Consider the following 276,874-nt stretch of genomic DNA (forward strand, 5'->3'; position numbering starts at 1 on the left):
AACAAAAGCATATGCAGCCCAGTCCTGGGAAAGGACCCCTGAATACTACACAGGCATTTCCAGGATCATGAGCTTTTATAACATATTAATTTCATGCATCTTCATTTAAAATATGTAGCTTGTTAGATGGATTTGCCTTTCAAGGTTCTCTTTTGCAGTCATGCAATGACATTTTGTGTAATGACGGACCAAGTACACAGGGGTGGTCTCTTATGACTACAGCGGGACTGGAATTTCCTATCGCCTGTGTCTCTATCGCCTTGTAACATATTCGTAAAACACATAATTCTCATGTCCATGTTGATGCTAGTGTAAACAACTGCACAGCCCTCACAGTCGTATGGAGCACAGAGTGTAATTATGCACAATGCACAGTTCTGGATAATGGTGATAAATGACTATGTTAGTGGTTTATGTGTTTTCCATACTGTTTACTTTATAATTGTGCTCTACTTATAAAAAGAACTTTATTGTAAAATGGTCTTTTGTGCTAACATTAGCAATGCCTCACACTTCTGATGTTTACTGCCTGGTTTTAAATTATGTACCAAAGCAGCAGAGTTGGGACAAAAAGAATCAAGAACAACACATGAGACCAGGTGGTGGTGACACATGCCTTCAATACCAGCACTCTGGAGGTAGAGACACGCAGATCGAGGTGAGTCAGCCTTGCCTACTGACCTAGTTCCAGAATAGCCATAGCTACACAAAGAAACCATGCCAAGAAAAAGTAGAAGAAGAAGAGGAGGAGGGAGAAGCGGAAGAGGAAGAAGGAGAGGAAGAGGAGGAGGATTAGCATATGAAAGAAACCAATGACTGAAGAAAAAGACTGGACACCTCCCATTACCCTAATCCCAAGGGCTATCTGAAAGAGAGTGAATGTGCCCTGGAAGAGTCCTTCATCTACAAATGCAGAAGACAGTGGGCCAGAGTTATGATAATGAAACATAAGGATCATGGCCCTCATATCGTAGACCAGGATCTTTAGCCTCCTTTCATTGTTCACATATACTGTCTCTGTTTCTACCACTATCCATGGGTCTTTGGTCCAATTCTATGGTCTAGGGCACAAAAACTTGGAAATCACAACTGCTGTCCTGGAATTCAGAGGTCCACACCTGTAACATTTTCTCTTGAGCTTGTCCCAATCTCAAGTTATTTTATTCACAGTCCATTGTGTGTGTGCCTGTGTGTGTGTGCCTGTGTGTGTGTGTGTGTGTGTGTGTGTGTGTGTGTGTGTGTGTGTGTGTGTATGGTGTGTGTGTGTGTGTGTCTGTGTGTCGGTGTGTCTGTGTGTAATATGATGTGTAATACACATCTTAGTTTGCACTGCAAGATGGTCTCATGATGAAACTCCTAATGATGCTAAGTGGCATATGATTGAGTTTATTTAAAATGTGTTCACTGGAGGAAAAGACAAAACAAAACTGAGACATAAATTCAGATTGGTCAGGCCATTTTAGCTTTGATTTCTTTTCTTCTTTAAATTTGAGATTATGATACAATTATAAATTTTCTCTTTTTCCTTTCCTCCCTCTAAACCCTCATACATACCCTCCTTGCTTCCTTTCAAGTTCATGGCCTCTTTTTTTTCACTAATTATTATCGGATGTGTGTGTGTGTGTGTATTCCTAAATCTAGCCTGCTCAGTTTGTTACTTATAGATTTTTTTCCAGGGCTGACCAATTGGTACTGGATAACTGACTGGTACAATTTTTAAATCTAAAGTATAATTTCCAGTAAGCTATTTTTATGAAGAAAGAAGATTATATGGGTTCACCAACCAGCACTGACTCTGATTAACATGAAGCCACTCCCAGAACTTGTAACTGGCTTTGGCCTAAAATCAGAAAGTGCTTTTCAGTAAAGCTAACTTGTAACCTTGAATCTTGATTTATAACCATTTTTCCCCAAGCGCATTGAGACTCTATAAGTTCCGACTCAGCTGAAATAACATTGAATCTAATTTGAAGAATCCAGTGGAGTTTAACTATATATTATTCTGTTATAGTCAAAGGCCAAGGGGTCTTTAAATTACCACATCAGCAGCATTTGCCTCTAATGGCATTAGGTTTCTTGATAAAATGTTCCAACATCCAATTTGGCAGACTGTTGTTTCAAAGGTAATTCGTAGGAACGAATGAAGCACCTGACGGGGGACCAGAAAGGAACTGTCATACCTGAAATCAGTTACTAATGTATGTGAGACCAAATGACGTGTCTTCTCAGGCTGCATGATTGACAAATGTCACCACAAAAGCTGAGTTTGAAAACTCTGAACACTTAGTTATTTTGTTTTTGTTTTTTCCCTCTGTAATCCTGATTACAAAAAATATTTTTATCACCTTTTATAAACTCCTTGAAGGTAAATTAAATAGGATCCAACACATGTTCACATCTTTAGTACTTGACTGATGTCCTCTGTGACCAGTACTCAGCAAGCATTCAAAAGCTATTGACTAAAATATGAATGTCACTAATGACTTTTTTCTAGAAATATAATGTTATACAAAATATGTGTCGTGGTAGTCACCTATAATCCCAGCATTTGGGAAGTGGAAGCAGGAGGATTAGAAATTCAGTCATCCTCAGTTATATAGCATGTATACTCCAAACCAATCTGAGTGAAATGAGACCTAATCTCAGAAAGAAAGAGAAAGAAATCTCCGTGTGCGCGTTCCCGCTCACTGCTCATCACAATGCTGCAAGCTAGTGTGGCTGCTAAGTTTGCAGTTCCGAAGTTGAATCTAAGAAAGTCCACGGAGCTGATAAAGCCCTAGGTGAGTTCTTGCAGACGGTTTAAGTAAATAATGAGCACACAATCTCTACAGTGTAGCTCCAGTGTCAGCACAATGGTGGGACACACAGAGCTCAACACCAGGCTAAGATGAGGTGCTCTTGGCTATGAAGCATTGCTCTGTAAGAGGAAGTTTGGGAGATGGGGAAACAGCTAAGAGTGTAGAGGTGACTGCTGGCCATCATACTGTTGCAGGGATCAACAGCCTCAGAGGTCATTGAGGAATCTACCATATTATGGTTACTTTGGATCCCATAACCCATTTCTGTGGGACATAAAGATAAACACCACTGTGCCACATACAAAATACATAAATATTTAATAAAAAATTTAATTACAGTATATTTTGACTATATACATGTACATATGCATGTACACATAACACACATCAGATACATGAGATACATATACACATATAATGCATATGCACATAGACATACACATACACATATATGAATGTTGGTCTGTAGTCATGGTTAACTGCTTACCATGATTATAAAGGTCTCAGGAAATTCTGGTTCTAACTATCACAACCACCTTTCCTGTTGAGGGTACAAGACATTCATCTAACACTCGGATAAGCAACAATCATGCAAAACTGTTTTTCTTGATATACCTTTTTGTATACTAAGAAAGAACTTGGTAAATCCTTAGTTTGAGTAATATTTTTCTAGACAGTGGGCAAGGAACTAAAACAAGTGAGTCAAGCATATAACTGACTCAATTAAATTTTCCCACTCAGGACTCAAACCCCTAGAAGAATTTGATTTGTGTAAAAGTAAGCTTCACAAGTTGTATGTGTATTTATATGATATGTTTGTATACACACATAAATATAGCCAAATAGCATGCAATTGTCAGGAATTCAGATTCCTTCCTACAAACTGAGAAGATTATTGTGGAGAATCAGAACTAATTAAACCTAGCAAATTGCACATATTACGTGAGGGTTCAAACATTGCAGTGTAACCCCAGCAAAGAAGTTTGACTGAGTGATAATTTTGTCTTTATGATTGAGCACAATTGTAAAGATGGTTCTTACCTGAAAGCAATCAGTTCTAAACTGAAACCCTGTCCTGACACTCCTTACCCCTACCTCCCCAGAAGTCCTAGTATATACATCAAAAATGCATTAATGATATTATTTAAGATCTCAGCCATACTCCAAGACTATAAAATAATCATAACTAAAATGATATAAAATAAGTAGTTGATTGCTCTTTACCATCCAGAAACTGAGCCCAGCTCTAGCAAGCTGTTAAGCCTAAATCAGAACTGAGAAGTGAGTGAAGACAGAACTCAAGCTTTCAATTCATAAACTAATCTTCAGCAGGAAAAAAACTATTCTCTGGTCGCAGAGCTGCTCTCTGCCGCCAATCTCTGCTCGCATTCCCAGCAACCCCTGTGGTCACCATCACAACCCACACCCACTTGACCAAATCAAAACTCCAGAAGCTTGTAACTTAACAATCAGATGCACCTCAGTAATTTATCTCAGTAAATCTACACTCCACAAAATGTCCACACAATAAACTCAGAGCCAACTGATATGATAAAATTTGCCCACCTAGGTAAGACAAACTGTCCTATAATAATCCATCCCTTATATGGTATTCATAGCTACCTGTGGCTTATTAAAGCCACATGGAGAATGATCCTCCTTGTCCTCCTCCATCTTGCCTCTCTCTCCCTCTTCAATTCTCTTCCCCTTTCCAAAACTCTTTTTACTGTCCAATCACAGACCTTGTCTTATCTTGTGCCTGCCCTCCTTTAATTTCCACCACACCGTTGGGCAGGTGTTTTTGGGTTGTTTAAGAAAGCTGATCCTGGGGCTGTGGCATGAACCTCTCTGATCCTGGCCCACAGCTCCCTGATCCCAAATCCCTTGGGAGAGAGAGTTAAACACCCAGAAGTGCAGGTAATCCTGAGATTGCAGGGCAGGACAAACTGCCACTTCTGTCCACCTTTGTCCACATCCCTGACCCAAGAGGAAACTTCATAGTGCATCTGGACACAGGAATATAGAAGTCAGCTGTAGGAGACCTGCAGTCCAGATCTGCACCCAGATCTGCACTGAACCAGTCAAGCAGCTCCCTGCATCCAAATCCCATGAGGGGAGAGCAAGACCATCAGAGGTGCAGTCACTCCTGTGAAACCAGGGGAGACTACTCTTTGCCCACATTCCTGACTCAAGAGGAAAATGCCTTGTGCCATCTGTGCCCTTTACACACAGAGACCTAGGAGAAGTAGGGGCAGGACCCTTCTGGTTGCTGTCCTCACCGAAAGCTGAAAGCCAGCTGCCTGGAGCAACTACATGCCTGAAGCAGAACACTCTGTTCCCACAACTGGTTGAAAGAAACCAGGAAAACAGGTCTTCAGGACACACAGGCTCACAGGAGGGTCAAGCCACCATCGGAAACAGCAAGACAAGCTAACACTAGAGACAACCTGATGGTGAGAGGCAAGCATAAGAACCCAAGCAACAAAAACCAAGCCCAGTTCTCCCACCAAACACTGGATATCCAAACACACCAGAAAAGCAAGATCTAGATTTAAAATCACATTTTAGCATGATGATAGAGAACTTTAAGAAGGTCATAAATAACTCCCTTAAGGAAATACAGGACAACATAAGCAAACAAGTAGAAGCCCTTAAAGAGGAAACACAAAAATCCCTTAAAGAACAACTAGAAAAAAAAAAAAAAAAAAAAAACAGGAGAAGGAAATGAACAAAACCATCCAGGAGTTGAAAAATAAAAATAGAAACAGTAAAGAAAACACAAAGGGAGATAACCCTAGAGATAGAAAACTTAGGGAAGAGATCAGGAGTCATAAACTCGAGAATCACATACAGAATAAAAGAGATAGAAGAGAGAAATTCAGGAGCAGAAGACACCATAGAAAACATTAAGACAACTGTCAAAGATAATGTAAAACAGAAAAAGCTCCTAGCCCAAAACATCCAGGAAATACAGGACACAATGAGAAGATCAAACCAAAGGATAATAGGTATAGAAGAGAGTGAAGACTCCCAACTTAAAGGGCCAGTAAATATCTTCACCAAATCATAGAAGAAAAATTCCCTAATCTAAAGAGGGAGATGCCAATAAACATAGAAGAAGCCTACAGAACTCTAAATAGGTTAGACCAGAAAATAAAGTCCTCATGCCACATAATATTAAAAAAAACCAAATGTACAAAACAAAAAAAGAATATTAAAAGCAGTAAGGGAAAAAGGTCAAGTAACATATAAAGTCAGACCTATCAGAATTGCACCAGACTTCTCACCAGAGACTATGAAAGTCAGAAGATTCCTGGACAGTTGTCATACAGACCCTAAGAGAATACAAATGCCAGCCCAGGCTACTGTTTCCAGCAAAACTCTCAATTAACATAGATGGAGAAACTAAGATATTCCATGACAAAACCAAATTTACACAATATCTTTCTACAACTCCAACCATACAAAGGATAATAAATGGCAAAGCCTAACACAAGGAGGTAAACTACACCCTAGAAAAAGCAAGAAAGTAATCTTTTTGCAACAAAACCGAAAGAAGAAAAGTACACAAACATAATCCCACCTCCAAATACAAAAATAACAGGAAGCAACAATCACTATTCCTTAATATCTCTCAAGAACAATGGACTCAGTTCCCCAACAAAAATATTAATACAGATTCACAGACTGGATACATAATGAGGACACAGCATTTTGCTGCCTACAAGAAACACACCTCAGAGACAAAGACAGACACTACCTCAGAGTAAAAGGTTGGAAAACCACTTTCCAATCAGATGGTCTGAAGAAGCAAGCGGGAGTTGCCATTCTAATATCGAACAAAATCGACTTTCAACAAAAAGTCATCCAAAAAGATAAGGAAGGCACTTCTTATTAATCAAAGGAAAAATCCACCAAGATGACTCTCAATCCTAAATATCTATGCTCCAAATACAAGGGCAGGTACCTACATAAAAGAAACTTTACTAAAGCTCAAATCACACATTGAACCTCACACAATAATGGTAGGAGATTTCAGCACCTCACTCTCATCATGGAAACAGAAATTTAACAGAGACATAGGGAAACTAACAGAAGTTATGAACCAAATGGACTTAACAGATATTTATAGAACATTCCATCCTCAAACAGAAGGATATATCTTCTTCTCACCACTTCATGGTACCTTCTCCAACATTGACCATATAATCTGGCACAAAACAGGCCTCAACAGATACAGAAAGATAGAAATAGTCCCATGCATCTGATCAGATCACCACACACTAAGGTTGATCGCCATAACAACAATAAGGAAAGAACGCCCACATACACAGGGAAGTTGAAAAATTCTCTACTCAGTGATAACTTGGTCAAGGAATAAAGAATGAAAGAAATTAAAGACTTCTTAAAATTTAATGAAAATGAAGGTACAACATACCCAAACTTATCGGACACAATGAAAGCTGTGCTAAGAGGAAAACTCATAGCTCTGAGTGCCTGCAGAAAGAAACAGGAGAGAGCATATGTCAACAGCTTGACAGTACACCTAAAAGCTCTAAAACAAAAAGAAACAAATAAACCCAAGAGGTGTAGAAGGCAGGAAATAATCAAACTCTGGACTGAAATCAACCAAGCAGAAACAAAAAAAGACTAAACAAAAATCAGGAGAACCAAAGAGAAGAGAGAGAAGGAAGGAAGGAAAGGAAGGAAGGAAGAAGGGAAGCTAGCTGATTCTGGAGACCCCAACAGATGAGTTATGGAAAGGACTGAAGGAGCTGAAGGGGATTGCAACCCCATAGAAAGAACAACAGCATCAATTAACCCTCAGAGCTCTCAGGAACTAAACCGCCAACCAAAGGCTATACATGAGCCGGCCATGGCTCCTGCTACAAATGTAGCAGAGCACTGCCTCATCTGGCATCAGTAGGGGAGGAGGCACTTGGTTCTGAGGAGGCTTGATGCCCCAGAGACCGGGGATACTAGAGGTGTGAGACAGGAGCGGGTAGGTAGGTGTGTGTGTGTGTGTGTGTGTGTACCCTCTTAGAGGCAAAGGGAAGGGTGACAGGGTAAGGGGTCATAGAGAGGAGACATCTGAGGTATAAACAAATTAAATGAATAAAATGATTAATAATTTTTTTTAAAAAGATGACTGTTTTTAGAGCTGACTCAGCGGAAGCCAGAAGTGAGTCAGTAAGCAGTATTCCTCCATGGTTTCTGTTTCAGTCCCTGCTTGAGTTCTTACTGACTTCTCTCGATGATGGACTGTGACCTGTACATCCAAGCTGAATAAACCATTTCCTACCCAGAGGCTTTAGGCTGTGGTGTCTAAAAAAGCTGCAGAGAATTACCTGAGGCCCCCATGCCTCTATGACTAACCCCTCACTCAAGTAACCCTGGTTGAACTCACTGGCTTATATATTTATGTAAATTTATGTAAATGTGTAAGTACATACATAAATAAAATACATTTTTATAGTTAAGAATAGTAGGAAAGGGAGAAAAGAATAAGAGAGGGAAAGGAAAGATAAGAGATGGTGGAGAAGGGAGTGGGAAGAGAACAGAGGGAAGAAAAGACAAGTTGGTGAAGAAAGAGTAGGAGAAAAAGAAAGAAATGAGAATACAAAATAAAAAAAAGATCAAAGGGAAAGAAAGCAAAGCAAGCACGAGCCACAAGGACGTGACCCCGTGAGACGCCATTGTGAAATCACCCTGCAATACATAAAGCAACGTAAGGGGAAACTATGAAATAGAAATGGCATGTATCAGGCAGCCTGGGGATTGGATATTGATAACAACAGAGGAACCGCCATAAGTAAGGCATGACTAAGGAGCATTAGTGAGAATGACCTGGCTGCTTATCTGCTAAAATTGTAAGTGCATTGAGCTCTGCTGAGCCCATCAGCTGCACAGCTATGATACATGCCCTTCTGTTGAGGACAGAGGATGAATATGCTCTCACAGGAGACAAGTCCTGCAGCCTCCTTCACTGGACAGAAAGACGGCATAAAGAACCTGGCTGGAGTCTTCTGGTACCAACAGATTGGAGTAATCTAATGTCACAAACGGTCAAGGAAGTTTGTTGGCTAACCTTGGGCTGCCCAGCAAGAGCCCCGGCATTCCCTGTCTACCATCCGTAACCAATAAAAAAAGAAACAGCCAGATTTCTAATGGTCACCTAGAGAATTAGCATGCATCGGCAGGTAAAGGAACACATGTCCCACAATCTTCCGCTCCCAGCCCAGCTTTGATGGAGAAGAAATGAGCCATGGTGCTAAAGAGAGGCAGCCCCAGGACACAGGCAGCAAGCTGAGAACACGGAAATCTAAGAAAAGTCCTAAAGAGATCCTGGAATTGTGGCCCGATTCGCCAAGTACCTCAAGTGTCTTGGGAGAAGGGGTGTGAGAAATCCATTTCATCCCTCAAATCTTGGATCAAAATTCATTATCTCAGAGAAACGGCTCCTGGTGGCCTGCCTGGGACAGGGTCCTCCACAGACATTGTCAGTACACTCTGTTTCTCTACTTTATGGACTTTGAAATGATTTCCATCTTTTAAACTCAACCATATTCTCCCACCTAATCCACAGAGAGATTGGGCCCCTCTCCCATTTGTCCCTTTGCCTCTGCCACTTTTGTCCTCTGCCCTTTTTATGACATCTCATGCTCACCTATTTCAGTTTGTTCATCTTTAAAATAATCAACGTATTTTCTAGCTACTATCTCAACGTAACTTCCCCACATTCATAGTTAGGGTTGCTGTTGTTGCAACAAAACACCACAACCAAAAGGCAAGTTGGGGAGCAAAAGGTTTATTCCACTTCCATGCTGTTGTTCATCATCACAGGAAGTCAGGACAGAAACTAAACAGGGAACGAACCTGAAGTCATGAACTGATGCAGAGGCCATGAAGGGATGCTTGCTCCAGACTGCTTTCTTACAGAACCCAGTACCACCAGCCCACGGATGACACCACCCACAATCGGCCGGGTCTGCCCCCATCAGTCACTAATTAAGAAAATGCTCTACAGGGTGGCCCACAGCCCAGTCTTATGGGAGCTTTTTCCTAAGTGAGGTTCCCTCCTCTCAGATGACTACAGTTTGTGTCAAGTTGACATAAATCTAGCCGGCACACCCATCACAGTAGATCCCGAAACAAAGACTTACCTATAAGATGCTATTTGCGGGAAGTGATCCCAAGGACTATAGTGGAAGGAAGAGAACAACCAGGGAAGGGCTGGGGAGACAGTTCAGGGGGGAAAGTGCTTGCTGTCTGGGTGAGGACCTAAGGTTAATCTTCAGCACCCATGTAACAGCCTGGTCCAGTGGCCTGCTTATGGAACTATAACCTGGGGGGAAAGGATGTAGATAGGAGGATTGCACGGGCTCTCTGTCCAGTTGTTAAATTCAGTGAAAGATCCTATCTCGAAAGTCGAGTAGAAGGCTGGACAGATGGGGCAATGGTTAAGAGGACTTGAGACTTTTGCAGGGGACCTAGGTGCAGTTCCCAATCCCCATGTTGCAAGTCATAATTATATGTAACTCCAATATCAGGGGATCTGGTGCCCTCTTCTGAACTCTGTGGACACCTGCATGCATGTGGCAGACAAATGTACACTCAAGGTGTACAGACATACACATAAACATACACATAAAGTAAATGAATTTTAACCCCTCTAGAGAAAGATATTTCTGGTCTATTCTATTCACACACACACACACACACACACACACACACACACACACACACACACACACACACACACAAGCACATGAACATACACATTCATAGAACACACAGTTAAAAATAAATAAACTAGTAAACAAATAAATAAAATACAGAGATGGTGCTAAAAACTGGTCCAAGGACATATAATCAAAATATCAGTCCCATAGGCACATGAGGGTATATTCTGAATCCAATTTCAATTGTTTATTTAATGACCACAGTGGGAAGAGTTTGCCAAATGTTTTCCCTAGTCCATAATGAGGATGGGCCCATGAAATGTTTGCCTTTTTTTTAAAACACGACAATTAGCAGTGCTGTACCTCAGAATGACTGAAAACATCCCTACAGGTGTTCCACAAGGGATGGAATAGACCCAGAGCAGAAACAGAGAGATGTGTGGTACAGTTGGTGGAAAGGAGGCATTAAGTTCCTCCTACAGCTGATGCTCAGTAAACACCTGATTGAGAGCCCAGCCTGGTTAGTGGATAACCTAATTCCAGCCTCCAAGCTTAGGAAGCAGGAGGATCATGAATCTGAGGCCTAGGCGACATAATGAGATTGGACCAAAATGCAAAGGGCTACGGATAGAGCACAGTGGTAGTAGACATTAATGAGCACAAGGCCCTTCACAGCAAAACTAACAATTAAGGATTAAAATTCCAATGACTAAATATCTACAGGAAAATAAGTTGCTGGCTTTTCTGTCTTAGGATGAGCCTTTGTCCCACCACTTACCTACTAGGCAAGAACATGGAATGGAGGAGCCTGAGGATCTACATTCACAGCTCCCCTGTGATAGTTTGAATAGGAATGGCATCCTAAGAGTCATGTGTTTGAATGCTGGGCCCATCAGGAGTGGCACTAGTAGGAGGTGTATCTTCATAGAGTAGGTGTGGCCTTGTTGGAGAAAGGGCTTTGAGGTCCCACACTGAGCCCCGTGTGCCAGTTCTCTCCCTGCTGCCTGTACGCAGATCAAGATGTAGAACTCTCAGCTCCTTCCCCAGCACCAGCCTGTATGCTGCCACAGTTCCTGCTGTAACAATAATGGACTACCTGTATGCCAGTTGATGAACTGGGGAGCCAGCCCCAATTAAGTATTTTCCTTTATAAGAGTTGCTGTGGTCACGGTGTCTCTTCACAGTGATAGAAGCCCCAAGTCATCCCCCAAGTACGCTAATGAACTCTAAACTGAAACTCACTACTTTGGCATTCCCCAAAGCCAGTGCTCTCCACCCCACTCCACACTCCACTCTACTGGATCTGCCCCCCACCCCCTCTCATACACATGCGTGCAAGCCCCGTGTCCAGTTAGCTATGTGTCCAGTTTTGATACCTGCCCCTCCTACAAGATTTCCCCCGACCCTATCAGGTTGTCTGAATGTACTTCTGCTCATTCTCTTTCCTTTTAGAGTGATCTCCACTCCGGCCAATAGCTCTCCAAAGGCCATGCCTAGCTTTTTAAAAATTCTTTCTTACACATATTAAATTCTGCTGAACTCTCCTTCGGGCTATCCCTTGGGAAGAAGTTCAAAAAGACTGCGTAATGTTGCTGGGTTCTTTCAGGGTAAAAAAAAAACCGCTTCCAGCTGTGTGTCTCTGTCCTGTATATAGTTTCTCTCTGTTGTTGACCTGTTAGAACATCTATTGTGAACTGGCAATAAACAATTGTATAAAGACTGATGTGCAATAAGAAAGATGGGGGCACAAAAGAGCTTGTCAGGTAAAGGGCAGGAAGTGTAGAGCTACAAAGGTGTGCTTGGCAAGAGATAAAGGACAATCTAAAGAATGTCTTTTCTATTATTTTTTAATTTACTTGGTTTTGAGGCTGGATCTCGCCATGTAGCCCAGAGTGGCCTAAAATCTGCTATGAAAGTCAAGCTGGCTTTGAACTTATAGTGATCCTCCTGTCTCCGTCTCCTAAATGCTGTGATAACAAACCTGCACCACAGGCTAACGCCAGCAAGCAAGGGTTTTTATTGTCATTCTACATAACATACAACTTACGCTAACAAGACTAAGGTTTGCTCTCCCTGTGCACTAAAAGAGGACTTTTGTTTAGGAATTCATTTCAGGACTGTCTATCTGAGGTGTTCGAGCTTCTAACACTGTGACGTGGTATTACCATCTACAAATTTGTTGGGCCATATTTAGAGCTATTTGGAGATGCATGCCACATGTCAGTCAAGCGTGGATTTTGGCTAAGTGATAATGCTAATGTATTTTATTTTATTACTTCCCAAATTCAACAAAGCTCAGGTTTCCTCCCGATGAGTAATGTGCTTGTGGATTGGCTCAAAGAACCACACTGTATGACATACTAACACACCCCATAAAGTGTTCATATCTTCATCCTCAGAACCTGTGAGGAAGCTATACTGCAAGGGGCAAGAGTGACTGAAATGGGAACATTGAAGAGTACAGAGGATTTATTGTGGGAAAGCATGTAAGTCATAATCAACCATGCTTCTTTAGCAAATGCATCAGGAAAGTGGAAAAGAGAGAGAAGCAAAAACCTATAGTCTCAAAGAGAACTGAAACATGTTAATTGCTTGTAATTTATGGACTTTACTTGAGCCCTGAAGCAAGCAAACTGTAAATCAATCAATTAATTAACTAATTAATTAATGGGGGTGATACAGAGATATACTCACTGGGAAATTGGAAACTTGATTGTTGAATGGATTGGTTACTAATGAATTGTTGGGGATTCAGTTTGGGTGTGATAATGGAACCAGGTTTGGGGATCTTTTGGGTTTTCACCGCCCTTTTCAAAAGTCCTTTGTCTTTTAGAAATACATGTGGGAAATACTTATGGAAAAAATTAATATATGGGCTCAGGCCCATGCTATGGTGGACCTCTCAGAAACACCATCTCCCTTACAGGACGAAAATATCTATTTCTCCAGCCTCTGAGATACCTGGCTGCTGACAGCTCACAGCTCAGGGTCACCCTAGAGACTGTCCTCTAAGAAATTCTATTTTTTCCACTCCCTTGCAGACATTAAACTCAAGAGCATTTGTTAACACTCTCCCTCCCTGATGATTTCTGTCTGTGAGTCCACTGACCTGGGAACCACTCGGTAGCCATGCACAAATGACAATAATGATTCTGAACTTAAGGTGTCTGCTTGGGGGCTTCCCCCAAGGATGCTATGGGTGTCTTTTTATAGTGCTGGGGATCAAACCCAGAGCTTCTCACATGCTAGGCCAGCACTTTACCTCTGAGCTATATACCCAGCCCCCAGGTAGATTTTCTGGTGTTTCTAGATATTTTAATTTTTTACAGCTACAGACACAAGCAAAGATAGTGTTCAAACTAAGATTCTCACCTACCAGGTTGTCAGGGAAATTCATGAATGCAGGCAATGTGCTGAGTGTAGAGCAAAGACAGGCTTGACCCTCTGACAAAGACAGGCTAGGCTTGAGCGAAGACTTACATCTGCCTTAGTGGAGGTGTGATGTGGTTACCTAGTCCCCAAAGGTAGGCCATAAAACAGCAGCAATAGCCTCACCAGTAACTAGGAAGGTGCAAATTCTCAGAGGCTGCAGGATCTCTACTGGCTCAGCTGTCTGTGTCAAAGCATTGATGTATCAATGGTACATTGATGTACCTGGTATTTTAGCGACATGTTCAATGTTGAGACCTTTGCTCTAAGTCAAAGGGGTCTGCATGGGCTGTATGGGTTAGAAACTGTACACACTTTACAAATGTAATTGGTATAAAGCAGTATAAAGATACTGCTCCTGTTAATGGACATTTAGACGATCATTTTTATTGAAATTTTAGGAAATCAATAGCATGGGCCTACCATAGGATACTTACCTTGTTTCTATGTGCATAACACTCAGCAATGGAATCTAAGAAAATTCCTGGTGCCTCACTGCTTCCCCAGTTGGAAAGGAGGCTAGAACACCAGCGTGTTCCAAAGACTGGAAAAAGACCAGAATGTAAATATTCTAGACTTCACAGGATACAACTGACCTGCTCAGCTCTAGCTTTGTGGCACCAGTGACATATGTGTAACCAATATGTAAATGGGTATTACTGTGCTCCCATGAGACATCACTTATGAAAATGAGCAAGGAGCTCATATGCTATGTGTGTCCACCTTATGTGTCGTGTCTATATGTGTTCACCCATGTACCATGTGCTATATGTGTTCACCCTGCTATGTACCATGTGCTATATGTGTCTACCCTATGTACATGTTCTATATATGTTCACCCTACTATGTTCCATGTGCTATATGTGTCCACCCTATGTACATGTGCTATATGTGTTCACCCTACTATGTTCCATGTGCTATATGTGTCCACCCTATGTACATGTGCTATATGTGTTCACTCCTGCTATGTACAATGTGCAATATGTGTTCATCTCTGCTATGTACCATGTATTGTATGTATTTACCCTGCTATGTTCCATGTGCCATATGTATTCACCCTATGTACCATGTGCTATATGTGTTTACCCCTACTATGTGCCATTTACCATTCCATGTGATACCATGTGGTCTCGTAAGGCTTGTTCATATATTTCATCTTCTTTTATCAACTTTTAATATTTCTTCATGCAAAAAATATTGTGGGCCATGAGCTTCAATGTCTAAACTCATCTCAATGCATAAATATACCCTACCAATTTATTACTGCCGTAATAGCTAGAGTGCCAACAGCTGCAACAAGGAAAACCCATAGTACCAAGGTTAACTCTACTACTTTTGAAATTGGAAACTGATACTTACGTTGATAATTTACAAAAGTTCATATAAAAATTTTGTTTTTGAGCCAGGACTCAAACTCTAGATGATTTGTCACAGTTTTTTAGCTATGTCCAGGCACTGCCTCCCTACTATTGAATAGCCACTCTGTGCTTCCTCTCTAACTGGAAACTGAGCATAGGATGCAAGGCAACATTCATAATTAATTGGTTATTTCTCTTCTGGACTCCGTTCTGTTACTAAGATCTCAGTTCCAGAGCAATTAATTTTGTTAAGTACCTCAGCAATCACACTTACATTACAGATGAGCTATAACCCGAAACCCTAAGCATAGCTAGCTATCTGTACACTGGGAAACATTTATCAGCAGCCCATCAACCAATATTATCTTTCACAATGTAGTTTTACCATCATCTCTCCAGGGATTCATTCTTTAGGTAACTATTAGCTAGCTCTTTCTTCCACTTGGATATTAATTTTCCCAGTGAAATCTAGAATTTGGGTCTATGTATTACCAAACATGATTGCCTTTGAATTCAGAACTCTAATTCTATAGCAGCATAACACATGTTTGTTTTCTAGCACTTTCTAACACAAGGTTTCATTCTACTGTCCATACTGGCCAGCCTTAAACTTATTGTGTAGTCCTAGTCAGCTCCCATCTTGCTGGGATCCTCTCCCCTCAGCACCCTACAGGCTGGAATTGCTGGGCACCATCAGTCCAGCTCTCGAGTTTTGCATTCTTGCACATACAATCCTTCCTATTTTCTATGGTTACAGAATGCGCCAGTCTGTCCCTGATTACCCGTGTTGAGCCAAATGCCCAACTCTGTAGATTTAATGATGCTCTTAAAAAACAAGTGAAAGATTCATGATGAATGACAAAGAAGTGAGTATCCGTGGCCATGCAGCCCTAAATAAAACCAATGGTGATAAGCGTTTCCAAGGAGTTTATCTGTCACATTCAGCAGATGGGAAGGGGAAAATGAAAGTTGATACAATGAGGCTCATTAAATCTGAAAGTCTGAGAAGATCTGCGCAGATGGGAACGCCAGGGAACGAGCACACGTGTGCGTTCTCAGGTCAGAGGAAGAGCCACGGAGAAGAAAGAGATCAGAAAGCTGCACAGCCTCGTGCAGTGTGTTTGAAAAAAGCAGAGTTTAAACACAGCCTCCTGGACGGGGGAAAAAGGACTCACCATCCCCCCATTACCTAATGAGAGGTGGCTTTGCTCTCTCCACCGTTCAAAAAACACAAGAGGAGTCCAGCCATAGTCGGCAACATGGCTTTGGACAACACATCTTTATCACTTCAGCCAATGTCTGCCTTGAATGAATCCTTTTCCATTCATTGAGAACAAAAAACTGAAGGTTTCATTAGGGGAGCTACATTTGTTCAATTTGAGGAAGCATAGAGACTTTTCTTGTTGCTTTCTTCCACCTTACCCCCTTTACTTTTGTGGTATCGTTGCTAATAAAAACAACTCATTTAATAAGGATGGTGAGAGTGATAATTGTTCCTCTTCCTCATTTTCTTCAATTAACAAAATAAAGGTGAATTCTGCAAGACATTGATTGCCATTCCTAGCTTATTAAGGAGGATATTGAATTACACAGAAATTAAGGAATAATCTCAAGGCCAATATACATTGAAACGGCATCCTCAAAGATTGTCTTTTCTCACAAGCGATGCTGAACTGATGATGCCTGATCACAAGGCAAGAGGAAGCTCAGGAGCTGACTACTGAAGAAGGTAACACTGTGGGCTGTGGAGACGATGGCTCAGTGGTTAGAGGGCTTGCTGCATAAGCATGAGGATCTGAGATCAGATCCCACCAGTCACGTAGAAGTTATGCATGCTGTACAGGTCTGAAAACCCTGTGGTGGGAAGCCAGAGACAAACAAACCCTGGGTGACTTGCTGGCAAGCCAGACTATTCAAGACAGGTGAACTCAGTAAGAGACCCGGTCTCAAAAACTAAGATACAGGCTGTTGTGTTTAGAGAGAGAGAGGAGGCAGGCAACAATATGTTTGATGGAGTTCGGTACGGTAAGATGCCTTGGTGGGTCCATGCTGAGGCATCCTTTACCCCCAAATAGAGTTTATTTAGGACATGAGACGGGGAATTGAGAAGAGGCAGAGAGAGAGAGAGAGAGAGAGAGAGAGAGAGAGAGAGAGAGAGAGAGAGAGAGAGAGAGAGAGAGAGAGAAACAGCTGTTTTAGCAAGCCAGGCCTACTGGCTATTGCCAGGTAACTGATGGGTGGAGCTTAGAAGGAACGCTTCCTCCATTTTGGTTTAATTTGAAAAAGGACAAACTAGAAAGAGATGATGGTGATGCAGAAATAGGCTCATCGTGATCTTTACCTACTTCCTGCTGACTTTGGGGAGACACGTGCCTCTGGGAAACCTAAGAAAATGGAGATAGGGAGGCTGGTCCAGACTTAGTAGTTAGCTGCCTTTTGCTGTCCAGGGTCTGTAGAACCATCTGTGGGGAGGAAGGAGCAGGTCTAGTAGAATTGTCTGTGTCTGTTGTGTCTGTGAGAGTAAATTGGAGTATCTGTGGGTTGCTTCTCTGGAATCGTCCTGGATGTAGATTTTGAGTACTGGTCTCTACCCGGGAGAAATTTTTTTCTTACGAAGGGAGATAGAGAAAGGCACCCAGAATGAACGTCTAGCCTCCAACACACTTACATCAGACATATGCGCTCATGTGCACAGTCCCCACCCCCCACCCACCCCTCACATCCTACAAACTGGGATTTAAGGAAATACTAATAATAACAAAACTTAAAAACAAGATAAAACAGAACCATCTTGACTTCATAGGGACATAAATGGCAGTCACAGCCATATGCTCCTGCTGACTGACAACCTCTATGACTTAAGTGTCAACATTTCCCCACAACAGCAAGAAAAAAACTCTCAAGTGATTTTAAATGTTTATGTGTCTTAATGCGATTCGATCCATCTGAAAGCTCCCATCATGTTGGATCTTCTCCATCTTGGAAGAGTTAGGAAAACAGTTGGCAACGCTTTGTGCATTTTATTTTAATTGCGGGGAGGGCATTTGAGATCTGCAATTAAGAGCGAGGTTTGGTTTGGCTGCGATGAACTAATGTCATTCACAACTTGAACTCCTTTTGAGGAAAACAACAACAGTCACGCTAGTCACACTTGCCAGGGATGGGGGTGGGTTGAGTAACACAGGGGTGGGTTCGGAAAACAGCTTGTCGATCATAGTACAGAACCACAGATCAGTCATTAAAAGAGCAGAAGTTCCATGAGGCACGAATTGACATTTCATTAAGGACAGAGACTTTCATCACAGTAGTTTTAGAAGGATTGATAACAATAGGCTATATTCCCTTGTAACTGTTGAAGAGTTAAGTATTCAAATTTTGTACATTGAAGAATGACAACAAGCATGTAATCTGGGGCTTCCGGTGACATAACATGATAGAACAATTAATATTGAGGGAGTCTGCTCTTTCCTTCTTCTTTCTCTTTTTTTCTTTCTCTTTTCCTCTGAGAAATAGCTCAGAAATCTCACTGCTTAGCTCTAAGATCCTGGGAAAATTGTAAATGGCTGTGTTTACCCAGGGACTTGCTCTGTAACTGTAAACCTAATATTTAGCCAGCGAGCAGTGTTCCAGAAAGCTTAGGTCCTTGTGAGGCTTACTGCGGTACCGTCTCCCTCTCGCTAACAACATCCACTAGCAGTGGAAGCGATGGAGGTGGTGACAAAACATAATACTCCTCATGATTCTGGACCAGAAAACTAGGATATGGTTGAGTGTTATTTCCCACAAGATGAACTCCAGTTATAGCCCAATGTTTCAGATTGCTCGTTTGATCAGTAAACAAATCTGGAGGGAAGGACAACGTAAAATGCTAAGCTACAGTCTCCTCCTTGGGAGGAAGTCGCTTTTCCTCCATTCGCAGCCCTTCTGCCGAGAAGATTAGGCCAAGAAGCCGAAGCCAACTGGTCCAGAAGAGAAAGAAACGATGCAGATCTTCCCAAAAAGGAAACCAGGGAGCCCTGCTGCCAAAGGAGATCTTGGGGAACGTGAGGAAAGAGGAGCAGGGATACGGCCTCCCTGCCACGGTTCGCCAGCCATCTCTTCACACCACTGCAGATCCATTCCTGTACAAGGTAAATGAAGCTAAACTCACAGACCGTCTGTGCGCAGGACTCTCACTGCGAGTATCAGAGTAACATAGTAACGATTTCCCTGAGATGAAGGGCCAGGGGACAGGAAGGTCCCAAATCTACAACAGCAGAGCCAAGCAGAAAGACAAGGCAAGACGTTTGTGCAACTAAGAAGGCTTGAGTGAGGGCTGGGAGGGGGTTCAGGCATGATGTGTTTGCTGTGGCAAGCTTACCTGAGTTTGATTCCCAGTACCCACAGTTTCAAAAAGCCAAGTGTGGTAGCACATATCTCAAATCCAACACGTGGGAGACAGAGATAGGCAGGACACCTGTAGCTCGCAGACTAGCTGAGTTGAGTGAACTCTAGGTTCAGTGAGAGACTCTGTCTCACAATATAAGGCAGAAATCTTTAAAGAAAACACTGAACATTATAGGCACATGTAAGCAAGCACACACACACACACACACACACACACACAGAGAGAGAGAGAGAGAGAGAGAGAGAGAGAGAGAGAGAGGCATGCACAATGTTTGAGTAGCCTCATTTTGCAAAAGAAAAAGAAGCTGGCCATGCATTTAGTGCCTGTAATCCAGGAATTTGGGAGGGAGGCAGAAGCAATGGGGATTTCCAATTTAAGGCCAGCATGGGCTACCTCGATAAGACCCTATCCTAAAACCTTCCTCCCAAGTAAGAACAAATGGGTAAAATTAATTTTATAAGTAGTCTATTGAACCCAATATAATGAAAACCTTAGCATGTAAGTAATGCAAAGTGATAACAGATATCTTAACTTTTATATTTATATTTATTATAACCCTGTGTATGACAATATTACCATATTAATATTAATATAACTTCTACATTATATTTATTAGGGTTTCTTTACAGTATCTCAATTCAGTCAGGTAAGCCACTTGATCTAGTGAATTTTCTTTTTTATTTCTCTTTTTTTTTTTTTTTTTTTTACTGGGGACTTAGGGCAGTCTCATGGAACCCAGGTTGCCTTTGAACTCACTTTACAGCCAAGGATGACCTTGGCTTCTGGGTCGTCTGCCTCTGAGTCCTGTGTGCTTTGGAGGTGTTTCCACCATTCACTGCTTCTGCCCCATTTTCGATGCTCAATAGCCCATATGCATTCAATAGCACACATCTAGAAAATGCGTGATGTTCTAAGCTGGGGAAGCCAAATGAACTTGAGTGGCCAAGTTGCTTGTTCTTCTCTCGAAAACAAAGGTTAAGGCAAAGCCTGGGAAGAAACGTTTTAAAATGAAAATATGAAAACTGATCTGTGCGTAGTGGTCCAGGCCGATAATCCTAGTGCTGCAGAGGCTGAGGGAAGATTGTGAGTTTCGTCGACTTTGCCACATAGCAAGAATCTTCAGTGCTTTAAAACTAAGGGAAAATATTATTATTATTCTAATATTATTTACTGGACTTTCTCAAGTTGTCATAGAGAAAATTCCAGCTAATCATACACACATGGACTAGGGTCTTCCTTGTAACCGGTTTTGGAATAGACTTCGTGACTGCAAAGATAAGGAAGATACTGGGCTATTCATGATGCCAGAGAAGCATAACAAAAAGTAAACCCAGCGCGGAAAGATCCAAGACTCTACAGTGTGCAATCCCAAGTTAGGTGCACGGGAAACGGGGGCAAAATAGGCTACCTTTTCTATGAAAGAAGGGTAAATTAAAACAAAACTCTATTTTTAAAACGTTTTAAAGATGCCACTTGACAGAGATGCAAACACACCCAGCATCAGTACTGTGCTCAAGGCTACAGCGTCTGAAAACGAGCACAATGCTCATCGGCTTTGCTGTTCTCACAGTGAGGCACGGGGGCCCATTGTTAGAGCCCAGTGAGATTCCAACTGCGTGTTTACCTCCTTGGCCTAACTTGCCTGTTCCTCATGCAGAAGAAGTAAGACTTCCTGCCAAATACTTCGGCTTGTGTGGTCATTTCCTTGTGACCCCTCCTAGACCTACTTCTAAGAGGCACTAATTTCACTAGACTCCCCCTTGACTGCAGGTTCCATGAAAGTTGGAGCTGTATTTGTCAGCCCCTAATGGAGGGCTCGGGATACACTGGCTCACTGCGCGGGTGAGTCTCTAAGCAAACGTGAGTGGACGCCCACCATTCGGAGAGCAGCATCTGGGAAACCCCTAGGACCTGAGTGCTCACAGTACTAACTCAAGCTCGCATGAAAGAGAGGAGCCGGTGTGCGGAAATGTGAACCTCAGGAAAAGCTGCTCTTCTGGCAGACTGGGCCAGTGGGTGGGGACAGTAGATAGGAGAAAGGAAGGCTAGGGCCAGATGGCGTAAATCTCAACAAAGGGTTTTATGTATTATTTGCAAGACCCAACCATCCTACACACTGGCCGGCAGCACCATAGCGTGACAAAAGTCCCCACAACGCTAACACAGACTCTTTTAGGCATCGTGGCTCGGATTTTTAGAGCTTTCAGAAAGCCATCAACTATCAGACACACAAATGAGGGTGAAGGACAGTGGCACACTCCTTTTAGAGCCTCCCGTACATTGTTATTGAGTTTCCTCCATCTCACTCAATATTTTTCCTCCCAACTAAAATTACTGAGTGAGCAATATAATCAGTGAATAAAATGAGAATGTACTGGTTACATTTGCTCCCCAAAAATAATAGAATAAGATTTCTTTTTAATGAGGAGTAGCAATTTTTTGTTTGCTATTCTCATCAAGTACCCTTCAAGGGTCTGTGGAAATAGCATCAAACACACCTTCCAACTGGTGATATCAATGTGTGAAACACAGGGATACATTGGCAAATGTTTCACTATTAAAAAAAAAATAGAATGTTCCTGCCTAATGCGGCACTTTATAAATTCTATGCTCATATAGCAATAGCAAGCCTAGAGAGTAGCCGTAAACAAAATATAAATTAATTAATAAGAGGAGGGAGTATACTTTATGAAGCTTATAAAAGCTTATCCCAGCATTTGAGTAATTGGAAATTTGATTATGACCAACACAATTTAAATTCATTTGAAAACAGAGGAGGTTTCAGTAATAAAATGAACGTCGGTATCAGATAAGCCAGGGTTCCCACACCAGCGGCTTTTTAATCATTGAGAGTGACTTACCTGCCTGATTCTCCTAGATTTTGTCTGGAAAACAAGATGCTGATAGAAGCCTTAACTCTGAGAATTGTATGATTAATCATTGGCATTTGAACAAAAGGGGGTCTCACACATGAGGACAGCTCAACGGCTGGCAGCCATTGCTATGCCATCATTCCTAAACTAGTTATCAACTATCCGTTGTATGAGTTATTATAGAAACTCAGGAACTATGTAATTTAACAAGCATTTCCTATCAGACCCTCCGTCCCACCATAGTCTTTGAATACATGAAGAGGATATAGTTCTTTGTTGTTAGGGACTGTGATGGCTAATCTTGCTTGTCAACTTGACACACGTGGGAACAAGAACACGCTTTGATGAATTGGCTCAATCAGATCAGCCTCTGGGCTTGTCTGTGAAGTATTTTCTCGACTGCTGATTGATGTTAGAGGGCCCATCCCACTGTGGACAGTACCTAGGCAGATTAGGCTGTACAAGAAAGGTAGCTAACTGAATGTGGGACTGTGAGAAAGCCGTAAGCAGAGTTCCTCGTATTCTATGCTTCAGTTCCTGCCTCAAGGTTCCTGCCTTGAGCTCCTGCCCTGGCGTTCCTGATGGTGGACTGTAATCTGCAATGCACCCTTACCTTTTGAGTTGCTGTTTTAGCCATGCTGTTTATCCTAGCAGCTGAAAAACAAACTAGAATGGGGGCTACTTATGAATTGTATGCTGTTTAACTCCATGCCTGGCCTCTGCCCATAAGATGCTAATAACATCCCTGAATGGCAACCGATAATGTCTCTAAACATTGCTTAAATGTTTCCAGAAGGCAGACTGTCTTTGGTTGAGAATGTTTGACAGAGCCTGATGGTGGAGATACACCAGTCGTTATGAATACCTTGTGAACAGACAGCTCTAACTCACACTCTCTGGTCTGGTGAAGGTCTGTTAGCCTTGAACTGCTGACAACTTGTACATCTTCTCACCTCTGTCTTCCAACCATTTCTATTTCTGTCTTTTAAAAATTGTTACATTTCTCTCTGTCCCTTCCTCCCCCCCTTCCTCCCTTCCCCCTCTTCCTCTTCCCCTCTCTCTGTGTGTATATAACAGGGAAGGGGGAGGAATATGCATATACATGTCTGAGGGCCACAGCATACCTTTAAAGATCAACCATATGAATCCCAGAGATCAAATGTAGGTCATCAGGTCTAGTAGCAAGTGTCTTCACCTACCGTGGTGAGTTGAATGAGAATGAACCCCACAGACAGGTGGGGTTTGAATTCTTAGTCCACAGGGAGTGGCACTATTTGGAGGTGTGGGCTTCTTAGATGAAGTGTGTCACTGTGGAGGTGCGCTTTGAGGTCTCACATTTGCTCGAGCTAGGCCTGGTGTGTCTCACAGTGTCCTTCTGATGCCTGCAGATCAAAATGTAGAACTCTAAGCTCCTTCTCCAGTATCATATCTGCCCACATGCCAACATGCTTCTCATTATGACAATAATGAACTAAACCTCTGAAACTGTAAGCCAGCCCCAATTAAATGTTTTCTCTTATAAGAGTTGCCTTGGTCATGGTGTCTCTTTATAGCAATAAAACCCTAAGACACTGACTGAGAATTTTGCTACGCCCAATTGCTCCTAGCTAATTCAATGTGTCCCCTGTCTCTCAGCAGAACTGTAATATAATTTAGACTTTCTCAAAATTATACTTTCTCTCTACTAATCCTACATGTGGGAAAGCAAGTTAATCTCCTCCAAAGTAAAGCTCCCATTGATTGTGGGCAGTAAATTGTGTTTTTCTGTGGTTGCTTTTTTATGCAGAGGTGTGTGTGTGTGTGTGTGTGTGTGTGTGTGTGTGTGTGTGTGTGAGTGTGTGTGTGTGTGTGTTTTCTGTGTTCTCTTCCTTCCTTTCTTTCATCCCTTCTTTTTTTGAGAAACAGGGTCTTGCTATGTAGCTCAGACTAGCCTGGATCTCAATCTGCTCCTAAGTAACAGCCAGGAACTGCTTTCTTTCACTCTATATAAAACTCTTCAAAATGGATCAAGAATTTCAGCATAAGGCCTGCATGTCCTAGAGGAAAACAAAGAGAGTACACTTCAAGTTCTAGGCACAAGAAAGGCTCTTCCAAAGAGGACTTAGTTGCTCAGGACAAAAAGTTAATAATCCATGACAGGAATTGTAAGTCAAATGAAGAGGTATTCTGCATAAGGGGAGAAGCTCTTTAGCAGTTACTCATCCAACAGAGAATCAGTATCGAGCATACACAAAGAAGTTAAGAAACTGAATGTAAACAAACTATATATATATATATATATATATATATATATATATATATATATATCCTAAGCTGAGAATTCCCAAAAGAAGAAAACCAAATGACTGATAAAACAGTGTTTAGCAGTAAAAAGTATAGAAGTATAAATTAAATTTTGAAAATGTATATTCCTCCAGTCAGAATACTTATCATCAAGAAGGCTAATGCTAGCAAGAATGTGGAAAACAGGGCACCCTGTGTCTACTATTGGTGGGAGTGTAACAAGTACAGCCATTACTTAAGTCAGTGCTAAAAAATTAAATTTAAGCTACCATAAGAGACAGGTATACCACCCTGGCCATATCCTGAAAAGAATTTGCATCCTATTGTAGAGACACATTCTTACTGTCCACCACTGCTCTATTTACCACAGCTAGGACATGGAACCATGACCATCAACTGATGCATAGATAATAAAATTATGGTACACATCATGCAGGTGAATTTTATTCAGCAGCAAAAATAAAATAAAATAAAATTTGCAAGAATGATGCAATTGAAAAATAGTATACTGAGAAACGCAGGCCCAGAAACACAGACACTACGTGTCTTCTCTCCTGTGTGGGTCAATCCTAGCTTTGAACTTTCAGGTTCATGTTTGGCTTGGTGGATCTGTGGAAAATGGGAGGTTAGAAAGGATGTATGAGAGCAGGATGGTTGTAGCATATAGTAAAACACATATGATATGAAAGAGGATGGGGACAATAGTGAGAATTAAAGGTTTAAGAAATGATGGGAGAAAGGATGAGGCAGGGGTGAATTAATTAAAACTAAGGATATATCACAAAGCCTTATGGAAACCCACTACTCTGTAAGCCATGTGAAAAACACACTTTTTCTAAGATGAATTTTTGTTAGATTAGTTTTCCCTAAAACCAGAACCCAGATTAATATGGCTTTACCTCCAGTGGCAGAGTCTTGGGCTCTGGAATAATGGGTGAGTACTCAAACAGTTCATGTGGTGACATTTACCCTGGGAAGTCGTTGAACTATCGGTTTGAGTATTGTTATAGTCCAAGGAAGTACACTTGTCAGTCTGATTGATTGTATTCAAACTTTCGATGCCTCCCAGTCAGTGATTGCCACCTTACAAACACTGTGAAGAGGGATGGGGACACAGCTCAGGTGGGACAGTCTGTACAAAGCCCTGGATTTGATCAGCAGCACTGCACAGACCAGACGTGCTGGCAGGTGTATACACAGACTCTCAGCACTTGGGCGGTACAGGCTGGAAAATCAAAAGTTCAAGGTCATCTTCAACTACAGAGTTGAGGCCAGCTCAGGCTACCTGAGTCTCTGCTTCAAACAAAACAACACACACACACACACACACACACACACACACACACACACACACACAAGCAAAAAAACAAAATAAATGAATGAATTAAACTGAAGGAAACCAAATTTTGCCAACAAATTACAGAAGCACAAAAGTCAAATGAACAATATTCTTGAGAAGACTTGATTGGGCCACTCCTTTAATAAAAAGCCGCATTCGTGATGTTCTGCTGTAGAGTTATGAAATATAAAAGAAGGCAGAACATCCATATTATCCACCGCGTGTCTGACTTGCTAGTAGGATGAACCATTGGCAGGGCTCTCCCAGAGAAAAGGGCTCCGTTTAAGACAAGGAAGACTGATGGTTAAGTCGTTTTAACTTGACATATCTATGAGAAACCTGGAAAGGTGCTGTAAAAAAAAAGCCATGAAATGTGTGATTCTTAGCTGGCTAAACAAGGACATCTGTGATCTGTCTGCATTTAAAAAAAAATCACGACTGAATCTGTGATCATCAAGATTATCCAGAAGAGGTTTAGAAGGAGAAAGGGCCTGGCATTCTTGAGGGAGGCCTTTTGTTAATGGCTGCTTGAGGAGAAGTCTGAAGTGACAAGGACTTTTTTGTAAAAGCATAGGAAGATAAAGTTTGAGGCTCTACTTGAAGGGTAATTAGGCCCCTGATGACAGAAATCAGTAGGAAGGACACTGAGGGGAGGTAAGATAATGAGCTAAATCATTCAGGACAAAGTGAGCAAGGCGGATGAAGATAGAGCAAAAGACCAGGGGCTTAGTGAGAGATACAGCTGAAAGGCCTGTCACACGATGAACAGTCTAGAATGTCCTGTGAAGAGCCGATGTTTTTAAAGATGGGAGTCCAGATGACAGGGCTCTGGGACCCGTGCCTAGTCATCACCTGGAGGAAATTTCCTTTCCTATCGTTTCTTGTGTGTCTGACAAAATATTTTGGAATTATAACGTAAGTGGTCTTTCACTAGAGAGATGAAATTGTCCTGTTTTTTTTTTTTATTTTCCCTAAATATTAATCTGTATTTGCTCTGACCAGACTTGTTCTTTTTAACATAGTGGAAAGTGGTTAGAAACTCAAGTTGGAAGATGGTGCAGGGAATGTGTGTAGGCAGGGGGGGTGTCCAGGAGAAGCAGGGAAGGTCAGTATGTGTGACATCTCTTCTAAGGAATTCAAATTGAACTTAAAAGATAAAACGCAGGCTTGTCGGAATCTTAGAGAACTCATCCGTATAGCAGTCAGCCCAAGGACCTCCTGACTATGATTTCTCAACTAGATTTTGAAGGATTAGGTGGAGAAGGTTGTTGAAAATTGAAAGGTATGAAATTTACAGGCATGCCAAAGTGTGCAAGTGGAAGATTAGAGTTTCCCCACCTCACCCGCAAGGTCAGGAGAGGTTCCTCCCACTGCAGAAGAGGAAGAGGAGAGATCCAAAGGGACAGCTTGGTTGTGGCTTGAATGTCTCATTAAGGCTGGAAATAAGAGCCCAGCGGAATGGCCGTACAGGGAAGAACGGAAGTTCCAGGGACAGCAGACAACTCCTGGTCCAGAGTAGGATGCCAACAGTGGATGGAATCTGGAAACACAAGAGCAGTTCTCTGAGAGCTGCAGTTTCCTTTCTGAAAACGGGAGCCGGTCAGGAATTGGGCTGTTCTTCTCTGTTCTTATTTTCAGTAAACAAGTTAGTAAAGTCAAAATTTAAAAAAGAGAGGGAATTGATTCTTTATTGGGTGGACAATCAACAGAGCCAGCCAGAGGTGAAGTGGCTCAGAGCACCTGTCCTGAATGCAGGTCAATTGTAAAGTGTGTATGATTGTACAGCTGGTTTCTTTGTGGGATAAATGAGGAATAAGGGGTGCTATTGGACCATGATCAAGTCCTTTAGACCGGCAACCCCTTACAATATTGAACACCGTCCTAAGCACAAGGTAAATAATAAATGCATTGAGTCAGTTAGTTTTATTTAACTTGTTGAATGTGTCCCTCAGAAAGTTTAGAAAATGATCATATTAAAAATGTACTTTCCACTGGTCAACCTATATTGGAGACCCCTTCACCTTTTTAAAAAATATTTTTTTTACCCACTGAATATAATCAATGCTGCCTGTATGCGCACAAGTGTGTGGCTATCCATCAATTAGTGGCCACACCTTTCGCTGAAAAAGACTGTCTCCCCTCAGGTAGCCATCAACTGCCCATCATTCCCTAGCTATATGTGGGACATTGTGAGCCCCTCCCCATCCTTACTGGGAACCATAGCTGTGGTGAGTTCATGTGGGCAAAGGCCATGGGTGGTTTTTAACAGCACTCTTCCTCTTCCCCAACTCTTACATTCCTTTCTCTTCTTCTTCCACATTGTTCCCTGCCTTGTGGGGAGGGAAGGGAGGGAAACAAGGGAGGGGAGGGGAAGTGGGTAGAGGGGATGGAGGGGATGGGGGGAATGGAGGGAAAGGCATTGATAGAGATGTCCACTGAACATGCACTCACTTAACACTCAGTGTTTAACCAGTTGTGAGTATCTGCATTAACCACTGCCCACTGCAAAAAAAGAAGCTTTTCTGACCAAGATTGGGGGCAACACAAATGCATGGTATAAATATAAACACGTAGAAGGCAGTTTCACACATTCACAGGTATACAGACACATGTATGCACATTTGGGCAGACGTCCTAAGCTGTTAGTTATTTGGCTTTAATGAAATGGACAAAAGCTCCAGGAGTCACAATTTGCCCATTCTACAGATGCCATCCTTCCTCTCTCAAGAAGAAGAAGATAAGACGTTGCTACAGGCAGCTGCAGAAAAGACTCAGTGCTTAAGAGCACTTGTTGCTCTTGCTGAGGACCCAAGCTTAGTTCCTGCAATCCACATGGCAGCTCACCAATCGGCTCTAACTCCAGTCCCAGGGGCTTAGCACTCTCTCCTGACCTCTCTGGACACCAGGTATGCACAAACATATACACACATACATATACAAATATACGGTGCATGCGCACACAGACAAAGCAGTCAGACACAAGAAATAAAATAAATACACCTCCCACCCACACACACACAGGGTTTCTCTGTGTAGCCCTTGCTGTCCAGAAACTCACTTTATAGACCAGCCTGGCCTTGAACTCACAGAGATCTGTCTGGCGTCTGTCTTCCAAATTCTGGCATTAAAAGCATCTGCCACCACCACCACTTGGCCAAAAGTAGCTTTTTAAAGGATCATGTTCTAGTTCCCTCTCTGTTGCTGTGATAAAATACAGAAGCTTAGGTACAAAAGGCCTAGTTTGGTTTACACTTCCATATTGCTGTCTTTCACTGAAGAGAGACGGAACAGGAACTCAAGCAGGAATTTAGAGACAGAAACCATGGAGGAACACTGCTCACCAGCTCCCTAGTTCATGCTTGATAAACTTTCTTACACAGCCCAAGACTACTTGCCTACAAACCAGAAAGCCCACAGGGGTCCAGGCCCTCCGGTATTAATTACCCAACCCCCACTAAAACAATCCCTCCCAGACATGTCCCCAGACCAACTTGATAAGTAAAGTTACTCAATCGGAACTTGTTTCCAGTTGATTCTATGCGGTGTCACGCTGGCAGTTAATGCTAACTGGGTCAGACAGGTTCTCACTTTGTAGCTCAGGCAAGCTTCAAGTTTGCAACAATCTCCTCACCCCTGCTTCCTGCCTCCTCTGCCTCCCCTGCCTCTCAAGTGCTGATATTGACAGGTGTGTGCCTCCATTGCTAGTGATCTCTGTCTGGACTATGTGTTTCCAGGTTCTTGGCATCTTGACCAAACAATTGAAGATGCACACACAAAATGCGGCATATAAAGGGATTTTATTGAGAAGGGAAACAAAAATAACAAGTGGAAACGCAAGGGGGCTCTGACGACTCTGAGCACCTGGTTATTATTTGGGACCTTCTTCTTGGTGTCCAAGAGGGGCAGAGGTTGGTTGCTAGGAGGCGGGTCCTAAGTGGTTTCCTATTTGATTGGCAAGCATGGTTCTGTAGGCATTTGTTCACTGCATGTGCTCCGCCCCACAATACATTTGAACGTCTGTTCAATTGTGAATAGGTGTCAGATACCAAATAAAGATTCACTCGGAGGACACAGATTACCTACCGCACATACACCCCAAACCAGTTCAGACTGAATCAGCCCATTGTCCCCAGTACTTTAATTTGTTTCAAGATATGTTTGATCCCAAAGGGGGACCCACTAAGGGTTGCTATGGAGCTAGAGGTCAAAATGATCAATTGGGTGGAGAGATGTGTGTGTGTGTGTGTGTGTGTGTGTGTGTGTGTGTGTGTGTGTGTGTGTGTGTGTGTGTTTGCACATGCGCTTGAAGTATGATGCAGGTGTCAGGTTACTACTAACTGTTTTGTTGGGAAAGGGATGTGTGTATAGTTCAAGCCATATACAATCCCAGGTTACTAAGTTTTCTCTGTGCTTATCTACCTTTTCACAGCTAAAAAGAGGAGATTTTAGGGAAAGAGTCCATTAAGGGGTTGGGTCTTGCACTTTGTGTATTAACATGTATTAGAATCAAGAAATCCTATAATAAAGAATCTGGTTTCACTTTATTCTACCTAATGTTAACCAAATTAATTTGGTAGCTGTGGTGGTTTGAATATGTTTGACCCATGGGAAAATATGGCCTTGCCGGAGGAAGTCTGTCACTGTATAGGCAGGCTTTGAGGTCTCCTGGTACTCAAGCTCTGCCCACATTGGAAAAGACCCTTCTCCTGGCTATCTCTGGATCAAGGTGTAGAACTCTTGGCTCCTCCAACACCAAGTCTGCTTGCATGATGCCATGCTTCCCACCATGATGACAATAAACTGAACCTCTGAAACTGTAAGCCAGCCCCAATTAAATGTCCTTTATCAGAGTTGTCTTGGTCATGGTGTCTTCACAGTAATGAAAACCCAAGACAGTATCCTTAAAACATATCCATCTGAAATACCTTGTTTTCACATAGCATCTATCTTTAAATTATTGATTTTTACCCTCTGTTTTGGGACAACTAAGAGTGGAAAACTTGTAAAGTTAGACAGTGCAGAATCTGAATCTGCACCTTCCCCTGTCCTGGGGGCTCCAGTGTCCATAGGGCTTTGATAAAAAAAAAAATAAAATAAAAATTAGATGTGGAATGTACTTTCCTGTTTTTCAAGGTTGTACCAAAGTACAGTGAAATAATACTTTAGACTATGGACTATGGAGTTAAACATCCAATAAGGTTCTAAGAACACATTTCTGGCTCTCTGCTGACCCTTTTGCATGTGAAAACCTATAAACAATTAGAGAAATGGTACACAAGGACCACACAGACATCACATGCCTTTTCCTGGGGAGATGTAAACAAATGTCTATCCACCTCGATGGGCCGCTTACAACAGAGCAAGCAAATGTTTTCACCCCGGTCTAACCGAGTGCTCCAGTGAGATTTTTCAGATGATTACAGGACATGGGTGACTTAAGGTCAGCTAGCTGTGTCACTGAAAAAGCCCACCCTAGTATCAAGGACTTCTCAGAAAAACTGCATCCCTGAACCTCCATGTCCAACATGCAGGCGACATCAACAAGATTCCCCACTCCCATGGAGTGGGACCTTGCCATTTTTTTTGGAACTCCCTGAGACCTATGAACCTCTCTTCCCTCCACCAGGAGTGCCTCTATTTGAGGGGAAAAACTACATGGCATGCTTTCTAGATGGCATCATCTCATTATCATAACATCTTAAACTGAAAAAAAATCCCATTATAATTTAAGGGAAAGAATGCTTATTTCTGCAGCCCACAATAATTAATTCATGTTTAGCACATCTTTCATCCATGATAACAGAGTACAACAAATCTAGAATTGAGCATCAGTGCACACATGCAAATCTTTCCCAAGCTCTCCTCAACCACCAAGACAAAAGACATAGACAGCTAGACTTCACTGAGACAGCTAGACTCCACTGTTGTTTGAGATATCACAGTGAATTGGTATTCCTGTTACTTTAAAGGAAGTAGAGTGAAACATCTTCGAACACACAGTGTAAAGGATGAAGAGCTTCCTGCCTTTGGATCAAGTGTCACCCTTCATAGATAATCCAGCAGGGCAAATTGAAATAGGAGTGACTGGAAATGCATAAAAAGTCAAATCTTCCTGGTACCGTTTAAACGAGGCAATGAATTTTTTTGACCGTTAGGGAAACCCTCTTCAAACCTCAGTTTATTTATTAGCACAATGGGTACAACATTAATGACTATGTAAGTTAAAGCTATAGTATGGTCTCACATTCTCCGTGCTTTTGAATCCACCACTGATAAGTTGACGCTGAATCTTGAAAACCTCTGAAAACTTTAGACTGAGATTCACATCGAGCATTATTTTTAAAAGGGGAAGAGAAATGGCATGATTGTATTATTTAATGTCGTCAAGTATTAACAGAGAAGAGAAAAGTGCAGAGAATACATTACTCACAAACAAAATTCTCTCTAAAAGGATGCATTGCCATGTGTCCCACGAGGTGTCCGTAGGTCTTCAGGGACACAAAACAATTTATCGAAACTTCCGCGCAAATTGAAACTCATTTCTGGAGCAATGTGTTAAAAGGGTGCTGGTCGTTTATTCATGCTGCACACTGTTGGAGCCCCACAGATCACTTTGATTATACAAATGGTCCTTCAGTGATTAAGACTCCTCTCTGGCATATTGATGGAGAAGGACTAAAAGCAAGAGAGTAAGAAATGTAACCTACTCTGCTAGACAGATTGCATATATCCAATAACAAGGAAAATGGTGTGTGTGCGCATGTGATCATATTAAGAAGTAAAATATATCGGGAAATGCTTGAATTTCCTTCCCCAGTAATGAGAGGTACAGATGAGAATGTTCACTTCTGGTAATTTCATCAGCAGGCCATCAATGAGGCTGGAGTAAATGGTAGCTATTCCTCTTGCCCAAGCATAAATAGGACATTATTTCACTATTATTTCTGCAAACACAGCTGGGACAACTAATGCCAATTCTAAACTGTGACGGAGCTCCATACAGATAACAACCAATAAAGAACAAACCCTGGCTGTTTTGCTAGTTTGGGGTGGTGGTAGCTACGATAGATAGATAGATAGATAGATAGATAGATAGATAGATAGATAGATAGATAGATAGATAGATAGATAGATAGATCTATAGATATCTATAACTATATCTATATCTATCTCCTGGACATTGTCAATGAGGTGAGAAAGGGATATGAATGACCTAGGGAGAGCTAAGTTGGTAGAATGCTTGCCTAGAATACCCGAGGCCCTGAGTTGGATCCTCAGCTCCCCATGAACTGAGTGTGTAACCCAAGCTCATCATTTTGGTATTCCACTGAGAAGGTGGAGGCAGGAGGACCAGAAACCTAAGGTCATCTTTGGCTACACAGTGAGTTCAAGTTAGCCTGGGCTATATGAGACCACTTTAAATAGTACTGCCTGGTGAATTTATGCTGCTTTTGTATCCCATGGACCTTAGAGGGTTTGTGTAAGGAACTTTAAGAATGTATAAAGCCTAAGTTTGAGGGTCATTCAGATCAACCACCAGCCTGAATCGGATAAGTGTCTTGCCTTTTCAGAGACCTCAATTTCTTTTTGAGTGAATGAGAACAAACATACCTACTCCTACATGCATTATGAGACTTAAGTAAGTTAATGTATATGAATCATTAAACCCAATATACTATGTACAAACAGAAGGATTGGTTGTTACTACTTGTCAAATTAGTGTCTTGGTTGGGATCTCCCTATAAGCAGCCTATGAGACAAGGCTTTGGATGCAATATGGTCATTGGGAAAAGGATTCTAGGAAGCACTCCATATGGAGAAAGTGAGACAGATAAAGGAAGGATGGCCACAGAGTATCAATCATCCGTCTCCCTACGTATATAAGGGACAGCATAGGGTTTAGTCCCACTGGGGGGATGTTGAGAGACTACGCAGAATTATTCCTCCCAGGGACTGGGGACACAGCTCTAGGTTTGAGTCCCAGCATTACATAAACTGGGTATGGTGGTACACACCTATGATCCCAGCACTCAGGAAGTGGATTGAGGAAAACTAGAAATTCAGAGTCATCCTTAGCTACACGGTGACTTCGAAGACAGCCTGGCATGAGACAAGTATCTGAGCGTACATTTGGGTGCATATTCCACCAAAGGACCAAGCGGGGTGTCATCCCACCGCTTGCTGCTGCTGGTTCTGGGAGTACTGACTTTCCAACAGTTCCATCCAGTCCTATATTCTGCCCAAGTCTGCTACCACAGGCAGAGACAGTGTTTTAGACTGACAGGATCTGACTCTAGGAAGCTGACTGACAGACAGGAGCTCTTAGGAGAAATAGGCAGAGTCCAACAGGATCTACACATTCAAGGCTGGACAGAGCTGGCCCCTGGCTCCTGGCCCCTGGCTCCTGGCCCCTGGCTCCTGACTCCTCAGGCCTCTCCCCTCCATGAGGCTTTTGTAAAATAGATAAAACCTTTCAGACCATTTTCTTAGAGATCTTTCCTTGTGACTTTATGCTGACAAGTTCAGGAGGATAAATACTGTCCTGCTTGAGTGGCTTCAGACCTTGGAGCTGGTAATTCAGATTCAAGTGGCTTAGGTTGATGGGACAAAGTGTTTTTAAAGTATAAGTTGAACTCAGTTTAGAAGTGTAAGATTCCAAAGTGTGTGCAATGGAGCTTCCCAAGAAGTTAGGTAGAGGTTCTGTACCTTAAAAGCTTCCGGAATTCCTGATGCTTTCGTCTAGTGTTATCTAGATCTAGTTTGGTCTGATTTTGTTTTGACACACATACATATGGTGCAGGTTTGGGTTAATTTCTTAAGTTGTTGGTCATTTGTCTCAATAATGAAATGGAGAATTGACTCATTGTAGTGGAGTAAAAATGTCTCAAATGTCCAGAAACTTACTAGTAAGATGTTATTGGATTATTTTGTCTTAATTATTTTAGGGAGGAAAGTGAGACATTAGTAGGTGATTATCCAGTAACAGCAGGAAGAAAGTATTAATACTAAAAGAGAGATTTCTAATTAAAACAGAAGGAAATGTTTTCTAAGTATATACATTGTACTCATTAGAGTAGATAGCAACCAATTAATAAGGGCCCATTTTCTGGCCACACTTGAAGGTTGTGACATCGGCATGGCACAGGCTGTGTTAAGGAGAAAACCAGTGATTCAGGACCCACCCCATCTAACTTAACTCATTTTTGAGCCTACAATAGGCATAATAAGACCTACTTAATGGCACTGTGGAAATAATTCAACTTATTTGTGAAAAATGACAAAATATTGGAGATCGCCAAGAGATAGATGAAGTGGTCCATGTTTTCTAGTGAGATGCTACTGCCGCACGACTCGCTGTGTCGTATCAGTTACTCCTTCATCCCCATTGCTCTGATAAACTTCTTGAAAGAGGAAGGACTTATTTTGGCTCATGGCTTAAGAGGATACAGCCCATCACAGAGAGACAGCATGGTGGCAACTGTCTCCATGGCAACAGAAATGTGTGGCTGGCACTCATCACATCTTGGTGGAACAGGGAGCAGAAACTGAATAGGAAGATGGGCCAAGCTATGGACAAGGAGTGCCTGAAGTGGCCACGTCCTCATTAAGGTTCCACTTCCTACAGGTTGAATGGCCTCCCAAATCGGCCACCAGATGGGAAACAAGTGTTCAGACATGACCTTCATCTCTTGAAATCTCATTAGGCAAAATACATTTAGTCCAATATCAAAACTTCCTATATTCTTAATAGTTTCAACACTGTTTTGAAAAAAGTTCAGGCAGTGGTGGCACATGCCTTTAATCCTAACACTTGGGAAGCATAGGCAAGTGGATCTATGATTTCAAGGCCAGCCTGTTAAACAAGCAAATTCCAGAACAGCCAGGGCTACACAGAGAGACCTGTCTTGGAAATATAACACAAAAGCACAAAACAAAAACCCAACCCAAGTCCAGACTCAAGGTAAGCTCTCAACTGTGAGCTCTGCAGTGGAGGAGTGGGGGTGGAGGGATAGGCAATATTCACTTGTACGGAATAAACCTCTTCCTCCCTGAGGGGAGCAATGTGAAAGTAGTAAGTCAAGATGGAACCCAAGCAAGACTGAAAGCCAGCAGGTCAAACTCGACCCCTTAGCCTTGTGTCTGGCATCGGGGGCTTGTGATGACATGGTCACCGTGGGCTTTGGTAGCCCCCACCTTTCTTCCTTTGTTGTCTGTAGCCTACATGGCCCCTCCCCCCCTCTGGCTCTACTTCATGGCCTCCAACTTTCCTTGGAGAAAGTCCTACGTACCTGGTATATCCTTTCACATGCTTTAGGCTTCACCTTCACACTTGCATGCACAACACACTCTGGAGCTCTACAGAAACACTCTGAGGAGTATTGCCTTGTCTCTGATGCCTTCTAGGCCACAAGCCCACAAGCCTAGAAATTTGCCACAAGGCTCCCTGAGTCCTTCACGGTTGTGTCCTGCATGCCTGCAAACCCAGCACCATGTGGACAACACCAAGTTGTGGAACCAGCTAGAGAGGAAGCCTGGGTCTCTTGGACCATTGCTGCAATGACCTCTCTGCACACCTGAGCATTCTCTGGTGTCATTTTCCAGCAGGTTACCAAAAGGCTCTTTCTTTTAAGGCACTCTCTTCTCAAGTGAATTTGCATTGTTATACATGGGAGCATTCAGTGGGTGAGGTTTTGCCTTCAAGACACCTTTCCTGTTCCCTGAAGAACCTCTGAAAATGTCTTAGATTAAAAACAAACAAACAAGCAAGCAAGGAAGCAAATAATAACAACAAAAACAGCTGCCGAGTCATAGATAGGAATGGAGCATTAGTTTATAAATCAACACAGATTAATCTCAAAGTAATTATTTCAGGCAAAAAAATGGATGCATACATTTTATACAAAATTCTAGAAAATGAAAGCTATTTACAGGAACTGAAAGTATGCGAGGTTCTCTTGAAAATGTATTGTAAAGAGACATGGGAAATTCTTGGGCTGGTGGGTAGGTGCATTTCCTTGAGTTAGGGGATGGCTTCATGGGTATATATGTATATTTGAACTTAACCAATGGCATGGAATTATATGTTATTTATAGTTTGGTAAATTAACTCAGTAAAGCTTTCAGCGAAAAAAATAGTGTTCATAGAAAATCCCTAGTAAACGCAAACTTCTCCCTTTAAGTGTATGTTTTTGTGCTTTTGACTTAACCATGTGTTTGAGATCAAATATGATGAGGCCAAGTCAGTTGAAGCCACACAGAATTGGCATTGTTTTGTCTGTTCGCTATCTTTCTTCTCAACATAAGATCTTCTCTTTGTGAGAAACTCCTTGGATCAAAACCATGGTTCTTGTTGAACCTGCCAATCATAGAGATTGCTCCTTCAAATCCCGTTACCAGGATCCTGTGCCTAGTTCCCAACTTCCTTTTGCTGCTAGCAGCTAGGCCTGTAGCCTTCTCCAGAGAATTGCCCTTCTAGAGTTACTAGATCTTCTGGGTCTATGGAAAATCAGATCAAGGTTACTCAGGAGACTGTATCCCCCCTAGAGAGAGTCATAGCCAAACACTGGTGCTGAAGTTCCAAACCCCAGTTCCCTGACCCAGTAACATGAGTAAACACTGATCATCTCCCAGCTCCCCAGAGGTCATACAGAAGTTCACACTTTATCCTTGCTTATGACTTTGATCGTGCTTTGAAAAAGTATTCTGCAGAGGGTTGTACATTAAAGGGCTAGGCTCTAGCCTGTGGCATGACAGGAAGACCCACCTCCTAAAAAAGATTTAGGGCATAACCTGGTAGGGGACCATGGAACCCTAATCTCTACAGCTTTCTCTTTGACTTCCCAGCCATGAGGTGAACAGGTTTTCTCTGCCACAGACTCCTATCAGAACATTCTGTCTTGTTAAAGGTCCTAACACAGTTGGACCAATATGCCAATACAATACCAATACAACTCGTGGTTCTGTGGACTACAATAAACCTTTCTTCTTAAGTTGGTTGTCTCAGGTATTTTGTAATAGTGTTGGAAAGCTAAGACATTGTCCTTATCCTATTATCTCACCATTTGTCCACTATGATAACTTCCTTCATGAAACTGCTTGTACTTCAGCCTGACATAAAACATCACTTATCATTGATGATCATATAAAAGTGACTAAAAAGAAAAAGGTAGTTCATGAAGGCTGTGAACCATAAAACAGATGAGAGCAACCACTTAGGTCATGGAAAGTTGTTGAGGAGTCAAGTTGTGATCCTGGCTGGCCATATGAGGGTGTCACCAGATATTTTTCATACTTGAGTTAGGAATGTCCTTCTTCTGTAATCCAGAGGAGAAGATGTGTCAACAAGGCCCCAAGTTCTCATGTCCCTCATCATGTGAGAATGTAAGACCTCCACCTTCAGCCAGTGGTACTTACTTTGAGACGTTCCTGAGTGAGACACCGAGGCACAGATCAATGCAAAATCAAAAGGTTTCTTTTCCAGCCCGTCGGGGTCGATCTTCAATTAGGCCCCTCAAGGCAAGTGACAAGAAGGTGACCTCAAATGGCTATTACAAGCAGTTTTTATACTTTTTAGGGCCACAGGTTCAGCAAGGTTATAGTTTAAACTTGTTGGCTAAGCATATTGACCTTTAAGTCTATTGACTAGCAAGCATCAGTCAGTACATTCAGAGAATATTCTACTCAAGACTGTTTCTGTGGGTGGAGAATGGAACCTGGCCTAGCCTTGCCCCGAGGTGGATGGCGTAAGGCTGGCGAAAGCCTAATTTGAAAGAATAGTAAGAGATAAGGCCCAGAGTTGAAACCACACAATGCATAGATCTTTGATGTTGGCCCTCTCCATTATGAAGATACATTAGACAACAAGGCCCTCACTGGCACATCAGTGATTTGGCTTCAGTTTCTGTCACTTAAAATAGAATGAATACTGAATAACACATCTAGTAACCAGAGGGACCAATGTCTTTCACCCTTGCCTTATGATTTAGACATGTAGGCAACTTAGACTGGATCAAACTTCTCTTATCCAAGAGACTACAAGAAAGAGCCAACCCTGAATTTCCAAATTTTGCCTTTCACACTCAAGGACTAGCTTTCATGTTAGCTCATTTTATTGTGGATTGGAAATACAACATGTATATTGAGTTATAATCATATACATGTGAATGCATGTGTGTGTGTGGTGTGTATATGAGGTGTGTGTGGGGTGTGTGTGTGTGTGTGTGTGTGTGTGTGTGTGTGTGTGTTTTCTTCTGTTTAGCAAAGTATGTCCTTGCACAGACTGTACATAATCACACAGGGGGAACTCAGAGCCAATCTTAGATTGTTCATCTTAAAAGCTATGCTTTTCTTCAGACATGACACAATCACACAAAAACTCATTTTATCAAGGAAAAAGGCAATCTTAATAGCACATGATATATAAATGGCTTCCTGCAGAAGCTGAGCTTATCACCACCCTGGACCTTTACTAAATCATGTGGATAGCAGGACCATTAACTGCTTGGAGACATTTCAAATTGACATTTGCCATTTCATGCAGAATATTGGAATAGCACTTCCTTGGCTTGGCTAAAGTCAAACTAATGATGTAAAAATTACTATTTTAATTCATTTAATGATTGCTTAATGATTTAAAGCTCTTTGCTTCCCTTTTGGTATGACTTTTTTTTATTAGCCTACAAAAAAGATGAGATAGATAAAAACACAGCATGCAAAATAGGTTGTATGCAATAATATTTAGTGTATTAAGATGGAATTTTGACAGAGTAAAAAGTTATGTCCAGTAATACTACACTTCAAAACAGCAGGAGTTTGGGCAGCAAGATGGCTGAGTTGGTAAAGGCACTTGTCACTAACTCTGATGACATCCTGAGTTTGGCCCCAAGTGATAGAAGGAGAGAACAAATTCCAGCACATTGTTCTCTGACCTCCACAGGCACATCATGGCATATCTGTGCCTACATACATGCACTGATATGTCCATGTGCATGCTAAGTAAATGAATGTGAAAGACATTTAACTGTTAAAGGACTTCTGCTTTAAGAACAAATGTTTATCAGTGATCCCTAATCAAAAGGTTATTTTTCTCTTCTTCTACACCCACTCATATAAAATAGTGGGCAATATCTGGAAACAGTAATGATCTGGAAAGGAGGAGACATTGCCAACCAATGCAATCCAATGACAGCCATGTTTACTGGTACAGGTTGAGCCTTCTTCAGGCACCTTCCACTTTTTGTTTGAAATCCAGTCTCTCCTTAGTTTGAAATTTCACATAGGCTAATTGGCCAGTGAACTTGCAGAGATCTACCCGTTCTGCTCCCCGTCTCCCCATCACTGGGATTATAAGAGCATGTCACATGCTCAGCACTTTACATGGGTTCTGGGGAATCAAACTCAGGTCTCCATGCTTGCCAGGTGAGTCCTTTGCCAACTGAGCCATCTCCCAAGATCCTCCATCCTAGTTTTGAACTTCACTCAACGTCTTCCATCCTGCTCTGCATCTTTCGAATCCCACACAAAAAGTTCTAAGTGGCTAATGTGACCAGACAGAATGAACTGGAAGGGAAGATGTTCTCAACAGCCTTGCCTTTGTCTGGTTTGCCTTTATTAATTTTTCTTTGACACATTTTATTTTCTTTCTTTCAAACCTATACACATGAAAGATATGATTATGGCTATATGACTATATATAACTATATGATAAATATGAATGGTATGGATATGAATATATATATTTCTTTCATATATATTTTTTACATTTCCTTTAGATGGAGCATGGATAATTACCATGGTCCCCAGTATTCCTATTTAGGCTGTATTCTAGTTTCATTCTGTTGCTGTGTCAAATACCCTGATTAAAAAGCAAGTTGTGAAGGACAGGGTTGATAGACGGGTTGATATTAAAGGTGGCACACAACCAAAGAAAAACAAGAAGAAACCAAGCTGGAATAACAGATGTACCACACCAACCCTGGTGACAGTCAAATTCAGTTGTCAACTTGACAAAACCTAGAGTCACCTGGGAAGAGAGAACCTCAACTAAACAATTGCCCAGATCTGATTGGCCTGTAGCCATGTCTGTGAGGCAGTTTTTGAAGGTGGTTATTTTTGTAGGAAAGCCCTGCCCATTGCAGGTAGCATCATCCCTTGGCAATTGAGCCTGAGCTATATAAGGAAGAGAATCATGCTAGACGTTGGTGGTGCACATCTCTAGTCCCAGTGCTTACGAGGCAGAGACAGGTCATCTCTGTGAGGGCAAGGCCAGCCTGGTCTACAAAGAGAATTCCAGACAGCCAGGGCTACAGAGAGAAGCTCTATCTCAATAAACAAACAAAAAAGAAAGAAAGGAAGGAAGGGAGGGAGGGAGGGAGGGAGGGAGGGAGGGAGGGAGGGAGGAAGGAAGGAAGGTAGGTAGGTAACTGAGCAGCCAGGTAAAGCAGTAAACAGCTCTCTATGATTTCTACTATGGTCCGTGTTTGCATTCCTGCTGTGACTTCCCTGAATATGGACTATGACCTGGAAGTGTCAGATAAATACACTCTTTTCTTCCCTAAATTCCCTTTGGTCATGGTGTTTATCATAGTAACAGAAAGCAAAATATGACACTTGGCATCACACATACTTAAAACCAAATCTAGAGTTATCTGTAGAATTGTTGGCTTATATTAAAGTTTGTTAAATCAGTATTTCCCTAGGCTGTTAGATTATTTAGTTATTGGCTTTAATATAAGTAAGTATCTATTTTCATGGGCACATAATTTTTTCCATGTGAAAGAAACAACTAAACCACAGGTTAAATAGGATGCTAAATGCTAAAGCACAGAGCTTGGGAAGAAAACATAAGAAAACTGTAGATCTCAGGCCAGCTTGGGCTATACCATGAATCCATGTCTTAAGCAAACAAACAAAGAAAGAAATTTCAAACTAAACACAATTTTACTAAACATGAAAGAGTATTCTTGTCTTCATAAATATCCATTGAGCATGTGTGGCGTGCCAAACACTGCTCTGTATGCAGTGGGAATCTGGTAGCAGACAAAGCAGACAGCAATATTTATGCTCACTGAGTGTACTCTAGTGAATTTACATTCTGGTGCAGATGTTATACATTTTTCATTGTACGGTCCTTGTCACAGTGACTCATCTCTACCTGGTAAACAACCATAGACAACACAGGGACAGTAGTCATGGCAGCGTTCCAATAAAACTTTATTTACAAAGACTACACTGATACAGATACATATAAAAATGGTGGCTAGGGGATGGGGTGTATTTCAGTTGAAGGATACTTTCTTAGCACACCTGAGGGCTAGATTCAATTCCCCAAATACAAGGTGGATTAGAAGGTAAGGAGGAAGGGAGAGAGGGAGGGAAAGAAGGAGGTAGGGAGGTGGATTGGAAGGACGGTAGATAAATGGATGTTTGGTAGATTGATAGTTTCTTGAACTATTAACAGTGACTAATCACTGTCATGGAGCTCAAAGTCTTACCAATGGATAGGTTGCTTTGTTCGTAAAATTTTGTTTGTGTTTTGGTGCCAAAGTTCTAATATATTTCTCATTAGTTATTCACTAGCTATATCATGCGGCAATTAATGTCTTTGAATGAATATCTTTTTTTTTTTTTTGGTTCTTTTTTTCGGTGAATGAATATCTTTTGATGTGTGTGTGTGTGTGTGTGTGTGAGTGTGTGTGTGTGTGTGTGTGTGTGTGTGTGCGTGCATGTGTGCATGTGGACATCGGTCCTGAGGATTTGAACTCAGGTCCTTGTACTTGCACAGCAAGTACTTTATATCATTTTTGAGTTATTCTGCAGCTCATGAATGAGTTTCTATTTACTCTGAATTTAAATTTTTTTTTAAAAAAAAAACTCCGTAGAAGAGAAATTATTGGACTGGAGGATTTAAAGTCTTGAAGACCATATACACATACATACACAACACACACATACATACACACAAACCCTAAAGTGACCTCTGTAAGACCATAAAAATGCTATGTTTCCACCAAGAAATAGAAGTGTATTCCACTACCCTCCCAATTACACCCACATTTAAATTTTTTACTTTATTGTTTGGAGATTATTGTATACCAGCAGTCCTTAATCTGTGGCTTGTGACCCCTTTAGAGATTGTATATCAAATATTTACATTACAATTCATAACAGTGGCAAAATTATAGTTATGAAGTAGCAATGAAATAATTTTATGATTGGGGGTCACTATAACGTGAAGAACTGTATTAAAGGGTTGTAGCAATAGGAAGTTTGAGAACCACTGGTAAACAGTTGTATACAATTCACATGGTATACAATGTATACCGTGACACTCTCGCATAGGTAAAAGGAAAGTTGTGGGTTCTCTTCTTCCATGGTGTAGATTCTGGGGATTGAACTCAGGACATCTGGCCTAGCAGCAAGTGCCGTTACCCACTGAGCCATCTTGCCAGCCCTAAAATTTTACTTTTAAATATGTCAAATTTTGTTTTATATTAATTATATTTTTTGAGTTAGTATTCTATGTAGTGTATACTGGCTTGGAACTCATTCTGTAGACAAGGCTAGACTCTAACTTACCTTAGCCTGAAGGGCTAGGACTACAGATTCATGTCAGGAGGCTGGTTGATACTCTTCTTTTACAGGAAATAATTTGGTTTTATTTTGCAGTTCATCAATGTAATTGGTGGATATAGCCATTTTTCTCTTCTTTTGTAATTATTTTCACCTCTTTTTCATGGATTTGTCATGTATGCTCTTTATCTCTATTATGGACGTTAATATTTTTCACATATCTGATACATAAATATATAACATGACTACTGAACTATAGCTATGTACTTTTATGAAAGTATTTCTCCAAACACTTTAGGTGCTAAATTTATCTTGCAGGGGTCTTGGACTGCAGGATGTTCAGAGCATCCATGCTGTGCTAGACATGACACAGAAAAGGATTCAGTTCAGTAAGTAAGAAAAAATAGACTGGGTAGGTGTTGTGGTACATGACTTTAAGCCCAGCATCCAGGAGACACTGAGTTTGAGACCAACATGTTCTACAGAGGGAGTTATGGGACAGCCAGGGCTGTTACACAGAGAAACACTGTCTCAGGGAACAGAGAGAGAGGTGGGAGAGAGGGAGGGAAAGAGGGAGGGAGAGAAGGAAGGAGTGAGGGAGAGAAGGAGGGAGGGAGGGAGAAGCACAGTAGTTTAGGACTATATTTTTCTTGTTTGGTGGAGTATTGTTTTGGCATTTTTGTTTGTTTATATGTTTTAAGCAGCATGTAACAGTGTTAAGCAACTTCCCTTTTCCCTTAGATAAAATGCTAATGTGAGCTGACTTGGTTGGCTTACGTGAGAGCCCACAGAGCTCACATGCCCTCTACCCACTCTGGATGTTTGAAAGAACAATTCCAAACACTTGTACCTAGAATGCTCTGGCCCTCAGCTTATCTAGGCACAAGGGTTCAAACTGCCCCCACAAGAGTCAGGCTGCCAATACATGAAATAACAATCTTTCAGCCACTGAGCCTCCCAGTGGAGCAATTGTGGAGTATATTCTAGTAGTTCAATTCCAAACACAATGAACCCCATGTCTTAGTTTTGGTTTTATTGCTGTGAAGGGACATCATGACCATGGCAACTCTTATAAAGGACATTTAATTGGGGCTGGCTTACAGTTTTAGAGGCTTACAGTCCATTATCATCATGGCAGGAAGCATGGCAGTGTGCAGGCAAACGTGCTAGAGACAGGGCTGAGAGTTCTACATCTTGATCCTCAGGCAGCATGGAGGAAATTATCCCACTGGCATACTTTGAGCACATCTACCCTTAAAGCCCTGCCTCCAGAGTATGACATTCATTATGTATCCATTGAGACTTCCTCTAAGGCCACACCTCCCCCAAAAGGCCAGACCTCAAAATCTACTATGAGCCAGGACTAAAAGGGTAGTTCTATAATCTCAATCAACTAGGTGCCTGAGGCAGGAAGATTCTAAGCTTAAGTCCTGCTTAGGCAACTTAATAAGACTCCCATTTCAAAACAGAGTTGTAGGTGAACTTTTTGGCTGCTTTATTGGGCACTAACCTTCTCCATCCCGATCCCTTTTAACTCCCCAACACTAGTTAGGTGAGAAAGAGGGTTAGAAGGTCATTTAGACAACTTTCTGCTGATTACGGGCATTGAATTCCTTTGTGGGAACTCCAATCTTCATTGTCAGGATATCCAATTTCTTGTTGTTGTCTCCTTAGACTTGATCATTTGACAGACAGCTTTCACAAGCACTCTTGGGGTTCTTGAATTTATACCTTTCAAGAGTCCCTGGAATTCCAAACACAAACCATCTGCAGCTGACAGAAATCACACTCCTCCTAGTTCAGGAGACAGACCATAGCGGCTGTAGACAGTCTGAAGCAGCCCCATATCCCACACCCGGGAGTATTCACGTAACATTCCTGGGATTTTAAAGAAACCAAAACGCACACTACCAAGAGTCAAACGATGACTGGAGACATAGGTGAGTGGTAGAGCATTTGCTTAGTAGGCCTGAGGACTTAGGTTCAATCTCCAGTCCCAGGGACAGGGCTTTGGGGAGATAATGAAACTTAGTGAAAAAACATCCATTTGCCCAAATTGTTTTAGCTACAAGTAGCAAAAAAGTACACCTACGACTCTTCATTTTGAAATGGGAGTCTTACTATGTTACCTAAGCAGGCCTTGAGCTTAGCGCTTCGTGCATGCAGGTGGCTATTAACGTCAATGGGGAAATGTGTATTGCCTTCCTCAATACATAGCTAATGTAAGACTTAGTTTGACTGTATACTAAGACAACTGGAGGACATGTATGTTCAGTAATGTAAAGACACAGGCAGAGGCAGAGATCTAACAGTGAAGAAAACATGCCCCTCTGTTAGTGATGATGAAACCTTACAGGAAGAAGTATACCACAAGGGACAAGAGATCCTCAGCCCAGCGAGCAGCAGGGAAGGGACAGAGTAGAGATTTCTTTTTGAGCTTCTTTGCCCATGACTTCCTGTTATGAAATATAATTAGAGGGTCTGGGATGAGTTAGAGAGGATGGCGGAGGTGTGGTGAGTGTGAAAAGAGATATGAGAACCAGGTGGCTGCTGTCATTTTCTTCTATCCACATGGATGCCTTAACCTACAACAACTACAACAAGGGGGAGAAAGAAGGGAGAAAGAAGGGGGAAAGCTGCTTTATAAAATGAAGATTCCCAGGACCTCAAACAGACCAGGGAAATCAGAAGCTTTGGAGCGTTGTCCAGAGGGAGGATGCACAGCTAAACTTAAGAGCTACCAATGAGACTCTGTCTCCTCTCAGGGTATACATGTGATTCTGTTGCCACTTCTGTGACCCTGTGACCTGCTAGTTCTATGGTAGAGATTTATGGAGAGGACAGCAGGGTACCACAGAAGGCAGGAAAACTGGAGATCTCCATAACAATAAGTTCACATCCCCCTGCTAGAGGACATCACTAAGAGAATCATCATCACTCAGAGACGATCCTGCTAACAGTCAGCCAACCATCTGAAGCTTGGCCTCTCTGTCAGGCATTAGCTACACACACACACACACACACACACACACACACACACACACACACACACCTGAACAAGGCTAGCTGAACTCAGCATATATTGCTGTCCATCTAACTTGTAAGCTAAAAGGTTTGGAGGTAGCTGACGATCCCAAGATATATAGCTGATGCATCCACTATTGGCAGGAGGCCCAGATTCGATGACCTGTTGATTACAAGTAGCCTGGCAACAGTGGATGCCCTATACGCTTTGACTTCAGTTTCCTGTAAAGTTACGTGTTGGATGCAAATTCATGCTCATCACTTCTGTTTAAACTCACATGGTACCCATAGTACACCATACCATAGAAGAAATGTTTTTCCAGCCTGACCATTAGGCCCAAGGATACCTTGAAAGCATGAACGTTTGCCTTTCGTTTGAAAGCTAAGGCTTCACTCAACTCTGAAGAGATGGGCCCTGCCATAAGACATCTTCTCTGGAAAGGAGGTTAACATCTGCCAGCAGACTTAGGGCACAGTGGGCTACCTTAGGATGAATCCTACAAGGAGTTCACTGATATCTCTCAGGGTACTCTCCCTCCATCTCTGTGTGTCTAAATATTATAGGTTATATCTTAGGGTTTCCATTGCTGAGAGGAGGCACCATGACCAAGGCAACTCTTATAAGGGACAACATTTAATTGGGGCTGGCTTACAGGTTCAGAGGTCATCCTTATGGCAAGATGCATGGCAACATCCAGGCAGACATGGCACTGGAGAAGGAGCCTAGAATTCTACATCTTGATCCAAAGGCAGTCAGAAGAAAGCTGTCCAGGCAGCTGGAGGATGATCTCAAAGCCCACCCCCACAGTGACACACTTCCTCCCATAAGGGCACACCTACTCCAAGAAGTCCATACCTCCTAATAGTGCCACTTCTTGGACCAAGCGTATTCAAACCACCGCAGCCTATAATGGTATTCTCCTATGTCTAGAATGAAAAAGAGAAGTTCTGGTTTGACCTGAGTTCAGGGTGGCATAACATCAGAGCTCAGGGCAGGCATATTCTTATATATGTAATAAGTCTGCTCCAGACTATGCTATATAGGAAAATTAAAATAGAGAGTAGGTTTTAAAGATATAGTCTCCAAATACATATGGGTATTTATTACTAATAATTTTATATTGACTATATGATATGATCATCCTTGTGGTATGGTCAGTTATTACAATAGCCAACTCCCTGTTTCTCTTAGTTTTTTAGTATGTTTTGAGTAAATAATTTGTTAAAAATCATAGCCAATTTGCAACATCTTGGGTTCAACACCAGCCATGTGGCATCAGGAGGGGCCACCTTGCTCATGGTACAGTCTATGCTTTGCATCAGCTCTCAGAATAACAGCATCAAATAAAATCAACACTGCATCTGCCCACTGAAGTGTGGCATTGAAGTGGAATGCTTCTCTAATTCTTGGTTTAGCAATTTAAGAAGTCAGCTTTAATCAACAGTGAAGATGTTGAGTTTAGAGAGCTCCAACTACAATGGAACGTAGGTCTTGTTTCTGACAGGAGCTCCTTTCCTGCATTCTACCACGTGCCACTTTTTTCTTTCTTCCCAACAGCTCTTTGTGGAAACATTCAACACCAAATTTTATCATCTTCATTGATCTTCACGGTCCTTGACACTACCCTATTCTACCCTGTTCCCCACTTCCAGCCTTTGCTATCCCTGTCCTCAGCCATAGCTCCTATAGGTAAGTGATACTCTATGCTTTTTCTCCTTACTCTGTAACTTGTGTCCCTTGAGTCCTCTTAGGACACAGTATGAATTTCTTTTTAGCTCACAGAAGTTACAAAAGACAGGACATCTTAAGTTTTTTCTCTCCTGTCTATACACTGTCTAATCTAATTCAACTGCTGGGTAATAGCATCAAAACTGATCCTTCTCCCCAATGCCAGGGATCAAATTTAGAGTCCTATTCATTCTAAGTGAATGATGTACCGCTGAGCAATACCCTCAAATCCCCCAAATTAATCATTTCAATACACTGTTGAAGGGGCAAAATTTTTTCTTTACCATGAAGGAAGTTCTTTTGTGTCATTGGCAAATGACAGGACTGAAGCCTTTGTTAAAGTAGACATCATAAAAGCAACAGTGGCATTGCCTAGCTGTGAATCCAAGAAATCGGTTACCCATTGAGAAAGAAATAGCCAGCCTTGCAAGCACAGCAGTCCTTCAGGTCCACACCTCTACCTGCAACCAAGAATCTGCACTCTACTTCCAGAGCCACAGGTCTGCTTGCCCCTTGGGAGGGCTGTTGCTACCCAGCACAACCAGACAGGAGCCTAGCCTAACTGTCCTCCAAGAGACTCTACCCAGCAGCTGACTGAAACAGATGCTCACAGCCAAACAGCTGATGGAGCTCGGGGGCTCTTATGGAACGGTTGGGGGAAGGATCAAGGGATGGGGATAGGAACTCCATAGGAAGACCCATAGAGTCAATTAACCTGAACCCTTGGGGGTTCTCAGAGACTAAGTCACCAACCAAAGAGCGTGCATGGGCTGTAACTAGTCCTCCCACCCCATAGGTAACATGTGCAGCTTGGTCTTCAAGCAAGTTCCCTAACAACTGGAGCAAGGGCTGTGTCTAAAGCTGCCTATCTATGGAAGCCATTCCCCTAAAGTGGGCTGCCTTGTTTGGCCTCAGTGGGAGAGGATGCACCTAGCCCTGTGGAGACTTGTTGTATGTGTGTGGGGGGGAGCTCTCTACCCTCTCAGAGAAGACGATGGGGCTGGAGGAGGTGCTGTGTGAGGGGGGACCCAGGAGTGGGGCAGGGGCAGTGATCAGGATGTAAAGGGAATAAATAAATAAATAAATTGAGGGGAGAAAAAGAACCAAATCAAACTTGAGACTGCCTTTCCTTTTATTATTGTCACAGAAATCTTTATCCCTGACACACAGCAGTGTGGACTCGGATATGCAATTCATGAAAATTAGGGTTGTTTCTTTAAAAATTGTATTCAGCTCTGCTGGTTATAATGAGTTTGTATTTGTCAAACGGCTTTTATGCTTTAAATAAAAAGGTAATGATAAACAAGCACTACCACTGCTGGGTGCAGTAACCCTGTGCAATGCTTCGTGACATGTGTCTTCGGGAAAGAGGGGTCCCTGGAGTAATCAGTGGGGATATGAAAATGAGCACATTATTTCACGGTAAGCATAGGCGGCCGAGATGGAAGGGAAGGCCGTGGGCTCACTGATGTTTTTATTTTCCTTTTCAGAGTGATTAAATGAATAAGAAAGTGTAGGCAGGGTGTTCTAACTGCAAAATTGGTGGTGGTTTTGGAATCTAATATTTCGGATGTGTGCAAAGTTTATGAGGAACGCTCCAGTGTGGGCTCTCAGCTTGGGTAAGGCGTCTCCATAACTTGGGGGAAGTCAAGGCTTACGGTTGTTAAAAACTAAAGGAACAAACGCATACGAAAGGATTCCTTAGGCAAGTAACAGAAGCCTGGTAAACAGCAGCCTCTTGGATCCCAAGCACATGACAGAGATTTGTCAGCCAAGCAGGTAGTCACTAATCCCCTTTCCAGAAAGGGCTGCCTTGCCTCACGGTTATGAAGGTTTTAAGTCACAGTGAAGACTTAAATGGCTTTGCCTAATGCTCATGTTTATGGCTCAGTCAGATCCCACCCAAAAGATGTCTCCTTTTGTTCTCCTTATACAGACCTTACCCTGGTAGGGAGCTGTGGAGACTCATACTTCAGACCATTCCCTTTGAATCTTATAAAACCAAACCAGTCGCAGGACAGTATTGTGTTTGGCTGAGCTTTCCCATCATGCAGTTCATTTGGAGGAGTGTTGGGGGAGAGAGCTGAGCTACTGGGTTACAAGGTTCTGAGAGGAATCCTGCCTATGTAAATGGCTATGCCTTCCTTCCTTCCTTCCTTCCTTCCTTCCTTCCTTCCTTCCTTCCTTCCTTCCTTCCTTCCTTCCTCTTTTTCTTTCTCTCCCGATTGCTATTCAAGTTGAAAGAGTAAATGAACATTTTCCCACTTTGGGTTTGCTGCTCAAAGAAATGACACAACACATGGGGTACCAAACCTATTACCTCAAGGATGAGCCTGCACTATGTCAAATGAGTGTATGTGTGTGTGTGTGTGTGTGTGTGTGTGTGTGTGTGTGTGTGTGTGTGTGTTGGAGAGCAGTTTGCATATGACAAAACTGAAGTAACAGTATGGCTGACACGAGGCAGTGGGAGGGAAGTGTGGAGCACAGTTAACCAGGGATGGTGAAAAAGACAAACCCCTACTCCCTGAGGACTGTTCCACATTCCCTGAGCACCAAGCCAGGTTCCTTAGCCCTAGGACACCTTTCAGCCTGGCCTCACCTGCAGACACTGTGCTGTCGCTCACAATTTGATCTTTGGTCTTTGGGGCCACTGACGCAGGTTTCAGACTCCAAACTCATAGGTCATAGTGCCTTGTGAACACTTACCCCTGGGGTGTGGGTGCGGGTCATAGAACCTTGTGAATCTTGCCTGAATGAACAGACAGGACAGTGTGGTGAGCTATGTGGGCCTGCCATGAGCCTGGCCAACATCAAAGCAGGGAGAAGATGCACCCTTGACTCCCTTTATCCCTTTGACTATGTGGCACGATAGCAAAGAAGATTGGATCTGATGTCCCTAGGCTGAGGTCGGAGCTCACACTGAGCCAGCCCTTGTCCCTCACCTACGTTTTGCACACCTGGATCCTGTGTCAGGGCTTTTCAGGAATGAAAAAAAGCTGGAGGAGAGGAAGAAAGGAAGGAAGAAAGGAAGGAAGGAAGGAAGGAAGGAAGAAAGGAAGTCACGGAAAGGAGGGAAGAAGGAAAGTGTCTGGGCTCCTTTAAATTCAAGTTCTTATGAGGGGAGACATTTTACCTCTTGACTGACAGCTCCACACTGTCTTAGCTACTGGGATGCAGGAAGCAGCTGCTGGGACTTCAGTTTCTTGTGTTCCAGAAGGAGGAATTGTATCAGGTGCACACGGATGGTAGCAGAAGCATAGCTAGTTTATTAAGAGACGATATAACTTCTGAGAGTTTAAGTAGGCAAGAGCCAGAAAAAAGTCAAAGGGTCCGAGGGGATGTCTTTGCACAGCGTGCGCTTCCTCTCATGCTCGTTAAGTTAAGGAGGGCTTTCTAGTTTGTCTGCCAAGTGGCTTCTTTCATGACAGCCTTAATACCTTTCTTTACCCTACTCCTCTGTCACACTGATTTGTTTCCCAGGTCACAAGTTTACAGCACTAACCTCAACTCTATGAGAGGTCAATTATTTGTCCAAGTACACATGTAGGTATGTACAGCATTCTGTGGTAGAATCCAGTTTCCTACTTTCCAAGAGTTTCCCACTGAGAAAAAAACAAAAGGTGAAAGAAAACACGGAGAAGTCTCTAGAAGGCACTCAATGAGCACTGTCTATTACATCACACATTCGTAGATACCCTAAGAGTGGTTAGTTTCTTCTTTCTTCTGCCACCCCTTGTGGCCCAAACGGTGATCTGGGAGAATGTGGGTAATGGCACTGAGGAACTGCTGATAAATGATGGAGTTCCATAGATGAGGGTCAGTCTTCTAACTGAAATGGAACTCATGTAAGTAAGGCCATTATCCTGCCTACGAATCCCATCTATGCATCAGTGGATGGTGAACCGGTCCACCATGTTCCCAGGGCATAAAAACACCAACAGAATGCTTTCCTCCTTCAAATATTCCCTTCTGGGAGAGCATTTGTTTGTTTTTGTTTTATTTGTTAGAGAGGTACTTCTCTCTCACCAGCTGTCTGGAGGGCCTGATCTATCTTTACAAAGCACTCAGTGGAAAAGTAGCCTAGAGTCCACTACGCTCTGACTCAATCCTGCTCTCTATCCCCACCAACCCCAAAGCAAACACACGGAAGTATAGTCATATTTATTTGTTTGTTTTATTGTGGTGCTATGGATTGACTACAGGGCACTAAAGTATGCTAGGCAAGTATCCCGTAGAGGTTTGACACAGACATGCCTCCCATAGATGTGTGTGTTTGGACACTTGGTCCCCTGTTGGGGTGCTGTTTGGGAAGGCTATGGAATCTTTAGGAGGTGCTGCATTGCTGGGGGAAATATCTTCCCTAAGGGTGGGCTTGGGTTTTTTATAGTATCCCTCTACTTCCTGCCTGCCCCCCCACCCCCAGCTTTCTGTGCTTTCTGTGTGGATAAAATACGATCAGACAACCTCCTGCTCATACACATATCCTATGTTCCCCACAACTATGGACTCTAACCCATTAGGGCATGAGCCAAAATAAAACCCTTTCTTTTTAAGTTGCTTTTAGTTGTGGTATTTTATCCTGGCAACAGGAAAGAAACTAACATGCACTCTAACTCTCAAGTACATGCCCAGCACCTTTTCCCCCCAAGTTCCTAGCTTAGCAATGTGGGGTTGAATTGGCTGTTGGTAATTCTGGTAGCACGTTCACAACTCTCACAAAGTTTAAGCATCCATTTTGCAAATAGTAACAAAAATACTTCTGTTGGTTCACTTTCGGATGAACTTAACTTAAACTTTAGCCACTAGCTAAAGATGCTAGCCTTAAACTATCCACTAGCAATGGAATGACCTTGAACTTCTGGTTCTCCTGCCTTCACCTCCTAGGCTCTGGGATTACAGGTGTGGCCACCATGATGGTTGATTTGTGCAGTGCTGAGCATCAAGCCCTGAATGTCAATGCCTGCCGGAAACTGTTCTACCTACTGAGCCACGTCCTAAGGCTTCATTAAAAATGTACCTCTGATTCATCCTCCCTGTGATAATGGTCAGGAGCAAGGGAACCAAGTTCTACAGTATTACATGCTCAGGGAAAACAACAATGTTATAAGTTCTGGTGGAACTCGTAGTCGGATCTGAAAATAGCGACGTTTCACAGTGAAGTAAACAGGGAGTCCCGACTTACCTGGATTTTAGCTCCCCATCAGCCTTTGTTCTCTTTACATCAGGAGCCTTCCTCCAGCCTGCAGCTTCTTGGTGGGCTTTTCTGCCCACTAAGTCTTGATGATAGGTTTCTTTTCAGAGTCCGTGCTCTTCTATTCAATGCCACAAGCAGAGTACAGCCAAATTAGTCAGGTTCATTCCGACTGGATGTCCACTTTACATACTCGTGTGACCAAATTGGTCTGTCTCCAGAACACAAAAGAACCTCTGACCAAGAGCTATTTGGCAACCGACTCTTGCTTGAGTTCCCTCCCAATGCCAGCCAGGAGTTTCTTTACTTTCCAATAAACCTTGTTTGCATGCCCCTATTCTCCCGTTCTTGCTCATTACTCTATACTTAGGTGGTGATGGACTCTGCTCCTACTCAGTGAACCCGCAAAGGTTATGGGATGAGATGGAAACTCAGATCCACTCAGGTCAGAGTGGTGACACTTCAGCTCTGGGGGGATTCTGATCCCCAGCTGCGTGACCTTGGGAGCACTAGGAGATATGGAGAGCTGTGTAAATGCCACAAGCTGAGGAACTCTTAGCTGCCCAGTTCTGTCTGGGCACAGTAGGACTGTATAGGAATATACAGGACAGGACTTTAGGACCTCCTCCCCAGAGTTCCAGTGAGGAGTGAGCGGCAGCCGGAAGCAGTTGCATATGCAGTCGTCTGTGTATGACTGGCTTCTGTTTCAGGTAGCTCAGCTTGGAGATCACTGAGGATGGGCTCAGCATTGGATCCTCAGTTTAGCATGCTGATTGGGAGAAAGGAGAGCGGCACAGTTGCTCTCCCTTAATGTTTCAAATACCACAGGGAAAGGGAGGAAGATGACAGCAGTACCAGGGCTTTGCTGTAGCGCTTTAAGGGCAGGCTACATCCTCTTGGCCAAGAGAATAGATCCTGAGTTGTACTTTTGGCCTAGGCTGGAGAAATCACTGCCCAAACTGTCCAAGCTTCCTTAAACGTTAATCTAGATGGGTTTGTCAATAACATGGGCACAAGACTCCATTCCCCACCCCATTCTGCCTAGGAAAGCTGACATGTACTGAAGTGATAAAGAGATGGGGACAATAATTATCTGTGAGATAAGGTGCGTCCCAGAAGCTTCTCCCCTCAGGCAGCTGTTGCTAACTATGTCTCCTTTCTGTCTTTGGACTGCTGACCCAAATCCCTATTCTGCTTAGCCTGACATTCCTGGCATTCTAGGTCTCTTGGAAGACCTCTCTCCCCACATACAGATGTCCATAGCTAAAATCAACTCAATTTGCTCTGAGTTTTTACTTCAAAAATGTAGCTTACCCCATGCCCCCTTCCGATAACAGCTCCAATCCATTGATACAAAGGAATAAAAAGACATGTGGAGAGGTGAGGAGGGGAGCCATAAAATTCCATAGGTTCTGACAAGATCCATGCATTCATGGAACAACCATAGACTCAAACTGTCCTTATCAGCAGACACTTGATCTTGCTGTGCAGGCGTGAGGACTGGCCTTTAGATCCCTGGCACGCATGTAGCAAGCAAGCCAGCTGTGGCCATTCTACTGTAACTCTAGTACAGTTCCAAGCATAGGCAGGAAGATCATGGGGGCTTGCTGGCTAACGTTCTAGCTCTAACTTCAGAGAGAGAGTTTTGTCTCTAGAGAATAAGGTGGAGATAGGGCAAATCACAGATGGCTTCCTGGCCTCTGGAGATATACAAAACACAAAACACACACACACACACACACACACACACACACACACACACACACACACACACACACGACATGTGTGCTTCATCAACTGTCACCAGCCCCACACAGCCCAAGAATTGTGGTCCTAATTCCTTCCCTTGGAATATTACTCTCTCCAAGAGATGTCCTCTGATGGTGGTTATCAGTTCCTAGGGCCAGACCTAGCAACCCTCACTGCAAGTGTCAATGTCCCATTTATCATTTCCAGGACCAGTTTAAGTCAGTGTCCCTGGGGCTGAGATCTGCTTTTGCCTGAAAGCCAGGCGAGGTGCAGTAAGCTCTGAGAAGCCACATGGCCTTGGGGTGAGGTGGTGAAGGTGGTGGGGATAGGGGTAACACGGTGGGGAGTGGGTGGGTGGGTCCTTCGACTCTTTTCACCACCTTTCTCCTTCCTTTCTTTTTCTCAATTCCCTCACCCCCTGCTCGCTTCTGCACCCGCTTTCTTACCCGCCCTCTGTCCCGCCCCTCCTTTCCTCCCCCGCCCCTCCCCGGCCCGCTCTCTCTCACCGCCTGGGCCCTGGCCCGCTCCCTCCTCCGCCCCCTCCCGCCCCCTCGCGGCCTCTCCTCAGGTTCCTGGTTAAGATGGCGTCCGCGGTGGCCATCGCGGCCCAGGCCGGAAGCTTCTGCGAGAGCGATCGCTGCGGCCCCGACTCTTGGCGGTCAGGTCCCAGGTGAGCGCGGCCGGGACCACGTGAGCCACTCGCTGTGGTGCCCCATGCTCTGCGTTCTCTTCGCCCTGCGCGACCCCTGGCGACCCCGTGCTCCCCGCGGCTCGGCGGGCTGTGCGGCGTCCGAGCTGCTGGACGACCCTGCTCGCCTCCCGCGGGAGGTGTCGGGGATCGCGGGGGTCTGGGTACACACCCTACGACCCTGGTCGTCCTAACGGCTCCCCTCAGCGGTGCAGGGCACTGGAACCCCGAGCTGGGGGCGAGCTCCGAAAAGTTCGGCGCACTGTTGGAAGGCAGAGGTTTCCCAGCCGCTTACTGGCTCTCCTGGGGGCGGCTCTAAGCCTGAGCTCGCTCGGCAGGCCACGTGCTGGCTTCCCAGGCTCCAGAGGCAGCTCACCTGCCAGAGTCCACCCCGGGGTGTCGCTTGTGCCCACAGTGTGCTTGTCTGTGGGGACCTGTAGGGGTCCGGGAGGAAAGTGGGAGTCTCATCCTCCTCTCTGAATGGCCTGTGTGAAAACTGCCTACCCGCTTTGTCCATGCCTCCTGGAGACTTAAGTTGGACTGGGAGCAGTTCCTCCACATTGCTCTCCTGTGGAATTTACCTTCTTCCATTTGCGAGCTTCTCAGTAGAGTGAGGCCATTGTAGGGGAGATTGTGAGTTGGCCCTGACACTCGGAGAAGCCACGCAACCACTTATCTTCCTACTTTCTTTAGCTAACCCCCCTCAACCCCCCAAAGAAAAACTTTCCTGTTCAATGAGCGGCAAATCGCTACATTTTAACCAAGGCGTGCCTAGGGCACTACGAAAAAGAAATAACTTATTAATGAATTTTTTTGAGTTACTCTAAACTTTGCTTAATTATGACATCTGTAAAGGCTTTTCTTTCTTTTCGTTACTGACATTCCATCTCTCTTGTTATTGTTAATGGGATTTAAGAGGTGCTAATACTTATTACTGTAATGTCCTTAACGGGCACTTGGCACTGTGGTGGGTGAAGGAGGAGGGTGGCGGTTTGTCTAATTAAACTCAGGGATACCTGCTACAGTAGAGTAGAGCTCTCTGGGCGATCTACGGCTTGTTCACTCTCTAAGTGCTGTGAAGAACAAGAGAGCTGGGGTGCCATTGCCCTAGATTTGAATTGATGAGAAACATGGAGCCCAGGCACTGAAAATCATAGAGTAAGAAATGATTGCCCAGAGAAACCTAAAACAGAGAGCTTAACTGACCTATGTTGTCATCTTCGCTATCTAAGTTGTGGAAATCTTGTCATACATGGGAGAGTCCGGCTGGCAAGCAGACTGGGTGAGAGACCTCTTACCTACATTGGGCACTGTTCACTGATTACATATTCGTATGTGACTTATTGTTCTGGGAACATCAGGCATCAGTAGTGTTTGGAGGTGGTTCTGGCGGGAAGAACACTTCCTCCCCAAGCCCGAGAGTCTTAGCTGGAATTCCTTTCACCAATGTAAAAAACAAAACAAAACAAAACAAAAAACAAACAAACAAACAAAAACAGGCAAACCCGTGTGAGCTTGTGACCCAGCACCGGGAGGAAGAGACTTGTGGGTTCCAAGAATTGGTGAGGTTCAACTTTAGAGAGAGATATCTTGTCTCAGGGAAGTAAGGTAGATAGTGCTAGAAGGAGACAGGTGACTTCCAGGGCAGCCTGTTCGTTCAGCCTGTTCTCTGTCTCTCTGTCTCTGTCTCTGTCTCTGTCTCTGTCTCTCTCTCTCTCTCTCTGTGTGTGTGTGTGTGTGTGTGTGTGTGTGTGTGTGAGAGAGAGAGAGAGAGAGAGAGAGAGAGAGAGAGAGATTAGTTTTTGTTTGGGTCTTACTAGCGAACCCTAGACCTGTGAAAGTCTGAGGGTGGTGACCAGTACGTCCTGGAACTTGAGTTACCGATGGCTGTGAACTATAGCATCGGCTGGGACTGAACCTGGATCCTCTGCAAGAGCAATAAGTGTGCATTGTAACATGTCCAAGACCTGAGCCATGCTCACGGTCAGGTGGTCCTGTGTAGAAAAGTCCAGCCCTGAGAAGTTCACTGCCCTGTTCAGGGTTACAGAGTGTTTGAGACAGAGCCGATGAGTAGGTTTACTTCATGTTCCCACTCTACCAGAGTAGAATCCGGCGGATGCTCCTTTTCTGGGTAAATTGGTCTGCCCACGAGTAGAAACGGTTAGCGAGTCACTAGTGCCACTGACACAGTTCTTGTGGGAACATCTTAGAGTTGACAATGTGAGTAGGTAATACCGCCTGTGACTTTAAGGAACTATGTCTTTGTACCAGCTCTATGCCTTTCTTTTGCTGGGCCCTTATTCCTGGATCATAGCAGCCACTACAGTTAAGTAAGCATGGTTCATTTTTTCCCACCAAACTTTGGAATCTTTAAGTATTTTAGGAATCTGTTGGCACTCTCAGCCTAGACCTACTTTGCACAAGCCTTGTGAAAGCAAAACAAAACAGGTGGGCAGGCCAAGATAAAAGACCCACTTTCTGGTTTTAGAAGCAACTTTAGCTTGTTTCACAGAAGTATCCACAGAATAACATCCCTCCCTGGGTTAATGTTAACAGTTGACACAGAGTTTTCATGGTTAATGTCATTGCAGTTTCTCTTTTTATTTTAAACTTATGCCTCTGGCTTCACTGTTTTGACTTTTTTTTTTTTCGGAGCTGGGGGACTGAACCTAGGGCCTTGCACTTGCTAGGCAAATGCTCTACCACTGAGCTAAATCCCCAACCCCTGTTTTGACTTTTTACCGATGTTATATCCTTTCTAGGGCTGACTTTGGCCATTTCTACACTGTCACCATGGAGGATTGCTCCAAAACCTGGGAGTTGGGGTGATGAGTAAAGCAGGCAGAGCCCTCTACCACTTGGTCCTTTACTTGATTGGAGGTAGGAAAGGGAAAGATTATAGATGCTACACTAAGAAAGATGATTTCAGGTACTGATGAAGCCATAATGAAGTCAAACAGGGCCACACAATGAGAAATAACTTAGCTTCACAGACAGATGTGTGAAAGCCAAGAAAACTTGCTCCATAGTCTTGTCTGACTTACGTTGATCAGACTGGACTAGAACTCATGAACTCATAGGGATCTGCTTGCATCTGACTCCCAAGTACTGGGATTAAAGGTATTTTTTTTATTAAAAAAAAAAAAAACTAACCAAAACCAAAACCAAACATAATACTTGTTGAAAAGTGTGTACATTAATTATTCTTTCGTTGCTGTGGCAACAAACCCAAAAAGGCGGCTTAGGGAGAAAGGGCATCATCCTGGCTCACAGTTTGAGGATAGCATATCTCTGTGTAGTCTATACTGGCAGGGAACGCAAGGCCGCAGGAGCGTGTGGCAACTGGTCACACGGTATCCCTGGTCAGGAAGCAGATGATGAGCTGTGTTCCTTCGTGCAGTTTGGGAGCACAATCCAGGGACAGGTGCCACCTGCATTTAGAGGTGGGGGAGTCTTTCCACCTTGGTTAACTTAATCTAGCAGTGCCCTCCCAGGTATGTACAGAGACTGCTCTGCTGGGTGGTTGTAGATCCCGCCAAAGTGACAATATTGATGGTCAGTGAATAGCTGGGTAAACGTGTACAACGTGAAAGCAGTCGGGTCTCCAGATGTCTAATGAGAGTGATTTACCAGCAGCGCGCGTCCTTAGTGCTTCTACCACTACCTGTTCTCCACAGAGGGAACCGTTTACCCTCTTCTCACGTCGATTCTTTTTGTTTGCCATGTAAATAAAGTTATACAACACGCACGCATGTGTTCGGCACTGCCCTATTCTATCGATTAAGATCCTGAGTTTTGGCATTTGTATTCTGAACTGAAAAGGAGGTAGCCAAATGGGATGGGAAGGGGGTGGTAAGACAGCAAGTGCAAAGGCCCTGGGGTGGGAGTGAGATCTGACAAGTAGACAAGATCCAAATCACGTGGGTCTCACGTGGAGTTCTTAAGAGCTTCGTGGTTATGTGACAGCCACAAAGTTTTACAGCTATTATAACAGGAAATGGCTGGCTTTAAGTCCTAGGGCTCTGAATTCTGTGTCCCACATTACTATGAGAAGTCGGAACTCAGGATACCTTCACAGCTTCTGAGGGGATAGCTAGCAGTTCAGGAGCAGTCTAATAGCTCTTATAGCTCCCCTCCCCCCATTCCCTTAGTTTGTTGAGGTGTACGGTCTTGTATAGCTCCAGTTGCCTTTGACTTTGAGGCATTCCTGCTTTAACTTCCCAGTGTTGGCATTACACAGCCATGCCCAGCTAGACTTCCTGGTCAATAACTCCAGCTAGCCCTTTAGGGATGTAGATGCCATGAAACCTGGTCCCATGACCCAGCCACTGAGTGCCCAGGAGCCCATTTGTCTCTGCTGAGACTTATGGGAAGAGCTGTTTGGAGCAAATAGTAATCAATTATATCCCACTCCCTCTGCCTATCCCTCTCCCTCTCCCTCTCCTTTCCCTTCCCCCCTCCCCTTCCCTTCCCCATCTGTTTCCCCCTCCCCCTCCCTTCCCCCCATCTCTCCAGGTTCTCTCTCATGTAGCCCAGGGTGGCCTCAAACCCTTGCTCATCCACCCTCTATCTCCTGAGATTACAGGCATGACCCACCACATCCCGCTTTTCTGTGATGCTGAGAGTCATACCTAGTCCATTGGGCAGAGGCAAGCGCTAATCTCAGTCCAGGTAGTAATGACGCTTTGTAGAGAAGAGCTGACTTCAGGGCATTTCTGTCCCATGATGCCTGTGTGAAGTTCAGGGAAGCTTATCTCAAGGGCTGCACAGATAGATACAGGAGACACTGCCTTTCAGGTCTAACTTTGGGGTTTCAACTGTGTGGTTCTCTTTGAAGCCCAGAGGACTGTGAATGGTCCAAGGAAACAGCTTACACCTGTGCCTCTGCTCTGGGCTACTTCAGAAAGAAGGAGCAGCCAGCACTGTGCTCCTGGCAATGGAACACATGGATGCGTGGTTTCTTGTTTTTATTTGTTTGTGTAGCCCTGGCTGTCCTGGAACTCGGTATGTAGACAAGGCTGGCTTTGAACTCTGATCAGGCCAGAACAGAGATCTGCCTGCCTCTGCCTCTGGAGTCCTGAGATAAAGGTGTGTACCACCGTGCCCAGCTATGCATGGATTTTAAAAGTGAAGGGCTGAAGGCTATAGAAACATTTATACCAGCTAAATCAAGTCAGGAGACTGCTGTACACCATGGCTTACCCGTGTCTACCCCTGCCCTGGGAAATAAATAGCTTGGCCTTTGTTCTTTTCCCATTTTTTTTAAAACCAAAAATCAACCACCCAATCAAAATCAACCAAACAAAAAAAAACCCAAAACAACAACAAAGAAAAGCTACCATGCCCGCTGCTAAAGAGGATGCTGGATTTTCCATAATTCGGTGCTAAGCTTTTGACCTGCTGTGGAAGGCCTGCCACTGATAACTCCTGTACCAGATCAGCCTTGTTCACTGTAAACAAAGCCCTGCTTTATGGGAAAGGGATTAAGTGCATGGGCCCCGCATAGCCAGAGCTGTGTCAGCCTTGTTCCCTGGCTGGGTTCCGCAGGCACCAAGCCTAGAAAGTTGCTGAAATGTGTCCCCTGGGAGGTGGAAAGGAAAGGACACGGTGCCCTAGATTGCCTGTCCTTCAACTCTCCTTACTACTCAATCTGGAATCCTCCTTGTGGCACGTACTTTCACGTGTTGGAAAACTTTGGCGTGGTGTATAAACAGTTAAATAAGTAAGAGCATTATGCTGCTTTGAAAATTAACGTCAGGGGTTAATTCGCTGAAGGTGGGGTGATGGGGCTGGCATCCCAGCAGAGAATGGACTGCATGCCTGTCAAACGCTGTGCCGTGCCCGTGCGGGGAAGAAGGGAGAGGCAGTCAGGAGCACGTGATAATGCTGACTAGTCAGGCCGAGGAGAAAGGGTGGATGGGGCTGTAGAACGCCCAGGACTTGGCCGATCACACAGCTTTACATCAGAAAGCCAAACAAATAGCGTTCTTTTGTCAGATATTTTCTGAATGCTTACTGCATGTGCCCACTGCCACAAAGTTCTACAAAGAAAGTATTTTATCATGAATGTAGTGTTTAGGAGAATAATGAGTAGGTTAGTGTACCTAATTGTGAGAGGGAGTGAGAGGTGGCGGAGGGAGGGAAGGAGAGGGAGGGATGGATGGAGAGACGGAGAGAGCTATCAAAATGTTTGTGGTCTAATTGCAAAATTGTGGCACAGCCCAGTGTTACGCTGTCATGGCGGTGCTGTGGTTGAGCTCTGTTCTGAGACCTTGTTGAATGTGTCCTGCATTGGACCACATACTTATTTCTTTGGAAGCAGGGTTCCCTTTGACCCCTGTCTGCCCTCCATCTTCATCAACTCTCAGATTCTCTGTTAATCTTTTGGAAAGACCCTTGCCTGATGATCTGACGGGCTGCTTCTATCCAGTGATTGCTGATTGTATCTTTTCTGCTTTGATGCAACCTAGAACACATGACTTAAAAAACCAAAGCACATGACTTTGCCTTCATCTTGTTTATTGTCTGTCTCCCTTTCTCCCTCACAAATAGAATGTGAGCTCCAGGAGACGGGACTTTCTTACATGTTACTGTTTCCCCTGCCACCCTAGCTAGGTGATCTGTAATGGTTTGAGGTCTGATGAATTAGTGGGCTGCAGAGACAAGGGAGAGGCAGGTAACAGGCTGAGAGGTGATGTAGGTTAGAGAGGAAAGGACCAGCTGATTGTCAAAGACACTAATTATCATTTAATTTGACTGTAACCCTCACAAGATCACGGTAGGATGGGGGTGCTTGTGCCATCTCCAAGCTCTAGGCACAGAAAGATCACATAATAACTGGCTGAGAATGCTAGTGCCAGGAAGTCACCTGCCTCATGCCAGTGAATAGCTTATGCTGTTAAATCATTAAACCTCGATTACCACAAGGTCTAGTTTGGGCTGAGCCACCCAGTTGAACCCACGAGTGTCTGTCCTGCACCAACACCTCTGACTTTGGTATTCAGATTGGGTTGGCCCAGCCTGCTGGGACTGCATCCATCTCTGGACTGGGATTGAACTCCTCCTTTTCTTGCTCTGAGACCTGGGAAACTGTAGCAGAAGACAGGAGTTCTGCATTTAATTCAGTCCAAATACTAGATCCCCAGTGCTCCTGCTGTGCAACTTGGAACAAATGATTATTTTTAAAAATTAATTTTATTAGTGCATATTAATTACACAGAAAGCGGGCTTCATCGCGCCCTTTCCACGCGACGTCTGCGCTCGGAGTTGCTTTGAGGATGTGGTATACATTCTGTGATGGAATCTGGAGCAGATGGTTGAACTTGACTCTCCCCTGAAATGGAGTTCTCACAGGTGGCTATAATGACTCAGTATTATTTATTAAACATTTGGCATTATGATTAGATCAGAGGCCTACAGTGATTATTTCTGTTGCCATGAATTTGGAGCTTAAATTGACTCGCCTTTAAAGAAAAGGGTTTACTAGCCTGTAATAATGGTTCTTCCCCAGGTTTCATATCATTTATCACTTACTGTCACTTCAGAATCAGGTACTGATTTCATGCTTCCTTAGGCTTGATTTCACCAAATAGCCATGGGAGACAGGAATGATTCTGCCCAGTTCATATGTGCAGAATTTGAGGCTGAGGAGGTAGATGGAGGCTTACGCCAAAGACCTCGGGAATGGTCAGTATCCTAGGGATGGGGTGTGGAGAGCTAGGATTGCGAAGCTGGTCCTGTTGATCTTGCCTGACAGGCTTTCATAATGAAGAGGTAGTGTTAGGAGCAGAGACACCTGGACTTGGGTGACTTAAATATTTGAGGTAAGAGAACACCGGAGAAATGACCATAACCACAGTAGGTACCATTAACTATAGGAAGTGCTGGCTTAGTTCAGGGAAATGAGTTGGTGTCGGGATGGCATTGATCAGGGCGTTAACTTTGTGGTGAGCTTACTTAAAGGCATGATTATGAAAGGATGGTGTTTAGGCACGAGCTGTGAAGGCACACGCCTGTCATCTGCCTCCAGGACTTATTTTTACCGTAAGACGCAGGGACTTGGTGTAGCATTTGAATTGGTATTGGAGATACTGCAGAGGACAAGGAATAGATTTGAGTAGGTGTAGATCCATGTGTGGGTAGAGGGCCAGGTGTCTCTCTCTCTCCAGTCCCACCCATTCTTCACAGACCTTTCATCTGTCAGTTTCTGCACTGTGGTGTGGAAGTCCTCAGTGCACAGCTTGAAGGCACGGAGGACTTTCGGCAGGGCTGCCTTGTAGAGTTTGGAATGGTGGAACAGTGAGAGATGAGGACAGAGAAATGGGGCCAAATTCAGTGGGTCCTTGTCGTTGTGGTGATGAAGGACAGTGGGAGCCATTGAAGATTTGTAGACAGACAAGTGGCACAGGCTGGTTGCTGCTTTCTAGTATGTCCTCGTCAGTGTGGAGAGGGTTGGAGGCCTCCAGGAGTCATCTGAGAGACTTTTGTACCAATATGGTGCTGTGGGTCATTGTACCCAGATCATAGCCGTAACCCAGGACGGTAACCAGATTGCTAGGGTTAACCTTGTCCCTTGTGCACCACTTAGTGATGGTTTTTTAAATTTTTTTTGCATCTATTTATCTATTTTTCTTTTTCATGTTGCAGTGTCTCCGAGAGATGAATGTTTTGTTATTTTTGTGTCATAAATTGATTGACATGTCCCTTCCATCTACAAAGTACATAAAATGGGAGATGAAGGGTGGGCAAAAGTTATTATTCAGCCTGGGGCACTGGAGAACACTGTGAGTAATTATTGTGTGACAGTAGGCAGAAGCTAGGATATCTCTGGAAACCCGGATGTACAGATGCTGTTAATTAAAATGGACCAGCTGGGGCCACGGGGATAGGAAAGGAATATTGATGTTATTAGAGAAGGAGAGCAGTGGGGTGTGGGGAGAGGAGTGCTCGGTGCCAAGCTTGATGCCCCGAGCTTGATCTTTAAGACCCACAGGGTGGAAGGAGCAACGTTGGCAAGTTGTCTTCTGCCACACAAACAAACAAGCAAACAAGCAAGCAAGCAAACAAGCTAAAAGAAAATACTGGGGCTGTAACTCAGGGGACAAGGAACTTACCTAACATGCAGGGGTTCCTGACACCATCCTCAGTTCCTTGTAAACCAGGCATGCTGGCACCTGAGAGGGGGAGGCAGGAAGATGAAAATTCAGGGTCACTCTTGGCTACAAAGTGAGTTCAAAAGCCTGAAGTATGTGAGACCCTTTTCAGAAGTAGGAAGAGGGGTGGGGGGTTATGGGTGAGGGAGGGAAGGAAGGAAGGAAAGAAGGAAGGCGGGGTAGGGAGAAGGAAGAGATAGGGACTAGACAGGACTCTAGTCCTGCTTTTTTTGATGGGTTTCCATTGCTGCCCTGAGCCAAGTGACAAAAGGGAGACATAGGGTTGTTGCTGTCCCTGGGCAGAGGAGGCAAGCATTTTATATCCTGTATAAAACAGTTCTGATTTCCCTGCCCTCCGAACTGTACTTTGCCCCCCTGCCTGGGTTTTTGCTGGGTGTGTTAGGACCTCAGTAAAGAAGCAGGCATGTAAAAGAAGTGTCCAGAAGGAGAAATGCGTCAGCTTACAGAGCAGAGCACAGTGCAGGATGCAGGAAGCCCAGCTGGATCCACACTGTGAGGGGAGAACCAGTGTCCACCAGTTGTCCTCTTACAGCATGGCCACATGCCCTTGCCCCCCCCCACACTACATATTTAAAAATGTAGAAAACAAGACCCCCTCCCCCAAACAAAGCACAGTGTGGGGTGTCCTTCCTAGTTCCAGCAGCAGCTCAGGCCTTTGGAATGCTACAGCTGGGTATAGCTTTTCCTTTTCTGCCCTTATTCTTGGGTGCAGGTTGAAGGTTCTCCTAAGGTTTATTTGGTTGTATATAGAAAAAAGGAGAGACTTTCTTGGACTTGTCTGGGGGAAAAAGAAATGACTTGTAGTACTGAAGGGGAATGCCCGAGCTCTCTGAGTCTTACTGGTCACTTGGAGAACATTTCTTTGTACTGTCATCCAGCCATGGTCAAATGAGGTTTTCCATATGTAAGACCAGAAGCTTCACACCGGTAGGGACACATCCCTGGCTTTCCCTTAGCAGTGTACTGAGACATCCTGGGACCTCTTGGTTCTCTGCTTCCTGCTCTCGGGGAAGAGGATTCCAGTGAGGTCGGGTGGTCAGTAAATGACTCCCCTTTTGGCTGAGCCTCCTTTAGGTCAGCCATAGCAGCAGCTGGCTGTTCCATCAGCCTTGTATCAGCTCCAAGCTAAGGTGTAGGATTCACTCCACTCGAACCATTAGTAAGAAGCTCACACATTTTATTCCTAGACTGATGTGTTTGAGAGCCCATGGGAAGCTGTTTATAAGGTACTCGTGCCAGGATTTCAGGGATAACCCAGAACTGGAATCACTCTGCCAGGCTCAAATCTTGCTTTCAAGGTTTAGTATATTTGTGATTTTGAAGAATTATTGTAAGACTGACTGCCTTTATTTACAGTGTTCTGAAATGCAGATGTCTTTTGCATTTTATGTCCTGGTGATTTTCCCCCCCTAAATGGTTTGTTAAAAGATCCATTGCATGGCTGTTGGCTTATGATTGTTACAGTTCTGGTAATTGAAACCAGTGCCTTGCACACCACAGCCAAGCCTTGCATCTCTTAGCTACATCTCAGCCTTCATTTGTTTTTGCCTTGTTTTGTTTCTGTTGTTCATTTTGGTTTTGAACTTGCACTTGCCCTGTGCTTGGCCTTGGCGCCTTAGATCTGGTTGAGTTAGTTTAATTCCCAGGGCCTCTGCTTCCTCATCTGCAAACGAGGCAAAGTACTACCGTAACTTCCTGGCATTGCACTGAGCCTCACACGGGTCTTCTCCTTGGATCTTAGTCACTAAGTGTTAGCATTGGTTTGGGTTAAATTATCAGCAAACAGGATATCTAATCGGGTGGCTTTATTTCCACGAAAGAGCGGCTTTGCTGCAACTCTGGCTTTCCTCTCTAGTCCTTTAGACCCTATGGCCTGTGTGGATAATTAACGGGAAGCAGGGAACTAAAAAAGCCAGGCGGGAAAGTGACATTAAGGGGTAGAGGTTCTCTGTGGGGTCTCGTCCTGCAACTTGAGAAGATTCCTGGACCCCCACCATTGCTTGGAACTGGAGATCAGCATTTCAACTGGAGGAAAATGCGGATGGTTTCTTCCTCTCTACGGATGGTGCACTCTGCATGGTTTCATGAGAAACCCACCCTGTCCTCCATCAGCGTCGTCTGCTGCAGTCTTCTTCCTGTTGCTGGGATGCTTGACTACAGCCTTGGACTGAAGGACTTATTTGGGTTAACTTCCTTGGCAAGGAAACAGATAAACCACGTTTAATATACACTCTCATTCCAGCCTGAGGGTATATGCAGGCCTTTAATAAGTAATACAAAGAAAGTTGGGGCTTATTATTTTTGATTAAGGGAATAAACTATTAATGATGAATGCTTCTTTGTTGAAATTTAAAGTGCCTTTAAAGTGAAGTATCATTAAAATTGAAAGCCAGCAACACAAGGACAACAAAATGAATTTTTTACTGACTTTTAAAAATAATGAAGGGAAAAAAAAAACAAAGGTGCCATTGAGATAATTAAATAAGCCAAGGATATAGAGATAGTGGAGTTGAAGGCAGTAGGTCTCCATGATGCAGAACTGGTGTTGAGCAATGAACAGCTGGAGTCAGGCTGCAGGGAGTGTGGTTGGATCACAGAGTGAACGGAACTGAGGCGGAAGGCTTCTGACTGGTCCCAAGGACTGCAGGACTGTAGGGTTAGACACCAGTCCCACTAGAGCAGGGCCCGAGTGTCCTAGATCGGTTCTTTTTTGTTTGATGCCAGTTTATGGGGAGGCTTTTATGAGTGCTATAAATGGATTTTATGACTATATTTTATATAAAATGTAATTTAATATGGAGGAAACTTTACTGAGTTAAACTTTATATAAAAGATGAGAAACCTTTATATAAAGATGTGTTAAAGGTCCCCAGGTAGGGATATCCAGTGGTGGGTCCTCTAATCTTCATGTTGGCATGTATCAGTGTTTCATTCCTTGTTCAGATACTGTCCCATGTGGTCCAGGCTGGCCTCAAACTCAATATGGAACCAAGGATAACTTCGAAATTTTAATCCTCCTGTGTCTACTTCCTCAGTGCTGGGATTATAGTTTTATGTCACTCACTGTGCTCTGTTTATGTGGTGCCGGGAATAGAACCCAGGGCCTTTGCATATTATGTAAGCACTCTCCCAGCTGAGCTATATCCCCATACCCTGTGTCCTTTCTCTAAGGTGTTTTGTTCATGAGGAATCCATTTCTGGCTCAGAGAACCTCTTGCCTAGAACTCTGAAGTTTAGGTTATTGTTTAAATAAGATTAATTATTAACACAAGACAGCGCTTGGGTGTTCAGGTCTTGCCACATTTGGGGAAATAATAAAGGAACCGTTGGGACTGGAACCTAGGGCCATGCACTTGCTAGGCAATGCTGTACACTGAACCTTATCTGAAACCTTGGAACTGCTCTTTTGATTAAAAAAAAAGATGGACTAGCAAATGTTTTTTAATGGCTCTAAAACCTTGTTTATGTTTCTCAAAGTTTCTGAAGTTTTAAAAATATGGCTGCTTGTTTTGTGGTTTTGCTGCTTTTGTTATGTTTATGTGTGATGAACGGTTGACTGTCTTAAGCTTTTGAGCTATCGTGTGGCATTGCACACACTCCTTCACTTCCTTGCCAGTCGCTGCTGGATTTACCATTCTCCTAACCAAAACTGTCCATTGAGTGCACGTCACACACACCCACCTCCAAGCCAGGCACCACAGTGCGCCGCTTGGTTTCCATGATGTGGCACTCAAGCGAGGCTCATACCTGTTCTTCTTTTGCTGCCTTATTTCATTTAGCATATCTTCAGAACATGTCCATGTTGTAGTATGTGTCACATACCCTTCTTAAGGCAGCATAATATTTTATAGGGAGTATATGTGTATATAAACATATGCTATATGTGTTCCTGTGTACAATTTTATTTATCCTCCACCTTTCAGGGAATACTTATGCGGTTTTCTTCCTTTTGGGTAGTCTGGACATTGATATATATATACATAAAAGTCTATGTTAATATTCACCTTTCTAGGAGTGTTCAATGTGTAGTATGAGCTATATTTTTGACTTCCCATGTGTAATTAAAATGTCTACTAGAAATATTTTTCTTCATGATAGTCTATAAAATATTTCTATTCATGTCTGCTTCCAGCATGTTGACTCAGCGTGACAAAGGTGCACTGTTAAGCTCAGGAGGCGGAGCCTTGGAAAGCAGTGTGGGGACAAAGACGGTTGTTGCTTCTCCAGTACATAGGTACCCCTTGCTGTAGACTCACAGTGAGTGTGCCTGGTGCCGAGACAGCTTGCGGCCTCCAGGCATTGTGCTGTACTGTGTCTCTTGGACTCACCCACACAGCGGCTGTTAATGCCTGGAGAGCTGAGGCCAAGCTTATGTGGAAACAGACACCTGACATTGTCAAGGTCACCCCAGCACCGGGCCTTTGCAGGGAAGTGTCTGAGTCCTCGTGGCGACCCTGGTGGTGGTAGGCATTTCTGTTGTCATTGTCTAAGCCCATTTTAAAAAGGAACACACTGTGCCTCAGAGACATTAACTGTCTTCCTTATTGTGGCGCCCCTCAGGCTGGCACTTACAGTGGCATATTGAATTGTGCCCTTCGTGAACTGAGTTATGTCTGTGAAGTTCTTACTTCAGTATCTCAGGATGGAATGTTTTGTGAAAATAAAGACATCACACGGGAACTCAAGTTAAAATGAGGCCGTCAGAGCCAGGAGTAGAGGGGCATATCTTTAATCCCAGCATTCGGGAAGCAGAGGCAGGCCGCTCTCTGAGTTTGAGGTCTAGAAAGTGTGTAGGCAAATCCTGTCTCAACAAACAAAGTCAGATAATTAGCACAGACCCTGATCCAGTCAGTCTGACTGATGACTTTATAAAATGGGGAAGTGCAGACCCAGCTGCACTTACATAGTGAGGAGGGCAGAGGAACATGAGGGCGGTGGTCAGGAAGAACAAAATGGACTGTAGTGACCAGAGCTAGGAGTGAGGTATGGAATATAGTCCAAGGACCTAGCCTTTGGTTTTGGACTTTTAGCCTCCAGAAACTGTGACCGAATATGTCTTTTTTACCCCCTCAAGAAAGAATCTGGCTGTGTAATCCAGGCTGGCTTGGAATTTAAGGCAGTCCTTTTGCCTTAGTCTCCTGTGATGGGATTATAGGCAAGACCACCACACACACATTTCTTCCTTGTCTTTCTCTTTCTCCTCCTCTGCTTCTTCCTCCTACTCCTCTGCCTCTTCATTTTCTTCTTCTTTACGACCCACTTCTAAGCCACATGGTATGTGGTACGTTGTTATCATTCTAATAACAGTGCACAATTTATCCTCTATGCTTTTTGAAGAATGGGAGTTCCAGGGGCCACCTGGGACCCGTCATGAAGCTAGTTTTGATCACAGGGACCTTCAGTAATACTGTGCATGGAGAAGAAGCAGGCATGGATGGCATTCTGGTCACATGTTCCTGCAGTGAGGTGACAAAATGCTCCCTCAGGTCTCTGTATGCTGCTTTAGTGTCTGGGTTTGTCTAGAGGGCGGTGTCCCTAGTACCTGCAGAGTTAGCTCAGCAACCAAGACCAGCATTTGACGTGCTTTAAGCTTTGTTTGTTTTTGAACCAAGATAGTTTCCCGTTCAGTTACTCCCTAGTGCTAGGGTGGGCAAACTCACGGCTTAGGAAAGAAAAGCTGTAATGGAGGCGAGTATTGGCAGGCACGAGAATGGGCTTTGATGCTGGATCCCAAGGAGGAGGCCCAGAAAGGTTTTAAAAAGCAGTGTGGCTGGAATACATGTGGACCTTTATTCAGATGTGTCAGTTTAGTCATGTAATTTTCACTTAGCTCTGAAGTAAGAAAATAGCAAACCTTATTATTATTTTTTTCACATGTCATTCCCCTCCAAAAACCATTCTCTTTGTTTAGGTAGCTCAGCCAAGCAAGGTTAGACAAAACCTGGGTGTTTTAATGCGCTGTGCTAGACCTTTTCAGAAACACTTGCATAACTTAATCCAGCCGATTTTTTTTCTTTTTTCTTTTTTTTTGTAATCAGAAGCATTACACTGGGCTCTTCAGTAGTATAAAGTTGAAATTTAAGAACAATCAGCTTGCAATCAAAAGCTGATTACACACGAACAATAATGAACAGGAAAGCGAGAGCTCTGCGATGGAAGGAAAAGGTGCAGGAGCAGACCTTGAAGAAGGAAGTGCAGAGGAGAAGGTGTGGTGTCCTGACTGACTGAGATGTGTGCAGCCTGACAGGCAGCGATGCTCACAGACTGTCTGAGTGGCAACAGGGAGATGGGGAGTAGGGAGAGTAACTGAGACATCAGTGCTGTGGATGAAGTAATGGAGGAAAAGCCATTGGTTTTAGGACAGAGTTAGGGCTCTGTTTAGTGTTGATGGAAGGCACAAGGTTTGTGTCTTTCTGCCCTGTTGATTGGTTCTGTGGCTTTCAGCCTCACTGGACCCTGTCCCTGTACTAAACTGCTTAATATCTGCTATACCTGTTACTCATCCAGGCTCTTGCTCAGTGCTGGTTCCGTGTGTAGCTTTGCACAGTGGCTGCTGCAGCAGTGTGCCCTGGAATGCGCTGCAGGCCACTGGAACCCAGATGAATCGAGGAAATCCAGGAAGTAGCACCAAATCCCAGGCACTCTAGTCAGATGACGCATAGGCCATAAATGAGGCAGGTGAGTCTCAGGCCGTAGCCAGCTCTATGTGTAACATTTGATAACTTACGTTCTGAAGATTAAGAAGTGTCACGTGTGTAAAGTGTACAAGAACAAACTGTATGTGTCAAAAACGTGTTTTTTTCCGTAGACATGCCAACAAATAACAGTAGCCAGTTGTAATGAGTAATCTGAAGTAAACTCCCTCCTGAAGTAAACTTCCTCTACCTGGAAGGAGCGTGGAAACATTCCAAGATCAGTTCTGTGGTTTACAATCAGTACTGAGGTCACAAGATTCTTATTTTCTCGGAGTTTTCTCTCAAGTACTCCGAATTCTTCTCACGAGACTCCGTTCTTGGACTGTGGTTCTGTTTGTTTGTTTGTTTGTGTTCGTTTTTTTTTGAGAGAAGACCTCAAACCCTGTCAGGCTACTCTTCAGCTTTTGGTTTTCTCAAACAACCCTCCTGCCTCCTAGCAGCTAGGACTTCAAATGCACACCACTGCTGCCTCACCCGGCTTGATCTCTGCTCCTGGGAGACACGAGGAGGGATGGTGGTGCCTGTAGCTGAGGGAATGGTCATTGGAAGATGAAGGCTGAATGAATTCCCCGAAGGGGACCAAGGGCTACGAGCTGTGGAGTAATCTGGTGAAGAGTGTTGCAGACAGAGGAGTAGCTAGTGCCGGGGCCTTGGTGTGGGCTCGCGTGTTTGATGTATCTAAACAACGAGCAGATGGCGGGCAGTCCTGGGCTTGGGAGAGCGCAGTAGATGTGTCAAAGTTTATCTTGCTGGAGTCCACGCCACAGTACTGTAGATAGCACACTGTGGATGTTGCCTATTGTGTGTACGCTTCCGGGGTGTAACCCAGGCTGCAGGTGGTGTGGAAATTCTAGGTTAATTGTGCACCTGCCGAGAGACAGTTTGCTTGTTTTCAGTTTATGTCCATCACAAATAACCATCTATAAACAGAGCTGTTTCAGTTTTTATTTGAACATATTTGTGTCTCTAGGGTATGTTCCCAGGAGAAGTATCTTGGCCACATTGTAAATGTATGTTTGGTTTTTAAAGAAACTGCTGTGCTGGGCTCTGGAGATGGCGGAGTAGCCCAAGGAGCTGTGCTCACAGCTGCTAATCTGATGTTCCCAGTTGTAGTTTTTTGTTTTGTTTTGTTTTTTTGTTTTGTTTTGTTTTTTTCCCAACAGCATGGCATGAGGAAACGGGTTTCTCAATCCCTGTCAGCCTTTGTAGTGTTAAAAATCTCAGCTGTCCTAGGGGTGATAGTTGGGTTTCAGTAAGGCTGGTCATGGCGAATATCCTGTTGATGACTTGTTTGCCTCCTGCATATCGTCAGTGAAATGTCTTTTTGTGTCTTCTGTCCATTTTCTGTTTTGACTTTTTAAAAGAGACTTTTAAAAATTTTATGTATGAGTGCTCAATCTGCATGTACACCTGCATGCCAGAAGAGGGCATCAGATCACATTATAGATGTTTCTAAGCCACCATGTGATTGCTGCGATTTGAACTCAGGACCTCTGGAAGAGCAGACAGTGCTCTTAACTGCTGAGCCACCTCTCCAGCCCCCCATTTTGATTTTTAAAGTGCTGAATTTTGGAAGTGCTTTATGCTTTCTGTGTGCTAATTGTGGTGTGCAGGTATCCCACCCTGCCCCCCATCTGCAGCTTCTCTTCTCAGTCTTCTAGCATCGTCTGCCAGAGAACAGTCTTGAACTTAGTCAGCTCCAGTTGCTCTCCTTCTTTCTGATGGGTCATGATTTTGAAGCCATGTCTAAGAACTATTTATCAAGCCCTAGAGCTGAAAGCACCTGCTGTGTTATCTTCTGAAACACTTGTTTTTATTGATTGACTAATTGATTTATAGACAGAGTCTTTATAACCCAGGTTGGCCTTGCTTCTTAAGGGGCTGACTTCAAACTGCCAAGTGATCCGAAGCCTTCTGCCTCCAGACTGCCAGGGGCTGGGAGCCACCACACCCAGCTATAAGGTGGTTTTCGCTTTTTTTAGTTGAATTTCCTTCCTTCCTTCCTTCCTTCTTTCCTTCCTTCCTTCCTTCCTTCCTTCCTTCCTCTCATCCCTTCCTCCCTCCCTCCTTTCTTCTTAATTTTTAATAGCTTTAAATATACATCTCAGATCCATGTTGAGTATTTATGTAAGCTGTCAGGTTAGGGTGAAGCTCGTTTGTGGATTCATTTCCAGCTGCACATGCTGTTGTTTCAGCACTGTTCATTTGAAGGATCGACCCCTCCACGAGTGGATGCTGCAGGGATGGTTCTCATGCTTCCCCCACGGAATTGTAGCATTTTAAACCACTAGGCGGCCCTGCCATCATCCTTCACTAGGAAACACCTGAAGTTTTGAGCACTAAGGTTGGGAGGGAGCCAGCTCTGTGGTTCTGCTTCCTTGCCTGCTTCTAGTGTGGGTCATTGGATGTCCTGTTTGTTGGATACGACCCCTGTCGCTCTGTGGCGTTGCTTGGTTTCTCAGATTCCCGTATGTATATTGAGTCAAGGACCATCTGAGATTGTGGAAAAGGGTTTTTGACATTTGCTTTACTGTTCCTGTTGACTCTTGGCTATAAAGTCAGATGAAGCTATTGTGTCAGTCTACAGTAAGAGAGATACTGCCCTTAAAACTTGATATTTTGGTAAACTGTGTCTTCGCATAGCAGCTTTCTTCTTACCGTTTTGATGTGTAATGGGGTACGGGAATGCAGACAGCAAACCCATCAGTGTTAGGCTCCGTTCCATTTGTAACATGTCGATCAAGTTAAAAAGTCTGAAATGGATTCGGGTGGTTGATGGGGCCCTAGTTCTCTCAGCTTCCTCACTTCTGTCTCCTAGGAAGGAACTGACGGACGTTCAGATGGTCTTGAGTCGCACACGTGCGTTGACATTCTGCCTCTGTGGTGGGTTATAGTATTTTAGGACTGTAAGTAACTGGAAATGATTCAGCCTCGACACAGAAGCCAGCACTGTTTTATATGGGCAGTGAATATATGCTCACCCAAGTCTGGCTGTCACACAGACTCACATTGCTGTGCCAGAGGCCCCTCTCTCATTCTGTTTCATAAACAGTTACTGTAATCACAGGCTGTCAAGGCAGACTCCTGCCTGGCTCTAGTCTCTCCTCTGACCCTGTTGGGTGTGTGTTCTTGGGCAGGTTACATCACTACATGCTTAGAGAATCCAAGGAAACAACACAAGGTACCAAGATGGCTTTAAGAGCTGAAGACCATATGGGCAGGTCGGGTGGCCCAGCCAGTGGTGGTGAGAGCACCCTTAGTAGCACATGCTATTTTGTTAGTGATGATAAATACTGTTTTTTTCTTTATGTAGTAAATTAAATATGAAGATTTTCAATTTTTCCCCTGCTTCTCAAGAAAGAATTCTTTTCTTCTATCTTGCTTACTTGCTTACTTTCATTAAAAAATTTAATACATACATAAATAAGTAAATGGATTTTTTTTTGTTTGTTTCCAGGCTGCTGAGACAGGGTGTCATGTTGTAGCTCTGGCCTAGAATTCATAATATACAGGCCTTGCACTTCTGGTGGCCTCAGTCTTCCAAGTATTTGGATTATAGACATGACTTACCACACCCAGTTTAGTATGTTTTTCTTAATCAATTGTTTATGCGCAGTCTGTAAAGTTGGGTTATATGGAATACTTGCTTTTTAAAGATTTACTTTTTAAATATTGCTTTTTAATTATGTGTGTATGTATAGGCGTGTGTGTGTGTGTGTGTGTGTGTGTGTGTGTGTGTGTGTGTGTGTGTGTGTGTGGTGTGTGGATCCTTTGGAGGTGGGAAGAGGGCTTTAGATCCCTTGGAGCTGAAGTTACAGGTTGTGAGCGGCTAGCCACACATGCTGGGAACTCATGTGGCCCTCTGGAGAAGCTGGAAGCACTCTTAAGCACTGAGCCTCTCTCTAGCTTCCATGGCATGCTTTCTTCAAATTGGAGTCTGAGTAGGTTAAGGGTAAGCACTATGTCACAAAACATAACACTAGGATTTCTCTTTCTATCATTCTTTAATGAGAGTCCCTGCTGGGTGAGCAGAAACTGTTTTCTTGTTGCAGTGCTGCTGATCAAATCCAGTCCTCTTGTACAACAGGCATATGCCTGACCCCTGAGTCATGTCCCCACCAAAAGGGTGCTTAGGCAGGAGTGGTCCTGGCACCACATGGGCATGTAGACCTTTTCCAGTCTTCCTCCAGCCTTCTGGCCCTCTTTCCTCTTTTTCTCCTGCCTGTAGATGCAGAGCCCATCCACACTGTTGTCACACTGAGCCGTGAGGTTCCCTCTGTCTCTGGTCTAGATGTCCTTGTCTGTTTCCACATCGCTGTGGAATGCCTCCCCCCGCCCCCATCTCTTTGTTCACATTTAAGATTTATCCCAAATGGTATTCCAGGAAATGTTTTCTGTTTCTCTCTGGCCCATCCTCTGTGGACACTTGCTGAGTTCCCTTCATCTTTGTGTCTTTAATGTCTTGAATGGGATAGTTGTGTAGAACCAAGAGGGCTGCTTGCTGGGTAACAGGCTTACAGTTAAACCTGCTGTTGATAAATATATATATATATATATATATATATATATATATAAACTTTGAGTCTTCCAGAAGAGAATGTGGGCATCTTGATGACATCATAACTTGCAAAATAGAGAGATCAATTTTATTTCTCATTTAATGAAAAACCGCCCATGAATAAGTGATAAAAAATTTAATAGAGAGGATAATCAGATATTGCTTCTAGCCTTCTCCCCACCCCCCACGACCCATGTAAAAATCCAATTACTTTACCCCTTTTCCCGAGAAGCCCTTTAATCAGTGAGTTTGCAGTAGACTGTGAGGAGTAAGTTGAGATTTGATGGCTCTTGATTTTCGGACTAGAAAAGCTTGTGCTGTAACTTGGAGCTCTCTGTGTTGTTTCCACGGTGTGGTGTTGGCATGGTCCTTAGTGCAGAAGAAGTTACTAAGCAAATTCTAATGTTGAAAATAAACGCGGGCACAGCCGAGGAAGGGTAAGGTTCCAGTGTATGGTGCAAGGTCGGCCACCAAGCAGAGTACCGGGGCCTTCCCCAGTCCAGCTGCTGAAGCTCTCCCTCTCCTTCTCCCTAACCTCCAGTTAGTTTCCTGAGTTTACTTGGTGGCCAATGAGAGGTTAACTTACTTCAAGGTCTGAAATGAAGGAGCGAGTCAGTCACTAGTATGAGAAAAGAGAGTCTGGTTTACAGTGTGTCATTTGTGCATGAAATAGAATTATATTACGGAGATCTCTTTGATTAAAAGAATACCCTTATCTTGCCATTTGTCCGTCCCCCACTACTACTAGGCTGGTTTTAGCAATCATCTGAAAGGAGGATCTGTCTTCTAGTTTGACAGGCAGCAACTGATGTCACTGTGCTGAGGCTTTGGCTCTCTTAGAGCCTGAGAAGACTTAAATGAGCTCCTTAGTGTAGACGGGCCCTTGAGAGGACGGGCTGCTTCGTGAACCAATCCCTGGCATAGAGACAGCCTTGGGGAAAGAAAGCTAGGTCCTACTGTCAGACACAGCTGATAAAAACAGGCAGGACCACGTTTCTGATTTTAATTTGACTTGGAAAACTTAGCTGACCATCCTTACCAAAAACTCAGAAAACACAGGAAAATATTGTATAGTGACTGTAATGGTCCTTTACTCACCTGAGCCCTAGAGAATGCCGTTGTGAACGTACCATGGACTGTTGTGATGCGCACAGGCTCGCCATGTGTTTATAACTTCTTTTAACCGGATTTACAATCATACTAATCTTCTGTTTGATGTTCAGGAGTACTTACCTGCTCGTTAAGAATTTATGGAAATACTAATTTTGATGACAAAGAATTCAAAGGAAGTGAAGACTTTGCTCAAATAGCTGCAGTCTTTCATTTTTATTTATCTATTTTACATTTATTTGCACATGCTAATTGCCCATGATAACGGGTTTCATTGTGACATTCTCATGCAGTATATGATTATCATCTTCATTCCCTTGCCCTCTGGTTCCCTCCTAACTCCTGCAGACCCCCTCTTATTCCCCGCTAAGTTCCTTCCTATTTTCATGTGTGTATGTATTTAAAATTTTATTTTATTTAAAATGTTTTTTAGAGTTTTAGAGATTACATAATCACATCATGTCCCCCTTACCGTTTTTCTTTCCAAACCCTTCCATATACCTCTCTTCGTTCTCTGTCTAGTTCATGGCCTCTTTGTTGTTACGTGTGTGTGTGTGTTGTGTGTGTGTGTGTGTGTGTGTGTGTGTGTGTGTGTGTGTGTGTTACATGTGGGGTGTTAGTGTGTGTGTGTGCCTGTGTGTATTTGTGTCTGTCCAGTCTGTGTAATGTTACTTGCATGCATGTACTCAGGACTGACCATTTGGAATTGGATAATCAATTAGTATGCTCTTCTTCCCTGGGTTAGTCTCTCTCTCTCTCTCTCTCTCTCTCTCTCTCTCTCTCTCTCTCTCTCTCTCTCTCTCTAACATCCCTTGGTTGCTGTGGTTCTTGGGTAGATCTCCTTCCCCCATCCATGTTAACCCGTTTATTGCTGATGTCCTTGTTCATCTCATGTTTAGGCAGTCGTGTTGGTGATCCTTTATGGGCATAGCTTCTGTGGTTCCTAGGAGACACCGTCTCATGGCAACCTCTGTGTTCCTCTGGTCCTTAAGAGCTTTTCTGCCTCCCTGCTTTGCAGTGATCCCTGAGCTGTGGTTGCTGGAGTGAGTTGGGTTGTAGATGCACCTGATGAGTCTGCCCCAGGGCCCTGTGTTTGAATACTCATGGCTTTCTGTAGCTGTCTCCTGTTGCAAAGAGAAGCGTCCTTGATAAGGGGTGAGGACTACACTTGTGCATTGAGAATGTACCTAGGGATTGGGATTGGTAGGTAAGAATGGGGATTGTGGATTCTTTAACTCCACTAGCTCTGGTTAGTTGGCTAGGCTTTCTGTACCAGGCATGCTTTCTCTTTCGTTGGCAGTGTTTTAAGTCTGATTAGAGAACTGTTCATTACCTCCAGGGTATGTGTGCTACTGCTGTACCCTTAAGGTCGGTCTCTCTCTCTCTCTCTCTCTCTCTCTCTCTCTCTGTGTCTCTCTCTCTCTCTCTGTCTCTCTCTCTGTTTCTCTCTCTGTCTCTCTGTCTCTCTCTGTCTCTCTGTCTCTCTCTCTGTGTCTCTGTGTCTCTGTGTCTCTCTCTCTGTCTCTCTCTGTCTCTTTCTCTCTCTCTCTCTCTCTCTCTCTCTCTGTGTGTGTGTGTGTGTGTGTGTGTGTATTCAGGCAGGCAGGCAGAAAGAGAAAGAGAGGACGAGAAAGGGAGGTGGACAAAGGAGGGAGAAGGAGAGAGAGATTGTGTCTTTAGGTTTTCTCTCATTATCCCAGGTAAGGGATTGTTTCTCTAGCAGTGAAAGAAAATGTCTCTTCCTGGCCCAAGGACCAGTAACTGTGCTCTTTAGGGAGGTGTGGGGCTCTCAGAATTCCTACTCCTAGCACTCTTATTGACTTGTTAAATTCTTTGTGAGAGGATGGGCTGGATGGGTTCTTCCCCCACTCATGGCCTGATGTTGACAGGCTCAGCCTTGTGTGTACTTGTCCATAGCTATGAAGCCAAGAGCGCAGTGTTGTCATGCTCTGAAGGCGGAAGACTGTGCTACCCCTCTCCGTGCTGCCTTCGTGGTCTTGCCTTCTTTCCACCTCTTCTTCAGAGATGCTCCTTGAGTTCCATCCACATCACGTTTGATTCATCATGTGTTTCAGGGGAGATGCTCTGGAGTTATCTGTCATTAACTTCTTTGTGGGCATTAGTGCTGTCTTTAAATGTCCCACTGTTTAATGCTTACTCATCTAATGAGTCCTGTCAGATTTCCCTCTGAAGATCAGTACAGTAATCATGATAATGGTTACTACTTATTAACAATGCTGATGCTAAGCATTTTGTGTAGATTAACTCGTTTATTTCTCACAAAACATTGGCTTTTTCTTTTAGAGATTAGGAAATTGACATGCCATCTATGTGACTGTTTTCGAGTACCCTGACCAACATCAAGTATGGTAATTAAAAGTGTTTCCAGTTCATTTTGTGTGAAACAGCCTCTCATTATTTCAAATTGTATTGCTCTGGTACAAGGAAGATTGTACTTTTCTTCATCTGCCAGACGGCAGACATCGTTATCCTTTTCTACTTTAGACAGAAATAGTCTGGAAAGTTCACTAGGGCAAATTCTAATACCTTATAAGTAAAAGAAAATGTGGTTATTAATTTCAACAGGATTCCTTTGAATGCCTGCCTGAACTCCAAAACTAAATCAGTTATTCTAGACACCATGAGATGCAGATAAAATTTCAGTTATCCTAAGGTGATGTCTTGGTCAGGGTTTCTATTCCTGCACAAACATCACAACCAAGAAGCAAGTTGGGGAGGAAAGGGTTTATTCAGCTTACTCTTCCACATTGCTGTTCATCACCAAAGGAAGTCAGGACTGGAACCCACACAGGGCAGGAAGCAGGAGCTGATGCAGAGGCCATGGAGGGATGTTACTTACTGGCTTGCTTCCCCTGGCTTGCTCAGCTTGCTTTCTTATAGAACCCAAGACTACCAGCCCAGGGACGGCACCACCCACAATGGGCTGGCCTCCCACCTTGATCACTAATTGAGAAAATGCCTTACAGATGGGCCTCATGGAGGCTTTTCCTCAAGGGAGGCTCCTTTCTCTGTAATAACTCCAGCTTGTGTCAAGTTGACACACAAAACCAGCCAGTACAGGTGACGTGACAAGATGGTGTTCTTCAGCTGATGCCTCGGTATGCCTGCTATCCTTGTTGCTTCAGTTTTTTTTGTTTGTTTGTTTTTCTTTCTGGTTTTATGCTTGCTGCACTTAATACCTGCTTATTGACAATTTGTTTGATGTTCAGTGTTTATTAACTTTATACAAGCCTCACTTAATAAAAAGCACAGTGTAGAGGAGAAATCATCGAGAACAACCTCTGTCACCAGCTCGAAGCCCACGAGCACACTCAGCGTTGCGTGTCCATGTACATACAAGTCTGTGGAGGGTGTTTCATCCCCCAGCTTTCAGCTGCTCCCAGGGCATGAGGTACCTAAGGCATGTATCCTTGTAAATGCTAATAAGTGCCCTGCAAGGCCAGCACGGTGTGTTAAATGACATTCCTCATTAACTTGCATTCTTATAACCTGATGGGTGTATCCCAGGGCCCTGCTCTATTATAAATAATTGGGTTTGGGGAGTAGAGTTGAAGTTTATTTCACATGATGCCGCTCAGCTAAGCATTTTAATTGAATGTCGCCAGTAGAAGGTTTGAAACAGGGATGGCGCCCATGGAATTCAGGCCCAGGTGAGTGGCCTGATGTATTGAGAGGAGCTGGACGTGCAGAGGTAGAAGGGCTGAGAGTATAATTGGGGGCCGTTGGGAAGCTCCTCTGGAAAGCCCTCAGTGTGATCCTAGATCACTGGCACCAAGACACCCGGGATCCCTTAGGTGTGAGGCAGCCGTGGGTGGAGCCCAGGACTCTGAGTTCTTCTGAGAAGTCCTCGAGAGAAGGCTTCACTATGTGCGTTTGTCAGGCGGTGACCAACGTGGCCCATTTCACTATGTAGGGGAAAATCCCAAAGACACATTTAGGCCTCTCTAAATTTTTGTTGTTGTTGTTTGTTTTTTGTTGTTTGTTTTTTGAGACAGGGTTTCTCTTTGTAGCCCTGGCTGTCCTGGAACCTGTTTGAATTTTCAGTAAGTGAATTATTTTAGTATATTTTCGAGAGTGCATTTTGAAAGTATGTTTTTAAAAAAAAATAAACAACAGAATTTTATTTCTTAGAAACAAAGTAGATATCCAAAAAACTATTTTTTTTTAGTTTACCTTTCTCCTGGAGAAGTTCTTTATGACCTCCCAGCAGACTTTGTCTCCATGATCACTGTGAGGATTACGTCACATGCTGACCCAGTCACTGGCAGAGAGGAGGGAAAGCCCGTACTGCCCGAGCTGCTGAGTGATTAGAGGGTAATGGCCTTCGTCGTTGCGCGAGCTCATCGCTAGTGAGTGGCAGAGCCAGGCTTGTGTGCTCCACACACCTCTCAGATGGTTGTAGAAATACCTGAGTACTTGCCACAGAGGCTTCAGAATATGTGTATTGGGGGGGGGGGAGTGGAGAGAGGGAGAGAGAGACAGGTAAACACTGAGTGGCTCACTCTAACCCCCTGCCTTACCCTGCCATTCCTGACAGGAGCCTCCAGTTTGGTTTCTTCACAGATTTAGACTTTGAGGTCCCCTTACTCCAGATTATGTTCAGTTGCTGTGTTAGCTGCCTTGATGAATCATGCCTACCCAGTTTTCTGATGTGAATGCATCATCTGGTTCATGGAGTCTCCAGTGGGCCTTGCATGCAACTGTGTCCTGCCCTTCTGCAGTGGGAACACTACATATTCTCAGCAGAGGCAACCGTGCAAATGTGATGTCAGGGGGGTGGTGGAACATGTCCTCAGCCTGACTGGATGCTGTACACCGTGTCCTGTTCACCATCTGCCTCCTTTTGCTTGGTGGTAAATCAAAGCCTGGAGAGGTCAAGCATTTTGCCTAGACTTCCCAGGTTGTAAGTGATAGAGCCTAGATCTGCCATCACGGGTAAGCGAACCGAAGCTTGTAATTTTATTGAAAGCTTCCTAAAATTGTGGGATGTACCATTACAATATTAATCCCAGCATAATACAATTATGTAGGTTGACATGTAACATGAAGTGACTGTCCTGCTTCAGCCTCCTGAGTGCTGAGATCACTGGCTTGAACCGGAACACCAAGTTCAAGCTGCAGGATTAACTTACGTGTTTAAATTTCTAGTGAACGGTAGGTTGGTGGTGGCTTGAATGGGAAGTGTCCCCTGTGGGCCCATGTGCTTGAACACAGACTTTCCAGCTGCGGTTATTTGGGTGAGTTACAGAACTTTTATGAGGAAGAGTCTTGCTGGAAGAAGAGGTTCGGTAACTGGCTTTGAGGACTTACAGCCAGGTCTACTTACTGCCTTCTGTTCACTCTGTGTCCTGAGTCAGATGTGATGTGATCATCTGGCTTCCTTACCTTTCCCTGACTGTCTTCCTCACCATGATAGAAAATATTCTTCAGACTATAATGCCTGTAGAACCTTTCTCAGCAAGAGCGCTTTTGTCAGGGTGATAGATCCCAGCAACAGGAAAATGAACACAATTGGTATAGGTGAAGACTGTGAGGACAGAAACCTGAGGTATGGATTTGCTTCGCTCCTACTAAACTGACTTTACCTGGGCAAATCTCCTTTCTTTCAAGAAAAGAGTTAGGCAAAGTTAAGTTCTGAAAACCCTGCGGACATTATGTGGAGAAATTGTTAGTTAGGGGCCTGAGCAGCAGGTGGATAACAGCCTTGCCTGCTTCTGTTTGTTGATTTAGTGGTGTGTGTGTGTGTGTGTGTGTGTGTGTGTGTGTGTGTGTGTGTGTGTGTGTGTGTAAACCGTTACTGATTTCAGCACAGCCATTAGTCATTTCTAGTATTAAGTGTTTTGTTCATTTATGTAAGTCAGTAAGTTGCCCTTCCACCTTATTGATTAAAATGTCTTAGCTTTTGAAGGACTCACAGGTATAATTTCTCCAAAATAGATTATACTTTCATTTTTTAAAATCCATGGTTGAGTTCTGTGCATGATAAAGTAGAAGCAAGTGCTTATCAATTTTTTTTATTGAAATCATCTGAATAAGTGTTTTCTCTTGGTTAGTTTCAAACCGAGTCCTATTCCTGAATCTAATTAGAGGCAGTTCATGTACTGTGGGCTTATTAAGATTCAAGGCACTTTTTTATTTTAGCCTGTCTGATATCCCTTTTTAATTTCACTTAAATTTGAATTACTCTAACGTCTTCTGGGTATATTGAAGATACTCAGTAATATTAATAATGATGATGTTGACGAGTCTGTCTCGTCTCATTCTCCCAAGTCACATAACTTTATTTTGCTTCTGGCATGTGAATATTTACGAATCTATGTCTTCCTGTGGTAAACATCAGTAATCAATCATGATTTTATTCTGATGAGTCTAGACAAAGCCTCATGGTCTTTCTTCACGAAGCACCATGAGCCATCATTCCCATTTGGTCAGAATTAGCAAACGTTTGCCATTTTTGACAGGATGTTGATTGTCTTAGGCATGTTACATGCATGTTGCATTTGTGTCTTCACATGTGATGTTGATTGTCTTGGGTATGTTACATGTGTGTTGCAAATGTATCTTCACATGTGATATTGATTGTCTTGTGATGTTGATTGTCTTGGGTATGTTACATATGAGTTGCATGTGTCTTCACATGTGATGTTGATTGTCTTGTGATGTTGATTGTCTTGGGTATGTTACATGTGTGTTGCATATGTGTCTTCACTTCATTGTCTTTACATTTTCATCTTGGGCTCTTTCTGCTTTTGGATAAAGAGCTTCTGTCTTTGAAGATCCCTCTCTTACTCTCACAGATGTTTCTGAATCTCTCAAGCTGCATCATACGTGTTCCTCAGAACAAACCCCAGGCTTCTCTGTTGGCCAGTCCTTCCTGCCTGTATAGAATTTCTTTAAAATTCGATTAAGGACTTTGCTTATTAATTTTGATGAACTGTTAAGACACTATTTTGTTCACAAATTTGTGTTTGCTGCTTGTCTGGATAGAGTGGAACATCTCTCGTCCCTCTGGGTGGTATGCCATCACCAGGCTCCGTTTCTGTTTTGGCTGTGTAATCTCTTCACAGACCGATTGGGCTTGTAGGAGCTGTTCTGGACAAAACATCCAAAACAATGACTCGAAGGCCCCAGAGGGAAGAGAGTTGAATTAGAAGAAGCAGGCATGTTCTGAGCTTCTGGCTTTTATCTTAGGGTTAGATTGTAGTGACAGAGGCCTTTAGTAGAGGAGTTAAAAACCAGCTCAGAGTGTGGTGGTATGCACCTTTAATCCCAGCCTTCTGGAGGCAGTCGATGAGGCTGACACATCTCTCTGAGGTAAAGGACCAGTAGGGCTACATGAGATTCTGTTTCACAAATAAAATAAATAGTACCACAATGACCCAAAGAAAGACAATCAGTGCTCACTATTCTCACGAACTAGAGCACAAAGTTCATGACCATCCACACTGCAAAGTGGGTGGTTCTCTGAAAGTTGGAAGGGTGGAGTCCTACACTCTGCACAAGTCTTCCAGACTGGAAGGTGTGCCCCGAGCTGTGCTTTCCTGAAGCTGACTGCAAGTGGCATAGCTAAAGTGAAAGCACAGATTTGAGCTGCTGCCTAAACGACAGGGTTTGCAGTTGGAGTCTGGGTATGTGTCACTTGTGAATCACTCTTCCCTGAGATGTCAGCTATTCTCATTCATGTCTGATAGCACAGTATAAACACACTTTCCCACTGCTCACTTGCCTGTCTCAGTTTCCTATGCTCAGTTCACTGTCGTAGCATAGAAAGGTAGGTAGGTGGTCTGAAAGTAGTGTAGTTTCTCAGTCCAGGCAGGATCTGAGAGCGAAGCTTGATGGGTTCGCCCCCAGTTCTACTCCTATTGCAGTCCTGCGTGTGTTATGAAGCTGCGGCTCATGCATTTGAATACCATGGGCTGTGTGCCTTGGGTTATCTCATGTTGCCTTTGAAAGTATTATTGGATATTGCAAGAATCATACAAAAAACTGATGTTAGATAATATGTTCAGTGTTGCATGTAAATACTATTCTAAGCACTTTATGTATAGTATTATTCTTTTAATATCCTACTTATCATCTCCTTTACAGTTGAGAAATTAAGAGCTGGCTTAGTGATAGAGCCAGGAACCAATAATCTAAGGGAGGAAGTAGGTTAGGGTGACGTGTACCCTATATGATGGTGTCTCAAACACCTTAGTTGTTATTTGGGCTTAGTTCCATCAGATTCCTGAGAAAGGAACATTTGGAAAACACTGTTTTCTGTTATTGTGTACTAACAATTTTGCTAGCAGGGATTTGGCAGGGAAAAGTTAAGAACATTAGTTAAGGCTGTCAAGACGGCTCCGTGGGTAAAGGCACTTACTGCCAAGCCTGAGAACTTGAATTTGATCTTTAAGACGTACATGGTGGAAGGAGAGAAGTGGCTTTTACACATGGTCCCCTGGCTTTCGCTTTCGTTTGCGTGCCTGTGCTTCCATCTCCACCGTCAAGGGGACAGACCCAAAGAGATACACAGACCGAGAGAAACAGCAGTGAGAGACTGGTGGGGCAAATGAATCCTTTGATTGAAGGGACAAGTAATGAATGATTTACTCTTTTATCTTTTAAGAGCTAGATGCTACATAGCAGTTGTTGGCCTTTCTGACTAAAATGCTCCTAAAAGTATTATTCATGTTAAGAACAAATCTCTGAGCATGGTTAGAATGAAAGGATGAAAATGAACCTGCTCTATAGACGAGGCTGGCCTCAAACTCAGAGATCTGCCTGCCTCTGCCGCCTATTGCTAGGCTTAAAATGTGCCCTACCTTTGCCCAGCTTTTTTTTTTTTAAGAAGACTAATTTACTTTGTTTTTACTGGGAATCTTGAAATCTGCTTGAAGATTCCTTGGGCTTGGATGGTATGTGATGGTGGTAGTGGTCTTAGGCAGGACTTGGTGAGGAAGAGATAGCTTTGCCTGTCTTGGCACCAAGGAACTTCAGTGCTGCCATGATCCCTGTAAGGTGCTGTTGTGAAGAGGTTAGACTGCAGGATCTTCCTTAGAAGGAAGCTTAGCTGATAGAATGACAGTGTCTAGGGAGGAGACAGTGTTTCAGCTCTTCTTCAGACTGCATCTGCAACTATGTCTCTTCTGAACAGGCAACTATGTCTCTTCTGAACAGGCAACTATGTCTCTTTTGTGACATAACTTGTGGGACACTAACAAGTAACAGAGTAGCACACTGGTAGCTTCTGGATACAATAGAAAATATGGAACAGAGTTAAGACATGGCTCAGTGGTTAAGAGCACTGACTCCTTTTCCAGAGGTCCTGAGTTTAATTCCTACCAACCACATGATGGCTCACAGCCATCTGTAATGAGATCTGATGCCCTCTTCTGGTGTGTCTGAAGACAGCTACTGTGTACTTACATATAACAAATAAATAAATCTTTTAAAAAAAGTACTAAAATACTTGAAGGTCTTGTAGCATAACACATATGAGGTATAAACTGGATTCTACCCTTGAAATGGGCAGAAGAAAGGCAGATCTGTGCTCACAGTTCTTTCCTCCTGGGGTTTTCCCAGGCTTCAGTATGCATCAAACAACTTTCCTTTACAAGGGAGTGTCTCCCTTTCCTTTAATTGTTTTTCCATGTAGCCCAGGTTGGCCCTTATCTCTCATCCTACTGACTCTACTGCTTTAGTGCTGGGATTATGAGCATGTACTACCAACAAGTGTTTCTCTCCTTTATTATTTAATAAAAACGTGGTTTGCTATTGCCCAGAAAACTCATTGAACACAGACAGTAATAGGAACTGTTGTTCTATAACTGATGTTTGCTATAACCAGGTACTTCCCTGGAATTTCGTTATGGAATATCGATTTAATTTCATGCCATCTTGGGGAGCAAATACTTGGATTCCATCAGTTTCATTATTATGTAGGTTCTAGAACACACAAAAATCAAATCTGTAATGCGAGAGTCAGCTGTAAAGTGAGTGTGTGTCCAAGTGTGTGTGTCTAAGTGTGTGTGGCAGCTTAGAATTTGGATTTTTAAATATAGAGGTTTTGATTTGCCTTTTTTGTATTTGAAAGCTTGACCTCAGTAAATGACTTGATACAGAAACCAGTCGACTGTAGTAGTACATTGTTTATGAATATTGATATAATAAATATTTAACATTTTCTGGTAAATACTTATCTGACATAGAATTAGAGAAATTTTACTTGAAACCATCTGCGAAACAGCCAGAAAACATAACCACGTCCTTCTGATAACCCTAAACGCAGTTTGCTTTTATTATTTCTTTGCTTCACTTTGGGTTTCTGGTTAAAGCTCGTTCACTTAAAGCATTCGGTTGCCATATATCGGTGGCTGTAGCCTAGACTGGAATGAAAAGCAAAATGGAGAAGCTACTTCCTTTTTCAGTGTGAAGGCTTATGAACGGTTTTCTTCGTACACATTAGTGGAATCTCTGAGATTCGAGGAGTTCCCTGCTCCACATTCCTGATGATTATCCTGCTGCAATAGTTCAGGAAATGGAGGCATTGTTGAGTGTCTGCTTGGTGTTAGGCAAATACAGGACTGCACTGGTTGCAAGTGGGAACAACTGACAGAGGGCTGACAGGCTGTGAGCCCCAGAAGGTCAGTTTGACTCCTGATGTAGGAAAAATGTTGTAACTGTTTTGTGCTTCTCAGATCTGAACAGAGTTCTCAGTTTCCCTTCTGCACCTAGAGGTCATCCTGTGTCTACCCCACTTCATTAAAAGCCTAACACTAGTTGAGCTGGAGGGATGGCGCAGCAGTTAAAAGCACAGGCTGTCCTTCCAGAGGATCCAAGTTCAATTCCCAGCACCTGCATGTTATTGGATAGCTATCCATAACTCTCTCTGGGGGATCTATGCCTTCTTCTGACCTCCATGGGGATTGTGCTAAACACACGTGGTGCTCAGACATACGTGCAGACAGAGCACCCACACATAGAAGTAAAAATAAAAATATAAAAAGCACTGTCACAGTGCCACTGTCCCAGGTCACATCATGCCTCAGGGTTTGGTCTTTGTCTTTGTGGGTCCAAGACTGAAAGGCAGGCTTCGGTCTCCACTGTCCATGATCTTCACTATTCCCGAGCCACTGCCTGACCTGTACTAGTGAGGTGCTCAGCCCGAGTTCTCAGGTGAATCTGCTCTGGGGATTCTTGTTTTAACTTGCTTGTGTGGCCATTGGTATATAATGCAGGGCTGAATGAAGGAGGGAACATCTCAGCTCTGGAATGATCATGTAGACTGCAAACTGTGTTGTTCTTGAAATAAGATGATTGAACTGTTAGTTGTGAACCACCTGGCCTTGTCTAATATAATTTAGTCTCATAGGGGCCATTGTTATTTGCCCTCTATGAAGCCAGGTTAGACTCCCCAATTTTTAGATTGAGGATCCTTTCATCTGTAATCTGTACATTGAATTATCATTCCCTGTCTACTTCATAACAATCCTAGCCATAAGGAATGCATTTGAGAATGAATTCGACATCGTTTTTGCCTTTGTGACTATTGTAATACACCACAGATATTCTCTCTCTCTCTCTCTCTCTCTCTCTCTCTCTCTCTCTCGTGTGTGCGCACACACACACACACACACACACACACAGACACACACACACAGTGGCACAGTGGCACAGTAAGAACTTTTAGGGAAATGATGGTTCATCTGACTTCCTCTGAAAGTAGCCTACAGCAAATATTTTAGAATTATGCACCTTATGTTTACCGCTGCAACTCCTTTATTCATCACTGCCTGAAAGCAGCCCTCGATGGTGTGTAAATGGATGGACGCAACCGCATTCCAATAAAACTTTATGTGTAAAAATAGGCAAATGATTGAATGCAGCATATATAGGCTTCAGTTTGCAGACTCTGATTTAGAGAGTTAAGGTTTTTCTTGTGAAAATTATTTATTTGAAAACATGATTTATAAAATGGTAATGTGGAACTTTAAATAAAAGTCAACATCCTCATACCTATGTTCTCTTCCTTAGAGGGGAATGGGCTACTGTGGTGAGAATTTTGGTTTCTTTAAGAACCCAGTTATGTTATGTGAATATGTTTTTGTTTTCATCCCAGGTGTGGCACATGGGCTGCCTCAGATGGTCGACAGCAGCCGACTGTGATTTGTCCCATGCTGTGGCAGGGGCGTGATTCTGCCAGCTGCAGAGAGTTTACTTTTGGAATTCTAGAGACTCTTGAGAGAGTTATAAACATGCCGGAGGCCCTGGAGCTGGAATGGTGGTTTTGCTGTTTGCTGGTTTGTTGGACTGCTGGTTGGAGATACCCTGATGGTGAAGCTTGAACTTGCCCCTAGGAACTCAGTGCTCTAATCATCAGGAAATAGTAGAAAGAGATCTATGCCCCTTCCCCCTAACCTTCATTCTTGCCTTCCTAGTGTTGAGGGGGTTGGCAGGGGTTGGGGTCGAGAAGGGTAGTAGATATAGGAACCCAATAAAGAAGCCAGAAAGGATGGTTATGTGCTACTTCCCTGTGTAAAGAGTTTATTTTGAGTAAACAATACATAGAAGTTTCCTCCACCTCCCAGTGCTTTGATCAAAGGCACATACTATCAGGCTGTCTGTTGAGCAGCTCTTTAAGAAGGCCATTTTATTGGTTTAATTGAGCAAGCTCAGTTCTGTGTGGGGAGAAAGGCTGAGGCTTTGTTTCTGTCCAGTGACATGACAAGGCTGTGGGAGCCACACCTGTTTGGTGTTCCTCCTCTGTCAGCACTTGATACAGAGGACTGTAGTCCTTGTTACCCGCTAGGGTTTGTGACCCTTAGTATGCACTCCAGAGACAGTTCAGCGGTAGAAATGTTAGCATAGGAGAAAGTCAGACCTGTGGCGCTACCATGACAAGCTCAGAGATGTGCAGTGTGTATTTGGGTCCTTTGTCACTACCGATTCACTTTTGTAATTTAGCCAAGGCACGGTGGTAAAGTTTCTGATTCCCTAGCCCCATGCGTTTTGCACTCTACCAAAAATACACATTAAGCTGGGATTTGCCCAGGTAGACTACTGAGTCATCTTCCATGTCACAGAGTCTCACGATGTTTTAGTCTGTGGATGCCATGCATTTGATGAGTTGGGAAATGATATAAGCTTCTGGCCTGCCTTCCTTTGTGCTGGTGCCCTAAAGTAGCCCATTCCGTCTTCACCAGAGACCTGGGCCAGAGAGGAAGGGTATTGGTTTACAGGGTGTTCTGGTTTTCTTTCTGTAGCTGTGATGAAACACACTGACCAAAAGCAGTTTTGAGGAATAATGGGGTTTATTTGGCTTACATTTTCAGATTATGGTCCACCATTGAGGGAATCAGGGAAGGAGCCTAAGCTGGAACTTGAGACAGAAATCATGGAGAAACTCTGCTCGCTACCCGGCCCTCTGGCCCATGATTAGCTAGCTTTCTTACAGAGCCCAGGAGCAAACCTACCCAAGGATGGTGACACAGAGGGCTACATCCCCCTGCATAAATTAATAATCGTGTTAGTCACTCCAGACATGTCTGTAGAGCAGTGTGATCGAGACAGGTTCTTAGTTGAGGGCTTCTTCTTAGATAACTCCAGACTGCATCAACTTGTCAGTGCTAACTGGGACATATGCTGTCTTAGGCTATCTATTTCTGGGATAAACACCATGATTAAAGCAACTCGGGGAGGAAAGGGTTTGCTTCAGCTTACATTTCCATACACAGTCCATCATCAGAGGAAGTCAGGGCAGGAACTCAAGGCAGAAGCCTGAAGGCAGGAACTGAAGCAGAGGCCAAGGAGGAACAGTACTTACTAGCCTGTTGGTCACTGCCTGCTCAACCTGCTTTCTTACAGCATCCAGGGTCTTCTGTCCACAGATGGTGTAGATGGGCAGAGCCCTTCCACATTCATCACTGATCAATAATATACTCTAAGAGCAGCCTACGAGGGCAATCTAATGGAGGCACTTTCTCTATTAAGATTCTCTCTTTGTCTCAAGTGATTCTAGTTGGTGTCAAGTTGGCTGGTTTTCTGGTAAGAATGGGAGCCTGGTCACAATCAATGAGCTTGTTTGTTTAAATGAAACAACCATCTTTGTATGTGTGCCGCAGTTGGGGGGGGGGCTGCTTGTCTGCTCTCTTTTTGCTTGTCCTGTGAGGTGCAGTGCTTGTGCTGTGAGGTAGAAGTGCTCTGTGGGACTTTGATGGCACAGGCTTCTGAGCACTAACAACTGTTTGCTCGAGGGTTTCCATTATCACTTCATACTGTCTATCCCCTGGAAGTCTGCAGGAAAGGACCAGGCAGTAGACAGGTTAGACTTTTGACTACACATGTCTGCTGAAGTCACCCAACTCTGGATCAGTAAGGAGAGAACAGTCATGTACAGTAGGTGAACAGGCAAGCCTGGTTGTGCTATGCTAAAAATTCACTGACACAGGGCTCAGAAGATTTGATTAAGAACTACTACATTAGGCAAGTAGGTTTGCCTTGGATTCCAACTTGTGCTGATAGTCTCTAGTCAATGGAGCCCTGCATCATGAAGATGCTGACATCATTCTTTGGGAAAAAGGGGTGGTTGATTAATGATGTCAGGCAGGGTCAGCTTTGGGAGTCCCGGTGTACAATACTGTGCCTGTTTGTTTGTTTGTTTGTTTGTTTTTGTCTTTACTGCTAGGACTAGGAGTGCCTGGTGAGCAGATATTGGGTCATTTATCAGCTACTTAACAAAATAATTAACTCAAGAATGTTCTATCAGGAGCTGGAACAGTAGCTCAGCAGTAGACCACAGGCTGCTCTTGGACAGGACCCAAGTTCAATACCTAGCACCTACCCCCCATATAAATTTAAAAACAAAAAGAGTAAGGTTTACTAATAAAAGGACATTTAGCTTGATGCTGTCTTACAAAACCACCTTTAAGCCATTTATACAACACTGTGCTTGCTAAACGCATGTAGCATTAACATAAATATTTATTTTAATAGTTTTTCTAAGATATTTGTTGCTTTCTATGTTTAATGTCCTTGGCCATCAATATTTTACCTTTCTATATAATAGAACAACCAAAGTCAAGGTTTAAATTATTTTGTTTCAGTCTGCCCTTAAGATATTTGTGATTAAGAACTTCACATTTCTTACAAATAATACAAACAATACAATGCAATTAGAATTTTACATTTCTTTTGAAGTATATAAAATGCTCAACCCAGGAGTGGCTTTTTCATTCCTACTTGTAAAATCAGTTTCATGCCTTCTCAGTAATAGAGTATAGTGCTTATATACTTAAAATGTGTGCCCTTGAATCCCTTTCTTATAAACACAGTATATGTACTTCATGCCTCATTCAGGTAGATTTTCTTTTGTGTAGGATGAGACGGGCAGAGTCAGTGTTGTAATTAAAGTTGACTTTCCCTAGGATGTCATACATACATAGCCTGCCTGCCCATCCATCCATCCATCCATCCATCCATCCATCCATCCATCCATCTTGTGTGTGTGTGTGTGTGTGTGTGTGTGTGTGTGTGTGTGTGTGTGGTGTGTGTGTGTGTGTGTTTGTTCGTTCCAAGTTCCTACCCAGACCTTCTAAAGCCCTAAGAATTTGAATTTCCCAAGTGATAGGATCACCTTTATTGTTTCTAAGCCTCCCTTTCAGATTTATTTGAGTTTATTTGTGTTGATGAGACCACCTTTTGAGGGCCTCGAGACAGTTTAAGGGAGGTGGGGTCTGCCATGTCTACAGAGTCAGTTGGAATGCTCATGTCTACCACCTACCTGTTATCTGGGAATTGAGTTCAGTCATAGCTAATAAATCAGGATTCTGAGATAGGTGGTTGGTGTCAGATAGTTGGGAAATTGTGGAAAAACAACATGGATTTAGTGTCAGAAAGTACTACACTTCATGTATGTTTTGGCTGACGTTTAACTCAATGTGGGCCTTGACACTTACTTAGCACAAAACACTGACATCTATAGCTGTGGTTCTCATCCTGTGGGTCAAGACACCTTTGGAGATCGCATATCAGATATCTTGTGTACCAGATATTTACATTATGATTCATAACATTAGCAAAATTACAGTTACGATGTAGCAACCAAATAATTCTATGACTAGGGATCACCACAACATGAATCATATTAAAGGGTCACAGTATCAGGAAGGTTGAGAAACTGCACTACAGAGCACCACAGTAGGCAATATTGAAGGTTTCCAGAGAAATGTAAAGGCATACCAAATCAACAGCAAACCTTAGGACCTCTCGTTGGCTGTGGCTCCCCACCCAACCCCCTCTGAGAAGTTGGCACTGGTTCTCTACCCCTCCTCCATGTTCTCCCTAGCTACATTCCACAGCCCTGGCAGCTAGGTTCCTTTCTCCCTGATGGGAGTCAGGCCACCTGTGATTGTTTAAGGGCCAAGTCCTTCTGGTCAGTCATCTAATTACCCCACAGGACTTACCAGTGTATACCATAAAGTTAACCTTGATTCCCAACTTGAATGGATTAAGACCCCAGGAGATTTCGGGAGCCTCCCCCACATGTGACTGTGAGAGCCTTCCCAGAGAGTGTTAACAAAGGCAGAAGCCAGGATGAATGTGAGACGCCCTATCCCGTGGGAGCAGGATGGAATATGGTGGACTGTGGGGAGAGCCTGGCAGCTGTCAGTGAATTCATTCCCTCTCTGCTTCCTGCCTGATGGTGTGACTGGCTGTGCTGTTCCACACTGCCTTTCACGCTGGAGGAAGGCCTCAGGAACAGAGCAGGCTGTCCCCTTCTTCCTTTTGGCTTATCTGCCAGACATTTTGTTACAGCAGTGAGAGGATTGGAGTGCTAATCCTTCTTCATTTGTTCCTTCATGTGTGCTGTCATTCAGGGGAATTAGTACTGACGCGTGTGTGGTCAGAGCTTCCTGTGCTGATTCCTGGTCAACACACGAAGCAAGCATTTCCCCCAAAAGCTGCTATTATAAACTCTATAAATATTTAAAGTGTAGTTACAGGTAAGAATGTATAAAATGGAGAGAATTTACAGATTTAACACTATTCATACTTTCCTACCCAGTCCTATGTTTGTCATTTGAACCCAGTTGAACTATAGAAGCCATGTGAGTTTCTGCCATGGAGAAAATTTAGCATAAGGAATAGATGAAAGAAATACTGGAGGGCTAGGTTAAGCAGACACAAAATGCTAGACTTCTGAGTGGGCCATGACTTCGGAAAGCAGCGGTTGCTCCTGAAATGAGGGAGGCGGGCAAGCCTCTTCGAGAGCCTGTGGAGTTGGAGTGGGGTCCTGAGGAGCTGGGGCTCGGCAGAGGCCATCTTTATCAGCAGCCTCTTAGCCTCTGCGCAGTGCGGGAGGTTGGCAGACACTGCGGGAAGGCAGGACGGAGGGGAAAGTGAGTTCCCACTGGGCGGTGAGCACCTAGAACTGAGCTGAAGTTTCGTGGCATCATGGGCAGGGCCAACTCCATCCTGTTTCAGTGCACCAGATCCCAGAAAGCGTGTTTGAGTGTGAAGGAAAGTGTGAGGCATGGATTGCCTGGAGCCCTTTTATGCAGGAATGCAGTGCCAGCTCCCTCTGTGTGTACTTGAATTCTGCCACCAGACTGGGTGTCTCACACTGAAGCTCTTAGCTTTTGGTAAGCTGGCCATGGAGCTCTGGGGATCCACTGGTCTCGCTCCCCAGTGCTGGGGTTACAGGCACATGTAGCCGTGCCTGGGTTTTTATGTGGGTGTTGGGACTTGAACTCAGGTTCTCACGCATGCAGAGCAAGCACATTTACCTACTGGGCCATAACTGCACTCACCACACTTTCTTTTTCTTTTCTTAATTTGGACCCATCCGGACCTTTAATAAGACCATTGAGAATCTCTGAGTCTTTCTAAAACTATTTGTTTTCCAAATATTTGGCTGCAAATCTTTTCCAGTTTATGACTCACTATTTTTTTTGTCAAATCCATGTCTGCACGATCGTTTTCCAACAGTCAATTAAATATGCTAGCCATCTCGTTATTTGGGTGGGTTTCTGAGTCCTTCACATCTCTGGTATGCTATACTTTCACAGACCGGTGCTTTGTCTGCTTTGGAGTTCATTCTCTTTCCTTTTGGATACTCCTGGGTGACGTGGTTAATCCTCGTTGTCAAGATGACTGTGTTTGGAGTCACCTAAAAGGCACCCGTATGTACGAACATCTTTGAGGACATAGAGAGGTTTAACCCAGGAGAGAAGCCCTATTTGAATGTAGGTGGAACCAGAAGTGAGGCTGGCGGCCTGAATTGGATGAAAAGGAACAGGGCTGGTGGAGAAACTGAGTTGAGTGTCGGGGTCTGCTCTTCCCTGCCTTCTGCTCCTAGCCTCGTTTCCACTCATGAACTCTGCCATGATGGTCACTACCCTTTCATCCTGTGAGCCAAATAAGCCTTTCTTAAGTTGTATCTTTTCATATGTGCGACTGTGTCCATGAGGAGGTAACTAAGGCGTGGGCTCGCTCTTGTTCACTGTGCAGAGTGAGCATAGACACGTGTGTACTAGCCAACGTGATGGCTCATGATCTTACTTCATGTAAGAAAGTAAGTTACCTGCTTGCTGGTCTGTGGTAGGTGCAGACGGTTCATCATGTCCTCAACTTTGTCCTGTTGCTGTGAGGAAGTACTTGATACTTAGTAACTTATAGACTAAACAACAACAACAACAACAACACCCCCTATTTCCCACAGTTCTGGAGGCTGGGAAGTCTAAAATGGTTCCAGCAACTGGTGAGGGCCCCTCTTATAGCATCAAAACCATGGTGAAGCAGAAGGGCTAGGGCACATGGGAAGAGAACATAAAAAGCAGACCCACCTTATCTACTGCTGCAGGGAGAATGAACCCACTGTCATGGGGAAGCCTTCTCTTCTCTTAACGACAGGGGCTCACCACCCAGTGTGACCACAGTGCTAGTTGGATTTCAGTGAGCTTCAAGGTAGCAGACTACCCAGACCGTGAAGCCTGCTTACGTTTTCATTGCTTTGTCACCATGATATCCAAGAAGACACCGCATCGCTGATCTGCTGCTCTTTCTCGTTTTCGTTGGACCGTTTGTTAAAGCGTAACGATGATACAGCTTCACGGTAGCTCCTGAATAAGTGGTACCTGGATTATACGCTCCTGGTGTTCCTTAGGTTCTTTGACTTCCCCAACTTTACAGGAGCGTAGATTTGATTAAAACTGAATTTCCTTGCTGCTTACCTATGAAGTGTCACGTTGTCTGCTGCGCCAGGGCGCTTGTGTCTGTAGATGCTCTCTGAGTCCCGGATCCTCACACGCTCACACTGCCTGTGAGATGCTCACACTGCCTGTGAGATGCTCACACTGCCTGTGAGATGCTCACACTGCCTGTGAGATGCTCACACTGCCTGTGAGATGCTCACACTGCCTGTGAGATGCTCACACTGCCTGTGAGATGCACAGGGAGGACAGTGCGGGGCATTCATTCTGCACTGTGGAGTACAGCCCGGTTTTCTGAAAGCCCACTTTGAGTTTGCTTTCTGTGGTTATATATTCAGCTGAAGGTAAAGTGGTTCCAGGGAGAAGGCTCAGTGAGGGACACCACAGGACATTTCAAGTGCCATCCCCTGCACCCTTGTCAAAACATACAGCTCCAGGGCTGTGCCTGTGGAGGGTTGCTGGGGTTTCCTGGCTCTGGCCTAGCCCAAACAGCAGGCCCAGGTTCAGTGAGGCCCAGGTTCAGTGAGGCCCAGGTTCAGTGAGGCCCAGGTTCAGTGAGGCCCAGGAACAGCTGCTAGGGAATAAGGTAGGGGAAGACATTAGAACTTCCTCTCTGGCTTTTGCATGCACTTAGCATGCACATCTCATGGGTAACACACACACACACACACACACACACACACACACACACACACACACACACACACACACGAGATTGAGGCAATTCTCTCCCTCTTCTCAGCCAAGGAAACCCAAATCACTGCACAAGAAGAGATAACTTATGCAGATTGCAAGTCTCGGCATATGGTTCTCTTGTGTAGCTCAGACATTTTATGTGGAATTTATTGGAGAATGAATGCAATAGAGTTTAATCTTACAGGTTGTAATTTTTCTTAAGGAAAAACTCTCACACTAAAAATCTACTTTTCTGTTGAAGTAATATTGTGTTCCTCAACAACAGCAGCAAAGTTTCCAAACACACAGAGAATGCCTTTCTCAACACAAGCAGTGGACCACAGGCCTCCCTGACACCAATTAGTATTCTGCAGAGAGAATGTGCAAAAAGTCAGAAAGATGATCTCAGGAATTTCTCCTGCAAAGGTCGCTCGTTTACTCCCCTCCAAGTCATTGCTTCAGCTTCCAGTATGACAGGTGAGCCTGTGAGATTGAATTAGCCAAGTTGCTCAAAACTGTGGCTATAAAGAAGCCATGAGAAGTCTATTGCTAGCAGGTAAATCCCATTAAACTCAAATGTACCCTCAATTGTTGAGCACTATTAGATTATTGAAAGAGCGGGAGTGAGTTGATTGAAATAAAGTCTGCACCTTGCAAGTTTCTAACAGAATTTATTGGAAAAGACTGTGGGGTGTGGGCGTCACTCAGGGAAGACTCAAAATTAGGAACTAAGGGTGATGAAGAGCTGGGTCCGGGCTCTGACAGACCGATCTGATCTGGAGACCACAGCCTCAGCCAGTGCTCTGTGATGCTGTGCATGTATTTGGTGTCACAGATGTGTGCTTTGTTTCCTCTCAGCAGCCTAGGCAGCTTCTGGGGGGTGAGGAGGGGGTTGAACTAGCACTTCTGCTTTACTTAGTGTTGGGGCAGATGTGTTTGGGCAGGGCAGTTGGAGTAAACTGTTATACTATTTTTTCTTCCCTGAATATTGGATATGATTGCTCTGGTCCCATGTGTAAATGTGTATAGCTGGTGTGGTTGCTGGGAAGCTAATGGACCAAGAATAAAAATGTCCTCCTCCTCTTGGAACTTGGGAAGAATGCACCCATGGCTGTTTGTGCTAATAGAATAAACTGACTTGGTTCGCCCTGACCACTTCACATAATTAGGATCTTTGAAAGCCAAACCTTCTTTTGCCACCAGAGGCTCACTTCAGCAAGTGCCAAGAGTGATGTGCGTGGGCGCACAGACACACACCAAGAATGATGCACACACAGACCCCCCACACCCACTTACACTCACTCGGTAAAACCTACAGTGACGCAGTGTCCTGATTTTCGTTACATTATTTCTAGAATTATTAATTCACACTGTACATGAACTTCAGAAACTCAGATTTCAAGTAATATGCCACAGCATGTCTTGTGTGACAAAATACCTGGCAAAGTCCCTGGGGAAAAAGGGTCTTTTCTTGGCTCCCAGTTTGAGGGATACAGTCTGTCATGGTGGGAAGGCTTGAGGGAGGAGTTTGAACTGCTTACCTCACACACTCAGTTCTGAGGCAGGGTGGAGCTTGCACTCTCCTTTTTACTCAGTGTGGCTCATTAGCTCATAGAGTGGTGTGCCCACTTTTAGGACGTCTTCCCGCCGCAGTTAGCCCCTGGGAATTCCCTCCCAGAAATTCCAGAGCTTTGTTTCCCTGATGATTCTAAGACCCATGGAGTTAGTAGTCAAGATGAGCCATGCTGACTGTCATTGTTCTTCCCTCTGGGTGGGCTCACCTGTCCCTTAAGGATGTGGTGTCCATGCAGAGGCAGTGCACATCCAGGGCTGGATGCTTACACCAGCTCGCTGAGGAAGCAACAGGCTGAAGGAGCACCTGTGCCTCCTGCAGGCCCTGGCTCCGCATTTACAACATGAGCTGTTGGCATGCTGTGATCTCAGATTTCTTCCAGATCTTGTTAGTCTTTTAAAAGTAATTAAAAACTAAGAAAAGAAAAGGAAAATCAATGGGAAATGTAATTGGAAAAATTATTAGCCTTATTAGGGGTAATTAAAAAAAGTTACGTTTTCTAACTTTCTTAGTTTTTGATTAATAAATCAAGTCTTCATGGAATTACATGTGGTTATTACATTAAGCATGCAAATATTTTTACTTAGAAAGATGGGGAGCATAGAGAGTAATACCATAGTCATGATGCATGTACAGTATGCATGTATGCAGGGTGAAGTAGTCTAGGTGTTACTTGCTTGGATCAAGCATATTGCATGAGTACGAGTGGTGGCTTGTCATGGACCCACACAGCCTCTCCTGATGCCTGTCACTGGCCTAAGCCTTCCCCTTCAGGTTCCTCTGATACACTGGCATACATATGTCCACAAGAAGCTTGCCCATGAATTCCTTTCATGTTTAAGTGTGCATCACTGCTGTATACAGCTCGCTTTCTCCCTGTTGCCTGTTTGCTTGTTTTTCTATTTTGCTTTGGAAAATATCTGCCTGTGTCCATCGATGCATTACAAGAACTGTTTCAATAAATTGAAACATTTTCAGTATTCCTTTGTATGTGCTTTTTTCTTTTTCTTTTCTTTTTTTTTCTTTTTTGATAAGGCCTCTTTGTAGAATCTGCAGCTGAAAGTGGACTTGAACTCCCGATTTCCTCCCACACCTCCCCAAGGGTTAGGATTACAAGCTGTGTCACCACATGGCATCGATCCATACTCACTTCTTTTTGGTTATTCCTACAGATTGTCACCAGAGTCCTTGCGCCTTTTCCTTGGGGAGAAGCAGGTAGTTCATTATAGCCCACGAGGATTAATACTAAATATGGAAGAAAGTTGTAAGATCAAAGACCAGGCAGCTCCGATGAGGTGCAATGATGTCCAGGGATGTCAATAATTAAGTGAATTACAGAGGCCACTCTGAGCAAAACTGCATGTTTTGTTTCTAAAGAAATATTTTTTAAAAAATGGCTAGGAAATTCCTAAATTCATCACATTTGTCTGCATTAAGGTTCCCTCATGCCAATCTCATTCTAGGTTTTCTTCCTCTTCAGCTTCTGTCTGGTCACTTTGCACACGTTTGCTTCACTGGCATAGTCTATCCTGAGTCCCTTCATCTCAGTCGCTGTCTTCACCATGCTCTCTGCGGTGAAGCTGAGGGGCGGCAAACCCTGGTGTCTGTAACTAAGGCTTCATCAGAACATGTCCATTCGTTGTCTGTCACCCAGTGGCTCCTCTGGGCTGCGGAAGTGGAGCTGAACTCTGGCCGTTGGCTGAAAATTTGCTAACCCTGGTTTGTGTATTACGGCACTCACGTAACAGGCTTTATTCTCGATGGTGATACCAGAACGACTTTTCCAAACTCTGGTCGTCATATAGGCCTCCAACTCTCAGAGATCCACCTGCCACTTTCTCGGCCTCCCAGTGACCCAGCTTAGTGCATTATCAACCGGATTCAAATGTGGCTTAAATTAAGTGTAAGCTACAACAGCAGCCTAGATTTATCTGCACGGAATGACCTTTTCTAACCTTCCTACTCCTCAGCATGCTTAGCTGGTTTCTCTGTATCCCAGCCTTTTCTCTCCGAGTCTTGGAATAGTCAGGCCTGCCAGTGCCCTGTGCTTCTCCTTGGAGGTTCTCCGTATATCTACCCCTTTCTAGCTTCAGGTCTCTGCATATATGCTATTTCCTTGGAGGAAATGCCAGTCTAAGGGGTCTGTGGCTCATCGAGCAAACTTTATTCCTCCCTAACACTTCCCTCTCTATTTAATCACATTCACCATTTGAGTGTCCCTCCCTTTCTTCCTTGTCTCCACTCCTGGGACAATAAGTTTGTGATAGCAGAGAATTTGTCTGTTTACTGACACATCTGAATGCGGACTCCGGGTCTCCTGCAAATGTAGGTGCACAGTGGAAAACCGTTATGTATGGGAACACGGATAGCTTCTGGCAGTTTCCATGGAGGGGCTTTGTCTTCATTTTCTGTTGCTATGGTGGGTTATGATGTAGGTAATTTGTGAAGAAAACACATTTATTTCCTACTGTCTTAGAGGCTGGAAAGTTCAAGGCCAGGGCCTGCATCTTGTCTTGTTGAGGGCCTTCTTACTGGGCTCCCCGTGGTGAGAGGAGTGCATGTCAGAGACAGGGCCAAACTGGCCTTTTAGCAGCAAACCTCCTTGAGATAAGCCTTTAATCTACTAATCCACAAGCAGATTAATCCGTTTAGTAATTAATCACTTCGTAAAGGTCCGGCCTCTTACCACTGCACAATGAGGATTAAGCTTCAACAGGAGTTTCACCGTGGACATTGAACGCACACGAGTTCAGTGCCAGGATATGTTTGTGCTGCTTTCATTTATCTCCAAATCAGTGTTGTCTGCTTCTGCTCACAATGCAAAATGAAGGCGCTTTCTTCCTCAGCAGCTGAAGGCTGGCACATTCTCCGGCTAGGGGGAGAGCATTTGGAAATTGCAGATGCTGGCAGGCATTTGGAAAGGATGCAGCGTGGGGGTTTTAGAGCCCTTTCCGTGTCTGTTTCTGCCGCTGTGCTAATGTGCTAATGTTTATCAAGGTCACATGTTTCTCTCCTTTCTTTGCTGCTGGCAGAGGAGCTGAGCAAAATCAGGGAAGGAATTCTCCTTTGGGCATTTGTCCTTACTACAAAGAGTTCACCCTTCCTTGCTGCTTAAAAAAATCTGTTGCTTCCCGCTGAATTCGGGATAAAAAGGAAGAGGCCGTATCTGTGAGAATCTTAATTCTTTTGACTCATTGAAACCCAGCAACCTCTTGCACCCAGGGCTCCAAGTTTTCCCACTGAACCTTGTGTTCACCATAGCCCGGGCCTCCCTGCAGTCAAAGCTTTGCATCTCACACAACCCCTTGTCCCTCACCCAGTAGGCTTCTGGACTCAGCGACTGCCTCCATTGTTGTCACCAGTTTTGTCTCAGCTGACAACAGTCTCAACTGACAGCACATGCAGTCAGAGACACTCTGGGAGTGTGATTCTTTTGAGCATCCTCACCCCTGAGCGAGCGGTACACCTCTCCTCTGAGCCTTCATTTGCTCTTCTATGGACTGGATTTCTGCCAGCCCTTGTTGAGTGAGTTAAATGAAGTAATGCTGAAGTGGATATAGAAGCTTCTAGAACTTCATGGTAATCAGATGTCCACAAGTGTTCAGTTAGGTTTAAAGATATAACACTGGTCAGGGATGTGACTTGGATACGGAGTGTTGTACACAGAAGTCATTTGTATACAGGAAGCACCAGGTGAAGGCCAGCATCGGGTTAACCTAGATGTGTGGTTGTCTCGTCTTCTAATCCTTGTACTTGCTGGAAGTTGAAGGTCAGCCTTGGCTACATAGGGAATTCCAGGAGTGCATTTGACCCTGTCTCAAACACAAAACAAACATCAAAGCAAATCAAACAGAAAGCAAAAAAAAAGAGTTTGCTAAGGAACCTCAAGAGAAAGGAATTATGCATATGAATTTGCCATAATCAAGTTTCTGAATGGCCCAAAAGCCCACCTCTCTGTTCTTTTCTGGTAGGACAGATGACTTATTAGTAGTTTGTTAAGCAGGTGCTGTCCATCCGCTTTACTGCTGGGTCTTCGACCTACAAGCTTGATGCATCAGAGACCATGGAGCAAAGTTGGCCTGAGGCTCTGGGTCTGATCCTAGGCTGCTATTCTGTGTGTTCCTTTGGCCAGGAAACTGTAAAGTGCATTTCTTCCTACATTATCTGTTCTGGTTAAGTTTCATGTCTCATCACTGCTGATTCCTCAGGTCCCACAGCACCATGGTTCTTATTTCTGATTCATCAATAGTGTATACTTTAAGATAGAAAACAATATTGTTAGGTCTTTGTAGTGTGAATTTCTTTTCTCTTTTTTCTCCTTCTCTTAGAGTCCACAAATACTGAAGCAGGAGTCCAGCAATGATGTAGATGCTGAGAATCAAATGTAGGTCCTTCGCATGATCAGCAAACAGTCTTAACTGCTGAGCCATCCCTCCAGTCCAAGTGCTGGGTCTTTTTTATTGCTATTGAAATCACAGACATTTCTCCAGTGTTAGCGTTATTGCACAATCAATTTATGTCACACACACACACACACACACACACACACACACACACACACACATATATCTTTTTTTTCTGTAGACTTACCCACTGTTTACTAGAAACACATTTTTAGGCAGGTGCTTGGATTGGAGTCTCCCCTATTACTTAACCAGTAGAGTGACCTTAGACAGGTCAGCTCAGTGTCTGACTTTCAGTGTTCCTTGTCTGAGATGAGCAAGTCCTAGCTCAAGTGGGGTGCACCATGAGTTTACTTGACTCACTGTAAGATGCTCTGTCTGTCTGTGATTGTTGGTGAGTCAGACACCAGACTTCCACCATTAGAGTTAGAAAAATCCCTCCCCAAATGCATGTAAAGCAAATAGCAGGGTTTTGAGGCCACTTCCCTCCTCTTCTTTTTGTGACCACCTACGGCTTTATTCCAGTGACTGCCAGGGTGTCTCTGTGCTGCACCTATCCTCCTCCATTATGTTTTGTATTAAATAATAACAACTCACATTTCTGAGCACTTATCTTGAGCATTCTGATTGACTTGCATATATTAACCCACATAAGCAACCAGCAAGCAGCCATGACTTTGGGCTCGTTAGTCTTCTTCATCTTCTAAATGAGGGATGACAGCTCACTCGCCATCTTCCCATGTGACAGGGTCCAGCAAGATTCCTCTCAGCTCTGCTTATAGTTTAAGAACTTAGCCACAGGGGGCTAATTAACTGGCTAATTAATTTTCTTACAACATGCAAAACAGGTCTAGGCTAAATGGAGCCTGGTCAGAGGCTAATTTGTTTTCAAAGGTGACGGCAGGCGAAGACCCTGGGCTTCCCACCCTTGTCTTCCTCCCTCTCTGGTCCTTTCCACACACTTGCCTGCTCAGGCCACTCTTGCTTTTCTACTGCTCTGGCCTCCTCTCAGGCTGCAGAACGTCGCGTGTCTGCATCGTCAACATGAAGCCAACGTGCAAAAGGTATTCTCACTTCTCTTACAATTAGTATTCTACTTAGTCATCTCCTTATGAGATGGCACAGTTAAAGAGGCCACTTCATCATGGCCTATTTCGAGCAAACCAGCCTTTTATTTTATGACACTCATATTAAGACACATTGAGTTATATCTGTCTTTTCCTTGACACCAACACATTTATTTGAGCTCAGTATGTCCAAGGTAGTGTGACCAAGGTAGATTTATGAGGGCTCATTTGCATCCAGAACAACATTGGCAAAGCTAAAATATCACCGACACTAACTTTTGGCCTGTCACAGCTCACTGGGCATCTGCCTTCTCACCGGGCCTGTAACGATAGGGAAATATATTTTTCTGGTGTTTACAGCTAATTCCTTGTTGCCATTCCACTGTTGTCGTTGCTTTTGAGAGCTGGAAATGAGGTTTAAGAGCCTCTTCATAGCTAACAGCAGGAGTTTATGTGTGAGGAACAGAAAAATGTAGCTTCCCACCTCTGTTCCATCCTGAATTTAAAGAACTCTGTCACAGTTAAAGGACTCAAGCTCTTTATTTTCCCAAGTTAGACCTGACTTAGTTGAGGGAGTACCTGGATTTGATCACTCCTTTTCATGCTTGTTCTTAGAGTAGATTGATTTTCATTGCTTCTAGCCCACCGTTCAAAGACAGGGGGAGAAAAGATGGTAATAGGACCAGGGGATGTGGGCCTGTTTAGAAGTGGGTCTTTGGGGGTGAGTCCAGTTTTCGTTGTCAGGATATCAGCAGAACCCTTCAATAGTGTCAGGATACCAAACACAAATCAGCAGTGGTGGCAGGATCCAGCAGAAACAGCCAGGCCTCCTCTGAATCAGCACAAGTCAGCTTGAGTGACTAGAACCAGCTGGGATGGCAGGAGAAGTTCTCTGCTGTGCCTCTCTCAATGAAGTGAAGATTAGCAAAGACTTGAGAATTGAATGAATTGTTGCACATGTAGCTATAGGATTATTGAGTCCTATTTATACTCTGCAAATATCACAGGAGTCTGTATCACATGACACAGCCATAAACTTCCACTTCAGAATTTTACGGGTCTTTGGCTGTGATTGGCTATGTGTCTTCATGAATTGGAAGTTGTGTTGTGATTGGTTGGGTACAGTTAACTATATTTGCATGTCCCACCGAGGTGGTATGAATGAGTGGACCTCTATAGTCTTATATATTTGAATATTTGGTCTCCGTTTGGTGGAACTGTTTAGGAAGGATTAGGAGGTGTGGCCTTATTCAAAGAAGTGTGTTTCTTTGAAATAGTCTTGCCATTCTCCGTGTGCTTTCTCTGCTTCCTGTTTCTGGTTCAAGAGGTGAGCTCTCAGTTATTCCTGATGACATGCTTTTTGCTCTTCTCTGTCTCACATGAATCATCTGAAATGGTAAGCTCAGTTAAGCACTTTATTTTCCAAGTCCTTGATCATGGTATTCTGTTACATCGATAGGAAAGGACCACCTTTGCCGTTTCCTAGTTGGGTAAACCAGGCGGCTGCTCAGGCTTTTGGTTCGGCATAGCACTGCTTCTAAGTGTTGTGGCTTCGGGCTATTAAAAGGTCTGTCTCTCTTTGCTTGCCTACTTGTGAATTTTGTTATGGGTAGAGTAGGCTGAGCCGGTAAAACAGAAGCCACAGTGTAGATAGGTTCTAGCAGGCAACTGGGAACAAAACTGAGGAGCAGAGACAGATTAGACCACAAAGCACAGTTGAGAAAGGAGAGTAGCAGTGGAGCCAAGACTGTAGAAGAAAATGTCTCTGAAGATGAGAGTGCCAGGTCCTGCTCACTGCAAGTGTTCCAAGGAACTGCTGAGTTCAAAGGGCTGTGCATCCTGATATGCAAGACTGCAGATCTTACTCTAAGATCGCGTTAGGTGTGGGGGGTCCTAGCATCCAGGCCTTGAGAGCTGCTGTGCTGACTGTGATGGGCAGCCAGTTATACCAGCCACTGCCGTGCACTCTGCCTTTGTGTAGTCTCATGAAGGGTCATGGAGAGTGAAGGCCCAGAGCAATACGCCTCTGACTCAAGCACTGGAGCTGTTATGAGCCTAGTGCTTGGAGCCATACACCTAGTTCCCAGGACCCAGACCTATAAGCATCTGAGTTTGTTATCCTAGCTCATGAATGGACCATGGCATTTAACAATCTGGACAGCACTGAGGAAGCCTATCTGTGATTTCCTGTTTATGACTTCCATCTGGATAGAAAATCAATCAATCAAGCAATCAATCAATCAAACAAACCTACCCAGACGATTGGTGCTAGGCTCTTTCTTGTATATTTATTTCTATATACAGAACATTGCATTATGTGTATGCATGTCTGAAATAAAAATGGTATCCTACTGAGTGCCGAGTGTGCCTGGTCTAGTCAGAGTCTATCTTCCTGTATTACTGCTTTTCTTTCGTTATGGTGGTTTCTCTTTGCAGTATGCCATGGAGAATAATTGGTGTTAGCATGCTCAGATATAATAGGCTAGGAATAACTATAATGATTATTTCCAAATACCCAGTGGCTAATATATCAACAACTTATTTCTCATTGTCTGGTTTTAGGCAAGATGGCTCAAGGTCTGCTCTTCTCCATGGAGTAACTCAATCCAGGCAGCTTTTATTCTTTCATTTTCTCATCTCCACTTGTGTTTCTGGGTCACTATAACCAATAAAAAGAGTTCTGGAGTGCCATGTATGTTTTTGAAAGTGTGGGCAGTCTTGATACAAGTAGGGTAAAGTGTGGATACCGGTGATCCTGTGAGGTCACTCATGGTTTATATGCTTCTTGAACAGGTATTTTCTTCCCTTGTGATGGCATTTCATACAACAAAACCTATAAGAAATCCAAAATATCAGGTTCTTAGTACACAAGCTTGAGGACCTGAATCTGACCCTCATAACCCATGTAAAAACATGGATGTGGCGGTGCCCACTTGTGAGCCTAGTGGTGGGGAAGTAGTGACTGCAGAGTCCCTGCCAGATGACTTCGATGTGTTGGTGAGCTTTGGGCCAGTCCAGTGGCGCCTCCAAGTGAGGTGAACTACTCCTGAGCAGTGTCATGCAGATCTCCACAAAGCACACACAACTGTACCCATGTGAACACACGTAAGCCAAAACATACATCCCTCCCTTTGGGAAGCTTGCCCTGAGCACCCTTACAATACTTATCATCTCACAGTAGGCAGGTTGGCCTACACAAAGCCCATTTCATAATAATATACTGAGTAGCTCGTTTAGTTTGCGGAATACTATATAAAGTTTGGGAGGCACATGTTTCTACCATTGTACAGTTGAAAGAGTTAGGTGAAGCCATTGTGAGTTGGACCAGCTGCCATTTGATCATGTCAGGACTTTGGCAGCCATTCATCTATTGGGTGCCATTTGGATAATTTTCAGCACCCCCTTTTATATGAAGAACAATACACAGATGTGGCTCGTGTGTATCTCAGGTACATGTTACAGTAGTATAGACATAAAAATAGACTTTCCAGAGAGAGAATATAGGTGTGCTTTCCTTTTTACATATGGAGCTGTTTTAGAAAAATAACTAAACTAAATGTGATTTTGTGCACACTTCATTATGTAGCCAAAGTTGGCTTCAGTCCTTAGACCCTCCCACCTCAGCCTCTCAGAGGATGGAATTCCAGGTATGTTCCACTGGGAATGGCTACTAACCTGTCCTTGAAGGAGGTGTTTGTATGTCTGGTTTGTGTGGATGGTCGGAGTACAAAAAGCATTACCTCACCGTGACTTACACAATGACAGATCACCTCCCCTCCAATAGTGTCTTCATTACTTCTGGCCAAGAGGCTTTCCCTGTATGTTCACTGTCTAATTTCTAGTTTTGTCCTATGACAAAGGCTCTTTCTAATGTCCTCTTGTGCTATATTCCAGAGTGAGGCAGACTTCTGGGCACAGTCTAGCTGATGATGCCACATTCACTGAGGGGTTGCTGCTCACAAATTTTGCCTCCGGGGGGCGTTTGGCACAATGACATGCGTTTTTTCGTTCCCTTCCTCTTTGGTGCTGTTTCAGCTGTTTCTACACCCTGACTTGGAAACCACAGGACGAAGATGATCTCTCAGTCCTGTCATTGCTCCTGTGTAGCTGTCGAATCTTGAGCGGTGACTTTCCCCAGGCATTTTTGCCTGCTTAGTCATTGTCTCTTTATCTCTTGGTTCTTTCTCTCTGGCTTTCTCATTTTCATTCTCTCTCTCTGCTTCCATGTTCCCAAAGGCCCTGAAATCTCTATGTGTTACTTTTCTTTTAAGCCATGTTTCCTCTTCCCCTCTCAGCATAAACATTCTGTCAAAGAAAAGCAGAAAGGGATAGAGTAGTGGGAAGGCCATTGTACAAGTCCCAAGGAAGATGCACTGGGGAATTCCAGCTGGTTGGGGAATGGAGCAGGTTCTTAAGGTAGTCTGTTTGTCAAAAGTTCATGTACAGAAAGGACAGAAAATAAGAATTAGTCCAGATTTTAGCCTACCTCTGGGCATGATCCTGGGCAAGTCACTTCCCTTCCTCAAGGTTTAGAAAGGAGGAAGATAGATCCCCAGAAAACCTTTTGAACCTTGGAAGTTCAAAAGGTGAGAGAAAATGCCAGACAGTTCCTCAGCACAAGATCAAATGGTCCCCTGTAGTGAGTCAGTGTACAGAAAAATTATTAGAAATGTCCAGTACTGGTTACTTCTAAGAATGTAGGAGACTAAGTGGTTCTTTCAATGGACTTAGCAGAAAGATCTCACACACATGAATACATATCTACATACATGCATGACCTATGTATGTTATGTGTGTGTTGGTGGTGTGTGAATGTGCATGCATGTGTGAGCATGTGCTAGTGTCTGTCTGGGCGGGGGACATGCATGTGTAGTCCACAGGACAACCTCAGATGTTGTTCTGTAGGTCCCATAAGCATTATTTTATTTATTTATTTTAGACAGGCTTTCTCATTGATGTGGAACTTGCCAAGTAGGCTAGGCTGGATGACCAACACCTGGGTTTCTGCCTGTTTTCACCTCTGGAATTATTAAGCACATGCTACCTTGCAGCTTCTCCTGAGCTGTGGGACTGAACTCAGGTCTTCGTGCTTGTACAACAAACATTTCGCCAACTGCACCACCAACTCAGCCCAGCACCAGTTGTTAAGAAGTGGAGATGACTTAGAGAGGTTGAGATGTAGTCATGGACCCTGCCCTTCCAAGTCTTTGGTTGAGCACAGTCATCTGATGCTCCTGTAAGAGAGTTACTTTGTGAAGTAATAGACAGGGCCTTAACACAGGCCTTGCAAGTCTCAGTGTCTTGGTTTTCAATTTAAGAGCAAGCGACTTTAAGCTGGCATTCATTTGGGTCAATGTAGAAGCAGTCAATATGTATTATATGTCTTTGATGCTGGTCTCTGGATCAATTGCAATTAGTTTGCAGCAGATTGCATTAACATATCTGAAATTAATACGGCCAGTAGTCTAATGAAAAGGAATTGACCATGACCACGCGGTAGCTGTTTTTAGTTTCTCTCAAATGTGCTTTTCAAACTGTACTTTTTCTTCTTTGGTTAATGGCTTTAAATTGGTATGTCAACATAGGCCTAATCTATTGATTCTTCCCATTTGCCTTTTAAAAGCAGTCCCTGATAATGATATGTGTGTAACATTTAATGTTTTTTTTCTTTAGATGGCTTTTACTAAATACCTTACACTCATGTTTTTCGTGGAATCTTGTGTGGAATGCAACAGACTATTAAGGCTTTGAGTGTGTTCATTTGTCAAATTTGTGTTAAGTTAGTAATGTTTCATTAAGACTTAGGAAGTCAGAAGTAAGATTATAAAGTACTAAAAAGTAGATGGTGTGAGCATTGTTTGTCCTGCATTGGATTTTATCCAATTATTATTCAGTTTTAAAGAAGAATTATAATCAATTTCAATATTAACATTGTAAGTAATATAAAAATAATTATATTAATATACAATATATATTAACGTATATAGATGGGTGGGAGGAGCTATTTTTAGGCTTGATCATGTCAAAGCTTGAATACTTTATAAGTGTATGTGAATTATGTTTATTTCAAGTTTATTGCCTTTCTAGTTTAGAGGTAGGCAGTTTCTGGAACTGGAACATTCTTCGTATTAGGAACAAAAGGTGGGGTTTATTCCTTCGCCCATCTCACTGAGTTGTATTTGGTATTTTCTATCTGACAAGTAAGATATTCTCCTGAGGATGTCAGAAAGTGTGTTGAGAGCACGCTGCCCTTGAGCAGAAGCTCATCTTTCTGTAAGGATCTATCAGGGGTGTCCAACCTTTTGACATTGCGGTGCCACACCATGTTCCACAAATGTATTGGAGCATATTCATAGCAATTCTGGGGTACACGCAGTCAGCACCCTGAGGTTGGACATACCTGTGAGCCTCATGGACCCCCTGTTTGAGAGAGTTCATGAATGCCTCCTAGTTTGGCAGTTACAGGAGATGATATTTTAAGGACACTTTAGAGATTCTGAAAGTGATTGAAACTCCCGTGCACAGCCCTTAGGCCTCAGCAGTGTGCTCAGCTGACGCTGCCTTGGACATTCGTGGAGACCACGGTAGAAGCTAGGGTTTGGATATGAGGTTATTTTTCACTCTGCCAGCTTTGAAATCCAGCTATGATTAAACATTTAATTTGTGTTAATGGATAATTATCTCTTGTAAGTTCCTTTACATTATGACTCATGGGTGTAAACATAACTAAATGTATTCCTTTTTCATTGAAAATGAGATTTATAGTTTTGGTAGGATATGCTGTTGATATTACTGGATAAAATACAAAAGTAATTTACTGGTTGTCATCTTGTTCTTTATGTTCTTTTGACATAAATTAAAAAGTAATTCATAGTGCATTTTGGAAAAAAACCCCACTTATATTGGAATCTTAAGCAAGATTGCATAATATCTGACTGCAGCTGAATGGTAGTGCAGTAAGGAGGACTCTCAAGTAACTGTGCTCAGTATTGGTATACGAATGAGATCTCATCCTTCAAAACACCTACCTAGACTCCATTAGAAACTAAAATTAAGGAGAGACTTGGGAGCTGGGAAGAGTGCTCAGCCATTAAGAGCATGCACGACTCTGGCAGATGACCTGAGTTCAGTTCCCGGCGTCCATATCACATGGCTCACAAACACCTGTCTGTCACTTCAGTTCCAGTGTCTGACACCCTTGACTCTCACAGGCACCGGCACACATTTGGTCCACAGAAACTCACACTCGCACAAGCTCACATACATACACATTTAGAAAAATCTTTTAAAAGCAAAAGAAGGAAGTGAATTAGTCTGTGGCTCCGTGACCTCTGAGAGTTGTTAATATTTCTCGTAAGATTTTCCTGAGTCTGGCTAATGGTTTATATTAGTTGTTAAGACACTGCAATGAGCTTTCCCTGTTTGTGCCTGTGAGGGAGGGAGGCAGAGCTGGTCGTGTGGACCTTTCACGTTTCTCCAGAATAACTTTTGATCTGCACGGACTTACCAGCTCACAGAAAGTACAGTAAAAATGAAATGAAACACCCAGTAACAGTGCCATGATCCTTCGCCTGCCTGCTTCCTCTGATGTGGGCATCTGATGCAATTCTAAAACAATGCTAAAACCAGAAATTTACCAGATGTCTTTCTGTACCTAAGCTATTGGACTTACTCTGGTTTTACCATCTTGAGGGTTAAAATTAACATCTATAAGAGTCTCACTATGACAGTTAAATGTCATTTATTTGTTTTTTGAGATAACACAATTACATCATTTTCCCTTCCTTTTCCTCTTTCCAAATCCTTCCATAAACGCTCCTTGCTCTGTTTCTAAGTCATGGTTGCTTCTTCCATTAATATTGCTGTTATATACATATATGCATATATATTCGTAAAGACAACCTGCTTACTCTGTATAATGTTACTTGTATATATGTTTTCAGGACTGACCGTTGGGTATCGGCTATCCAGTTGGTGCCCTTATCTGCAGAAGACCGTTTCTCCAGAGCTCAGCATTCCTTAACCCCCAGTAGTTCTTTGTGTAGGTCTCTGAGGCTTCCTCCCGCCCACATTAGCATGTCTGTTGTGGCTATTCTTGTCCAGCCTTTGCTTAGGAGGTCCTGTTGCTGAGAGGTTTTGGGTGTAGCTTCTGACATTGCTAGGAGACAGGATATCTTAGCAAATTCCCTGATCCTCAGAGAATGTGTTTTTGGCTTTCTTCTGCACTGACTCTGAAACCTAAGGCGAGGGAGTTGTTTTGTAAATGAATCCATTGGGACTGGGCTTCACAGCTCATTTTGATTGGTTGTGTTTTTTTGGAGTGGTCTGTTTGCAAAGAGAAGTTTCCTTGATGAGGGATGAGGACGACATTCTCTCTGGTCCTAAGAATAAACATTTAGCATGTAGTCAGGAGTTGTGCTGGTTTATAAGATGGTGGTTGTAGATTCTCCTCCAGGGTCTATGATTTCACTAGCCCTGGACAGTTGACGAGGTTTCTAGCAGTAAACATGATTTCCCTCTTGTTGAGCAAGTCTCACCTATAATTAGAGGACTGTTGGTTACTGCCAAAGTCTGCGTGCCACTACTGCCCTTAGGGTTATCTTGTCACGCTGGTTGTTGTGACTCATAGGTGCCATAGCCAGGGAAGACTGCTGTTTGCTTTCTTCCTCTGGAGCCTTTCATGGTTTCTTGTGATAGCTACTCTCAGGAGGAGGCACTCAGGTCAGTTCCAGCTCGGAGGTTCCAGGCTTTGTATCTGAAGTGCATGGAGTCTCCAGCAGTGGGATTTATTTACCCCCTCTAGGGCCAACCAAGGGCAAGAGCAAGAGCCTCCAGTGTTTGCAGAGTCTCTTGATCCACGCTCATCAGCACCTCGGAAGGGGCTTCTATGCCTGGGGTAGGGGTTTTGTTCATTGTAGGGGTCTTTGGCTCTAGGAGGGACCATTATCATCCCAAAATGAAAGATTTTCACTTAAAGGTATGTTAATACCCAGACTTGCATGTGTTTTAGTTTTCTTAGGTAGGTACTTAATAGTATGAAAATGTAATGTGGGATCACATTATGACATTTTATTTATGTATATAATATATTTTAATCTTTTACTCCTTATTACCTTCTCTTGCCCCTCCCTCTCCCAGTGATTTTCCTCATCTTTCCAGCCCAGTCTCTCTCTCTTCTATTACCATGCCCCTCTCCCCAACCCTTCTCTCGTTCTCTGTCTCTGTCTCTGCCTCTGTCTCTGTACTTTTTTTGACATTTTTGATTTAAAAAGCATCATGTCAGATTTATTTAGATTGTCTCTTTAAGCTGCGTGTTGCTCCTGGCTGGTGGATAGGACCGGTAAGACGGTGTTCTTCTTCCCGTTATTAAGTGTTCTCTCTTCTCTCCCTAGGCAGGTCACTTAACCCCCAGGAGATGGCTGAACCTTCAGGAATACCAGAGCAAGAAGCTCATGTCAGAGCACGGAGTGAGAGTGCAGAGGTTCTTTGTCGCCAGCACTGCTCAGGAGGCTCAGGAAGCAGCCAAGCGACTGAGTGAGTTGTTTCAGGGGGCGGGACTTCCACCACTGAAGACAGGACAGGGTTCCCATTTCTGTTCCTTTATCTTACCTGGGCGATCTTACCTGGGCCGTCTTACCTGGGCGATCTTACCTGGGCTATCTTACCTGGGCTATCTTACCTGGGCTATCTTACCTGGGCTATCTTACCTGGGCTATCTTACCTATCTTACCTGGGCTATCTTACCTGGGCCATCTTACCTGGGCTATCTTACCTATCTTACCTGGGCCATCTTACCTGGGCGATCTTACCTGGGCGATCTTACCTGGGCGATCTTACCTGGGCTATCTTACCTGGGCCATCTTACCTGGGCCATCTTACCTGGGCCATCTTACCTGGGCCATCTTACCTGGGCCATCTTACCTGGGCCATCTTACCTGGGCCATCTTACCTGGGCCATCTTACCTGGGCGATCTTACCTGGGCTGTCTTACCTGGGCCATCTTACCTGGGTTCATCTTACCTAGGCCATCTTACCTGGGTGATCTTACCTGGCCTATCTTACCTGGAGCTATCTTACCTGGGTTCTCACCTGGGTTCTCTTACCTGGGCGATCTTACCTGGGCGATCTTACCTGGGATATCTTACCTGGGTTATCTTACCTGGGCTATCTTACCTGGGCCGATCTTACCTGGGCCATCTTACCTGGGCGATCTTACCTGGGTGATCTTACCTGGGCGATCTTACCTGGGTTATCTTACCTGGGCTATCTTACCTGGGCTATCTTACCTGGGCTATCTTACCTGGGTTATCTTACCTGGGCTATCATACCTGGGCTATCTTACCTGGGCTATCTTACCGGGGTGGGAATTTTGAATTGCAAAAGCAGAACACTTAAATTAGGAAAACTTGATTTTTTTCTCTTGAGATAGCAGCACATGGGGTCATCTTTCTGGAAATTTCTCTCATGATTTCCTTGGTGGCTTCTTCTATCAGCTATGGCTTAGTTGTGGGAAGAAATAGTGCTCGTAGATTAGACATGAGAGTAGCTTCCTTCTAGAAACCCCTGAAAAACTGGGGTGAGTGGAAGAGGACAAGGGGTAGGCCATGTTATGTAGTCCATGAGTGCTGACATCACAGATATGCGCTGGTGGAGCCTGGCCAAGAGCAGCGTTTAGTTTTAATCCAACTATTTTGCCTTCCCGTTGCCAGTTCTAATTGCGTATGAAGTCCTTCTCTCTGCGTCTCTGGTTCTTTAGCTATAGAGCAGAGCTGTTTCCCGCCCGTCATTGTCTTCAGGGTCTCATTCCTTTGTGGTGATGCTGACACCTGTACCTCCAGCCCTGGGTGGGGGAGGGTCAGGTCCTGCTCTCCTCTTTCCAGTGACGGTTCTGTGTGATGTGGTAAAGATTCTCCTATTGCTACTTGGATTAAATTATTTAGTATGAATAAAATGGAAACCACACCGTATATTTAAATTCTATAGTAGTCTTTGAAAAGAAAAAATAATAGGTAATATTAATTTTGATAATACATTATATCTAATATACCCAGTTAGTATCATTTTTATCATGAGACTGGTAAGTTATTAGTATTTTTCTTCTTTTTCTTTTCTTTCTTTTCCTTGTTTTTTGTTAATTAGTTTAGCATTTTGGTTTGGTTTTGTGTTTGTTTAAGATAGTTTATGTAGCCCAGGCTGGCCTTAAAGTAATTCTGTTGCTGAGGATATCCTTGGACTTGTTCCTGTCTGCCTCCAGAGTGGTAGGATTATAGGCATGTGGCATCATCTCTGGCTCACGTGGTCCAGGACTCAAACCCTGCGCCCTGTGTGTCGTGCAGGTGAGTATTCTAACAAATGAGGTATCCACAGGACTGAACTGTCACAGATCTTGTGTTTAGCTTACACGACAGCACATTCATCTCACACGAGTCTCAGGTCAGATGTTCAGCAGACCCTGTGTCAGTAGTTGCTTTGTGGGGCAGTGTGGTTCTGGACACTAGAAGGATTAGAATGTGCCGACAGCCTCGGGGCTCAGTTCTGTCTTGCTAGTCTTGGCAGAGCCCCTACCATGCTCAGTGATGTGTGTGGACAGAGCGGTGACAGGTGATTTACTAGACTTGTCCAAGAAGGGGTGACTTTGTTTTAGGGATTGAAAAAGAACACAAAAGTAAAGTTGGTCTTTTGCTTTTCCTCACCCTGCCTTTTCAAGGCAGAGGCAGGGCCCTAGCGTTGAGGCAGCAGCTCATTCAGTGACCGAGCCAGAGCAAGGGAGCGGGCAGGTTCCCCCTCAGAGAGGAGTCGCCCTAGAGCGAGGGACCATATGGTTTCTGGTGTTGAATTCTGTTGTTCTGAGAGGAAGTTGATAACATTTAAAAGGAGATGCTAGAATTGTAGGTTTAAAATGAAACAAACTGATAGTAAATAAGAAAGGAAGTGTGTGTGTCATTGTCACTGAGATTGCCTACACAGAGCCAAGACAACGAATCTGGCAGAACTTCACAGTGTCATGTTCTCGCCACCGCGAGATTGACAGGACCACAGGCTCACTTTTACCAAATATGTTGCTAGACTATGTGTATGACTTCCTGACTGTGCTGAGACCTCCGATATAGACATGGGAGGCTGGGCTATAAAACCTCAAGAAGTCTGCTTTGTCTTCCCAGGTTTTGCCTCCACAAGATTGACAGCTTTCCAAAATGGCCCCAACAGTTGCAGGCTTAGTAGCAAAACAAGAGCCTATGGGTGATATTTTTTTACATTGTAGCTACAATGGACATTTTGAAGTAAAGTGATGTATTATGAACGTTTTTGAAAATGTGCTTTGATATTAGGCATGCCTTTGTTCCAGCGTAATCTCTGTATACCCCTCCCCACATCTCTTCTTTCATGGTGTTGGAACCCATATTCCCGGTCATCTGTGAATCAGCCGTGTTAGTAACCCTCCTGGATCAGAGTATGTTACCCCTCAGCTCCCAAACTTTCTTATTGCTCCATGTATTCTGTAAGCTCTTTTGTACTTAGTCAGTTACCAAGTCTTGTCATTAATTAGTTTAGCATTTTTACTTTATTGACAAGGAAGCAGGCAATGTCAGGTTAAAAAAACTCGTCAACATTGTCAAGCTAATAATCAACAGGGAAGGGATTTGCTGCTGGCTCTATTAGATTTAATACTGCCCTTCATGCATTTTCCTCTTTGCTGACTCTTGGTGATATTCTAGGCAGAGGGTTTGTGTGGGTCAGTGTGTTTAAGAGGGGAAAGTGCATATTAATAAAATTAGAAGATTGTATAAAACTTGATATGGAAGGTTCTTAGGTGCAGTTTATACAACCTGTAATTTGTGGAATTAATGAGTCATTTTGTTGTATCTCTCTGGGCAACAGACCATTTTGCTGTCTTGTTATGAGAAGCCTGTTAAACTTGAACATTTGTTAAAATGGTTACTGTAAAGCTATTGTTTCTGAAATACAATTTATAATTGTAAGATATTGAATAAGATCCTCATTGACTTGATTGGAAACTGGTTTATGTCTAACTGACAGAATAAGTTTGGCTTGGTAAATTAAGATTTTACCACATGGGCCGTTCTCCCTTATGCAGCAGCTTATAAGAGCATCTAAGTGTGCTTTAAAGGCAGAAGGGCTGGGCTGGAGAGATGGTTCAGTGGCTACCACTACATCCATGACTAATCACCTGAGTTTGATTCCTGGAACAATGTTAGAACTAGAGAACCAACTGCCCCGTGTTGTAGTCTGACTTCTGCATGTATCCCTGCCCTTACCATTGGTGCGCGTGCGCATGCACGCACGGACACACGCACGCATGCACGCACCCACGCACGCACACTAAACACCTCTAGGAGCCTTAATAAGGGTTATTGCTGCATGCTTTCACTCTATATGAACCATGGATTCACAGATTGTGAGAGCATGCCACCATGCACAGGACTGATGTGTACACCGCCTTTCAGTTCTCTCTAAGATACCCCGAGGACCGTCGGTATAAGTCGGAAGTGCCGCGATATAAGCAGACGAGGCATCCTGCGCTGCTACTTCCACTCTTCAGAAGCTCTACAATTTGTTAGTTATTTTCTTCACATTGACTGGAACTCCCAACATTTTATTAAGCAGGAAAAAGTATATATGAAAACCTCCAGTTTTTTTTTTTTTTAAATCAGGAAGGAGAATTAAATGGAGAAATTAATCTTCTGTGGGCTAACGACATCCATCCTAAAATGCAGATGGGAGCTCTTAATGGAATTGGCCGGCTTGGGTTGCTTTCAGCTACAGCATGTTTCCATTCATCAGAATAAGAACTTAACTCTGTTAGGTAATTACATCCTGAAGCCTGGCAAATTACTCACACCGTTAAGGAATTGCACTTCCTGTCTTAAGGGAGCTGCTATCCACTGACACTGAGTGACAGCTCCTGTTGATCCTGGACTGTTGAGGCTTTGCCATATGGCGGTATGTGGTTGAGATCTTCCTTTGTATTGAGAGGATGGCTTGGTCTTACAGTGACAGTCAAGGATAGCTTTGATCTCTGAAGTCAGTATTCATTTTAGCAGCCTATCACCCTCCATTATTTTGTGTCTCTGGGATCAGCAATGCAAAGATACAATTTGAGTCCCCTGGCCTGTGTGTTCCACTGAAGTTGAAGGGGGTCTTCTTTCCAGAAATGTCAGTGCTGGTACCAGAATGAAGGTTCCTCTGCTATGAGTCTTTCTGGCTGTTGGTGGCCCCCTTGGTGCTTTTACCATTTCTGATCCTGATTCTCTGACCTTGGTGATTACATGAGCTTCCTAATGCTGTGTTTTGTTTGTGTTGTGTTGTGTTGTTTGTTTGTGTGTGGGAGTGTGATTATTCTATCAGGAGCACCTTTTCTTTTGTCTCTCCGCCTTTCCTCTGCCCCTCTGTGTAGCTCAGGCTTGAACCTGGGCTCTGATAAATGCTAGGCCAGTCTTGCAATTATGGACCTACATCCACAGCACACAGCGTTTACTTCTTGATTGCTGCTAGTAACCCTGACTCGTCCAGATGAAAAGTACTCAGCATGGGTACCAGACATGGAGGTTCACTGTAGCCATTGTTGGGCCGCAGGAAATGATCCCCCTGTGCACAAGCTTTATGTGCACGATCCCTGAGAATACCTAGTTGAGGTTAATTGTTGGCCCATGTGTATTCATGGAAATAATTCTATTCATCAAGCCTTTAATGACATTTCTCATCATTTGTATTTTAACAGAGAAATCACTCTCTTAAAGCATTTTTTCTCTTTTTTCTGGTTCTTCAAATATATATGGGCCTGTCCTTGGAATACCTCAGGACAGGGTTATCCTTTCAGTAACTGCCTTGTGTCCCTGTGTAGAAGCAGCAGGAGAACAGTAGAGTCAGGGCCAGATCAAGGCAGGCTCTGGGAGGCAGGCTCAGGGGACTGCACGTGGAGCTTCCTGGGAGTCTCCTTAGACATAACGTGAGCCTGCTTTGAAAACCTGAGCTTCGGTTTGGCAGTGCAAGAGCACAGCATTAGAAAGCACAGAGATCCAACCTTCTGGCCCTTACCATGTCCTGTCAAATGTGTCACTCCATCGTTTCATGTAATCTTCAGTTAAACCAAAGGAGATGTATCAGATTTCTGTGTGTTCCTCAGTGTGTCTCTTGCACTGGTGTGCCTTTAGTGGAGTGAGGTATTAACTTGTTTTAAACTCCCTCATTGCCAGTGCACAGGAAAGCATGTTCCACAGAGCCTCACCTCCCACGCTTCATCTTCCAGAACCTTGCTATACATTATTTGCTCTGGTCTAACTTAGTTCCTTTATGGACTGTACTCTTGAGTGTTCATCTAGTCTTATGCACTTGAAAAAGCAGAAAATGTGCTTGGAGTAAATGGCACAGGACCTAGTGTTGAGGACCTCTCTGTGGATGTTAGGACTTTTAAAAAGAAACTTTAAACACACAAATCTTTAATAATTTTTAAGATGTTTTAATCTTGGAAAACACAGAAAAGTAAAAAACAACAACAAAACTAAAAATCTTTTAAAAAGAAAACTAAAAATCTTTATTCTATTATCCAAAGGGAACCTGTATTAACATTAACATTTTCTTTCACATTTTCCTGTTAATTTATTCTTTCCTTCATTATTTGACTATATCTACATCCTTAAATAGTGTAGTTGCAATTTAATGAATTTGCTTATAAATTTGGAAAACAGTGAATATTTTTAAAAATCTGCATTATATATGATTATCACTTAAATAGTTTTTTTAAATATTATTGTTATTATCACATGTCCATGTTGACCATGCTATTTCTTGCTGTGATTCTTTTGTAGTGTTGGCATATCGGTAGAGGATTTGTTTGCACATGTGCTGCCCAGTTTAGCTCAGGATAAGTGAGTGATTCTTGCAGAAAATCCCTAGGTGGTGTTCTTTGTTGTTGTAAAAATAAAATACATAAAACGCTGTCTTTTACCCTCTCTAGATCCGGCACTGCGGTGCCCCAAGATATCTGCTGGATATCTAAGACTCAGTCAGCAAAGCGTCTCACCCACTCTGCTCCATCCTATATCACACTGCCAAAGGCCTCTCTGGGCCGGGCAGCAATCTCTCTACCTACCTAGTTCCCAAGGCAGGATTCCATGCCAGAAACACACATCCCAACTCTGTGGCGGCCCAGACCAGCGGCCCCACACTCCATTACAGTTAAATCTACACATGAAAGAACACACAACACAATAACCTTTGGCCCAATTGAACAACCTATAAAGGTACAGTGTGGAATCCTAACGTCACCTGCCATATTGTTCTACCAAGGCTTCTCTCCCTCTCCCTCCTGTCTCTTCCTCCTTTTCATTCTAGTCTCCTCCTCTTCCTTTAAACTTTTCTCCCGCCCATCTTTCCTTCTCGTCCAATGACAGGCCTCCTTCTATCTTGTACCTGCCTCACCTGTGACATCATCCCACAGTTCTTATTCTACCCCAGCAACTTACACTCCCTTATCTTTCCACTTTGCCATCTTCACCTAGTGGCATCCAGAGATGGCCTGGCAGACTTGCTGTGGCAGCCACTCAAAGGCATGGAGCACTGCCAGGAGAGACTTGCTTGCACTGCTTGCACTACCTGCCTCACCTAATTCCACTGCCTGAGACTGGCTGGCTCTCGGCTCTGTAGACCAGGCTAGCATAGAGTTCACAAATTTCTGCCTTTCTCTGCCTCCTGAGTGCTGGGATTAAAGGTGTGTACCACCATAGCTGGCTCAGTATTTAGACTTAAATTTTTTTCTTTTTCCACTCCCCCTTCTCTTTCTCCTTCTTCTTCCCTTTCCCTCCTCCTCCTATTGTGTGTGTGTGTGTGTGTGTGTGTGTGTGTGTGTGTGTGTGTGTGTGTGTGTGTGTGTGCCATAGCACTTCTGTGGTGATCAGAGGACATCTTGCAGCTGTGGCCTCCATTCACCATGTAGACTCTGGGCATCTAGCTGTAAGCCATCAGGCCTATTGGAAGCACCTTTACCTCTTTGGCCCAGTATAAACTTGTGAGAGAGTGTCGGGCTCTTTGATCGAGGCTGAATGTGATGAAGGCCACATCATCAGGGTGCTCATCCCCCTCTACTTCGCTGGTTATTTTCATTGTACAGTTTGCTTGACTATTAGCTGTGACTAATACTATGTACTTAAAGGATGATTCAGACTTAGGAGGAGGGAAAGCCAAGTGCGTGCCTTATAGATGAGAGACTCACCAAGCTCTTTTTTCTTCTTCAGGCTGAACAAAACCCATGTTTTGAGCTTTCATCAGAAGAATCAAATAGCTATTAGCAATACCAATAGCATACAAAAAAGAAAATTCCTCAGCGCTTTTGTGATAACATCTAAGTGTTACAGTTTATTTACATTCTCAGATGACTTGATATTGAATATATTATTACTCATATTTTGCTAGTTGGTATTTTCTAGGAAGACAGTGGTATATGAAGTCCAAAGCTGTATAATTTTTAAAGAAAAAAGTGAAAAGAATGAAAATGAAAATGAAGACCACATTGCAACAGAATAAATATTACCCAAAGAATTATGCTTTTAAGGTGCCGTGCCATTCTCCAAGGTGGTTATATAGACACTGACAGTGTTTAACGCGCTCATAAATAACGTAACTCTCCACCTGCATTTTCTAGGTTATCTACGAAATATAAAACTCAGGAAATAAATTAGATGCTTTAAAGGAATGATGCTGCTTTGTCTACCTTCCAGTGAAAATTGATGTGCAAACAGCCAGCCTCAATTATGTATTCTTGTCTTCATTCAGTGTAGAATAAACGAAGGCTTTTGGGAGACTGTTATTTCTCTCAAATTAAATGTGAACCCAGTATTGGAATTTTTCTTTTCTCTTTAGCCTTTTGAGTGAATGTAGTAGTTACTTCTGTGTGAGGAAAAGGAAACAGATGGGGTGTAGCTACGGGCGAAATAGCACTAGAAGTATTTGATATGCAAAATGGGAGCTTCTCAGTGTCTTCAGCTGCTATGTGTGGAAGGCAAAGAAGTGCATACATATTTTCCGTATCAGTCACTTCTCCACCAGCGTCACACGCATGTGAAACATCCAGATTCCTTTAGGACACTCTTGCTCAGACTTCCTTTCCCCCTTCTGTGGACGCAGTGTACAGTCACTGTTGGCATACAGGACAGGGTTGCACAGTTGACGGGGGCGTCTTTCCCAACCAATCACCCCTTTGCTCCTTTCCATGTTCGCTGTGTATCCACAGCTGGGCTCTTGTCATCCTTGTCCACGGTTTTCCTCTACGGCGCAATACTTTTCTTTTTCTTCCCTCCTTTTTATTGAAAATGTTTATTTTTCTCATGTAATATATTTTGATTACAGTTTTCCCTCTGTTTATTCCTCCCGGTTCCTCCCACCTCTCCTTCCATCCAGATCCATCACTTTCTGTCTCTCATAAGAAAACAAGCAGGCTTCTAGGAATAGTAATAAAGTATAATAAGATAAAACTACCACATCAGAATAGGACAAAAAAAATAATAAACCTGAAGGAAAGAGCCCAAGGAAAAAAAAAACATGAAACAGATACAGACACAGAGACTTAATCATTCGCACACTTAGAAGTCCTATAAAAACCCCACAAAACTGGACCTTATATATGCAGAGGACCTCAGGGATAAAAGTATGGAAAAATCCCAATATATCAATAAAGTAAAATTAAAAATAAAAAATAAGATAGAATAAAAAGCATAAAAAGGAAAAAGCCTTTCACAACCGTCCAAGATGCCATTGAATTTGTTTTCTGTTCCCATTTACTGCTGTGCATGCTGCCTACATTAAGAGAATTTTGTTTTCTTGGTGTGGTGGTTTGAATCAGAATGGCGCCCATAGACTTATAGATTGAATGCTTGATCACCAGGGAGTGGATGGCTTAGGTATTGTGGTCTTTGTTGGAGTGGGTGTGGCTTTATTGAAGGAAGTTTGTCACTGTGGGCGGGCTTTGAGGGTTCAGAAGTTCAAGTCAGGCCCAGTGTCCCTCTCTCCTCCTGCTGCTCGCCAATCCAGATGTGGAACGCTCACAGCTGTCTCTCTAGGACACTGTCTACAGATGCATTGCCACAATGGACTAAAGCTCCAAATTGTAAGCCAGCTCCAGTTAAATATGTTCTTTATGCGTGTTGCCGTGTGGTCATGGTGTCTCTTCAGGACAACAGAACATTGACTAAGACACCTAGTCAGAGTCCCTTGAAGGAAACTAAATTTTCCTTTGCAAGTGGTTATCAGTTAGCTTCTTGGTTAGGGGACCGGGGCATGTGCTCACTTCTCCTTTCAGCTCTAGGACCCCATATGATGCTGACCCACGTAGACCCTGTTCATGGAGCCTCCCTGTCTGTAAGTTTGTGTGTGCATTGATCCCGTGATTTAGAGCGTCTCATTTCCTTGGTGTCCTTCGTCCCCTCTGGCTCCTACACTGTTTACGTATCCTCTGTGCAGGGTTCCCTGGGCCCCACCCGAGGGGAGGGATCTGATGGAGATTCTCTGTTTAGGGCTTGAGTGTTTTGAGGTCTTTCACTCTGCATGTTATCTGACTGTGGGTCTCTATGTTTTGTCCCATCTGTTGCAGGAGGAAACTTCTCTAATGATGGCTAAGCAAGGCACTGATCTATGAATCTAGCACAATGTCATTAGGACTCATTTTATTTCTATATTTTTTAAACAATAGTAGTATTTTGTTTTTCTCTTAGGTCCCTGGGCTGTTTATTTAGTCTCAGATGCTTGGTCACCCACAGAGACACTTGCTCAGCCATGTTCTTTGCTGCTCTGTTTATAGTAGCTAGAAAATTTAAGCAACCTAGATGTCTCTCAGCGGATGAATAGATAAAGAAAATGTGGTCCATTTACACAATATTCTATTACTCAGCTGTTTAAAAGAAACAAAATCATGAAATTCAGTAAGGAACTTGGGGGGAGGGGTGACACACAGATATCCCTAGAAAGGAGATGGATAGTTATGGATGGATGAGGGAAACTGGAAAGGAAGGATCAAGTGGGGATCAAACTAATACAATAGAAGCTTTTTGCACACACACACACACACACACACACACACACACACACACACACACACTCTCTCTCTACAGAAAAGATGAAATAGGATCTGGATGAAGTCACCCAATAATGAAGGAGACTGGAGATGTCTTTTTACCAAATGAAGCTTCTGGTGTGAAGATTGGGTTACATTAGCTCGAATTGTTGAAAAGGATCTCATGGGAACCCCTAAACAGCCCAGGCTATTGCCAAGACTCCAAGTTGCTCTCCCCAAACCGATAGCAAGGCCCCGTTACTGAAGGTAACACCTCCCACAACCCACTGAACATGGAGAAGTTGAGATGGTGCCTACATTAACCCTTCACCTCTATAGGCCTGGGAAGGTGACCTGATGCTACCACAGGAGAAATGTAAACATCAGCCCAGCTCCACCCCTGTTGGTTGACCTGCTTGTGCAGTGATCAGGGTAACCTGACACTAATCTGCCTTAAGGCCTATTCCATGAGATAGAACCCATAGCTGACACTGCCTGGGGAGATGGGGCAATGTGACTTCTTTACACCTCGAGGATGACCCTGGTTTGCCCTAATTTCTCTTTTGAGACAGTTTCTCCATTGGTCTCTGGTTGGCCTTGACTCTGTTACTCTCCCATCTCTAATTCCTGAGTGCTGAGATTACATCACACTCAGCTAAGAAGTCTTCTTAGGAAGGAACATGATAGCTTTGAAGAATAACCCATTGGTTTAAAGGTTTAAATGAGGGTTGAAGAAGATTAACATAATGGGATTGAGTCTGGGCCTGGGTGGAGAGCTGAAGGCTTGCTTTGTTTCAGTGCCCAGACCATTCCTTCATCTCTGTATTCCTCATCCTTTGACTTTGAGGTAAGACCTCGAACTTGTCATCCTCTTACCTCTGCTTCCTGGCTTCTGCAGTGGTACACCTTGTATTGCAGATACCTTGACTGTGGTGGACGTTCCAAAGGTAATTACTGAATGGAAACTTTAATTAAAGAGCAAAGCAAGCACAGAGCCTTCCATCAGCAGTGAAAGCTGTGGTGTGTGATTCCTTTATTTTATGCACTCAGGTATGTTCTTAACCTTTGTTTAACGGGGAAGGCAAAACTAAGGTATTGTCATCCCTAGGGGCAATGGTGAGAGGGGAGAGGCCACAGCAGTGCTGTGGCCTGCTGCTAGCCTTGGCAGGCTCTTCTCCAGAGTCTCCTCAGGGTGGTCCTCATATCACATGCCACACAACGGCCTTGTATCGGTTGTTGGATCAGTTGAGTCTGCTTAGACAAAACCAGCTCGTTAGGTGAAAACAGCCTCTTCTTCCTGAGCTCCGTCAGGTCACATCAACACAGGCCCTACAGTGGCTTTTTATTCTTCTTACATTTATAAGCTGTGCTTTCAGCTAGGGCATCTTGGATGTGTGCATATTTCACTTGAAATGTGCCTCAAATATGCTCATTTTGAGTAATTTTCTTTTAAATCGCCAATTCCCCTGCTCCTGAAAGGGGAGTAGGGAGGTGGGGGGTGGGAAGTGTGCTTGCGTGTATGTGCACTTGAGAGAGACTACTGATATTAGCTATTAGATCTCCATCTCTGCCGATTTTTGTTTTAAGATAGGATAATAAGAAAAAGACGGGAAGACTCATGCCTTCCCTGGCTCTTAATTCATTGAACAGCTCCTGAGGTCCCACAGTGAGTTGGCTGCTGAGGTTGTAAGGATGACGGAGAGTGTGGAACTTCTGAGACAGTCATCACCTAACAGAGCACCTTTGTAGAGCCCACAGGGATAAAGGCAGCCAGAAAGGGGTGACTGCCCCTCTGTGACTGTGGTGGTCAGAGAAGCCTCCTGAAACAGGTGAAGATGGTTTCTCTCTTGGTTTTTCATCCAGTTGAATATGTTTAATGAGCAACCTTTGTTCTGTCCTTAAAGTAGAGACATTGGCATTTCTCCCCTTCATGTTGAGTCTCAGGAAAATGATCTCTCAAAATAATTGGCACAAGATTAATACTTGCATTGAGCAAAGATGCTATAACTGCTGGGTTTGCCATTTGTGTGTAAAACTTATTGCTTGGTAAAGAACAACTGCACATTGACTGAAAGAAGTGGTTTTCTCAAGACTGGTATTTGTATCTGTGCTCCTGACGTCTTAGACAAGCATGCCTTGTTTTGCTTCGATGTTGTTTTTAACCTCTTTAAGCAGAGCACAGTTTGACAAGGTCGAGGCTTTCATTGACACAAATATATAATCCTGACATGCTTGGAGAATTTTGTTTTTGTCTTTGTTTTGTTTTGTTTTTCTTCATTTTTGAGGCAGGGTTTCTCTGTGTAACCTGTCTGTGGAACTCACTCTAGAGGCCAGGCTGGTCTCACACTCCGAGATCCACTTGCCTTTGTCTCCTGAGTACTTGGATTAAAGGTGTGAGCCACCACCACCTGGCACTGATGTTTGGAGAACTCAAGTGCTTTGCTTGCGTTTTCTCACTGAAGATTGAATTTTTCTCCTTTGATAATGGGCCTTGAACACAGGGCCCAAGCACTCTAAGCAGGTCTTCTACCATAAATCTACCTCTAGTCTTCTTACATTAGAAACAAACTGTAGCAAATTCTCGGTGTTACTAGGCTGACCTTCAGTTTGTGATCTTCCTGCCTCAGCCCCTTGAGGAACTAGGAATGGCCCCAGATTTGGCCTTATGGGCTCTTTAGGCGACTTCTTGCGGATGTGTGTCATCATCCTTACCTACAGTTCATAGGCGTCCTCTGTGAAGGAAGACAAACATCTTTGCCGAAGAGAGCCAGGCATGGAGGAGCTACTCAGAAACGTGGGAGGAAGACAGGACACTGTAGTCCCTAGGATGCAGTATTGTACCCATTAGGCTATGTATCGTCACTGAAACTCAAATCGGTCTCTTTGTGCTTTCTTCTCCCCTAAGAACATCACAGACTTGAGGGGTTCCCACATGGTCCCTCCTCACTGTTGGAGGCCTGCCTGATGCCTAAGTCCTCCCTTTCTGGTTGATTTTCAGTCAGCATTTTCAGGGGTCCTGGTTTCTTCTGCCTCCTGCCATGACAATTGCAAGTATCACCCTTAGCTGACCACAGAGCTGGGTCTTTGTGTTTCATGTCATAGAGGTATTCTCCAGTATAGAGACACATGTGTCTTGGTGCAGGGGTTTTCCACTTCATGGCAGTTGGAACTTAGAGGGGTCTGTTTTGAGCAATGAAGTACCTAAAAATGGCAGTGAGCTTAAGTTTTCCATATAGCCAGGACAGAGTCAGAGAGCAGGGCTCTCATTGTTCCTGTTCAGACTTTGCAACCCAAGGCTTGCATTCCTACACCAAGACACACACTTTTCATGCTTAGCGCCTTTGACTTTAGCGCCTTTGACTTCCTGGTGGGGGTTTCTGGTGGTGCAGTCTGATAAGGCAGTGCTATTTCATTCAGAAAGATGAATTCAAATAAAAAATGTGGTCCACTTATTTGTGGTTGTTATAGTATTATATCCCGCTAACATTTTCTCATTGATCCCCTGAGAACTTTAAAATGTAATGATTGATAAAAGTTATCCATTTATTACCTTTTTTACTTTGCTTCTATTTTTAATTATGAAAATCTTTAGACTTCAGATCAGAAGATAACCAGGGTGAGAAATTGTCTAACCCTTAGGTTTGGTATCTCTAACTTCATTCAGAAGGTTGGTTACTGTTGTTTTGGTTTTGAGATAAAGTCTTGCTATCTAGCCCATGCCTCAAATTCATAACCGCTCTGCTTTAGCCTGTGGACTCCTGGGATTACAGGTATTGGTATCTCACTTTGCTTGAGGAAGGATTTTTGAATGTATGAGTTTAGTATATAAAATTTAATCAAATGAGCAAATGCATATAGATTTTAGGAAGGGCTAAGATAGTAATAAAATTCAGGTAAAGTCAATAGGACTGAGTAAGGAGTTGAGGCTGGTTTCCCTGGGAAGCGGATTTCTAAGCTAAAGTAAAAGATGACTTGGATGAAGGAAGCAGGTGATATCTGATTCAAATAGAGTAGAGGGGCGGGGGAGGCTGCAGTCCCGAACAGGAAAAGCAATGTTACCAGTTTGAGAAAGGAGAACACTGAGAGGAGAGGTTTGAGAGGAACAGTAGGGGCGGGGTCTGAGAGCGGGAAGCACAGAGCCTGTGAGGGTTTGTAGAAGTAGTTAAATTCTATTATAAGAGAGACAGAGAGCTGCCTATGGTGTTTTGATAAGACCCTCTCAGTTAGAGGACTCCGTTTGTTCTTGCGTAAATGCCCACTCATTGGTAGTGGTAGGCGGCTTAAGTTGACCTTCTAAGCTACAGTGTAGGGCCAAACCCGCCTTGTTGGCCATTCATCCTCCTTGTGCTGCAGCCTTGCTGGAGTGTGCCCTTTGTAGAGACATGGCCATAGTGTGAACGAACAAGCCCAGGCAGAAGTGTTTTCCAAGTGTCTTCATGTTATCCTTTGGTGAAACTCAGATTCAAAGGACCAGACATTCCCATGCGAGTTTGGAACTGTAGCATTGCAGGGCAGAGTGTGGATCCAGGAAGGGCAAATGGATTGGGGATGGAGGTTCATGCAACCCAAGCACTGGCCCTAGTGAATCCAATTGCTCAATAAGCATTTCCTGGGATATGGGACTTAGAGTGACCAAAGTCCAGGGTAAGTCCAGGTAGCCATTGTGAATTGAGCCCTTCCTTCTTCTATTGAGTGGTGAAGAAGGTCGAAGACCGTTGGGCTGGACTGTTGTGTCTTCCAAGAGCAAGAAGCTGGCTTGGATGATTGAAGTCATACAGAAGAGGACTGTTGGGATGTGTTTTGGAAGTAGAGCTCATGGGGCTTGATGATATTTGAGACATGGGTACATGAGGAAAAGCATTAAGAATACATTCAGCCATGTGAATGCGGCCTTGAGCGAGGTATAGGAAGAAGCTATAAAGTAGAATTGGACTTCTGTAGTTGTTAGTGTAAGACCATGGTCATGAAACCATGCTTGCAAAATCATTCCATGTTATGGTTTCAGCAGCGCGATACTGAAAGTGTACCAGAGGAATGGGAGGAGCAAATGGAGGTTGCTGGACTGAGACCATTGGAGATGTAAATAAATTATTTCAGAAAAATGCTTGCCACTAATTAAATAGATTTTCCTAATAACATAGATTGGCTCTTCCACAGCCCCATCTCAGCATAGGAGTTTGAAAGGTCCTTTCCCTTATGTACTTGCTACTGAGGAATGTGTACCTCTAGAAGGTATAACCGATGAACTGGTAGGTTTCTGCCAGATTTCCACCCAGCTACTTAACCTCTCTCCCTTGTTAGCAACCTCATGAAAATTTGACCTCTGGCTAAACTCTTTTTATTTCTAGGCTGAGGGCTCAGCTCTAACTTTCTTAATGTCCATGCCCTGGTTTTTCTAGCTGCAGAAGGAGCTTGGACTAATGTTTGCATTGGAGACTTGCTGTGAACATCCATTAATCCAGATCTCATTCTGTTAGCACAATCAGGTCAGTGTGTGAGGATCAGAGAATCCATCCTTGTTAAAGGCTCACTGGAATTTGGATGCCTGCCTTTTATTTCTGTGGTTACTCAGATGTAGATTCCCTGTTGTACTTTCTTGATTTGTTGGCCTGAGAACTGGGAAGTCAGTGTTCTCTCATGGTAATCTGAGATTCAGTTCCAGTATTTAGTTTTTGACGATTTGAAAAGTTTTCTACATGGGTTAGTTCCTCTGCTTGATAAGTACATGAAAAGGACTTTGATAATCTAAAGTGTGTTTGCTTTTCAAACCTAAGTCCAACGCAACTTGCCTTGCCTTCTACGTGTTCTGCATGGCCAGCGTCTACTTCCTCTGGGATGACCTTCCGTTTGTTGTCTTCCGTCTTCTCAGGTCCCTGGCTTCCTCTGTGTGCCTTCACTTCCTGTGTACATCTCCTGTGCTCTTGATTTATTAAAACTCTGAGATCACCCTTTCTCTGGGCTGGGAAGAAACGCTTTGGATACACAGACTGGAAGATCTAACAGTCCCCCGGGTGCACTTCTTGTTCTGATCACTGCTGCGCCTGATTATAGATCAATAAATGTTCAGCTATGAGTGTATTCTACATGTTTACTGGAATATAGGTCTGTAGTCAATGTCTGAAGAACAGAGGAGGCTTTCTTCAGTAGGCAGCCGTACAGCTGCACGTCGTATCTGGAAGTTGTCGTTGCTCCTCCCCTCCTCCTTGGCCCTGGATTCAGTTCATGGCACTGTAGACCACAAGGCAGATGAACCCCACGATAAAAGCAAAGCCCAGAACTTTCTCTTTCCTTAATCTCTGAAGTCATGGGCGTTGGAGTATTTTGGATGTGAAACTTTGAGCAATGGAGAAACAATTTCAAAACTGGACAGTGTGACGACAGGACAGTGAAAGCCTTGGCTCTGGTGCAGAAGACTTGGGATAGGCCATATACACTGCTCAGTCCTCTTAATGGAAATGCTTAGGGAGAGGTATGGGAGAATGAATGCAATAGTATTATTTTTAAATTTTGCTTATTGTTGGTTTATATGTATGGTCTCATTCTTTACATAACTGCTGTTCATAGGAAAGGAATTATGTTTGTCTTTTAAATGAGTGAGTTAAGATAATTTGTTAACTTATCCCAATAGCAGAGTGGGCCTAGCTCTAACACAGTAGGACTTGAGGCAGAAGACTTTTCATTGAGATAATTCAAAAGGAGGAGAGATTTGCTTTAGCTCAATGGTTTTAGAACTTTCATTCCATAGTTAGCTGCTTCTGTCATTTCTGGGCCATGGGGTGTTAGAGCATCATGGGAAAAGGCTGTAAGAGCAAAGTTACTTATTTTATGTTGGCTGGAAGTAGAAAGACAGGAAGGGGTCAGGGACCAAGGTATCACTTCCGAAGACACAATCTTAGGTACTCAGTTTTCTCCAAGTTACCCTGCCTCTTAATATTCTTATCATCACCTAATAATGCCATTGCATGATAATATTGGTGGATAAGTCAGCTGATTAGGCTGGAGCCTTCATGGTCTAGTTATATCTCTTCATGATTGGATCCATCACCTGGGGACCAAGCCTTCAACACATAAGCCCTTTTGGGGAAAACTTTATAAACCCAAGTATTTCCAGGAAAATGAACATGTGTGGTAGGGCATGTTTAATCCCCTCAGCCTTTAGGCTTCCTTACCCCAGCATACAATGAATCTGATTGTAAGGTCAATAGTGATGTGTCAAAGATACAAGTTGAATATTGTTCTAGTTAGTTTTAACTTTCAACTGGACATATCCTTCTGAGAAGGAAATCTTTATTTCATTTTATATGTGTGCATAATGTATGCATGTATGCATGCATGTATGTGTATAGATGCACACACACACACACACACACACACACACACACACACACACACACACACATTTGTATGCCACTTTAGTGTCTGGTGCCCAGAGAGAACAGAAGAGGGCACTGGATCCCTTGGAATTGGAGTTACAGATAGTTAAGAGCTGCCATCTATGTGTTGAGACTCAAACCTGGGACCTTTAGAACAGTTAGTGCACTTACATGCTGAGCCATCCCTCTATTCCCAGTCCTTAGCTTTATAAGAAAGCTAAGCATGGGTACGCAAGCAAGCCAACAAGTAGTGTTGTTTCTTGGTTTTTGCTTCAAGGCCCTGCTTAAGTTCCTGCTTGAGTTCCTGACCCAACTTCCCTGGGTGAGCATAAGCCAGAGAGAACCTCTTCTCCCTCAATTAGCTTTCAGTTGTGGTATTTGTCATGGCCACAGGTGAGACTGAACAAATAGACTTGTTTATTTTTGTCTGCTGTAATTACAGTAGTCGGGTTAGTGCAAACAGTTTATTTCTTCATCAAATGTACACTTGTATGTAGACATTTGGTGCTGGATAATATAACTGGAGTAGGTATGTTTTGGGGAGGGGGCTGTGAATCTTTTCAATCAGAAAAGAAAGAAAATGAACGTGGGAAAAGTTACAAAATAATGTCGCAAGTTTATCAGAGCTATGAGGAAATAAAAGGGATGGTGAGATAGTGAGGGGACGTTGGGGTGGGACTAAGTGGAGGAATGCTGAGGTGTGACATGTGACTGTGGGCCACTCTTGCAAGAAGGAGGGATGCTCGGGTAATGAGCATGGCGTCCTCAGCACACAGGGTGGTGTTCATGAAAGCTAGGGTTATGGTTGATTGGGAAGTAGAAGTTGTTTAGGTTGTAGAAACAGGTGAAGCCTAGATTCCTTGGCCCTGTAAAGGGTTGTGGGTTTTTGTCTGTGGGATCTCATCACTTGTAATGGAGGAATGTTAACATTCCTGCTAGAAACCACTTCTTACTCGTAGTCCATTCAAGCCTTAATCATTTTACCAATGTTAAATGAACCCTCTGACCTGTCACTCTCCCCTCTCTTATAGGACTGGCATGTCACGGTGCTATTGTCATTTTAAAGGCTTGGTGCACATAGGTGCTCCTCACAAGTAGTCTGTAAAACTTGGCCATGTATTGAAATATCAGGCATCCTGTCTTCTGAGGAAAACATAGGCCTGAGAGCTCTGAGTATAAATGCAGGCCTGCTCCTGGCTGTTGGTTCTTTCAGAACTTAGGTGCCAAATGTCTTCTTCTTCACTTGATCTATAGTAATGGAAGTAATGTGTGGGAGACTAACAAATCAAAATCTCATTTCAGATGTGTGACACTAATGTTGTGTTGACTTATTGTTTCACGTGTTAGATTTCTGATAAAATTATGGGAATGCTTTCTTAAAAGGAATAACAGGAAGGGAACGCGAGGCATCAGATATCAGCCTTCTGTATTTTCTCACTAACAGGAATCCAGCAGTAAGTCGTTAATTGTGCTAGATGTGTAGCAACCATAACCCCTCAGTTAAGAATGCTCAGCAGTTTACAGTTTTTGGGTAGCAGAGAACTTAAAGTACCATGATGCTTAAAAGAAAACACAAAGGCCAATTTTAGTTTATATTTATTGTTATGATTTTTTTTACTATTAAAGGCATTTACTCGATAATAACCAGATGTGTAACAGAAGCGGTTGCATGAAATTTTCATTTTTATGCATCATATAAGAAATCATAGACAAAGCTTATTGTGTTATGGAAAGTGGAATGGCCTTTTGTTGGTCTGAACAGCTGTGTGGAACAGAATGCTAACAGCCTCTCCTGTCTCCTGGTGACCATCTGTCTTTAAATGGGTTGACAGGTAACTTATTAATTTTAAGAGGCTTGTTTTAGTGAAATCTTGATAATCATGCAAGGAGCATCCCTTTTTGGAAAACATTACAAAGCTTTAACATTTTCCTGGTCTTCTAAAGGCAGATAGCATCTTTAAGAGTTTCATGTTTTAAGCAAGGTGGAGTGGCACAGTGTTGCAATCCCTGTCTTCCGGGAAGTGGAGGCAGGGAGATTGGAGGTCAGTTTTCTTTACATAGTAACTTTGAAGCCAGTGTGGCGTGCTTTAAGAGTACTTGCCTAATACCCACAGGCCTGAGTTGGATTCCCAGCACCACCTAAAATCCCCATACTTGGGAGGTGGAGGTAGGAGGCAGGTTGATCAGGACTGTCTACATATCAAATGAATTTGAGCTCATCCTTGGCTATATGAGATGTCTTAAAAACAAAAACAAAAACAAAAAACCCAAAAGACAACAAGCAAACATACCCCTTCCGTTCTTTTTTTTTTTTTTTTTGACCCATATTTTCAAATGGATAAAAATGCTTCCAAGGCAGGATATGGAAATATGGGTATTAGTGACACCTTTCAAAACCATTCCTTTTATTTTGGGCTAGACTTAGTAAAATTAATTCTATTAATAAGAAGTAATTTACTTATTTTTCATTACCTCAAGTTGTTTTACTCTCAGTTTGGCGGGGTGTATGCGTGTGCATGCGTGTGTGTGTGTGTGTGTGTGTGTGTGTGTGTGTGTGTTCATTGACCTAGGGACTCACCAAATTGCCTAGGCTACTCTCAGATTGATTCTGGAACCAACAGAGGTCTTGAACTTGTGATCTTTTCTACTTCAGCCTTCCTAGTAGCTGGGATTGCAGGCCTGTATCACCATGCTAGCTTTTAATTGCCTTTGTAATATAAAAGTCAAGCATACCAAATAAGCAAGGAACTCCTTTCAGAGTCTGTCCTCCTCCAGTCCAGCTGTCACTGTCCTTTCCAAGGGGTCCTTCTGCGTCTTCTCACACTCTGAAGAGATGTGAGCTCTTCTTCACATTCGTTTGTCACTTTTAAGGCTCCACTGAATTACCCAGACCGAATGCAGAACAAGAAGAAATGCCACGTTATTATGCTGACTGCAGACACAGTGTGGGAATTCTTTATGATCGGCCCTTACTCATGTCTTACTACTTTATTTATTCCAGTGTGCTTAGCAAGGCAGCTTGGCCTTGTTTCTCTCCAGGTAGATGAGGTGGCTGGAAATCGTATGACCTGTTTTCATTTGGGAAGCTTAAATGTTTTTAAGATGAGTGATCATGCTGAGTGAATCCTCAGCGTCATCACTTCCTGCTCTGCCTCTCAGTCACCAGGCGCTACCGGGAGGCTTAATCATGTTTAGCTGAGTTCCCCAGTCTGTAAAATAAGGTTCACTGGAAGGATAACAGAAGGATGAGTGAGTGTTGTGTGTTTCACCAGATGGCATTTGCTGAGTGTGGCTTTTCAGAAGTTAGGACTTAATACATTACATGCACTTTTAATAATCATCTCCAGTGTGACTGAGAGTGTCTGTGATGGGTATAAGATCAGCAACCACAAGAATGGGAAGGCCCTCCCCTGGTGAGCACCCACCCCGGGATCTGGAGACCAGGGCACATTAGTTCACGGCCTGTTCCCACCTCCTAAACTTACTTATGTGTCTGAAACTAGTTAAGTCAGACTTTGCATTTGAACCTAAGCCTGTCTGAGCCCCTGTCCCCATCTACTAGACAATGTGTCACCTTCAAACTGAAATAGCCAGAGTACATTCTAGAATCTTGAACACTTGAGAAGCTCAACCAATAGAGCATATAAAAACAGAGATGCCAGAGACACCCTTACCTTCTTAACTTACTCCTTAAGGAAGGCGACACCCCGACAGTCAGGAACACCACAGACATTGGGAAGGGCACGTAAGTGGCTGCCTGGTGACTGAATTGGTGTATCGGATTTTACTAAAAAGCTTGCTTATTTCTGATTGCTCAGAATCGATGTCTCTCATGAATCTCCCTCTCCTTCCTGTTCTCTCCTCTTTCCCCTCTCTCACCTTTTGCACCTTCTCTCCCCCCTCAGTCCCTTTTCTTCTTTTATTTCCTTCTTTCCTTCTTCCTTTCCCTTCACTCTCCCTTCTTTCCTCTGTGTGTGCAAACACACGTGCTGATGTGTGTGGAGGTCAGAAGACAGTCTTGGTGTCAGTCTTTCCTGGCATTTGACACAGGATCTCGTTTGCAGCTGCTGCACCAGCCTAGCTTCTCCTCACTTCTCCTTCCCCTTCCCTGTAACCCATTTCACTTGCTGGAAGAGAATTCTGTTTAACACAGTCTAGGTCATTTAGGGCTTACCAAGTGCCTTTGTGTGGTGTCCTGATGGTGGGCAGTAGTGTTCCAGCTTCTGCCCTGTGATGAGGGCTGGGAGGTTTACCTCAGTAGCTTAAGCCTCAGTGAGTGTCCATGAGAGTTCCAAGTAGAATCTCTTGTCTTTATAGAAATAAAACAAACAAAACACCAAACTGGCCTAAAAAAGTAGAAGTCGTAGGTTTCTTTTGGACAGCCTTTGCAATTTATTTAACTGCTTGTGTGTTTGTGATAATACAAAATGATTATTTATTTATTTATTTATTTATTTATTGCTAATTTAGAGTTGGCACATTTGAAAGTATTGAGGGAAATCTGTGTTGAAAATAATTGCAATAGGGCAGTCTTGAGGGGCAGGAGCAACCCCAGGGAGAAGGTAGTTTATCATGATGACTGCATGTGCACTCAGCTTTTAGATCTCCATAGCTTATGTCATTTGCTTGCTACTGGAGCCAGATGAGGGGATGTTCTTGTTCTTAAAAAAAAAAAATACCCCTTGTGTGATCTCTAAGTATTAGAAATCATTTTTACCATGTGATCAATTTTCATTAATTATTCCTTTTCTCCATAATGGAGCAAAAGGATCAGAGAAGTGTTTGCTGTCCTGATCATGTTCCATCCAGGACAAGGCCAGGTCAGATCAGAATTAGTCTATAAAGGAGCCAGATCTAAAGGAGTGCTAACCTAACCCAAAGGATATACTGGAAAGCTCTAGGCAGGCATATGCCTTAAGTCATCAGGTGACAGTTAGGTCAGTATAGCATGGTCAGGTGACAGGAAAAGAGGTTGGAGTGAGGTCAGGTTGGAACCTGGGAAGAGAAATTGGATAGGGCTTTGTGTGCAGTCAAATACAGGTATATGTGCCATGAGTTTACGTGAAAGGGAAGAACATTTTGCAGACATGGTATTTACCTTTTGTTTTTAAGAAGTTAAGTTATATTTTTATATCACACACTTACCTACATCAGATGTTTATTTCTCTGACCTGTAATACATGTCACGTTACACAGTCCTTAGTATTGTTCAGTTCTAGAATAGTGTTTTCCCAGGAGCACCGCTATGGTCCATGCTGCTAACTGTGCCTGTCTCCTGGCCCAGATGACTATGAACATACTTTGTGTCTTTAGTGATTTGTCTCTTTCTTTCCCTTCTCCCCCCCCCATCCCTCATTTCCTCCCCCTCTTCTTCCCTCTCTGTGTTTTTGTGACGGGATCTTACAGCTTACATCAAACCTGTCTTCACGCGTCTACCTTCCAAATAGGGAACTATACCTATGTGCTACTTAGTACGTGTGGCAGGCTTTGAACCATGTGATGTAACATGTGGCCTGTACCTGGCTTTCTCTTTAGTCTAATATTGCTAAGGTTCATGTGGTTGAAGCTGTCAGTCAGCTGTTCTTTATATGGTTGAGTGGCATGTGATTGTATGGACAGAGCACATTTTATCCTTCTCCTTGGTGGACATTTATGTTCTGCATTTACAGTGCTTGTGGTTAATGCTACTGTGAAGGTTTATATTTGAGATTTAAAACAAATATTGTAGCATTTTTAAAATCATGTGTTCTATGTTTTGGTTTATATGTGTGCTTGCAGTTGCCCTCGGAGGCCAGAAGAGGGTTACAGGCAGCTGCCACATGTGGGAGCTGGGACTTGAACTCCTGTCGGGTAGAACAGTATGTGGGTTAACAGGTGAGCTATCTTTGCAATCCCGAGTTATTCTGCAGGACATGCCTTTGTTTCTTTCGGGTATTGTGATAAGCCACAATCTGCACTCAGGACTTTTGCTGCTGGCACTACACCTGTGAATGTGTGACATTGTGTGTTGAAAAGGACTGTGCAGTTATAATTGAGGTTGTTAATCAGTTGACCTTGAGACTGGAAGATTATTCTGGATTAACTGAGGGGAGCCAATGTGATTACAGGAGAAGTCCAGGAATTTGAAGAATTATAGAAATTCAGAACAAGTAGAGCGAAAGGAGACTCAGCGTCCTGATGTCAGGAGATACAGAGGTTGGCCTCACAGCTTTGATGAACACAATGCTTCTAGTAACTGTGAGCTAAGAAGAGGCCTGCAAATCCCAAATGAGGATTAAAGTCCTGGCCCATAGCTTGGTTAGCCTGTGTAGACTGCTGAGCAGGACATTCCATCACTGTATACCTAACGTCTGGCCTATAAGCATTGTCAAGTAATAAGTGACTTTGAGTACAGTTCAGACCATCAAGTTTCAGGAAATTTGCTCTAACAGCAAAAGTTAAAAAATATAGACAAGCCCTCAGGAGTTTAGTGATAAACTTCCACTCTAAGAAGCTTTGCGCTCTTTGAGTAATATTTCCGCAGGACCCGCTTGGTTGTATTGAAATCAGCTAGTGAGGGTCCAGAGCGGAAGCAGAGAGAGCAGTGGGCAAGGCGTGGCAGGAAGTGAAGGTCTCATCAGGGTGGAAGTAGAACAGGATAGAGGTGGCCTGGTAGAAGGTGACATGCAGGAGGTGGCGTGGTGGAACACGATGGACATATGTAGGGACCCTTGGGAAATGCACAACCCAAACCGAGAGGCTTCAGCTGGAAGCTAAGAAAAGAGTTATAATTGCCTCAGGATAAAAGAAAGCTGCTATACGGTATTTTCTGCTTTATCAGTGCATATAATTAACCTGCAGAGACAACCTAATTACTAATGGGACTTCATGGGAATTTGACAGAAGAAATCTACCATAAATGAATAAACTCAGAGTGGCTTTGTGGAAAAAAAGTTGTATAATTGAAGGTGGGATTAAGGGGCAGGGAATGCCACTGTACAGGTGCCATATATAAGCCATGCTTTTTGCAAATGCCCTTAGTACTTTCTAAGTATTGAAAAAAAAATCAAAAATTTCCCAGCAAACCAAGGGCAGATGTGGTTGCTGATATGAGAAATAATAGTGGTTTTTACTTTCTATCCTGGCATGAAGTCAGTATGTAGCAGAGGCCTAACCTGAGCTCAAGGTCCTCCTGCTTCTGCTTCTGTAGTGCTGGGATCACAGGTTGCAGCACTGCAGCAGGTGTGCAGCACTGCAACAGGTGTGCAGCACTGCAAGGTGTGCAGCACTGCAACAGGTGTACAGCACTACAGCAGGTGTGCACCACTGCAACAGGTGTACAGCACTACAGCAGGTGTGCACCACTGCAACAGGTGTGCATCACTGCAACAGGTGTGCATCACTGCAGCAGGTGTGCACACTGCAGCAGGTGTGCAGCACTGCAACAGGTGTGCAGCACTGCAACAGGTTTGCACTGGTACATATGACTGTTTATTTGACTTTGCTAATTTGAGTATTGAAAGTTAAAATATAGTACTTCAGGGACTGGATCTACAGTTCAGAACGTTTGATGCTCCTTTAGAGGACCAAGTTTAGATCCCAGTACACATATCACAAGGCTCATAACTGATGTAACACTAACCTAAGCTATTCTCTTGACTTGACCACATATGGAATACATGTACTCACACATGGCTACATAAATAAATAATAGTAAAAATCTAGTTCTTCCCATTTTAAAAAATGAATAACAATTGTTTTAATTGTTCTCTATCTCCATACACACACACACACACACACACACACACACACACACACACACACACACACACACACACACTTACTCACTCACTCACTACCTAGCCCTGGCTGGCCTAGAGCTCCTTATGTAGATCGGTCTGGCTTTGAACTCAGAACGTTTTATGTCTGCTTCCCAAATGCGGATATTAAAGGCAAGGGCCCCCTCACCCATCCATTTGCCCATCTGGAAAGCCTATGTAACCCTTGTATATTGCAGACTTTATTCTTACCAAGTGGAAAACCACCAGCAAGCTTCCAGTTACTTCAGGATCTTTATGATCATTGTTCTTTAGTCTTTACATTTCCTCATTGAACAGTGCTCTGTTACCCAGAAGCCTCTCTGCCTTCTGTGCTTGAGTAGGCATCTCTGAGTAGCTGCTGTGTGGTCAGTTCACATTCATGGTTTTTATCTTTGCTTCTGCTTTCCTACGTGCAGTTTGCACTTCATAAGTTCAAAGCTTACAGCTGCTTCTCTGGCAGCTGTAAGAACGTGTTGTGAGGAAGTTCTTAGTAGTAATGATTGGATCAGATCAAAGAGGCACAGTTGCCGCTTGAGTGTACACCTTCTTTTAGAAACAGCAGAGTCTGTTCTCTCTTGAGGAAGAGTAAGGTGTCTACAGAAAGTCTCCTCATCCTTTTTACAAAAGCTGGCGAAGGGAGCTCCTCATGCTGCACATAGTTGTGCGGTTACACCTGTCACCACTGTGTTCAGGGTAAAGCACACAGCTGTGTGTAAAGCAGGCTTACTCTTGCACCGTCTCAATTTGACTACGTTTCTGAGGCTTGCTCTTGAAATGACTGCCATGGGGATGTCTGAGGAAAGTGTTATCCAGCAACTTTATGCCTTAGTAGCACAACACTGCTCCCACCTCTACCTACCAGCACCCCCAGCTGCATTTATACACAAAGATGTATGCATTCACTGGGAAAGGGACTGATAGGCACGTATTTGGAGGATAGCATTTTCTTCAGAAGTTGCCAGGCTTCACCGTTCAAGGGACCATGAAGGTGAGACCAGCCTTGGTTTCAGCTCCTCAAACTCAGCCATAGACAGGTCATAGTTACAGCGGGTCCTGCTCAGGCTTCCTGTAAGCTCTTGCAAACAGTTCCATTTTATTTGACATTTATTGGGTCATACTTGACATTTCCGAGTAGAGTAGGCATTTTTTTTTCTTCCTGACAACTCAGTTGTGAAGCTATGATTGACACTCCATAATATTAAGCTCAACTTGCTTCAAAATCAGGCAGTGATGTTGGAGGAAGAGTCTGCTCCCAATTCTGTGATCCATAGATACTATTCTCTCACAGATAACTGTGGGAGGAGAGAAAATTGTTAAACAAAGATGGCTTCTGCTGGCTACCTGGGGTCTCAGGCTTTCCATCTGAGCACACCTTTGGCTTGCCTGTACACTGAGGAGGTCCTCAGCCTGGGGAAGCAAGTGCATCCATTTTGAAATTGTGCTTGCTTTGACTTTTTAGCACCTTTTCTCATTTAAAACACACATATGCATATACACTCCTGCTTCTAAACTTTGAAGTGTGTTGGAGACTTTTCTCAAAAATAAGTGTAGAAAAGATCAGCTAGAGTTCCACTGAGAACACAGTCTACTACTCTGTTCCTTTTGTAGCCTTCTTGCCTTTGAATGGAAAAATACTTACAGACAGCCCAGAATGTACTTGTAATGCTCTTGCTGTGGATCTTCATAGTATTCATTGTGTGTATGTATGCACATGTGTGTGTGTGTGTGTGTGTGTGTGTGTGTGTGTGCGCGCGCACACACGTGAATGCATATAAATATACACAAAGTTGTTATCAGTTATACCTGAACTTATTTTAGCCAATGGTGTAGGACACTTGCACTTTGCCTCTATTATAACAGTACCCCACAAGCCACCTTCATCTGCAGGTCCTTATTCTACCTGCATAAGTTACACTGGCTAATTTTATGTCCCTTTGATACAGCTAGAGTCATCAGAGGAAGTAACCGCAGTTGAGAAAATGTCTCCATAAGATTGGGTTGTAGGCAAGCCTTTGGGGCATTTTCTTAATTACTCATTGTTGTGGGAGGGCCCAACAAATCAGGGTGGTGCCATTCTTGGGCTGGTGGTCTTGGATTCTGTAAGAAAGCAGGATGAGCAAGCCAGCAAGAAGCACCCATCCACAGCCTCTGTATCAGCTCCTGACCCCAGGTTCTGGTAGAACATGAACGCCTGCTCTCACTGCTTTTGATGATGAACTGTTGTAAGGAAGTGTGAGCAAAATAAACCTTTTTCTCCCAAGTTGCTTTTTGTCATAGCAATAGTAACCCTAACTTACACAGTAGCGCTATACGAGTGAACATGCTGGTTGCCCAGTTTGAATGAAAAGTTTTCTGATTCTTATGTCTTCTGAAGATTGCACCAGTGCACCCTCATAAGCATGGCCCATGACTCAGTGACTCCCAAAGTTAATGACTTCTACACAAGATTGTATGTCATTGATCTGGAGTTTTTAACCCAAATAGCCATGCTGTTGTCTAGAGCACTACTAATCCAAGTGGGGTTCTTCTATAGCAGTGATCATCAACTTAGGGATTGTGACTCCTTTGGGGGTTGAATGACCCTTTTGTAGGGCTCCCATATCAGATAGCCTGCATATCAGATAGTTTACATTATAATTTATAACAGTATCAAAATTACAGTTATAACGTAGTAACAGAAATAATTTTATGGCTGGGGGTCACCACAGTACGAGGAACTGTATTAAAGAGTTGCAGCATTGGAAAGGGTGAGAACCACTGTCTTATAGTTTTAGAGAATCTTTTTAAACTATTGTTTATACGGAGCTGAGGATGAAGCCATATACAAGTGATCAGGCATACACTTGATTACCGAGCTGCACTCCAACCCCATTATTGAGTTTACTCTACATTCTTTAAGACCCAGCTTATTGCTTTATTTGAACTCTTACCTCCAAGTCCACTCTGTAAGTTGCCTAAGGACTTGGGCAGCTTCCTTTGTATTGTACCTATTACCCAAAGCGATCCATATGCTACTATAAACAAATAAAAGTCCAATGACACTTTTAGTGGAAGAAGTTTCTATTTGTTTTTCTTACTGAAGTCCCCTATCCCTATGTATGGGCATTTCCAGTGCCTCTTGTTATTGTGTACTATGTTTTATAGGTTCTTTGGTAATTTCATACACATACACAGTGTGTCTCTTGTATCCTATCTACTCTAATTCCCCCTTCTGTTTTCCCTATGACGTATCTAAGCAAGACCCCTTCCAACGTTTCTTCTTCATGTATTATCCTTTCCTTTCCTTCCTCCCTTTCTTCCTTGCTTCACCTCTTCCTCCTCTTTGTTAATCTGTTAATCAGTTAGTGCTGCCTGATATTGATACTGTTGATCGTGTATGAGTAACCACAGCTGCAGTGAGTTCATGGGAGCAATGGGTTTTATTTATTTTTTGTTAACTGACCATACTCTATCCTCCCACATCTTTTTATAAACATAGACAAAGACATGTTATCATTCTTGTATGTGATTCTGTGTGCTTTCTCCTGTCCTATACTTGAGTCTTTAGCTAGATGTCTTTATGTGTTCAAGTGTTCTTCCTCTTCTGCCACCGATCAGCACCATTTTATGCTGTTCTGGAGAACACATTCTTCCTAAGACTTACCTTTGAGGATCTTTAGGCAATTATGTAACACCAGTTACCCATTTTTTGTTTTATTTGAGAAGTTGGTGGCTATAGTTTGTGTAATGTCACTGAAAACAAAAGAAAATGAAATAGAACATAGATACAGGACTGATGGCCATCGTTTTTGCCCTCTTTCTGCCCCTTCTATTTCTGTGGCTGGGACAGACCTGTCACCACCTAAAGCTTTTTATCATAAGTAACACTAACAGAAGAGTCTGTAAAATTCATAGTCTGTGATAATAATGGAGCGAAGTTTCACCATTACAAAACCTTTTGAGAAGTTACAAAGTAATGGAGAAACAATGTTTCCTTTTTTCCCCAAAAAAATCAAACAAGGAAGTTAAGAACCAGTGAGCCTTTGGGAGGCAGAGATCCAAGAGCTGTAAGGTGCAGAGGGTAGGTCAAATCAGGAGCCATAAGTTTCAGTCAGTGAGTGGTGGAAAAGTTTGTAGAAATAACAGACTTGGAGTGAGTGGGAACATGGTGAAGTGAGCTGCTGGTGACAGGAGAGGCTCGGTGTGTCAGTGCCAGGGAAATGTTGCTGAGTGGCTGATGTTTTGTTCCATGGATGGTTTGGGATCTTGATGTTACACACAGGGCTGAACCATGGGCAAGTGGCAGTGAAGGGAGAGCTCACTGCTGCAGGGGTGGGTGAGTGTCCTCATGAATGGAGCCTCACATTTACGGAATGCAGACATGATATAGTTTGGAGATGGGCATTCTGGTATAGTTTCCAGGTTTGTCGGAACACTCATTAGCTTTAAAGTGAGTTGCATACAGCAGTGGGGGAGCAGCAACTCCTTCACCATTGGTTCTAGAAGCCAGAAGTCTGACACTGATGCCTTGGTAGTTGTGGTCTTTTTTGGAATCTCTAAGGGGAAAAATGAGCTCTGTCACCTGTGGGATGCCAGCCAGTCAAGGTGTTCCTTGATATGTAGGTGTGTAAGTCCTATCTCTGCTTCTGTTGTTACATTGTTGTGACAATCTTTCTGAAATACACACTCTGACACCAATGAGAGTAGAAGAGAGGAGATGCCACTGGTGGACTCAAATCAGGACAATTCCTGAAAGGTTTCTTTCCCGGGTCCAGTATGTATTCTTTTTTATTCTTTAAAACCACAAGGTGGGGTGGGCAAGCAAGCAAGCAAGCAAGCAAGCAAGCAAGCAAGCAAGCAAGCAAGCAAGCATGCATCTCCAGAACTGTATACAGAAGTCAGAAGGTTGGTAAGGGCAGTAGCCCATTGCTTCAGCTAAATCTCTAGGTCTTTCTGTTTCAGCTAGCAAGTAAAGTCATGATTGGCAAATGGACGGTACAGACAGTGTTTCAGTTAAATCACTAAATCAATCAACAAATTAATATCTAACAATCGGTCTTTTCTACCTTATTCTACTTTGACATCCTTCTCATCCCTGTTTCTCTGAGTCTCAGGTCTCCCCCATCTTGTTCTTATGAGTACACACATCATTGGAGTTTTAGTAGTCTAGTGTGATCTCACTTGGAGGTCTTTAGCTTAGTGCAAAGACCATCCTCCACGTACATTCAGGTGCACAAGCTCTAGGTAGACATGTTTTGGAGAGCCATTCAACCCAGTGAAGACAGTGACGTAAGTAAGTAGCCTGGTAATGTACAGACTTGGTAGTAAGCCTTAGATTATAAACTTCAGCTATGTATTCCTTGACCTACTCAGCTTTATTGTTAACTTGATAGAGCCTCATCTTCCGGGAGGATTGCTTGATTGAGAAGTTGTTAGCCTGCCGAGAATTATCTCGATTGTCTTCATTGATGTAGGAGGGCCCCGTTCCATGTGGGTAGACATAGTTCCTGGGCAGGTGATCCTGGGACAAGTAAGAAAGGTAGCTAAGCTGGAGCCAGTGAGACAGTGAGCTGCATTCCGCCGTAGTTTATGCTTCAGGTTCTTGCCTTGACCTTCAGCCCTGACTTCTCTCAGTGATGTGTTTTTATTTGGAAGTGTAAACCAAAAAATCTCTCCTGCCCTGAGGTACTTATGGTCATGGCATTTGTTACAGCAAGAAAGCAGAAACTGGAACATTCTGGAAAGGAGACCATACTTATCACTTGCAGGTATAGTGCTATTTCTTGCCTTTTGTTTTGAGATGGTTTTGCAAGTACAACCCAGGCTGGCCTGGAATTTACCTTGTAGTTCAGGCCTGCCCCTTACATCCTCTTCACTTCCCCAGCTTCCCAAGTGCTGGGATTACATGTGGGCACCACCATGCCTGGTTAGCAGCTCAGTTTATAGATAGATTCTTCAGCGTCCATGCCACAGATAGGGGAACAGAGAGATTGTCTAAGAGCACAGTCTGCTAATTTGAATAAGAGCCAGGCTTGGGGACTTAGATTATAATTGAGAGCAAAAGATAAACTTCAATCACTGTCAGTCTTTCTGTCAGTCTGTGGGTATATGTATGTGTATATGAGCATATATACGTGTGTGTGTGCGTGTGCGTGTGCGTGTGCGTGTGCGTGTGTGTGTGTGTGTGTGTGTGTGTGTGTGTGTGTTTGTGTGTTGATGTTAGTGTATGTGCGCACTAACATCACCTGGATGTATTTAAGATGTCATACTGAAAGTGGTTAGTGTTAACTCGGATTATTGTCAGGCAACTAGACCCTTTCCTGCTTGTTAGAAAGCAAAGCCAGGTTAGAGAGCCCCCTTTGAGAATCGTTTGGTATGTGATTTAGTGACAGCAAGCACAGTAAAATATGTTCCCATATGTCCTCCCAGTTTTATGTGTAATGTGTAAGTGATAACATCTCAAGAATGATGAGTGATAGAATTTGTAGTTGTGAAGTGCAGCACACCAGACCGACAAGGATTATTGTGTAAGTCACAACCAATTTCAGGTTTTGTCCCTGCAAAATAAAGTTCTACCTGCTCTCAGTATTAATTAAATTAGGCATAAAAAAGTTATTTCTCACTTAAATTAATGCCACTTGACATTCTAAATTCTTCTGCCCTTAAACTCATAATTTTCTCATTTTGCCATGATTTATCCATTGTGAACTTAGACCCTGGAACTTAACTGAAAACACAGTTGTAAATGGATCTATTAATGAGGAAGAAAAACATTTAGTTTAAGGATAAAACAGCTTTATTCCCACCCTTATTTTAATGATACATTCCACTATGCCCTGCCTTCCCTATAACGTACTGGCACTTCTGGTTCTTCATTTTGTAACACATTTCAGAATTTACTGATAAACTTTATTCTTTGGAAATATGATATACTAGAGACCCATGTGGAACTCATTGCAGGTCATGACAGCCATTCCTCGATGCTGCCATGGAGTTCTAACATGTAGTTCCCAAGTCAACCGTAGCCTTCTTTGGACTTCTTCCATTCTGGTGGCTTGGATGGGCTTCCTTGTCTCTGCTGAGGACCAAGCCAGCTGCACAATCTAAATTTCAGCCCATTCCCACTAATTCTTGGCAGACATAGACCAGAGACAGCAAGCAGGAAAAGACTAAAGATATGCTTCTGTGTTGCCTGGCCACTCTTTCTCTCTGAACTCCCTGGCATGGACTGCTCCAAACACAGTCAGAGTTATAACTGGAAAGCTTCATCTTTCATAACCAAGCAACCAGTTCTGCTGCTGGGGCTTCCTGGTCACCATGGCAACTTATCAGGTTGCACCTCACTCCTTCCTCTGAGGCCTCATGCCCTGACTGTTCACTTGGCTTTCTGGGAATTTTCCTTCAAATAAAGAACTGCCATGCACATTTATTATATGCATTTGGTTTTAATACAAGATATTGTGAGACATTAAAATTCCATTACTTTGTTTAAATTCCTATTTTGGGTAATTAGATTATTTTTCTGCATCAGCTTATTCTTGATTAGATGCCACTGTCCCTTTACTTCCCAATGTACACAAAAATCCCTTTATGTTATATGTGATACATAGATTACGGTATATTTAGTATATTATAAATTTATGTTCTTTATAATTACACAGATTATAATCAATCATCTTAACCCAAAATAGAACTGGGAATTTGAAATGGCAGGAATTTAAAATGTTATTTGACCAAATCAGAGCTAAAAGCTAAGAACAAAGGAAGATTGAAAAGTTAGTACCAGTGGGAGCACTAGCTAGTGACGATGCAAGCCTTTAATCTTAGTGCTCTGGAGACACTGGCAGAGGAAATCTCTGAGTTTGAGGCCAGCCTGGTCTACAGAGTGCATTCCAGGACCCCCAGGGCTACACAGAGAAACCCTATGTGGAAAACCAAACAAAAACCAAAACAACAACTATCAGCGTTAGTGCCTTTTTGCTTTTTTGTTCTTTCCCCAAACTCCACCCACAGCCCCTCTCACCTGCCAGCTCCTATCAGTTGCTGCAAGGCATCTGTGAGTTGCAAATTTGGTAGTTTCCTTTGTTCTGTTGCTCTTAAGAAAGAGACATAAGGAGGACATCCACTGCCTTGGCCCTTAGTTCCTTGGGAGATCAGAGAAGGGATTTTAATGTTAAAATAGAAATAGTTGACAAAGTGTGACTTAACCAGCCAGCACTAGAACTCTCTGGCTGTGACATTACTTCTGGTTCTGTTCTGATCTGGGGAAGAATCAGACAGAGGTGTAATACAGTGTTTCTACCGCCAGATTTCTGCTCTAAACATCAATAAGATTATGTGTGTGTCCTCTTCAGCTTTTGAACTCATGAAGCTTGAGGAGAAATCTACTTCCTAAGCAGATGGGGAAGGCATAGACTAGCCTTCCCATTCCTAAAGGAGAAGCCAGGAGAAAGAAGGCCAGTGTGGCTATGAGGGCGTTATAAACCTAGCAGAGGGCACATTTCAAGATTTTTTAGTTTTGGAAAAGCCCTTTGTGTTTCCTTTATGCTCTCATCTCTAGCCCTGTGGAAACTGAGGTCCAGTCTCCTGGGTCCACGGGGAAGCATATGGACCCTTGAGGACCTGACTGGCCGCCCGCCCCAGGAAAGCTTAGTGGAGAAATGTGATGTGTGTGTTCATGAGAACAAGAAATAAGAGTGCTGTTGGACGGATTCTCAGGTTTAGACTTGGGGTCTACATAACTACAGAAACTATTGTCACAAGCTAAGTCTTTTTTATGACTATTGGAAGGGTTATGTTCAGAGAGTTTAGCCGCTTTGAATATCCTCAGGGATATTTTGAGATTTCTGTTGGCTTCATATCATCTAAGAAATGATTAGATTAATGGATCAGTGAATGAGAGTGGTAATGCACTTGCTTGAGATTTCAGGGATCCAGAAGAGAAGGTGTTGGCAGGGGGCATAATTACACAGCTCACCAGTCTGATGTCTTTCCTAAATAGATCCCTAATATAGTTTAATTGTGATGCTCTTAGGTCTCGTTTTGGAATTATTTTCCATAGAGTGCTAAATTTGTTTCTAATGCTTTCAGTATTCACTTTTTAAAAGCTTGACATTCTGGGAAGAATGAGCAAAAGTAAATTTAATGATTCAGCACTTCTGTTCAAAAATAGTTGCAGCTTTTCTTTAAAAACTAAAGTGAAGTTTTAAGACTGAGAGGACAAGCATTCCTGTACTGGTTTGCTCTCCCGTTGGCCAGTGTCACGAGGGATCAGAGATTTGTGTACGATCAAGGACTCTTCTGTTCCGTCCTCTCCCTACTTGCCATTGTAAAGTCTCTGAGATGCTTTCTCTTACCGCAGTTAGTTGGATTTTATTACTTGGTCCAAAGCCTGTCTCCTCAATGCTTCCTTTGGGACTCATTTTGTGTCTCCTGGTCCCATGGCTTTGTGTCACCTGAACATCCTTGTCTTCAGTTCATTCAAGCTCAGTGGTGATTTTTATTTTTTGTAAATTTTAACAGGATCTTAATGGACAGACAGACAGAGCTTTTGTTATTGTAGTCCTTTCTTGGCACACAGCAAAGGTCAAAAGTCAGAAAAGACGGGTCTCTAGTGTGTCTTCGTTTAACATTTTGGAGAAATTTTATCTGTGTAACTTCCTGATGGAGTTGATCAACCCAAGCCTTTATCATTTGCCCAGGATCCTAATAGGGTTGTCAACAGCAAAAAATTTTATTTAGTTAGTTTTAGTTTTGTAGTTTCAAGTTAAGTACTATTGAATTAATTTTCCAGAATGACAGTTTTAAAAACTATTTTCACAGGAACAAAAAGACAGATTTTCTTCGTATATAAATAAAGAACATAGTTTATGCTGAGGATGGAAGGCTCCTTAAATAAAACATTGTCTCTATTCTCCTTGGACTCAACTGGGAAAAATCAATATTAGGGTCTTCAAATGCAAAAAAGATGAAAGGGAAAAGCTGATGTGTTAACAGGGCAAGGTGCGTCCTTTTCCTGGGGCCCTGTTCTCCCGTGGGTTTTCAGTAGTCTTTCTTCAAATCATGGGGTTGAAAGGACACGAATGTGGAAACAGAGCAGTTCCTATGCAGGTTGTTCGATGATTTTCATCTTCTTTTTTTCTTTATTGTCCTTAAACTCCTGAAAGAGTTCTTTCTTATTTATTCTGCATTTGTTTATTTTGATAAGTGAAAATATAATTACAATATTCACTCCTTTCTCTTTCCTTCCTCTAGTTCCTCCCATGTTCCTTCCCTCTAGCCCTGCCCATGCTCCTCAGCTCTCAAATTGATAGCCTCCTTTGCTTTAATCGTTACTGTTGCATAGTACACACACATAACACATGCATAAACGCAAATGTATAAATGCACCTTGCTGAGTAGTTCTTTTCTCTGTATGTATATGGTTTCAGGGCTGACCAGTTTGTACTGGATGACGAATTCGGGGCTCATTCCTGGAAGAGGCTTATACCCCCTCTTCCGCAGTCATTAGTCGTGTGTAGTTCGTCACCCAGTGGCTGGGTCCTGTGAGGACTCCCCTTCTTAGTGACCATGTCTATTGGTACTGTCATTGTCCAGGGCTTGTTATGCAGCCCTTTCCAGGACAGGGAGTCTCATGGCAGACTTCCTGGTATTCTAGCTTTATGATCTGTCCTTCCTTCTTCCCTGAGCTGTAGATGCAGGCTCTGTGCTGCAGATGTCTTCATTGGGACTGGGCTTCTACATGGCTCATGGATCTCTGAGTCGTCTCCAGTTGCAGGCTTCTATGATTATCTCATTTGATATAAAGAGAGACTTCTTTTATGAGGGACAGTGACGATACTTACTTATACTTAATTCTATATATGTATATATATACATACATATATATTGTTAATAAACAAGATGTAATTTAAAAATAAGGAAAGCCTATTAGTAGACAGAACTGGAAGAACTGGAAGAAATGTTTATTTTTTAGTTCTGCCATGGAATCATTTTCAAAAAGCATCTATTTTCCCCTTTATGATTTCTACATGTAATACACAGCCATAATACAAAATATTTAAACGAGAGGAATTTATAAAGACAAAAATTTAAATTGCTCTTTTTTGTGTATAAATGTGCATGCACATACAATTATTTTCATATATACTTTTCCCTTCAATGTTAAGATTTTTATGTAAAGTTGTGGTCTTAGTTTTTACACTAACAGGCTATAGTAGCCACTGTTCATGCCTTAAAGATTATACTAAATTCTGTCGTTTGGTGAATTCAGACATTTTCCTCTGTACCAGTTTTGGATGATGTCCCTATGTAAGAAGTACAGACTCAACCACAGAAGGTTAGGCCATAGCAGGGTATTTGCTGTGTTCAGAGAGCCAAGGGTTATGGGAAGGGCTCATCATCTGCTGATGCTCAAGCATCTTGCAGCAAATGCTTCTCCTTGGATAGAAAATTCTGTCTTGTGTGGACAGGAATGTAATTCACTCCACTGTACTCGCTCCTCCTTTTCTGATTGACCCCACTGCCCTGAATACAATACAGTAAATAAAAGGTGTGAAACAGAAGGAATGGTTCCCACATATGGTGCACAGAATTGTAGGACATGAACCGTGCATGTGCCGTGCAGAATGAGGAACGCTTGAGATGACACCTTTGCTGCAGCAGTGTTAAGTGGCTGCAGTGTGCACTGTGGGTCACTCTGTGAGTCTTACATAGTCCTGTGTATAAGGATTCACGCACAGGTTACCAAGGGGATCTATTCAGTGTGATGCTGGATTGCAGTAGTAGAGATTTTGATGGATTATTTAGCAATGAGAGGCCAATGGCTTCCGCTGGACTCAGGAAGGCTCCTTGAGCAGTAGCATTTCTCATGCTGATGGAATTTATTTCTATGATAATTTGGACTTTCGTTGGTGATCAGTGAGCTGTGTTCCTTTTTCCTTTTAAGCACAACATATTTGCCTTTAAGTAGCTAATGCTAGGTTTAGGTCAGACTAAAATTATAAGATAGCTTCTTTCCTGGGATGCGTCTATGGCATCCCGAGTATCAACTCGTAAAACTTCTGCTTCGTAGAGTTCTTACTACAGCTACCTTTGCAAGTCAGGATCCAGGTAGCATAGGAGATTGCAGAGAGAGGATTGGAATTGTTTGTGGGTGGCATTTCCTCTTTACACAGAAGCCCGGTGGCGGCATGGGTAGCCTTGTTTTCTTTGCCTCTGTGCCTGCAGCCCCTGACCTGCGGCTGGCATATGGTGTGGATAAGTGGAGCCATGCGGCCTTCTGTTCAAGCTTTGGCTGAGGTCTTAGCCCAAGGACTCGCTCACTGCCTCTCTTTTCAAATGCTACACTTTGACGGCCTGATACTGTTAACAACAACAAAACATGGAGAACAGAAGCAGCATTCGATTACCAGTCAACTTTTGTTTCTGAAATGGAAGAATATTCTAAGACTGCAGATAACAAGGTGTGCTTTATGTTGATTATTAATATCTGTGTCTGTTTGTCTGTCTGTCTTACCATATCATCCTTCTCTTTCCACTGAAATACTAGGATTCCCACTTCCAGGTGCTTTGTATGGCTTGGAAGACACAGATGCCTGAGTGCGATGCCATATTCCCTCAGGAAAGGATTCCATTCTGCTCTGCTTGTCTCACATGGTGGCTGAAGTCATCATCAGGCCATTGCTTCACTCCTGTAGTACGCCATGGTGATGTAGTTCTTCCTTGCTTCGGTAGCCTTCTATGTAGGTTGCCAAAAGTAGAAATTAAGATCAACTATGAACCAGTTTGGAATGAGCTTCAGAAAAGGGAGAAAGCAATCATCCCAACAATGTGTTTCTAACTGAGGAGAATGCTGTAAGGGGTGCACGGGACAGATACGGAGAACAGCCTGCTTTGTTTATAGATGTAAGCGTGTATTAGATCGGTCAAAGTGCAGTTTCTAATGCAGATACATTTGCTTTTTCCTGAATGAAGGAGAATAATTTTCTTGAGGTTATTTTCCTTTTTTTCACCTGCTCTACACTTTTATAGATATTAAATTGGTGACATAGGACAGCCAGGCCATTTCTTCTTTGTTGCCTTCTGCTGAGAGTTCAAATGCTTCAGGGACAGTGAGAGTTTCAGGGAGGTCTGCTCAGCCTGACTGTATTTCCCCTGACTACGCCTTTCTCATGGATCATATGCTCCAGATCAGGACACAGGGGACATCTTCCTGCTTTTCACATTCTATTCTATTCTAGTTCTTCAAGTATCTTTTTATGTACACTTCCCAATGGGCCATATTCATCTCTATTCTTGTTAAGACTACTCATGCTCTGGTGGCTGAAGACTGGAAACTCAGCAAAGAGGAGCAGTAGATCTTGTCACAGGTCTGAGGCCTTGCTCATTCAGAGCAGGCGATGTGGGTCTGAGCACAGCCCACCTTGTCCCCACTCACAGGTGATGTGGGTCTGAGCACAGCCCACCTTGTCCCCACTCACAGGTCCAGTTCCAAGTGCTTCTCAGAGGCAGGGCTTGTTAGCCCCTGGATGGGAAGAAGAACAGGCATTTCTAATTATTTCTTATAGCATTGTGAAAGGTTTTGAAAACAAATTTAATAACATGATATAAAATAAACTATAACTGTAAATAATAGAGTATAATAAACCAGTTGAAGGCATACAAGTTATGTGTATTATCACTTAAGTTATAATTAACAGGCAGCCATTTTAGTCATTTGATAATTAAAGGATGTTATATAATTTTGAGGAATTGCAGTATTAAAATAAATGGCATTTCCATTAAGTGTTTATCTACATATAACAAGCCCACTCACCTTTTGTGATTCATTATCTTTCAGAAGTAGTTGGAAACATGTCAACTGAGAGCCAGGCATTATAAGAATGAAGTCATTATAAATCTTCTGCAGCCTTAGGAGTTGACAGATGTTGTTGCCCCCTTCTTACAGGCAAGAAACTGGTACTGAGAAATGGATGAAGCTTGGCGTGCTCTTGACCATTAACTGTGATGCTGGCTTCTTTATTACAGAAAGTTAGAGCAGTGTTTTGCCAATTAATTTCTAAGTCAAGGAATCTGGGTTCTAAAGGAAGCTGGGTGCCTTTACACAGCAAGATTGGAGCAGCTGTACAGTGACCGAAGCCTGTGCTCACGTAGAGGCTTTACAGGGAGATTATAGTGGAGCGAGCTGTCAGGAGCAATATAAAGTACTATGATGCCTCTTTTGCTCGCTGACCTCTACCCATTTCCCCCAATACATGTGCTAAGAGAAGGGCTGTGGCAGGGCTCAGTGGGTAAAGGAGCTTGCTGTCAAACATGGTGGAAGGGGAGCTCTGATGGCCACAAACTGTTTTCTCACCATCTCACACATACAGCTACATGCATGTGTATATGCAGAATGCATGAATAAGTAAATGTAATCATTATTACTTTAATTGTGATGGTTGGAGGTAAAAATGTAAGAAGAGCGCTTCCCTGATAGAAACCAGATGTTGATGTAGCTAAGCCTTAAGTAGGAACAGCTTGTTGAGATGGCGAAGCAGCTCTTTTATTACAGGAAACTAGGCAAGCGCTTGTATCATAGTATGTAAATTTAAGAACCTGGACTCTTAAGGTGGAGTTAAAGCTGAGCATGAAGGAGTAGTACAGTGCACAGGTAGGAGTCCTTCCTATGAGTGTGTATCAGAAATTCGTTTATATTAAACAAAAAGATTGATTTTATTTTTATTGATGTGTATCTTTCTGTTTGTGTGTATGTGTGTGTAGACACCCGTGGAGGCCAGAAGAGGGCAGTTGTGTGCTGCCCAACATGGGTCCTGAGATGTGAATTCAGGTCCTCTGGAAAAGCTACCCACTCGTAAAAGCCAGGAATGCAGGGACCTAGGGTAAACGTGATAGTTAGATCTCTTTAATGGTCTCCATGTTTGGACTATGACCCACTGAGAAGTGAAACCTTCCAAACCTTCCTGTAGTGCTTTTCACCGAGGATGAGAGTAGAGAGACAGAGAAGGCTGACCTGTGCAGGGTTAATTGAATATGGCTCGTGGTGAGGCGGTTGTTGGAGCAGCTGCTTGCTTCTGCTAGAGGAGGGATATCCACAGAATGTTTCCCCGCCCATTACTGCCTGCATGGCTGCTTAGCTGCAGGTAAGGTGCTGCAGCTGCTAAGTTTTGTATTCTTCACCAGACAGAAGTACGTTTCCTTTTATATTTGGTGGAGACTTGAACATTTTCTTCTTGTAGAGTGGCAGGTTTTCTGAATGTTGGCAACATTTAATTAAAACAAAGCAAACCAACAACAAAAATATTCCACCTTTTTCTTTTTGTTCGAAAGACTGCACATGCATAGGAGTCAGTAATCATGGTATTTTCATGCTCAGTTGGTAGCATGCCTGTGTTGCAAAAGAGAGGAAATGGGTTTGATCTCTGGTACCCTGTAACAAAAAGCCCTTGTGCTGACCATGCAATTGCAATACTAGCTTGGGGTGGGTGGGGAGGCAGGACAAAGCCGGTCAGTGGGACTCCTTGATGAGTTCCAGGCTGGTAAAGTCCTGGTCGAAGGTGTGAGAGGACAACCCAACCCAAGGTTGTCCTCTGGCCTTCATAGGGCACTGCACATACAGGAGTGTGCACACACATGCATACAGGAGTATGCACACACATGTATACAGGAGTGTGCACACACATGCATATGCACAGAAAGGTGTGGTGTGTAGTAGCAGAAAGAGGACTCGGCGGTAAAGCAACTCATTGTAGAAGCTGGCAGACTTACGTGCACCCCAGACATAACAGGGGAGGGAAAGAATTACCCTGACAAGGTTGTTATGTGACCTCACAGTGGCACCCTTACATGGATCCCTCAACACGGAGTACATCATACACATACACATGCAGGTCCACATACAAGAACAATACATTTAAACTTTATAGTCCTTAGCATTTATTAACTCTTATTTGTTGTTACAAAATTCCATAGAAGAGAACCCAAGGAAGGAAGTGTTTATTTTGGCTCCTGTCTTCCATGTTTTTTGTCAAGGACCACTTGGCTACATTTTTCTGGGCTTTTGTCTGGTGAGGTAAAAAACAGGAAGCTTGTGGTTGAGTCAGCACCCCTGTAGGTATCACTGCTTCCCCGGAAGCCTCTCCCTGAGCATGCTGCACCCTGAGCTTGCTTCTATATGAGCTTTTGTCGACCTTAACCCTTACCACACACTGAGGATGGAAGTGTCACGGAAGTGCTTGTGTGGGAAGGAGTCAGTGTGCACAGAGAAGCATTCTCTCAGGATCTCTTCTCTGATGGTTGGAGGACTCAGGCCTGATGAACAGAAACTGCACTTGTTCCCTAGGGCCCTCACACACAGCACTGCCACCTAGGTGATCCAACAATATAGATATTGCTGGTTGTTGGTTCTGGTGGTCCCAGATCAAAATGTGAAGGAGGCTGGTCCTTACGTGGTCTGTGATTTGCAAGTCCGCTATCTTTACCTTCCTTGGAGACAGCTCACCTTGGTCCCTGCCTTTGCGTCACTGCTGTTCTCCCTGAGTGTACATCTCTGTCCCAGTTTTCCCTCTTAAAAGTCTACACAGATGATCTCATTTTAACTAATTGTCTTTCAGTGACTCAATCTAAAATTAAGGTCACATTCTGAGTTACAGTGATTTAGGATTTTCATTAATAATTTGCGGGTGAGATACAATTTAATATAGTGGAGAGAATCAGTGTTTGTTTTTGTTTTCCATTCTGTAAGGTGGCGTCCTGTGTTTTAGCTCTGACTTGCCTCACACACTCTGTGACCAAATCCGGCCTTGAACTTATAATCTTTGATTTGCCATTTGATTACTGAGATTCGAGGTATAAATCACCATTTTTGGCTAATGTTCTGCTTTTTTGAGTCTGCAGTGTGTGTGTGTGTGTGTGTGTGTGTGTGTGTGTGTGTGTGTGTGTCTATGTCTGTGTCTGTGTGTGTCTGTGTCTGCCTGTAAGCATATATGTGTGTGACTTAAAATTCAAACTATAACTTTTTCACAACAAAACTGAGGAGGACGTGCAGACTTATAATAACCTCTTGTCCTGGCACGTTAATCTTCCTGATTGCCAGGGTCCCCACAAGATTGGCAGAGCTGATGGACCTGCACCAGCACAACAGTTTTACCTGTGTCTTCAGTTTACACTAAGGTTAATCTTGATGTTCAAATGGCTTGGGCATAGGCCAACATTATTTATACCAAATAGTAATACTTGTATTAGTTTTACTATGATTTAAAAAAAACATCTTTATAGGCCTACAGGGTATCTCAGTGGGTAAATATTGTCTTAAAGTCAACAACTTTGATCTCAGAGGATCACATGGCAGAAGGAAAGAACCAGTTCTGAGAAGTCGTCCTCTGACTTCAACACAAATACCGTGGTATCATCTACCCAGTCACCAAAGAGAAAAGCATAAGAAGGAAACCTCATGACTATTATTTATTCACCTTTGCTTTTGTTTCCTTCTGAGTTGTGAGTCTTGTCTTGCTATTTAGCCAAGTCTGGCTTGAGCTTAGGGTCAGTCCTCGGGATTCCAGCTGCCACACCCAGCTTCCACTGAATGTGTTCATGTCGTCTCTCAGGCCTTTACCTATTATCATTCCATGTATGAAGACAAGGATGGTTTCTCTTTCCTTCACACCAGAGTTGGAAGGAACCTCTGCCCTCCTGTTCTGTCGTCTCAGTTTCCTCTGCCACTCCAGTCCTGAGGTCCCTGGGGAGGAGAACCCTCCAGAAATCAAATGAGTCAAGTTTCAGCAAAGCAGTTAGAGGCCTCCACACAACAGGGCCACACTGATGTTATTTGCTACCACATAATGTCAAATTTATAGTGAGTAATCGTGAAACACTAATACCACCAAAGTTTTTTGTTTGCCGTCACAGTGTTCCTCATGAGTAGGGCCTTAAATGGTTTTGTTTGCAACCCCCTTGATAGATTTGCCAGAAGTCGACCCTTGAGGACTGACAGAATTATACCCTCTGTTCTGCAGTCAGTTCCACCTCAGGCTGTTTCCAGAGGGAGCAGCTTTTCCTCATCCCAGAGCAATTGCAGCTATTGCTGGAACAATGTCACCTGTTCAGTAAGCTCTTGTTCCAGAGCCTGCTTAGGAAGTGGGCCACAGGAAATCAATGTTTCTCAAGGAAACAAACTCCCCTTTTCAGCTCACATCACCCATACAATGCACAAGGCCCAACACTTTGGAAAAACTGCTCCTTATACACTCTCTGGGGTGAGAGTAGTGGAGAGCCAGTGTGCTAAAGGCTAGCTGGGGCAGTAGACATTACCCAGACAAGCCAGGAGTCCCATTACCCATGCCTCAGCTGTGCAAAGTGGGACATCCTTTTTCTAGAGAGCTGCAGATGCTGTTGAAGTTTCAATTTTCTCCCTGGCATTTAAACCGTATGAATTTGTGTATGTGTGTGTCAAAGAATAGAAAATTAGTTTTAATTGTTACTTATGAGGCACCATATGGCTACACTATAATTTTGGCATCCCATGGAGCTGCATGTGCATATGGAAAATGAAATTAATTGGAAATCACACCCTGAAATCTATTATTAAGTTAATATAGCTAACAGCTTGTGGGGTGTCCTCTCACTCTGCATGCTGTAATTGCACATAAAAACAAGTAGTGATAAGCTCACATAGGAGACAGGCCTGGATACACAGAGGTCAGAGGGACAGGCTTAGAAAGGAAGAACATCCATCACGGACGACGCGGCAAACACTGCAGTGTCTCACTGTCCACAGGCCCAGGGAACACAGAGCAGTTTGTTCATACACAAGTGGATTGGTCAGCATTCTTTTGACTTGCACAGCAAAGGGACTGATTGTCTTGTTCAAAGTACTGTGGTTAGCGAAGTTCGCTATTGATGAAATTGGTAATGGTTATTAAAGTCAGAGGCACCCAGACTTAGCTGTGCATTGAAATCCTCTCTATGACTCCTAAAGGCTTAGCAAGCCCATGTGTAATTCTCAAAGTGTTGATTTTTACTTTGGTATTTCTCAACAATTACAACTGCAGAGACATTTGACTTTGTTTAAGCATGAAGCATGGAAACCACTGACTTACATGCTGTCTCTCAGCTCTATAGCACATGACCCCTATGGCTAGTGAATTGGCTTTTCTGACTTCGTTTTGAGCTTTAAATTGGAATAAGATAAAATACAGGTGAAAGTCCAGAGGATCTTTTGGTGAAATGATAACAAACAATGTATACCTTTATTTGCTTTAGGAAGTGTGTCAGCCTTTACTTCTGCCTCCTTGAACTTGTTCATCCTGTTTGACCAGAATGTGGGGGGGGGGAGAAACCTTTGTGTAATGTAAATTCAAATTTGAAAGGAAGCAGAAGACATTAATTCATAAAATATAGTCTTCGTTATAAATGAGTTACAGTCTCTATCCATCATAAATGGATGCCTAGACCTGTTCTAAGTGGCTGTTCACTTTATCATAGTAACAGTTATTTTCAAAATTTTAAATTCTGGTAAAGTCATGAGCATGCATGCATGTGCACACACACGTATGCATGTTGATACACACACATTCTTCTAAGTACTTATTGCAATCAAAAAACAGGTTTTGGGAGTATGTTCTCTCCTTTCACCACATGGGTCTTGGGAGCAAGCACATAATCCATTGGGCCATTTCTTGGCACTGACCTAATAGTAATAATTCTTAGTGTCAGTATTAGTTATTTTACTTGCTTTGACTAGTTACCTGGAGAGAAGGAGGAAGGGTTTATTTAGGACTGCAGTTAAAGGAAGGATACAGTTTGTATGGTGGGGAAGGTGTGGCATGATGACACAGGAAGTGCTGCCAAGCTCCAAGCCTTCAAGCCCCATGCCTCCTGAACAGCTTCCTCTGGTGAGGTTCTCTCTCTTAGGGTTTCACAACCTTCTCCAATAGCACCACCCACTGGGGACTACACGTTCAAACACATGCTCCTGTAGGGGACGTTTTGCTTTGGATTCACAGCAACATCACAGCCTATTAGATTGTGTGGGATTAAATTGCGTAGATTTGACCCAAGGAAGGAAACTCTTCCTCAGCATTATACTTCCAGTGAAAATCTGGCCGTAGTAGAAACTGTGCCTCCAGATAGGTCTAGAATCACAGTTGGGAGACTCATTGAGCAAACTCTTAGAGTAAACACCAGTCCAATTACCTGAAAGCATTTCTTCAATAATAAGAAGTGGTCTCTTGTCCTATGTCAGTTTTCTTTAACACTGTTGTAGCCATGTAGTGTGATGAATTGCTCAGCTGTCCCGTCTCTGCTGACTGCAGCCTCTACATTCTTCATCGTTACATTCTTGGGGACCGTCATGTAAATCACTCAGGTTCCCTTCCCCTAAGGACGCATGCCTTGGTACCCCAGCAGGCCTGCTTCATCATCTGAGAGACACACCTGGCCTCCTCAGTGCCACAGGCCTCAAACGCCTCTCCATTCCTTACTGATAGTCTTTGAGCTTTCACCTTCCGTGGAGCTAACTGTGGACCTGTGCCTAACTTATGGCCAGTGTCAGTTGGTCTAATTGTGAATCAGGAGACATATGTGACATATGTTATGATGGTTATAGGATTATGACACTGACCCTGGGACTCTGTGTAACAGATAAGCTTCTTTTATTAAAAATTTTCAAGTTATCATTTAAAGTTTTTGATCTTTTTACCTGCTGAATTTAATTTAATACTATACTTTTGGGACAATAAAAAATGAAAATAACTCTGAGTTTAGTAAGGAAATAAAATTTTAAAAGAGGCTAGCACCAAATTTGTTAAAGTACCCTAAGGGTGTTGAATTTCATCTTCCTAAATCACATAGCAAAACTACAGAAATATGAAATATATTGTTATCAGATATAAAGGATTGTATGGAATGGCATTAAGATCCTTAGGGAAGAGAAAAGTAAATTCTAAAAGCCTCCAAAATAAACCAGACAACATACGTACAACATGATAGACAGTTCTTTTGTCTGCCAAAATGAGGTTGAATTCAGCAGATACTGGCAGAGCTATGTAATCTGAATGAGCCCAAGTGTTTCAGATCCTTCTCTGAAGGGGCTGGGGGTGGGTCTTCATTTATCTTAGCAACTGTTAAAAATAATTTTGGGGGCCAGAGCAATGGCTTACTTACTTGGTAAAGTGCTTACCACACAAGTGTAAGGACTTGAGCAAAGTTCTTAAAACCTTGAAGAAGCTGGCAGTGGCAGCCATGCACCTGTATGTTTCCCAATGCTGTCTGCTAATTCAAGAACAGAAAAACACATTGTCCCAGAAGACAAAGAAATGACACCCAAGGTAAATCTCTGTCCTCAACTCTAGGTGAGCTGACCTATAGTGCTCATGCACACGTTCTCTCTCTCTCTCTCTCTCTCTCTCTCTCTCTCTCTCTCTCTCTCTCTCTCTCTCTCTCACACACACACACACACTTAGATCCTTTTATCATGATTCTGCAAGAACTAAACATTCCTCACGTGGCTGAGGTGAAGATGTCTGTGATTTGTGACCTTGGTTGTAACAGGATTTGAAGTGTGTCCTTACAGCATTTAGCCCCAGGAATATCTAGGATTTGGTGAACAGAGGATCAATACTTGTAAGTTACCTGCTACATTGGTTTTCTTATGTGTTTTCCCTGAGAGAATCTGGCCCTTACTCCAATGATTAGGTAGACATCAGTTCTGCTATATGTGCCTTGTTGAGTAATTGACATTACCTTGTAATTTTTATGTTAAAGGCTAAAGTCTTTGGCATTGATTATAAATAATATTACAGTGCTTTAAAGTCCACAAAATCTTCTCAGTTTATTAGTGAATTGCCCATGCAATTTAGTACTCATGAAGGTTTTGCTTGTGGTATGAGACATTTGGAGTACTTAAAAGAAAATGGTTATGCTAGATTTATAAATGCTCTTCCAGATGTTTAAGGGAAATTAAATCCATGTGGTACTGATTACTGAAAGGAGTTTAGTGTCCAACTTAGGTTGATTGAACCTTAATCAAAGGCTCCCTTGAAAGCGAATTAAAAGTTTAAACTTAGAAGTAGGATACTAAGATTTGGAACTTGAACTCAAAGGTTATGAGGGGAAATGAATGGATTTTCATGTATTTGTTACTTTGCTAAAGGAAAGTTCATTGAAAACCGTAAGTTCTGCTTTGGAGCAAAACTATCCTTGGATCACCAAGCACAGGGGATAGGACCTGGCCCCAGTGGCAGTGAAGACAAATCTGTGGTGGGCGAACTTGCAGTCCTGGCATCCTGCATAGTGAAAGTAGATTTCTAGTGACAGCACGTGCTCTGTCAGTTATCAGTCATGAACTGCTGTTGTGGGAAGCCAGGAAGCGTCACTTGAGACCCTGGTTGGGTGGGAAGTCGATAAGAAAGATTGGGGGTCACCTAGCAGCAGGATCCTTCAGTGTCAGCAGTAAACTGGGGATGGTGGTTTCTGAGTTATGTGGTTACTGGGAGGATTAGAAGTGACATTAGGTACACCTTGTATTGTTTGTCTCCCTGTGCAAGCTCAGGTGACAAGGGTGGCATTTTGTTGCTGAGAAAGAGGCTGAGGGGGGTTAGCTTAGGAAATGTCAAGAAAAGGAACAGACACAGGTGAGGATACAAGAAGACAGGATGGGAATGTAACCTGGTACGGCCCTCGAGAGAAGTCAGTATGGAAATTCTTCAGATTCTGGAATGAACTACCACAAGATCCCGCTGTCCTTTGAAAGACCGTAGGTCAGCATACCACGGAGACACTTGTGCATCCACGCTTACTGCTGTGGGGTTCACAATGTTGTATCTTTTCTCCATTTGTTCGTGGCAGCCAGTTTTGAAGAAATATCCTCTGTTCAGGATTTACTGTTCTGTGACCTTTAACCCGTTACAATATTTCTTTCAGTTTTGATGTTATCGAATTGGGTTCTGAACTTACAAAACAGTCTGTACTGCAGAGGCTGGATGTGAAATTAACCGCCGTGTGGTCTACTTGGTGTATGTGGTCAGCGTTGACTGTGGTGTGTTGTGGTATGTAACAAGCCAGCAGTGCTGACACCAAAGGACGGAGAGCCAGCCACACTAACTTGGCTTCACTAAATGCCAGCAAGTGTCACCCTCTCGTGTGCTGCCCCACCCACGTTCCCTTTCCTGCAAGCAACTACAGGGCTGGAGACCTCCCAGAACCAAAGCTGCACGGGACACACTCTTTAGCCTGCCCAGGAGACCCACAGTGGAGCTGTTCCAGATGGAATGGAGGGACGTGGTCTCGACCAGAGCACGTGGTATATGGGCCAAGGCCATTGGTGCTGGGTGATTGCCATGGGTATCAAAAGGGAGATTGACAAGCAGCAAGGAGACACAAAGTCCTCAGAGCTAGTGAGTATTCGGCATAATTGGAAGAATCCTGTCAACCATTCAGAGGTAGTCAAGTGGCAATCCATTTGGGAGAGAGGTAGTGTTAGGTAGTACAGAATGTCTGATGTGCAAGCTGCTCTCAACTTCATCAGAAAGTGTATATGCCTGTTAACCCTGAGTAGATGTCAGTTAGCATTTCTGAAGAACAGAAAGAAGTACAACACATAGGTGTCTTGTATATTTTTGACACTTGCAAGTCAGCATGTTATTATATAATCCAATTTGTAGATTGGATTTTGTTTATTACAAAACTATCCCGTGGTCAGTGTGCTCATCACCTCTGCCATCATCTGCCATTTACAAGACACAAAGGATTAGCAGAGCCAGTGAGCATCATCGGCAGCACTGCTCATGAATCCCGTCACATTTAACAGCTCGCATCCTCTCTGGTGTGCAAGCGCAGTATTGGTCAGCTTCATTTGGTAGACTCTAAAGTCTAGGCTCTTATTGCTGACTAAAGTCGGGGGTCCCATAGTCAAGAACACCTGCACTGCACTGTAGTCTGCGTGAGGCTGTTTTCTACTAGAAGGGCCGTAAAAGGGATGGGATATGTGGTCCCAGGAGTTGAACAGTTCCATCTCATGATGCTGGACACCATCTCATGAGGGCTCACTACTCCTTTTTGTCCCTATAAGGAACCCGGTGGCTTCCAGAAGGTACCTGCATGAAGAGGACCCCCCTGATTTGCCAGTGTAGATACACATGTTCCCTGAACCGATATCCTGCTGACCTTGAAACAGCAATGCAGCTGTTGCGTTGTGTCTTAGGGTTTTATTGCTGTGAAGGGACAATATGACCATGTCCCTTATAAGGGAAACTCCTAAAGGAAAACATGTCATTGGGACTGGCATACAGTTTCAGAGGCTCAGTCCATTTTCTTTATGGTAGGAAGCATCTCAGCAAGCAGGCAAACATGGTGCTGGGGAGCTGAGAGTTCCAGATCTCCATTCACAGGCAGCAGGAGACGGTTCTACACTGGGTAGAGATTGAGCACTACAAGACATTACAGCCCACCCCTGCAGCGATGCACTTCCTCCAGTAAATCCACATCTACTCCAACAGGGGCATGCCTCCTAATAGTGCCACTCCTCATGGGCCAAGCATTCGAACACACGAGTCTATGGGGCCAAACCTATTCAAACCTCCACAAGTTGCAAAGCAGTAGCATTTCATTCCTGTCCTTCTCTTTTCCTCTGTACCGTCTGTGATATGAAGGGTGGTACTAAGTCCAGGATGGCTGGATGGTGTCCCACATCTCAGGAATCTGATTAATCTGGCAGATAGTTTTTAAAGTGCCATTTCATCCATATCTGTGGCAAATTGTCACTGCATGTGATGGTGTGACGGAGTGGGGGCTGTGTTTAACAGCTACCTCCTGCCACTAGCTTGAGTAGTACTTTTCTTCAGTATACATGTATGCACGTATGTACCAGTGCTTAATGGTCTGTGTCTGGGACCATAACAAACCTCTTTTTTCTTTCCATCTTTCATTTAAATCTGAAGAGTTTTTCCTCTGGTCTTAAATAGTCATTAGAATGCAGGTCATATCAACTCTAAAAAAGAAGTACCAGGTAAACACTGCCACTCTGTGCTTCCTGTCATGAGCTTTTTAGAGTATTTATGGCAGTATTTTCTAAAGTTTGGAAGACAATAATGCAGTCTAGTTGTGAAGCAAACAGTCTTTGCTTTTTCTTCTAAATACTGTCTGGGGGTTTTCTTTCATTACCCTGCAGGGTTACAGAAGGTCTGGAGCCCTAGGTTGGCTTCAGGCAGGGGGGCAGTGACATTGATGGCACAGGAAAACACTTGCACACAGTCATGTTCATCACTCCGTCACACAAGCATCAGGCGACCGCTGCAGGCTTTGGCCCAGCTTTTCTGTAGGTTGTGAGTGTGCCCAGGAGCCTTCTTTTCTCATTCACAGTGGAAGAGCATAAGAGAACACCTGGATAGGCAAGACGTGAGGAAACACGGAGGGCCATCTATCAGTGAGAGATCCCGTTGAGTTTGCAAAACATCACTGCCCAAAAAGGTCATCTTTAAAGGGATTGATTTCCTTTATAGTCCAAAAGTTGTACGTGTTTGTAGTTTGTTTCTAATCCTTCTCAAAGTGGTACTTCTCTGTCATTGACTGTGACCAACTTAAGTTTCAAGCAGGATTCTGTTTAGATGTCTTAGTAGGGAGGCACCCTTAGACTCGTGCCTTCTTATTAGCCACCCACATGTAGGTCAGTCATTCCTCACTGAGTGTTGTACTGAGGTGAAGGGTTTGATGTTTTTGTGACAGCACAGACTCAAAAAGAGGGTTACGATCTCTGGGACTGTCAGTGCTACTGCTCATCCCCACCTTCCCTTCTCCCTCTCTTCCCCTCCTTCACTCTCCCTTCTCTCCTTCCTTCTCCCTCCCTCTGCCCATCCCTCTTTTCTTCTCTTCTTCAAGACAAAATTTCATGTAGTTCACATTGGTCTAGAATTTACTCTATAGCCAAGGATGACTTTGAACTCCTGATCTTCCTGCCTTCACTGTCTATGTGCTTAGATTATGTGAACTGCTGTGCAGGGCTGTAGTGTTTGGGAGCACATGTGGAACATCAGAGGACAACATTGTTATCCTCTTTCCTTCCTTTAAGTGGATTCTGGGGATCAAATTCAAGTCCTCAGGCCTTTGTGGCAAGAGTCTTTATTCACTGAGCCATGTCACTGGTCCCTTTTAAATATTTTATCCTAAGGCTACTTTTGTGGTGAGTTTTCAGGAATAGCAGTGCCCTTATTGGTAGGGCTTGACCTTCCAGCATGACACTTTGAATGATACGATGCAGAAGTGGCTGTTGTACTATATTTAAATGTCACCTCTTCCAAAAGAAACTGAACAGATACTAAACTTTGATAACTGATGTCTCATTAAACAATTTAAGGAAAACTCTCCTGATTTTTCAGTTTACTTAAAAATGTATGAGAAGAAATGTGCTATGATAGATGGAGAGAGATGACATAAAACCAGTATATCAGAAGGGGACTATTGTAGGCCATCTGTGGTGAGGATGTAGGTAATTCTCAAAGGAGCATGTGATTAGAAACTTGAAATGCTGGCAGGATCAGGGTGGCGTCTCAGTCATCAGATGCTGCATGGCTGCATTAAGACACAATCTCTCTGAATGCTCTTTCTCACGTAGAGATCATCCACTACTGGTTCACCACAGTCCTGGGAAACTCACTTGAGTTGAGTTGGCTTGTTTCAGAGGTTAAATGGAGACAGTGACTACACTTACTACAAATCTTATTACTAGGGTTCCCCTAATAGTGGTGTTAAGCGGAAAGGGATAGAGCTGTGGTGTTTAATACTGTCGACTCGATAGGTTCTAGAATTACATAGGAAACAAAGTTCTGGGCATATCTGTGAGGGAGTTTCTAGGTTGGGTTACTTAAGCTGGTAAAATACAACTTAAATATAGGTGGCACCGCTCCATAGACTGAATAAAAAGCTAGATGAGCGCTAGCCATCCTCTCTCTGTTTCTTGACTCTGGATGCAGGGTGAACACTTGCCTCACACTCTGACCTCTGTGCTCTCCCCACAATTGCGAGCTGATATCACAGTGCAAAGAACATGGCCAGTATGAGTGAATGGCCATGCATAGAGGGCCCGTTCCAGGCCAGATAGTCTTCTTGCTTTGATTGATTGACTGATTGATTGATTTGCTAGGAAGGCAATCTTTTTCTGCTTGGTGCTGTGTGTGCCCTTATCTTAGAGATTCCACACAGTGATGGTGTAAAGCACAGACCACGCAGAGCTGGAGAGTGGTTTGATTATGTATGACTTAGGCCTCTCCCCCAGCCCCCAAGTGAGAGACTCTATTAGTGTGGCATCACTGAAAGACTTGTCTGTGTCCCGAAGTCAGTGATAGTTTTTAAACACTGGTTTATAAAGGTTGATCCTTCGTGAATGGAAGAAAAATCTCCTTTGAGGTGGGGTGGTCTTAGTTCTGACGGAAGTCCTAGGAAATTGTTTTAAAATCATGTTTATGTACCATTCAGACTGTCTTACATCATGCCGGGAGGCAAGAACCCTTTAAGGACATGAGGCCAGACGTGTCAGTTGTTTCTGTGGGAGGGCTGCAACGGGGTAGGGGCTGTTGTTTAATCTTCCTTTCCTTCTTTAATGTACCGTGAAATGTGGTGGGCCTACTCTGGGTGTTCATGCTTTTTTACTTTCACAAATGTTTCTGGCTTTTGCTGAGGTCTTGAATGCCACGTAGTTATCTTTTCTACTAATGTATGTCATGAGACAGTTGATCAGTCCTGTAATTTGCACAGAACACAGTAGAGGCTTTTCTGAAGAGCTGATGCTCTGGCTTCAAGTGCCTTCATGCTTTGTGCATAGAGGCTGGTGACTGTCCCGACTGTAGTCCAGCAGTGTTAGGCAGTACCAGATAAGCCTCGGGTGTGTCAGTAAGGTCACAGGGAGTTGGGTCCTCCCTGCTAGGAGATTGTGTTCTCTTTCCTCTAGAAATTATGTTTTCTGGTTTACTTAGAACAACTCTGAGATTACTCATATTAATTTATATAATGGAACAAGATTTTATCTAGTTTTTGAGGTATATGTTATACTGAATGAAAGAGTCTTTCTAGAAGTAATTTTTGTTTCGCATTACATTTTTATCATCAGCAAGGTATTAATGGTCATGCAAGCAACAAATAATGTCGGATCTAAGGCAGAAGAATACATGAGCTTACCACCACAATTTGGATGATACGCACATAAGTGTGTGTACACACGTGTGCACACAAAATACACGTATGAAAAAGCAGTGATTTTTAAATTCAAGAGTTTTGTGGGGACCAAAATAAAAAATGTTTCCCTTAAAAACATAAGCATGTTTTACGTTAATATTACATTAAGACCTTCCTTATAATCAACACGCGGTTTAATGTAGTTTGTCATGCCCTCATAGTATCTGAGGGAAGGGATTGTTTTTCATAATGCCTAATAAATTGGCTTTTACACTCAGGATAAAACTTTAGATTTAAAAGTTACATCAGGCTCATATTATTAAGTATTTCTAAATGTTCACCTGGGAGAACTCCCTATTTGTATCTCAATCCCTGTCCTAGAAATGAAGGCAGTAAACCATGGAGATAGTGCAGGCCCTCTGTCCTGTTACTACTCATAGCAGCGAAGCTACAGGGCAGATCGGATGCCATCTGCTGAATGGATAATGAAAGTGTATTCTACATGTGGAATACTATTTATCCACAAAGAACAAGATTATTTAATTTCTTGGAAGATGGCTAGAAATGGAGATGACTGCCTTAGACCAAATAGACAGGTGCCATGCATTTTCTCACATAAGTGGAACCTGTGGGGAGAAGACAGTGTGGAAGTACATGAGGAATTATACAGAAGAGGAAGGGGACACAGGAGCAGTGGGCACAGAGGGGAGCAAGTGGGTGAACATAATGGAAACACATACTTTGTATCATTAATATCTACTAACAACAATGTATATTTATAGCTATAACAAAACCTGTCTTACAGACTGTCCTGTCTTTTGCTTGCATTTAAAGTTGCTATTTCAGGCATGTGTGGCGTAATTCTGATGGGTAGCAGTTTGGTGGGAGGCTGAGAATCCATCTCAATTAAAACGGTGTGGACAGTTTTGAGGTGGTTGATTCTAGATTCTCCTGACTCACTGTTAATGGGCTGTGTCACATATGATTAAAGTTGGAATAAGGATGCTAGCGGCGTACAGAAAGGGTCAATCACGGTGCCTCATTCTTCATATGACCTACTTACAACTCATAGAGTTACATATCCCAGTGCAGAAAACATTACAGTAATGACTGCAGATTGATGACTCTCGCTTTTACAGTTTGGATCCTCAGGCCTAATGAAAGCAGCCCAGCTCCTTTGGGAATATGATACTTAAGCCTCAAACCTAACTCCTTCTCAATTTACGTTCTTAATTAAAAAATTCATCTTCCCATGATAACCTTCAACTCATCTCTCTCCTCGCATTGTCCCCTCTCCTTGCCTTCTGGTAGCAGGGGGATCTGCAGTGCTTGGATTTGTCTCAGCAGCATCGGGTAGGATTCTGTCAAGCCTACTGAGAGGTGATCTCCACACAAAAGTTAGACAGCGCTCTACTGACAGCTCGGATGTCCCTTTGTGCTCCAGTCGGTGGACCCTGGAAATTAGAGTTGTTTCAACAAGTCCAGTGCTGTGGGCTGATGTACGTTGTTGGAGTCAAACAATGTGGTCTGCATTTGAGGCAGGGTTGTGTTTGGAAAACAGACAACCTGACATAAAACTGAGCATGGCAGTACAAGTCCTTAATGCCAGCCAGCAGTGTTTACAATGGCTGAAAATAACATAATGTCAGGCAATCTTTTTGTTAATGCACTCATTTATTCATGTTTAGAGACGGGATCTTACGATGTAGCTCTGGGACTCATTTTATAGACCAGGCTGGCCTCAAACTCACAGAGATCTGCCTGCCTCTGCCTCTCAAGTGTGAGGATTAGTGGTATGTACCAGTGTCCCTTGCTCTCAGACATTCTTGACAATGTTTTCATTGTGGCTGTGAGCTGTGTCTCATGAACATTATTTTGTATAAATATGTTTTCAGAATGCCACCTCTGAAGGGCAAAGTGAAGCATTTTTATAAAATGGGCCTAATAAAAACATGTCTTATTTATTTTGAGTGCTTTTCTTAATGATTTTAACTTTTTCATTTATATTTAACAATGCTTCCAAGAGCATTCATTATGTAGAATGAGACTTGGGGGACCATAAACCTGGTACGAAAGTATATTATCGGAATAAATCAAAATAATACTCACAGTCAAGATTGAGGTAACATTTTCAGCCAGCAGAGTAATGCAGAACCATAGTAGGGCTTCCTACACAAGTCTACACAATGTTCTCAAATGTTATAGAGTATTTGAGAATTTTAAATGTATTTGTCTAATATGGCTTTTTCCCCATCTGTATGTATAAAATCATAATAAAGTGATTTCTATCAAACTGCTTTTTATAACCAGAAACTTACCAGGAAAGGAATAAAATGCAGTGGATGCAGTGCTTGCTAAGGTCATTACACATAAACTGTAGGGGTGAGAATGGTCTGCGAGGGCCAGCTGCAGTCTAAGAATGTGGGTACTAATGTATAGATGCAATCTGTTTTTGTAGACAGTATCTAGCTTGTTACTGTGGCTAAGTAAAATAATCCCGATAACTTGAACTGGATAACATGTGGGCTCTTCTATAATTCTGGTCGATATGAGACAGGAGGCATTATTCAGAAGTCCAGATCTGTCTGCACTTTTATTTCCTTGAAAACCAGATCTTTGAATGAAACAGTGACAACAGTAAGTGAAATGAACTTGGTAACTACTGAGTGAAGGGACTGGTAACCTGTGGGTAGAGTTTGGCCCCTCTCCATAAATCTAAGAAGTACTGGTTGCGTTAAAGCCCTGCTGAGTCTCCCTCAAGAAGTGAGGGAGGCCTCCACTGTACTAGAGGCGCTCAGTTCCCATGCTTAGCACTTCCTTATTTTAATGAAGGTATTTCTGACTGCACTACAAGCTGTGAGAGATAGCGGACTGAACAAACCTCTCTTCCCTGTTGTTCTATTTGCACTGATGTGGGGGTGAGGCTGTGAGAATGCCTCAGTGGCTGAGCACATCCTTAGCATGGGCTAGGATGGGTCAATCCCCGGGTTCTACCATGGCACTCCAAAGTAAGCCCAAGTATTAGTGTCCTGATATGTGACTTCAGTCACCACAATGGCTGCATGGCTTACCACCAGGGTGGCATGCACTTCTCTAACATGAGGGCCGATAGTGACAGGCCAATTGATAAATTCCACCAAAGCTACAGCCAATTCTGGGATTGGGTGGCTGATGGCTGGAACTGGCTTAATCAGCCTTTGGGGTGCCACTTAGCAGTGGCCAGGTAGGGGTGTTGCCTGGCATTCCAGTTGTGCTGTTGGGAAGCGGAGAGGGAAGGCTTTCTCTCCTGAGCAACAAGGGCATGAAGATGATAATGGCAGAGAGATGCCCTGAGGCTCTTAAAGAATGCGGAGTGACTGTAATTAAACCTTTAAACCTTTTCTCCTTGATCTCTGTACTATTTTTGGTAGTCACTGAGAATTATCATTATGTCATAGGTATCATACATTGTTTTATTAATGTACCAGCCATTGTACAGCACCTCAGCTCCTGTACCGAGTTTCGTCTTTGTGCTGTCGTAGCTCTGTGTGCTTCTTTATAATAACCTCTTTTCAAAGGGGCCCCTTCTTTCCTCCTTTTGTTTACCTCTACAGAGTGTTTGCTTTTTGTCTTATGCCACTGACCGTGACACAGAGGCTTGCTCTCCTACTGAGGCACATGTACCCCAGCCCTTGGGTTGGGCTTTTCAGTCCGGGCTTCTTGTAGTGCAGTATCACTGCACATGCAATGGCTGCTGTCCCGTGCGGTGGTCAGAACTCACTTATCAGTTGCCTCCTTTTTCGAAGCCAGGGATCGGCTGCTGATGTTCATGTTGATGGCAGAAGCAAGAGTCACAGGCGGGACAAGGCTGTGTTCTAAGGAGCGGTGACTGAGCTGTGACTGTGGGAGGACAGGTTCATGAGAGAGACAGGAAGGAGTCCAGCAGGGAGAGCAGCAAATGTGCTTTGCAGCTTCAGCCTCAGCATGGGCTGGCTGATCACTTTCTGACCCCGAGCCTTCCGTTTGTGCGGTCTTGTTACCGCTCCCCACAGTAAAACCTTTGCAGATCTCTGACCTTCAGCCTCTGCCTGATTGACTGTGAGCAGCGATGGCAGTGACTTCTAACTGAAGTGGCCAACCACTCAGGCAGCTCAGCATGAATTACCGGAGTTATTATTTTTAAAGCGTTCGTCCGTTTGTTTGAATATTTAGAGTGCACTTGCGTGGGAGTGTAGCTGAGTGAGTGAACTCGCTGCTGGGTGTGTCAGTCCCCATCTTACTTGAGACAGTTCTCTCAGTGAGCCTGGAGATCACCGATTCAGAGAGGCTGGCCAGCAGCTGCACTCCGGGCGCTTCCTGTCTTTCCTTCCCCAGCATGGGACAGCAAGCTTGTGCTGCCCTCTTACATGGTTTATGTGGGTGCTGGGGATCCGAACTCAGGTCCTTATGCTTACGAGCAAGCACTTTAACCACTAAGCCACCTCCCTCCCAGCTCTTTTTCCTCTGGTCCTTAAAACAATCCAGACTGTTGTTTCAAATAGTAAACTGAGTCCCAGAGGCAGAACAGAAAACTATGGCAGCCTAATAGAAGATGATTTTGTTCTCTGATTTCAATAAAGACGACACAAACGCGAGGTCAGCCGTGGCCTGGGATGTGTGCGGGGTTGTTGTGTGGTTGTTGTTGTTGTTGTTGTTGTTGTTGTATGGTTGTTTTTTGTTTTGTTTTTTTTAACATATTTGGTTTGGACCGTCCCTTCCCCCCAGATAGGGAAAGGGAGCTCTTGCTTGCTAGAGACCCCATTTATCACTAGGTGACTCTCACCCCACTTCCCTGCCAGGCCTGTAGACAGGTTTGAGTTTATAATTGTGGTCTAAAAGGTCAGAAGCAGAGTGTTTATTCTTTCTTTGCATGAGTCGAGAAACAAATATTCCCAAACCCCTTTTCCCCCTAGGAGATTTTTTCATTTTGTCAATACTTTATAAAAAAAATATTGCTTGCTTTTAGTTTTAATTCATTTCCTTCCTTCTTGGCCATCCCTGTCAATATATAGAGCAACTACTCAGAACACTGTTAGTTTCCAGGAATACGGTTATTAAAGTCAGCCTTTGTGTCTTGTCTGTAAACCCTTTCCATACCCAGTCCCACCATCTCCCTCTGAATCTCACAGCTCACAGTCAGAGCCTCTGCTACATGGGAGCATCATGACCCAGTCACAGTCACGCTGCCTCCTGGATTTCTTTAGCACCTTCTAGCACTCTCAGAAGGCAAGGGAACAAGGGCCTGGCTTCCTCCATCTGTGTGCCTGCCTGTCAGGTGCCTACACAGATGGGATGTGTTTGACTGTCCTCAGGAAACAAGCTTCCTTAATGATGTGGAAGTTTCTCATTGCCTTTATTTTGAAAGTTGATTTAGGAGCTCTTTTAGTAGTCATGTGTAAGTCCTATCCTGTTATTGCTTTTTATTCCTGCCCCTTTAAAGAAGAGATGAAGAAAGGAAAGGATTTCAAACAACTACTGTCTGGATTTTTCTTTTTCAGATGCAAAGGAAATTGTTTTAAAAGCCCAGATCTTAGCTGGAGGAAGAGGAAAAGGTGTCTTCGATAGCGGTTTGAAAGGAGGTGTTCATTTAACAAAAGAGTAAGTCTGAATGGTTTAGGTCCCTATCCTGATCATGACTGAAAGGATTCTTGAGCAGGAGGTCTAGGGCTGGGGCCAGTGTGCATACAGAGAGGAAATGGAGACTCTGGCTGGGCTGTGGCCTTGCCCCAGGGCTTCTGTCTCTCATTAGAGGGTTTTGTATCCTGCACTGAGCAGGGCTATACTTCCTCTCTCCCAGACAATCTGTGATTCATCCTAAAAGTGGGAAATAACACGGCTTGCAACTGGAATAGCGTTCCCCTCATCTCATTTCCATGAGTTCTATTCTGTGGTTCCTGTGACCAGTGGAGTCTTTGTGGCGACTGGACTGATAGTCTACGCCTGCCTGTGTCTGAGCATCTTTCCAGCATCTGCCCCACACCAAGCCTTTCCTCTTCCCATCACCGCCTTCTCATTGATTGTGGTCCATGTTTTCCCTCTCATTGTTTACTGTTTCCCAGATCATCCATTATCAGTTTCGATCTAAGTTGCACCAGTATTGTCTCTTTACACACTTGTTTGGGGGTGGGGGTAGTAGAGTTCAGCATCCCTTCACTCATTCACTCATTCCTTCATCTGCATTTTGCTTTCAGTGTGCCTTCAGGGAGCACTAGACAAATAGAATATAAAAGGAAAGATATGCAGTCTGTGGGTAGTGGGGCGATGCGGGCTAGAGGCGGAGCCTGGGCAGGGTGGGTGTGAGGAGGTGGGGTGACGAAGGTGACCCTTGATACTGTGAACCCTGCTATATAGTGATTTGCAATATGTCCTAATTGTTTTTTCTTTGTCATCCCCTCTTTTTTGTCCCTCTTAGCCCTAAAGTGGTGGGACAGCTGGCTCAGCAGATGATTGGTTATAATCTAGCAACAAAACAAACTCCAAAAGAAGGTGTGAAAGTTAACAAGGTAATGTTCTCAGACATTTCGTATGCACTTAAAACGAAAGAAGAGAGAGGTAGACTTGCTCCGACAGGCTCTCATAAAACACTGTTCTTTGACTGCACTGGTTTTGTTTAGGGAGTGCTGTGTCTTGGAAGAAAGACCCTAAGGACTGTGGACATTGGCCATTCACCAGAACCCAGTGAGGTGAATGACCAGGCAGCAGTTTTCCATTCGTAGCACAGATGCATCCTGCTTGAAGCTGACAGGGCTTGACAGGGCAGCCTTGCACTCTGTCAGCCTCTCCCTTTTCCCAAGTAGGCCCACCTCAGTCCTTTTGATTAGAACTGCCTGTTACAGTGGTTTTTCTTAAAAATACCTCGTGCTATACTTTAAAGCCACTTACTGCTACAAGTGGATGATTAGTAAAGACTACTAGTATTAAGCGTGTATGGCATGTGCACCCATGTACATGCATGCATTGGCATGTAGACATACATATGAAGCGGAAGTAAAGCTCAGAGAAAATGGCCTGCCTCTGCTGTGCCACTGTGAATGTAGGAGCCAAGTCTGCCTTCCCCTCCCGCCTGTTTCAGCCTTTTGTTCTTCTCTTCATGTGCCAATCAACTGAAGCCCTTTGCTGTGTATGCTGCAGTGCAAAATGAAAACCACGCAGAGGCTCATACACACAGTGCAAGCTGTGAACTCCCGAGCAGAGCCCCATGTGTGTCACATGTGGCAGCCCTGAAGACAGTATGGCTGGAAAGGCGCATCCTAACAGTAAATTGGGCCCCACTTCTTGGCCCTGCTCTGTTGCCATAGCATCAGAGACTTGCAGCCTCTGTCACTCTGCTCTGCTTAGGGGTAACTGAGTGGAACATTCTATTTTTAGTTTTCATAGAACTTTAGAAAGTTCTGGATAAGGCCTTAGAAAGCTTGTGCTTATTAAATCATGGTAGAGTCAATCTTAGCCAAAATAGGGACACTGGAAAACAGAAGATATCCTGAGGAGACATTTGAGTCCTCCTCTGAGCCTCTCAGGCTAGTGAGGCAGCACACACTAAGAACTTGGCTTCTCCTAAGGAATGTTGGGAAAGGGGAAAGGCTGTGGCCTGCTGTCTCCCAGGAAGGTTTCACACAATCCAGAGAAAACCTGCTAAAACACCTTCAGAAGTGCTTTCATATCATAGCCACTCACACTTCTGGCTCTAAACTCATGTCAGGATCCAAAAGATGGGCTTGTGTGTGTGTGTGTGTGTGTGTGTGTGTGTGTGTGTGTGTGTGTGTGAGAGAGTGAGACAGAGAGAGAGAGAGAGAGAGAGAGAGAGAGAGAGAGACAGAGAGAGAGAGAGACAGAGAGAGAGACAGAGAGAGACAGAGAGAGAGACAGAGAGAGAGACAGAGAGAGACAGAGAGAGAGACAGAGAGAGAGAGACAGAGAGAGACAGAAACAGAGAGAGAGAGAGAGAGAGAGAGAGAGAGAGAGAGAGAGAGACAGAGAGAGAGAGAGAGAGAGAGAGAGAGAGAGAGAGACAGAGACAGAGAGAGAGAGAGACTGGACCTCTGTGCTCCTCTCCCCAGTCTGGCACATTAAATGGCCGTCCTCCGTGTCTCACTATTGTCTGTTTAATTGGCTGTTGCATGTCCCTGCTGAGCCAAGCTTGTGAGGACAGCCAGTGCCCAGGATCATCAGAACACAGCTCCAGTAACAGCAGAGCCCTGAGATTCTGCTAGGTCATCAGCTTCATCTACTAAAATACCAAGTCCTCTCAAATGCTAAGGAGCAAACCCAAAAGCTGAGTGTTGGTCCGTCTGCCTCTCAGACGCAGGGTTGATTGGCTCCTCCTTCCTGTACAGACCGGAACTCTGCTTTTATTTCTTTTACGTCTGATGATGAGCTGTCACCCACATAACTTACTCAGAACTTGTCCATAGCATAATAAGCACTGTGTTTGTAGGGAATTGTTATTTTATATCGACACATGGGACTGTAGATTAGAATTTGTAAAACTTTTAAAAAGCATATAAAAGCGTCTGCTCAAACCAGATTCACACTATGTAGTAATAAAATTCTACAGGAAAGTGGCTTATAGCTAAGTCCCTGACACGCTGGCAATAAGCATGTTCTTGAGAATCGAGGCATCGCCAGAAACTACCAGATTAACTTATTTTTAAGTCTATTTTTTCCATAATTCAGTACCATGTAACAATGCCAATAGAATAAGAGCCAGGAAGTAAGAATTATGTACTCCCAGGCTGAAAGGAATTGCTATGTGCTGTTTGTGCTCTTCATGTCCAGGCTGTGTCCTGTTTCTGTAAAAGCATATGTGCATTAATGCTGTTTTCCACTTCCTTTGTTGGGATTGTGTTCTTGAGACAAGGTCTCTTGTAGCTCAGGCTAGACTCAAATTTGCTCTGCAGCAGAAAATGACCTATTCTTGTGATCCTTCTCCAAAGCATGCTGAGACGTGGCTGTGGAGTGCTACACCTTTCCCCAAGTCGGGATACCTCATTCTCCCTCCCCCCTTCTCCTCCTCCCCTTCTCCTCCCCTTCCCTCCCCTTCTCCTCACCCCCTCTTCCTCCTCCCCCTCCCTCCTTCCCTCCCTTCCTGCTTCTCCTCTTCCTCCTCTTCTTCCTCTTCCTCCTCCTTTTCCTCTTCTTTTTTTGCTAGAAGCATAGTCTTCCAGTCACTGAGGGTAATTAGTACTTAACCAGCACTATAATGATAGATATTTGTTTTAAGTGTTTAATAGATAATGTGACAGTGGAGAATCAGAATATTCTGACATTAGGAAAGGCTTCATACCTAACTGTTCCTTTCGTTTTCAAGATAGGCATTTGGAGAATCCATTGGTGGCCCCAGGTATAGTGACAGCAGGGCCCTGTTTTCCCCTTTCTTGGCTACGTGGTGCTCACTGCATTGTGTCCCTTAAGCTGGGTTGAGGTCAGGGATTACATTTATCATACAGTATCTTTCGGGCCTTTCACTAGAGCCAGGATAAACAATATATTGAGTTACAGTCCTCCTGTGTCTGGGAACCTGCATGGATTGGTACTGGGACTGAGATGCTCTGAGGCACCACATACGGTGCCGAGTTCCCTGCATCATAATCAGTAATGGTGTTTCCTGCGGATTCTTCTTCCTTTTGCTGTTGTGTTTAGTGATGTTCCAGCTTTTCCTGGCCCATGTCTCACATTGTTAGTAGCACGCTATGTAGGAGTGTTATAATTTAACTAAATTAACATATACCTAATCACTTAGGTAACAGAAAATGTTGAATGCTTGTGTCTGTGTCCATAAAGGCTGGTGTAAAAGATTTTCACAACCTGGGCAGGCTCACCATCCCGAGAACAGAAAGTCTAAGTAAATAAAGTCTGAGTAAATAAAGAATTTATCTATACCAAAATCTGTTCGTAAATGTATAGAATGCTCTCTCAGATTCCATGCTTGGTGAGGGGGTCAAATTTCTATTGTGTTTCTGTACGGTTAGAAGGCTGAGGGAGCTCTGAGTTCCCATTTAAAAGGGCACAAATCCCAGTCCTGAGGTCTTTACCACAGTGATCTGCTTTCTTCTCCAGGGCCTGTGTCTAATAGCATCCCAGTGGAAATGAGGGTACGGCACATGAATGCCGAGGCACATAAACCTTTCTAGACTGTTGTAGAAATTAAATTATACACTGTGTAACCTTTGAAGATAGGCTTCTATTTGTGATTTATGGAGATTGTATCATTTCATTGCTATATAATATTCTGTGATATGCATGTTCCACAGTTTCTTACCTCATCACATACTGATGTCTCAGTTGTCTTAAGTTGCACTGTCACACATTGAAGCGTTCTATACATTTATGAACAGATTTTGGTATGGATATATTCTTTATGTGGGGGATAAATTGTGAATTATGTGTAGTGTATGATCAGTTGATTTTGTTTTGTTTTGTTTTGTTTTAGAAACTCAAATACTTGGCAAGTTGTTGGTACCATGATGCTCTGTCATCTGTGACGTACAGTGACTGGGGTTTCCACATTCTAGTCAGCATTTGGTAGTCATGGCTTAAAATTTCAGCCATTTTTGCAAAGATGTAGTACTATTTCATCCTAATTTAAAAGTTCGCTTCCCTTGAAGCTACAGATGCAGACTCCTTGTCAATCGCTCACTTGTCACTCGTAGGCTCTCCTTGAAGGCCGTGCTCATTGTCACCTCATTACAAGGGACTAGGAGTCATAGTGGCATATTCCTCAGCAGTGACAGTGCCCGACTCGGAAAGGCTGATGGGGTCAGCTGAGGCTCGATGCACATGCACTGTGTTAGCAAGTTCTGTTGCTGTGATGTGCGTAGTCATCTTAGCAGAGGAGAGCTTTCTGTGGAACAAAAACATTTAGTTTTGATGAAGTCCAAACTTTCACTACTCTCTTGTGGACTGGGTTCTTGGTGCATTCCAAGAACAGGGTTTTCCGTTAAGTTTGTAATGGCTTTTCTTTGTGTATGTGTGTGTCAGTTTTCACTTACTTATGATTAAGTGACAGACTTAGGCCTGTGGTTTTTTGTTTTTACCTGCGGATGTCTACGTGTATGCGTACGCCCTTAAAAAGATGTGGTGTCCCTTTATTGTATTGCTTTTGTGCCATCGTCAACACTTAGCTGCCTGTTTTCATGTAGTCTCCTGCCGCTACCACTTAATCGCTGTAGCAATACGGAAACGCTTTAACTTGTGGACAAGCTCTTCTCTTTCCACTGCTTTTCTTTTTCAGTGTACTCTATCCTGTTCTTGTACCTTATCACACGCTTTTTAAAATAATCTTGTCTTAGTTGATAGAAAAAAAATCCCTTGCTGAGTTTTCAATAGAAACAGTGTTAAGCTGCTATATTATTAGTTTGGGGAGAATCAGTGTTTGCTATGTTAACGCTCAGTGTCCATTCGGGAAAGGGAATAATAATTGAAATGTAAATAGGAAATACCCAAGTTAATAAAGATGGAGAAAAAAAAAAGAAAATACTCTTTTCTTAGCTCTGCCTTGGTTCCCACTCTCACAGTCACATAGTGCTCAGAAAATAGGTTTGAGATATTTATATATTTTTAGGGTTACATCTGTTTGCTCCTTTATTCAGTAGCAATTATTACTGGGATTGGAGTTTTAATTTCGTATGTTCATTTAAGTTTATGTGTATAACGTGTTCATTGTCGATGGTATTCCTTCCTGCGGGTGCTTGGTGGATGTCTGCAGGGAACCCTGGGGCCCAGAGACTCCCTTGCCTGTGCGTGTTGGCAGTCCTGGGTTACCAGTTCCTGCAGCATCCAGTCTGCCTCACAGGAGCTCAGCACAGGGTGCTTCCTCTCGTCTCAGCTTCCCAACACGGCTGCTTTTCTCCTTTTAACTTTTCCGATTCTTCCTGTTTTCTGTTGACTTCAAGTTTTGTTTGAATGTAGTGGAGAGGTAAGCAAAAAGTGTCAACTCCGTATTCTCAAGCGCTAGGCTATAGGATTATAGAAACTTTCAATTTCTTAAACTTTTTGGAGGTGCTATTTAATGCATGCATATGTACATACATATTGATATACAGCAGACATCTTTGTCTGACTCTGCCATTAGGTTACATGTTGCTTGGAGAGGGATGGGGTGTGAGGTGGTGCTTCTCCAGAGATCCGTGATCACTGCCTTCAGTACCAGCTACTTACTGTTCTGTAGGAAATATAAATCAGATGGTTTCACAAATCTTAACTTCTGCTCTTATGTTATGAGTAGCTTATACATTGCTATTCAACTAATACTTAAAATTTGAGTCGCAGGATAAGGAGGGGGGAGAAGAGATATGTTGGTCAGACCAAATAATGAAACTTAAGATATTTTAAATATCAGGGGATCTCACAAGAAGGCTGTGTCTGTCGTTAATCATTGTAGAACTAAAGTGAAGGTCTTTTGAAATTCATTTCCCTGAGCTTCCCTTGAGGTGAGTGTTGTGTAGTCCATCAGATTTCTTGTAACAATCCTTAAAATACTTCAGCATCCTGGGTCACAAAGGTGGCTTTAGAACACAAAACAATTTTGGGTCTTTGCGTGAACTACTCATTACTTTCCTGTGGGATTTTGTTTTGTTTTGGTTTTGTGGTTTGGTTGTAGTTTTTGTTTTGTTTTGTTTTGTTTTAAGAAGTGAGACATTATTTCTGCCAAGCAAGAACTGGTGGAGGGAGACAGCAGCTGGTCTTCACCAACGGAAGTGTGATGGGATGCATAGGACATCACTCAGTGTTTCAAAAGGTGGAGAATACAGCTTGTGAATGACACTTATTCTAAGAATGAGATTGCTGTATTGCTTCTAATACTCAGTCATTGAGTATCTCACTGGACCGACTTTGTATTAGACAAACTGTGCTAGATGTTAGGGATGGCGAAGGGGGGAGGGAGGGTCAGCACACTTCTGCTTTTAAATCATGGCCACATTCAGCTGCCCAGCCTGGCCTCAGACTGAATCTGTAGCCCAACCAGGACTTATCTTGGTGTCCTCCTGTCTCAGCCTCCTAAGTAGCTCCGATTACAGGCCTGCACCATCAGACCAGTGGCTGCATTATTTTAAATAACCAAATATTATATTTATTTATAGAGAGTACAAAATGAAATAAAATATAGCTATCTAGGACTTAGAAATATATAAATATATGCAACATCAGTATACTATAAAAAAATCTCTTATTTGGTAGCCAAACCTGGTTTTGTACCAGTGTAATAATACATATGTGCTGTTAATGTGTCAGATTTAAACAGCTGCATCCCTGGAGGTGTTCTCAAATGACACAGACTTGAACCAGAAAGAGAAACTGAGATAAGAGTCAGAAGGTTCCTGGGACAAACCAGACACCGATCCCTGGAGCACTTTAATAGGATTAATTAAGAAGCTCACAGTATGTCTCGTGCACCTGATAGAATCCCCAGACCTTTGGACACTGACCCATGGCACACCAGGAGCCTAGAAACAAATGAAGCTCTTGGTTGTGTGTGTGTGTGTGTGTGTGTGTGTGTGTGTGTGTGTGTGTGTGTGTGTGTGTGAAGTGAATTTCCAAGCTCAAATGTGCTTGACACAAAGTTAACTGGACTTTTCATTCTTGTGATCATAGGTGATGGTTGCTGAAGCCCTGGATATTTCTAGAGAAACATACTTGGCCATTCTGATGGACCGGTCCCATAATGGCCCTGTGTTAGTAGGCAGTCCCCAGGGGGGCGTCGATATTGAAGAAGTGGCAGCTTCCAGTCCAGAACTCATCTTTAAGGTATGCTTGATTAGCTGGCCATGTCACTCATTGTCAGGGTAGTGATTGTTCAACATTTGTTGTGGAGTCTGAGGCGGGGAGCCCTGGACCTGTTCCTGAGAAGCTGAATCTCCTCAAGCAGAATTGGTGTCTGGTATTCAAAGGCGTTTCCTTGCTATCCTTTCCCCTCCCTTTCTTCTCTTCTCTTTTCTGATTTTTCTTTCTTCATCATTTCTTTCTATCCAATCTGACCCAAGAATTAGCCAACAGGAGAATACTGTTCTGTCTCCATTTCTGCTGGGTGACTCCTGCCTTTAACAGTGGTTATGGTCGAGACACGTTCTCTTGCGTTACTGGATGTGGGTTAGTCTGGGCCTTAGTTACTTGGCTTGCTATGTCAAACTCCTGTCAAAGTAACTTAAGGAATGGTTTACTGTGGCCCATACTTCGAGGGTACAGTCCATCATGGCAGGCAAGGCATGGCCGCAGGAGCCTGAGGTCACGTCAGGAAGCAGAGGGAGATGGATGCTGCTGCTTGGCTATTTCTTCCTTTTGACCAGTCTAAGACCCCGAACAATGGGATGATTGCTCCCACTTTGAGGGTGAGGCTTTCCTCCTCAGTTTCCTTAGCATAGTCACTTCCTCACAGACATCCCAGAGACTTAACTCTTCTGTGATCTAGGCCCCATCAAGTGGACACTAAACTTCAGAGTGTCCAGAGAAGAACAGGCTTTCAGAGGTTCATATTTTGATCTGTTGTTTCAGTCCTTGAAAGCTTCATATTAAGATTGGTTTCAGAGAGATGAGTAGTCAGATTCAAGTAGGGAGTAAGTCTGTCACAAGTCTTCAACCTCAGTTTAAAAAGTAACAGGATAATGTAATGGCTTTCATCCTATACTATCATGAGGATTAAGTAGATTGATATAAAAAAAATGATCAGGTACCATTCTCATCTACAGAAGAAAAAACCCATTTGGAACAGTAAACTCACTTTTTAATCTGGGCTTTTAGTGCCCAATTCTACTAGAGTTTTCTACGAGAAACATTATTTTCTTTAGAAACGGTTTTGTTTTCCCTTAAGTAGGGGAAGAGTCCTATTTTCTGAATCTGATTTTCTATATACTGTACTAACACTTCAATGATTGTTCTAAAAATATTCTCATCACTATTACATAGATTAATTGCTTCAGAAGTTTAATTGAAGCTTTATACACAGGCTCACTCATAATGTCTAGCCATTTCCAAAATTAACTTTATCTCAAACAGTCTCATTTGCTATCATAATTCATGAACTAATGCACACGAACAGCATTTATTGTTTTTGACAGAACAGCACTTTGTAGAGTGAAGGTATTATTAATAATTTTCATATGAATAAAGTGTTCAAGTCTTAAGATAATATTTAATCTGTGTATGACAACTTCAAACTTAACAGCAATATTAGGCAGCAAAGCCTTTCTTTGGATGTCTTCCAAAAGTTGTCACAAAAATTAACTGACTAAATATTCATCAATGCCATCTGTGTAGTAATTAAAAGTGAAAACTGGCATTAGATCGTCTTGTCAGCATGCCACCTTGAAGAATTATATAGTTTTTGGAAGAGCTGTTTCATGATGGCCTGCTAATTAAAACGTGCCCCATAGGCAGCCGCAGTAGCCCTGCTCAGAGCTCTGTGGAAGGGTGCCACACTTTAATTACTTACTTGCCGGTAAATACTTTAAATGTTTGCTCTCAGGTTTCAATCTTCTCACTGGACTTCTGAATTTTGTTCATTTCATATATTTTCTCTAGGAGCAGATTGACATCTTTGAAGGGATAAAGGATAGCCAGGCCCAGCGCATGGCGGAAAATCTGGGCTTCCTCGGGTCTTTGAAAAACCAGGTACACAGCCTTTGGGAGACAGCATGTTTGCCTTGTTAAAGGGAATATTGCAGGAACTTGCTTAATTGCTGCTGAAGTTTGTAATTGACACAAGATGGTTGTGTCTGAATCTGTCACCAAATTGTTTATGATCAAGAAACTATTTTCTCATGTTGCAAGAGGTGTGATATATGTATATATGTGTGTGTGTGTGTGTGTGTGTGTGTGTGTGTGTGTGTGTGTGTATATATATATCTGATAGAGATTGTGTGTGTGTCTGTGCGTGTGTGTGTGCGCCTGTGTGTGTCTGCGTGTATGATGGAAATGTGTATGTATGTATGTATATATGTACATATATATATATGACTGTGTGTGCTTATAGTTTTATGATGTGTGTATGATTATGTACATATAATATGTATATGCATGCATACATATGTATGTGATAAATATCTTTGTATACATACATATGAGGGCATTTATATGTATGTGTGCTGCAGGTTTATAATGCATGTTTATATGTATGTGTATGTTTGTGATTGTATATGTATGTGAAAATATGATACAAGTGTGTCGTGTGCATCAATGATATGTATATAAACAGGTATGCATATATGTAATATAGGTCTTATATTTGCTGCATGTAGGTACATAAACTTTATGCTGTTTGGTGATACATTGTTACTGTGGTTTTGAGACTGAGTTTCATGTATCTCAGGCTGGTTTTGAACTTCTGAATCTCTGGGTACTACCTCCTGGGCCCTGGGATTATAGGTATGCAGCCAACACCTGGTAGAGGTGATCCTGGGGATCTAACTCAGAGCTGGGAGCATGTTTTCTGGTCACTAAACAGCAGCCCCAGCCCTTTAATTGATGGGTTTTTAAGTTTTTCTTATAATGCTGCTGGTGCTGCTTGGCACATACATGCTCGTTATGCTAAGAATTTACTTTCAGCATCTGTATAATGGGGGTGCTACTAGTGAGAAGTACATTGTAGGGCTTGAGTTCAGTGCTGTATGAGAGCAGTTATTCACAGTGCTGCTGGGGTTGTAGCTTAGTGATAGAATGCCCGCCTTGCACATGCAAGATCCTAGATACTCCTAAGCCCCACAAACAAGGAAGATTATCATTGTATTTATTAAGAATGCATATTACATGGACAGCTATTTTTTGTAGCCAATGAGCATTTGAAATAATAATGATGGCATGAAGGCAAGGTTGTTCACTCAAACAACCGAAAATATATTAATTTAGTGGTCATATCTTTTGAGTTTGAGGAGGAAAAAATGGTAGTCCAAGATTTGTTGAGGCAGAATTTGTCGTGAACATCCTGGTTCTGCCTTTGGTCCATTCCATGGCACTCAATAATGTATGGATACAGGCAAACTTCTTCCCACAGCTAAGTCAGAAGCACTTACTGCCCCTTTCCTACCCTCTCCTCCTCCTTAACTCCAGGAGGCTTCTTCAATGCATGTGTGTTCAGTGGCCTGGGGCTGCCCAATGTGTTTGCCCTAAGTTCTCCTGTGTGCTCATGGAGGATTATCTTCAGTACCCCTGAGGATGCAGCAGTCCAATTCATCCTCAGTCCCTTCTAGAGAATGGCGGAGTGCTTCTAACTGGCACACCTTCTCTGCCAGGCATTTTATACTCCTTACAATGTCAGTGCACTCTAAACAGTTGCCATATTTTATACTTTGGGGAATAATGATAAGAAAATAAGATCTAGGTGTTGGGGCAAATGCAGTAGCCATTTAGAATATCTCCTTTAGTGTTCTATTTGTTTGTATGTATGCATGTATGTATGTATGTATGTGTTCCATGGTGAGCATGATCAGAGGACAACCTGATGCAGTCATTTCTCCTTCTGCCATGTGGGTTCTAGGGATTGAACTCAAGTCGTCAGTAAGGCAGTAAGGATCTTTGCCTCTGGGTCATCTCTCCGGTCCTCCAATATTTTCTGTCTATGGTTAGGTCAGCTCTTGGGCATGAGACCTGCAGAGAGAGATGGTGCTTCCCTTTAGCTTAGCTGGGCATTCCTCTTCCAATGAACCAGGCTCCACAGTGTTCTGGTGACAGTAGGTGAGTCACAGAAGGATGCAAACATCAGAAGTGTTTCATGGAAGAGAAGGCACCACTCATTTGAAAATCAGAGACTGTTGAAAAGTAAAGGACTCAAGGTGGCGGACAGGACCTCCTGGACTAAGTCCCACGAAGAGATGAAACGCGTAGCATTCAACAGACACTCGTGAAACTATGTGTCCTCTCTGAGACTGGCAGACTGCTATGGAAGCAGTTGGTTCAAGGGAGGATGCTGGACCAGTCTTGGGCTCTGTGCCGGAGTGATTAGTTCCATGTTATTACAATGAGGCTGCTAACAATAATGCCATTTTAAAAATGTATCTAAAGGCTACTTATATAGAGAAGTTGGTCCCTGAAGCCAGTCTCTTCTGTTGAAGTCATGGTGTTACCACTGTTCGGTCTCATGTTTGATTCCAGGTGTATTCAGTCGCCTGTGCACATCCTCTGTATCAGCACATGCGTGCTTCTCCCATGTCTATAGTCACCCTTGTTAGAGCCCTAATCCCCATTACAGCGTTCCTCACTCACTCCTCTGCTGGCACAGCTCACAGTAATAGCATATGGGTATCGTGCACGGATAATGTACATTTGGCATGTGCAAGATTAAGTAAATCACATATGTAGGCTGTCTCCATTGAGTACTTCTAGGAATCAACAATAAGTGTCATAATGTGACAGCACAGAGTGGGCAAACGCCGCTGACCCGAGGTTCAAGAGCTCAGCCTGTGCACACAGTACAGAGCTCTACAGATGACAATGATATTAAATATATCCTGAAACACCCTCACTACCTCCATGTGTAAGAGAAAATCAAGGGTTATTAGTAATTCTTAAATGGCATAATTATGTTTCTCAGTGCCACGAACACTGTTTCTGAATCTAGGTTACCAGGATATTTTTATCTTTTTATGTTATCAAGGAAAAAAAGAAAGAATAAAACTTTTGAGGCAGGGCCTTAGGTGTCACTGGCAGCCGACATCTTCATGGGTTTGACTCTTTATTTGCACTTTGAGTAGGCACAGATTGCATGTTACTTCTCTTGGCTGTGTCCAAAGTACCAAAAGATAGCCATTGTTCTTTTGGGATTTGTGGACTAGTGGAGATCATTCCTCAGGTTTAGAATAGGTGAGCTGGGCAGGGTCGGGGATGGAGGACAGGAAGAACGGGGAGGGAGGGAGAGAAACAGAGACAGAGAGGATGAGAATGAATGTGAGATGTGCATGGCTTGGTGTTTGTTGAGGGGTACCAGTTTATTTGCACAGTATGGATGGGTGGCCCTGAGCGCATGGAAGCTGTGTATAACATGTGCGAAAAAGGAGTCTGATTCTGGATGCTGCCTTAAGGCATGAGGTGCCAGGAGCAGAGAAGACATGTAAGAAAGGCAAACATTCAACAATCTTAGGTCACTGATCCTATCATGAAGAGACGATCCTAGAAGCTGAAGGAACACACGTACATCTGGCAATGGCTGCGTTGGTAACATCTGCATTCTCTGTAGTTTACCACAGTTTTCAGAAATGGTTATATTAGATCCTATTTATGAGCCTAAAGTTATTTCTATTATGTATTTTGTTCTTATTGATAAATTACTCATTAAATCATTTATTAAGTATTAAACATCAGTATAGAAGTGCATGGCACAGGGTGTGGGTAAGAAGGGCCTTCCCACATGCACACACAGCTGTATTGCAACTGTCCAAGTAATGAATCAAAAGCCATACATGGAGTCACATGTATAGATTCCCAGCTCCCTGAGAGACTGAGTCGTGATCTCCTGAGATTATGGATATAAGACCAACCTAGCAAAATAACAGGATCCAACCTCAAAAACAAAGCCCCTAACCCAGAAGGTACTGAATTGCCCCTGCACAGCTTAGTCCTAGACACTCGGACACTCATGGGAAAAACAGGATTGGGTGGGCTGTGCTCCCTCAGATAGACTGACAGCAACAAGGCCAAAAACCTAACAACAACCTGGAAACTCCGGGAGCTGACTGGATGGCACAGGTGCTGTGGGAGAGCGGTCTGTAACTCTGTACACATCTGTAACTCTGTCTGCAAACATCCCTGAGAACGCTGTAATGCTGGGGGGAGGTATGCAGACGTTCTGTGCACATGCTAGCAGCATTAGCTCACAGACTGAAGGAAGGCTCTGCTATTTCACATGGGACTGAGGCTCTGTGGTCCTCAACATGGCTCTTCCCTTGTACTCGTGGCTTTGGCAGGTCCCCACATTACAGAATTTGTGGGTGACTGGGTTTGTAATTTAATATAGTTTAGTTGGTTTTTAAAAGTATCAACAATGAAAGCAAGAAACAATAAAGTAAAGTAGAAAATATTGTTAGAGATCTTTTAAAGTACTTCCAAAATGAGTCTGCCCTTTTGAAAGCTGGCAAACCAGAAGCCATGCGACATGAGTGGTATGATTGTCCTTCAGCAGGAGAAACACAGACATGGTTGAAAGGTGAATGTTTTTTTATGGGATAAAGAGCAAATTTTACTCACATAAAACACTTCCTTTCAATTAATGATTAAGAAACCCAAATCTCAGCAGGCACATTTGCAAACTTCACAGGAAGGGAAATACAGATGCCTCTTAGGAGCTAGGATGGTGCTCAAACTCATTGACTGCATGAGGTTTTCATTAAAACGGCAAATGCCTACTGTCCCTCGCGGTGCCCAGCACGATGCAGGTGCTGGATCGGTGTGAGTGGAGTCTTCTTGTGGGCATTCAGGGTAGCTTCTTTTCTTTAAATAGAATCGTTCCATTTGAACTGCTTTTAGGGCTGAGGGGAGAGCATGAGGCACTGAGGCTCATGCTGAGAAGCCATGATAGGGAAAGTGCCCTGGTATTGTTTCATGCACTAGAATTCCAATGCTGGAGAGGTGGAGACGTGTGGATCTGTACTTCTTGCTGACTTCTCAGCCAAGATAACTTGGTGAGTTCTAGGCCAGTGAGAGAGCCTGTCTCAACAGACAACCCAAATGGACATTTCAGAAGAACAATACCCCAGGCTCCCACATGCCATTCATGTGCATAACATCTTAATCATGTATAAACACACGTGTATGCAGTCACAAGCATGCAAACATATGCACATAATTGTACACACATATAATAAATAGCATGTTTCCATCCATTCTGCACTGCTATGGGGATTTACCCCATAAGTGCTTAGTCACATGTGTTACATATCTGCAGAGTCAAGAAAGATGACATTTGAGTGAAGCTATTAGAAACAGTCCCTATGGTCATTCCTTAGGTGATGAATAGAATGGATGGTAGCATAGCCACACAGTCAAATATGATCTGACAATTAAAGCAATGGCCTATTTATCCTGCCAGTGACGGTTTCTATTAATAAGGATAGAGGTTTTAGTTCTTCTGTAAATATGGGAAGTGTGCATCTTCACGCGTGCATAGAATATGTCTCAGATGAATCAGAAGCCGTCAGTGTCTGTGTCAGAGGCCCGGGAAATAGAATCTAAAGAAAACCTGAAAACTGAGGATCCTTAGAGCATTTATATGTGTTACCTACCCATAAAATATTTCATAATAAAAAGGATTTTGTCTTGGTCTAGTATAACGGCGTATGATGGCAGTCCTAGTGCCCAGGGTAGATGAGGCAAAAAGGTTACAATCTTGAGGCCAGTCAAAGCTGTGTAGTAAGTTGAGGGTCAGCCTGGGAAATATCCTGGAAGCTGACCTCAAAACATGCATGCATACATACATACATACATACATACATACATACACACAATAACACACACACACACACACAATACGCCTTACACTTTGGATGCATTCCTTTGTTTATGTACATCAGATTTCAATTAGGATTTAATAAAATCTACACATAGATCTGAACTAGTTAAGATTCAGATAGTATGAGAGCTTTAAAGTAGAAATGCTTTAGCCAACCTGGGCCGGCTTTTATTAGTGACCCAGGTGTGAACTCATATGTAGGGATTTCATCTGTAGGTATTGTAAAGACTAAGAGAGTTAAGACTGAAGGAGCAGAGAGGTCCCAGCTTCTCCCTTTCTTTTCCCCAGTTCCGTGTCACCTCTACCCCTCAACCAGACAGAACTGCGAGCCAGCTGGCTCAGCAACTTTGACACTCGTCCTGTAGGTGTGAAATGCTGTTATGCAGAAAAGGGGCATGCCACACTGACCCTGATGGCACACACTGCAGGTCTGGCATGGTGGGCATCCGGTGGCAATAGGGAGTAAGACGAGTCCGAGAAACCACCCTGTATGCAACTGTAGCTGCACACACTTGTAAGTGTAAACTCCCCTGGAGGGTCGATGACTCCCACATGCTGGCCCAACTCTACTCCCTGTTGTAGAGCAGCCTGCCCTGGTGTGAGCAGTACGTGTTGGCTGAGAAGGAGTGGCTAGCGTTAGGGTCTTGTGTATGAATGCTCTCTGTGGTCTTTGCCTCCAGGACCCACTGTACAGTTCAGTGGAACTGTACGGTTCTGAGGTTGCTCCATTGTCTGAGACCTTCATCCTTCTGTCTCAGAGTCTCCATCAGACACTTAGGGATTTCCGTGCAGATTATAGCCCTGGATGATGAATATAATAACCATTTTATTCCTGCATAATAAGGAAAAACCTTGTCATTATAGACCCTCAAAAGCCTGTTTACCTTTTTACTTAAATGGAGCCTGTTTGTATTAGTGATTGTAGCTTAGACTGCAGTCTAAAATGACTAATAGGGACATGATAACTCACAAAAGGATTAATAGCACTTTTAGGCTGCACAGAAAATATTTTGTTTTCTTGATAATGGTCTCTCTTAGTGTCTGGAGGAAAGTTGAGCAGTCTGTTCTAATGAATAGCAGTGGAAATTAAAATAATTATGCTTTTTCAATTTTTCCCTTTAGAAAACCTAACTGAAAATAAAGACATAATTTGCTATTTTTAAGATTTCGTTAATGAAGCAAAATAAACTTTGTTGTACTGCTTGGATGTAATTCCATCTCACTTGATCACGCAGGCTGCAGATCAGATTAAAAAGCTGTACCATCTCTTCCTGAAGATTGACGCCACTCAGGTAGAAGTGAACCCCTTCGGTGAAACTCCAGAAGGCCAAGGTAACAGACAGCGGAAGGAAGAGGTGCAAATGAACCTGTATAATTATATGTAGAAACCGTAAATTAACTTGCAGAGTAATCTCCAAAAGCAGCACCAGCTTTGAGTTTGTTCCTTTCAGTAATTTAATTTCTGATTATTACACACGCTCCCATGATGGTATTCAACATTTTGGTATTTGGGCATGCTATAGGCAGATGCCGAGCCTCCCAAGGAGCCACTTCCTGCTTGGCTTCAGCCACCTTGAGTCCTTGCATCACACAGCAGAGTCCTCATGTTTCCTCAGTCTCTGCTGATAGAAGGAGGTGGGGTGGGGGTGTATCATTGAGCTTGGGCTTAACAGCTGCACCTGCTTTCTATCTGAACTCGATGTTCTTGAATTTGTAAGCTCTGTGCACAGTTTCACCTCGTATCCTGAACGGGACGTCTACCATCTTAGTGAAGCCCCTATCCCTCTGTGCTTAGCACGCTTGCCTTGTTTGCCTTAGGCAACGGAAGTGTTTGAGGGATGCTTTCTCTTGTGGTGATATTTGTACCACTGTTGTCTGCCTTTGCAAATGTCACCACTGCAAGATGCCTCGAATATGAAGGAAGATGCAGTCACAGCGGAAGCTTGAGACTTCTTAGAGTAGTATTGAGGAGTGGGGTGGCAGAGAGAATGGTTCAAGCCAGAATATAAGTGCCGCAGACTTTGACTCTTCCCATACATTGAGAGCACTGGCTAACATGGCTTTGCCATTGAATAGGCAGATGGAGCTGAACATATGTGTGCAAATAGCACTGTCAAGACCCAGACATTTTTTCTTAGTAAAGGTTTTGAAGTCAATTTCAGAAAACCTAAAAGACTGTGTCTTTGGAACCCAGAGAAATCGCAGGATAAATTCAAATTCTGCATCTGTCATATTCTGGCTACACATCCACACACATTCCTGCCTAAGCTTCAGATTAAAAACAACAACAACAAAAGAAACCCTTTTATTAGTATTAATCAAATTGCTAAAAATGATACCCATATTACAGACATGCATTGAGATATACATCCAGAGTGAGATATAAAGTGGAGACTTCGCTCATATTCATAAAAGGACATTGCTCTTCTTAACTAGTACAGAAATTGGCCAGGAGAACCAGTGTCTAGCTAATGATAAACTCTAAGGAAATTGCTAAAACACAGTATTGCATAGATAACCTCCAAGTTGTATCTGTACTAAGTTTTATATGCAAATTGTGTTTATTTAAACTTTATTTTTTAAGAAGATTTTTATGTCTGTGTCCCTGAGTGAATATAGACCCTATGGAGGCCAAAAGTTCATGTCCATTGGTTCCTCTGGAACTGGAGTTACAGCCATTTGTAAACCACTCCATATGGGTACTGTAAACCATATCTGGGCCTTCCACAAGGGCAGCAAGGGTTCTTAACCACTGGGCCTTCTCTCCAGCCCCTCAAATTAATTTTTAGTTGCTGTGGTTATAAAACCATCAGTATTTTATATAGAGGAGGCAGATAAGTTATAACTGGCAGGCTCGGTGATAGACTTTTACAAACAACCCTGTAAAAGTAAGAGTCCTCGTTCCCATCACTATGACAACCAAGCATTTAACCTGACTCTTGGACAGCTAGATCTGCAGGGTAGGATGGCTCAGTGTGCAAGGTTACCCTGCCCCGCCAGGCGTACTAGAGCCTGTGCCAGTTTTTCTGGTTGTTCTTTTAAACCAGTGTTTTGCCCTTGTTGGAGTTTTGAGAGCACAAGTCACATTCACACTCCCTTCTCAAGTACTGCAGGCTGATACTCAATACATGGTGTTTACTGTCTGAATTTACTATAAAGGCTCTTTCAAGTAAGATACTGAGCCCAGCATAGCTGTGCTGGTCAACATTTCCAGCAGCAGGAGAGTCATGAGTTTTAGAACATCCCGGGCCATAATGCAAGGCTACGTCTAAAATAAAGCAGGAGGCTGGCAGGACGGACCCGTCTAGAAAATGCTTTCTTCGCAGGCAGGCAGAGAGTTTGTTCTTAGAGCTTAGAGTAATGACAAAGCATCCTTGAGTCTCAGTGAGCTACTTGGTGAGTTCCAGGGTAGTCGGAGACTCCGGCTCAAAACATAAGTGGCTGTCACCAAAGGAATGAAGCCTGTCTCTGACTTCTGTGTGTATGTGGTCATGTGCACGCCCATGAATACACTTAAAAGAAGGGGAGAGAAGAAGCTTCCTCTCAGCATTTTGGAGACATTTTGCCGTTGGACTATTTTATTCACCCCTGGGATCTAGCTGTAGGGGACAGGGACTACACAAGGAACTCTTTTTGGAAGGTGTTCACAAACTTTACAAAGGCTGAAGTTTGCTTTGTAATTAATCAAAACAGGTTATAAAATATTTTCAAGGAATTGTCACAGAACACATTCTGTATGTACAGATCATTAAAGCAGAAGTCTTACATGGTATTTTTAAGACCAAAATTATCTTTAGCTATTAATTTGTTCATTGTACCATAAAAGTTTGGCTATTGAATTATAATCACAATTAACTGAGAGTGTTGGTTTATAACTCTAATGAGCAGTAGTCAAGTTAAACCCAATTAGGAAATGGTGATTAATGATCAGTTGTGAAAGTTGGCTCTTCCTCTCACTGCTGTGTCCCGCAAAGCAGGCTCTGTTAGGAGCCATAAACTCGGTCATTTACATCTTAGAAATGTTGATAATACTTACAATCTCTCTGCGTAACTCATTTTCATTTAGGTGACCGACAAACCATTTCACGTGAAAACTTTGATTTAATTATTGTTCTTATCATTTGGAGGCTAAAGAGCTCCCAAAGTTAAGTGTCACATAAATGTTTTGACTTAAAAGCTAGCCATTGTGCCATCCATCTCTCTGAGCGAGGGACTTTCTTCCTTGTCTCATTGCTCACCTAGGGACATTTTTATTTTTTAATGTGCTTTATTGTTCATGTACTTCTACAACATCCTGTCGAGTGGAAGGGGGTGACCACCATTAATATCAGAGCTGCTGAGTCACTAGTGGGAAAGACACGGAAGAATTTCAGCCTAAGAATGTTCCTGCCAGTGTGGTTAACAGTCCTTATTCAGAGGGCAGTTTGACACTGAGTTTTATTGTGGTTTAATGACTCTTTTGAGGACTATAATGGTTGCTAGTGACCTATGAAAGCCTATTAACCTTGGCTTAGCTTTTGTTTACCAGTGGTTAATTCTCTTACACACTTAACAGGGGAGCTCAAGGTGCAGATTGCCTTGCGGTGTGTAAAGAAAGAGCTCTTCTCAGGGATTCTGCTTTGTGTTTTATTTCTTCTTCCCTTTCCACCATTTGTGATCACAGATGCTACTTTTGGGGTCTTTGAACGGTGAGTCCCCCACCCAGGAGACATTGCCAGAAGAGCTTTTGTTACCTGCATGGTAAATGTAGGGAGAGTTGCTAGCTGCCCAGTGGGATGTGGAATGGTCGCCCCAGGATGCCAGAGATGTCAATTCCTGCTACAAGTCAGCTCCATCTACAGATGCCTCCTTTTATTGAACTATAAAGTGAGAGCCACTTAGAGCAGTGACTGTGAGGCCCAGATTCCTTCACAATTAAGGCCGGGTGAGCCAAAGTTAACTGGCACACCCAATTCCTTCCCTTCTTCCTTGAGGTTCCCCTAAATCTCCTCCTGTTGCTGCATGCTCACAAAGGCCCCACTGTGCTGCTACTGTGTGTCCTCTGTTTCTTCCTTATACCCAAGGCTCTGTTCTCATGACCACTTTTGCTTTTATACTTCCCCTACCCCCATCTTGCCTCGTATGTATTTTTTCTTCATAGCAACTGGAGAAAAGTTCTAAACAGTATACAACTCTTAGAGCATCAATATTTAATGGGAAGCGGGGCTCCTTTTAAAGCATCAGCGTTTTAAAGCCAGCTTGGCAAGGCACATTTGAATAGCACATTACGGTTATTTATCACAAATCAAACACAGCACATTGCTTCAAGACAGATTATTTTCCAAACTAATTATGACAGTCGTACTTCCTGCTGTTCTTCTGTTCCTTTTATGTGTATGTCTTCCTTCTGAAGTGCATTTTTTTTTCTTTTGTTTCACTCAGCAGCACATTCTTCTGTGGAAGCTCTGGGGTCAGAGGCCTCTTGCTGCCAGTCACGTTCTCCATCACGGCGGCAGAATTAGCAGCTTGCAGCTTCTCACACCGCTAAACAAAACAACCCAACACCCAGTGAATATAAGAACCTTAGCCTTCTTTGATATTCGTTCAGAGGGAAAATGCATTTGTATAATCTATCAACCATGTAACAATATGTTTTTGATGGTGAAAATTGTTTTATAAATATTAATAGATATGCTTTTTCTCCTGTTTCGTACACAGATTGGTGTTTGTTCAAGATGAATTTTCCATAGAATTGAGGTTTCAGTTGTGTGACACTGAAATTCTTAATGTCTCTGCTAAGTGCCATACCTCAGGAAATATATTTTATCGTAGTTGTTTGTCGTTGAATTAAGCGAGAAAGCTAAGGTTTGAGCTAATGGGGCCTGCTGTTGAAATAGGCATGAGTCCACCTGTAACGCAGCAGCACTGCATGTAAGCGTCATCTGAGAGTCCGCCAGTGAGCAGGGCTCATCTCTCCTTTTTGTGTAGCTTTCTTTAGTTTGTTCTCTTTTTTCAGTCTTCCTGACAGCAGGACATACATAAGCTAAGCATGTTCTTGACTATATAAGGTATATATGGCTGTGGGTGATTACCAGTCTACCGAAGCGAGATAGATCTGATGAGAGTTGTGGCTAAGCAGGGATTGCTACACAGTGTCAGTCAACATATGGGTGGTTGTGGGCCTTGCAGTCTGAACTGCAGTTACCACCTTTGCTATTGTTCTGTGAAGAAGCCTGGGACAACATGTCAATGAGCATACAAAAGTACATAGAGAAACAGGTGGTGAGCTCGAGAGACATGATTTACCATCTCTCTGATGCAGGCGCCCACGTGAAACGTTTTGTATCTTTAGCCACTATGGCCATAGGTAAATGTATGATACGATTTGTCGTCGAAAACCTCAGATCTTTTAGCTAAAACATTTCTGCCCTGACAGTTATTCTGTTAAGTGCTAGTCATTAAGATTCTTGCTTTAGAGAAAGTTCTTATGTGTTCAGATGACAGCTGATCAAGTACCTCAGGTAGGCTGTTCACAGTTAAACTCCAATAGACATTCATTTATGTCTACTTTAAATAGATGTTTAGGGCTATTTTGGGAATGAGACAGATGATAGTAATTTCTAGAGATGAAAAGAAAGTTCTGTAAACTGAGCTATAGTGATGGGAAGCTCTAAGCATGTACAAAGACCCATGTTGGTAGTCATGTTGCCTGTGAGACTGGGTGCCATGCATAGCTTCTCCTTGCACCAACACCACACAATACCAACAACTCTGATCCTGTTTATAGACAAGGGCTCTGAGCTTCAGAGAAACTGTGTGACCAGGGTCTGCTGTTTAGGCCACAGCACTCTATATCTATGTCCTTGAAATATATGGGATGGACTTTTCTCCTACTAGACTCAGCCCAGACCACTTCTATGACCATTTCTCTAACAATAGCCAGGCATCCTATTAATCAATTCAGTTCTGACACAGTATACCTACAAGGAGAGCTAGAGTCACACGTTAAGGGTTCTGTCTCATAAGACGGATGCTCTCCATTGATGCCAGTGACAACTGTATTGGGGACCAGCCAGCTCTCGTGAGTGTTCTCACAGCCTGCTCTTCAGTTGTGGCCACTTGTTACTGTGGCTTACTCAGGGAAGCACTTTCTACCTGTTGGCAGAAGCAAAGCACATTTTAAATCATTTTCAGGAAAGAACAGAGCCAAAACACCAAGTATTAAAAAGGAAGATCCACCCAGTAGGCCCATTGCTTAGGAAGTTACAAGAGCTTTATGATCTCTGTGCCAAGAATTGGAGTTGAAAACTGCTGTCTTTATCTCGTGAACTCCATCCCACATCTATACTTATTTTTTTAACTGCAACACCATTTTAAAGGCTCTGGCTCTGGGGACTTTTGGGACATGGGACATAGCTGACTGGAATCATTCACTAGAAGTAGACTTTTGAAGGTTCTCTCCATACCTGTGTTCTCGTCTCTTTTCTCTGCCCCTGGTCTACTTTGGTGTGAACAGTCATCGCCACACCCTTCCACCATCACAACTGAGCTGGTTACCTACGTCTTGCCACTAGGGAGGACTAAGATCTCCTGGCAGAACACATCCTTCCCTCCTCAAGTTACTGCTATCAAATATGTTGTCCTAGTCATATAGAAATAACTGAACAAAGTATATGAGAGAGAGAGGGTGGGGGGAGAGGAAATGAGGGGGGAAGTAAGAGGGAAAGAGAGTGATGGGGGGGCAGAGCCTATTATGTTGTACATACTTAGTCCATGCTGGATTTAACTTGAAATCTTCCTTAGCGCACTGTATACCATCAGGCCCAGCTTGGTTCTGCCTACTTACATATACCTAACTTTATAACTGCAGTGTTTTTAGTTTCCCAAAGCTCTTGGATCAGCACACATCGAACTGTTACCAGACAGGTAACAGATTACTGTAGCACCAAGGGCCACTCTAGGTGCTCACATGGACCTTGTTTTCAAGCCGTGGATTGCCTGCCTTGTTCTCAAGCTGCTCACCATAGGCTCCTGCCTACACTTGGCTCCTGTCTACACTTGGCATGTGCATCATAGCACAGAAAGAATCTTCTGAGAGGCTGGCTTTGTAGGCATTTGGTTGGGGCTGCCTTCTGAACCTTGCATACATCTCCATTAATTATCCTTTCACTGGAGCTGCTTGCAACTGTATTCTTTATAATAAGGGGCAAAGTTTAGCTTGGAACTATTTTGATTTACTGGTTTATTGATCTTGACCAAGAATTCTTTTATTTGCAAGTCTTCACTTAGAAAGTCAATTTGATAGCCTTTGCCCATTCATTTTGAAGGTGTCACTTACAAGTAATCTTGCCAGTGAGTAATGGAGGAGCTAAAATTACTAATAAATTAATTAGAATGTATTTATAAACCCAGTGGAAAGCCAAGAATGAAGTTGCTTTCCTATTGATCATTATACTGGTCATTAACTGCTGAGAAAGTGCCTTTGCAGGGAGCAGAGAACACAGGCCAATTCCTTTGGTAATTGCAGGATTCCTTCATTACAACTTCACCATTGTAGAAAAATAATTACTCATTCACTCTCTGTATTCATAGTGTGGGCAGTGGTTGGGCAGTGTGTGGCAAGACGAGGGACTTAAGCAGATATCAGCTTCCATGTAAGATTTTCTCTTGTCCATCAGTATTCACTTATGTAATTTTTGGCCTGTTTATTTTTCTGCCAAGTCATCTTGAATATTAATATACCAGTTCTGTCAGAACCGCTCCAAGTGCTTGAGTCATGTGCTAGAGAACCTGGAAGAAATCTTCCTGGTACCTGTCAGTGCAGGGTTCCATAAAGCCACAAGTGTTTCTTCTCTTGGGAAGCAAGTAGAGTTAGCTGGCCGTGTCCATTGCTTACCTGTAAGGTACTGGGAAATGGAGGCCCACATTTCAGAAGTGAAGTACTCCTCAGCAAAGCTGGCACAACTTCTGTAAATGTTGACCAAAGACATCTGCTTGTTCACATCTCCGATTCAATTAGAGAAAGTTACGATGGCACAGTGGCACAGTCAACAAGGTTTTGCTGCAAGGGAAATAATAAACACTCTGGAGTTCAGATACCACAGCTGCTGTCCTCTTTCCCAAAGCCATCCCCTAAGTGTCCTCTTTGCATCCTTGTAATCAAAGATGCTCAGTGGGCCAGCCCTGCCTTAGCGAGAGCTTTGCTGTGTGCAGTGATGTTTGTGCCTCTGGCAGTGATGTATACCATGGTGCCAGTGATGCTTGGCATCAGAGCGCCGACAGACCTGAGAAGTCGTAGCCAAAGACATCCACCCGGGTTAAGTTAATCTGTAGACTAGGGTAGGAATTTCTTTTCCTAGTCTTCATGAGTGAGGAAGACAAGGCGCACCGTGAAGAGAGATAATCTTACCAAGGCTACAGTGTTAGTCATGTACACTAAAAATGGTTCAAAAAGCAGAATTGTAAGTTTTTTCATTCCAAAAATTGAAGCAGAAAAGAAGGAAAAATTCCGAGAATCAGATATGTAAATGTGATTTCTGCAGTTGTCATTTCAAAATACATGTATATGGCAAAACATTCTGTGTTCCTTAAATATATTCAATTTTAATTAATACTGAGAAGCATCAGAATTAAGGAACAAATCATAAAATGTGTATTCTGACACAGCATTCACTTTCAGTAAGTCTAGAAGTATTAGAGTAATAATAGGGTACTAATAAAATTCAAATTTTATCATGGAATGTCTGGGGACAGATGTGAAAAGAGGATTGACATTATTCCCTTGTTTCTTCCTGCATAGAAGGGGGAGGCAGTACCACCTGCTAAATACTGTGAGTAATGAATTACAGCTGTGACTCCAGGGGCAGTTGTGTCAACTGAGCTTTTCGTCCATGCTGGTGACCTTTGTTTCGTTACTGATCAGAGACTGACAGGGGTGAATTACTGTCCTTACGTCCCCTCAGAACAGGGGTCTTGTCCTCTTTGTCTCTGTAGCCTAAGAGTTCAAAGGTTTAGCAAGCAACAGTTGCTTACCTGCCTGTGGTGTGAGAGAATGAGAGTTCCTGCCTTCCTTTCTCCTGCATCTTCTGGCCTGAGTAACTCAGTGTCTTGACACCAGAAAGACTCAGGTATGGCCTCCTTTTCTCTTTGTTTAGTTGTCTGTTTTGATGCCAAGATAAACTTTGATGACAATGCTGAATTCCGACAAAAGGACATATTTGCTATGGACGACAAGTCAGAGAACGAACCCATTGAAAATGAAGCTGCCAGATATGATCTCAAATATATAGGTCTAGATGGGAACATCGCCTGCTTTGGTAAGTACTCGCACCGAGTCTAGGATTTTATCCGATTTCTGAAACGCTATTTCCTAATCGCTGGTAAAATAGGCGTTTTCTTATGGTGTCATTGTGAAAACAGTTTCAAAGCTCATTTTGATTTAAAATGATTTAAAGCACTGATTTAAGTCACTGATTTAAGTCACTGATTTAAAGCAGTTTTCAACTCTGGCACTGCTGAGCTTTTGAATTGGATGATCTTTTGTTCTTGGAGAGCTGTCCAGGATGTTAGGGTCAGTTGTATTCCTCTCCTCCAGAGAGAGCTGCTAGCTGTGGAAATGTAACTATGGGAGAAAGTAGACCAAGAATAGAATGTTTCCAGAAAGGTGTCTGTGGTGTCAACATGTAGAAGAAAGATCCATGCTTATCACCCCAAAGCTTAAAAGAACTACAAATAGGCGGAGAAGATGGCTCAGTAGAACAAAACAGTGCCCATTATAAAACTACAAAGCTTCTGAGCAAAGGACAAATGGGAAGATCTGAGTTTGGATCCATGGCACCCACATAAAAACTGGGCATGGTAGCATGTGGTGATAGCCACAGTTCTATGAGCGTGGGAGGGAGTTGGATTGGGGGTGCTTGCTGTCCTTCCAGTCTAGACAATTAGTGATTGATCTCTAGATTTAGTGAGCAATCTATCTTAAAAATGAAGTACAGAAGCAATAGAGAAATATACCCCACACCAACCTTTGGCCTCCACATACGTGTACATGTGTGCTTATACACACATGCCCATGTGAATATATGTATTAAAAGAACCATTGATTTAAAGCATCTCAACTCTTTTTAGTAAAAGTGACAATATTCCCTATGCATTCAGCATCCATCCACTAGGAACTGTTGTGAAACTGTGCTCTGACATAAAATTACTTTTTCAAAGTGTTCTAGTTCCCTTTCTGTGGCTGTGACAAAACATTCTGACCTAAAGAAATTTAGGGTAGGAAAGTTAGCTTATGGGTCCATCATTGAGGGAAAAGAGGGCAGGAACTTGAAGTAGTAACCACGCTTGCAAGCTCAATTGCTAGTCCATTCTTATACAGCCCAGGGCCACCTGCCCAGGGAATGGTGCCACCCACAGTGGGCTCTCCTATATCACTCATCAATCAAGATAATCACACACACACACACACACACACACACACACACACACACACACACACAAACATACACACACTCGCCCATCAAGCCAGTCAGATCTGGATAGTCCCTCTGCTTAGACTCCTTTCCCAGGTGAGGTGACTAGGCCGTGTCAAGTTGACAGTGCTAACTAGTGCACAGAGGAAGGAGCAAAGGACATAAATTCTAATCCTTTCACTAACATTTCAGATTGAATGGTAACCAATTGCCAAAATACTTTCATTATGCTAGTTTATTAATCAAACAATGGGCTCCATCATAGTTCTCTAATTTAGAGAAAATGGCTTATGCAGCTGAGATAAGATGAGTCTGTAGAGGCAATACAATTTCAGTTATTGTCCATGGCTTCTAGCATTTGTGATTTATATGCTTCCGGCCTAATTGCACATGACTGTGTTTCTGCTAGAAACAATTCATTGCGCTAGGAACTGAGGTCTTCATTTTAATGGAATTAAAATAAAAAAGATTTGTTGCTCATTAAAACAACAGCATCATTAGATTAAGAAGTGAAGAGACTTCCAACAGTTTGCTGCTCGGTACAATGGAGAACGGCATCCAATTATAATCGATACCTAAAGCACCCGCTTTGTTAGGGCGTGAGGGCGCGCTCTCCGCACACTGTGGATCACTTACACCCTCATGGCTGCAATAAGTAAATGTGCTCATAACATGTAGGCATGTGGGAAGGGGACAGTACAGGGCTAGGTTTCGAACAAATTAAATACAGACTTTTCTGGATGGATGTTTCTGACAAACTCTGATTAACAGCACCGCACACTACTTGAAGATCTTTTATTACAAATACCCAGTTTTATGATGGACAAGGCATACTTTATTTGCTGAGCTTGGGCCTGGGGACAGTTTAACCCACCCCAGGTTACAGGTCCCCTCTCCCTATTTTTAATTCCCCTCCCACCTTAATTAAGGTAGCCACAGTTCCCAGGCTTGCCTCTGGGATTCCAGGTGTTTTACCCTGAGTTGTTTGCTGAGTTTCTGCACCTTCCCCTTGTCACCCGAGGAAAGTAATTCTGTAATTAAGCATAAGAAGCCAATGAAGTGCAGTTGGTCAGTAAACCTTAGCTCTAAAAGGCAGGATGCCAGTGTAAATCATACACTAGTTCTTAAGAATGACCCTAATTGTCCTACTTTTGTTCTGAGTTGAATATTGGATGAGGAAATAAGATCTTGTATTAAGTTTTGTGTTTACTTTTTAAAATTATTTTTAGATAGTGTCAGATCCCTCCAGTCTTCAGTTACAGTTACTGGGTGCTGGGAAGTGAATTCAGATCTTGTGGATGAGCAGTACATGCTCTTAACCACTGAGCATCTCTCCCACCCCTTGTTTTTGCTTTTTGAGGCAGAACTGTACTGTGTGCTCAGCCTCTCCTGGTACTTACTGTATAGCTCCGGGTGGCTTGAACTCAGGCTTACCAGTGATGTACCACCAGGCTTCTTACACTAACTTACAGGAGAAGGAGCATTGAGACCTGCAGGTTAGGGCCCTCTTGTTTGTCTTTTGAGTTGCTGTCAATGAACTCTTACAAAAATGCATACTCGAATTTCTTTCTGCAAAGGAAGAGCAGACCAGTTAGATGATGATTGAGTCCAAAAGACGGCACATTCAGAGAGCATCAGGGACAAGCTAAGCATTGCTCTTAGTTCACGTAATTTGAATGGCTAGCCACTCCCCACAGCCATAATTCTTTTGGCTTATCCTTCTGCCCACAGCCAAATCGGTTCTTTTCCTTAACCTGTGTTTTGTATTTAAATTATTGATGACTCCTCCTCATTTCTCTTTGTGTGCACACGCATGTGTGTGTGTGTGTGTCTGTGTGTATGTGTATGTATGTGTATATGTATCTGTGTATGTGTGTGTGTCTGTATGTGTGAGTATGTGTGAGTGTGTGTGTCTGTGTGTGTGTCTGTGTATGTGTGTGTGAGTGTGAGTACATGTGTGTGAGTGTGAGTACATGCGTGTGTGTGAGAGTGCATGTGTGTGTCTGTGTATGTGTGTGTTTGTGTATGTGAGTGTGAGTACGTGTGAGTGTGTGTGTCTGTGTGTGTCTGTGTATGTGTGTGTGTGTGCATCTGTGTGTGTGTGTGTATGTGTGTGTGTGTGTGTGTTTATTCTTTAGACACACATATCCTGATTGATAACCATAAATCAGATTATGAGTTGAATCCCAATTCAGGGCACAGATTGGTCTAGAAATGATAGTGTTTTCATTGGGCGCTCTTGTTCCCACCCCATTTTCTGTGCTATTTAATGTTTCCATGTCATGTGCTCTTTGCATTTCACAGTGAATGGTGCTGGATTGGCCATGGCTACCTGTGACATCATTTTCCTGAGTGGAGGGAAGCCAGCTAACTTCTTGGACCTCGGAGGTGGTGTAAAGGAGTCCCAAGTCTATCAGGCATTCAAACTGCTCACGTCTGATCCCAAGGTAAGCTTCTTTAGTGGGAAGATGGCATAGTGATCAGTTTCCTTCCTCCAGATGATACAGCTTGCGGCCTGCTGCTAAGAATGACAAAAGCAACATATGTTTTGTAGCCTTGGGTGTAAGTCCTGCTATCTATCTATTGCAGTACACGATAATTTGAGTTTTGTCAGTTAAAGGGTTATAAGCAACTCCTGGGTTTCATTTCAGAACTGCTCACAAAGTCTTGGGAGGTGGAAGAGAACACAAAAGACAGTGTGTTGAGTAATGCTGTGCTGTCTATTGGCATGTATTTGGGTAATTGATACCAAGCCTTAGTCCTATGCTTACATGAATTAGGGACTCAGCCTCACATTTCTCTTACAAAGATCCTGAAGATATCACCAGAGTATTCGAAATGTATATAATTATAGGATCACACGTCACAGCATGTAATGTATGGAAGAAGTAATAGCCTCACTGTTTCTGTAGGTGGTTTAATCTGCAGTCTTAATTATGACACTTGGTGACATACAGATTAAGTAGTAAATTACTAAACATAGTTTTCTAAATTCCGTTGTCAACTTGTGTAAATCTTTCCTATTTAACAGTGTAACAGAGTGGAATGTAGCATCGCTGTGGCAGGCTAAGGTGTTGCAGGTGTTTAATGAGTTCTTGGCCAGTTCCTTGCTTTGCTGTAATTGTCATTTCTTGGTCATCAGGGATAACAGGCTTAAACTCTATTCTTATATACACTGTCTCCATTTTTTAAAAGTTTGTATTTTCCATGGTTTTCATTTAATTCTCATCACTGGACTTGGGGGCTAACTGTATGCCATATTCATTTGTATTAAACTTCATTCAAGAGTTATTAGCCCAATATTTTTAGAGCATTTAATAAATTTTGTTGGTTACTAAATTATTTGAAAACATAAGAATTCTAGGCCAGCACAAATGGAATGGAAACAAAACAGTTGCTCCCACCCTCACCCCCACTAGGACATGCACTACAGCGGCTTCCTGGGGGTGCTTCTCAGTAGCATTGTGATGGCCGTAGCCTGTTGGGTTCACATGCAGAATGGTTCCATAGAGTCGATGTGCTTGTCAGAACTTCTTGTGCATCAGCGATTGCTAAGGATGATTTACCTCACAATTTGCTAACTCTTTTCTTCGGATTCACAAGACAACGTTAAGATGTTATTACTTACTTCTCTTCAGTTCCGCAGTGTTGTCCAGGAATAGCAAAGCCAGTGCAGTCTAAGGCACTCATCCCTCAAAGTTATCTGGGAAAAGACCTGGTCCCACAGCCAGTGTTGTCCAGGGTTTGTTGGTCACCGTGGCGCTTCCACCCTGTTGTCAAACGTGCCTTCCTTACACTTCCTTATAAGAGCAGAGCATTTTCCTCCTCGAGATCCCCACATGAAGGGCACGCAGAAGGTGCACAAACATGTGCCTGGCTCTCTGAACCAGGAGGTGCCAGGACATTGGTAGGAATAAAGCGCGGTCTGTCAGCACCCGCGAGAGGTCAGCTGCTGAGGGCGCAGTCCACCAAGACGAGCAGCACAGCTTTTCTTTGGAACATCTCAGTAGCTATTCTTGAATTTTAACTTTATAAAACTCAAGGGTGTAAGGGATTTCAAAAAATGACGTGCACAGCCATTTTTGTTGTTTTTGTTTAAATAGTCTCCTCAAAAAAAATGTGACTTTACCTTATGGAATATTTTCAAGTGCTTGGAGTGTTTCAACTTTTTTTTGAGATTGGCTGTCATCCTGGGTTGGATAAAGGGATGTAGGAGTTATTTTCCTCACACTATATCAGGAAAATGAATGCATAGCTCATCTCCCAGAACATTCTCCAAACCTTGAAATTTCTAAGCTGGTTAAAAAAGTATGGAAATTAATTTGTGTTTTCAATCCTTGCAAGTCAGAGAACAGTGGAGGGGGGGAAAAAAGACAAGACAAAACACAAGCACAGAGGTACAGATGAGTTGATTCTGTTTTACCAAGAAGTGGCTTGTAGTTCTGGCGGTAGTTATCTCTGATAGAGCCCTGTCCACCTGCCTCGAGAGACTGCTTCCAAGAACTAACGTGCAGCTAATTATTTCAAAGTGCTGTCTTGTTAGATATAAGAATTAATTCACTGAAACTCAGAATTACCAGTGGCTTGTTAGTGTTAAATAAACTTAAACCAAATCCAGTCTTCAATATCTATAAGTTTTTGTAACAATATAACTTTATTGGTAAAGTAATAAACATAGTGTCACTTAAGGAAAATGCGACAGATTCTGTTTCTATCCAGTGTCAGGCACACCTCTGAATTAACGGTACATTTCCTTTTCTGGCCTAGGACACCTAAATGCTGGTTTTCATGTTTTAAAACAAATATCTGCATAACAAATCTACATATTTATCTATAGCATATAGCACTGAATTCCTCTTGAACTGTCTAAACCAAGGGTCTTCAGGAGAGCTCAGTTATTCAGCTGATTTCACGTGAAATGTATCACTCAGTGTCTTGTTCTTATATTTTCCATCAGGGCCCAACTGGAGAGAAAGGAAATGGGGTTCGTCTGCTGCTAGGGGCGTAGGTCTCATCTGATCTTCATCTCAATTTGCTGAACTTTGAACAAGATTCCTAATCACAGAAGTAGACATGACAGAAAGCAGAGTTTTGTTGTAATCTGTTAGGAATCTGGATACATTTCAAAGAAAAGTCCTATATAGAATGTTGTCCTTGGTTCTTTGTTTTTGTGGTTGGGCTTGTATCTGATCCTGCTTAGAATTCTGGATACAGCGTCTGGCCTGTGTAAGTATCTTGGTAAATGAATAAAGCAAGGCCGGTTGGTATGCTTTCATCAGTGAGCCCTCTGCTGGCCCGTGTTAACAGTCTGTTAGCCTCTGGGGACCTTCCTATGAGAAGCAAAAGTAGGTGGCAGTATTAGTGAGGTACCTGGCTGGCCCTGACTGTGCTCACTGCTTTGTTGCCAACTTCAGAGTGCTTCTTCCAGAGCCCTTCAGCTGCCAGAAGGAAGCCTGTTGCCTGAAGCCAAGGCCACATGTGAGGAGAGAGCGTTGTTTATGGGGCTCCACAGCCAGACTGCCAAGGGATAACCTTTACTACTTATTGCTTTGGAAACTTGGGCATGTTATTCAATTTCAATGTGCCTCAGTGTCCTCTCTTTTATAAAGTGCTTCATAAAGAGGACTGCTTACTTACAAGAATTGAAATATGCATCTTTCTCTTTTGAAGGGGCATTTTTTGGAATGGCATCAGTTAAAACATTCAAGGAAGGATATGTCTAACCTACCCCAGGAAAGGGTAATCATGCCTTGCACATGCTCCTCAGGGAGGGGTTTTCTATGGAGACTTTTTGTTTATCTTCACCGTGGTTTTAAATTTACTATTTTACTTCAACATTTATTTAAAACACAAATTTTAACTGCATAGTTGGAAAAGTTATCACAAGCTGAGAATATCCTTGAAGCTGCCAACCGGGTCAAAAAAACATTCCTGAGTCCTTGTGTACACTACCCCCAAATCCTTCTCCTTACCTTACCTTGAAAGGCCATCACTGTCTTTCTGTGTGCTGGTGCAGGTTTTACCTGGTTTTGAACAGAATGTATCATGTGCTGTGTGCTCTTGCAGCCTTTCCCTTATCATCAGAGGTGGCACTGGCCAGTCCTTTCTGTCTCAATCATTCTAGTTAATGTGTGACAACACCCTGGTTGGTTTAATGAGGCCTTGCTCTGTGAACAGTGAGGTCGAACACAGTCCAGGTATATGTTGGTCATTGGAATGCCTTTAAGTGTTTAAATCACCATTATAAAAATGTGAAAACACATTTAGAAAGCAGAAGCTTGTGACGTTGTTTTAAGTGTTCACTTCTTTGTCATGTTCTAACCTACCATTTAGACTGAACGCATGTGTATATTTACAAATGAGAGGCATCTGAACAGGTTCGGTGTGCCCAGGTTGTCCCATGAGCTGTTTGTAAACTGATGGGATGTTTGCCCATCTAGTTGGTGGTGTCACTAGGACACGCTACACCTGGCAAGACCATGTTTTCCATAGAGACAGATAATGGGGTAGTTTAGACATTTAGTGGAACAGCAGCAGGCAGTAATGAGTAATCTGAGTAAACTCACTCGCAAACCCGAGCTCCCCTCGGGAGGAGCATGAAACACATCCCCAAGAGCAGTGCAGTGCTTTGAGGATGCCGAGGTCACAAGGAGTCCTCTCACAAGCACTGAGACTTAGCACACGGCTCCGTGCCTGTGTCCTGACAAAGGAGATCGATCCAAAGAAATCCATTGCCTGCCCGTGATTCTCTAACTGGACAGCCAAGAAAGCAGTTTAATAAAAGAAAGATTAAGTTCATGTTTGAAAGAACAACCTGATGTTGTTTGGTATCAGTTGAGAAGAGATTATCTTTTTGACCCCTGGAGTATGTGCTTCCGTTTCTCCAGAATTGGAGGCAAGAAGTAAAACCCCGTGCCCCGTTTCCAGGGCCAGGTACACCAAAATGCTGTTTAGTCTAATAAATGCTTCAGATTATTATCTGCTAAATAAAACATTTTAAAGTGCTGTGCTTTTAGAGTATATTTAAAGGCAAAGCAATACTATATTTTCTCTAATTCATGTTTATAGTCAGAGTCAGAAGGTAAACGGAGGCAGACAAAATTTTAAAGGCTTGACTAGGACAAATAGCAACCACGAAATCTGGCAGTGGCTTCGTTCTGAGGCTCCCATGAGGATGCTGAGGCACAGGCTTTCTGACGGCGAACTCAGAAACGCAGCAAAGAGTCTTGGCTGCCTGTCTACGAGTGAACACTGGCTACCTAGCTCACTGTAGACTGCTTTGTCTACAAGTCAACATCTGCATCCTAGGTCACCATGGACAGATTGCTTGCATTCAAACAAGCATTTACTTCCTAGGTCACCAAACTCCTGCAGGAGGACCCAGAGCTGGTGCAGCACAGCCTTGGCTGCTTTTGAAGCAGTGCCTCACGCTCTTTTCCTTCCAGGATGCTTGACTACAGGTTGCTCTTTCACAGAGACTGAGAAACGTAGAATTCTGAACAGCTGACTTGCTCTTTTGTTTTGTTTTGTTCTTTGATTGTTTCAACTTTTACACAAACTTTTCATTATGTGTATTTCCTGTGGGTGACATTCTCATGCGTGCGTAATCTCTGCACCCCAGTTCTTCAGCTACCATCCTCCGTACTACTTTTCTCCTCATCTTCCCAAGTATCCCCTCTGTCTTCTAGTATTTGGAGTATTCTAAGTAGTAATTTTTAATTAAGTCTGGATTCCACATATGAGATAAAAAAATGTTCTCCTTCAAGGTGTGGCTCATTATGCATAACATGATAATCTCTAGTTCTGTATTTTTCTATTGTACTGTAAAGTATCTAATTTTCGTCTTCCTGTGACGGAGTAAAGTTGTTATCTACACCATATCTTCATACCTTCCTCTGACAGTGCCCAGCTCTGCGGCTTCCATTTCCTGGCTGATTTGAATAGTATTTTAGGAAGCATAGATGATCAAACATCTGCGTGATGTGCTGAGAGAGTTCTTCTGGTCTACAGCTAAGAGTGTTACTGGAAGGGTCATAAGTGGCTTTGTTTATAGTTCTCTGTATAATTCAGAGTTAGGCAGCCATTCTGTACACGGTAGTCTCTCTGAGCATCCGGTCTAGGGAAAATAGTTTGTTTCTCCTTCTAAAGTCCGTTATCTCATCTCCCTCTTTTATTTAGGCAATCCACATATTAAAGAATATCTTTAGGAACTGGAGAGATGGCTTAGTGGTTAAAAGCACTAGCTGCTCTCCCAGAGGACCCACACTTGATTCCGAGCACCAACACAGGGGCTCACCATCTTCTGTAAATTCTACTCTAGGTGATCTGGTGCTCTTTTCTGGCCTCTGCAGGCACTAGACGAGCACACAGTGTACAGACATGTGTAGACACATAAAATTACAACAAACTGAAAAAACGAGTACAGGCAAATTTTTACATTTAATTAAATCTATTTATTAGCATGTGATGGTTCAATGCACGCATGCAGTGTGTAGTGATTGGTCAACATAGAACAGTTCCTTACTATTCAATCGTTCTTTATATACTGAAAATAGAAAACCTTCTGCCCCGAGTTCCTCCTCCCTGTTCCTGCTGACACTGGTTTTGCTACTGTCACAAATGTGCTCCTGTCTTGTTTTCTATTTCTTTGCCTGACTGATTTAGGTTTTTGAGTTGGCCCCTTGCTCCCTGCCCCCTCTCAGGCACATTCTGTGTAGCCTGATATACTTTTCAGGTGTGCCTGTTAGCCACTATCATTTCAGACCATTCCGAATGGGCACCGTCTGTTTCTGTGCTCCTTGCTGATACACTCAGAAACCAGAGAGAAGGCTTCACTGCCCACTCTGCTTCCTGTAAGTCACATTTTAATGTGCCTTATTTTGTTTCATGTTAAGTGATTCAAGAACCTCGCTGTCTTAGAGACATCTTCCCAAATCTTGTCACTTGTCCCAGCATGCTTGGTAATTATTCATCCTTTATGTGGAAGCCTTTAGGCTGTTACAGAGAAAGTAGACTTCTAATCACATTAAGATGTCAAATAGGGTGGAGGTGTATAATTACTCGAAGAGTTAAGGTTTCTGCAGTATTTCCTATCACTGTCCCTCAACTTCCGAGAGCATTGTTGAGTGTAGCAATGGTCAAATAATGGCCAGGAGCGATGGGAAGACTGGCTGACTCTTCCAAATAGGGGGAGTAATCTCACGGAGGCAGGCCATCTAAAAATGCCCCTTTATTGTGTAGGTTTTATTCTAGCGTCTAAAGAAGCTTCATAGAGGAATCACTAAATATGAAAAGCAGACTTGGGAACATGATTCAGGAAAAGTAGATAAACCCTTCCACTGAGGTCTGGTTTTCTCAGCTGCAGTGGATAGAAGCTGTACTTGGTGAGGTTTGCCTTATGGATGCAAGAAGCTGAGGGTACAGCCCCTTCCTCAGTGTGTCAACTTCTCACCACTGCCAAAGAACTGGGAATTAGAAAAGATCCTCTTGTTGTGAGGAGAACAGCATGTCTGTATGGCCCTTCCTAAAGTGTCCTGGCTCGCTGGTGTGCTCGGTAGTCATGTCTCTGTTTACCTCAGGAAATATAGTTCCTTGGGACCCATTGTCTCAATAGTCTGCTATCCGAAGGGAGGGGTGCAAATTTCTCTTTCAAATATCTTCATTCCTGTCAGGACAGCTACACTCAAGGGCCTCATTAATGATCTGACATAGTCCTCCAAGCCACAGAATGACTAAAGAGACAAGGAGCCACTCCAGCTGTCAGCACATGGGATTTATGAACTGTAGAGGTATATCAGGCTCTGCTGTGGGCACTGAGGGTGAAGCCATGAGTGAATAGAATCCTGATCTCTGAAGCTGCTAGTGTAGAAAGGGAAGAAAGACAGGAAAGTTAATGAGCAAATAAATACCTAATGGGAAACAGATAGCAAAAAGCAGGCCAGATGGTCATGTGTGATTATGACATCAGGGCCTGTTATCTCTGGGCTTCTGCAGAAATCCCTCTCTGCTGGTTTGCCCTGGTAGGATGGGAGTCTGGGCTTGTAGTCTTTAGCACGAATGCTACCAGCGAGTCTTTCGATCATGTCCTACAGGAGCTGTCCCTCTTTCCTTGCTCTTCACTGTCTTTCCCAGAGTATCCTGGACAGCAGGGCTTACTGTCTTGCATGCAGTAAGTTACACTGGAAGGAAGGGGGTGGGGGGGCGTGAACAGTTGACGATGCAATTCTCATTCTAATTTGGGAGGCCCCTGTCTTGCAATTAAAGAACTTTTTCCCTCGGTCTGGCTATTTTATCTGCATTTCCGGGACTGTCTCCTGAGGATACTTTTACCACCTTTGAGGTCTTATGAACTGGAGCACATCGAACGCACATACCAGCATTCCCAAGGGCCAGTTGGCAAAAATCCTAGTTAATTAATTTTCTCCCTGCTTATCTATGGGTCCTTTCATTAATCGTTATATGTAAGCATTCTCAAAACATCCCCTTTTTTTTTGCCATTAGAACTTAGTACAGTCTTCTTTGTCTTCTTGAGCAAATACTTAGGTAACTTGTAATACCCAGAGGCCTTACACTTAATCCCAGAGCTTTTAACCCTTGACCTTCTGAATTTGACTTACCTGAGACCAAAATGAAAGTGTGTCCTTGTGACCTGGGGCTGTTAGAATTTGGATAGCAGGTAAGAGAACCTTCATCTTGTGTTTAGGGCAATGTTGGATGTTTTTCTGCATGTTACAACCTGTGTTCACTGGTTGTGTTTTAGAAATAGAGCTAATTTTCTATTAAAACCAAATTAAGCAACTAACCCCAGTGCTGATGGTGCTAATCAGACTGTTTGATGCTCACCAAAGGAGGGAGCAAAGGAATTATTTTCCCCTAAGGAAGATGAAGGAGGGAATGAAAAAGTTCAAGTAAAGAAACATGCAAAGAACTTAGCCCTTGCAGTCAGAATCTATGGTTCTGATTTTCTGTTCAGCTCAAATCCTGAAAGCACTATACAGAGGGAGTTGCAGGGTCTGAGAAGACGGTGCAGTCAGTAGAGCCCTCGCCAAGCAAACACGATAGCCTCCGTTGGTGCCCCTAGTCCCCACCCCCCATAGAAAATAAAATAATAAAACAGCCAGCCAGATGCAGCAACATATAACTGACCATCCAGCTCTGGGGAGGACAGAGGCGGATCCCTGCTGCTTGCAAGCCAGCCACCTAGCTGAACCTTGAGCTGCAGATGGTGATCAGCCCTGTCTCGGAAAATAGAATCTAGGGCCACTAAGGAAGACATCTAACATCAATCTCTGGGCTCCACCTGCGTCTGTCTGTCTATCTATGCGCACACCCCCACACACATATGTACTTACATGTGAGCATGTATACAAACAAAGTTGCGACAATTAGCCAAACAATGTTCAATGCCATAGCTATGCAGGGTTCCAGGAAAGAAAGTAATGGCCACCACCATCCTAGATGTATGTGTTCATGTGCACTTTCCCACATAGGAGCTCCTGAGTCCATCCAACTGACAATCCAAAAGTATTTGTGATTTGCTAGGCCCAAGGCTCACTAAGAAGTGCACGGCTGCCTACAATCTTATGCTTGGGTTCCCACCGAGCCTTACTTACTGACTTTTCTTTTACATCCTCATCCCTTTAAAGCAGTGGAAGGAGGCTCACAAAAGACCCAGCATAGTGTCCATTTCTCTTAAAGTCGCGTCTCATTCACATCTCATTGTCTAGGTTCAGGAGTAGCAGGAAATCATCTGAGAAGCCTTAACAATCAGAGTGTGGGCTCGGAATTACCACAGTGACCCCCTTACTTGAAGGCTGTTGAAATACAGACTCCTGTTTTCTCAGGGTCCAAACCACACCCAAATAGTAAAACTCCCTGATCTTCTGAGGTAGCATTTTGTTGTGAAGTATTTTGTTCATCATTTTCTTAGGGTATTGACTGATGTCGGTGAGCTCCCAGCCCACTCGATGTAAGACAGACAGTGTGATGGGGACTAGATCAGCTTGTACCAGGGGCATTCTGTGAATTGTTCTAGTGAGCCAAAGCACAGAAACTGAGCCCAGGAGTTAAGGGACTTTTCCTGTAAAGTACTGCTGTTGCGACATGCAAATGGAAAATGAATTTCCTTGTAATTTATATGTTGCTTCTTATAAGAATATTAGACTGTCACTGTTAGTGAATCTGTTAAGGATTGATCCTTCGCCACATATTATATGAGCAACACTGCACCGTGACTTTGCAAGAATGATGGCTGTATGAGAGGCAGCCTAGCAAACACATCTGATGGAAGATCTGGGACTACAGTCATTTGAGTAAAGGCTGTGATAATCCTGTTTTCCACCTGCTCTTTGTCCATTGTCCTTTTTCCTGACTTTCCTCTGTTTCTTTGGGACTACTGCTCTCATCCCCTGTCATTTTGATGGCATATTCTCCCCATTTGGACATTCCCCAGTTTTGCATGTAAACGTAGAGTCCACAGAGTATGCTCAAGGCTGAGAGATTGATGTAATGACTCCCTGACCTAGTATGTTGTTCCTAAGGTTTTAGCCACAAGCTCTTCAGACTAGGCACAGAGGTCCCTTTAAGGTTTTCTCCTAGAAGCTTAGGGATAGGGCTGCCTGCCTCTAGGATCATGAGCTTGAAAAATGGGGCCCGGTAGACTGCACAGCTTGACACCTGGCAAAGCTGTGCAGGATACAGCACTGAAGTTTTCTGACGGGGCCTCCTGTGCACTCATCATGTGGTTACATGTGGAATATACCTGTTCTTAGGTGTATGGCTGTTCTAACCATGTGTACGTCAGCTGAAATCCCCTTTTCATGCATGTTCCATGCATAACCTAGCCTAGACCCATGTGTTGTTACTGATCCAGGAGTAGAGCCTAGCATTTATTCTTACAGATTCTTCAGAGGATGCTCAAGTTGGCTTAAATTTAACTTGCATCTCTGTTCCGTCCCCTTACATTAGAGTCCCCTTTCTGTCACTGATGTCACGGCAAGTCCTACCTGAGGTGGGTGGCCGTGAGTACCTCCTCTCCCACATAGTTCCAGGCTCGACTCTGTGAACACTGGTTTGTTCCCTTCCAGTGTGCTGCGACACCCCCTTCTGCTTTATCCTTTTCTAGTTCTGTGTCATATCTGTCTTTGAAATTCAGAGGAAATTACCATTGGGAAGTGCCTTTTCCATCCAAACGAGAATGGAGGGTAATCTTGCAGTTAATAAAGCTCATCAGCAGGTTCATAGATGCATTCTCCCTGATCGGTTCCCAAATCGAGAACTTGTGTTTTTCTTGTCTGTGGAGGTAGACCATAATAACAGGCTGTGTCATTCTCAAGTGACTTTCTATAAACTTTATGAAATTACCTCGTCTCAAGTGGAGGCACTGAAGTGGATCTTACTCACTTTTGTCTCTGTTAAGTTACCGTGGGCTGCTGCTTGCCACCAGAGACTTCTTTGCTGTTGTGTGCTCTGTGCATTTATTCTCTCAGCACTCTTCTTCCTCTTCCCTTGTAAGCGTTTTGCTGTGATTCCGTCTCTCGTCTTTTCTTGTTACAGGGTACAACCTTCATTTGTTACCTGGTGCCTTTTGCTATTTGGGGAAAAGGAAGTGGTCAGATATTTCTGTATGTGACAAATGTCATGATAATAGGCAGTTTTAAGATGAGATAGTAAGTCTTCTTTTATGTTTGGTCAAGAAAATTGATTTCTAATACGTGTGGCAGAGGTCTTTGCTGAGTTTTTTCTTAAGATATGTGAATAATAAAAAAATCACCATTTTTAAAAAATCCAATTTAATGTTTCTTTACCCTCATAGACATGCTTCTTTTACAGATTATAATTAACAAATCAGCACAGGACTCTCTGTAGCTTCTTGACCCATGTGTGTCAACCACTACGTAGAATTTAGAATTGAATTTTTTTTCTGTCCTGTCTTCAGTGTGCAAACGAGACCTTGGTGCTGTTTCCTCGCTTTCTACGCTTGTGCTGTGCTATCAGATGTCTGTGTCTCTGTCATAGGGTGAAGCAGAGAAGAGAGGGGATGTGGCCTTGCTTTCATTCTCCAGATCTGCGGCTCATGATAGCCACACACAGTGGTTATGCATGAGAGGAGCAGGCTCCAAACAAACCCTCACAGAGGAAAAACATATCCCGGATTGCCCTCAGACAGCTCTGTGCAGTTGAGGAGGCTTTGAATTTCGGAATCTTCTGCCCCTCCCTCCCACTTGCTGGGATTCCAAGTGTGCACCACCCCACCAATGCATGTCCTGTGAGGGGCTTGATCTCAGGGACTTGTACATGTTAGGGAAGCTCTCTACCAGCTGCATGCATGCCAGACTTGCAAACCACACTAATACCCACATTAGCATCGAAAAATCCCTTAAGGGCCTGGGCCTGAGCCCCGTGAGTGATACATCCCTGGCTCTCCTTCTGGAATTCTTGTCCTTACAGTAATGGTTGTTGGGTCTCTTCTTAGTTTTACTCACTTGTTCTCTTTCTGTGTCCATGTAGTTGGATTCATATAGCATGTGTGCGAGCCAAGCACACAGCACACATTCCTTGTGGAGCTCACAAGTCCTTGGACCTGCCTGGTGCCACCTCAGATCACCAGGGATACTGCCTACCCTGACTGGAGAGCTGTACTGAGACAGGATGCTTGGAGACAAAAGTGGCCCCTCATTGGCCTTACTCTGGGCTTCATGGACCAATGTTTAAACTCATTACAATCCACCTGTGAATTAGATTGAATGTTGATGACATTTTATTAATTAGATACACATTTTAGGAGAAAAAAGGCAGGACTATTGAAATCCATGTGCTTTCCTTCCTATCTATAGACTGTAAAAGAGACAAGATCATCACGGTGGGCTATGCACCGAATTGTTACCTGCTTAGCAGGTCATGTGATTTAAAGGCTCTGAGTTGTACATATATAATATAATGGGGCATATATAGTATAATAGGGCAGCTTCAGCTGGCAAGTGACGGGGCCTTGGAGATTCCTCACTAATACCTGTGCCTGAAGTCCACCCCTCGGGACTGCTTTAAGGCTATGTTCTCTGGGTTTTGGCCAATTCATCTTTAATCTGACTCAAAGGCTATCCAGCTTTTGTTCCTAGAAGACAAATCCAGAGGATATTTTTTCTACAATTGTTATTAGCAAGAACGAAATATAATTCCATTTTCTTACAAATTTTAAAATTGAAATTTTCATAGGTAAGCCTTTGACACCTTGTTTCTGTTAGCTAGATTTAATATAATTTTTGTTTCTCTGTTTTGCTAGAACATACCTGAATTAGTTGTAGTCTTTTAGCATATCAGGGTAGTGTGTGCCTTGGGCCCTGGGCATTGTTTGTACAGTTGTTGGTTATTTCTGCCGTAGCTTATGAGAACTGACGGAAAGCTGAGGCGAGCTGCTGGTTTGCACTCACTGCTGGGCAGTATGGCTTCTGTTGGTTCTTGCCATCTCTTCTCACCCGGACACGGCGTGAGGCTTGGGTTCCAGGGATGGCAGAGGTGGAGGCTAGACCACAGCCGGAGGGACAGAGACACTAGAAGGGATAGAAGCTCAGGACTCTGAAGACCTGCAAGCGTCATAAATGGCCCTGGTATAGGTGGACGTCACACAGCGAGGGGAGTCCAAATATCACAGACTTCAGTAAAACCGCCGAGGGACGCTACATTCAACCGTCGAGTGCGTGTTTGAATCTAATTTTAAGTGAAGCTCCTTTTAAAACTGTTTTAAATTTTCTTATGCTGTAGACTTTTGGAATTGAATGAGACCTTCAAAATCAGAAAGCAAGCAGCATCCTAAGGCAAGTTAAACTTGGGCAAATACAGGAAGACTTGGCATGTTCTTCTGAAATGGGGCCAAGTTCATTATAGCGTTAGTTAAGCCAAGACTCATCTCCTCAAACAGGAGCAGCATGGAGTTAGCACGCCAGCATCACGGCGATCGTAGCAGCACTGTTTACTCCTCAGCATATAGATGCATATAGATGTATACGATCTGGAGGATTTACTCTGTTAGAATGCACCCATTCCTTCTCAAGGACCATGACCGCTAGGGAGAAGCTCTCTGCTGAAGGGGTAACTGTTCCATGGCAGTGCACCGAGAGCCCATCTTTTTTCGCTTTTGGCAAGTCTTCAGGGACTCATGACTGAGGCTGCAGATACTCAGACTGTACATGCGAACAGCTCATTTCTTTCCCACACACAAAGTTATGTTAAAGTGAAGCTGGGGCAGCACTGGCCTCAGCTTACACTGCACCAGTGATGCAGTGTCTGGTCCTAAAGGCTTTACCCCTCACGGTCAGAAGCTCCTTGTGTGACTCCAGGAGGCCTATTTAGAACCATAGTACTTGATTGATTGATTTGGTTTTTGCCCCCCAAAATTAACTCATATATATTCTTCACTAATTAGAAAACAACATTGTTTCGATTTATTTACTTAATTTGTGGTGGGTGTGTGTGAGGAAGTAGGGAACACAGATGTCAGAGTGTACATGTGGAAGCCAGAGGACAGCATTTGGAAGTCAGTTCTTTCCACTGTGTGGTCCAGAGATCAAACTCAGCTCCTTAGGTTGGATAGTGAGCGCTTTGCCTGTTCAGCCATCTCTCCTGGCTGCCACAGTTCCTTTGAAAGCTAATAAATTTCAGAATTCCTTATCCCCAGCTTTTGTTTTACCTCCTAAATAATTCAGATCTGTTATTTGATGCACTGTCATGATAGAGGCTGGGACATACAAAAGGACACAGCAGGCACTGGGTCACTCACTGGTCCTCAGTCCTTCTGTAACAGTTACTGAGGTGGGCGCTCCCTGTCTCCAGGGATTTCTTCTGTTGCTGTGTTCGGTGTTTCTAAGTGAACTTCAGTTCGTTTCTTGTTTTCCCACTGAGCAACAAACTGGTTTTTTTTAATTACATCATTGGATGTTTTTCTATATCAAGATTCTTATTACCTGTTTCAGATTCCATTATGTTTTCTTGTATTTTTACTCATTTCTGCATGGTTAAAATATTTCAATGGTTTTTTTTGTCACCATCATAGGATCACCTCTGAGTCTGTGTGTTTATAAGTAAGCTTGGGAGTGCACATTTACATTCATCCTTTTACAGATAGTTCCATTACAGTCTCCTTTTAACCTAGCACCTACACGTGGGGGGATTTTATTTTTCTCCTTAAATGTCCTCTGGTGACCACGTACCTAACAGGTTGGTTGGCTTTGATGTGACAGAGTACCTGGCAAACCGTGTAGGGAACAAAGGATGTCCTTTGGAGGATGGGGTACAGTCCATTATGTCAGGAGACACGGGGCAGCTGATCACGCTGTGTTTACGGTTAGTAAGCAGAGACGCAGATGCTGGGGCTCAGGTAGACGCTGGGGTTTAGTCAGGAAGTCTGAGACCCTGTGTGTTAGTCACAGTAGTGTGCGTGCATCTTCCTGCTTGAGCTCATCTGGGTGGTCCTTCCTGTGCACACCCAGAGCCCAGAGGTTTGTTTCCGTACTGAGTCCAAGTCCCATAAAGTGGTTTAACTATTACAGGGGGCTTTTGCCATTCCCTGAAGAATTTAGTAAGTGATCCTGAAAGTTAAATAGGAACCTATTAAGATGTTAATATTTGGATATTAATAGGTGTCTTCAGAGGGTCTATGCACAGCTAAATCTATGTGCCACCCTGACAGCTGGGTAAAAACAAATTATGGTCATCAAGGATATTTTATTATAAGCTAACCCAATAAGTATAATGTTAGTGAAATATGAAAATGACATATTACAGTTGTATATTTTATTATAAATCTCATGACTATCAGGTGTGGAGATTAGGACTAAAACTTTGGTGCTTGACCCTTTGCAGAAGTTCCTTTTTTATGGATATAAAAACAGTAAAATATTCATACGTATTGTTGTGCAACATTGCTTGTGGTGTGTCAAAAAAAAATGTTGTTTGTCCTGCCATTATCAGGCACATTTCACGAATGTTCAGGATGAGCAAAGTCAGTGGCAGAGATCAGAGTAGATTGATTTTTTTTAAATCTATTTCTAATGTAACATGTTCCTGTGCTCACTCTGTATATTAAGCCCAAGCTGTCCAATAGTGTGAACATACATGTGAAAAGCCTGTGAGGGTTTTGTTTGTTTGTTTTGAAGTATTTTTTGGGCTGAGGAGATGGCTCAGCACTAAAAATGCTTGCTCTACAAGCAAAATGACCCAAGCTTGGATGCCTAAAACGCACATAAATACTAGGCAGAAAAGGTTCTTTTAATTCTAGCCTCAGAAGGCAGAGGCTGGGCTAGGGGATGTTACCCAGGCTAGCCCTAATGGCAACCTTTGGTTTTGACTGAGGGACCCTGTCTCAAAGAATAGGAAGATTCTGCGAGAAGATTGCTGACATCTTGATATCCACTTCCAGCCTCCGTGTGCATGTGTGAACATACACTTATCCTCAGTCTCACCACCTACTCATGAAAGGAAAAAAGATGACTTTATTTATCTGTGTGTATATGTGTATGCATCTTTTCACATGTGACCGCTACAGAAAGAAGTTCTCTGTGTGGCCTATTTTTTTCATCATATTGTGTGGTTATAGGAGATGTACATCATGGATGTTTTCGGTTCCTGAAAACATTTAGTTGGCATTGATACCTGGGCTCCGAAACTCTAGCATTTCTCCCTGGAGCCAGAGTGCGTCTTCTAAAAGGAAAAGAAATGTTGGCCAGGTCCTGGGTTTTCTACGTGGAAATCGATAGCGACAGGGGCAGACCCACTTCATCCCATCAGATGTCACCTTGATAGTGTGGCTGCTTTCCGAGTTAGTAATGTCAGAACATCAGATTTTGCTTCCCTCACAAGAGAGAGCTGTAAATTGAGAAGTTTATTTTTCCTTCCTTAAAAGCTGCAAAGCCAGTTAGATACATGGAGGCCGTCAGCCACAACCAAGCCAACTCCCCAGAAAGCCCTTTGGTGTACCTGGTGTACTAGCCCCCATTTTATACAATCTGTTTTGTTTTGTTTTGTTTTTTATTTGAAGTGCTTGTGAAAAGCTAACCAGCATAAGTTTATGTTTTTAGGGTAGAGTGTTCTGACAGAGGTGCAGTGTAAAGGCTGGGCCTGAGATACAGTGTACAGAAGTCTCAGCCTTTGTTCCTCTCTCCTACAATTAGCAGCATAACATTAGAGCCTATCTGTCAAAGTCCAGCGTGCCAGAGAGCCACCCAGAGAGCTGGGCACAGCACACACTGCTGGGCGCCACTCTGGATAACTTTCTTCAGGTCAAGAAGCCAAAATTGGGCAGGAGTGAGTATATTTGTCACAGTCTTAAGTCTCGACCAAGACAGGATCACATGAACAAATATTAGGGGGAGTTGCAAGGGATTGGGAGAGGCTGGCTCGGCTATCAGACTACCATGCAGATCTGGCCCTGCAGGGAGGAAGGAAGGGAAGACGGCATAGAGGAAATGCCTTCTGACCCTGCAGACAGAGCAAGGTGTGGGAAGATGAGCTGACAGGTGCCGGATGCAACCAGAAGAGGCCCGAAGTCTCCTAGGACTGCATCTGCCCAGGGTTCCGTTAAGTTGGAAATCACAGTCCAAGCTCGATGCAGTAGGCGAGCTCTCTACTGACGGCAGGGTCTCAACAGTAAGTCTTGAGTTACTGTAGGTGCTGTGAACAGAGGGAGGGTCTCTGAAGTAGTGACTCGTGAACTGAGATCTGAGTAAAGAAAGCCACCTCGTGAGCAGAGCTGGGAGAAAAGGACGTGCAGGAGCTGAAGGCGAGGAGAAGAAAGAGGGGGGCCCTAAGCTTAGGCCGGGCCCCCACTCAGTATGGATGCACGGCCAAATTAGGAGTTTGGGATTTTATTCTTAGAGACAGGAGGGGAGAGAGAAATCTTACAAAGGCTTGCCACACCACCAGAATGAGCAAATCTTAGGTGAGGGCAGGGATCTGCGTTGTTGGAAGGGAACAGAGGAAACATCTTAGTGACACCATCAGTTGTGCCTAGTCTGGACATCCCTGGCCACAGGCTTTTGAGGAACCCAAGTTTTCTACAAGCGCCTGGGCTCTTGAGAGCTCTCTGATCCTCATCACCACACTGTGCATGTAGCCACATAGCTTCAGAGAGCTTCACAGGGCCGTACCACGTCATCCAAACCAGCCGAAGACTGGCCTATCAGTCTCGTGTCTTTTCTGATATATTATTACAGAAACTATGTGCGAACTGATGCCTACGGGAGAACTGAAGCAGAATATCTGTTCACATTCACAGGTAACAATGGCAAAGACATGAATGGAATGTTCGTAGATGTAATTACCTGTAACTTCTTCCCTGCCCATCCCTGTTTCCCCATAGCTCTTGCCATTTCATTTCTCAGAAACCCAGCAGCTACAGCTGGGGAGATGGCTCAGTTGGTAAAGTAGTGCTGGCCATGTATGCCTGTGGACCTGAGTTCACATCCCCTGCATCCATTCAAAAGCCAGTTCTGAAAGCTTAAACCGCAGCTCTGAGGGGCTCTGAGGGGCTGGAGTTAGAAAGATTACAGAGGCCGCTAGCCAACCATCCTTGCAGTTGGTGAGTTCCAGGTTCATTGAGGGTCACTGTCACACAAACAATGTAGGGAATAACTGAGAAAGAGACCACATGTCAGCCCTTGGCATCTCGGTGTGCACACACGCACACGTGTGCCAGCACACACATGCCCATATGAACATATGCAATGGACACACAAGAACGTGCAACCTAGCATGTTAAGAAAGTGGAACACAAGTTTCAGCTTAGATTGGGACAGGTTTTCAGACTCTTGTCTCAGTCCTCACCACTCTCCTTTGAGCTGTAGAGATATCTGAGACAGTTCTTTTGTCTGCTGGTTGGATCAGGTTTTAGCAGCAGAGTGAATAAAATTCTACATGCAAGGGTTAAAATTTAGAAGCAGGCCCCTTGGCATCGAGGGTGTTCCCATTTCAGAGATGCCAGATATAGATGTGCTTGTTCTGGAGGAGAGAGTGTACAACCACTTGTGATAGCCTCCCTCCCCCAAGGAGTTCTGTCCTAGCTGTGCATTTCCTGTCCTTGGGAACTACCAAGCCCTGACTGGCCAGGTGAGGCCATAGCACCTGTCGTAAGTAACACAGTGATTGCCTGTCACTCAGAGCATGGAGAAACCAGGAACTTCTGCAATTGATGCTTGACAGAATAATTAGAAAAGTGTCACTTTGCAGTAACCATTTGAGCACTCCTAAAGGAATAGGCCAGAGCAAGGTCTCTTCTGTCTAAGTCCTGAGGTTAAATGTTCAAGAAGGCAAACATAGTATGTCTTGGGAGGAAATTGCCTTGTACATGCAGGCAACCATGGACTTCCAGCTCCTAAACCATGACCCTGGGGTCGGGATTCTACTTAGTTCTCTATCTCCTGTGCTCTGTTAATTCCTCTCTGTCACAGGGGTGGCACGGTTTGCAGGAGCGTCCTTGACCTCTGTAGGGTGACACTTCCTTGCTCTTTTCATCATGGCCCCTGGTCCTGGCATCACTGATGTCTCAAGTGAGATCACTGGGACCCAGCCTGACCTTAAGAAGCAAGACCGGAAGAAAGTTAACGGATCATACACAATTGAATGCTATGAGAGACCACTAAGCTAACTCAGGCCTGCTTCTTATTTTATAGGGAAATAAGTTGGAGAATGAGAGCATATCTTTGGAAGAAAAATATGTCTGAAATAGGATGTCTCCTGTTCTACATCCTCTATCTTCACTGCTTCCAGTTTTTATGTTTATGTTATGGCAGGGGGTGGATGTGTGGAGGTCAGAGAACAACTCGTGGGGAGTCTGTTGTCTTTCCAGCATGTAGGTCCCAGGGACTGGACTCAGGTCTTCAGGTTTGACAGTTAGCACCTTTACCCGCTGAGCCACCTCACCTCACTGCTTCCGTTTTTAAGAGGAAGTTTTAGGGCCTCCAAGATGGCTCCAGGTAAGGAAGTACCTGCTACCGTGCCTGAAGTCCTGAATTCCATTCCCAGACCTCGCAGATTGGAAGGAGAGAACCGACTCCCCAGGGCTGTTTTCCGGTTGGCACATGTGCTCTGACTGGGTACCAGTGAATATACACCAAACCAACAGTGAGGTTTTCTTCTTGATCTTGTATTCTACTATTAATGCTTTGACATCAGGGTTTCCTCTGGTTGCTCTGAGAAGTGCGACACTGGTTATGGTACTCTTGATAAGCTCACAAGAGGAGGGAGGCAGGAAGTTAGCACTGGAGAACCTGCCCTGCTACTGACTGATGTGCAGAATAGTGTTTGTCTTCTAAAAGTCAGTCAGTGCTCAATCCTGAGTGCCTGGTGTGCTAAACCGCTGTGTCCAAGGAAGGGTTAAAAGGTATTCGTCCTGTTTGCCTTTAATTAAAGCAATCAGAATGTTGACAGCACCCAGCTGTGCCCCACAGCCTTCCTCTTAGATTTCCTCTGTGGATTTAGTTTGTTATTACTTACAAGCCAATTGATCCTCCATCTTTTGCGGATTTTTTTCTTACTTGTTTCTTTTCTTGGGCTGTTATGTAGCAGAGGCTGCTTTCAAATTCTTAATCCCCCTGCCTCAGCCTCCTGAGTCCTTGGAATTTAGGTTTGCACCACCATGCCTGGCATCATATGAGTCTAAAACTCTTACATTTAGAGACTGAGAAGCAAGTATTGTCTGCCCTACACCTCTTTACTTTCCATTATCAGCGTAGACACCACTGTCTCTCTCAGACACCTTTCTCCCAACACTCAGCCTGCCTTAATTCTCACTATTTGCTTGGAAGTCTCCCTAGGTTCTGCACACTGGAGCTATCTGTCAGGTCTGTGCTGCTCTCAAATGGGGGCCTTGTTGCCCCTCAGAGGAAACTTGGCGATGTCTAGAAATCATTTGGGCTGTCAATTTTGGGTGAGTGAGTTGCTGTTATCTAGGGAGAAGAGGCCAGGAATGCAACTGAACATCCCACAGAAGAGGTCATCGTACCAAGGAATTCTCAGCTCAGAATGGCAGAGCTGTGAGGACTTGAGCTCTCTGCTTTGGTGCTTGATCTCTGTCTTTCCCAAGATGCATACTGCATGGTTTTTAAAAATACATGAGGACGGGTGTTCAAGCCCCTTCTTCCTCATATCAAGCCTTTCTTTATGCTGCTTCTGTTATAGCTATATGGAACCTAATTATATTTTATGTTTTATACTTGCCAGAATTCCAGAGTTACTTAAATATATAATCTCCACTTAAGATTCAAACAGATTTATAGAGTTGGCAGGAGAAAATGAAATGAGCTAGCTTCCATGATCTTCCCATCTTGAGTCTTGTTTGGGGCATTAAGCTCATGTGCCATGTGGGTAATTTGTTAATGGTCATATTTTAGTTCGTTCCATCTCAGGGCTTGGGAGAGAAAACATAAAAAGAAATGCTGTCAAAAGGCCGCTAAAACAAAGGGCAGTCAGTGTCTTTGTCATAGAATTTTCTGTTCTGTGTACACTTGGGACATCTTTGGCAGGAAAGAGCCCAGATGACAGGATAGTTCAGGACGTGAGGAAAGCAAACCAGCCATACTGTCAGGCTCCGGGGCATCAAAGAAATCGCTCAGACCCTCTCTTGTTTCTTCCCCCTCCCAAGACATAAATCTCTCTGGTGTGGTGCCTTTGCATACATATGCAGGTCCTGTATTGTGTGATGTTTCCTTCCCAAGAGACTGCAGGTTGTTCGTACAATCAAGTCACAGGTTTGAAGCCAGGGTGACATGCCAACTTTTCTAATATTGCCTCTGGACCTCTTGATTTCCAGTTGTTAAAATAACATTTTGCAAACAAACCCAACCGTAGGTTCAGGGACACAGCCAGCCTTAGTTATTGCACATTAAAGCCCGTCCACTCTTTGAACTCAAGTTTTCTTCACATCTCTTTACCTCGAGTTTACCTTTCTTTCTGTAGAAGGGGAATTCTTGTGATCTCTTTGGGGGTAATGATTACCCCCAGGGTGACAGGGTGGCCAGGATTGCCTCAAGCAGCCTTAGGAAAGTCCTCCCACCCTAAAGCTAATACTGTCTTCATGGCCTGGACTTGAAAGATCCACGAAATTATCCATAGATTCGTTATCTATGATGGTAAAGCATGTGCCACAGCGTCTGCTGTTCAGGAAACATTGCTATCAACTCCTGCTGTCACGTTCATCATCACCATTGTTGTGTGGCTGTCTTTAGCCAGATTGCAGTTTGAACTCTGAATTTCTTCAAGATTAACACTGTCACCACCATTATCTTTAATTGTTCTACCAGCGGATATTAATGCCTTGAGGCAGGTGGTTTACTACCAAGGCATCACTTTGGGAGTAGAAAGGGGGCTATTGGGATGTCCAGCATTAATTCTTTTTTTCTTCCTTATTGGATGACTGACAGTGGAATGCCAGTTCTACAATACCTCAAACCTCCCATTTAGCTGGGTGGGCAAGGTCCTGGGACTTCCTTCTGGCCAATGAAAGATAAGCGGAAGCCTCATGGGAGACTTGTGGCAAGACTGTTTTTAGGAAGTGGAAGCAATTGAATGGAGCCCTTCTGATTCTTCTGTGCTCTTCCCAGTGGCTTGGGAGGGTTTTGTTAAGAAGAGCTCCCGCAACTTTTTAGCCTAGAGGTGACACTGTAATGGCATACTTTTATAATAGACGAGAGAGACTAAGTTGCCCTGGGAGGTACTAATAGCCTATTTACCTCTCAGCTAACATCCTGATTCAGGCCTTGACTGGTTTAGATGCCCGTGCTTTCTTTAGTCTGTAATGCAGTTCTCAGAGTGTTTTCTCTTATTTTTCCATAGTCAAATCCTTCTCATTATAGCACAGATAAAGAGACTGAAGTTTGACTCCTGAACATCTCCACAGGCAGAAGCTTTCCTAACTAGGATGGATACGAGCTGTTCCTTGATCTATGTGGGGCAGGATTGGAGAAGGGGCAGCTAGCCTTCGCAGTGGGTTTCCCTCCTGGGTCAGCCTCTGTGTGCCCAGTCCCCTTGCTCCGCCCACCGATACACGTGCTGTGAAGTTTACCGATCAGTGTGTTTTCCTGAAGATGCTATCAATATTTCCTTATAGCTTTTGTCCCATTTTCCTCCAAACAAATGGTGGTAGCTTAAATCCAGTGGGTTTTTCATATCTGTTGAGTAGAAAAAGTCCACAGATTGCATGTCTATGTCCCAGAACACCAAGTCCTTCTATTCAGTTGTGCTTTCGTCAAACATTCTGTGTCCCCTTAACTATCAGAGAAAGAGGAAACTGTAAAGATAGGACAACTAATTCATGTTAAAACATGCATAGTCCAAACAGCCGCCCTCTGAATGGTTCACTGGCCACCAAGACAGTGTGGAGGCCGAATTAAGAGCATTTGAATAATTGACTTTCTATGTGAATAAATTAGAATGGATTAGATTTGATTGACCATATAACAATTTAAATCCTTAAAAACAAAAAGGCCGCTCTTCTCTCTCTAGGCTGCTTTGTAATGTTGTGTGTCAAAGATAATTAACCATGTGCTTTTCTTGTTGGAGGAATTTCGTAGTCACAAATCAGCTGACTAGAGAGGATAGAAATATTTACATGTGTTATTTCCTTTTTTAATTGAAGATCTCAGAGGACTGCGAGATATACCAAGTTGTTGGGAGCCTTGCAAGCCTCAGAGCAAGAAGAGTAGCAAGCTCAGGGCCTCATGTCCTCTCTGACCTGCTCAGACCCTCTCTGTGGTGTGGTTCTGGGTTGGGATAATTTGGGCTGTTGAGATAGAAGATTCCCGAGGTACTTAACAGATAAAAGCTCGGATGCGATACATTGTGCTGTCCTGGAGACCATGCTGTAGCGCTACAGAAACAGTAGGCCCACTGCTGAGTCAGGTGTCATGGTGAGGAATGGTGGTGAGTTAGACATAATGGTGAGGAGGCACTGGTGAGGCAGACGTTGTGCTGAAGAGATACAAAGCCAGGAGTAGAAAATGCCTGCCCTCATCCTAGAATTGAGCAGAAGTGTGTTGTGTAGAAGGTTTGTGGATTTATTCAGGTATAACCAAGCTGTGGCCACTGTACTTGTGGCCTATGGCAGCATGAATATCACATGCCCCTATGTAGGAAAAAGAAGAAGAGGAGGCAGTGACAGCTAATAGTGTCTGCTTCTTGGGTTTGTTATGACATTATGTGTATATAAAGCGACATTTTACTATTTCTTTCTGCCAATAAGAACACCCCAAAGCATAGTGGCTTTAAAACAGTCACTGTGCTGTTTTCTTAGGGTTCCGCACTCTGTGCGGCATTCCTGTGTGTTCTGCTGCCTCTGTCCAAGGTCACTTCTGCTACTCAGTGTGTCAGCTGGCATGTGGCTAGAGGCTGCATGCCTTCCTCGCTTCTGCTCCCTCCAAAGGCCCTTCCCATGGCCTTTCCAATAGAGTAAGACTTCTCACAGGCACCTAAGGCTTCCAAAAGGATACAAGCGGACAGCCAGACTTTCTTGTCACATTGGCATGGAGCAGCTGCAACATATCTTCTAGGGACTAAAGCAGTTAGAGTAAAAAAGACCGAAGGACATAAGCGAGGTCAAATGTTGACACCAGCCTAACAGACTACTCCACAGACAAGCCATCATGTCCGATGCCCACTGCTGGCCCAGTGAATGTCAACACTTTTTTTTTTGGTAATAAACTAATACTGGTTTTGTCTTTCTAATGCAAAGAAGACGTGGATGGAAAACACTTGACAGAAACGTGGAAAATTTAAATGATTTTATTTTGCCACATCTAATTTTAAGTCACACTACTATCCACAGTTTCATGGGACATCTGCTATAAATTGAATAGAATCTCTAATTTAGCAGTTCCCCAATCCAAGTAGATCTGAGTTGGGTCCAGAGATTTTGTTTCTCAAAAAAGTATAAAATTGAGAATCATGTAAGGAGAAGTGTTCAAGTTGAGCTGGATTCTGGCATCCCCCAGCTCAAACCCCCTCCTGAACAATGTGCACATCTCTAATGCCTGTCACTTTAGAACAGGCTGTTTTGGGGGAGAAGAACAAATCTCTTGTCTTCCAGTCTTGAGTACTGTCCTGTACAAGGGGAGTTTGGCACTGTTGCTGTGGGGAACAACACTTAGGAGGGTCGAACTCGTGCTTCTGAGGCCACAGTCATGATGGAGCTTGCGAGGCAGCCAGCTCTGCTGTGTTGAAAGAAGGCAGTAGGAAAAAGTTAGGGGTGGTGAGGGTCCCGTGCTTACTCATTATCTGGCATATTCCGTGGCTTCTTGAACATTTTTTTCATCTTGTAAAAGCTCTTTTCCTGGTCCGTTATGTAAACCATGCATTTACACTTTCCTTCCGTCTACTACATGAAAGCGTTAGACTGGATCACTCCTGTCCACGTTAATATCATGGTGGGCATCAGCCAAGATGCTTCATTTGAATTGTTTTCCCCCCGAACTTTTTTCCTCCCTGGCAACTCTGTGCTTTTGCTTTTGAATATTCAGAACTGGCTGTCTTCACGAATCTTTCAAGTTTAGCTGTTTTGCTTGAGAGAGACACCATGGTGTCTTCTTGCTAATGTTTTAAACTTAGCATTATTTATAGTTTCCCCTGAGAAGTGTGAAATTTAAAAATTCTTTCCTCCCCGACTCTGATTCTTTACTGTCTAGCTTACAATTATTCACCTCTTTTTGCTTCTAATGGGGCCTGGAATTGCCACACTCACGTGTGAGGTCAGTTTGTGTCCCTGCAGACCGTGAGCAGCACAGTAGCCACGCTCCTGTCATCAACTCCCATCTTCAGCACTGGGTCCAGTTCAGTGTTCCAATACGCATCTGAGTGAGGCATAGTGCTGGACGCAGTCGGCAAACATCTTGTGCTGTCACATTTGAGGATCACTGATTTCCTTAGTGGAGGAAGCTGTTTCCTGTTTGCAGTGTTACAGCACTTGGGTGTAACATCTTTGCACTACTCAGTTGCCAATTTGGTTCATAATAAAGGCAGAGTCCTGTGCTATCCAGTTTATGATATTTCACCCTCACTCGCCAGCATTAGTTACATCATTCCAGGGTGAAACGATGCAGAAGGATCTATCCCACAAGTGACAAACTCCTGAAGAGTGAGGACCGTGTATGCCTCGGCCTAAGCACCACAGCAGTGCGCTTTCAAGGATTCTCTTCAGATCACAGTCTGATTTCCTTCCATAGGGCCTTGTGGTAACACCTTCACTTTGAATGATGCTGGCTGCAGGACCCACCTGCATAAATCTCTGAGTCAGTGGGGCAGCAGAAATGGAAGAAAGGCCCACCCTTCCTGGAACCTCTACTGATGTTTCATTTCTTGTCCTGTTTTCTCACCCTACTCCCTAATATGATCTTTGCTTCACGTTTTCCCCTACTTAGTACCTGGAGCACGGTACTAAGTAGGTTGTCCTTACACTACACTATGAGCCTGACCTTGTTCTGGTGAGAAGGTGGATCTCCTCATTCCCCCCTTCAGAAGCATCTTTTGCTGCCAATGTGCATCAATTTCCAGCACCATATTTTTAGAAGCAAGAGGAAATTAAACCTTGTATCCAGTTTGGGAAGTCAGTCTCCAATGGTTAGATAAACATTAAGTTTACAATGACTTGTGCTCCAGACCTAAGTATTGCCAGGAGTGGGTGCCTGTCCTGCAAAGGGACAAGATGACTTCTGCTCAGGTAGAGGGTGAGGAGACCAGTCAGGTCTGCCTTCAGAGCCCTGACTCCACAGGGCTCAGGTTCGCCTGTGAAAATGCCTTCCTTCCTCAGTTCACAGGCAGATTATGAAACACAGAAAATAAGAAAAAGTGAAACAAATGAATCCTAAAATTAAGCATGATACAAACCCTACAAACCGTGGGCAGCACCTGGACTTTGAGGGGGACTGGTGTGTTTATGTTTAGTTGTACAACATTCTTGGGTAGGGGGTAAATGTCACTTATTGATGACATATTTGATATATTAGGAATGTGTACTTTTCCAAGTTTCTAATAACATGAATGTGCGAGATTCCCATCTGTAAACTCATAGAATGATAGTTTTAAGAGTGTATGCCCAAGAACTTGGGAGTGAAATGCCATAGTACAAGCCCCTTACGTTAAGCGTTTCAGCAGTAAAAGTGTACATATATGTAGACAGAGTATTGTGTATTTGGGAAAGACTAAATAATTAGACACATGGAAGATATATGTATTACCTACACAGCTACTTAAATTTCTCTCTTCTTCTGCATATCTGGTATTTTCTGTAGTTCGAAATGTGATAAATACTACTTTGCAACTACTAGCTTGCCCACAAGCCTGTCACTCAGGTTCTTCCCTCATCTCAGGCTGACGATTTATTGAAATTTCCTGAGTGGCTACTATTTATGGGTTTACAGACACTATAGCTCCAGCTGCATATGTAGCAGAGGATGGCATTGTCGGGCACTGAAGGGAAGAGAGGTCCTTGGTCCGGTGAAGGCTCATTTCCCCCAGGATAGGGAAATGCCAAGGCAGGGAGGCAGGAGGGAGTAGGTGAGTGGGTGAGCACCCTCCAAGAAGCAGGGGGAAGGGGAGAAATGAAATGGGGGAGTTCAGAAGGGGAAAACAAGGAGTGGGGATAACATTTGAAATATAAATAAAGAAAATATCTAATAAAAGAAAAGAAAAAAGGTATATAGATGACTAGGATAAATGTACCTCTGTTTGAGGCATTCATGATTTATTATATTTCTTTTGCAATTTTTATACTTCATATAAAATCCTAAAGATAAAAATATCCATCTATCTAGGCCTGGGATGTCTTAAGCAGTGTGTGCTGGTCTAAGGCTGTCATCAGGCAGCCTTTTGACACCTTAGCCCCTTCATAGGCAATGCATCGGAACCTGTGCATTAGAAGATAATTTGTAAAGCCTTTCTCCAATGTTTTATGGACTTTGTTCAAGTTCATCATGTACCTCTGGGTACATCTAGAAAGGTTTCTCACAAATACTGTTAGTGTTGCCTTGGAGTGAGAGTCCCGATTTGCGCATGGCTTGGACACACAATTCTCTAGAAGCAGTGACTTTTTGGAGCCCTGGCATTTCAGTGACTCCTTCATCATGGCTGCCAGTTCTCCACTACCCTGAAGAGCTTGCTGCATTGAGACATTATTTTCCTGCTTTCTAACTGACAGCCAAGTAACAAGAACAAAAGGAAGAGAGGGAGGGAGCAAATGTCAAATGAACTATTTCAGGGCAATTCCCTGCCATTGGTCAAGCTGAAAGTTTTAAGAGCACCCAAAAGGAGCTGGGCGCTAGGGAATCATGGTACAACTATGCTAATACTGAGTCTGCAGACCTGAAGACGTGGAAGGTGCCTCCCTGGAGATTAGTTAGGTCTCAGAGGTTCACTTGTTATCCTCTCTAATAGCTGCGGCAGGAGGACTATTTGCATCTTAGTTGTCTTAAGAGGGGCTTGTAAAAGTTCATACTTGTAAGTGCAGATGCAGCTTGACTCATTGGTAGGGTTATGCCCTAAATAATCAGTTGCACATAGAAAATACTGTAAGACAGAAGTAGATCCAACATGTCTCACCAACCAAACATGGGCCCACCACATAGCCCACCACAGAGTAGCAGGTCTGTTCCCAGTCATGGTGGAACTGGTGGACTGTGGCTCCTACCTGTAACTACTATTTCAAGAGAGGATCAGACATATTGCGAACCCAGAAAATGATCAGGATTTATAATTGAAACTATATTTTTCCATTCTTTGAAGATAGTCTTCATTATTGTAATACCACGAAAATGTAAGCTGAATAATCCTAAGGATTTATTAACTCATTTATTTAACTCTCATTTATGGAAATGTTTGAGCACATCTTGGAAGATATGATATTTGAGGTAAATTTAACTAAGTTTGGATAAAAGAAAAATTAAAAGACATGTTTAAGCAGACAAGAAGGCAGGTTTAAATATTTTAGGAGAAAAAATAGATGAACTAAATAAACATTCCTGGGGAAAAATTAGATCATATATTGTTATGCAGGTTAATTAAAAGCCGTTTCAGAGATGGCTAGAGACCAGTGGAGAATCTTCTCTGCCCATGTTGTTTTCATTTGCAAGTTGGGACCAATAGGAAGCCCATCCTTGAAGAACTGTTTGAAGGGTTATTTGAGATGACCAGGCAAAGTTCTAAGTAGGGGACTTAGAGTATCTCTTGCTCTCAAAGCTAGCTCAGAAAGAGAGCGCAGGGTTAAATAACAGTAAGGACGTCAGAAAAAGTCATAAGGAATCATAGGATTAACTATTTGCCTTTAAAAACCACCACAACAAGAAGCCCTATAATATAAGTAAGTCTACAAATGAACTTTTAATGAACTTTTCTCATCTGGGCTGGTAGTGTTTCCTCCAAGAGCCAAAGACAACACTTCAGGCATGAGAAGGCCTCTTTTGAGTTATTGGTCAAGGTTGCCCAAGAGATTTTCAAAAGGCACAGACTCCAGCCACTCCTGTGCTAGAGCTGACCTGAATGCCTCCTCCTGGGGGACTAGCTTTATGGTACCAGAAGGTGTCATGTAGAGCTCCAAAGAGGGAAGCAGCCAGCAGCCTATCCAGCTGTGATCATTCCAAGAAGGACGAGAAGGCACAGTAGCCCCAAGGGGCAGGAGTGGCACACATACCTTGGCCTTTACCAACAACTTTCTAATTGAACTAAAGAGCTACTCAATAAGCGGGAAGCCATGCCTGGTACTGGAAACCTAACAGACTTCTCAGTGCTAGCGAAGTCGTGACCCTTGGAGTAGAAACTACAACTGCTTTACTATACCAACTTACCCCTAATCATGCCCTGAATATTTGTCTTACACCCGTACATGAGTGCAGTCCTGACCCCTCATCCAGAAAACTTCTCTTTGCAAGAGATGGAAGACCATTACAGAAACCCACAACCAGTCAGAGGGCAACTCCCACCAAAAACATGGCTGCCTAAGCATGAACACTAGCCATGCCAAAGTAGATGGTGGGAACCCCCCAGCCTAACCCTATATAAAGCTATAGGCACCTAAAGAACGCTGAGTGGGAAAAAGGTCTTTCCCAGGCAAGATGTACCTTGATTGTCCAATACCAACTGGTCAATCTTGAAAACCACATAGAAGTAACATTATACAGACTGAGCAGGGTGTATTTAGGGATGGATAGGGCAACAATTAATGAAAAGGGGGTCATCATACATTTATTTGAAAGAGAGCAAGAAAGGGTACGTGGGTGTGTGTACAGGGAGGAAAAGGAAGAAATGATGTCATTGTGGTCTTTGAAAGAGCACCTGGAATAGGGAGAGCACAGTGACTTGGGGCCAGGCTGGATCATGTTGGACCTGCCGAGCGAGGACATGGAGCTATGAGCAGTACAGTGTTCGGTTTGATGACTGTATACTCTTGTGTGCTAAGGAGTGCTTAGAATCTTATTTCCAGAGGGCTGGGTAGGACATGGTGATTGTTGGATGCTCTGCTTGATTAAGTGTGGTACAGCTGAGCTGCTCAGGTACAGGCCCTAAGATGCCACCCAACAGGTTTGCTGGAACCTCTGTCCTCCCAGCTCAGGGTCGTTCCTCAGCGCTTTCAGCTTCGCTTTGTATTTAAAGTTAGTTTCAGTCGCGTATGGAAATACTTGAGAAATTTCATTTTCTCTTCATTTATTTTTTCAGTTCTTAAAAATCTCGACAAAATTTCCTGTTGCTAATGGGGCTTCTGTACTCATTTGGGCTCACTCATAATGATAAACTCTGTCAAATAAGATTTAATAATGCTCCTGCACTTTTTCTAATTAGTCTGTTATCTTCAGTTAATGGGAATTAATACATTTTCTTGTTTTCATGGGGATACTGTTCACTTTTTCAAATAAAGTATTTCAAGTGCAATAAATGATAAGAGATATAGTCGTGCAAGGGGTTCCTACAGTTGCTATAGGGAAATCAAGGTTGTTTTGGATCTAATTTCTCCCCAAATTCAATAAGTCATGCTCTGTCAAAGCCCAGGGCAAAGCACACTAGTTTTGTTGTGTCTGGGATCAGAGTGGGCTGCCCAACCAGACCTTGGCATGGACCAGATTCTGATGTGTCACAGTACTTTTTCTTTGTAGGGTTTCTTAATAAAACTTAGGGAATACCGCAATCTATTATCATATCCATAAAACAAATGTACAACAATACATTTCTATAAAACCAAGCAAAACAACCACATTAGACAGTGACTTCTGTTGTGTGACAGGATTGCTATGTGAACAATGAGATTTTACATGTGTTTTCTTAGGGTTTTTTTTTTTCTTTTTTAATTTTTTTCTCCACCACTAGAGTCAGATACAAAGATAGAATATGTAGAGTATATTGAACCACATTGTGTAAGAGTGCTGTATTCTCATACATAGTCTAAACAACTTATAGATTGGTCCTCTTGTCAGGATTCAGACAGCTTATGATAAAAATTACTTCTGCACTAAACATGCACAGGCTTTGTTGGTACTGTTGTTCTTTAAATACTATACAGCAAGCATTTGCATAGTGTTTGTGTTAGGTGCAAGTAATTTAGAGATGACTGGAAACTTGGGAGGATGTCCGACATTTCTTACCACAGACATGAGCCTCCGTGGATCAGTGTGTGGTAGAGTCTGGAGCTGATCTGTCTCTCATGCTAAGGAATAGCTGGTTATGGTTTCCCAGTACCATTTAGAATTGATATGAAACATACATCTTATCTTATCTTACTTATTTTCTGCCACAGTCTTGCTTGCTATGTAGATCAGAGAGGCTAGCAACTCATTGCAGTTCTGTTACAGCATCCTTGGTGCTGAGCTGAGAGATACACCACCAGGCCTGACTTCATGCCGCAGTGGTGTGTTGATATGTTTGCTCACTTGTATGGGTGTGTGTACACATGCACCGTGCACACACACATAAGTGAAGTACAGATCTTCTAATCTTTGATTTGATTAACATCCTGTCTGGCCGCTTTAGTGACTCACCTTTGACTTATAGGACTTAGAAATATATTCATGTTAATTATCTGAGACCGTGTCATTCATTTTTATAGCTGACATAGGACTCCATAGACTGAATGCCGTCTTACCAAATCCTGTCTGGGAAGGTTATGGGTTCTTCAAAGCTTTGTGGGTTGTTGTTTAGGGAACATCATTAATAGCATGTCTTCCTGATAAATTAATATAAGAAAAAATTAAACAAATTATGTCCGAGTTCGATGCGCTTTGCTTTCCATTCAGATACATTGATTTGGAATTTATTACATAGTGAATTAGTAGTCCTTGGTGGGCCAGTTTCTCCAGAATTACCTTGGCCCATCTGTTCTCTGTACATTGTTTTACTGTCTGTTTTTTTCCCAACGTACACAATTCTTTTCACTTTCTCATTTCCAGACTGTAAGCACATCCAACCCAGAGGTATAAGATTTTGTATCAAACTCGGTCTCTCAGTGCCCGCCATACAGTGATTGCTCAGTGAATCCTGAGAAGATGGTGGGGGAAGCCTGGCCTCTGCTCCCGTGCACTTATAAAATTGTCTTCTTTATATTCACTCAGCCACTTGCTTTTTTGTAATCACTTGATAACGTTTACTCTCGTTGTTGGGATGCACTTGGAAGTGAATTTTGCATTTAATTGTGGTATTTTATGGCACTTGCAACATTATTACATTTGGGAAATGAGGTAGAAATCCTACAGGCAAGCAAGTAAGATGATTTTTTTTTAAAATTAACTCAGTTTTACAGACCCTGCATTTTAGCATGCGGCTGAGAGTACTCCTGTTGGCACCCACATACTGAGAATGCGCATTGAATAAAACCAGCCAACCGGAAGACAGTGCATTTTCAGCAGCCCCACTTCTAGCCGCTCAGCAGCAGGGTCAGTTACCCATTCCAGTACACCAGTTAAAGCAGCTAGTGGGGTTGGAGAGGTGGCTCGGTGGGTAAACTGTTTGCTGTATGCGGATGAATACTTGAGTTTGCATCCCCAGCTGCATAGAAGCTGGGCTTGGTGGTGATAGTCTCTAATCCCTGGGCTAAGAGATGGAGATAAGAGGGTCCCAGAGGTTCCTTGGCAAGCCAGTTTATCACAAGATGAGCTCCAGGTTCCAGGAGATACTGCCTCAAGGACTAATGAGGGAAGTACTAAAGGAAGATGCCCAAAGGCAACCTCTGGTCTCTTCACATGCACACGCAGTAGCATGTTTCTGCACACACAGATGCTCACTATGTATATACCATACTTCTGTGCCTGCGTGTACACATCACACACACACACACACACACACACACACACACACACACACACATGCTTCATAATACTAGAAAGAGGACAAAGGTATTTGGGAAGTGGAGCAAAGATAGGTTCTAGTGACCCTAAAATTCACCTTCCTGGCACTGAGATGTGGTTTAGGTTTGAAAAATAGGCAGGAGCTGTGCATGATTAAGGAGATGTAGTCCTGTCCATCACTGTCTCAGCTCATGTTCTGGAAGGTGATCCAGTTGTTAAGCTTCTAATCTGTTAATCACTAGGGTTCATCCCCAGCCATTTGTATCATTATCTTCATGGTTAGGTAGGTAGGTGGGAGAGCAGAGTCCGTCCAGCCAGAGTTTGCTCCTCCTGAGGACTGGAGAAGTCATTGCCTTATTTTTGTGGATTTAACTAAAGTACAGGTACAAAACGCAGGAGAGACAGAAGCTTTGTAAACTCAAGTGAGGAGCTGACACTTTTTAGCCAAAGCAGCTTCTGTGTGGAGCTTTGATTTTTACCAGTTTAATCAAATATGAATTATTGTATAAACTATTCCAGCTTCTTTAGAAATCCATCACAGGAAGTGTATGATTAATAGATAATTTGGGATTAATAATTTATCATTGAATATTTAAAATGAATTTTGCTTAAAATATAATTTGCTTGGCTATTTTGAGTGAAATGTTGTGACGACCAGCATGTTTTAAGTATGTGACATTGTGCTGTCTATCAGACCTGCACATGCATGTCACCAGGTTATTTTTTATTTATGTTAGTGACAATTACAAGGGAAGGAAGTCCACAATCCAGGTTTGTGTTTATATTTTGTCCGGATTAGGACTGAGAAATGATTAATTACAAGGCATTATTTCTTGTCAAGTGCTGAATAACTATGTTTAGCTTTGGTGTAGCTGTTTACAAATGGGAAAACCCATACTGCTTGCCAAGCAGTTGATAAAAAAAAAAAAAGGCATTCAATTCATCTCATACTCTCTGTAGGAGAGATCTTTACATTTGTATGGGTTGACACTTAGTAATTAAATCTCTTTAAACATTTTAATTAGACTTCGGGCCACCCAAAGCCTTCCTCTCATCTGGAAAACACTTTCGAATGTCAACAAGCACAAAGGTGTGGGCAAGCCACAGTCATTTTCCCCTGAGCCTGAAGTCTAGAGCAGTTTGCATTAAGGTTTCTTTTCCTACCTGACAAGTCTGTCAGGACATGGGCTTTTGAATCTTCCTTTCAGGGAATGTTTGATTCAAGAGTTTACTGTAAAATGTACGTTGTTCATGAGTTCCAGGCTAATGTAGGTAGATGCTTCTGGTCCAGGGACCAAACTGTGGGATTCAGTTGTGGAAGAAAACTAGATTGGTCTTTACCTACTGTTTGTTTGATTTGTTTGTTTATATTCCATTCATTTTCTTTTTGTTAAGTCTAGCCTTTGATTTAAGACTCTTCTTTTTAAATATTTTGTGATACTGTTCTGTTGTGAGGAAAGTGACAAGTGTTGAGAGGAAATAGCACATAGAAAATAGATAGTGAAGCTATAGGTTTTTCTTGTTGAATCTCTCTTCACCCGTGCTGGGAAGCCATTTGTAAAGTTGTTTTCCTTGGTGTTTTTCATACCCACACTGTCTTTCCTAAAACTAAGTATTCTGAAGTGGTTGAGGTCTTGCATTCTCCTGCATCTAGTTGTGTCACTGCAGTTAGGTAACTCATGTCTTGGATATCTCTTGCTTTCTAATAATACCTTAAAATCAGTAGCCTCACACATTATTGTTAGGTATAGTTTCTGTGGGTCAGAAACACAGGCATAGTTAGCTGGATTCCTCTGGTGACGGTAGATCCTCCTTGGGTCCCTACATTGGGTGCCAAAAGTATCAATATGAAACATAATTCTCTCCTGAAAGACAGAAAGAAAGAGGTAGTTTATTCTGAGCCAGATATGAATGGTTATAGACCAAGATCATGAATTCAGGATGCCCTGAATGACATGTTCACCCTGAGAGTAATTGCCCAAACTTTTATAGTCACAGACCAAAAAGCATAACTCCTGCCATTTGCCATGAGATAGACAAATCACAGCAAAGTAGTGAGATCTTTGCTTTAGGTTTGAGATATTATTTGATGGCATTCTTGTCTTTGAGACTGGTGGCAGTCAGATTAATATATCCCAACTTTTTCAGTTACCTAATCTTTGAAAGGGAGTTAGATCAGCGCATAGGTGGACAATGAATGCCAACAATAGCCCAAGATGATTTTAGCTCTAGATTCAAACACTCCACATTTAGGAAATTTTAATTATTAGTTTTTCTACCTTGTAGAATTGTTTCTTAAGTGTTGCTTTATTCCTAGAAACCTCCATTTACAAGCTCCTGTAGTTCTTTAATGCAGTATCAGAAGTGATCATGCATCAATTACACGTGTTCTGTTTATTAGAAGTGAACTAAGCCAGGCTTACCCTGTGGGAGGGTCTTCTTCTTTTGATATATAGTCTGATGTAGCCAGGGACAGCCTCAAACTCACTACTTGGCCAACACTGGCTCTTAGCTCCTGATCCTCCTGCCTCTGCCTCTTGCGTGGTAGGCTTTACAGACCAATGTAGACCTCTATGCCTGGCCCTCAGCCAACTTGTAAGTTACAGAAGGCAGTGTCAAAGAGTCTGTGAACAAACTCTCAAGCCCGTCACTTTGTTAACATCACTTTCTTCTGTGAAATGGGTATGTCACAGAAATTTGAGAGGCCTCACTAATAATGGGTATTTACTCTTGATGTTGCTGTAATCTTCGTGATGGTCCCATTCTTAAGATTTACCCATTCATCCATTTCCTGCTGCATGACCTTTCTCTCCTCACCAAGTTTGTATTTTATACAGTGCCATATCGAATACCATCTTTTTCTTAAGTTGTAGAAATATAACATGATCATGAAGATTGATTCTGTAGAAGTATAGTACATAAATAAATCTGATAGTCCTGTGATGTTCATCAGTAGTGTTCAACGATTGCATCATCAAATACAGTTCATTTGTCTGTTTTGTCAGGTTTCTTAAAAATTATCATTCAGTGTCTGGATAGATGGTTCAGTAGTTAAAAGTACTGGCTGCTCTTGCAACAACCGGGTTTGATCTCACAGCACTCATATAGAGGCTCATTCTTAACTCTGGCTTCAGGCCATCCCATGCCTTCTGACTCTTCATGTGCTAAACACACATGCAGTGCAGGTATACATGCATGCAGACAAAACACAGATACACAAAATAAAACTTATTTTTAAAATTAATATTCATCTAGCCTGGTAAGTGAGATCTTGTCATAAGAAAATTATAGCAACATTTCCAAAGTACATAATACTTGGAATGGAATAGTATTTACAACCGGCTGTCTCAGATGGCCCTTTATGACTGACACCATATGCTAATGTTCACATTCTTGTGAACCCCTGACATTGCTTGTGGACTGCGCCTATGACCCACTTGTGACATGTGGAGAGGAAATACTTCATAAAGACTGACACTTCTATTGTGTGAGCTATTGTCTGCTTTCTTCTAACATGGTAAGTGTTTTGTTGTTATTGTTTATATGTTTATGTGCTTGGTTCAAGCCTCTCTCTGTCCTCAGAAACACTCTAGGAGGAATTATACAAGATCACATGATGGCAGACATGTCTTTGCTCATTGGTATTAGAGGGTGCACTGTGCTCTAGTTCTGTCTGTTCCTTCTCCGTTGAGATAGTGTCTTAGTGGAGAACTGTTTAAGAGGAAACAGAATGGGTAAAATATTCATACTCACGTATTTCAATTCACATAGCACTGAGAAACATATTTGAGAAAAATATGGTACATTTATATTTAAATACAAAAGAAATATAACATTGTTATTCTGGCTCATACAATATTTAAAACTTATATCACTTAAAAATTGAGAAAATTGACATATTTAATCAGAATCAGTGGTTAATTTTCATGTACCTCTTGCAGGTGAAAAATACCCTATAAATCCACACTAACATCACTGAGGACAATTTAATGAACATTTTGACAGCTAAATGTTCTAGCTAGTGAAGATTTTTGTACTGTGAGCTTGTCTACTGGTGGGATTTTCATGAATGGCTGTGACTTTCTCAGAATGTTTCTGTTCAGTCCATTCACATGTGAGGTGTTCTACGTGTCCCTGTGAGTCTCCCACTTAGAGTCGGCTCTGGGACATTGTGTGACCTGGGTGTCCACTAAAATGTTGGTGAGCAGGAGCATTTACATTGCTTTTAGTTCTTTGAGATCACGTTTTTCCTATCAGCAACAGGAGTAAAGCAAGGTTTCCTTTTGTGTGTGTGTTCCTTTGTCATTAGCAGTAGTGTTGCATTAGGAACACTACTTTTTATAGAATCACTAAAGCACTTTGCCGAGGCTTCAGCTCATTACGTGTCTTTTTGTAGTGCTCAAAACCATGCTTCATTCTCTGTATCTTTTTATTTTAGAATTGATAAGGCCAGATGAGGTATTTTGCCAAGTGACCACTGTATGACTTCAAAACCTAAATCTTTGTGCTGTCTTTGCACAATTTCAAGGAGTATGTTTGGTAAAAGGCAGATGTATACACTCTGAAGAGAAACCAGAGAACAAGGAAGGGACCACATTTAGGAAGCACTGGATGCATGCATGTGTGTTACAGAAGCAATGGGAGCCAGGCCTGATAGTCTAAAACTCAATTGGAAAAGGACCCTGGACTGTATTGAATGGGATTGCAGATTCCACTGGACTGTGTTTGTGTCTGTCCCCAAATGCAGCCGTTCTAATTGAAAAAGTTGAGGCTGGGAAGAAAGCTCAGTGGTGAAGAGCACTGCTGCTCTCCCAGAGTATTCAGTTAGTTCCCAACACTCACAAAGCTCCAGGCCCAGTGATTCAGTCTTCAGGACGCAGCAGGCAGTGCACACATGTGCTTGTCCACACCCACTGGAAGAACGTTCATACAAACACATACTTGTAACTGAGAAGAGCTTTTAATATTTTCTTGTCAGTACTTATTATTTCAAAAACTACTACTCTCAGAATCCAGTTTTCCCTTTCACAAGCACACACCATAAGACATAAGCAAGTCACACCATAAGAGAGTGTTTACTAGCTTCTGATCACCACAGCCAGAGCCAGGTGTGTGAGGACATGAAGAGAATGCGCACATATTCTCCCCAATGGGCCCTCAGAGCTGCTGCAGTTTGAGCTGTGCAATGACTTTGTATTTTCACTTTCTCTGACTTAGCTGACATATATAAATAAAGGTCATAGCTTGTTTTAGTAATAAAAAGCCCATTATCGCTTGTGGTGGATATGACCATTAACATTAGTAACCACTCATGTTACTAATACATGTTTTTCTGCTCCGTGCTGAAACAGCCTGGGTGTGGAGCCGAAGGCCTGGTTTGTTGCCTTTTAAGTGTTTTGCTAAAAAGAAAAATGATTAAAAGATCCTGGAATCACTTGCCCCACATCTCCATGACCATCACAGAATAGGGCTCAGAATGTGAGGTCTCCCCAAAGTCAGGGCAGTGGTACGGGACCCTTTGTGACTACAGCACCTCCACCCAGTGCTAAGAGATGGTGCTCGAGTGTTCCGCTGGACAAGCAGGAGGAAAACTGCTGTAGTCTCTCCTACTTCAGTGAGAAGTACAGCTAAATTATTTACAGATTTTCGTTTGTGTTTTGTTTTGAGAGTTTCCTCTGTGTGACCCAGCCTGGCCTTGAACTTGTGATCCTCTTCTCTTAGCCTCTGCGTATTAGGATCGTAGGTAGTACCTGGCTGGTGTTTATTATTGGCTCTTGTTCAAAGTTGGTGAAGGACTCACCCAACAACTGACAGGAAGAGTGCACAGGCACGACTGACGTGACACATGAGCTCCTCCTGGACGGAAAGTGAACTCTCTCTCTCTCTCTCTCTCTCTCTCTCTCTCTCTCTCTCTCTCTCTCTCTCTGTGTGTGTGTGTGTGTGTGTGTGTGTGTGTGTGTGTGTGTGTGTGTGTGTGTGTAAAATTTAACAGACTTAAAAGGAACCGTTTCCGTTAGCCTTCCCTTCATGTTTAGACCTGACTGCCATCGCTCCCACTCTCCAGCCAATGTAAAATGCATCTCCCCCTTCTGTCCCGGGCGCTGGAAGACAGTTTTAACTCCTTTGTATTGGGCACTCCTGTATGCAGTGCATATGTGACATCCAGCTGTCTACCCTGGCTAGCCTCCTGTTGCAGGTTCCTGAGAGCTGAAGGTAGACATGGACCGTCACACCCAGATGTTTACTGTAGCACTACCTTCTTTGTTGAGTCTGTAAGACAGTGGTAACCATTCTCTTCCACAGATTCCTGTGTAGATGCTTGCTCTCTGGCTTTTCAAAGAGATTCGCACTAATTATTTCCTTTGTTCGATTTGCATACGCAGCAGTTATTCCCACTTGAATGGCAGGGGCCAGCAGGATCAGTGCTCCTGAGCCTTTTTCTTTCCGAGGCCTGTGGCAACATCTAGTGTGTGTTCTGGCATCTTGGATTCGCCCTGTGGGTTATTTTTAATAATGCTGAAGGTACAAAAGCCTTTACACTTAATTAAGCCAGTTATACAGCCAACATGTAGACACTAGCAAAGTAGCACGCTATAGATATTCTCACAGGACTGAACTAACTAGGTATCTCTGTGAAAGAGAAGTTCCCTGGGATTTTCTGCTCTCCCCCCCACCCCACCCCCCGTCCCCCAGTAAGTGCTAATCTTCTGGCTATTTGAGGGTTTGCTTCATTAATGGAGGAGACAGCTCTACCCCACACTCACTGTCTCTGCGGTCCTTGGTTCTCTTCAGAAAGAAGTATCCTTCCTCCCCCACAGAGCAGCTGTTAAATAGAGGCGACTGTAATGTCATCCTGGGCCCCTCGCACTTTCTCCGAAGCCTCACCTCACCATCCTTTTGATCCCTTGGGCTTCCTTCCTTCTGGATTCTTTCCAGAATATCTTCCTTTCAACCACCTATTACCACCGGCAGGTGGATAAGAACAGGAACTTGAACAGCTAACTATTTCCAAGCTCACTGAGCAGGTTTCGGGAAGCCATATGAAGTGGTCTCTCTGGAAGGTAGCATGAGGAGTTTTAATACAGCGCGGAGTGATGTTTGATGTGTGGTTTTATAGCAGGGCTTTCTTGAACTTCCACCAGAGGAAATGGCCAGAAGTATACCTGACCTTAAAGTACAGCGATGGATGGACAGACTTCGGGTGGAATGTCACCTGTTAAGATAGAAGGAACCTCGGGAGACTTCACTCCTCTCTCAGTGTCATTCAAGTCAGTAAATGGTCAGCAGCCTCTGTTCCTTTTAAGGAAATATCTTACTTAGTTCTTTTGCACTGGATGTCCAACTTCAGCCCCTAAGCACTCTGCCATCCTGAACTCTAACAAGGTCTCTCCTGTTCCTTTGAAAACTATAGTTTTGATGTCTTGTAAAGGGCATCCATGTGGAAGGCATCCCTGTCTTACTCTTGGGAATTCAGAAGCTGAGATATTGTTGTACATTCTTTGTTCGTTCATTCTTACCATGTTCAGTACAGCGTCAGGGATGGACCCGTCTGGGGTGAAGATGACAGACTGGCAAGACATATGGACTCATGGAGATATTGGGATCAGGTAAACTGGGCCTTCTAGAGAAACCGGAGCACCCTAGCAGCTCGAGAGTGTCATTCTGCAGAGTTGAACAGGATTGCATACAGCTGAACAAGGAGGTGAACTTATTACATGCAGATAAACAGGAAGGTGGGATTTATAGTGTATAGCTAGTCAGGGAAACAGCTTTAGATAATGTCTAGGGGAGCAGGCTCTGTGGGGGGCAGAGTCTTCATGGCCTAAATATCTTGAGGAGAAAGCCACAGTAGACGTTTTCTGTACAAACTATCAAATCTAGCATTTGGTCCTCTGAAGACGACTTCACTATTCCCCTGAGCCTGAGGCTACTGGGGCTTCCTTGATTCCAGTACCCTTCTCAAGTCAGAGTCTATGAACGGTAAACAGTCCAGGTCTTGAGCTGGTGACCTGTTTCTTTGTTAACCCTCCTGTGAAGGGTCTAACCTTGAAGTTATTTTAAAATCCAATCTTACAACAATGGATTCAGCATCACGTGAGAATTGGTGGGCTACTTTTAAGGAAAAGTTAGTTGCTAAAATGAAAAATGCAGTAATGGTGTAGAGCATGTTTCCATGGTTGCTGTAGGAGACTGGAACCATTGCTACCAATCAGGACGGTATTAAAGAAGACCTAGCCTGTCTACCTGTTAATATGTAAAACCCTTTGTTCAATTCTCTAATAAGGCCAGGGAGTGCAAAGAGCTGCGTTCATGAGTTGTACTTAATGTCATTTTATTATTTTTGTGCATTTAAAGTTAGCCGAGGACACGTGGTCAAGATGTCTTTTGCCACCATTTCTAATTAACAGAAAGGGGTGTCTCGTGGCTAAGGAATTGGGTTTTCATAATAGAAATGTTTTGATCTCGGAGAAAAATGTGTCTTAAGTGTGTTCTTCACAACCTTGGTCTTTTTTACTTAGCAAATCCTTTTTCTTAGATTTGGTAGGCACAGATTTCAGATGAGTCCTTATGCACAATCTGAACAAAAGGTTTTGAAATGAGGAGTGTTAGTTCTTTGTTCAGACATTATTAGTATGTTGAGAAATAATCAGAGCAGTTTTTCAGCCAGCACATCCTTCCTTGTTACGTGCACTTGCTGTCAAATACGCTTTGGACACCATGAGACTGAGGCTTATTAACCCTGGGTGCTTGTGCAACACAGGTTCTTAAGTAGTGAGATCATGTGAAGTGTAGGGTTTTATATTAGTTATTGGCTCGCTTTATGACTTCAAGGAAAAAAGAGTACATGTAGTGTGGATGTTTGTGTGTGTGTGTGTGTGTGTGTGTTTGTGTGTGTGTATTTGTATGTGTATTTGTGTGTGTATTTGTGTGTGTATGTGTGTGTGTTTGTGTGTGTGTGTATTTGTGTGTGTGTATGTGTGTGTTTGTGTGTGTTTGTGTGTATGTGTGTGTGTGTGTATGTATGTGTGTGTATATATGTGTGTGCATGTCCAACATCCTTACCTGGTCTTTAAACCCATCACTTTCCACTTTTTTTTAAAAGAGTAAACTTAAGGCCAATAGACAACAAGGTAGGTGAAAATGTCGTCTGCACTGTATAATGATCTGAATTCAGTTTAGAATCCCATGTAGAGAGAGGGGCAAAGAGACAACTGATTCCACAAAGTCTTCCACCCACCTCTGCTTGAGCATGCATGTGCCCCATGACAATAATAGCTCTAAATTCTAAAACTGTAAAAAGAGAACATCTTGAGAACCCTTTACTCTTTTGTTCTTGTTGATATCTACTGGTATTGAGGTTAAGAGAGCACTCCATAAGGTTCCAGGTCACCAATAAAGAATTAGAAAGGTCACCAATAGTGGTCACAAAGAAAAATAAATAAACAAAGGAAGGAAGGAAAGAAGGAAGGAAGGAAGAAAAGAAAGATAAAAAAGAAGAGAACTTATTAAGAAAGACTAGACTCCCAAGGAGAGCACAAGTGGGAGAAAGGTTAGCAGCCCTATGGTTGGGTTTGATGATTCATTTGCTCAGTGTTGGCTTCTCCATGCATGTCCATCTGTTACATGTAGTCCTACATACAGCCATACAGCTTTCACACAGTGAGGCTCCACCTAAGGGTGTGTGTTTCCCTATCCCAGTGAGCTGAAGCTTTCTCTCCTGTGATCTGGTACCAGGTAATTTTCCCCCCAGAGGGAGTTGGTTCTAGCTGTTTTTAGAACTTGTTTCCTTGCTGTGCTGAGTGTGTTAAGGATTTCAGCAGGCGCCATTCTCAGCCCCGTTCTCCCCCTGCTGAAGGACAATTCCTGACATTTGTGCTACTCTTAGAAATAGAATCCTTCTTAGAAGTTGTACCTGTGTACTTTAAGAAACACAATTGGTAAATTGTTGTGTATCATATCAAGGCACACTAGAATTCCTGACTGTACATCAAACTCTTGAGCAGCTTATGGTGGTTAAACTAGTTAATCTCACTTGTCAACTGATGAAGTCTAGAATAGCCTGAGAAATGACTCTGGGCCCGACTGTGGGGGGTTATTTAACTGGGTTAACTGAAGGTATTGGGCTGGGTCTTGTACTGTACACAAAAGAGAAAGCCAGGTGAGCACAAGCATTCATTGGTCTCTGACTCCTGATTGTATGTCACATGCCCAAATCCCTTATGTTCTTGCTGGCATGACTCCTCTGCCATGATGAACTCTACCCTATAGGCCAAAATAAACCCTTTTTAAAAATTGCTTTATCCTTATTTTTTCCTTTCTTGTATGCATGTGTTCAGGGATGAGAGTATTCAAGAGAATTACCTCAGATGGTTAATTTTCTGTAGGCCTCATGTAGAAATTGCCTCTTTTATTTGAGGTCAGTAAGGGGGAACCATGATGCCCAGTAAGGATTTATTGTATGTTTTGTATATTAATTGGGGTTCTTTGGAGAAACAGAATTCATGGGCAACAGAAAAAGATTGTGAATAAGGTATTGAGGCACATGATTACAAAGGCCAAGAAGCCACACTGTCTACAGGCTGGGGACTTAGAAATCTGGTAGTGTGGTGTGAGCTGTGAGCAGAGCCTCGGCAGGGCTTACATGGCATCTGAAGTGACAGGAACATAAGACTGGGTTCCTGGGTGAACAGTCAGACAGGGCTGTATTCATACCTCTACCTTTTTAATTTTCTGTCCTCACAGGGTTGTCTGATTTCCCACCCAGATTGGTTTGGATGATCAGCTTTATGGTGGCTAGAGCAGATGCCACTCTCCTCCCGAAGGACCCTCACACACACCCCGGAAATGTACCAGATAACTGAGCATCCCTCTGTCAGTCAAGCTAACACATAAAATTAACTATCACACTTAGCGAAGGTCATTAATTCCTGGGATAATGAAGAAGATGAAGTGGGTCCACTGATATGAACTAGATCTTGTTTTATGTTCCCAAAATGGTGCTAAATGCAAGATGACAGCATCAAATGGCAATAGTAAACTCTGTATAATTAGAAAGATAAAATGAATTCATGAGCTAGTTAGAAGCCATACATCATAGTAATCTCATATCAGGGAGTTTGAAACCAGAAGATCCTTCAATGATTTAATGATTCTCTGGCTAAAGTGAGGGAGAAGGTAATTTTGGGCCAAGACCTTGCTTTAGGGTACAGTGAGTGAGCAGAGACCTGAAGGCAGAGATGTGTTGGGTGGAAGTAAGGAATAAAGCCTTTCAGGTTGGTGGTCCACTGGGAAAGAGCACTGAGAAGAAGGTTGAAGAAATACTATCATGGGAATGACGGTATCCCACTGTGAGTGAAGTGTCCAAATCACGGAGGTCAAGAGAGCTCCTTCCTTTCTGTATCTTTCCTTTCCTGGGTCCTGGAGTGGCTCATCTGGAGTCATCCATCCGCAGCACTAGTGATAAGGGTGCTGGGAGGAAGCAGCAGTGATCAGCAGTTGTTGAGCTCTGGTTATGTGCTAGCTCTTACACTTGTTCGGGTGAGTGCACATCACGGAAGCGCTATTTTTTATTTCACAGTCAAGTAAAGGGGGACAAAGAAGCCACTCCTAACTTGCCCACAGCCATATAGCAATGTGTGGTAAAGCCAATATGTCCAACCCGGGGCATCTTAAACTTCATCTTAGACATCCCAAAACACTTGTATTAGCTGAGGGCAGTGAGTGGCTGCAGAGAGCAGCAGTTTCAAGACATCATCCTGTATTTGGGAGGGACAGTGCTAACTGTAGCCCATCCCCAGGGGGATAATGGGAATGACATGGAATCCTTGAGACTGTGTGAACAGAAATAAAGGCATCAAAGTGATCATCAGGCTAGAGAGAAAGATGTTCTGGGCTTTATCTCCACTCCAACCCAGCTCTGTTTTTTAGTGGGCTCGATTCTCCCTCACTAGACATTATAGCAATTGCAGGATTATAGAGTATGTAAATTAAAAGACTATTCCAGGTTGTTGGTCTATATTTTCCCAATGACAAGAGTTCCTGAAAGGACACTCATTGGTTGGTTGATTGATTTATAAATGAAACCTCATTTGCTCTTATTACTGCACCAATTCTTAAAGATCAAGAACAAAGAAAACAAACCATCGAACCCGTCCACCCCAGCAGATGTGTGGTGCACTTTTGAACTTTTTGTGTTGCTCACTAAGTCAGGTTTGTAACGGGCTATAAGTCTGTCTGGCCCTTAATTGTCCTGTCCAAACATAGCAGCATAAAGATTGGTACTTTTAGCTAAATTCTATTGAATGCTTACTTCTTAGATGCTAACATATGTAGGTTATGGTGCTATGGTAGGATGCTTAGAAACGTAGCCTCTGAGAGCCAGGATGAGCTATAGCCTCTCATTCCTGTTTTGCATTTACTTGCTGGACGTGAGGAAACTTATTCCCAATTTCGAAGGAGGCCTAGGCTGGGTAGCATGCAGATCTTTATTGTTTTTATCCTAAGACTTTGTTTATCTGGCTCCTCAACATAATGCAAAATAGTCTTTTAAATAGATTATTTTAATTATGTAAAAAATAAAATAAAATTTGTTTCTTCTGACAGCACCTTCATCTTCTAATTAAAGCAATGGTTCTTATCTTCCCAATGCTCGATCCTTTAATTCAGTTCCTCATATTGTGATGACCGTCCCAACCAAAAAAGTACTTTTGTTAGTACTTTATAACTATAATTTTGCCAATGTTCTAAATCGTAATGTAAACATCTGTGTTTTCTGATGCTCTTAGGTGACCCTTATGAAAGGGTCATTTGACTCTAAGGAGTCATGACCCACAGGTTGAGAACCGCTAAATTCAACCATTTTCAATGCTATCTCTTATTCTCAATTTTCACTTCTCTATAAAAGCTAAAGTTGATGTAGATATGTAAGGATAGGTGCAAGACTATTTTCCCAGCAAATAGTCCTTTGTCGGCTTTCCTGTTCATGGCAGTAAAGAGTTGCCACAGAAGAGTAAAGGCAGCCGTCAGTGCAGATAGTCTAGTGCACATTCTGTGGTACCTTTAGTGTCTTTCCCGGGACTTCCTAGTGGGGACTGCAGATGAGGGTGTCAGAGATGAGGGAATGAGTCCAGGACAAGACAAGGCTACAGCTCGGGGCTGAGCGTAGGTCATGATAGAGTGTGAGTATGATGTGTGTGAGACCTCAAGGCAGTTCTCAGAAGTACTAGGTGAGGGGTAGGGAGATGGGAACTCCAGTCACCCACTTGACTACAGGTCAGGTGTTTGGTGTACTTGTTTCTTTGTGTGTGTGCATGCATGCATGTGTCTGAAAATACAATGTGATAAGCATGTGGGATCCTGACCTTGTACTTCAGTTTATCTGAGGTTCCCCTAATATACCGAAATGGTGGGACTCAAGTGTGGTAAGAGCTGTTTTATAGTTAAGGGCTAAGGGCTCTCAAGTCATAGATTGGCATTTCTAATTGGACATTAGGCAGCTGTAGGACAGAGGACAACTTTCTCACCTCAATGCCCTCTGACATGGACAGTGAACTTCTTGTAAGGATAGAATCCCAATAGTGTGCTCAACATAATACGTGACACCCTTAGAAGATGCCCTTAGAAGTTACCCAAGTCATGACTGACACACGCGCCTGGGGTGAAGCCGAGATTGCTGTTGTACAGAAGGACCAATCCTTATAGTTCCCATTAGCTCTGTCTGGAGCTCTCAGAGAGCACTGTTTTTAGAATTGGGAATATATGCGTCAGCCTATATACACATAATGTAAATATGCATGCTTCTTTGCTTTTTTAGCAATCCCATGCCTTAGCAGGATTGTTGATTGATATAGAAAAAGGACCCTAGCTATACACATCTTCCCTATTTATTTATTTATTTATTTATTTATTTATTTATTTATTTATCGAATTTACATCCCAATCACAGCCACCATCTCTCCTGGTGTCCTCCTTACACAGCCCCTTCCCCCACCTTAATTCCTTTCTCCTCTGAGAAGGGGGAGGCCCCCCTGGGTATCAGCCCACCCTGGTATATCAAGTCACAGCAGGACTAGGCCTGTGTTCTCCCACTGAGGCTAGGCAAGGTAGCCCAGTTTGGGAAATGGGATCCGAAGGCAAGCAACAGAGTCAGGTAAGTCAGGTAAGTCAGTTGTTGGGGGACCCACATGAAAACCAAGCTGCATGTCTACTAAATGTGTGTGGGGGCCTAGGTCCAGCCACTTGCTCCTTGATTGCTGGTTTGGACTCTTGGAGTTCTCAGGAGTCCAGGTTAATTTATTCTGTTTGTCTTCCTGTGGAGTCCTATCCTCTTTGGGTCCCTCAAGCCCCATCCCCAACCCTTCTACAAGACTCCCCGAGTTCTGCCATCTAATGTTTAGCTGTGGGTCTCTGCTCTCTTTCCATTGGCTGCTGGGTGGAGCATCTCAGAGGTCAGTTATGCTAGACGGCTGCAAGCATAACAGAGAATCATTAATGGTGTTAGGCATTGGTTTTGCCCATGGGTCTCAAGTTGGGCTGAACTATATTAATAGCAGCTCTGGGGCATCCATCTTACGAGTCGGTAGCAGTCAGTGTGGAGTCCTTTCACCCCTCAGTAGGCATTTACATGGAAAGGCTGTCAGTTTGACTTTGTAGTGCAGGGGCCTCTGAGTAAGAAGAGAATCTCACTCTCCTCACTCACCTCCACTGTGTCAACCGCTCACTCCCTCGCCACTTGTGCCCTCATGTTCCCCGAAGTTGGATAAAAATTATAATTTGCTAATAGTGGGTCAAAATGGTTTTCAGAAAGCATTGTTCTAGACTTTACCTTCTCACTTACAATGATCACAAGGTGTCGCACTACTAAAGGAAATCGTGAACAACAGGTCGACACATTGTACTCAAGGGGCACCAATCTATCACCTCCCTGTTTTATGTCCCGGCCTTCACTGATTATGATCTCAGACTTCATTCAATTGCAGTATCCTTTTCTGAATTCAGAACCTCAAGTAAGTACTCTGTCATTCAGACAAGTTGGCTCCTTGGTGGCTGTAACAGTATTTCCAGCTGTCTCAGAGAGGCTTACTCTCTGCCTACAGTTCCCTCTGTGGTGGTTAATCTAGATCTAGTTCCTTTTCCTGCTGTTTCCCATCTACTCTGTCTCAGTCACCATCTCTAAGTCATCACAGACTGCTTTGCTTGTTCTGAGACTTAGCTGACGCTGTGGAGCACAGTCCCTGACTACTGGCACACATTGTGGGTCAACAAGGATTTTCTTCCTATTAACATCCGTCACAAGATGTGAAACTTGAAATGAAGACCCGCTAAGATTTGATGTGAGATGTTTCTTGTGACCTCGTTAGCTACGTTCAAGCATCTCCATGGGGCAGACTTTCACAGCTGGAGGAGTGCAGGGTTATTCTGAGGCTCCTGGTCTGGTCTCAGCGTCTCAGAATCAACGGCAGAGTCAGTCGGTGTCACATGTCCACTGCAGACCATATTCTCTGCTCCCGTCTAATGAGCAAGCACAAGATCCTCTCCAGAGGGAATTCTAAGTAGAAAACCTGGCTGTCAGGAAAAGACGCTGGCCTGCACGTCCAGGTTGCTGTGTGGTGTGGCTAACTCTTCGGGAAATTGAAGATAAGAGCTCTTGAGATGTCTTAATTTTCTCTTTTAAACAACATAGAATAAATTATACAACACTGAATCCTTGGTTAACTTGCAGGGCATAAAATGCCTGTCCCCTTCCAACATTTTCTGTTGTCAGCAGCATGCTAGTTGCTGGGTATGCACATTACCTGACATAGTTTGTCCTTGGAGCTAGAGGACAGTTAGCACTCACATATACTTCTACAGAATGGGGCAGTAGCCACCCAAAGGCAGCCTTAAGTGGCATATGGTAGCATTCTCTTCTGGTGGTTATGTGGAGACTTTTAGTCTATAACTTGTTTGACAGTACACAGCTATTTTAAGTGCTATAGTGGATGCATTTCCCCTACACAGTCTTCCCAACTAGATAGGATTTTTTCCTCACTGCCTTTTATAAGCATGAGTTCCATAGTGAGTCCAGGTTGTGTATTGCTGTGCTGTAAGGATCGATTTGTAAACGATTATCCCATCTCTCCAGAGGCAACAGTTAATCAGATGTGGGCTCCAGTTACCAAGGGCCACCATGCCAGGAAGGATGGCTTGTTATTCTAGAAGTCTTCTCCAACTCAGGGACCCATGCTCTCCCACAGCTCTAGTGTTTGTTTGGGACAGGGTATCATGTAGACCAGGCTAGTCACCTTGTAACCAAGGGTTGCCTTGAATGTCTGATTCTCCTGCTTCTGTTGGATCTGAGAGCTACATCCCCAGTCTCTCTCCCATGGCTTTGAAGGGATGACTCTTAGAGTTAGCTTTGGCTCCAACTGTATTCAAAGAAAGGAAAATAAGGGCCACCATAGCTGTCACATGGACTAGGAGGTCATAGCAGCAGTTATCAATCTAGCTTGCAATAACAATGAAAGCATTTGTAGGCAGACTTCTGTGTGCCTCTTTGGTCATTAATTGGCTGTGGGCCTTGTGACCTGCTTTACCTCTGTGGCCCAGTCTTTTGTCTGTAAAAAGTAGTGGTCTTTGGAGTTCATAAGAGTTTGTTAAGGAACAAGTGACTCCTCAAGCAGACACTGTGCAGCAGTGATAGCCGACAGCTAGCGTCTGCTCTGCTTCATGGTACTGAATTCCAGAGCCAGCCCTGTAGAGTGCATGCTCTTCTCTCCATCTAAAAGGTGCAGGAACTAAGGACCAAGGAAGCTAACCAATCCACACTTCTTGGGAGTGGCACAGTGACCACTTTCAAAGGTCATAATCAACTACTGCATGGGTAGACTGTTACAGCTCCTCCGTGTATCTCTGTATGTAGGCTGCCTCTTCTTTTTAACCAAGTACTTCCTTGTGCATGGCAAGAGGGTTCTGAGTATGAAGATAAAGGCCAACTCTGAGTGGTTACATTCTGACCAGTAGAAGGGGCCATTTGCAAAGAAGACAAGTTTCAGACGTTAGCAGTCCGACCTCTCACGCCCTGTCAGTGCTAACATTCCCTGGTTCACCCATCTTCTTGGCATTCCCACACTATGTAAAGTGCCTTTCTCCTCAAAGGGGATTGGAAGCCTACACAGCTGTGAGTTTTGTGTTAAATTACTCAGCCTTTGCTCTTACAGAATGAAATAACCTCAGAATCCTCCCAACTATTATTATCTAAGCCTTACTCAAACATCAGATTTCCCCCAGTACTGGAAAAAAAAAAAAAGGGAAAATTAGATTTTCATTTCTTCTCCTATTTTTAGTTTTGAGAGACTTGTTCAGTTCCTTGTTCAAAAGAACCGTGAGCAGCATGCCCACTGTTATTAGGAATGTGCTTTACACTGAGTGTGCTGCTGGGTACATTTATATGCATTATTCTATGTTTGAGACAAACGTTTGGAACTTATTAGGAATAAATTGTTTAAGGGAAGAAAATCGCAAACGTACCATTTTTCCACTCCCTTTGCAAAGCCCTTGTCCTTGTTTGACAGGCAGAAGTGGTAACTGTCCCAAAATGAGATCGCTCTGGTACTTTTCAGCATTTTGCTTCTCAAATTATTTCTAGTGTACCATCAAGCAAAACACTGTGGCAAAGGTTAACAAATGCACTAAGTGTCCTGAAAATCCATGTGTTATTGGTAGAGCATTGAAGAGTTAAGACTGTGCTTTTTTTTTAAAAAAAAAAAACAAGAAATTTTCACTCCTGGTTTTCATGATTAGTCCTTTCTTAGTTCATCTTTCTTATTCTTTGGAACTTACTATTCAGAGAATCAAAAAGCTGTCTTCATTATTTCTCCCCTTCTTATTCATAAGCACTTCATTTTTAAATAGAAGAAATGATGTCGCTTCACCTGCAGGGACTGGTAGTGCATTTTTCTTGTGCACTGAATTACACTGGCCTCTAGTGGATGCCGGTCACAATTAGCTTCTGTGATTGGGTTTCACTATAACATGCTTTAAAAATTTAGGGGCAATTTACATAGAATAACATGATAATTTCTGAGGGGGAGGTTGAGATTGATGTCATCATGAAAGTTATTAGACTTTGTATGAGTAGCTCCAGATTATCAACACACTTCAGAAGCTTAGATTATCTTCTGCAGTCTTTAAAGATGGAGAGCTGGTGAGATGGCTCTGTAGAGTAAGCAGACTCGGGCCTCAGCACCAAGAAGGCACCCGTAAGTTCCATTCTAAGGGCCCAGTCAGTGCACTCTGAAGACTCCTACACACACACACACACACACACACACATACACACACACACTGTACATGAAGAATCCATGAAAACTAATACACACACACATGTACATGAAGAGTCCATGAAAACTAAAACACACATACACACACACACACACATGAAGAGTCCATGAAAACTAACACACACACACACACACACACACACACACACACACACACACGAAGAATCCATGAAAACTAATACACACACACATAAGAGTAAATAGGCGAGTCTTTTTATTAAAGGAATAAAAACAAAGAGAGAATTCTGCAGTATACACTTAATACTTGTTGGACTGGAAAAGTCAAGGCATGGGTAGCCAATCTTTACAGAAAATATTCCAGTTATTATTCTAAAGGAAATAAGACACTAATACCAAATTCTCTTACATTGTTTGTCCAAGATTCCGTTTAAACAGAAGAGCAGATGAAGTGACCAACATGAGCCAGAGCAGCACCACAGTGGAGTTTTCCCACATGACTTTAACAAAATGGCAGGTACCCAGCAACACTAGCGTGTGCAGTTTAGTGCATATCAACACAACACGGGGTCCTTTTCAACTTTCAAAGGCATTCATAAGTGATAAGGCTCTTCTCTTTCTTGACCATGTACCATAAAATCAAGTCCTATCTATATTCTCTTGAAAGAACCACTTAAACTCTTACTTAAAAGACCCATCCAAATCAACGACTTAACCTTGAATTACTTGTTGTCTCTGCTTCTGGCTTTCTTAGGAGGTCACGTAAGAAACCAGCCAGGTTTTGCCTCATCTGAAAATTTTGTCTGTTTGGAGCTGAAGGGTCTGCTTCCAAGATGACTCACTTGGCAGTTGATGAGAGGATTCAGTTCTTTGCTAAGGAGAATTCTGTGTAGTGCCCTCAAGACCCGACTATCGTTTCCCTCAAAGTGAGTGGGTTCAACTTGGGGACTTCTTACAGCCAGGCGTAAAGCGGACTGGGTGCCACCTCCACCAGTTCTGCTCATGACAAGCACATCATATGTCCTGACCATGTTCCCACTAGAGAAGAGAAATTAAACGCCACACTTTTATGGGAGGGCCACTGAGAATCTGGGAGCATATTTGAAACTATCACATTTGTCTCAAGTTTAACCATTGTATTTGAATATACAGAAAGCACTATTTAGGCCGTACTAAGGAATTGCGACTAGTTGAGTGACTGGAGGTATTATGGCGAAGGAATGTGGGATAAAATAACCGGATGCCATAGCTTTACAACCAGGCAGTGTGACCTTGGATCACCGGATATTCTATTCTATATGGTCTCTGTAAAAAAATAATAAAGTGAGATTTAAGTTAATACATAAAAACAGTACAGAAACCACTTAGAAAAGTACATGGAATCTAATGACTCAGCAGAGAGTGTTAACAGCTACCTTTGGCATTAGAATTACTTCTGTCATGTGTGAGCTCATGCTCTGTAACTCCTCAGCCCCGCTTCCTAACCTAGGAAATCCCTTGAGGTAGAAGTAAGGTCCCAAGCCTGAGGAGAGCGGTGACAGCATGAGCACAGGTGTATGGGTATAGAATGCTCCCCTAGGACACCAGTAGCTCTGTGTAAGTGGAAGGCTTACACACATGAAACCCTGAAGGCACGTGTCGTTCACTCGTGCTTTGTCTAGTAAACTTTGTTTTTAAGATAGATTTCTGGTTTTGAAAAGTGGAAAGATCAAGGTTTATATTCCTGTATAGTATTTCAATGTTGTCTTAGTAACCTTTCTAGCTCAGGGAAAAGACACTGACCAGGGCAGTTTATAGAAGCTTTCAGTTCCAGAGAATGAGTCCATGACCGCCATAGTGGAGAGCAGTGGTGGCAGACATGGTGCTGGAGCAGTAGAACTTACATCTGATCCATAAGCCGGAGGCAGGAGGCAAGGAGGAGGCTGGGAGGGAAGGGGGTGGGAGGACAGAGAGAGCAAGCACAAGGAAAGTGAGAGTGGTGTGAGCTTTAAAACATGAAAGCACAATCCCTTTGACATACCTCCTAAAGGACCACACTTCCTAATCCCCCACACACAGTTCTACCCAGGCATTCAAATATATGAAACTTTGGGTCTTCACTGTCATTCAGAGTACCACAGATGGCATGCCTTCTATGATGGTTTGCACATGCTTGGCCCAAGGAGTGGCACTATTAGAAGGCGTGGCCTTGTTGGAGGAAGTGTGTCACTGTGGGGGTGAGCTTTGAGACCCTCCTCCTAGCTGCCTGAGGATTCCTAGTCTCTTCCTGGCTTCCTTCAAGTGAAGATGTAGAACTCTCAGCTCCTCCTGCACCATGCCTGCCTGGATGCTGCCATGCTCCCACCTTGATGATAATGGACTGAACCTCTGAACCTGTAAACCAGCCCCAATGAAATGTTGTCCTTTATAAAACTTACATTGGTCATGGTGTCTGTTCACAGCAAATAGACCCTAACTAAGACACCTTCTCTGATTTGTTCTCTGTTGTCTTAGTCCATAACTTGATTAGTTATTTCTTCATTTCCCTGACTCTTGAGCATGCTGCGTTTGGGAACCTACTCTTTAGCTGAGCACGAGCAACCTGCAGTTCAGTTAACTCACTGATGCCCTGAGAAGATGCTCCTGCAACTTGAGGGCGTCCCACCCATCCAGGGAGATGGGCTTTCTAACCAAGAGTGGGAGCCAGAGCAGCACCGCTCACCTCAGAGCAGCCTGGGCAGAAATCACTCTTCTGACCAGATGACAAGAAATGTGGGGTGCATGTAGATGACACAGTGTGAAAGCACACTTAACCAATCACAGTGTGTGGCAGAAACTGACATTAGAGAAGACGTGAGCTAGGCAAAACAAGTAAGAACCTGGAGATGCCCTCAACTGCTGTATCTGAAGTGAGAACTTAGACATGACCTTCACAGTTATCTTACAGAGGTAAGAGTACTTCAGGGCATTGTATCTCTGTCAGTCCAGTATGTTTCTACTTCTAAAGAAATAAAATAGCCACTAAAACTACCTGTTGGAGACAAGAGACCATGACAGAAAACCACAGCTGGTCAAAATTCAGAGAACTCTGACCCTGGGGTGCGTAGCCACCGTTGGTTCATCTCCAACACAGCTCCTTCACCTAAGGCTACGGCAACATCTTGGAATAAGGGCACAGAAGGAACACACACACACACTCACACACACACACTCACACTCACACCACACACCACACACACACACACCACACACACACACACACACACACACACACACACACACACACACACGCACACACTTAGGAGAGGACTATAGGACAGGAAATCTGCTATGAGATGTTTTTAGAAATGACAGGGAAGCTTTATTCATGATACCTAAACAGCATGGCTGCCTAAGCAAGACCTGAAAAAGTACACCACCAGTAGACATGCTAACATGAAAAGGGATGATCTCAGAGGACCCCACCCATAAATAGTAACTTACAAGCAACTAAGGAATGCTGAGGGTAAGAGAATTCCCCAGGAATGTGAGCCTGCCTGCCTATTCTCTGAAATCATATACATAAAAGTAACACTAAGAGGACTGAGCAGGTTGTATGTGTATAGTTAAGGTGTGCGTGGAAGCTGTAGAGTTAGCTTCTGTTTCCTCCTTCCTGGGTTGCCTTGGGTGTGGTGCCATCCTGAAGTGTATGATGTCATTGAATAGTAACAGCTCAATGCATAGTTTGTTTAACAAAGCAGAATACTGAAGTCATTGAGATAAATGTGAGGCTACCGAAGTTAAGTCCCCTCTACCCGACCCACAGAGCCGTGTTTTTTCTTAGAGAGCAGGTCTCAGGCCCGTCTCCATGTTGCTCAGGTCTTTCTGCAGATCTGCTGGGAAGCCACAGAGGTTTGTTTTTATTGTGCCCATCACTCATTACACTGAAATGAGGATATAAGCCACCTTGTACTTGGCCTTCCTTAGGTGTCATTTGTAACTAAGAAACCAAGTGAAGCCCTTTCGGTGCTGGGAAGCTCGCTTCACGAGGCAGGGTATCCTCTGTCGTTCATAATGGACAAGACCAGAGATAGCACAGCAATTGGCTTGTTTGCCTTTTTCTGCCTTTAACTTGGTTATAGATGCAGACAGTTAATGAGCAGTCGTTTCAGATCCTTAACTGTTAGCCTTCTCCCAAAAGACCTGAAGAAAACAAATGCTGATGACAGCAATGTAGTTGTCAGTGCTGATAATTTTAAGACTGGTTATCTTTTTTCTTATTGTCACGAAGCTTGTGACCCTCATCTGTTATATAGAGGGTTGAGCTAAAAAAAAGCATTGCTTTAAGTATTCCAGTTCTAAAGGGGTTAGCCTTCACAATACAGGGATTTTTTTCCCTAAATTCGGGGACTAATAAAATAGCAGTTCACTCAGCCCAGGGTGTAGAGAAGCCTGTTTACTTAAGGATGAATTGATAATGATGGTGAGGTTTGGGATTTGGGGCTTTCTCCCATCCTGAAATCTGAAATGAAATGGAGAGAAGTGGTTACCACCTGACTGGGATGGTGAAGAAAGGATAGACAGTCAGAGAGAGAGAGAGAGAGAGAGAGAGAGAGAGAGAGAGAGAGAGAGAGAGAGAGAACAGAAATACCAGAGACATGTGGATAGTGTTTGCTGATGGAGCCACACCTTGTGCACCATGAGCCCAGCACAGTTACTGTACACTACACAGGGGGCAGAGGCAGCCTCCAGGAGCCCTCTACAGCCTAGCATTCCCTGCTGTATATGGGGAAAGCCTGGTCCCGGTCATGGCTGTGCCTTGTTCACAGTGCACATGCACTCAGGAATTCGCTCACTCAGCACCGCCTCTGCTCCCTCCACTTTTGTCAAAAGCAGTCTCACAGCTGGAGAATTTGGCTGAAGGCCATATAAGTTGACCATTGTAGATGAAGATGTGACCGCTTGCATTTGATCCTAAGATGGGAAGAGCTGTGTTGTATGCAGCGGACTGTGGGGAATACTTTACCAGCATAATTTACTCCAGACACACTATGGTGACATTTGCTGAACAGCTAAGTAAATAGATCAATCAGACGTCTACACAACAAGTTACAGCAAAGTTGACAGTGATATAAGTCATTTCAGAGTATTGTCTTCAGCAAAGGATGCTTTTTTTTATGATAGTAACATTTGATGCTAAAAGAGTAGCCTGGGTTCTATGGTTTCCTTTCCTTCTGGTGCTAAGTATTAACTGGTGTGAGTCCTGACTGAGCATTTTGAAGGACCCCCACCCCCATTAAAATGGAGCGTTGGCCTCCGTGATTACTGTGATTTGTTTCACATTCTGTTAGTAAGTTTAAACATAGGATCCTAGGCAGTATAACATCAGTGGCAGTTTCTCTGGACTTGGGCTTGGTATAAGAGATTATTTTTATTTCCATGAGCAATGAAGGAATTTTAGGGATTGCATAGAAAACTGGTTGTTCCTAAGAGATTTGTCATTAAACTAAATTTCACAAAAAGTACCTATGAGATTTATTATAAATACAATAATATGGGCTGAAGAGATGGCTCAGTGGGTAAAGGCGCTTGCTGCCAAGCATAACAATCTGAGTTCAATCCCCAGGACCCATAATGGTGAAAGGAAAGAACTCACTTCCTAAAGTTGTCTTCTGACATACATGAGCTTGTGCAAGCATATATGCATTCTCTCTCTCTCTCTCTCTCTCTCTCTCTCTCTCTCACACACACACACACACACACACACACACACGTTTAAAATATAAATCAGTACAATTCTATGTGTATGTTTTTTAATCCTTTAAAAATAATTTAAATATAGGAGTTTCTGAGATGACCTCTGACCTGTGCAAGCCTAAGTACCTGAGCCTGAAGCTTCACCATCCGTACAAAAGTCAAGCAAGGCAGTTTGTATGTTCCTGTGACCCCAGCACTGAAGGGGTAGAGACTGACAAAGCCCAACAGCTTACCAGACAGCCAGCCTTCCCAAAATGATGAAGCTCAGGTTTAGTGGAAGATTTGGTATCAAGAGAATAAGGCAGAGGACCATAGAGGAAGAGTCTGATGTCCTCCTCTGGCCTCTACATGCCTGTTGCTGGTGCCAGTTCCCACCACACGTGCAGCCATGCATATCTTCCATACCATACATACACACAATAATAATCTTGGCAGAAACTCCGATCTAGAAGTGGTCTGTAAGCAGCTGAGGTTTTTAGTATGCATGATTTTCACTCTCCCTTGCCAGGTATTCATCTGCTTGGTGTTTTAATAGGAGTTCCTATCAAGACATTGTTTTTCCAGAGCTCTGAGCGATCAAACTGGTTTATCTGAGCAGCTGTGTGAACAGTCACAGTCCTCACATTCCACCTTCATCTTGCATTAGAGTTGTTATTTACAGAAACAGTGGGTTTTGCTATTAACTAAATTTATCTTCATTTCTCTGTGCTGTGAAATGTGAATCTGTGCAGGCCTAAGTTTTGGCTCTGTCTGCTTAGCTATTTTTTTTAATTGATGTCAGTCATGAATAAAGAAGAAGAAATTACCCATAGAAGTAATTGTTTTTCCTTTCTTAGGAACAGTTAGCCTGTGGAGGCCATTATGTTGTGGGGATAGACAGATAGACTGCCAGTTTATAGATTAATAAATGGGTCCTTCACCAAGTTTCCAGTTCTATGGGTGTTCTCTATATCAATTCCCCAGCTAATGGTGATGGAATACTCATGCTCACATTCATCAAGGTGACATAAGCCTGAGATGATTGGACAATACTGTTCACAAGGAACGAGCCAATAAATATTCTTAATCTGTACTAGTGTAGCTCTCATACAAATAAAATATAGTGTTCCTGTTTCATTGCTGTTGCTGGGATAAAATACTCTGACAGAAAAGGAAGGAACTTAGAGAAAATCGTTTTTCAGCTTACACTTCTGGGTTATTGCCCACCACCATGGGGAAATCAAGGCAGGAGCCCCACATAGCTCGTCACCTTGCATCCACAGTCAGGAGCAGAGAGAAATGAGTGGAAACATACTGGCTGTTTACTCAACTTCATTTTTCCACTCAAAGTTCAGCACCCACTGCCTGAGGAATGGCGCTACCCACAGTGGTCTGGGTCTTCTCATACCAATTAACTAAGATAGTTCATCATACACGCACCAGTAGGTCAACCCAATGCAGACAGTCCCTCATTGAGGCTTCTCTTCCCTGGTGATTCTAAGTGGGTCAGATTGACAATTAAAACTGACCACTTACACATACTACTTTGTGAGTAACAAGTGTTTTTCCTTGGAAGCGAGTATCTTTTAATTTTGGAAGCCATTTTTGTTACCAGAATATTTCTTTTTGTTTTGGCATAATCACTTTCTGAAAAGAGTTAATTGGTTGGAAAGAGTTCTCAAGAAAAGTATCCAAGAATTGGGATATTTGTGGTTATGTGGCCATAGTGTAGAAGTGAAGATCAGAGAACAAGTTCCAGAAATCAATTTTTCCCCTTCTACCTTGTTTTGAGGCAGGATCTCTCTCATTTCTGCCACTGTGTTGTGATCTCCAGGCTGGCTGATACACAAGCTTCCAGTCAGGCTCCTCCTAGCTCGCCCTAGGTCGGTGGCGATTGCAGACGTGCCACCACATTTAGCTTTGTCCTTGTGTTTTAGGAATTGAACTCAGGTTTTCATGTTTTTATGGTAAGCACTTATATATATTGAGTCATCTTTCAAGCTCCCATTTCTTAAAAGTCCATTAATTCTGGTTGGGTTTTGTCAGTTTGACAGAAACCTAAACATATCGAGGAAGTGGAAGTCTAAATTGAGATAATACCTCCGAAAGAGTGGCCTGTAGGCAAGCCAATGGCTTAGCTTCTTGACTAGTGATTGATATAGATGCCTCCACCACCACGCTGAAAGGTTCCATTCAGCAAACCAGTGAGCAGTTGCCATACATGCCCTTTGCTGATTCAGTCCCTGCCTCCAGGTTCCTGCCTCAGGTTCCTCCCCTGACTTCCTTCAGTGATGGACTGCAATGTGAAATATAACCTGACATAAGCTCTTCCCACATTGCTTTTGGTCATTGTGCTTTATCACAGCAATAGAAAGTTATCTAAAATACCACTCTAATATTCATTTCTTAAGTAAGGCTTGCATGTCTGCCTTTTTAAAAAAAATGCTTTTACCTATTGGTAAAAGTTGGGTCTCCTTGTTCTTCTTCTTAAGCTTAGGTGACTGTGGCCGAATTATACACGCTCTTAGCTCTTACAGTAGACACTGCAGACACACCGAAAGAGGAACCCGGCCATTTGCATTCTGGATGTCCAAATGGTTTTTATAACTGTGGTTCTAGCTCTGATCCTAGTTCAAAAGAATATAGGAAATGACTCTGTACTGGACAGAAAACACATCTGGGTTATTCTCCAAATCTCTCTTTCCTTTTAACCCAAGCCCAACCAACATACTTAGGTTCAGAGAAATTTCTTCCTTGAAAATCCTTTAAATGGTTGACTCAGCCATAGTTTCTGTGTTTGCTGGCAACTGGAGAATCAGCTGTATGCTGTGCTGGCCTGGTCAGGGTGTTCATGGCTGCTTTTCCTGAGTGAAAGCTTTCTTTAGAGACCGTAAATCTAACACAAGTAAAAAGAAAGGGCATCTCCGTAGAGGAGGCTGAGATCTTTGTGCCACGTAACCACAAATATCCCAGGTCTTGGACACTTACTTCTTAAGAACTCTCTTTCCAACCCATTAACTCTTTTCAGAAAGTGATTCAATTTGGTGCTGTAGGTTAGAGCACAGAGAGCTTGTTGAACCGCTTAGATCAAGAGTCCAAGTCATCTGACCAGAGATGATTTTGTTTGGGGAAATATAACCTATGCCTGGTGTGAGGCAGAACTTACTCTGGAAAACTTAGACTTGCAAGAGTGAACATGAACTTTTGGGGAGAGGAGATAGAGTTTAGAATTTATATGGTGCAATATTCACATTGTTTTCTACCTGTTAAGCTAGCATTCATGCTGGAAGGTTGCCTGGACCTGCATAGTGCTAGGAATCCATATGTATTTTGTTTATATGCACCTAAACATAAATAAGTAATGCGACTGTTGGTGTTTATGTAACTTCAGAGCTGGGGGAACAACTTTTGTAATACAATCGTTTTAACTCTGGTACTCCTCAGACAGCCATTGTTAACAGGTAAGAGGCCTGCCTCATGGAACTCCGATGCAGCCCCATCATTACCAATACAGCATTCCAGACAGCCAATTACAATGCCTATGATCACTGTGTCTTCCGTAATTGTTCTGCTACCTTGTCCTGAAAATGAGCATTCATTTTTCTCTCAGAAGATAGATTTTTGTCATTATAGTTTTCTTGGTCATAATTACAAATTAAACAGTATCAAAGGCATGAATCCCAGTGTCAGAAGAGGGTCATCAGTCTGCACAGAAGGGTCTTGTCGGATTCTCCTTCTAGCTCAGACCACAGTTCAGGTTTTGAAGACCAAGACCTACTTTTCTACTATGATTACTGTCTCTAGCTCTTTCCAAACAGGCACTGTACCCCAAAAAAACTCTGGGAAATTCTTTTACAAATGAACAAAGCATTTTAGGTTATGGAGAACCAAAGCTCATTTAATCTCCCGAGAGAAGACACGCCAATTGGGTTGTCCAGTACCAAAATGGCCATCCCTGAGAACATACATGCAAGTAGCATTATATTGACTAAATAGGCTATATTTAGAAATATACAAGTATATACATATATGGATAAAAGAATTATTAGTGATAAAAGAGGCCATGAATTTGGAAGAGAGTTGAGGGGTTGGCTCTGAGGGCTTGAAAAAGGGAAAGGGAGGGGAGAAATGTAATTGTTTCACTTTTTAAAATTATAAAAGACATCTTACTTCGCTTTCATTAAACAATAAAATTTAAAAGCAATATTTGGACACCAGGAAATGGGACTTAAAGATATGTCCTTGATATCTGATAGTGGGGCCAAAACAGAATAGGGGCTCCTTCCTAACCACTGGGTCACCAGTGACAGACAGCTAGAAAGAGTGGGACAAGCACAGGCCTGCAGGAAGGTGGACTTGAAGCAAAGCTGATTCCATTTCCTGCCTCTGTGGGAGCTGAGTTTTCTCTGAAGCCAAGTTTCCATGTGTTTGCCAGGTTACTCCTGGCACCAAAGAGAACAGGCACTTGGTTACATTGACCCTCCCCATGAAAATGTTACCTGCTCTCATGGGAAGGTGTCAGCCAGGGAAAGAATTCCCAAGAGAATACATTGGTGAAGGGCAAGTGAGTCCTACTGTTTAGTTCCCTCCAGAAGTCCTCAGAAGTCAGACTGAATGGGTACTTGGCTCCTTAACAAAACCCCATTAGATGCCCCTGCTGTGCTCATGTTGACAAAGGTGGGCTGTAATGGTTGTGTTCACTTTGGTGAATTTGCCCAACTGCTGCTGGCTATGGATGGGGGTGATGAGGGCATTTTCTTCCAGGCTAAGATTTTTAGGATGTATTTTGAGCACACTACAAGAATTTCCTTTTTTTTCCCCCTGAAATTAAAAGAATAGAGTGAAATAAGGCTAGTGTTTTTCAAAAACCAATGTTTGGGGGTTTGGTTTTGTTTGGGGGATCTTTTGTAGCTGTTTTGCGTATGAATGCCTTGACTCAAAGAAAGTGCAGTCAGCCCACATTGAGAATCTGCATCTAAGAATTAAACCAACCTCGGTTGAAAATCTTTAAAAAAGAATACATGTATACTATATATTTCCATGCTTTTTCTTGCCATTACATTTAAGTAATAAAGTGTACCAAGTATTCATAGTACATGGTACATGGCGTTTGCATTGGATTGGTGTTTGAATGACCTAGAGAGGCTTTAAAGAATGCAGGAGGACACAGGGAGGTGATATGCAAATGTGTCATTTCACAGGACGAGTTCCAACATCTGCAGCTTTTCCCCTTCAGGCTGGTTGGGGAGGGGATGTCCTAGAACAGGCCCTTGTGGTATCAGAAGATGACTGCCTGTTCCAACTCTGAGATCGCACCACAAGCTGAGCAGCAGAGCAGACCTGCCCTGCCCACCCAAATGTCGCAAAGGTGAATCTGTCCCAGTTGAACTGATCTGTCTGCTTATTTGTAAGATTACAACAAAGCCTGAGATTGGATTCCTCACCTGAATCACTTCCTTATTGACCGGATCCATTTAGACTCCCCTCCAATTTAGCAGAGTATTCTTATTAAAGCCAGGCGTACAAACATCAATTATCTAAGCTGCATCTAATTTCCTTCACCATTTATGTTCCTTCATTGGTTGCCAATGGATTAGAAGACATGATTAGAATTCAGCAGGAAAATATCAACAAAAATGAGAATCCAGTTCTAGGAAAAAAAAAAAAACAGATGCTTAGACAAGAGCAACAGTGTTCAGAATTAAATTCTGTGTTTTAAGAAAAAGGGTCCTTATCTCAACCAATATAAGCATGCTTGCTTGAGTTTTATCAGCCTGATGGCCACTGCGGTGGCACTAAATTAGCATGGCAAATTGGAATGGACAGAAATAGAAAGCTGAAGCTGCTTCTCTCTCTCTCTCTCTCTCTCTCTCTCTCTCTCTCTCTCTCTCTGTGTGTGTGTGTGTGTGTGTGTGTGTGTGTGTGTGTGTGTGTGTTCCGTGTGTTGATATATGCATAGATTTACATGTACATTTGCGCTCACCTGTACATACACTTATGGAGGCCAAAAGTCAACTTTGGTATCTTCTCTTACGCTCCATCGTAGTCAGTCAGTCAGTCAGTCAGTCAGTCAGTCGTTTGTTTAAGATGTTCTCCCACTGAACATAGAACTTCCTCTTTCAGCTAGACCGGGTGGCATTGGGACCCTCCTTGCTCTGCTCTCCCACCATCGAGTTTACAGGTGCACGTTGCCATGCCAAACTCGGGTCCTCATGCTTGCTCAGCAAGCACTTCATTCACTGAGCCCCACCCCCACCTCAAATGCTAAAGCATATTTTAGATGGAGTATAGCAACAACCATACCCCAACCTGCTACCACATATTTTGAATATAGCATAGTAGCAGAGCCTCCCCAGCCTGCTGTATTACCTTTAAACACAGCATAGTACTTAATCATTTGTAGCCGCCGTTGCAGAATGGCCGCGACACACAGAACCTTTCTCTTTGTTCACCTCCAGCAGTGGGCAGGGTGGAAGGAGAATAAAGAAAAGGAAAGGTTCTGTTTGTGGGCTTGTGACTGGTATAGCATTTGTTCTGGTTTTATTTTGTTTCTTTTTAAGGGGTAGTAGATTGGGACGGACAAACCTATGCTATAGCCTGGGCACCTGCAGTTGTCAGTGATGGCAAGGGAATAATGCGACTCAGATGCCTTAAAATCTGAAGAGTGTTGTCAGAGACGTCAGAGGGTTCACGGACGAGGGTTGAGGGCATCCTTCAGTGGATTTGAGGAGAGCTGAAACAAATCATACTTATCTCAGGAGTTAGCGTACAGGCTGAACCGGTCCCTGCCTGTTTCTATTAAACTTTATTGGAACACAGCCACACTTCTTCATCTATGTAGTACCCCTGACTTTCGTCCCAATGACCAAGTTGTATAGTTGTAAAAGAACTGGGCTTACTGAGCCCAGAAGGTTTACTGCTTCATCCTTACCAGAAGGTGACTAATTCCTGATGTGCATTACTAGCTGCCTGCCCTAACATTGCTGCTCCTACTTGTGGCACGTGTATGGGAACAGACTCTGGTCTGAGCTGTGGCCTCTCCTCTTTCTCCCTGAGCCTCAGTTTGAGTAATAAATCTTGTCATGTGAGTTTAATATAAGTGTATTGTGGGCGCTAGATATGTGTGAGTTCCCTGCCTGGTCTCAGTGAGGTCTAAATAGGTGCCTAAAATCCACAGGCTTCTCAATGCCCATCTCAGGGTGAACCCCAAGAGCAGCCTCTCATTTCCCACACCCCAGTACCTCAGCCTTTCCCAGTTGTGCCCACTTCTGCTCCTCTTCCCCTGCTCTTAACCACCTGTTTCTCCTTGACTGTAGCCCTAACTTAAATGTCTCTGCCCGGAGAGGCCTGCCTACTCTAACGTCATATCCTTGGGTTATCATGGTATTTGTGTTTCCTCCTCTCCCTAACTCGCAGAGTTTACAATTTCAGATACAGATAAAAACCACCTTTGCCTAATTAAATTATTTTCCTGCCAATCTAGAGGGTTAAAGGAGTCCCTAGCTCAGAGTGGACCCTCAAGAATGTTTATTAACTACATAGCTTGATCTCTTTTGAGCAGTGACAACACTGGCATTTAGTAAAAGGGACTCCTGGCACTTCTAAAGAACAAGAAGTATGGTTTTGAGCACAGCGTACTGTTTGTATAATCTGACACACAGAGTTTATCTCTTTGACTGTCAGGGTTTTTTGTTTTGTTTTTTCATTTGTAAAGCAGGTATTATGAACCTCCCACATTAACAGTTGAATTGGTGTTATCAATAAGATAAGTTTTAGATAGTAAGTTTTAGATGTCCCATAAGGCCTTATAATTTTGAATGCTTGCTAGTCATTAACTATAGCCTCAATGGTTTACACTGCTCTCTGTTTTCTTGTCTATAATTTGAGGATGAAAATTATAACTACCTTGCGTGATACTCATGTGTCAGTCATGTGACCTAATAAGCCTTCCATCTTCTAGTAAATAGAATAGATTTGTTTGTGAGACCTACCTAGTATGTTCATCCTTCATGAATGACTTCCCAGAAAGGTGTCTCTTAAAACAGAATTTCATAGATAGCTCCGTTGAAACTCTCCACCACTTTATATGCACATGCAATCTGTTATTAGGACTTTGCATTTAAAGACATGCTCTTCAGAGCACTAGCTGTAGAACATCCGGTAGGACTTCCAGAACATTCCAGACACACACGTATGAGTTCAGTAGGTAAGAATCCTCTGCTGCAGCAAAGGGGTTCATTGTTGGGTTTTGTGTTTGTTGTTTGGTTTTTTGTTTTGTTTTGTTTGTTTGGGAGCTTAACAAATAGCAAAGGCTGTAGCTTCTTTACTCTCAAGTTCATCCTTTTGGGTATGGACTGTATAGCCCGTGGCCAGTGCGTGTTTTGCAAGCTCCAAACACACAGAGACATTTGAGAACTGACGTTTGGATGGCCCAAGCACCTGCGTAGCCGCCAGCAGTTGTGCCAGACTCCTGTAGGGGCAGCTGGCTGGGACCTAGGGACCTGGGCTCTCTCGGGCACCTTCACCACCTTCTTAGATGACCTTTACTTCTGTGCAACAGTAAATAGCAACTCTGAGGCTTCTCACCCAAATCTTGGAAATGCCTGTTACTTTGAGCACTTCAGAATCTGGAGGAGCAGCGCTGAATATTTACAGAGACCCACAAGACGAAAAGGTTGGTTGTCCTTGTTGTTGTTTTAATTCTTGGTGCCAAAAAGCAGACAGTAAAAAGTTAAAAGGCTGCTTTCACTGTTATCGTGGGACAGCAGCCTGTGCTTGTAAAATGAACGAATCTGCGAAGCACCCATGGAAAATGTGACATGCTTTATAAATGCTAAATAATAATAATGATGTCACAAGGCTTTCATTTTTAAACTGTCTTAATTTCATTCTCAGTTTGAGCTTGCAGATTACAGTAGTTAATTATAGAAATTGGCCCAGAGTGAAACCTTAAATCAGATTTCCATTAAAGTGCATGACTGCAGCAAATTACTCTATGGTGGGAAGAAGCTGAGAGCTGCAAAGCCTGCTGGTAGAGGATCTCCCCACCACCCAGAAGGCACCTGTTCTGCCGGGGCACTGTGGGACAGACACTATGTGTCTCGAGCAGATCCAGTCTCCTAAGTCAAGCTGCCTGTGTATGTCTTCTGTTGCTTTTCCTATCAGACCTTCATGTCACTCAGCTCTGGAACTGGAAGGAATACGCCAGAGAATCCACTCTCCTGGCCCCAGCCCTGATTCAGGCCACGTCATCCTGCCTTGCCTTCGGTTACCTCCCATGTCAGGCATGATATGCTTCCCTGAGTTGGGTGCCATGTCTGCCTCCGTTATACCCTCCTCCTTAAGATCCGTGGGTTGCACACTGGCTATATGCGTTGCTTTCCTTTTAGATAAAGGATGTTCTATAAGGAGAACCTGTGTTTAAGCTTGGGCTCATGCTGAGCACAGTGAGACACTGTTATGTGAGGCTCATGGGACCTGACACCCACTGAGACATTCACAGCTTATATTTGATGTTCACTCCAGGGCATTCCCTCCCCCCAAGTAGAATTGTCACAGGGTCACAGGCATCACTTCTTTCTCACCCCTCCACCCCTGCCTGTTTAGATAAATTCACCTTGGTTCACGTGAGCTTCTAGAACAATCACATAGTTTCAGATTAAGCACACCGACTCCCAGTGCGGCCCTGACTCGTGAACTTGTCCTTATATTGTAGAGGTCATGGGTACCAGCCTGTGTTTACTGCAGTGCCCGATTTTTCCTCATAAATGCTAGTGTGAGCCTGTGCAGCTCTGTCTCAAAGCCCAGGAAGGAGTTATTGCTTGGGAGCACTTTTTCTTCGATTGTTCTGGCGAGTTCCCCTCATCCCACAGTTACTTGGAAATGAGTGCTCTTTTTGGCATCACTGCTAACAGCATTGGTGGCTGCCATTAGAAAGCAGGCTCTGCTTACCAGTTAGCCTGCTGTGAATGGAAATGGGAGGTGTCCTTCTTGGGAATAGCCCCCAGTCCCTAATTGACTCAAAAATATTGCTTATTTATTTTAGTACTAAGCTGTTACTTTATATTAAAGTTTAGTCGCTGCGTTCCTATTATATATCGGGAAAGGGTTCCTACTCACAGCCTGGATAGTCTGTCCAGTAGTGTCATTGCCTGCTGGAAAAAAATCTGAGAGCAACTTGCTAAATAGTGCGGATGTATCATCTCATTGATGCCCGTCAGTAGTCTTATGGACCAGGGGCTATTACTCTCGTCTTACAGGTGAGGAAACCATAGTCAAGAGCAGATACATAGTTTAACCAGGTTGCAGCCTCAGCAACCAGCATGAATATTCAACCAGTAGGTTTTTTTTTTTTTCAAAGTATTTATTTTGATATATTAGCAGACCATGCAGTGTTTTTGTATCTGAATTACTGGCTTTGATGTGCCTCATTTGCCTTCCAGGATGAATATCTGGTTTGTTTGTTTTTTTTTCCAATCTTTATTAACTTGGGTATTTTTATTTACATTTCCATTGTTATTTCCTTTCCTGATTTCCAGGTCAACATCCGCCTAACCCCTCCCCCTCCCCTTCTATATGGGTATTCCCCTCCCCATCCTCCCCCCATTACCACCCTCCCCCCAAGAATCCCATTCACTGTGGGTTCAGCCTTGGCAGGACCAAGGGCTTCCCCTTCCACTGGTGCTCTTACTAGGATATTCATTGCTACCTACTCAGTTAGAGCCCAGGGTCAGTCCATGTATAGGGTAGTGGCTTAGTCCCTGGAAGCTCTGGTTGGTTGGCATTGTTGTTCATATGGGATCTCGAGCCCCTTAAAGCTCTTTCAGTCCTTTCTCTGATTCCTTCAACGGGGGTCCCGTTCTCAGTTCAGTGGTTTGCTGCTGGCATTCGCCTATGTATTTGCGATATTCTGGCTGTGTCTCTCAGGAGAGATCTACATGTGGTTCCTTTCAGCCTGCAATTCTTTGCTTCATCCATCTTGTCTAATTGGGTGGCTGTATATGTATGGGCCACATGTGGGGCAGGCTTTGAACAGTGTTCCTTCAGTCTCTGTTCTAAACTTTGCCTCCCTATCCCCTCCTAAGGGTATTCTTGTTCCCCTTTTAAAGAAGGAGTGAAGTATCCAATTTTGGTCATCCTTCTTGAGTTTCATGTGTTCTGTGCATCATGGGTAATTCGAGCAATTGGGCTAATATCCAATTATCGATGAATGCATACCATGTGTGTTTTGCTGTGATTGGGTTACATCACTCAGGATATTTTCCAGTTCCATCCATGTGCCTATGAATTTCATAAAGTGATTGTTTTTGATAGCTGAGTAGATGTATCACATTTTCTGTATCCATTCCTTTGTTGAAGGGCATTTGGGTTCTTTCCAGCTTCTGGCTATTATAAATAAGGCTGCTATGAACATAGTGGAGCATGTGTCTTTGTTATATGTTGGAGCATCTTTTGGGTATATGCCCAAGAGAGGTATACCTGGGTCCTCAGGTCCAATTTTCTGAGGAACCTCCAGACTGATTTCCAGAATGGTTGTACCAGTCTGCAATCTGACCAACAATGGAGGAGTGTTCCTCTTTCTCCACATCCTCGCCAGTATCTGCTGTCTCTGGAGTTTTTGATCTTAGCCATTCTGATTGGTGTGAGGTGGAATCTCAGGGTTGTTTTGATTTGCATTTCCCTTATGACTAAAGATGTTGAACATTTCTTTAGGTGCTTCTCAGCCATTTGACATTCCTCAGCTGTGAATTCTTTCTTTAGCTCTGAACCCCATTTTTTAATAGAGTTATTTATCTCCCTGCAGTATAACTTCATGAGTTCTTTGTATATTTCGGATATAAGCCCTCTCTCAATTGTAGGATTGGTAAAGATCTTTTCCCAATCTGTTGGTTGCCATTTTGTCCTAACAACAGTGTCCTTTCCCTTATAGAAACTTGGTAGTTTTATGAGATCCGATTTGTAGATTCTTGATGTTAGAGCATTGTTCAGGAAATTTTCTCCAGTGCCCCACTTTTTCTTCTGTTAGTTTGAGTGTATCTGGTTTAATGTGGAGGTCCTTGATCCACTTGGACTTAAGCTTTGTACAGGGTGATAAGCATGGATCGATCTGCATTCTTCTACATGCTGACCTCCAGTTGAACCAGCACCACTTGCTGAAAATGCTATCTTTTTTCCATGGGATGGTTTTGTCTCCTTTGTCAAAAATCAAGTGCCCATAGGTGTGTGGGTTCATTTCTGGGTCTTCAATTCTATTCCATTGGTCTATCTGTCTGTCTCTGTACCAATACCATGCAGTTTTTATCACTATTGCTCTGTAATACTGCTTGAGTTCAGGGATAGTGATTCCCCCAGAAGTTCTTTTATTGTTGAGGATGGTTTGAGCTATCTTGGATTTTTTTGTTATTCCAGATGAATTTGCAAATTGTTCTGTCTAACTCTGAAGAATTGGATTGTTATTTTGATGGGGATTGTATTGAATCTGTAGATCGCTTTTGGTAAACTGACCATTTTTACTACATTAATCCAGCCAATCCATGAGCATGGGAGATCTTTCCATCTTCTGAGATCTTCAATTTCTTTGTTCAGAAGCTTGAAGCTCTTATCATACAGATCCTTGCTTGGTTAAAGTCACACCGAGGTATTTTATATTATTTGGGACTATTATGAAGAGTTTCCCTAATTTCTTTCTCGGCTTGTTTCTCTTTTGTGTAGAAGAAGGCTACTGATTTATTTGAGTTAATTTTATACCCAGTCACTTTGCTGAAGGTGTTTATCAGCTTTAGTAGTTCTCTGGTGGAACTTCTGGGATCACTTAAATATACTATCATTTCATCTGCAAATAGTGATATTTTGACTTCTTCCTTTCCAATCTGTATCCCTTTGATCTCCTTTTGTTGTCTGATTGCTCTAACTAAGACTTCCAGAACTATATTGAATAAGTAGGGAGAGAGTGGGCAGCCTTGTCTAGTCCCTGATTTTAGTGGGATTGCTTCAAGTTTCTCTCCATTTAGTTTAATGTTAGCTACTGGTTTGCTGTATATGGCTTTTACTATGTTTAGGTATGAGCCTTGAATTCCTGTTCTTTCTAGAACTCTAATCATAAAGGGGTGTTGAATTTTGTCAAGTGCTTTCTCAGCATCTAATGAAATATCATGTGGTTTTATCTTTCAATTTGTTTATATAGTGGATTACGTTGATGATTTTCCGTATATTAAACCATCCCTGTATACCTGGGATGAAACCTACTTGATCATGATGGATGATTGTTTTGATGTGTTCTTGGATTCCGTTTGCAAGAATTGTATTGAGTATTTTTCTGTCGATATTCATAAGGGAAATTGGCTGAAGTTCTCTTTCTTTGTTGGGTCTTTGTGTGGTTTAGGTATAAGAGTAATTGTGGCTTCAAAGAAGGAATTCGGTAGCGCTCCATCTGTTTCAATTTTGTGGAATAGTTTAGACAGTATTGGTATGAGGTCTTCCATGAAGGCCTGATGGAATTCTGCACTGAACCCATCTGTGCTCTTTTTGGTTGGGAGACCTTTAATGACTGTTTCTATTTCTTTAGGAGTTATGGGGTTGTTTAAATGGTTTATCTGTTCCTGATTTAACTTTGGTACCTGATCTCTGTCTAGGACATTGTCCATTTCCTCCAGATTTTCAAGTTTTGTTGAATACAGGTTTTTGTAGTAGGATCTGATGATTTTTTTAATTTCATCTGATTCTGTTGTTGTGTCTCCCTTTTCATTTCTGATTTTGTTAATTTGAACACACTCTCTGTGTCCTCTGACTAGTCTGCCTAAGGGTTTATCTATCTTGTTGATTTTCTCAAAGAACCAGCTTTTGGGTCTGTTGATTCTTTGTATAGTCCTTTTTGTTTCTATTTGGTTGATTTCAGCTCTGAGTTTGATTATTTCCTGCCTTCTACTCCTCCTGGGTGTGTTTGCTTCTTTTTTTTTCAGAGCTGGGGACCAAACCCAGGGCTTTGCGCTTGCTAGGCAAGCGCTCTACCACTGAGCTAAATCCCCAACCCATGTTTGCTTCTTTTTGTTCTAGAGCTTTTAGGTGTGCTGTCAAGCTGCTGATATATTCTCTTTCCTGTTTCTTTCTGCAGACACTCAGAGCTATGAGTTTTCCTCTTAGCATGGCTTTCATTGTGTCCCATAAGTTTGGGTATGTTATACCTTCATTTTCATTAAATTATGAGAAGTCTTTAATTTCTTTCTTTATTTCTTCCTTGACCAGGCTATAATTGAGTAGAGCATTGTTCAACTTCCATGTATATGTGGGCATTCTTTCCTTATTGTTATTGAAGACCAGCTTTAGCCCATGGGGTCTGATAGGACGCTTGGGATTATTTCTATCTTTCTGTATCTGTTGAGGCCTGTTTTATGACCGATTGTATGGTCAATTTTGGAGAAAGTACCATGAGGTGGTGAGAAGAAGGTATATCCTTTTGTTTTAGGATAGAATGTTCTATAAATATCTGTTAAGTCCATTTGGTTCATAACTTCTGTTAGTCTGTCCCTGTCTCTGTTTAATTTCTGTTTCCATGATCTGTCCATTGATGAGAGTGGGCTGTTGAAATCTCCTATTATTGTGTGAAGTGCAATATGTGTTTTGAGCTTTAGTAAAGTTTCTTTTATTTATGTAGGTGCCCTTGTATTTGGAGCACAGATACTTAAGATTGAGAGTTCATCTTGGTGGATTTTTCCTTTGATGAATATGAAGTGTCCTTCCTTATCTTTTTTGATGACTTTTGGCTGAAAATCAATTTTATTCGATATTAGAATGGGTACTCCAGCTTGCTTCTTCTGACCATTTGATTATAAAGTTGTTTTCCAGCCTTTTACTCTGAGTTAGTGTCTGGTTTTTTTTCTCTGAGGTGTGTTTCCTGTAGGCATTAATATATTGGGTCCTCATTACATATCCAGTTTGTTAATCTATATCTTTTTATTGGGGAATTGAGTTCATTGATGTTGAGAGATATTAAGGAATAGTGATTGTTGCTTCCTGTTATATTTGTATTAGGATGTGAGATTATGTTTGTGTGCTTGTCTTCTCTTTGTTTTGTTGCAAGACGATTAGTTTCTTGCTTTTTCTAGGGTGTAGCTTGCTTCCTTGTTTTACATTTATTATCCTTTGTAGGGCTGGATTTGTAGAAAGATATTGTGTAAATTTGGTTTTGTTGTGGAATGTCTTCATTTCTCCATCTGTGTTAATTGAGAGTTTTGCTGGATACAGTAACCTGGGCTGGCATTTTTGTTCTCTTAGGGTCTGTATGACATCTGTCCAGGATCTTCTGGCTTTCATAGTCTCTGGTGAGAAATCTGGTGTAATTCTGATAGGTCTGCCTTTATATGTTACTTGACCTTTTTCCGTTACTGCTTTTAATATTCTTTCTTTGCTTTGTGCATTTGGTGTTTTGACTATTATGTGACTGGAGGAGTTTCTTTTCTGGTCCAATCTATTTGGAGTTCTGTAGGCTTCTTGTATGTTTATGGGCATCTCTTTCTTTAGGTTAGGGAAGTTTTCTTCTATGATTTTGTTGAAGATATTTACTGGTCCTTTGAGTTGGGAGTCTTCACTCTCTTCTATACCTATTATACTTAGATTTGGTCTTCTCGTTGTGTCCTGGATTTCCTGTATGTTTGGGGCCAGGAGCTTTTTGTGTTTTACATTATCTTTGACAGTTGAGTCTATGATTTCTATGGAATCTTCTGCTCCTGAGATTCTCTCTTCTATCTCTTGTATTCTGTTGGTGATGCTTGTATCTACGGCTCCTTGTCTCTTTCTTTGGTTTTCTATATCCAGGGTTGTCTCCCTTTGCGCTTTCTTTATTGTTTCTATTTCCATTTTCAATTCCTTCACCTGTTTGTGTTTTCCTGTAATTTTTTCAGGTATTTTTGTGTTTCCTCTCTAAGGGCTTCTACTTGTTTACTTGTGTTTTCCTGCATTTCTCTATGGGAGTTCTTTATGTCTTTCTTGAAGTCCTCCATCATCATGATCAAATGTGAATGAAAGTCAAGATCTTGCTTTTCTGGTGTGTTTAGATATTCCGTGTTTGCTTTGGTGGGAGAATTGGGCTCCGATGATGCCATGTAGTCTTGGTTTCTGTTGCTTGGGTTCCTGTGCTTGCCTCTCGCCATCAGGTTGTCTCTGGCGTTACCTTGTTTTGCTATTTCTGACTGTGGTTTGACCGTCCTATATAGGCCTGTGTGTCAGGAGTGCTGCAGACCTGTTTTCCTGTTTTCTTTCAGCCAGTTATGGGCACAGAGTGTTCTTTCGGGCGTGTAGTCGTTCCTGTCCACTGGCATTCAGCTGTTCCTATGGGTGGGAACCAGAAGGGCCTGCCCCTACTTCTCCTGGGTCCCTGGGCACAGGGGGCCCAGATGGTGCTAGGCGTTTTCCTCTAGAGTCATAAATGTGGGCAGAGTGTAGTCTCCTCTGGTTTCCCAGGCGTGTCTGCCCCTCTGAAGGTCTAGCTCTGCCTCCCACGGGATTTGGGTGCAGGGAACTGTTTGAACGTGTCCCTTCAGATCTGGGCGCAGTCTGGACTGCAGGGCTCCTGCAGCTTGACTGCCCCAATATTCCTGTGCCCAGGGGCTCTATACAGTTTCCTCTTGGGCCAGGGATGTGGGCCAAAGTGGGCAGAAGTGGTGGTCTCTCATGCCCTGCAGTCTCAGGGTTGCCCACACGCCTGGGCAATCAGCTCTCTCTCCCATGGAGTCTGGGAGCAGGGAGCTGTGGGCCGGGATCAGCGAGGTTCCAGGATGA

At 43.1% G+C, this 276,874-nt stretch overlaps 1 protein-coding gene across 1 annotated transcript; it reads left to right on the top strand.

Annotated features, from left to right (window-relative positions):
- Window positions 1–55,993: 55,993 nt before the first annotated feature.
- Window positions 55,994–203,327, top strand: Suclg2 (succinate-CoA ligase GDP-forming subunit beta; the record flags this gene model as incomplete). Its single annotated transcript, XM_032906046.1, has 9 exons — window positions 55,994–56,083; window positions 113,959–114,100; window positions 173,457–173,556; window positions 174,371–174,461; window positions 181,549–181,701; window positions 183,472–183,561; window positions 190,621–190,717; window positions 199,519–199,680; window positions 203,140–203,327. Coding segments are annotated over 9 exons (1,098 nt in total), but the record flags the coding sequence as incomplete, so codon positions are not given.
- Window positions 203,328–276,874: the final 73,547 nt, after the last annotated feature.

Source organism: Rattus rattus, chromosome 6 (assembly GCF_011064425.1).
Source record: "Rattus rattus isolate New Zealand chromosome 6, Rrattus_CSIRO_v1, whole genome shotgun sequence".
Classification (NCBI taxonomy): domain Eukaryota; kingdom Metazoa; phylum Chordata; class Mammalia; order Rodentia; family Muridae; genus Rattus; species Rattus rattus.